Here is a 288358-nt window from a genome sequence, read left to right on the forward strand (position 1 = left end):
TATTTTGCATGTAGTTATCCTGATATGACCATATGAAAGAGCATCTTTTAGAGATAATTTCTATATTAATTAGTCATATTGAGCAAAAATGCACTTATCCTACCTATGGTCACAGATTTTTTTTTTAAACGTCTATTTAAGTTTTCTTCAGTCACATCTAGCAGAGAGCCGCAGTATTTTAGATTTTCCGTCCTAAGACATTTGATCACATGTTGAATTCTTACTAGCTCGGGTAACAGATAACCATAATAAGTGTCTTTTTCTCCTTACAGGCTTTGAATAGCTTCTGCTATTGGCTTCGAACAGTCCACATATTCACTTAAGAAGTGAAATTTATTTTCCTTCAATGGAGATAATTTTAACACTTTATAGTTTCACTAAGACTGTTCTGTACTGCTAAAAGATCTTATATGGAATTGTAATAAGAATTTCATCGAGTTGCACATGAAGAACTTTCCTATCATCTCTAAATATGTTTCACACGCTTTTGCTGATCTGGAACATAAGTTCCTGAGTGCTTGGCACTTTGCTAAGGCCGTATCATGCAGTTTCTTATAAATATTATTTTTTAACCTTGCTTGTTTATAATCTGTACTGGCAATCAAATGCAAAGTGTGCGTAGCGCATCGTTCTTGTACAGGTAGTAGGCAATCACTTTTTAAGTCTGATGAAATTGAAAATTATCAATTACATTTGCCAAAAGCATTTGAAACTTAATCTACTTTTTGTTCAATGACTTAGCAGGAACTTCTTCCGTGTAGGTATGTAGATCTGAAATAAAAAAATAGTCATAACATATAATTGTCTATTTAAATTTTATTTAATGATATATTTGACACACTAAACTAGCATCTGTGTACATTACTAAAATATTTTTTATACAATTATTGAACAATAATAATAAAAATAAATGTTTCAGCAACACTAATAAATAAAAAACACGAAATATATTGAATCAATCCCTGTTATTGTCAGATACAGAATATAATTTACGTCAATCCCTTTCTGTCCCATTAAAATGAGTTAAAAACTATTTAAAAGAAATTAAATTCGATCTTCCACCACTTTTTTCACGTCATTGTCCTTCTTCACTTCCACCTTGGAAAAATTGGCATATAAAATAAATTTAGACATGGCTAACAAATATCCCCGAGAAATTACCCCTGACATGTTTTTTTCTGATTCGCTGCCTTATCGAATACAAAAAATATAGACCCTTTAATATAGCTTTGTTATTGATATAATTTGGATTCCTAGTCACCAAGGCATTATGTGGAGTTTGTGAATTATGCAAGAAGGTCAAAGAAACAGGACCAAGACAGTATTGCCGCGATTATTCATATCCTGAGTCATCGTACGAAGAGAAGTCTGCCGTTTGCTCCTGAAATAATGATATTGTTAACATTGCGATACTTTGATACAGGGACTTTTCTGGTAAATGATAATACCTATTTAGTACCTACTGGAACTACTCATACTGGCAGTTACTAAAATGTAACCTATCTTTACAGAAATTGGAAGGTGATGCCATGGATATTTGCCAATAGTCTGTATCTAGAATTGTAGCCAAATTGTCTACTTAAGTACCAATCAGGACTTATTTAATGAACCTTTCTGGGTGCGGCAGTAAGTATTGTTTTTCTATTATAATTGTTTGGTGCAAATTGAGTGCACTAGAAGAAATGTTCACAACCATACAAATAATTCCTTTTGAATTACCCTGTTTCAACTTGAATTTTTTTATGTTTATATTGACATCAGCGAACATTTGAATGATATCTCCATAATTATTGTTTTTGTGATAAAATGAAAAATATCCAATATAATCCACAAGTTTTATTATTAATCGGTCATGTAATTAAATTACTCCTGAATTTTAACAAATTTCAGAAATTGAAGATTTGTTTTATTGAAAATTTACTATAATTACAAACAAATAGATATTAGTATAAGTATTTCAGTTATTTTAACATAGATTCTGTTTCAACTTCATCGTCCATATCGTCATTGGAACTTGAATCCGAGTCTTGCAAATTTATTATAAATGAATCGATAATATTATCGAACCTACTATCGCGATTCCAGTAATCATTTTCATTTTTCTGGGCATGATCATTGCATCTCTGCCATTTCTCTGCTGTGAATTCCGAAAACAATTTATCTAATATGATTATCTTTTCGTCATTTTGACATCCAGCGTGGAGGATTACCAATCGCCGTCCTTTCCCAATATCAGCATGAATTCCGGATTCTGACGATGATTGCGAACATCTACTGGCATGGTTTCTGGCGTTGATGTATGTTTCATCAAGAAAATATATGTTGCGGTTTTGCGTTCTGTAATTTCTGATTTGTGTAAGGTTTTTTTTTTTCTACACTGTAATATTAGGCTGGTCTATAAGGAGTAGTGTACGGTGAACGACCGTACATTTGCGCCAACTCGGCATTTTATATTATAATTAAATTTATTAATTTTTTTGTATGTTAAGCAATAAGTTCAGTTCACATATAGCCTCGCGGGCGTGTGCACTCAGTAGCAATTTTATCATGTTTTAACTATCATTTATTTTATCAATAAACTTTTTTATATATCATTTCTTCTATCATTTAAAGTTGTGTGGAACACCGTACAACTTTATGGTCCTTCGAGCCGGATTTTTCTGGTGTTGCTGGGGATAAATATCCTGCTTTATAATATGTTATCAGGTCCTCCAAGCCTGTGAAATTCTTCTCTTTCTTGTGAATTATGTCATCCAATTTTATAGCTACAAAAATCATGATAGAGTGAATGTGCATAGCACCCAAGCTTGTCATAGGGTGGAGCGAAGGTAAGAAAGGACAACAAATAGCATGGGTGATTCTTCGAGTCTTAATTGCTGATCCGGAGGTTGATGATGTCCCAGAGCTCTCCCCCTGCTGCTCCTCATACTGCACTCCAGGAATGCTAAGATATTGAACTGTCTCTTTGACTGCTCTTTGGTGGAACAATTTCACTGCCACAGTTGGCGCAAATGTACGGTCGTTCACCGTACATGACAATTGACTATATTGACAATTATTAACAATTTGCTATATTAACAATTTGCTATATTGACAATTTGCATTGGGAGATCGACAGTGAACTGTACGAAGAAGATAAAGAATACGAGCGTTCCTTTAACATTTACGAGCGGGAATATATCGAAATCAAGAAAGTTTTAAATCAAAAAATGTGGTCAGCATCTTTTAGAACACAATCAACACCAACTATGGACATACCATTCTTCCACGGGGATTATCATAAATGGAATTCGTTTAAAGATCTATTTATAGAAACGATTCATAAAAACCGTTCCATGTCCAATGCGCAGAAAATGCAGTTCTTAAAGAGCAAGGTCAAAGGGGAAGCTGAAAAACTCATACAGCATTTAAACGTCAGTACAGAGAACTATCAAATTTGTTGGGATATTCTGAATCACAGATATAACAACAAAAAGTTAATATTCAGCTCTCATATCAATATGTTATTGAATTTACCAACAATGTCACTTCAAACTGCAGCAATTATAAAGAAAATTCACGATACTGCAAATGAATGCTTGAATGCCATAAAGTCGCTTGGAGTCGACATCACTACGTGGGACCCGCTAGTGGTTCATATACTCTCTCAAAACCTTGACCAAGAGACACATAAGGATTACATAGAGTCTTTAAAAAACCCGAGAGAATTACCTACATTGGCCGAATTTTTCGAGTTCTTAGAAATAAAATTTACCTCACTAGAAGCTTCGAAACGAAAACAAGATAGTATTGCGCAAAAATCAACCTCGCAGTATTCTTCATTTAATACAAAGAAACCGAATCAGCAAAATAATTATAATTACAATAAATATTCAACTAACAACGCATATCAACCGAACAAACATATTTCTAAATCGTTACTTGTTTCATCAGCATTACAATGCCCCCAATGCAAAGGGAAACACGGCATTTTCAACTGTAAAGAATTCTTAGAAATGTCAAATGACATGAAGTTAAAGACTGTCTATAGCCTACGACTATGCACTAACTGTTTATATGATCACAAGGGAAACAAATGCATCTCAACAAAGACATGTAACAAATGTACAGAAATGCATAACACCTTACTGCATGACGCATTCAGTTATTCTTCACACACAGAAGCCAGCCACTCGGACAGTGTTAACGTATCACAGCAGAAAGCAGCGGAAATCCTTCTTGCAACAGCACTAATAAAAGTAACAGCTGCAGATGGTACGCAGCACACCATGCGAGCGCTTATTGATCAAGGATCGCAGATATCTCTCATCACTGAGAATGCAGCGCAGCGACTGCGATTGCCCCGTCGTCGTTGCAAAGGCGTAGTATTTGGACTAGGTTCTCAAGGAAATAATAGCAAGGGTTCTATACAAATAACAGCATCAGCAATAAACAGCGAATTCACGTTCAATACGAAAGTAATAATAATGAATAGTCTTATCAGTAATCTTCCGAATCAATCATTCTCTAAACCAGCGTGGCCGCATATAGAGCAGTAGCCTATGCTGGGAGACGAGACTCTCACTCGGTATTACCTTGCAGTCCTTGGCCGATTTTAGCCTGTTTCTTCTTAAAAGAATGTAGTTAATTTGGGTAGAGTGTAGACCATTACGGTATGTGATAAGGTGTTGTTCCCGTTTTTGATAGAATGTGTTGGCTGTTGCTAAGTCAAAGGCCAAGGCTGCTTCAAGTAGAGCTTCACCGTCTCGGTTCCTAACTTCGTAACCTCGGCCCCCATGCACCCTCTCATACCCGTCATTCATCCTTCCCACATGTCCATTAAAGTCCCCTGGTATTCATTGGTCATTCTGGTACTTTCATTACTACCGCATCCAAATCCTCCCAAAATCTTTCTTTCATACTGTCATCGCATCCCGTTTGCGGCGCATACACACTAACGACATTTAAAACCGAGTCTTCCATCAACAGTTTACTACAATAACTCTATCATTCACTCTTTTCACATCCATCACCTTGTTCTTGAGCTCTCTGTCTAACACTATACCTACGCCATTTCTTTTCCCATCGCAGCCGCAATAATAAAACTTATAACCCGCCCCTATTTCTCTTGCTCTCTATTATATATTCTCTCGGTGTGATCATTTAAGTCAAATTTATCATAGATATCTTTCAATTTTTCAAAATGGTCATTGAAAATAAATTTATTGAGTTTTTGGGCTCTAGCTGGGTTCATGAATTGAGCTCTTCTGACCGATATTTCACTGTGTCTTTTCATGAAAGCTTTAAACCAGTTTTTACCTGCAAGTCTGGCACTATCACTATCATCTATTTTTTCACATTTATAAACCAATCGACGCAATATTCTTGGTGTCAAACATCTGTATGGCCAATACAAAAGTTTGTCATGTGCGGGGTTTGAACCCGCAACAGCCACAAACCAGTGGTGTGACCGCTGCGCCAACGCGGCGAGTATAATAAGGCCTATAGCAACATTTTATAGGCCTTAATATCCGCCGACCACGTGCGCAAAGAAAACGAAATAAATAAAATTTCGATCACGACACATCACTTAATATGGTGAGGTAGGGCAAGCATACACTAATTAATAAAAAGACAGTCAACACTTGTATGTAAGTATGATATTTCAAAAATTATTTACGTTTTACCTGAGCCAATTTTAATAATTCGAGCAGCGTGAATGCTCCTTAGAATGTTGTCGGCGACACTGGCGCGGGGGGCAGTAACAGAGCGCGTCCGCCGCTTCGCAGTGACTTGTATACGCACTATGCAAGTGTGAGTGTAACCTTGATCGTCAACTACTATATTTCGTACGTTTTTTGACACTTAGGCCTTAATAGCCGACATGCCCTAATAGCCGACAGGCCTTAATACATTATTTAAAATCCTTATAAATTGTGCAGTTGGACTACAACCTTGAAATTGAGGTAATTTCAAATTATTTACATAAAATTCAAGTGCATCTGTAACAGAGTAAGTTGAAACCAATTTTGCGTTTTTTGATATTCTTTTTATACCCTGATGGAGCTTCATCAACGCAGGTAAAAATATACGCACAATGGTCAGCCAATAAGATGTCAAGCACCACTGAATATGGATGTGAGTTGTGAATCTAATGAAATTTTGATATCAATTTAGCTGAAGTTCAATCCTAGTGTAATTAGTAATTCCACATGCTAATCCAACTTCGCAGAGTACTTCCAAATATGAATTTACATATGTTGTTCTGGATTTGATGTCGATATTAGTGTCCCCCTATTTATTTTATTAAGTTTCTTTTATCGCTAAATTTCGTAATGTGTTTTTGTAAATCTTTCATAAATATAACTTTGTTGGTAAATGCTGATCGGTAGATTGCAAATAGGAGTATGTCTTACCCTGACGGCACTTTTATTATACTCAACAGACTCTCAAATGTTCTTGATTTATATGATAGTTTTGTAAATTTCAACTGTTCTTAACATAATAATAATAATAATAATACTCTTCATTGTACACAACAACAATCAATACAATAATATATTACAAATAAAAATACAGTGTACAAAGGCGGTCTTATCTAGGGCATGCAGAACCGAGTCCGGTTCCAAGTTTCTGAAACCCGGTTCCAAATCGAGCTCAGAACCGGGTAACCCGGTTCTACCCGGTTCTTTTGTAATACCACGGAAAAATTACGAAATAAAACAAAAGTAACTGTAAACGTACCTGATGTGTCTTTTATTTTACGTGCCTTGCGTTTTTGTATTGTTTTGTATGCAGAAAATGGTTATAAATTAATAAATAAATAAAATTTTAATCATAATACTTCTCTTTATTTATCATTTATCAGTCTTATAAAATCAACATTATTAAATTATATGAAACAAATAATTTGAAACAAACTCAGCTCAGTAACTATCTTGTTATCATATCACATATAAACTTTAACCTTATACATTAACTGCAAACTGCAAAACAAAAAAAGAACTTTGAATATTACTGCACTTCAATAAACATTAAATATAATCAAAAGCTTCATTTTTTCTTGGTTATTACCAAATGTATTTGCCTAAGCTAACGATATTATTTATAACCTCTGAGATCAACTTAAACCTATTAATTAAATAACTGCAAAACAAACAAGATCTCTAAAATAAAAACATGACTGGGTCATTAAGTGAAACATAAAGTAAAATCAACAGCTTTTCAAATTCACGATAATTTGTGAATTGCTTAAATCTAATAAAAATATTTCTGCTTATCAAAACATGAATCAAATCATTTTCGTAGCCTCATTTTTTTCTTGGTAATACGACCGTAGGAAACTTATAGCATCTAAGGAGCGGTCGCTTAAAGAAGTGAAAGAGAAAGAAGAGAAAATTCTCTCCGCCTCTACACTCGTTGGTGGAATAGCTGTCAAATATTTATAGGCTAAAGTAAGGTTTTCCCCTCGATTACCGCCATTTTCGAATAAGGTCATTTCTATTTTGATCGTTGTGATTAAGTCTTGTTCGTGTCTCTGTCTGCTACAGTTTTCAATACTGACGGCCTTTTGTATTTCACTATCAAGCTCCTTTTTTTTTCATGTGGATGCAACTGGAATGTTTTTCGCCTCGCTATTATCTTGTTGTTTGTCTTGTTCCTGAATTTGCTCATGTACTCTGAAAGATTTCTGCAACAGTTTGACAATTCCTGCGCACATTTCATCCGACGTTGGCCGAGGGAACACTTCCAAATCTTCATCTAACACCAAAGGATATTCTTTGCCATACTCAGAAACAACGTATTTTTGTAATATATCGTCATTTTTAGTAGGTGAGTTTTTGAATATTGTTAGTTATTTTGGCAGGATCGAGGAATAATAATAAAGAACATTGTCTGTTCCTTAACAAATATCTTGACCACTTTTTTCACTTTTGATAGCAAATCGTAGTATCTGAAATTTGATGGCGAGTTTCTTTCTGTTTCAGGATCTCTCGTTTCAGTAATAAATTTAACGCCACCTTCATCATCTTCACAGCTGCCTGCAGGTTCACTTCCGAAAATATTGTCATTATTATCTGAGTTCTCGTAGTATTCTCGTTGCTGCAATCTGGCAAATTCAGATAACGGTATGTCTTCATCGTCACTAACGAGCTGATGTCCAATGTTTTCGACGTCAAAAATTTCCTCTGTTTCGGCTGGTTCCTCTGTACTTTTTTTATAAAACACATCTTGCAGAGCCAATTGGATAGCGTGGGCTATACAGAGTTGATGTAAAGCTGTTGATGTAAGCTGCTTTCCGACTTTTACCATTAGGCTACAACCATCAGTGGTGTGTCCAACGATGTCTTTTTCCAAAGATATTCCATACATTTTGAGTTTTTTCTCAATTTCAGCAATGCATTTTTGTGCTGGTAAAGATCCATGAACACGAACGAGGCCTAGATTTTTAAATTTGAAGGGCCAAAGAATGAAGATGTAAGCTCAAATATCTGTTATTTCTATTTGAGTTCCATTCATCGTATGAAACAGCAAACATTTCCCTTTCAAGCAAAATTTTTTCTATTTCCATCTTAAGTTCTTGTTTTTTAGCTTCACTATGTTTAATAACTATCTCCCTAATCGTGTTTGCAGACTTAGGTATCTTGCATCCAGCTTTTTCAAAAACTTCTCTAATATTTTTGGAGTTCGTCAGTGTGTGGAAGGCTATACCATCTAATGATATAATTCGTGATAATCTGGTTTCCAGTGAGGGATTTTCTGCTGATTCCGAAATATTGCGTCAATTTAGTTTTTTTTTTTTTACTAGGTGGATTTGTATTTTCAGGAATTATATTTTGAGTACTCGATGTCGACGGTTCTGGCGTTGTTGATGAAAGCAGGGTAACTTTTTTATCGTGAACATTTTTTAAATGTTTGTGCAGTGTGCTAGTACTATCACCCGAAGTTTTTAGTATTTTATTACATATTTTGCATTTTGCACTGTTCTTATCTTTCGCTCGAAGGAAGTGTTGCCAAATAAGCGCTATATCGGCTGTGTTTTCTTCGTAATCCATATTCCCTACAAAGAAAAAAAGCCATATAGGGTAAGGAAAGGTATATTGGTGATAAAAATGAAACATACGAATTATAAAAGTATTCAACAACAATCTAACAAATCACTTTCGTTTTATTACTTTACTTATTATTTGTATTAACTATTTAGAAGACTTAACAAAAATATAATATTTTTTATAATAAATGACAAACGAACATACAAGTAATCTTAGGTAAGTTGGCGACACCGTCTGGTAGATTGGTGATAGTAGAGAGGAAATTTGGTGATATTTTAGAAATTGTAAACATAGTCAGAAATTTAGAAATATTATTCAATACAACGATCACATCTACAATACAGCTGTGCTTCGAGGTCAGTATCTTCGATACATGCGCAATTCTCGTGGTATGGCGTCAAACAATATGAGCACTGGATCCACTCGGCTCCATTCCTTTTTTTAACATCAGTTGAGTATAAGTCTTCACATAAACCACACTCCCAATCAACTTCTATTTTACTTTTTTGTGCTTTTTGAGCAGATTTATCCGACGTTGAAGGCTGAGGCTGAAGGCTGTTTTGTACGTTTTCATTTGTTGGTGTTAAGCACTTCGCGCTAGAATCTCTTTTTCTTGACCTCTCTAGACGTTTTAATGCTTTGGGGGTTTTTAAAATATCATTCACTGTGAGTTGGGAAGAGCATCGTTTTTAAGTGTATCATTCCACCTAACACCTTTAAAAATTATCATAGGAGGAATCCATGTTCCATCTGCACAAATGCATGCTAACATTGTTTGAGTTTGACCTTGTTCAGCGTAGGATCTTTTATAAACATATTTTTTACCAATGCCGGTAACAACTCTAGATGATTTCACCACATATGATAATCCAGTCTCATCGCAATTCCAAATAAAATTGGGTTTGTTTTTTATTTTAAGTTTAGTGAGAAGATCATCTAGTTTCAAAAAGAAATCTTTAATCATCACTTCATTAGCCATAGAAGCTCTGTAGGCCGGAAGATTTTCTGGCACACGAAGGCAAAAATTATACCTACTCTTAAAGCTATTCCACCACCATTTGCTTGCTACGCGATTTTCTGATGGCAAAAAGTTCTCCCGACCAGCCAATTCAGCAAGGTCATAAGCATATTTTCTAATTTGGTAAACAGTTAGTCCAAATCCCAATTCTTGCATTTCTATAATATAATTGTAAAGCCTTAACTCTAAATCTGAAGATAGTGCATAAGGGCGTCCCATTTTTCTTATAGAATACTCTTCATTTCCCGGGTAACGCTTGAAAGTGCTCCATGGAACGTCTGCTTCCTTAGCAGCTTCATCACTAAACGATGAACAAGAACGAACGATGAACGTTGAGGTCAAACACCCACTTTCCGTACAAAATTACAAGTGAGTAGCCGTGTATCCTATTTATATCTCCAACTATGCCAACTAAGTAGAGTACATTTAATGAACTTACCTTAACATTGATGTATGTTGTATTTGGATCTTTGCGTCGCCCGTCGTAATTAAAAATCTAAAACAAAAACACTAAGCACGCACACCGTCCGTGGCATCCACGCCGAGACAATCAAAACGCGGCCGGCAGCGCCGCGCCGACTCGCCGCGTGCCTGGCGACAAGACAACCAATGAGAGCCACGCGTGAGACGTGGCCCGAAAATTCGCGATGCACGTGAGTCCGACGTTGCCAGATAGAATAAATTTGTTAAAATAACGCAGCAAAATATAAATAATACTCTACATTTTAATATTTTAGTCGGAACCGGGAGAACCGGGTTTCATATTCAGAACCGGTTCTCAAGATCAACGAAAAACCCGGGTTTTTGAGAACCGGGTAAACCCGGGTACATGCTCTGGTCTTATCGCTAGAGTAGCGATCTCTTTCCGATAAGCTTTGGGCATATAGGACACAGCGTAGTGAAAGCGGTAGGGAAGTACAGTAAGTATACAGAGAAGTGACAATTAGTTTCACATAGAACAATATCAACTATCGAGTACAAATACACGTACATATACAGCACAATACATACATACATAGATACATACAAACAAACATATATATATAAATACTATACCTACTTATAAATGAAATACATATAATATGGATAAAAGCATAGAATACAAAATACAAGTGAAGCAATACTCCTACATTATGTTATGCAGAGATATAAAAACAATTATGACGTACTAAGTGACAAATAGTGCGCCTTGAGGTATTTTTTAAAGCAAGACAGGGATTGGGCTTGTTTTATAGGAAGAGGTAGAGCGTTCCAAAGTTGAACAGCTTTAACTGTAAAAGAATTGGAATAAAAATAAGTAGTGTGAGCTGAAGTTTCGAGCATCAAAGTAGACTCAGATTCAAGGGTGCGTTCGTGTGTATTACAAAAATTCTTGAAACGCCGCTTAAGGTACAGAGCTGTATCAGAATAAATAAGTATACAATATAGTAGCGTGAGTATGTGAGTATTCCTGCGAAAGCGAATCGGAAGCCACTTGAGACAATTGCGAAATTCGGAAACGTGGTCATATTTGCGAAGACCAAATATGAACCGTATGCAAAGATTGTTACTGATCACATATTTTAGCAATTATTTTTAGACCCGTCTTATGAATTTCTCTGATTATAAGGTTTATTAGATATTTCAGATCATCTTTTTTAGTGCAACTTTGGTGCAAGTTGGAGGGACCTACGCCGTCATAGACAATCTCAAAAGTGGTGCTAGTTAAATAATAAACCGGCTTTTTCTTAAACATTACTGCCAAAATAATTAAAAGTTCCTATTAAAAATATTTATCGATTTATAATAGTTAAATTGATAAAACCTTGTAGTTATCACCATATAGTAGCGCCATCTACAGCATAAAGTGCACAAAAATCGTGCTGAAAGCTGTAGCTGTCTAATAGATGGCACTATAGTCAATGAAAACTTACGGTACTTGTTACTTTCATACCCCTGAAAGTCGCCGCGCCGACTGCTTCGGCTAGCTAAATAGTTCAAGTTCAAGGGCGCTAGCGCCGCTCCGGCCCTTCCTTCCCCCCTCACATTCACACCCGCAAGTGGTAATTGTTTACCTAATCTTTGGAATGCGCGTAGAGTTTATAACATTCAAACGGAAAATAAAATAATATTTTTTTTTTGTATGAAAGTAAAATCTAACAAATTATGAAAAGTTTTAGAACAAATGATGTTACTTGTGATGTTAGCTATCTTGTCCTGCAAGGATGCTGGTGTTTTACAAGTAACCTTATATATATATGTCAGAGTGAAAGAAGGAGAAGGTATACTTTTCGGCTTGAAGGTATATTTCTCTTTCTCATCGTCTCAGAGTACTCAGTCTATTGTGGGCTTCAGTGGGTAATGTTGACTGAACAAGTAAACACGATTTATCATGAAACAGGATTCACTTAACAGAAAGACAACGCAGCACGGAAGGCGGGATAGTTATTAGTTAAGGGGGCGAAGACTAACTTCTTAGCATTCGGTGGATTCACGGTTCACCGTGCGGGTACCGAATCCATCGTGTGGCAGAGGGAGTAACTCAGAGCAGTGCCTAGGACTTGCGACCCAGGTGTAGGTTTAAGGAGGCCTCCTTTAAGATACGTATCAACGCTCACCTACACTGCTCGAGTTATACGCCTCGCCTAGTCAAATTAATCGTAATAGGTAATAATTAATTCGATTGCACAAATTAATTATTTAATGAGTCTAGGTTAAGCTACTAGCAGGATACAACAAGTGTATCGTGCCAAGCCAGAGCCAAGACTGCCTTAGCAGAGGTGACACCGTTCGTTTTATACACGTCAGAACAATTCGAGTAATATAATAAATGAGGGTAGGTGACTATCGAACGATGTGCTAGGTGGCGCGTCGATCACCTCACTACTCTAACAGCTAATAATTGACAACTGACATTATCTGAATACACCCAAGTCAAACACTTGACGTTCCGTATTCATACTCTGCGACATATATATATACTAGCTGACTCGGCAAACGTTGTCTTGCCGTTAAACGCTATTTAAAAATAGTGGTTGGTGGTAGAAGGGTGAAAATTTAGGATTGTATGTATTTTTCAACGCCAAATTAAAAAATAAATAATTGATCTAAAACTTAAAAAAATGTTTTTGTGGGGTGGACTACCCTTAACATTTAGGGGGATGAAAAATAGATGTTGTTCGATATATATATGTAGGATGTGTAACTTTAAAGACGAATGCATGAAAGGGAATGTAAGAGTGAGTATGCATGATGTGAAGAATGATTGACATTGACAGACGAACGTGTGACAGAGAGTGTGGGTGTGGCGCTAAGAGAGTAAAGGCGGCAAGACGTGTATAATTTTATTTCTCTGTGTATTTAATTAAATTAGTACTTTAACGACTGGATTTTTTTATTTTAATCACACACATATATATATATATATATATATATATATATATATATATATATATATATATATATATATATATATATATATGAAGGAGCGCCGAGCGAATTCTCAGGATAGTCCGGACTCTCTTCATCATGGTTATGCTTAGCGGGTGCTCTCTCAGAATCGTCCATCATGGATGTTGTTTACAAAGGTTTTAAAACAAATAATTATACCACCACGAAATATTATCGAACTAATGTTAATTGGCAAAATAATTTAAGAAACTGAATTTGAAAAGATTACAAAGAAACAAACTGATTTGGAGCTGATGGGTTTGCGAGTACATGTCATACGTCCGCTGTCAATCCAAAAAGTGACCAGCGACCGAACTGACACCTGACTGACAACTCCATCCGGTGTTTACCTGCTCCAAAATACAATAATCGTAATAAAGCACATAATTCGTTATTAACGTAAATAATTTCACATGGCAACAGTATTAATCAAATCAAAATTTAATTATTTCCTTTAAAATATATCACGCGCCGTTATGGCCGTCCTGCATCTTCACACGTCCTCGTGTGTATCCTCGAAAGTTTTTGAAAACAAAGCCAAACATGTTGTTAATACTTGTATGCTCGGTCATACAAGTATTAACGGTCAGACAATCAGCAAGATTCTCTAACAAAGAATCAATTTTAATATTATACTTTGCTTTTATTCGCAGTACATTGGAATACAATGCTTTAATCTGGAATCCACACGAAAAACTTTATAAAACCTTAGTTGAGCGAGTGCAAAAAAAGTTTGCCCGTTATTTGTTCTTTAAACTCTATGGTTACTATCCTTATTTGTATCCCTCTCTTTATGTGAATGGTATGGTGGGCTTGGATACTCTTGAGCTAAGGCGAAAGTGTGCCCTTATGCTCCACTACTACCATTTAGTAAATAATAAAATAGATAACCCTACGACATTGGGGGCATGTGGTATATGCGCACCGCGCTGTACGGTCATGAGGCGCTCCCGGCCGCTGTTCGCGGTGGAGTGTGTGCGGACGCAAGCTGCTCGGAGCGCCCCAACGCAGTCAGCCCTTCGCTTACTTAATAATATGTTGGCCTCCAATAGTAGTATTGATATATTCGCCATGAATTCGTCTGAATTTGTTAAATCTTGCTTTAAGTATTTAGAATTATGTTAATGTGTATACTCGTATTGTAAGATAAATTGTTATTTCTTAAATGTATTTGTTGTAGTGTTATTAATTTATGCTTGTTTATTGTACGCCTTGGTTGTAAACTGTAAGTGCAATAAATGTAAACTGTAATAAATAAATAAATAAATAAATAAATAAATAAATAAATACTGACCAACTAAATAAAGTCACGTGATGCTGCACAGGCACATAACGCACTTAGGCTGCTATGCCATACAGCATATTTTGCCACACAGGCTACTTTACCACACAGGCTATACAGCATATTTTGCCACACAGGCTACTTTACCACACAGGCTATACAGCATATTTTGCCACACAGGCTACTATACCACACAAGCTATTATGCCCCACAGGTTACTATACCACACAAGCTATTATGCCACACAGGCTATTTTGTCACACAGGTTACTATGTCACACAAGCTATTATGCCACACAGGCTATTATGCGACACAGGCTATTAAGCCACACAGGCTACTTTGCCACACAGGCTACTATGCCACACAGGCTACTATGCCACACAGGCTACTATGCCACACAGGCTACTATGCCACACAGGCTACTATCACATAAACTGTGGTTTATCACAAGAAATCACATACCTACCATTGCCGTTATCGGCACGTCCTGACTCTGCATCAATAGGTGTTTTGTAGGCGTTAATTACCGCGAGAGTTTCCAACTCATATGAATCATACCTAGACTCAGCGGAGTTTTGTACGACGGCTGTGATATTCGACCACATGAGTCTTGCCTGCGAATTTCTGTATCAGAATCGCCCCATATCCATCATCATCAGTGTGGACTCCATTAGGTTTTTCGGGGTCAAATATGGTAAGAACTGGTCTATCAGTCAGTACGCTTATAATATCTTTTCTAATTTTCTCAAAAGTCGGCGTCTAGGTGATTTTACCCTTACCTGAAGTAAGCCTGTACAAAGGAGCGATTTGTTGAGAAAAATCGGGCACAAACTGTCGAAAATACGAAGCTAAGCCTATAAATTGCCGGAGTTGAGTAACGGTTTGGGGAGGCGGTAGTTCAGTCAAAGCCTTTATTTTACGCGAGTTTGGTCGAACTTCACCAGTAAATACTTCAAACTCCAAAAATTCAACCGTAGTTTTCAAAAAAAGAGCATTTTTTTTATTTATTGCAAAGCCACACTTTGTTAAAGCCTTAACAGCTTTGCGTAGTGTTAGTAGACATCACTATTTGGTGTGACGTTCCGAGTTTGAGAAGCGGAAATAAACTAACTTGCTTTATGTCAAATAATTTAATATGTCGGTTGATTCTGTACTTATTGCGTCAATTCCTGTTACAAATTATAATAAAATATTAGTAAATTATTTCTACATTATTATTTACATACTAGATACATAATAAATTGGCGACGAGGATAACAGATTGACGACGAAGATTAATAATTACAAAAAAAAAAAAAAGTGAATATAAGTAACCTCGCGAGCAGCGGATATTACCACGTGCTATACACCCATTTTCCTTGTTCCAAGGGTTCCAAATCCTGTGATGATAACCCGCTTCACACATTCCTTTTCCTCTTACATACGTACGTACATAATACGCCGCAATGGAACAACAACTAGGGCAAGTTTTGTCCCAAATGATGGAAACGATGCGAGGAATGCAATTACAGCAAGTACAATTACAACAAGCCTTACAAACCAGTGATAAAACGGTTAGTGGTATCACATTACAACCTTATGATGAAAACAATGAATCATTTTCGACTTATTTACAAAGACTTCAAAATTATATTTCCTTGAAAGGTGTCACAAGTGCTACAATTAAAGTGCAAATTTTTCTCAATTGTATTGGCCCTAAATACTACCAAGTACTGAAAAACATCACAGCGCCTGAGTGTCTAGAATCAAAAAGCTATGATGACCTTGTAGAACTACTAAGGAATCATATTGCCCCAGAACCCGGTGAAGTTGCTCAACAACACAAATTCTGTCTACGGCAACAGCATGAGTGTGAAAGTATTGCTAACTACGTAGCTGGATTAAAAGAAATAGGCGGAAAATGTAACTTTATATGTAATAATTGTAAAAATAGTACTTTTGAAACTCATCTGCGAGTACAGTTCATACGAGGGCTGCGTAACTCTGAAATTAAAGAAAGATTATTACAAGAATCTTCTTCTACAAAATTTGATGATTTAATTAGGATTGCAATGGCGATTGAGACTTCCAAAGTAGAAACAAAAGAAATGTGTACGGATATTCAACCAAATATAAACAAAATATCAAAGAAAACTAAGAATTTCAATACATCCAAACAAAATACAAATACATATAAAAGTCATACATACAATACAAATATTAAAAAAGGAAAGAAAATAAAGTGTTATCGTTGTGGAAAAGAAAACCATTCAGCGACTCAGTGTAGATTAAAAGATAAATTATTTTGTAAGAAATGCAAAACAAAAGGACACATACAATCAGTTTGCTTAAGGGAACAAAAACAACTAGAGCTAGTAAATGAACAGTACATAGAAGATACTAATGAAAGGAGAAAGGGACTTTTGGGCCAAAATGTAATAAGAAGAGATATGGTTTAAAAAATTGGTCATATTTTTTTATTTTAAAATATAAAATATCAGCTCAATTCTGAATCTGGAAGCGGAGAAAAATGAGAAAGATAGTTTTTGCCAAATTAATTGGATATCGATTCAACTATAATCGATTACAAAATTCAAAAATAAACTGCTTGCACTAGTTTATTAACTAAAAGTATATAGATGCATAATTGAAGTTTTAAAAAATAAAGTGTATTTAAATAAAGCTACTTACGTTAATAGCGAAAATATCAATTAATATCTGATAAACCAAAATGATAATCGATATCGTATTGATTTAAAATAACATCATATTTTTAATGACAGCTGACTGACAACTCCTCCCGTGTCCGACTCCCGTTACTCGTTTGCTGTATTCCGATGCGTTCTGAGTGTTTTTCCTATTGTTTTCTATTTTCAACGACCACCGCTTTGTTAATTACGGATTTCGACCCTGCCTCCATTGAACGACCCTTGCTTTCACACTGGACACTGAAGATTGCTTACGTATTTGACTTAGATTTTTCTTTTGGATTTTTCTACCGACTTGATTGAATATACTTCAAAGCATGGATCGCTGTATAAATTGTGGGATAGCAACTAATCACTGCAATAATCTAAGCCTAAGACGCTTAGATGATGAAACAATTTTGTCAGTGATACAGCAGTGGCTTGCACATAAGTCTGTAAGTATATAAAACCTATTACCTATCTAACCAAATGGCAGGCTTATAATATATATAATTATAACTTTTGTAAAATGTTTAATTTTAAAATAATGTCATTGCACACTCAGTCATTCATTATTATTGAAATGGGTTAATAATATTATTGTATTTGTGAGGATTTAAAACATTTTGCAATTTTTAGGTAAATAGTAATGACTATATTTGCAATGCATGCTGGGACTTGGCTCAGAGCCCAGATGTTGATGTCCAAAGAAGACTACTTGGCCACCGTAATGTCTGCATCCGCTGTGGGCACTCTCTTGCAACAAAAACCAGTCATCTTCTACATAGCGATTCAACCCGTGAATCCAGAATTTATAATGTCATACTGGAGTGGATTATACCATTACCTGTAAGTAGTAGCAATTTAAATGTTGTTCACTGCAAGTCATAAAATATTTGGGTACTACTTCTCCGTTAGAGGGGCCTAAAAGTGAGCCATGAGTTACAAAGTTGGGTCTGCTGGCACGCTATACTCTCTGGCTGAACTTAAGATTAGCTTAACATGGCCTAACCTTATATGACTCCAAATGATGTTGCAAAGTTCAACAATGTGTCTTTGCCAATATTTTAAATACACAGAGAAGTTCCATTGAATGTTTATGTACGCTAAAATAAAATAAAACTCATATCTGGTGAAATTATTTTGTCATAAGCCATAGAACAATTATTATCATTGTTTGTATTGTATTTTCTGTAAGCACAAACAGATTAATGAAGTTAGGTAGGTACTAACCACAAAATGACTGAAATTATAAACTACAATATGAAAATAGCCATGAGGAATCGTAATACCACAGTAATGGACTCATGATACTACTATTATTATCAATTATATATATATATATATATATATATATTAACAAACATACATGTTAACATGTTGATTACATTAAATTCACATTATTCACACAATTTTTAATATTTAAACTAATTAAAATAATAAGGTGGGCTTAACCAGGTATTTAATAAATAGCCAATAAGGCTAGCACAGCAATATATATAATTATATTATAAACAAACTTATTAATGTGTAAATAAAAGGTATAGATAAAGAGATAAAGCTTGTAGATGTAGGTAATAATAAAAAAAAAAAAAAACAAATTAATTATCTTAATAAACTCCAATTTTAATTAAGTATGTTTGTTACAGATAGAAGCAGGAAGTCGTGTGTGTCATGGTTGTTGGGTGGCTGCAGACAGAGCTGCTGTTCACATGGTCTCAGGCCCGTCTTGTTCATCTCAACAAGACAGGTCTCAAGAAGACAATCCTGCTACTGTGTCCCCCAATGATGAAGTTAGAGGCAACCAACAAGAACCTACTATTGTATTGCCAGAATACATGAGAGCTTCTGAAACTGAAAGTAGATGCTTTATCGAAAGATGCCACAGAACAGACAGATACAGGGTTCCACTTTCTACTAGAAAAATGTTGCTTAATCAATATAAATATTACATACCTGAAAATAACCGTCTTTGTGGTCAACATTTGATTATCGAAGCATGGGATTTTCTTGACAGTTTAAGGTCCAATTATGTACAGTCTTTTACTGCAAAACACATTCAAGACATGATGTCTTTAAAAGAAGTTTTAGATGGTAGATTACTTCATTTTGAAAATATAAATGATATGGAAGACCATATTGTACATACATGGACTGGATTGAATAAAGCTCAGTTCCATCAGATGTGGACTGAAGTTCCTCAGTTGTTAGAAATTCCAAATGCAACATTAGCTTTGGCTGCTTATCTTATGAAACTCAGAACTGGCGATTCCACTGAAAGATTGGCAATTTTGCTAAAAGTGAGTAGGCGAAGTGTAGAAAAGTGGTTACAAAATGTAAGAGAATTACTCACAGAGTATTTTGTACCAGCCAATCTAGGTTTAAATCATATAAACAGGCAACAAATAATAGATAGAAATCTAACAATACCCAACTCACTGTTTGGAAGCTTTGAGGGTGTTGAAAAGCCAGTAGTAATTTTTGATGGCACCTATTGTTATGTAGAAAAAAGTTCTAATTATTTGTATCAAAAAAAATCATATAGCATGCACAAATATAGAAATCTTTTAAAACCATTTTTAATTGTGTGTACTGATGGCCATATTATTGATGTTTTGGGCCCATACCCAGCTACAACATCTGATGCTGACATCATGAAAAACGAATTTTCAAATGGAAGACCTTTGCAAGAATATTTCCAACGAGGTGATGCATTTATATTAGATAGAGGCTTTCGTGATTCACTACCTTTGTTGCACCAATGTGGATATAGGACATATGTGCCTGCTTCGTTGGAGGAGGGTGAAAGACAGCTATCAACTAGCAAGGCCAATAAATCTAGAGCAGTCACCATTTGTCGTTGGGTTATTGAAATTGTTAATGGAAGATTTAAACGTGATTTTAAATTATTTCGCCAAAATTATTTCAATAAATCCAGTAAAACTTTCATGAAAGATTTTGAGGTGGCTGCTGCCCTTTTAAATAAGTTTCACCCTCCTATAGTTGATCGTGTAGATGCTGGGGAAATAATACAAGAAATAGATAAATATATGAATACAGAAAATGTATTAGCTGATTTTATTATAACAAATAATTATAACAGGCATCAAGCTAATTTTGAAAGTATCACAATACATAATGATAATTTAAATGATTTCCCACAGCTCTCCGATAGTGAGCTTATACTTATTTCTTTAGGAACATACCAAATAAAGCAGGCACGTTCCTATTATGGTGAACATATTAGAGGAAATGATGGTTTTATCATAGAAGTGTGCAGGGAGGTCAGCCGCAGCCTTATTCGAGAGCTGTCGGCCTCAAGTACTTCGTGGTTACTTAGGGGTCGCATACAATCCCGACATATAAGTCGAAAAACTTATTTTGTTTATATTTTAATCGACAGCTCTCGTAGAGGAAGGGAAGCAATTCTTACGTATTACTGCAACTGCATTGTAGGCAGACGAACTGTTGGCTGCTGCGCTCATATAATGTGTATTATATGGTATTTAAGCTGGGCTAGGTACCAGGAAAATATAGTTCCACCTGCACAATTTCTTGATGACATTTTAATAATAATAGAAGACGAATAAAATATGAAATAAATTCAAAGGCTTTTTTTTTTATTCTGGACTCCTTTTCGATAAATCCATTCCTGATATTTATTTATGGTTTCAAGTTAGTGATATTTGTAATGAGTTTTCAAACATTCTTCACTAAATATAATAAATATTATTGCTTTAAGAACTTAGTGATCGAGGTTTTTTATAGACATTGTAACATAACCTCACTTTTACAAAAAGTCTAATAACTCCACTCTCAGATAGCCAAAATATAGATAATTTTCAGCGAAGGATCAATAAGCCTAAATGCATTAATTGATACTATTTTCATTTCATTACATTTTGGCCCAAAAATGTATGGAATCGTAGCATTCTCCTTTATGAAATACATAAAATATTTTACAAAAATAACATACAAAATGATAAATTTAATATTACATTACAACTGAACGGGAAATTACATACACTAGAACTAGATACAGGTGCAGCAGTCACTACATGCTCTGTACAATATTATAAAGAAAATTTCAGTAATCTTAAATTAGAAACTACACCAATTAAATTAAAAACTTACACAGGAGAAATACTTTACCCACGGGGAACCTGTAATGTAAACATCAAATATAAAAATACAGAAGTCATAGGAAGAATCTTTGTTATTGATAGAAAAGTTGATCCTGTATTGGGAAGAGAATGGATTAGGAAATTAAACTTACAATTTGACATAAATTCACTACAAAAAGAAGAAAATGATATTACAGAAAAAGAGTTTACTGAGAAATTGAAAAAAATTATACAAGAATACAAAGAACTATTTTCTGAAGAAATAGGAGAAATTAAAGATTATCAAGCAGTATTTAAATTGAAAGAAGGTGCAGTTCCAGTCTTTTTAAAACCACGTCCAGTACCATTCGCTTTGAAGGATCAGGTGGAAGCAGAAATAGACAGATTAGAAAAGGAAGGAATATTAGAAAAAGTCACATACTCACAGTGGGGAACACCAATTGTTCCTGTCTTGAAGCAAAATGGAAAAATGCGCTTATGTGCTGACTATCGTGCTACATTAAACAAAAATCTGGAAAATGACAACTACCCTATACCTCGTGTTGAAGAAATATTTTCAAAGTTAAGTGGAGGAAAATATTTTTGCACACTGGATATTAATCAAGCTTATTTGCATTTGAAGACTAATGAAGATACAGCAGAAATGCAAGCTATTAGTACATGCAAGGGTACATACAAGGTGAAAAGACTAATGTTCGGAGTGAAAATTGCACCAAATGTTTGGCAGAGATACATGGATCAAACACTTCAAGGAATGGAAGGTACAGTTTGTTTTTTTGACGACATTGCTTTACAAGGACGTACATTTATACAATTACTACAAAGAATTAGGAAGGTATTTGACAAATTAAAAGAATGTGGACTACACTTAAACAGAGAGAAATGTCAGTTTTTTCAGAAATCAGTTACTTACCTAGGACATACAATAAATGAAAAAGGTCTACACCCTACAGAAGATAAAGTAAATGATATAAAGAATAGTTCACGTCCAACAGATGTTTCTTCACTACGCACATTTTTGGGAATGATAAATTACTACCAACAATTTATACCTAACTTAGCATCAAAACTAAATCCTTTATACAAATTATTACAAAAAGATACAAAATTTACTTGGTCAACATCATGTGAACAAGCATTTCAAGAACTGAAAAAAGAAATCTGCGGAGAAAAAGTACTTATACCATTTCATGAAAACTTACCTGTCACATTAGCCACTGATGCATCACCAACTGGATACGGAGCTGTGTTGTCACATATTATGCCGGATAAATCAGAACGTCCAATAGCTTTCGCGTCAAGATCTCTTACAAAGGCAGAGAAAGGTTACAGCCAGTTAGATAAAGAAGCCGCAGCATTAGTTTGGGGACTGAAGAAATTCTTTCAGTATTGTTACGGTAGAAAAATAATTCTCATAGTAGACAACCAACCATTAGCTAGAATTTTACACCCAGAGAAGGCTACACCTGCTACAACAGCCATACGACTTGTACATTATGCTAACTTTTTAGCTGGATTTGATTACCAGATAAAACTAAGGAAGACTGCAGAACATGCTAATGCCGACTATTTTTCAAGACTACAACATACAAATAAAAATGAAAAGAATGATACACTTACAGATGACGAAGCTTTCTACTTAAATCAGATTTCAGAAATACCAGTTTCATTACAAGAGATAAGGGTAGCTACAGCTACTGACCCGGAACTACAGAAGTTATATATTGATATACAATCAGGACGAGAAGATAAAACTAGACTACATGAATTTTCATTGCAGAATAATTGTATATTTTATGGCATACGAATCGTCATACCTAAGAAACTACAACCTAAAATATTAGAAGAATTACATACAGCGCACATGGGTATAGTTAAGATGAAGGCTTTAGCAAGAAGCTATGTGTGGTGGAAGAACATTGACATAGATATTGAAAATATGGTGAAACAATGCAAGAGATGCTGTTTGATGCGTAAAAACCCGACTAAGGTACCTGTACACAGCTGGGAATACCCTAAGGAACCGTGGAGTCGTATTCATATTGATTATGCCGGACCATTCATGAACCAATATTTTCTTATGGTGGTAGATGCCTATACTAAATGGTTAGAAGTTATACCTACTAATTCTATGTCAGCTGCAACAACTATAAATATTTTAAAGAAGTTATACACTACATTTGGTTTACCAATAACGCAAGTCTCGGATAATGGAAGACAATTTAGATCAGAAGAAATGCAAAAATTCTTAAAATAAAATGGAATTCAAGCTAAATTTACAGCACCATTTCATCCTTCTACCAATGGTCAAGTAGAAAGATATGTTCAAACTGTTAAAAATAAACTTAAAGCAATGATAAATGAAGAGGGATCTATACAAGATAAATTACAAAGATTTTTAATGATGTATAGAAAAACACCTAACAATACTACAGGATTAAGCCCAGGTGAAATGATGTTTAAAAGAATATACAGAACAAGAATTGACTTAGTAAAAAGACCACAGGAATTAAGAAACAACAGTAATGAAGAGATAATAGTAACCAAGGAATTTCAAAGAGGAGAGAAAGTTCAAATTCGAATGTATGACAGTAATAAATGGAAATTTGGTAACATAGTAAATAGAAAAGGAAAATTACATTATGAAGTGGAAGTAGATGGAAGAATACACCAAAGACATGTAGATCAAATCATAAAGACATCATGCTTAGATAATAACTTTAGAATACCAGATACTTACCTGATTAAACCAAGAGAATCAGTGGCAAATTTATATACACCAAAATTACCTGAAAAAGACCTATTACCTGGAAAGAACATACTACCTGGAAAAGACGTACTCCCTGGAAAAGACTTACTACCTGAAAAAGACCTTACAACTACACATGCTAACGCTACAAGAAGGGAATCTATACCTTACACTGAAACCTCGGAAGTGGACAAGCCAGAGACACCTCAAGCAACTCCAGATATACCTCCTACTACACAGGCTGAAATTGAACCCCGTCGTAGTACCCGGATTCGACGACCACCAAACCGATTGAACTTCTAAATTAAATAACAAGGGAGAGTGTTAGTAGACATCACTATTTGGTGTGACGTTCCGAGTTTGAGAAGCGGAAATAAACTAACTTGCTTTATGTCAAATAATTTAATATGTCGGTTGATTCTGTACTTATTGCGTCAATTCCTGTTACAAATTATAATAAAATATTAGTAAATTATTTCTACATTATTATTTACATACTAGATACATAATATTTTATCAATACCTTCATCTACTGTGCGGGATGGAATAAGGACGTCATCGATGTATGTCGCAGCAAAGGTCTCATTAGGGGGCAAAAGAGCTTTATTTTTATAGCACGTTGATACACTGAAGGTGTATTACGGAGACCAAAGGGCATGGAGAGTTATTCAAACTGTCCGTCGGGAGTAACAAAAGCGGTACGCTCGATCGAGTCCTCGTTAAATGGTATCTGATAGAAACCGCTTGCCATATCTAATGACGTAAAATAGTGAGCTGCCACCAATCTCTGAAATTGATCCGATATCAATGGTAGTGGGTAACGATCAGGCACCGTGTTACTGTTTAACTCCCGATAATCCACACACAAGCGTTCAGTTCCATCCGTTTTCTTTATCAATAGGATTGGACTAGAAAAAAGGCGAACAGCTCTCGGGAATAATACCAGTGTACAGAAGTTCTTTAATTTTATTTCTGACTTCCTGATACTTCCCGGAACTAAGTATGTACGGTCGTCGTTGAACCGTAACATAAAGATCGATTAGCCTAATAGATCCCTGATCGACAACAAAATAATCAGAATTTTTCTTAAGCTAAGAAATTAATGATTGTTTGTGTTCTATCGGTATGTCAGTATCAATTTTATTAAATTTACCTACTTCATACCTACATTACAAACTGACACAACAGTCACCTTCTTTAGTACAATTCGTGTCTCACATACTTCAACAGAAAGCCCTAAGTAAAGTAAAGCCCTACAAATCATTGTGTCAATCGAAATACAGTAGCCAGGCACAACGTAAAATAATAAACAAATCGGATAACCCTGCATTACTACAGTAGTGGAAATTTGGAGACTACTCTCAATATTCGTACTATCGATAACTATCAAAGTAACTATAGTATTTTGCATTTTGCTCAGGAATCTATTCACTTTACTGTCCTTAAGTAAAGAGCATTCAGAACCAGGATTGAAACAAACTGAAAACTTCTCACCCGTCTCTGTAGCAAAATAATCCGTAGCTGGCTTGATGGCGCAAACATCAACGCAACGCTCGATACGTCCTTCATTTGTAGTAACTTACTTTTTCGGGCTGTGCATTGCAATGTGGTCCTTTGTATAACAAAAATAGCAGGTAGGCGATGGCTTCTTTGCGGTTCCACCATCCTTGTTTGGCATTGTCACCTTTTTACCTGAAACCTCGGAACGCGAAATAGCATTAGTGTTTCGATTACCTTTGCTAAAACGCTCTTGAGACATTTGCTCAATTTTTCTACACATATAGCATCGCCTTGCTCGGCCTAACCGTGGTTTTTTTTGTATCACTAGGCAAGGTAGCTAAACTGTAACCGCAATGGCTATTTGTAATCTACTGTATTGCACCAAGTGCGTGCATCACTATCTTGTGAATCTAGATTATATTAAGGGAAGATTATCTTTGAATCAGTAAAGTAACAGGTTGTTTTAAGGCACGAATTAATTCCTACATTTGGCGTTGCTACGCTTCGAACAAAATTTTCCAATGATTATTATCACTAATATCATGAAAAATGTGACCTGCTTGCTCCTAGGACGTTTCGGTACATCCCACTTCTGATGAAGGAGCGCCGAGCGAATTCTCAGGATAGTCCGGACTCTCTTCATCATGGTTATGCTTAGCGGGTGCTCTCTCAGAATCGTCCATCATGGATGTTGTTTACAAAGGTTTTAAAACAAATAATTATACCACCACGAAATATTATCGAACTAATGTTAATTGGCAAAATAATTTAAGAAACTGAATTTGAAAAGATTACAAAGAAACAAACTGATTTGGAGCTGATGGGTTTGCGAGTACATGTCATACGTCCGCTGTCAATCCAAAAAGTGACCAGCGACCGAACTGACACCTGACTGACAACTCCATCCGGTGTTTACCTGCTCCAAAATACAATAATCGTAATAAAGCACATAATTCGTTATTAACGTAAATAATTTCACATGGCAACAGTATTAATCAAATCAAAATTTAATTATTTCCTTTAAAATATATCACGCGCCGTTATATATATATATATATATATATATATATATATATATATGTAACGGTCGGCAACGCGCTTGCGATGCTTCTGGTGTTGCAGGTGTCTATAAGCTACGATAATCGCTTACCGCTATTAGGTGAGCCGTACACTTGTTTGCCGACCTAGTGACATAAAAAAAAAACTTGGCCACTACCACCACCGTGTCCCCTTTCGGTGTGTGAAAGGACTGAATCTCGTCGTTCTGTCCCTCGTCCTCGACTGCGTCCCCGAAACCTGACGTGATGTTGTATGCAGTCTTATACCTTCCCGACATGTTTCCCCTGAGGACTTGCCGGGTGTCGTTATTATAAATGGCTGCTTCGGTTTCTTTGAGTTCCACCTCCAGCAACTTTTCATGGTTGTACTGGTAGGTCTACATGATTTTCTTGCATATAAACAGGCTTACCTCGCGATTAGCCTTTGTTATGGCCACGAACTCGATCAGCGCATTTTCCGCATGCTGTACGCTGGTCGAAGTCTGGCTGGTGTTACTTGCCCCATGTCGGCCCTCGTTCGAGTGGCTGATGGTGCTTGAGAGTACCGCTTTCATTCATTCGCAGTATTGCTTTCATTTGCAGCTCACTTGTTTCCGCCAATTTTGGGGAAAGATGAGATAGTCGTTTACCTCTTTTGGGGGACATGTTAGCCTGGACGAACTTTGCTATCGCCATCAGTCTGGGCTTCGCCTTTTGAGTGTTATCTTCGGGGTCGCGTCGTCCCTGCATTTTCTTTTTTGCCTCAGCCTTTTGTTGCAGTCGCTCCGAGCCACTGAGAGCAGTCTCTTCGAGAGTCGGCCATACAGGGAGTGAAAGTGGTTGTAATCTGGGCTTTAAGTACCCTAGATCCTCCCCTCTGTCCTCATAGGCTATGATTTGGTGGTATCTTGGCGCTAATAGGCAGCCGTATTTGTCCAATACGCCATCTCTATCGTAACCGACTCTCATAGAGTCCACACTGATTCATCCAGGGACACCCCTGGAAGAATCAGCGTGGATTCACCCAGCTGTAGTAGCCACGAGCTGGCCTGCGCAAAGGCTGACTTCTCCCCCCACTCGAACAGCACTATCGCTTTTTTGTGCAATCGCACCAGACGGCAGGTAGAGTAAAGAAGAAGCAGGTAGAGAATTTTATATATTATATTTTATATATTAAGGCCGACGCGTCTAGCGCTGTGAGCTGACGCTGTAAGTGAGACTATCAGACTATAAAAGTTATAAAACTATAACTACTTATGCTATAAATAAACTGCATTTTTACTTACGTCTTGTTGTGTTACTGCATCCACATCACTCATTGTATTTCTACTAGGTCTTGCAAAGTTCTGGTCGTTCAAGAAATGAAGATGATTGAAATACCACAAACTAGGTTTGTAACTGTGTTGAACTCTTAAAACTTCGAACTTTCAAAAGTTCTTTCTTGTAAACCGTACGCAACGCGTTAATTTTTTTTTACGACAGTGTTCCTATCTGCCGACGGATCAAACTCTTTGAACTTTTTAACTAGCTCCATATAAGCTAGGTCTTTTTTGTTCCTGTTGGAGTAATCTTTGCTCTTTACGAGCCACAAACAGGTAAAACTTCTATACAGTTCTATGAATTCAAGTAAAAACTCACGAGGTGTTTGTTTACTTGCATTTTCAGCCATGATTACTCTATAACACTCTGTCACGAAACAACCTTACAGCGTAAAAACAGATTGGACACTAAATGAAATCGAAGCGATAAATTGGTGCAACTGTTGCACGTTCCGACACGATACAATTCCGTTACGATTCCCAGAAATTGATGCCAGTCGGCTTCAACCATCCAATCCAACTTCAATCCCGATAAATCGCTACAATCTCCCGTTTACACACAAAAATAAATTGTAACAATCTGATCGCCACGATAAATTGCTACAACTTATTGTTGCGTGTAACACGGGTTTAACACACTTACTGCAAATGTATTTAGAAACATTTTTTTACAAACAATCGTACAACTCTCTTGATTATTTATGTTAGTCGGTAGTTGATATATTGATGTAAAATTACGTTTCGATAAAATATCAGTAAACTGTCTACATTTCTTTTGTTATAAAACTAGATTTGCAATAAAAGTCCATTACTTTTTACGATTACCCAGATCCTAAAATGTATTAAAAATGCTAATTCTAGTATAATGACTAATTTTAGTGGAACATTTTTGTCTGCAATTAACGTGACACATTGGTCCTAAAGAATTTCCTGCCCTTTTAGTTCCATTACGACTTTCATACTTTATGCCTTTTCTTAGTTTTTTTTTCCTTTTACTATCTTTCCATTCTTCAATATGTCTTTGTCTTACGTTTCCTTTATCTTTACAGGAACTAATTACTCGTCTCCTAGACGTATTGGGTGACTGTTCAGGAAAAGAAGTCAGTGGCATGTTTGCTTGCAGCATAAACAGTAAATCTGTATTAGAAGATATTACAGATAATGGTGGCTCAATATCACACACATTTTCAACGATCCAGGGACAAAAATGATTGTCGTAATGAATATCCAGATGATTAACCCGCCATAGATCACGCTCAACTAATCTAGAGTGTAAAGAAATAAAAATCGCAGATTATAATAAAATAAATACTTATTTATAAGTTTTTTTAGCATGAAAGCTGCACAGAATCATTTAGGCGTAGTTTTTAAAAGAATACTTATATGTTTGCAGTACCTGGGGCACACATTGTTTTTACATCTGTAGCACAGCGTGAAATATTTTCTGTCCATTTGGCGAGGGCAATGAGCACATCGTCTTTTCTTCGGATGCGGTTCTTCTTCATCGCTTTCGATTTTGTGAAGTGAAGATCTTATGAAGCGCTTTATAGTGTTGTATAATTCTCGAGCCAAATTTCTCACCGTGCTTCGACATTTCAGTTCAATTTCGAATGTTATATCGAACATTTTAATGATTATTTTAAAGAAGAGAGGTACACAAAAATACATCTTGTATTAGTTTTTATAATGTAATTATTACAAACGGTATGATATCCCAGTTAATTATCTTAAAAACCTAATTCTCATGCTTTTTATTATACAATAAAAACTGTCCTAACTGACTTCTTTTTCCTTCGCAAATTACTGAAGATTTTTTGTGATTAACATAATCAAGACTATCATCTTGGGATATTGCACCTAAGCTATTATTTGTTATTTGTGGACTGTTTGCAAACGATGGTGAAACAACATATTGTTGAGATCCAATAAGAGTACTTGAGGTTTTAGGGGGGGGGGGGGGCGTTTTATAATAATCTTTGGATGGTTCAGGTAATGTAAAGTGTTTCCTGATGCTGGAGGCAGTGGGGACATGTTTCTTGATAATTCTTCATGATCACTATAATTACGTCGGTCATCTTGACTTATTGTACCAAAGTTAGTATTTGCTATTTGTGGACTGTTTGCTGATGATTGTGTAGCAGCATATTGTTGAGTTTCAATGGAAGTACTTGAAGGTTTAGGATGGCGTTTTATAATAATCTTTGGATGGTTCAGGGAATTTTCATTATATTCGTATTGCGGAGATGTAAGAGGAAATGTAACTGAAGTGAGTGATGGTGAAGGAGAGGGAATAATTGAAGATGAGGGAATAGAGACAAATGAATTATTGGTTAGTTGAAAAATTGAAACTTTGTTTCTTTTTACAGCTGGTGGAGCCTCTGAATTACAATCCTGGAAAAAGTAAAGCTTGATATTAATATTGTTTCAGATGCCTACAACAGAAGCAGAATGGCTAGAAACTGCAAAAGAGTTCGAAGAAAAATGGAATTTCCCTTATGTAATTGGATTTATAGATGGAAAACATGTACAAATTGAAAAACCATCAGATAGTGGCTCATTGTTTTATAACTACAAACACTTTTTTAGTATTATTTTGTTTGCAATGGTTAATGCTAATTAAGAATTTATGTTTGTACATGTCGGAACAAATGGATGTGCTTCAGCTATTTTAAAAATTACAAAATTTTATAGAAATTTAGTAGAAGATAAATTGAATTTGCCACAACCGTGCCCCTTATCTTATGGTGATGTACCTGTGTCTTATGTTTGTTTGGGGGATAGTGCCTTTTTATTTATTTATTTATTTACTTATAAGGGATGGTACACAGCACAGAAAAAATTATAAAACAAACTTGAATGAAATATAATCAAAAAGGCCAATTACGACCATCCATCCGTTTAAAATTTAAATTAACAAACGTAAAAATAAAAAAAAGGAAAAACACAAGAAAAAAAAAACGCAAACTTGTTTTCATATTAAACCTATAAATACCCCTGGGAAGGATAATTTAAAAACAATTAACTCTATATGGAAGGAAATTAAACTTAAATAATAATGATAATAATAATAGTGAACATTATATAAATATTTATGAAATATATATAAATTATATATATTTAGTTGTAGTTTATTCCCTAAACCGTCATATAATAAAACCGTTTCCATTCAAAAATATTAGCCGTGAACAGAGAATATTTAATTACAGACTTTCACGTGCAAGACGAGTTGTCGAAAACGCTTTTGGCATACTGGTTATACGATTTAGAGTTCTGCGCCAAAGCATAAACGTTAAAGTGGAAAATATTGATTATATTGTCTTAGCATGTTGTGTCTTTCACAATTTTTTGCTAAAAAAGTCACGTGCCAGATATTTTACTTCCAAAAGTGTGGACCGTGAAGATGTCAGAAGAATCAAATTTCAACCTGTTGAATGGCGGCGGTCTGAAAGATTAACTCCTCTCGAAAAATGTTTTACAAGACAAAGGAATGAAGAAGGAAACAACATTCGAAATATTTTTACAGAACATTTCAGTGGCCCTGGACGTGTACCATTTCAAGAACAAATGCTGAAAATTGTCGTCTTCGCTACTGTCGTCACTTTTCCATAATATTTTCTTTTTTGCATTACATAGTTTAGTTTCTTGAAGTGATACCCTTTTTTTGTTTGTAATTAAATTATCTGCAGACGTTGATGGTATTGGGTTTTCATAATCTATGTACTTTGAAAGCTCTTCTCCTTCAGGTTGGATGACGTGCAGAAGCTTTTTACTATTTGATACAATGTTGTAGTTTTGATCAAATCTTTTAAGGTTTGCAAGTACATCTTTTTTAAATCAGTATAGGCGTAATTATCAGGACTGAATTTTACTTCTGATAGAATAGTAACCTTTTGTCTGGTTTCTGAATGAAGTGCATCGGTCACTTGCTCTGCTTCAAGACTCGCTTCTGGATCAAGTGAAGTCTAGTAGGATTCAGATATATTTTTACTATTTTGTTCAAATAACTTGGATGTTTTTTTCGTCATCAATAATTGGACTTCCTGAGATAATACAGACTTACCTGGAGCAATATTCACCTTTTTGTTTCTTACCTTTTGTACTGGGTTCGGTGTCCGATTTGCTTTCAAATAATCTAAAAGTGTCGTATCAATGGTATAATTGTTTTGCTCTTCATAATCGGGTAGCTTTCGTAATAGTCTCTGGGGATTAAAAGGTACTATGCCTGTTACTTTGAATCCAGGGCAAATATTTGCTTTATTAGTTATTTGTGTAGCCTCTAGTACGGATTTTAACAACATCGGGAAATTAGCCTTGTTAATTTGTGTTTCTGCTGGATTATCTATTTTATACTGGGTTAAAACTTGGCGCCATTTCCTTTTCAATGGACCGAAAAACGCTACATCCAACGGCTGAGATATATGAGTTGAGTTTGGTGGTAAGAAAGTGAATCTTATGTTCCGTTCTTCATATTTACGCACTATGTCAACATTAAGATGACTTGAAAGATTGTCGCCTATAATTAGTTTTGGACCATCTAGTTTGTCTGCCCATGGTATGATAACTGAATTAAACCAGTCTTGAAAAACTGCCGAGTCGAACCAACCAGATTTACTCCTATTATATCGGGCGTTCTTAGGTCCATTTACACACCACGTTATCCATAGATGCTCAGCTTTGTAAACTGTGTAAGTGGGCAACAGGGTACCATGCGCCACCGCTGCAAACATAATCGAAATATTGCCTTTGGTAGTATTCATTACACGTTCCGGATTGATCTTACGTTTAAAAATACACTTTGTTGACCCGGGATTATCTGCGAGATTTGTCTCGTCATAATTTAAAATATTTTTAGGTGGTATATTATGAAGAGAACTTCTTAAATTTTCGAAATAATTTTCAAAGTCATCAGCATTAGTAGCAGCTCGAACCCTTTTGATGTTTTGTACGGCTCTTATCGTTAGCATCTCTTTGTGGCGGGTTAAAAAATTTTTGATCGACCACTTGCCTGGAAGTTTTCCGTGAAATAAATGCTCAATGCTCTAATGTTTTTTAGAATGTTTACTTTTTACTTTAGTGTCTATTGTCTTCTTGGGATATGAAATCGCTTTGACGCCTCCAAAGATGAAATAATTTTGCGGCTTACCAGATCTACTGCCGCACTTAGCATTTCTGGGGAATAATTTTTGTAAACTCTGCTCCCCAACTTACGCCTTGATCGATCTCCCATATTCTAAAAAAATGTAAGTAAAATATTTAATTATTTTAAAGAATCAAAGTCAAATATTTTCAATCAATTTAGATCTTTACATTTACTTAATGAACTTCAAAAATCAAACTATCACTATTATTTTATAAACATGCATTAGGTTAGGCATATCGATACATTAGGTTGAAAAGCATACACATCCAAATTCTATCATTTTAGAAGGTAGGTAACAAACTAAATTTAATTGTCGAATTAAATAATTTTAAAATATTTTTTGACAGCCCTAGTCTTTAAGAAAACATGGCAAAGTTGACATCACTAAAACTTTGTACTGGGTTGGTAATTTTGCCAACAATGATTTCTAAGAGTAAATTGGGTAAAGCAACAAACGTTTATCCTACTTATTTTTATTTAAGTTTCGGAGCACAAATTCACTCACAGTTATCACAGGAAAAAGTAACCGCCAACAATGTCAAATCTATGAGATCTGGGTTGTCGTACAAAATAAAATGTTGCCAATCAAATATTCTAATTTGATTTAAGGCTTTTACACGCGTTAAACAATATACGGTTTTGACGTTACAAATTAATTTGTCTCGTAAGTCGGCTTATGGCAAATTTAACTACCTTTGGTAAAGTTGCCAGGTCTTACGGTACTTGTATTTTAAATTCATTTAAAGAGGTGTAACTTTTAATTATTATCTTTCATAATACAGTGTACTAATTATTTTTAGTGTTGTTGTAAAACACTAAAAATTTGGTACATTATTAATTATACATTATAATTTATTTTTTCTGTACTTTTTCTTGTTAGGTGGCATAGACGCAGAAAACTATAGAATAAATAATTGATATTTTCAATAAATGTGCAAGTTATTTGCGATTCAGAAATGTATATAAACATAGTAGCACGTTGGCCTGGCAGTAGTCATGATAGCCATATATTTAACTGCAGTGTTATAATAAAAAGTAGACTGGAACCTGGTGAATTTGAAGGATACTGGTTACTTGGTGATAAGGACTATGCAATAAAACCATATTTGATGATTCCTCTACGTAACCCAATATCCGAAGGAGAAAATCTGTATAATTAAAGCCAAATTAGAACAAGAAATGTTATTGAAAGGCTGTTTGGATGTTGGAAAAAGCGTTTTCCAGTTCTATCATCGGAAATACACACTATTTTAAAGAAAGCACAACCTATTATAGTGGCTACTGCAGTGCTCTATAATATGTGCAAGAAAATAAAAGAACCTACACCATCATTTATGGATTATGAGACTCCGTTATCTTCGGATGAAGAGGAATTTGAATATAGAGGTTCGATTAACAGATCTGATGACCATAATAGAACTGCTCTGATAAATAATTACTTTAATCAAATGTGTTAGTTAATCACCAGCTAATATGTTGGGTTGTTGAGGTAATATGGACAAAAATTAGGATTTATTTTAAAATAAAAAATTAATTACTTAATTTGAATTATTTATTTTTTAGTAAATCTATCTCTAAATGTAATTTAATTATTTCTAACTTATGTTTTTCTTCATTATGTCTAAGTTTTTGCTCATGTAATTCTTTTTGTTGCTCAATATTCTGTTTTATTTTTTGGAGCTCCATGTCATGTAGCTCGTCCAAAACGTTCAATTTTTTTTCTTGTAGAGCTTTTTTAATTAAGTTGCAGCTTAGTACTTCCCTCCTCCTTTTTGCCCTGCCTACAAAAATTAAAAGTAATATATTAGGTTCCCTTTACAATTTTTTTAAAAGAAAGTAAAGTCGTCTGGGGTACAGGGCAGATAAATTTCTGTATCTGATTCACTAATCAGTTTATAATTATACAAGCCGGTTAACAACAGCTTCCTTTGCCATACATGACCAAAATATTTTTTTATTGTTTCCCTGGGATTCAAACCTTCGAGCTAAAGCGCAAGTTGTCTGAACACTGAACCACAGTGAGTTTTTCAAATATTTAACAACATTAATGTATTTATCAAAAAGTAGAGAAGGATAAAATAATTTTACATTTTAGCGGTGAAGACATTGGTCTCTTCAATGATGAATGGGGTGTGCTGGTGTCAAAAACAATTTCTGCTTCAATTCCAGCTGGTTCTGCTGTCTTACTTTCAGCAACCTTTAAAAGTTAAATAAATATAGGTGTTACTATATGTATAGAATGAATGAATATAATAAACAAATTTAGTTATCTTGTGCACCTTTGTGATGTGAGTATTAGAATTTTTAATTGTTACAATATCCAGTTTGATATTTTCGTCTTCATGGGGCTGTAACAAAATCAAGTTTTCTTTATTAATAAAATACATCAAATTAAATGAAAATTACGTTGATATTATGTACATCATAGAAACTCAAAAAGTCATATCAACTTTTATGAAACCCAGGATAACAATTATTTCTATCACAATTAAAATCGTGTTATTTATTTGATACCTAAGATACAAAAGAAAGGAAATTCGTACGATTTGATATTGTTTAAGGGCAAGGAAAGTATTGGGCTGGTAAATTTGTGTAAATCATTAAAAGCATTATATTAACAAAATAAATATTAGTACTTATACTTTATAATTATGAAATAAATACCTTGATTACATCATCATCATAAATAGCATCATTTCCATCAATAGATGTTGACATAATTGACTTTAACCAATTAGTAGTTTCTTCATCATCTTGTGAAGGAGGTAATGATCATGTCAGGCGGCCACCACCAGTTTTTAACATACTCTGACGCTTGCTGATAGCTTCCTGTAGCACAAAATTTTGGTTTTTATTATATAAATACAATACAATACAATACAAATACTCTTTATTGTACACTATCAGAGAAAAATTTTACACCGTAAAAGAAAATATAGACATGTACAAAAGGCGGTCTTATCGCTAAAAGAGCGATCTCTTCCAGACAACCTCTAGCATGAAAAGGACATGACTAAAGAATTAGACGGCATGGAGGTGTACATACATAATATATACATATACATACATACATATATATATATATATATATATATATATATATATATATATATATATATATATATCAAATATATATAAACATAATATATAAAGAATATGAAAATACAAATATACATACGACAGAAGAGTGGAAGGACCGGCTAAAGTCATTGTCAGTAATATTTGTAGTAAATTAAATTTATAAACTTATAACGTGACTCATCAGTTTAAATAGTGTTTCTTAAAGTAACTTTTAAAAGTGTCTAGTGATTGTGCCCGCCTGTACCGAAAAAGAGTTAGTATAAAAAGAAGAAGTATGAGAAGGAATTTTAAGAATAAGATTATTATCCGATCGAAGAGACCGATCGTGACAGTTTGATAGTAGCTCAAAGCGCTCTTTTAAATAGGAAGGCGTCTTTGGATTAAACAGTACGCAGTAGAGAAGTGAAAGAATGTGAGTATTCCGGCGAAGTCGAATTGGGAGCCACCCGAGCTTTTTGCGAAACTCAGAAATGTGGTCATATTTCCTAAGTCCAAATATGAAGCGAATAGAAAGGTTTTGAATACGCTCGAGTTTATTTAATTGATCTTCCCTGAGGTCGAGGTAACAGGTGTCGGCATAGTCGAGAATAGGAAGAAGGATGGATTGTGCCAACGCAATCTTGGTGGGAATTGGCAAAAGATTTCGTAACCTACGAATGGAACTAATAGCAGTAAACATTTTACGACTAATTTCCATAATCTGTGAATTCCAGGTCAAATTTTGGTCAAAAATAATACCTAGATTTTTTACTTCAGAACTATAAGGAATAAATATATAAATAATGCTAGCTGACCCAGTAAAAATGTACTATTATGATATATAAACACTTAAATCATAACCGCAGACACAGTGACAAAAGATATTTTATGTTAGAATTTACTTATCACACAATATATCAAGATCAGTGGCTCAAATATATAAGTACCTTTTTAATTGCTCTTTTTATGTTATCAAATTTATATTTTAATTGTTTTACACTCCGCGGTGTTTCACCAACTGCATTAAATTCTTTGGAAATATTATTCCAAACGTTCTCTTTTTGTTTCGAGCTGGTCCCATCAGTTTTTTTTACATAATAGTATATGTTTATATTTTCCTACAAGTGATTGTAGTTTATCAACTTCTGCTTTTGAGAAGTTTGTTCTTCTTACTCTGAAAAAATAAAATAAAAATGAAATAGTATCATAATATATACATTCATTTTTTATTTATATTTGTAAAATATTTTTCACAATATATATAATTAAATCGAACGAGTAAATTACTTTTATAAACTTATTTTGTTGTGAAGTTTTCGAGCACATGTGAATTTTCCATTATTATACAAATGAAGTATAAAACGTATACACTACACAGATGAATTTCTTTGAAATAACAACCAAATATGCAAATAATAACGAGAAAATTAGAACCACAGAGAAAAGTAATATACTTAAAATAGAGCCCACTCTGCGATTATTTTTGCCAACACCACATTAACGCCATCTGTAAATCTTGACCCTACACTAACCCATCCCTTTTGATATCATGAAAATAGATTAAGTACATATTAAGTAGATTGATTTTAGATCTGTAAATATAGTGATGAAAATTCGTCGATTATTTGGAAAAATTACATTACTCAAAATTTGCTAAAAGTATAATTAATAATTATTACTGGAAAGTCTGTAACCAACATTATTTTTATATGGATAAAAAATCTTTATAAAATTACCGAAATAAGTTCAAAGAATTGTTTTTAATTATATAGAAAAATTACTTTTCTTGCTAGAAATGTCCCCTTTTTATAATTAAGTTAAAATAAAAATGATATCTTGATCTTTATGACCTTTAAAATGCTATAATTATAACACTTACGTCTAGTATAACCATTATAAGGAAAATTAACACGTTCACTGCGTAGCTCAAAAATACAATATTTCCACTGGTGCGGTACAAGACGATATTGCTATGTACTATAATTTTTTCTAATGCGAAACAAGACTAATGTGTCCGGTACTCCATTTTTTTTTAAACTTCTATTTCTCATTAAGTTTTTACTTTATGGCAACTTTTTGACTTTTATCGGTATCTAAAAACCTTAAACTATATTCATTTCTCTTGGTTGTAGAATTGGACTACTAATTTTACATTTATAGATATAAACATCTTACAGGACTTAAATGTCATGTAGCGCACCTAAAGTGGTGAAATTTTCTAATAGTCGATAAACAGATAGTGATGTTAATAAGAAAACAAATATTTATCGATATTATTTTTATTTATAAAGAAAATTAATTAACAATATTTTCATGAGCTTTATTAAAACAGGCAAGACAAAAAACTTTCTTACACTCAACACACATCAATTTAACTTTTGGCACCTTTTTATCAGCTTCCCGGCTAGTCATTGTTTTACGTAATTCCTGATAGCAAAGTGTGCATTGTTTTCTTTTTGCAATTTTTTCTAAGCTATGGTACTTCTTTTTTTCTGAAGACTTAATATCGTCGTGGAATGTACATCCAGTGATGTTTTGTATAATAGATTCAACAAAATCTATCAATGTTTCTTTTTTCTTAGATATATTATTATGAATTATCCACGCATTAACAACACACGTACCGAAAAGAAAACTCATCATAAGTTTTCGGTACCATTTGATGCCCCTTCTTAATGACGAATAATATGCTGTCATTTGGTCGCTATAATCGACTCCTTTCTTATGCAAATTATATAAAGATATACACTCTGGCTTGTAAATTCGCTCACCATTTCTTTTCTTTTGGCCTATCTCTTTTACAGCTGCAACATGATTCTTACAAGTTGTTATCATCGTAACAGTCCGTTTATCATGCCATTTGATTATTTTAACTCCGTTTTTGTTCATTTTGCCAATACACTGACCTCTCTTCAGTTTAGTCGATATAACATTTTTAGGAAGACCTCTTCTATTTATTCTGATTGTTCCACACAGTTCTGTTTTTTTCTTTAAAAGGTCTTCTGCCAAACCCAATGAGGTATAGAAATTATCAGCTATAATAGTTCTACCGCTTCCACCTAAGTCTTTTATTAATCTTAGGACGATATCATGGCCATGTGGCTGGTTTTCAGGTCTATCATTTTTACCTGTATAAACAATCATGGACCATGTATACCCTTCAGGTGTACATAATTTATATAATTTTATTCCGTATTTATGGCTTTTATTTTTTATATATTGTCGGAATTTCAGTCATCCACGCCACGGAATCATAGATTCGTCAATTACTAAATACTGGCCGGGTGTTAAAACTTCATTAAATTTGCTCAAAATCATATTCAAAACATCACGAACTTTGCATAATTTGTCCGTTGGATCAATTGCATCATTACTGAAATGCCAGCATTTCAATAGCAATATAAATCTATCTCGCGTCATTAATGATTGAATGTATTCATTTTTATAACATGTCTTTTTTGACCAATAGTTACATAGGCTTGGTAGTTTCACCACTCCCATTGTCATTAAGATACCCATAAAAGTGCACATTTCCTCAAAACTTGTGTCTACCCACTTTTTCAGTCTAGACTTATTTTTGACATTTTCATCATTACAAACATTATTTGCATAATAATTTGTCTCTGCTACCATTTTATGTATAATGTCATCAGTAACAAATAGCTTATAGATTTGAAATGGTGATGTCACATTGGGTGGAATATTTATTACAGTTTCATTTTTAAAATGACCAATATTTGGCATCGAAGAGGTAATATCTACCCATTCGCTATCTTGTGGCGTAGTCAACGGACTCTTAATACTGACTGTATTTTCATCACCAATCATAGATACCGTCTCTGTATCACTTGAAGAACTTTCAGAACTAGAAGGCTCATAATTTCTGTCACTGTCTGTACTTATGTCGCTATAATTATGTGGGTTTTCATTTACAATCTGATTAGTCTCTGGATGACGAGCTATTGCATCCGTCGCGCAATAGTTTGAACTAGTATCCGGTAATGATAAATCTATTGCTTGCGAGGTATTAACTGCATTGCTACATTTTTTAATCAAATATTTGGACGTTATTGTGCATGTCTTATTGTTATTAATCTCCAGGGTTTTTTGTTTAGGATTACTATTCATATATGTATGATGAATATGATCTGTATCAATTTTTTTCTGTTTATTTGACTTTGGTGTAGATAATAATTCTTTTATAGATTCTGGTGTCAGCTTGCAATCAACATTTAATAAATTATTATAAGATAAGTCACTAAGTGAGCCAGCTTCACTGGAACATCCAGAAAAAGAGACATTGTGTAATACTGTATATGTATTACTAGTCGAGGGACTTTCATATGTATTTTTTTGATTAATATTTTTATTTGTAATTGACTGCTGAAAATGTGGCCCAGGTGATGTAGCTGTAACTGAATGCGATGGAATCTTTATATTATTTAAAACTTTGGTTTTCTTACCAGGAGGTAAAATCTTTTGATTTGTGCCTGTGCCGTCCGATTTTATATTATCATCTTCCTTTTTATCTTCGAAAACACTCGCAAGCATTTTTCGGGAGCGCTTCATTTTGAATTTAAAGTTTTTAACTATTACGTATTTAAAGAGCGGGAAAATATAATAAATATCGACAAACGTCTAACTGCAATCAAAGTCAGATTATCACTAACACATACGCCCCCGCCACCAGTGCGATACCGGACATGCACAGACAAGTCGTATTCGTCCGGTAACGCACTGAACGCAAAGTTTTTTCGTTCTGTGCGTACAGGGCCAATATGCTATGTATTTTTTTTCTATTGTAATAAAACCGTCGTAAAGTAAGAAGCAATAATATATATTTGTCTTCTTTTAACTCAGAGAATATCGTACCTAAAATTAAGCCGCACGAGCGAGAAAAACTGGTTTTTGACGCTCGCACCGCGGTAAAGTTCATTACCGGCTATATATGTCCGGTAACGCAGTGAACGTGTTAAGTTGAATAAAATAAAAACTTTAAATGTGTGTATTGCAAAATTTGCTATTTTTGAATAATGCCATTTTTCTATTTAACCGACGAATTATAATCTATTAATATGAAAATAATGAAAGCAAAAAAATATACTTAACATCAGTGTATTTACAAATCTAAAAACAAACTACTTAAATTAGTAGTAGTCTAGTAGGGGTGATAATTATCGTTCTAAGTGACAAATAAATAAAAGAAAATGTTATTTTATACCTTTATTGTGTCTTTTTTTTATAATACAACTAGCTGCCCGGACAGACTTCGTTCTGTCAATAGTAAATTTTTTTTTGTATTAACACCTTCCGTGGGCCTTAAGGAACATACAAAAAAATAAATTAGCCGAGCCATTCTCGAGTTATGCGCTTAACAACATTCATTTTTATTTATATAGATAGCTTCCGCCCGCAGCTTCGCCCGTGTGGATTTCGGACTTCAAAAATGGAGGAGGTTCTCAATTCGTAGGGATGTTTTTTAATATATGGTGCGTATGCAGGTGATCCCATTGTCCAGTTAGGATCTGATGATGGGATCCTGGTGAAATCGCAGGAACTTCTTAAATATTATAGGCAAACCTATGACGATTTTGGTATTTTTATGTGTAACTTGTTTGTCTGTTTTTAAAAATACGATGATTAGGTATATCATATCATCGTCGAAACTCCCCAATAATGACTATGTTTCCCTATTACTTCGAGGCCAGTGTATCGACTTGGATAATTCTTATTATGTTTGAAAGAGTAAACATTGCAGCTGGTCCTAAAGTAACCAAGTCAGGATGTGGTGATGGGAGCCTAGAGTAATTGAAATAACTCCTCGCATATTATAGACACATCCAGTGTTTTAGGTATAGATAAAGAAGTATATGTGATGACAAAGATATCTACACATTGTTGATGATGAAGCTGTAAGGTAGGCACCGGATATTTAAAAGTGAATACTTTTTACTTGAAACGTTGTGTATAAGGAATATTTCTATTGAAATATTTCCTTATACACAACGTTCATTACTTCTGACGGATTGTTAGTAAACACAAACAGATTATTTTTACATGTCACCCTTGAAAGGGCAACATATAACTGGCCGTGAGAAAAACATTGATCAGTTAAATCTATTCCTGCAACTTTTAAAGTTTGGCCTTGTGCCTTATTAATAGTAATACCAAAGGCTAATTTGATTGGAAATTGCAGTCTTTTGAATTGGAAGGGTAATTCGGAGGGAATCATCGGTATTCTGGGAATTAAAACAGTATCACCAGTACCACAGCCAGTTAAAATAGTGCATTCGATTAGAAAGTTTTTTAATTTAACTATTTTGAGTCTCGTGCCATTACACAATTTTGGGGGATTTAAATTTCTAAGTAATATCACTGGTGAACCCACTTTTAATATTAACTTGTGTGGAGGAATTCCGGGAGGAACTAAAGAATTCAAAAATTCAGTTGGATAATGTACTGCCTCTGCGGTATCCAAAACTGTATCAACTGAATAGTATATCTGTGATGGTGCTTCAAACTTGGAAATAATTAAATGATTAATTTTATCAACCTGTTCATTAGTAGGTGCCAATATAGCCCTTTCCTTAAACCAATATAAAGTCTTTGTAGTTATATTAGTAATATCGGGATATACGGTCTCAACCAATTCTTCCACATTTTGAACCAAAGCACATAGGTTACTAAGATTGATTTTAACATTTCCGGATTGAAATGCACCATTACCTATTTGAAGTAAGTTATTTGAAAATTGTTTATTGTCTTCACTGGAGGACAAAATTCTCATATTTGTATTAAGTTCACATTTTGTAATATGTGGCCAAAGATAAGATCTTTTGAGTGATGCATTGACTTCGTCAGCTCTAGTCCCCCTTGCTATGACTGGCAAAATTTGACGAAAGTCTCCAGAAAACAAAACGGTGCAGCCACCCATTGGGCAATTTCTGTTGCGTAAATCGCGAATTGTCCTGTCTAATGCCTCAACTGATGCTTTATGGGACATGGAAGCTTCGTCCCAAATAATCAAGCTACAATCCTGCATTAATTTACCTGTTTTACTCTGTTTTGAGATGTTACAAACGCTAGAGACGTCGTCACTGCAAATTTTTAAAGGTAGTTTGAAAGTGGAATGTGCAGTTCGCCCGCCTTTCAAAAGTGTGGCTGCAATACTGGACGACGCCACGGCAAGAGCAATTTTTCTGTCAGACCTTACTTTTGCTAATAATAAATTAATTATAAATGTTTTACCCGTGCCCCCGGGTGCATCTAGAAAGAACATTTTCCCTTCATTACTATTAACTGATGACAATATTTGGTCGTAAACAATTTTTTGTTCTGGATTTAAGCGATGTTCATCTTGAATTGTCTGTCCTCCTGTCTGTCCTCCTGTCTGTCTGAACGCGATGAACTCGAAAACTACTGAACGGATTTTTATACGGTTTTCAACAATAGAAAGAGTAATTCTTGAGGAAGGTTTAGGTATATAATTTATTATGCTTTTATGTAAATTAGCTGAAATACGGCGACAAATGTTGAAGAGGTCGCAAAAAATCTCGCCAAATGGGAACTTTCCACGCGAACGCCGCGTAAACTAGCAAACATACAGTTAAGTAATGTACTAGAGAATTCAAAATCTATAAAAATGCTACAAAAAAGTCCGCGATAGCATATCTCTATCTCTTACGGTTGACTTAGTCTGCCTACGCACTGGCGACCATAGACGCGGCCAGGCCGCCGCGGCCATGGTCGCCGGTGCGTAGGCAAGCGCGACATGTGGACGGCCGAAAAATTTGCAGTCGACTTCCAAGGATGTGTCAAGATGGACGTGCAGAAGATAATCACGCTAACTGTGCTTGTGTATTTACTACGAAAACGGAAGATTTCACGTAAAAGACAGTTTTGGGTGCATCCATTACTTTGCGAGAGAAAGACTAAAGGATTATATTATACTTATTTTTTGGATTTAAAAATGTATGAGAAGAGATTCTTTAATTACATGAGAATGTCAACGAATACTTTTAACCTGTTACTGGATACAATAAAACCAAAAATTACTGGAACTGGTAACAACTATCGGAAATGCATTCCAGCAGAAGAAAAATTAGTAATAACAATAAGGTAAGCTTTTTCTTTTTTAAATACAGAATGTTTAAAAAATACGTGATATATTTTAAAGGATGTTTCGGAATGGAGTATTGTGTACAGGAAAAATAAAAATAATGTGATAGGGCCTTTTTTTTACTTAAACTGCTAAACGGATTTTTTTGTAAATTTGAATTATACAAGACTTGATTCTGAATCACCCTAAACCACCACTGTTGCGTTTTTCACAACAACCTGTATAATTCATTGACCAAGGTTTTGCCACTTTAAAAAATTTATGAACTATTGTTCAGTAGTATTCTACTTTACGACTTTGAAAAGGAGAGGAAAAGGGCTTGCTTATAACATGTTTTTAAATATTAAAAAACTGAAGTAGATAATCAAATTATTTGTATTTTCATAACTTAAAAAATGGCAATTGTGAACAATTAATCATTCAAATTGGGAAATAGGTCTATCATTTCTGAATTTTGAGAAATATCAGAATAATGAGTATGAGTATCGCTGTAATTTGAATCATCTGATATCCTGTTGGTAGTAGAATAACCTGAATAACTCGGTCGATGCGGGTCATATTCTTGGTCGTTAAGAGTATTGAAATTACTTGAATAGTTTATGCGCGCTGTTGTAGGTGTACAGTTCGGTTGGTATTTTTCTATAATTTCCATGATTTCCATTTTCGCTTTGGTCTTCATTGCAGCAGGGATTGTTTGAAATCTTTCGAGGAGGGATAAAAGAAACAGTCTGTCACAATTTGAATCATTCTGTGTAGTCGCTATGGTCTTATGCAGAACTGAAATTAGAGGGTCTGTATCGGATTCTTCGTTTGGTATTTTTTTCTTCCTTTTTGTTCTAAGCGACTTTGATGCAGACTGTTGAGTCTCAAGATCAGAAGATCTTGCACTTTCATTTTCTTGACTTGCCTCTTCGAGACTATTTTCTGTTGCGTTTGTGTCCAGCACTGATTTCAAAAACAGTAATTGGTTGAAATAGGTGTATTGTGATTTACGTTTTGCAGCAGAACCACTTTTGACATCTTTAAGACGGCGCAGCTCTCTTGTGAAACAGTCTCTAAGGTTTTTCCATCTTTTTTGGAGAGTAATGCCTGTAAATCAATAAATAAATGTAGTACATATTACAAAACTAATATTATGTTTATTAATGTGAATTTTATTTTCAGGTATTTGGCTACTGGGTGTTCTTTATCTCATATAAGTCATGAATACCGTATAGGGCTTCCTACAGTATCGGAAATAGTATTTGATGTTTGTGAAGCAATATGGGAGATATTAAAACCAATTGTGATGCCACAATTGACCAGAGATAAGTGGATTCAAACGGCTGAAGGTTTTCAAAAATACGCCCAATTTCCTAATTGCATCGGAGCCATCGACGGCAAGCACATTAGAGTTATCAAACCACAACATTCGGGATCTCTTTATTACAATTACAAGAATTATTTTTCAATCGTGTTACTTGCAATATGTGATGTAAATTATAAATTTCTTTACGTAGATATTGGAGCATACGGCAAATGCAGTGATTCGTCAATTTACAAAGACTCTGTATTTTATCATAGGCTTTTAAATAATGATCTCGATATTCCGAGCAATAACCCCATCAAAGAAAATGACCAATCAATGCCGTTCGTTTTAGTGGGTGATGAGGCGTTTTCACTATCGGAACATATGATGCGACCGTATGCTGGGAGAAACTTGAATAATGTAAAGACTAATTTTAATTATCGACTATCCCGTGCCCGCCGCTATATTGAATGTACATTTGGAATATTAGCCAATAAATGGCAGATTCTTCACCGACCCCTAAACGTCAAGAAAGAATTTGCAGTTGTGATTATAAAAGCTCTATGTGTGCTTCATAATTTTGTGCGAGAAAGAGACGGATATGATTTCAAGGACACGTTAACTGTACCAGAGGCTTTATTAGAAATACCTGCATGTTTACCTAATAGAGCAAATAGAACATCAACCGAATATCGAGATATATTCGCAAACTACTTCAGTACCGATGGTCGCTTGCCCTGGCACAATTTGTAAATATATGGGTGCTCGCCGCGAGCCGCTATTGCGCGCCGTAAACAAAATGGCGTCGAACGCACATGCGGTATGAGTAATCTTTTTAAAAAGTTATTCCAATCATTACGAAAACCTGGGAAATTTTAGCAAATAATTGTCAAAACTCATGTGCAAAGCGAAAAATAGTAGAAATAAAATAGTTATACTTTTGACAATTACCTATTTGCTAAAATTTCTTAGATTTTGAATGAACGGAACAACTTTAAAAAAAAATCACTCATGTCACATATACGTGTCGAATGCTACTACAGCACCTGCTGCGTTTATTGTAGTTCATCGCATTATTAATTTACTTAGGCATAATAAAATAAAATACTAACCAAGTTCTGCCTTTTCTTTATCTTCCATGGATTCACCGCCAAATATATCGACCACTTCAAGCCACAACTGCCGCTTAACATCTTTATTGGAGTAATCATTTGATGCTAAATCCCATAAACCTCTTCTATTTTCAACTTCAATTATGAACCTTTCCGTGTCGAAATTGGCCATTGTAAAATAATCACTCTGTAGCTAGCTACACGTCTGGTCGCCGCGGCCGATGCGGTAGCACTGATGAATTTTAATACAGAAGTGATGTTCTCGACGGCCACGATTGGTCGCTGGTCGCGTGGCATCAAATTGGACGCCGCGGCCAACGGTGGCCGCTGGTCGCTGGCCGCTAAGTGCGTAGGGGCTATAGCGATTGCCATATAAAGTCCAGAATTCACTGGCCGCCGCGGCCAGGTCGCGGCGACCATGGTCGCCAGTGCGTAGGAGGCCTTACATTAACCACTTTTATGTTAACATTTTTAATTAAAAACATTATGTTATTTTCAAAGCTATTTTCTTTAGTTCGGTATTAATCCTTATCCAAATGAATATGTTAGTTAGCTTAGTCATCTAATGCAGATTAAAATTGGTCTGTACACTAAATCAATCAGATGAATAGTTTTTGAGATATCGTTGTTAGAAGTAATTAGTAGCGAAACATTTTCATCATGAATAAATAAATGTATTTTAGTGTGCTCAATATTCCAGCGGTATGCGACATTGTTAAGTTCCATTGCTATATTTTCTCCTGTGTGTGAGAAAGGCTTCATTGCCAGAACTCCGTGTTCTAGTTTAAATTCAGATGATATCCAATGAGCTGTGAAGCTCAGAAAGCTAGCATTATTGTGTAAGCAATTCCATATGTCAGATGTCACTGAAATAGCGAAGGCACTTGAAATGTTAAGTTTGATTTTCTCGTAAATTCTGTCATATATATCAGGAACGATTTTTTGGGTAATATAAGTCCGGCTTGGCAGTTTATAGCGGGGTAAAGCTTGTTCTAAGAGTCTGGTAAATCCGATTCTTTCCACTATGGACAATGGCTCGTTGTCGAGTGCAATCATTTCGGCAATTAAATAATGGTACTTTCTCGCTTTAGGATCATTTATATCCCAGAGCAATTTCCTTTCGTAAGATTCTGTCATAGTCAATTGCTTTTTTGCTACTGAAGACGAACTTGTCCCCGCAATGGCTAAAGAAACTGTAGTAGGCTTGACAGTGGCCTTGTCTTGGCCTTGTCTTTGTCTTTTTATTCAATGCACGAAATTCATCTGGATGTTTTGATTTTAAATGATTTTTCATAGCAGAAGTACCTAGAAAAAAATATTAACCCTTAGCCAGGCCTGGCGCCTATTTTTCTTTTATATAGGAATTATGATAGATTAAAGGGTAATAAAAAAACTAATTTCTTGATTTTTTTTTATTCTTGCAAATTCCTTTAAAAAACCCATGTGGTTTGTATATGTCCACTGCCTATGTAAATAATCATTATGTGGTTTTCATCTGGCCACTGCCTGACAAGGTATGTTCATAACAAATAAAGGTGAAAACTCACTATTGTAATTTTGTTAATTATTTATTTTTTATTAAAAATTTGTATTCAAATTCAAATAAGACATTTTTACCAATAATTATAAATAAAAAGTAATTCACAAAATTATTGAAAACTTGAAATTGTTGAACAATTTAGAAACATAAATCAAAATATTTCTATTTAGAAATTTAAAAAAATATCAGAGCATTTTCATCTTTATGGTTCCTACATTTCACCATAACGATGAAAATTTGCAAAACATGGTGCAGGGCATAGCGGTACTTGACACAAATTGCACATTATTTTAGATCTTTGGGGCTTTTCTCTAGTGCTGCAGTAGCGGCAGCGTCTTCTTGTACCTTCACAAGGCATATGAATACCTACTCTGTTCAGTCTCAACTCGTCCGATACTCCAAAGCCACCTTTTTTATTTTTGTATATTGGGGGTGCTCTAACTCGAGTTGTGAAATTGTCAATCAGGCTCCTTGATAAGCTCAGTCTGAAATCTCGGTGGCTGCTGCTCGTCTTTTTGTGAGTTAAGCTGTAAACAATGTATGCATTAATGCATGCAGCTTCCAGCATAAACCAGAAGAGACGTATCCAATTTTTCTTTGTAGACTTCCTACCGATGGAATATGAAGATCAGTAGTGGTCAAACCTGTCCACGCCGCCCATATACCTGGTGTACTGTTCTATTGCTAGTGGACAGGTCATCGATGCTTTTTCACCATCCTTCTGTGTTCGCTGTATGGTCACTACTGCTTTTGGATCATAAGCGGTTGTACATACATACACATCTTTAGTGTCTTTCCATTTTATCACGGAAACCGGATCAGAATGCTGAAACATGAATTCACCCACTTTTAATTTGTTTTCCTTTTTATCTCCCTTATTAGGTAAAAGGCGAGGTGGCAAGCCTTTCCTATTTAGCCTTACAGTGCCGACAGAAAATATGTTTTTGAAATACAGCATCTCCAATACAGGTAAACTGGTAAAAAAATTGTCAAAAACTATTAACGTATTAGGACCAACTTCTCTACATAATTTCATGACGACTTTATATCCAAGACCACCGTCACCATCTTCAGCAGTTTCACTTTTGCCGCAATATACATCAAACTGGCACAAATACCCAGACTCCGAGTCGCACCGAGCCCATACTTTGTACCCTCTCTTAATGGGCTTTTGAGGCATATATTGCTTCATAACGCTTTTTCCTTTAAATTTAACCATACTCTCGTCTATTGCCTGTGTATGAGATCCAATGCAGTTATTTTGAAAGCTGTTGTTCAAGATATTCATTACAGGTCGAATTTTTGCTAGTTTATCATATCCTGGTTGAGTACGGGGTATTTCAGTGGACTTGTCATTTATATGTAAATTCTCTGTCAGTTTTTTAAACCGTTTGCAAGTCATTACCGCACTGATTATTGGGTTGTGATAGAAGGGGTCTGAAGACCAATAAAGTTCTAATTCTGATAGAGGATGCAAGCCCATCATTATAACTAAACCCAAATACGCTCTTATTTCTGTGGCATCTGTTGGAGACCAGTGAAGAGAGTGCATAAATGAGGCATATGAATTAGTATTTTCTGCTATTATAGTAAAAATTTCATTATCAAACATATTTAGGAAGTAGTCTATAGGAAGACTTCTATTATTATAAAGTTTGGTCGATTTCAACTTCCGTGAAAAATCATGAGCAGGAAATCTTGTTGTATTATTAGACCAGTTTCTGTCTTTGTTTATTAGTTCTTGCAATAAGGCACTTTGGTCTGCTGTTGAAGACGAGGACTGGTGAACAGTCTCTGAACGTGAGAGCCGAGGAGCTTCTGTTGAAGGCGAGGGCTGGTAGGCTGATGTTGAAGGTGAGGGCTGGTGGACTGCTGCTGAAGGTAATGGGTGCTGAGCTGCTGCTGGAGGTGAGGCCTGGTGAACTGTCTCTGAAGGTGAGGGTTTGTGAGCTGCTGCTGGACATGAGGACTGTTGAGCCGCTGCTGGAGATGAGACTTGTTGAGCTGCTGGTGGTGGTGAATGCTGAGCAACTGTTGCTGAAGACAAGGGCTGATGAGCTGCTGCAAAAGATTTAGGTTGCTGGGATACTTCTGGAGACACGAGCTGACAGGCGACTGCTGAAGGCAACGCTTCCACTAATACAGCTGGAGATGAGGATTCGCAAGTAAGTCTTAGCTTCTTAGCTGGTGGTGCAGCTGGCGGAAAGGGCTTAGGCGAAGGTGAGTCATCTTTTTGTAGGATTTCCAAAAGATCAGAGTTAGTTATATTTTCTATGCTATCCAATGCTTGATTGATATCATAAGGCGGGTATAACGGAAAAGAACCCGACAACTCTTCGTCTTCAGACCCTTCATCTTCTGATGACGCGTAAATTTCTGCCAAAGCTTGTTCTATGTCTTTTTCGCGAAGATTTTTCTTCTGAAAAGATAAACAGTAAGTACTAAGAATATTTTCCATACAATAAAAATTGTTTATTTCTTTGAATATTAGTAAACCTTATTTTGTATAAAACCTTATTATGTGTAACACCTTTATTTTGTATGGTGGATACTTGCGAGACAGTGGCTTCATACAAACCACATTGCACAAGATGAGAGATTTTTAGATGGGCAGAGGTCATATACAGACCACAAACTTTCGAAGTGAATATTTCGTATTAAAACAAATTTCTTGCATAACTGAAACATACTACACATAATTCAATCTATGTTCTATTATAAAAATGACACAAATATTACTTAAGGATTACGCAGACCGGGACGGCATGGCAAGGGATTTTGCCGTGAGTCAGCGCACACTGGCCGCTTAGATACCGCGGCATTCCAGCACTTTGTCACGGCATGCCACGGCGTGCCGCGGCACGACAAAGCACGCCTCAGCGACTCCTGCTGCCTGATACACTTTTAGTCTTCAGTTGCGTTTGATCGAGTGTTGGTGTGCCTCAGTTTTAAAATGGTAGATTGGGATTTGGTGTTGATATCGATTATTGCAGATGAAGAAGAAGGTGCACAGGCTAATAATAGGGATAGAAGAAGATTTTGGGTTGATAATTTATGGAAAGAAAGGGAATCAAAGGGTGAATTCAATAATTTATTTAATGATTTAAAATACGACGTGCAAAAATTTTATGACTATCATAGAATGGATTATGAGAAATTTCAAGCACTGTTGAATATATGTCGACCATATATCGAAAAACAGAGGACCAATTTTCGCAACCCCATTGAAGCCGATCAGAGATTATCCTTGTGTTTGAGGTGGGTAGTTAAATGATTGTATAAGTTTTATTTTTTCTTCTTTTATTAAATTTAAAAAAAAAAACAATATTTTTTGCCAAGTACAATCATGTATTGTAGACACATAATAACGATTTTCAAGTTTTTGCACTGATAAACCTTCTCACTGATAATCCCTGGATCTTTATTTGTTTTTACTTAATTTAGAGTACCTACTAGTTTAGATTAGTTTCGTATTCAGAAACTGCAGTTTTGTAGCCAGACCCTGAAGCAGCTTCATAGCCAGGGCCAGAGGCGGTACCATAAACAGACCGTGAAACAGCTTCATAACCAGAGCCTGAGGCAGTTCCATAGCCAGACCCCAAAGCAGCTTCATAACCAGAGCCTGAGGCGGTTCCATAGCCAGACCCCGAAGCAGCTTCATAACCAGAGCCTGAGGTGGTTTCATAGCTAGAGACATCTTCAGATGTTGGAGCTGGAGTTCCCTCTATGTATTTTAATTCGGCGTCAGTTACCACATTAAATATTTGTCTCTTTATTTGGACCTGCACTCTTTCTGGTAGTTTTTTTACTGTGGCAGCCATTGTTTGAAAGAACGAATCAATGGGGTCCACCTCCTTTTTCGATTCAATGTATTTATTTAGTATTTCAGCAGTTGTTGTAGGTTCTGGTCTTATTAAGGAATGGCGTGAATCATTGGTCATTCGCGAAACTGAACGTTCATCATTATCATTGACAGCGGATTCTGCGAAAGAAGTCTGCGTATCCTCTGAAGAGGAGTCCAGATTCGAGGTTTGTTTTCTGTGCTGAATGAATTTTTTCAAAAACTCCAGCTCTTTTTCAAACTTGATAGGGCGTCGCTTTGTGTACGGGTCACCACTCTTTGTTTTTCTGTTATTCAGAGCTTTCCTAAAATTATTACGTATATTACCCCATATTTTCTGGCATTCTTCACCTAAAACAAAACATAAGCAGGTAAAATGGTATAGAAACAGAATAAGTAGGTAATGGGAAAAGGCCTTAGATAGTGACTAGGTTAGGGCACCAGCTGTGTTTATGGGATTATATTGAGCTAATCTTTTTCTAAGTAGAAATTACCACTGGCATTACGGCTGACGGAAAAATATCATGAGGAATTCATAATTATATATAAATACGTAAACTGTATTATTTAATTGACTTTGTTTAACTGTGCCCTGTCTTTCACTCTGCCTCACTTACCCCTAATTATATTATCTTTCAGATTTTTGATCACGGGAAGTAGCTTCAAGTCTCTAGGTTACAGCTATCGCATGGGGTTTAGTACAGTGCGCTCTATCGTACATGAAACCTGCCGAGTCATTTGGAATGCCCTAAGACCTAGTGTTATGCCAAAACCAACAAGGGAAAAATGGACGCGAATCGCGATGGAATTTGATGAAAAATGGAATTTCCCGAACTGCATCGGTGCAATAGATGGTAAACATTTCAGGATAAAAGCACCTCGCAATAGTGGAAGTCTCTACATAAACTATAAAAAGTTTTTCAGTATCGTACTACTAGCGGTTGTGGATGCAAATTATAAATTTGTGATTGCAGATGTAGGATCATATGGACGAAATAGTGATGGAGGTATAATGCAAAACTCAATATTTGGAAAAAAATTGACTTCTAATGCCCTCGATATTCCCCCAAAAAAACGTTTACCGAGGACAGATCTTGAGTTGCCGTATGTTTTTGTAGCAGACGAGGCTTTTCCGTTAACCACAAACATTATGAGACCATTTAGTGGCGATCGATTGACAGATGAAGCAATGAAAATATACAATTATCGTTTGAGTAGAGCCAGGCGTATCGTCGAAAATGCATTTGGTATACTTCAAGAACGTTTCGAATTATGTCAAAAAGGAATTCAGGTTCAACCAAAATATGTTGATAATATCATTTTAGCATGTACTTGCTTACACAATTTCATCATAGGTGGTACAAGCACAGAAAGCCAAAATATAGCAAGTGTAAGCATTAATTTAGAAAACGATAATAATATGAACAATGCATTAGATGGTATGACAGTACGGGAGATGTTTAAAGATTACTTTAGGTCTGATGAGGGCTCTATTCCATGGCAAAACGATATTGTAAATAGACATTAATACTGTGTTAAATCTGAAAATATAATTATAGTGCAAAAATATTTACTTACCTGTTTTATTCATTTCTATTCCAATTCTTTTCCACGCATTGTTCTTCATTTGAGTGTTCATATAATGTTTTGATGACATATTATATAAATAATCATAGTCTTGAACTAAAGTTATTAATTTTTCCTCCATGTTGGAATAAAAAACGTAAAAAACTGGTCTCCGAAAAAATCACGTAGCACAGTCGTCAAAGACGCGGGCGCGAATGGATGGTCAATATTGGTGTGCATTCCCCGCTTCTCTACTCCCGCCGCCGCACCCCGCAGTATATCACTACGAGCGCCGGAGTCCGTGGCATGCCGTTGCCTACCGCAGTATGCCACGGCATCCCGCCACGGGAGCCTGTGGCGCGTGTTGCGATAAAATCCCTTTCAATGCCACGGCATCATTTTAAAGCATAGCAATTTATGTCGTATTTCTGTACCAGTACGGTTGAATGTCCATTAGTAAAAATTAAAATCTCTTGCCTTGCCGTCCCGGTCTGCGTAGGCCTTTACCGGATTTATTTTTGGCATTATCACAATTTTCCATTCGCTAATTCACAAAAATCCACCGTTTTTGCAAGAACTCGACTTTGACAGCTCAAATGTCAAAAAAATTGCTTCGATACACGCACTTTTTTTTCCGTTCGGAAATCAACTATGCCATAGACAACATGTAAATGACATTTTGTGGTCTCTACTAGGCATCAGCCCTTCAAAAAAAATATATTTTTAATGTGGTCGCTATATGATCACTGCCTCTCTAAGGGTTAAAATACTTAATTAGGTATAAATAAACAAGGTAAAATAAGTAGTTATATCATAAAAAGACTACTATAAATAAATTTTAAATCATATCTTTACTTTAAATAATATGTGCCTAACAACTAGCTAGGTAGATAATCAATAAATTACAATTAAAATAACCACAACTTCATAGCTACCACAGTCATTAGGGCCGAAACACATAACGCAAACTGCTTATTTTTGCGGCGCCGCAACGCCAAAATCGGCAGTTGCGTTGCCGCGTTGCGGCGTCGCGAAACAGGGCATTATGGTAGGGCAACCATTTTCTCGTGATTTTTGAGTGTGGATAGACGTCTCTCTGCGATGGATCGTAATAAACTTATTGCTTATTTGTTATTAAGAAGACATTATTCTATCTTAAAAATACGGCAAAGAAGATACTGGATACATCCATTAAGTAAGGGTATGAATCCAAATGGCGAGTTCTTTTCTAAAAAATACGAAGCATTAAAGATAGACGAAAAAAAATTTGTTGCCTACTTTAGAATGAGTATATCATCATTTGAAGAGCTATTAAGCGAGTTATCAAAATATATACAGAAGAAAAAAAATAAAGGAAGAAAACCAGTTACTGCTTTGGAAATGCTGGGCTTAACTTTAAGGTAAAACAAATAGGTTTCTTATTTTTTTTTTATTGATGTTTATGGCACTCGGAATCAAATGTTTAGTTTTATTTGTACCCCTGGCTTTATACACCTGTGGTACTAGCGGGGTGTCGATAAAAATTTTGCATCACTAGTGTTCATGGTTTGGGGGTACCTAGTGGTACAAAGCCAGGTTCAAATGAAACAAGACAGAATCAAATTAAGCTTTTTGCATTATACAATTTTCTTACTTTAAGAATACTTTAATAGGCCTTAAAAAATGTAATGATCAATTTAAGAAAAATCAAACTCCTCATCTTGTGAAACATAGGAAGTAGCTGACGTTTCGTCCAGTAAAAATGGTGAATTTATTGGACGTTGTTGGTTTGATGATGAGGTAGTCCTCTGTTCAGTAATCGAACTTCCAGGAGTAGAAGTGTGGTAGCCACTCTGAACCGTATTATCGTATCTCATAGTTGAATATCCTTGATTGTAACCCTGATGCTGATATTCTTGATTATAGCCGTGATGTGTATTTTGATGAATTGAAGGTTGAAGAATGTCGGTTAATATTTGAAGCACCCGACTTTGAAATATCAATGTTTGATTCTCATTTAACGATTGTAGAGATGGTAAAATCCCCTTGAAAAAATGCAAATGTCTATTCTCCGGTGTTTTTAATATTGCCAATAAATCTTCTTCAATATCATCCTTATCATCTGCCTTTCGTTTTCGTGGTTGACTTTTATAACGAGGCAATGCCGTTATTTCATTCTCAATATCTCCTTCCGCTACGCATAAACTGGAATCAGTTGCATTTTGTGAAACCTTTTTCAAAAACTGTAATTGTTTATTCAAGTGATATTCTTTAATTTTTGCAGCTCCAGCTCCTGATCGATTGGCATCTTTTAGTTTTTTTTGATATTTAGAAAAATTATCTTTTATGGCCTTCCACTTCTTGACTAAATCATTACCTGCAACAAAAAACTTCACAAGTGAAAAATAGTAATAAAGACTAAAATTCCCTAGATTCCATTTATACTACATATAAAATTTGATATAACTTTCATAAGTACTTTCGGTCCATCCAATTTCATATAAATGGCTGGCCGCCGAAAAAGAATAATTTTCTGCTTTTTCTTGACTTAGGCAAGTTAAAAACTGATTGACTTTGCCTAGAACAACCATAATGTAAAATATTTATTGAGTACTTCTTTGAAAAACTACCTGTCTATCTTTGAAAATCTATTCCTTTAGCAACACTATTACCTGCGCGGTTTGAGTTTGATTATACCTACATTTGTATTATTTTATTATTTGCCTACTAATTATTATTTCATTTTAGATTTCTAGCAACCGGCAGTGACTTTAAAACCATGCATACGAATTACTTCCGAGGAGCAAGTACAATAGCAAAAATTGTAAGGACAGTTTGTCGCGCCATATGGAAACATCTATCAAGTCAAAATATACCTCCTATAACAAAACAGGTTCTAGAAGATGTCGCTATTGAGTATGACAAGAAAGCAAATTTTCCTAACTGCATAGGAGCTCTTGATGGTAAACATGTCCGTATTACATGTCCTGCGCACAGTGGATCACTGTTTTACAATTATAAGGGCTATAATTCAATAGTTTTATTAGCTCTTGTAGATTCTAGATATAGATTCATTTTTGTCGATATAGGAGCGTATGGCAAGGAAAGTGACTCCACCGTTTTCCAGAACTCTAAACTTTATGATTTGATTATGACACGCAAATTACCTATTCCTGTACCAAAGCCTTTACCAGGTTCTCAAAATGAAACTCCATTTGTTTTTGTAGGAGATGAAGCATTCTCAATTTCGAATAACGTCATGCGCCCTTACTCAGGAAAACATTTGTCGGTACAACAAAGAGTTTACAATTATCGACTGAGTCGTGCCCGAAGATATGTCGAGTGCGCTTTTGGCATCCTAGCCAATAAATGGCGCATATTTCATCGATCTATGAATGTGCAATACGAATTTGCGACAGACATTATCAAGGCATGTTGTGTAATGCACAACTTTGTTTTGAATCGAGATGGAGTACAAGCGACCGATGACATTATCTTTGATGATTCTGATCTGCAAATGTTGCATTTGCCCACAGCAAATGAAAATAATTTAAGCCCACATCTAATACGGAATGATTTTTGTAATTACTTTTCCAGTGATGTTGGCGCCCTAAGTTGGCAATTAAACAAAATATGAATGTTCGTATACCTACTCAGTTCAAAATACAAATAATACCTTAATACATTTGATTCAAACTATTTAACATGTTGTGAACTGCGAATAAACAATTTAAATGGCAATTTGGTTTTATTTATAGTATTTGTTTACCTTTTTGAATAAGAGCGCGAGAAAAAAATATAATTTTAACTTAGAGAAAATCTTTTGCATAGGGCATTAAAATAAATGGTGTATTTCATATGATTAAAAAAAAAAGATACATGCTACTTACATTAAACTACAATTTAAACCGCGGATCAGATTTTTACGTTTTTACTACAGTAAAAATTGTAGTTTTATTGTGAATAGTGATCGCGTAAACCTAAGACCAATGATATTAAATAAAACAAGTAGCAGATATGTTATAAGCGCGCGCGCTGTGAAGATTCAAATACGTCCCAATTGGGACGTCTTGTAATTAGTCTGCATTGAGCTCTATCACAAGCGTACCGCATTGTAGGTCTCTGTGTACTTACCAAAAATAAATAAAAAATGCCATCGTTTGTGTTTCGGAAGTGTACCAATTATGACTCTAAAGTAAACAAAATACAAGGGATCTCTTACCACATGTGAATATGCAAAGAAACTTAGAATATTTTAGTATATTTCAATTATTTTTGCAAATTATCTAGTAACTAACGCAAGACGCCATGTTCAGGTGAAGAAAGAGAAAGCGATCTAGTTTTGACGCTAGAGCGATAAGGATGCGTGCGCTGCGACATAGATTAGTTAGTGCAGAATGAAATATTGATGTTAGCTTAAATGCCTACAGTTAAAGTTCAGTTGTTCTTTATGTTTACTTCGTTTTTATAATAACTATCTATTGTATGTAATGGACTAATGTAATCAACATAAAAATAATTTCACTTTGTTCTTTTCTTTACTATTAAAGTATACATTATACTGCTAATTTAGGATTATTATTGTTTTTTCTTTTAATGAATTAGGTTTCCGACTGATCCGGTCAGACTACAAGTTTGGATAGCAATTGTTCGTGACAAAGAAGCGAATCAGGCTGGATACCATCAAAAATCAGCAGAATTTGTAGCAATCACTTCAAAACTACTAACAAATATGTTTCGAAAAAAGGACGAACACTACTCAAAAAAATGATGTTCCATTTATAGAGGTAATACATCATTCTATAAAGTAGTAAGTATGTAGCAGCTGTGGCCTGCATTTTCATTCACGTTTAATTTGTTTGTTCAGCATAGGTACAATCTACTTCAATAATATGTCATTTTTCGAAAGAATTTTCTCTCACCTCCTAACCAGAGTTTCCCTCGATTTCCCTGGGATCATCATCAGATCTTGACTTGGTGACAATGGGACCACCTCGGAAGTATAAACTTTCGACCAAAAAAATAATATCAAAATCGGTTCATAAACAACGAAGATGTCCGCGAACAAACATAACAAAAGCATATATACGGTCGAACTGAGTAACCTCTTCCTTTTTTGAAGTCGGTTAAAAATGTGTATTTTATTTCTTTTCTTTCATTATTAATTATTTCACTGTTAAAATTTTCAATAAATGTGATTTACTTTTGTAAGATGTTTTATTTCTTATCTATGTACTTTTGAATAGTTTTGAATCAAGTGTCCACTCTACGACTATAAATGTTACTCTATGCACAAGAAACGTTTGAAGTGCAACCATTAAAATTATAGCTATCTCTTTCAATTGCGTTTTATTTCATATCTTTTGGTTTGCTTATCAGTAAAACTTGCAAATGTGTGCAGTTTTGGATTGCTGGGAGGTAATGATTTAAACACAGGAACAGATTTAAAACGTAAATTACTATGAACGTAACTTATCTTTAGTTCAAAATATCATTGCCTAAGACTATATGTTACTACTTACCCAGTTTTGATTTTTCGGTTGAGTTTTTTTCCTTGTAATCAACATAGAGCTAGTTCAGACATGGCGGATTCCGCGCGGATGCAAATCGCGCGGTTCTAAACGCAAGTGTTCAGACAGGCGCGGATGTACATGCGGAGTGCCGTTATTCGCATAGGGTGACAGTCCAATCATGGAAGTCGAAGAAGCAATATGTGTGTACTTGTTGCTCCGTAAAAAAGAAAGAAAGAAGAAACGGCAGTATTGGGTGCATCCAATATTACGCGATCGGTTTACTCATGGTCAGTTTCAGACTTTACATCCAAAATTAAGAAGTTTTGAACCAAAATTCTTCAATTATTTGAGAATGTCGATAAATTCATTTGATGAATTATTAGAAATGATGAGTAAACAAATTGAATCTAATGATACCCATATGAGGTCAAGCGTGTCCCCAGAAGAAAAACTCGTGATCACATTAAGGTAAGATATTTATTTTATACGTCAGAATATATATTTTGTACTATAGAAGACTGTGAATCGTCAGTGCTATTGCATGATAAAGGCGATGGAGACTCTCCTGGTACTATTGTAGAATATCCAGTGAAATATCCTTGTGGGTTTGAATATTGTTGGTTTTGCCAAAATACTGCATTAGGCGTGTTTTGCTGGCTCGTGATTTGAATAGGCGATGGTAATTTCTGCCCTTTCTGTATTACCTGGAGCAATTCAATTTTAGTAGCCAATCGTTTATTTTCTGGAACTTTCTTTAACTCTTTATACAATGACATGCAAAAAAGTTTATCATCATCATCTTGCTTTGACATACTTTCTTGTATTTGTCTTTGTATTTTATCTCTTGATTCAATACTATTTTCTAATATGTTAGCCAATCGCTCTTCTGAAGTAATTTTAGTTTTCTTCCTTTTATTGGGTACCGGTTGTATTTCACGTGCATTTACAAAATTATCTAGCTTTTGGTCAATGTTCCGAATTTCTTCATTTTTGGCTTCATCTATGTTTGTGATAGTTTCTTTGTTTTCTATCGTCTTCTGAAGAAAAGAAAGCCGGTCGAAATACATGTATTTTGAACCTTTACATGCACCAGAACCAGAAGGAATTGATTTGCCTTTCTTGAATTCCTTATTATAAGCATCACGGATGTTCTTCCATTTTTTTTGTAATGATACACCTGGAACAGAAATCACTATCTTTAACAAATATAAATACAGTAGCGGTTAGGTAATTCAAGACACTCATTATGCTTTAACTAGCGGACCCGGCAGACTTTCAAAACGATACAGATTAATATTTTATTTTTCAGATATCTGGGTACTGGTTGTTCCTTTGGAGAACTACATTACAACTTTCGTCTTGGCAAATCTACAATCACAGGAATTGTCCGTGAAGTATGTGAAACTCTGTGGGAAAAAGTCACAAAAAACGTCATGCCTGAACCCAGCGAAGATATATGGAAGAAAATAGCTAAAGATTTTGAAAAATATGCAAATTTTCCCAATTGCATAGGCGCCATAGATGGCAAGCATATAAGGATTACAAAACCCAAAGATTCGGGTTCTTTGTATTATAATTACAAAACTTTTTTTTCCATAGTACTGTTGGCACTTTGTGATAGTAACTATTGTTTTACTTTCATAGATATCGGATCTTACGGAAAAAGTAGTGATTCTGCAATTTTTAAAAATTCAGCATTTTATAAAAGGTTAATAGAAAAGTCATTACACATACCAAAACCTAAACCAATATCTGAAACAGATCCTAAACCATTGCCATACGTCATAGTTGGCGATGAAGCGTTTGGTTTATCCGAAAATTTAATGCGACCCTATGCAGGTAAAGGGCTATCATATGAAAAAAAAATATTTAATTACAGGTTATCAAGAGCTCGACGTTTTATTGAATGCACTTTCGGAATTCTGGCAAACAAGTGGCGCATTTTTCATAGGCCTATAAACGTGAATATAGACTTTGCCGAAGACATAATAAAGGCCTGTTGCGTGCTACACAATTTTGTTAGAACTAGAGATGGTATACAGTATGAAGATACTTTACATACTGCGCCAATGAGTAATCTTATTACATTACATGCAGGAAGGGGTACACCATCATCATTAAACATTAGAGACAAATATGCTAATTACTTTGTGAATGAGGGTCGTGTAGAATGGCAAGACACGAAAATATGAAATTAAAATTGTTACAGTTCGCGCCAAATAACTAAACTCAAGATGGCGCGTCGCGTTGGTGGGTTGTACATATTACAGTTAATAGCTATACGTTACTGTGGTAACGTGATAGTTTTCCCGCGCTCGTTACGTACCGCCAAACAACGTTATACACATTTCAGTTATTTGGGGTGGACTGTCTATTACAAAACATGTAAACTACCCTGGTAAAATGTATAATTAAATGTCTACTGACCAAAAAGAACCTTCTTTTCCAAAGAATCCTCATTTTCTCCAAAAATCTCCACCAGCTCCTGCCAAGCTCCGTTTTTAATCGTTTTGTTAGAATATTCTGCACATTGGATGTTCCACAAAGCAGGTCTTTTTTCCACCTCATCGATGAATAGCTCGGTGTCGAAGCGATCCATTGTCACCGTCCGATACGCGCGGCTTCCGCGGAGCAACTGAACGCCCTCTAGGTACGTCAAGTAAATAAAACCGAGCGGCGACCGCGCGAATTCATTTTCTAGCGGTTGAGCCGCGCGGATTGTCAATCCGTGCGGACAGGTATGAACGATTTGTAAGGCGCTAATGTAATTAGGATCCGCGCGGTTCAACCGCGCGATTTGCATCCGCGCGGAATCCGCCATGTCTGAACTAGCTCATAAACGATCTCACAAATGCTTTTCCATGCTTCTTGTTTTATAAATTTGTCTTTATAGGTTTCGTCACTAGTATCCCACAAACAACGGTGTTCTTGAACCGAAGATATAAACAGATCGACGTCAACGTCAGACATTTTAATTTTAAAACTGCTTCTCGGTTGACACGTGTTGTTTGCAAGAGTGTTAGAAACAAACTGCATCCTTGTCAACAAGTATGACGTCATAACGCTGGAATTCACGTCGTGCGTTGCGGCGCCGCACCGCTATAGCGCACTGCCGATTTCAGCGGCGCGGCGCCGCAACGCGCTTATGTGTTTCGGCCCTTAGAGCGTGTCCACACGGCGCGTTGCGTTGCGTTGCGTCGTCGCAACGCAAATATTTTGACGCATAGCCGGCCACACGGGCGCTGCAGCGTTACTATGACGCAGTCAACGTTCCGTCGGCGCAGCGGCGACGCACAGTTGCGGCAAGTATTTTGAAAAAAATTCGCAGTCAGTATAGCAAATCATGGATCGGAAAAGACGTCTAGCATTGCTCCTATTACTACGTCACCGCCGAAATCGACGCAAGATCACAAGACGGTACTGGATCAGTCCTTTCATTTCATTAAGAAATCGTGATGGACAGTTTTTTTTTTTAGAATATCGGGAGTTGCTATTAGACGAAAAGAAGTTTTATAATTTTTTTAGAATGAGTGTATCCAGCTTCGAATGTTTATTGAAGTCCTTAGAACCACACATACGAAAAAACTATACTAATATGAGGAATCCAGTGGAACCAGTAGAAATGCTGGGAATCACTTTAAGGTAACTATATAAATATATTTAAGTAATAAAAATATAACAGTTTTTTTGGTTTGTTTAATTAGTAATCAACTCACAAATAATCAGCAATTGTCATAATTTTAAATTTAGACATTATTTAAGAGAGTAATCAACTCACAAATAATCAGCAATTGTCATAATTTTAAATTTAGACATTATTTAAGAGAGATATCATCCAGTAATTACAAATTAGAAAAATCGTATTCAGTTTCTTCACTTGCTTGAGATGTTTCTGGAGATGTAATTGAATTATTAAAATCAGAAATGTATGTACTTTGAAAATTTGCTGTTTGATACCCATATGGTGGTTGGTGAGACGTTGATGGGCCACTCACATATGATGATGTTTGTCCATACCGCATTTCATCTATAATTTGTATAACTTTACTTTGGAAACGGAGAGTTTCTCGGTCGGAAAATTCTTGAATAGATGGCAATATAGCTCTGAAAAAGGACATATGGCGATTTTCCGGCTCCTTGAGAAGTTTTAGTCCTTCTCTTTCAAACTCATCCATTTGCATTGCCCTTTTGCGCGCGACTGGAACATAGCGCGGAGTGTTGTCTGTGGTAATGTCATCATTTGTAGACGTAGATTCATTGTTGATTTCTCTAGGCGAGTCTAAGCTAGATTCGGTGGCATTTTGTTCCACTTTTCTCAAAAAAAGGAGTTGATTGTATAAATGATACTTCTTCAGTTTCGTAGCGCCCGAGCCCGATTTTGATGCTTCTTTTAATTTTTTTGAATATCTGAAGTAATTATCTTTTACACTTCTCCATTTTTTTATTAAATCATTACCTGCAAAACCAATAGTAAACGTGATTTAATAATTTATACATAGTGAATTTCTCGATAAAATTTAATGACATATTCAGATATCGTTAACAAACACTATGTGACCGACTCTGGAATCGTGAAAATATAACAGCTGTTACATACAAAAAGCAATACCTACTGAATCAAAATGTATGCAACAGCTGCTATTTTTTTCGCGATTCCAGAATTAATTGGTTACATAGAGAAAGTTATTTGCTATCGATGTCTGAATATGTCAGTATTTTTTTTCGGGTATCTATCTATCTCATAAATGCATATTATAATAATTATTTTCTTTTCAGATACCTAGGAAGTGGAAATTCAATAACTGATTTACATTTCAAATTCAAACGGGGAAAATCTACTATTGCATATATAATACAAAGAGTTTGTCGTGCTATATGGACCAATCTTCTTCGAGACAACATCCCTGAACTGACAACTGAAAGTTTCCAAACAATAGCGAGGGGTTTTGATGTAAAGGCAAATTTTCCTCAATGTGTTGGTGCCATCGACGGCAAACATATCCGCGTGTGTAATCCTGCAAATAGTGGCTCACTTTTTTTTAATTATAAAGCCTTTTTTTCGATTGTGTTGCTAGCTATTGTGGATTCAAATTACAAATTCGTATTTGTCGACATCGGTGCATACGGAAAAGAATGCGATTCAACCATATTACAAAATTCTAAACTGTACGAGCTAATGATTAACAACAACTTACCACTACCTCAACCCCAGCCACTCTCTGGTAGCAATATACCAACCCCGTATGTATTTGTGGGTGACGAAGCTTTTGGACTGAGCAAACATATTATGCGTCCATATGGCGGTCAAAATCTCGACTTACAACAAAAGGTTTTCAATTACCGTCTAAGCAGAGCCAGAAGATATGTCGAATGCGCTTTTGGGATTATGGCTAACAAATGGCGCATTTTTCACAGACCGATAGACGTGTCCTATGACTTCGCTACTGACATTATAAAAGCATGTTGTGTATTACACAATTTTGTCGCTGATCGAGATGGTTTTAGACAAAGAGATAAATTTGCTATAAGTGTTGATGAATTTCTCCCAATACAACCCGTACATGAAGAACAGACAGCACCGAATGTCATAAGACAGCAATATGCGACCTATTTTATGACTAGAGGAACTCTGCCTTGGCAGCTAAATAAGGTATAATTGTATTATGAGGGTTTTCAAGATTTTCTTGCACCGCCAATTCCGCGATCAGTAAAAAAATAATATTTTATACCTACTCAGCGTAGTCTAGGTTAGTTTTGAGCTAAGTAATAAAATAGTACTCACGCTAATCTAAATTCCCTAAGTTTTAAAATTTTAGAGTGTCGAGATATTAATTTTGTACTGATCGCGGAATTGGCGGTGCAAGAAAATCTTGAAAGCCCTCTTAAATAAAAAAAACATAAATATCTGTACTGTGAACTCACCAACTTTATTTTTTTGTTCAGCTGTGAAATTCTCGTAATCAGGAAATAAAACTTTTGATATGTCTTCCCAGGCTTTTGTTTTTAAATTTTTATTTTTAAAATCTACGTTTGACTTGTCCCATATAATTTCCCTTTCCTGTATCAATGTAATCAAGTAATCTATGTCAATTTCTTCAATGGTATTCATTTTACCCTGCAAATAAAACTAATTACCCTGCAAATAAAACTAAATACAAAAACGTAAACGTAAAACGAAATGAGCTTCCGTGTATCCTCTCTGTCAACGCACAAGCGCTCCGACGTCGCACGAGTACACCCCCTCCCGCTTCGTCTCGGGGGCTGCTGTCCGTCATGTGTGCGTTGGGACGACGCAGCGCGCCGTGTGAACACCTTGGTTATTTGTATGTAAAACAACGCAGTGGTAGCGCTGCGTCGACGCAACGCTGACGCAACGCGCCGTGTGGACTGGCTCTTAAAGGCCGGCGCCCACTGACGGCGTGGCACGGCATGGCACGGCAGGTTGTGCAGAGGCAACCCGCGGCGTGCTGTAACATCCCGCGGCGTGCTGCGGCATCCCGTGGCGTTCCGTGGCATGCCGTGGCATCCTTCTGAAAGCCCAGTCACTCTGGCATCCATCAGTTTTGCTCCGCGCGTGTTCGATTTTGGTTGTGTCGTTATGGTTGACTGGGATTTAGTTTTAATAGCACTTCTAGCTGAAGATGAAGAGAGACAAATAAGAAGTGCTAATTTGACGAAAAGACAATTCTGGGTGCATAATTTATGGAGAACAAGATCTACAAATGGTGAATTCAGCAACTTGTTTAATGATTTGAGATACGACATGCGAAAATTCTATGATTATTACAGAATGGACTATGAAAAATTTGAAAAGTTAAGTCATTTGCTAAAATCGCATATAAAGAAAAACAAAACTAATTTTCGATCGCCTATACCTGTTACCGAGAGATTGTCTGTATGTTTAAGGTAAGTATATATTACATTACAATGATTCATATACCAACGCGTAATACATACAGCTTCCCAGCTAACTTGTTCTAGCTATTATATATTACAATCTAAGTTATGGTATGTGGATAGCTGTTTGTCATTAAGGTAATTGTATAAGGGTATTCTGTGTTCGCGCTCATGGAAGCAAGACATGCGCTCATGAGCGGCAGGTGACACCACGGAGCATTTACTAATATTAAATTAAAAGTCTTGATATATTTAGTAATTATTTATTTTTATAATCAGCTATCTACCACAACTGCTACATGGTGGCACTTGACCATCAATCCAGTTGTGTACCTACAGTACATTATGACAAAAATGAAAGTATTATAAAATTTTATGAATTTTCATAGTCCGCCAATTCACTATTGGAGTTATTGTCATGTATATCATTATTATTATGACGTCTGGATATAGCAGTAGGTATGTATTCTATATGTGTAGCACCATAGTTTGGTTCGGTGTTATATTGTTGTTCGGCCTTACTAAATGAACAAAAATTGTGTAAAGGATTTGATCTTTCGATTATTGTATTATGGGTTCTGGCAACAGAAGTTGGTACGTATTGCTGAGATGAATGTAATTCATTTGAAATATCGAATCCTGAACTTGATGTTGAAGGACGACTTGGCTGCACAACTGAAGTTAACTCCACATTTTCCAAATGCTTTATTTCTGCATCAGTAACAATATGTAAAACATCGCGTTTTATTTCAGCTTGTAATTTTGGTGACAAAGTCTTCGCTGTTGCCGCCATTGCCTGAAAAAATATCTCCATAGGATGTTGTTCCTTTTTTTGGTTTTCAATGTATTTTTTTAATATTTCTGCTGTTGTTTCCGTATGCTGTGCTTCCGATGACATGTATGATCGCTGACGATCATGTCTAACTGGTCTAGAATCTGATGCCTGTGATAAAAACGACATTGGAGATATAGGTGATTGTGCTCCAGGAAAAGGAACAGTTGATGCTGTTTCGGGAGGTTGTGTATTTTCAATATGCTGCGTATCTTCGGAAAGCTGTGTATCTTCGGAAGAAGAGTCTAAATTTGAGAGCTGAGGTCTATCTTGAAAAAACTTTTGCAGAAATTCAAGTTCCTTTTCAAATTTAATTGGTCGTCTCTTTTTGGCAGCGTCACCGCTTTTGTACACCCTGTTTTTTAAGGCTTTTCTATAATTGTTACGAAGGCAGCTCCACGCCTTCTGGCATTCTTCATCTGTAACAAGAATGAAGTATTTCAAATAACACACGCTTTTAAGTCGTTTACTAAAGCCGGGTCCAGACATGTATCATTTGCACGATCCGATCACCGTATTCGTATCCTCGATGCGTATCATGATCGCATATGTATGTATGTAATGATCATGATCATGATCGCATATGTGGACGGGTAATGACGCGTTTACCCGTCCACATATGCGATCATGATACGCGGATACGGTGATCGGATCGTGCAAATAATACATGTCTAGACCCGGCTTAATGATTTTTTTTTGTTTTGTTACAGGTATTTAATTACAGGAGCTTTCGCAGAGTCTTTAGCTTTTAGCTATCGTATGGGATTCACTACCGTGCGTAATATAGTCCACGAAACCTGTAAAGCAATATTTACTGTATTAAGGTCGACTGCATTGCCGAAACCCACGAGCCAACAATGGCAGTCAATTGCAACCGACTTTGATAAATTTTGGAATTTTCCTAACTGCATTGGGGCAATAGATGGTAAGCATTTCAAGATTAGAGCTCCTAATAACAGTGGAAGTATGTATATCAACTACAAGAAGTTTTTTAGCATCGTTTTATTAGCTGTCGTGGATGCAAAATACAAATTTGTGATTGTAGATGTCGGAGCATATGGTCGAAATAGCGATGGCGGTATACTCCAAAGCTCTAAATTTGGTTCGAAACTACGTAATGGGTTTTTATGCATACCACCGGAAAAGGCTTTACCACATTCAACTCAAAAATTACCCCACGTATTTGTCGCCGATGAAGCCTTTCCACTAACAGAAAATATTATGAGACCATACCCCTCACATCTTTTAAATGATGAAAAAAAAAGGATATTCAATTATCGCTTAAGTAGAGCACGGCGTATTGTAGAAAATGCTTTTGGGATGTTACAAGAAAGATTTGAATTATTTCAAAAAGGTATAAAAGTTCAACCAAAGTACATTAACAACATCATACTAGCAAGCACGTGTTTGCATAACTTTATCATTGATGGTCATTCTATGGAGGCGCTTAGCTCTAATACTAATAATGCAATCGATAGAACCAATGATACAGTGTTCAACAATCTCGAAGGGATGGTTGTAAGAGATTGTTTCACGGAATATTTTTCTAATGTTGGTAACGTGTACTGGCAAAATAAAATTGTTAATAGATGTTAGCTTCTATTTTTGACAATAAATAAGTAAAAAATAACTTACGGGTTTTATTCATTTCTTCTGCAATTTTCAGCCATGCGTTCCTTTTCATATGTTGATCCATGTAGAAACGGGAGGACACATTGTAGATACACTCATGCGAACGAACCAGATTAATAAGCTTTTCTTCATCCATTTTTCCGTATTTTACGTGAAAGTAATATTATTATATCGCGTACGCACGTGCTAATCACTTTTCATGCGCAGTCAGTGTTGTGAGAGACAGACATAAAATGGCGCGCGCCAGTGTGTTTTCTCCCTCCCTTGCCCCCGCGCACAGACCGGACTGCGCCCCACCGAAATGCTGCACAAGTTTCAACCTTATTTCAACTATCTAGCAATCATAATTCCTCGACCCCAAAGTGACCCACACGTCTCGCGGGATGCAATGGCGCGCCGCGTCATCCCGTGGAATGAAAAAGCAAGACACGTCATGCCGCCGCATTCTGTGGCGTGTCGTGTCATGCCGCAGCATCCTGCGGCACGTTGCGGCATCGTGGTACCAAAATAAAGTAACATAAATTCTAAACTCATTGAAATAAGGTTCAAAATAACTTAATTAGTGTTAAAATCCTTTGCTATGACGCACCGTGCCGTGCCGGCAATGGGCGCCGGCCTTAAAGCAATGCCTATCGAAAAATACCTAAAAAAATGGTAGTCTGCAAACTTGCAAGATATTATTTTACTCGATAAAAAAATTATTGCAATTAGATTATTGGCGTGACCATAAAAAGCGTAAGCGTTCCTGCACACGATGCCGTCACCGCGCCGTCGCCGCGCCGACGCCGCGCAATTACACTGTAGATACGAGTCGCGCGAAGCCCGCCACCGCGTCGCCGCCGCGCCGCCACCGCGCGCGTTCCCCTAACTCCTTGTTTGTTTGATTCATTCCATTACCGGCCGCGTACGAACGTGCACGCCGCGAGATCGCACGTGACGCAAACATGTCTTATATAATGAAAAAAAAGAAATTTGTGCTTGCCTACTATATGTATAGAAAATGGCAAAAAGAACGTCGAGTTAGAAAGTTGTGGGTTCATCCTATGCTGTCGGCACGGGAGCAATTTGGTGAATTTCATACACTTTACGAAGATCTCCGAAAAGACGAGGCCAAATTTTGTGATTATTTTCGAATGAATTACAAGACATTTGATAAATTATTAGATTTATTTAAGAATAAACTGCAACACACAAATACAAATATGCGAGCAAGTATATCTGCTAAGGAGAGATTGGTTGTTACATTGAGGTAAATAAAATAAATATAATATATATTTAATTATTCTGATGTAATGTAGAAAAATCAAAATCAATCAAGCTTGAAGTAGATGGACTTGGAATGCTTTGTAATGAATCGTTTTCAATGCTATAATTCGAAGCCTGTGATTGAACTCTCGTACTGGGTCCAGCATTAGTATTGTAACCGTAGTGTGCCGGGGTGTCCATTGCGCCTGCTGTGCGTGAATGATGTGGAGCGCTATAACTATTTTTATATTGGATATTTCTTATAATATTCAATACTTGGTACTGGAATTCAACAATATCTTCGTCTTTGAAGCGTTCCACGGTAGGAGCTATACCTTTAAAAAAAGACATCATTCTACTATCGTCATCTTTTTCTAACGTTTCCATAAACTTAATCATTTTCTTATCTACAGGATTTAATTCTTCGTTTTTCTTTCTTTTGTTGACATTAGTAACTTCAGATTTGTTTTCTTCCGGCATGTTTGATCCAGATTGGGTTGGCTGTGGGGTAATTTTTTTCAAAAATTGTAAATTATCATAATATTGATATTTATGTACTGGTTTTGCACCTGATCCAGATTTCGATTCACGTATCTTTTTGTCGCATTTCATCCACGCATCCCTTATATTCTTCCATTTCTGAGATATTAGTTTACCTGAAATAATTAATATTAATAATCCATTTTATTATTGTAATGTTTTTTTCGATTGCAGGTATTTAGCAACCGGAACTTCATTAGCCGATCTTGAATATCGTTTTAGAATGGGAAAATCAACTTTAAGCGTAATCATACGAGAAGTGTGTTCTCTAATATGGTCTGAACTTTACCCAAAATATATGAAAATGCCATGTATAAACGATTGGCTAGAAATAGCAAATAAATTTGAAGTGTCTGCTAATTTCCCTCATTGTGTCGGTGCTGTAGATGGAAAGCACATCAGAGTAATAAAACCAAATAAAAGTGGATCGATGTTTTTGAACTACAAACATTACTTCTCGATTCTATTAATGGCAGTCGCCGATAGTGACTACAACTTTATTTATATCAGTGTCGGTGCTTATGGAAAGGATTGTGATTCAGGTGTTTTTAAAGACACAGCTTTCTGGCACAACATGATTAACAATACTTTGAACTTGCCAGGACCTACTTCCTTACCTAATACCAACATTGCCTTGCCATATGTATTCGTAGGTGATGAAGCATTTGCATTACATCAGAATTTACTGCGCCCATATAATAGTCAAATGCTTGATGCAGAAAAATCCGTTTTTAATTATCGGTTAACAAGAGCGAGACGATATGTAGAATGCACCTTTGGGATACTGGCCAATAAGTGGCGAATTTTTCATCGACCTTTAAATGTGTCATTGGATTTGGCTGTTGATGTTGTGAAAGCTTGTTGTTTACTGCAAAATTTTATACACAAAGAGGAGGGCGTAAAAGGGGTCCAAGAATCTCTAAGCGGGTGTGAATTAGAGGAGTTTTTGCCATTTGATTCAACAGAAATGGTTCCTACAACAGCTAATGAAATACGTGACAAATATAAGGAGTATTTTAATTCTGAATATGGCAGTGTACCATGGCAAAATAATTATTGTTAATATGTATGCGAAACATGTTTCTATCTAGCGGGAATACTCAAGCTACTACTAGTAGTGATGGGACTCGAGTGACTTTTTTTCACTCAAGTCACTCGCCAGTGAAAACCGATTTACTCGAGTGTCACTCGAGTAAAGATGAGACTCGAGTATTTTTTTTTTCGAGTGAATCATTCGAGTCACACGTAATCCGAGTCATCAAAAATATAACTCGAGTGGGAGTAAAAACAAAACTACTCGAGTAACTCGAGTGAAACACGGCTCGAGTCCCATCACTAACTACTAGTAGCAAGTGATTGCTTGTTTAATGTAGGTACCTACCACACGAAATTGCTTACGAGATATACTATCCACACACTATATAATACACTGTTGCATTACGATTTAAATAAAAAACATACTGATCGTGTCTTGTCCCAAACTTCCTTTAAGTCAGCTACTTATATATTTTTTCGTTTGGCCTCACTAGATAGAAATACATTAACAAGAATAAATAAAATTTTGTAAAAAGATACTTACCGTATTTATTTTTCTCCGTATCGGGTAGGTCTGCAAAGTTCTCATTCATTATATGGCAGATCTCAAACCAAGCTTTTAAACTTTTACGCTTGTCTTTATATATTTCCAAAGTTTTGTCCCATAACACTTCTCTGTCCTCCACTAAACTTATAAACGTTTCGTAATCAAAACTATCCATGGTAATTAATTAACAAGTTCACGCACGTGCACGACGCGGCCGGTAATGGAATGAATCAAACAAACAAGGAGGGAGGGGAACGCGCGCGGTGGCGGCGCGGCGGCGACGCGGTGGCGGGCTTCGCGCGACTCGTATCTACAGTGTAATTGCGCGGCGTCGGCGCGGCGACGGCGCGGTGACGGCATCGTGTGCAGGAACGCTTATGGGAGAGTTAATTGAGTGGACTGAATTTTTTTTATTGATAGGCAGGAAGAAAGTAAACACACTAATCACTGAATTTTTAATTGCTTAGAGATTATAAGCAAATTGGTACAAAAATCAAACACACGGTTACACGTTACATCGAAAAAGGGAAGTAAAAAAAAGGAATTGACACCTCGAGGTATTGCCAGTATTAATTTAAATTTTTATGTTGTTGCCAACATAAGCTGCGGCCTCGAGAAACAAATTTCAATCAAAAAGGAAAAATTAACTAGTTACAAACAACATGTTAACTGTCTGCAAACGACATGATTAACGTTACATTATAAATCAATGCATGTGTACACATCGAATAAACATGTACATAGATTTGAATCTATACTCTATTAGGTTTCTAGATATAAGTTACAGTAAGTATACAATTTTAAGTTACATTTAAATACATTCCAGGTAAGTAGGCAATAATTATCATTGTATGTTTGCTTACACAGGTATGTACATCTACTTTGATAATTAATAGTACAATAATTTGTTCTTATATCATTTTAACTGCTTACACATCAATATAACAAATTCTTACAACTTTAGTTTATAGTTTTTACTTACACAGTATAATATAAGAATTTTTTTTACAATAATTATAACTTTTGGTTACACAGTAATATGATGAAATAATAACATTTTGATAACGATGATATAAAAAATACAAAATTACACTTTGGAGTAACACAAGATCCTTTTTACATTTATCACTACATTAGATATTAGATTATTATAATATTTTAGCTAATACTATAGTTTACACTGTTAATGCTATATACTTGTAAAATAAAATACCAAAAAAACAATTGGACATCTATAATTTAAACATCTATAGGTAATAGGCAAATTTTTGTTATTGACCTATTATGAACGTGACCATTGGGAGTTTTAAGTTCAACAGTTCTGACACAACCATCTTTTCCAGGAAAAGTACCTGTTACTCTAGCCATGGACCAGTGGAGAGGTGACGTGTTGTCATCACGCAGTAGTACTAAGCTACCTACATTTATGTTTGACTTAATGCCGCGCCATTTTGGCCTGCTTTGCAACAAAGACAGATAATGCTTACTCCAGTACCTCCAAAAGTTTTGCTTCATTTGAACGGTTAATGACCAGAATTTTAACAAGTTTATTGGTCTATCTTTGACGTCATGTTCTGGGTATGTATTAAGAGAGCACCTGTTAGAAAATGTCCTGGGGAAAGATACGAAAAATCATTAGGATCCGCAGAAACGGCAGTCATTGGCCTTGAATTGAGGATGCCTTCTATTTCGGTTAAAACAGTATTTAGTTGTTCGTATGTTAGTAATGCCTTACCGACTATTCGCTTAAGATGGTGTTTGGTACTTTTAACACCACTTTCCCAAAGTCCTCCAAATATTGGGCTGTAACTTGGTATAAAGTGAAAATTAATACCTCGCACCGATGCGAAAGATTGCACTTGATATTGATGACTCTGAGAATTTTGCAATCGGTACAATTCATCCAATTGGTTCCTTGCCCCCTTAAAGGTAGACCCATTATCGCAGTGTACATCACTGGGCAGGTTTCGTCTCGCGATAAAGCGTTTGAAACAAGCGAGGAATGTATCAGTTGTTAGATCGGGAGCGAGCTCTAGATGAATTGCTTTCGTTACAAAACATACAAATAAAACAATGTAACCTTTTCCTATTAATGGTTTCCTAATACGACTGTTTTTTACTGAGACCGGCCCAGCGAAGTCAACACCAACCTTCTGAAACGGGCGGCATGCATGGACTCGATGCGTAGGCAAGGAACCCATTAGTTGAGTTGTAGCGACAGCCTTCAATCTGAAACAGGTTACACATTTATAGATTATCTTTTTTATTGTACGCAATCCATCTATGATCCAAAATCTTTGTCTGAGGGAAGAAAGTAATAGCTTTTGCCCTGCATGCATTAACTTTATATGTTCATGTCTAATTAGCAAAGCAGTGATTTCTGAGCCTTTAGGTAATATTGCTGGATGTTGGCTTGTGTACCTACTCGCATCAAACCATTCGCATCTAGAAAAGGAGTCAATGCCTTTAAATTACCTGTTAGCTCTTTTTGAGACTTAAGAGATTTAATTTCAGTTGAAAAATATTGCTCTTGTTCATGTTTAACTATCATCATCAGTGATCTATTAAGTTCAAAGGCCTTTAAGAAGCCTTGTTGCTTATTGGCTTGCGGTTTGATATTTTTGCAAAATCTTATTACATATGCAAGCACACGAGTCATTTTGTTTATACTAGAAAACTTTTTTAATCTTTCAAATATACTGGAATCAGTTGTGGTAGCGGCGGCACACAAAATGGTATTATCGGTCTTTAAGTCAGACAATTGTGTTGGCACTGCTAACACAGCTGATGATTGAAAGGTATGACTTTTGTTTTGTAAGAAGGGTGGGCCATGCCACCACAAATTGTGTTCCTTAAGCTCATGGGGCTGAAGACCTCTGCTAAGGCAATCAGAAGGATTGTCCTCAGTATTTACATATTGCCAATGGCAGTTCTCTGAGAGCTCCCTTATTGCTCTGACTCTATTTGCAACATAGGTTTGTAACTTTGCGTCATCGGTTCTCAGCCACGCCAAAGCTATCTGAGAGTCAGAGAAGAGGTAAGTTTTATTAATATTTATTTTGTTACTAAGAGTATTGAGTACTTTTTTACATAGCTTAGCAAGTAATAGCGCTGCGTTCAACTCTAGCCTAGGTATTGTTAGCTTTTTTCGGAGTGGATTAATCCTTGACTTTGAACATAGTAGCTGTACGAGTACATTATCTTGAGCGTCAATAGATCTTAAGTATAAGCAGCACCCGTAAGCCACGGAGGAGGCATCAGCGAAACCTATCAGCTGTGTGGTGATGGAATTGGATAATTTAACACAACGAGTAATGCTAAGTGGCTCCATCTGTGTCAAGCTCTTAGTAAAATTGACCCAAGTATGTCGTATGTCATCTGGGGGAGTAGAGTCCCAACCAGTATTAGTAGCCCACAACTTTTGCATAATTACTTTTGCATGTACAAATATTGGCCCAATAAGTCCTAATGGGTCATAGAACTTACTTATGTAACTAAGTATATCACGTTTCGAGTCATTTCGACTAATATATGAATCGGGGCATGTACTTTTGAAAACATCTTTTTCAATATCAAATGTGATACCTAATGTTTTTACATAAATTTCATGCTTTTGCAGGTCTAGTTCATTTAAGTTTTGACAATTTTTATTAACATTTTTAAGGACTGAATTGCAGTTGGATGCCCACTTGTGGAGTTCGAACCCTCCTAGGGAAAGTAATTGAATTAATTCAGTTTGCATACGGAGCAGTTGTTCTTCTGAACAGCTGTTTGCCAATATGTCATCTACATATGTATTGTTTTCTAAAATTGAAGATGCTAGTGGAAACTGATCTTTATACCTGGCAGCGAGCTCTATCAAACAACGAGTGGCTAGGTATGATGATGATTTTAGCCCATAAATGACAGTCTTAAGTTGTATACATCTAATATCTTGTTCGGGAGATTCGCTCCATAAAATGTTTTGTAGTGGCCTATAAGATGGATCCAAATCAATACACCTAAACATCTTTTTTATATCGCAGATAAAGAAATAACTTTCTAGTCTGAATGCAATAAGTATATCAAAAAGATCCTTTTGCACCACTGGACCGTTGAGTAAAATATCATTCAAAGATATTTTTTTATTAGTTTGCATCGATCCATCAAAGACAGCTCTAAGTTTGGTGGTGACAGCATTTTGTTTAATTACTGCATGGTGTGGTAGAAAATAAACTGGGTCTTTAGACATATCATAGCTATTTATATCGCAGTATTCACCATGATTTAGTTCTACATATTGATCAATAAAATTTTTATACTGATAGAAAAGAGTTGGATCCATATGTAGTCTTTTTTCTAAGTTAAGAAATCTTGTGTAGGCCAAATGAAATGATTCCCCTAGCTCAAAGTTAACTTGTTGTAATGGAACTTTAATAGGCATGGTAACTTGAAATTTATTATTCTCTAGTTTAGTAGTTTCATTAAAAAGTTTTTCACAAAATTCATGCTCTGGTAATTTTTCATGAAATATTTCAGGCACCTGTTCAGTTGTCCAAAAAGAACTCAAACAATCACTCAAACTATCATTACATTCGTGACAAAATAAGGATACAACCTTGTTAGCTTTTTTATTGTTAATTGCTGCACTGCTACTGCGACCAGCAACAATATATCCGAAGGATGTGTGAACTACGATTGGTACATTGGAGTGCAGAGTATCCACTGTTGCAGGACGCTGGCCAGTGGGACAAGCTTTCCCTTCAGGCTGTGGTAGCAGGACCTGGAAGAATACATCTGCTCCTAGTAAAAGATTCACATCATCAGGTTTATTAAAGCTTTCATCAGCCAATTTGCAGTTTACAGGGAATGTTAGTTTTGAGATGTCTATCGGTTCTTGTGGCAATTTGGTTGTAATATTTTTTACAACATGACAGTTGACATTGACCTTGAAGGGGTAGACAATAGAATGCACATCAAGTCGTATGCTTCGGTCAACTGTTTGTTCCGCATTTGTAATACCTACTATAGTTGTGTTACTAGTGTTTGTATTCATGCTTAGTAAATCAACAACCTTTTGTGTGACAAAAGAAGCTTGTGACCCGCTGTCAAGCAGTGCCCTAGTATAAATTATTGTACCCGACTGAGATATTAGCTTAATGCGTGCAGTAGGCAATAAAACATGACCATGCGAAGCACTCTCTTGTCAAAACAAGAGAGTGACAGAGGGCGTTAGGGATGCTTGTTTAGAGTTGTTAAAGCTATTTTGATGCAGCAGAGTATTGTGCTCCTGTTTGCATTCCGCACATCTAAAATGGAATTTGCATTTGTATTTATGTGGAGACAGACATGTCTTGCATAATTTGTTAGCAATAGCGAACTCCATGGGCTTGCTTGGTGCTGCCATTTTAAAAGAGGGACATTGAAAAAGCTTGTGTGCACACTTACAATAGATGCATGTTGCAGAAGCAGGATTTGCAGCTACGGCGTGACTGGCAAGCCGCTGTGGCTGTTGCTTCTGTTGTGTGAAGCTGCTCCCCGTTGAGAAGTTGTCCAGAGCTAGTGCTCGTTTTTCTAGGTAACTCAAAAACTCTTTAATAGTGGGACGAGACTTGTTATCCCTGTCCATCTGGAAAGCTCGACTGGAAAAGGAGTCTAGCTTCCGGGATAAAATACATACAATAATGCTGTCCCAGGAGTCTACTGGTTCGTCCAGGTTTCTGAGTGCAGCCAGATGTTGCTTCACCTCCGAAATCATATTTCGCAGAGTTGAAGTTGTTGACTTCGTCATAGAAGGTAAATCTAAAAGTGTGTAAACATGCTCGTGAACTATTTTAGTTTTATTATCATATCTTTCCTGCAAAAGTTTTATAGCCTCAGTGTAACTTTTATCTTGCAAGGGCAGATTGTTAATTAATGCATGCGGTTCCCCACTTAAAAGACCTTTCAAATAATAAAGTTTTTGCACTGGTGTTAAAGAAATGTCATTGTGTATCATTGCATTGAAAATATTAATAAATTCGTAATACTCTGTGTACTTACCAGTGAATGTAGGTATGACTACATTAGGAAGCTTTATTTTGGAGGTACATGGAGTAGCTGTCCGCAATGCAGACTTATTTAACAAAGTATTTAGTTTGGTTACTAGGTCTAGATAGGTGTCCTCGATTATACTAGAATCTTCAGAGTCATTTATATCGACAGCTAGTATTTTGATGCAATATTCATTATATTCAGAAAAAACAGATTCTAGTCTGGCTAGTGACGCTTAATTTTTTCCGGGGTAGCGTCATTGTAGCCATCTGTATCCACGTTCTTTTTCAATTTTGTAATGGACGCCTTTGCGTAACCCCTACCGGCCACCAAAGCTTTTAATTCTGCCATAGTACCTATTCTACTTATTACAATAACTTATATAGTATAATGAATTGTAACGATTTACTATTGCTAAAAAAACTTTTACAGTCTCTAAATGTGATAATAGAAATTAGTAACACAACACACTTTTAGTTGACTCACGATCAAAAGGATTGTACAAAATGGCGGGATTCGTTCGTCGTCGTGGCGTCGTTGCGCTTGCGATGCGTTGCGAGGATAGCCGAAGGATGCCGAAGCGTAGCCGAAGGATGACGAAGCACAGCCGAAGGACGCCGACGCACAGTCGAAGGCAGCTGTCTCGCTCGCACAGTCGCCGGGACGCTCGCCTCGCGATTGGATCGTGGGATGACGTAGTATTTCCAACTGAAGAAACTTGCTTGTAATTGGTTGTTGTTGCGCGAAGTGAAGTTTGCGCGCAGTGGCAACAACTTGAGAGTACCAATTTGTCCAATGAGCGATCAGATAAAACTTGCAGCGATTGGTTATCTATCAATATTGATTGCGCGCGATATTTAAAAATGAAGCGCACGATTGTCTCTCGATAGGTTGCGAGATCGATTGAAGATACAATATGGCTGACTGACCTTAATGACCTTTTCTTCTCTAAAAATTGATGACTTTTTGCAGCGATGAATCGACAAATGCGAAGATTTTTTTGAGTGCGTGTAATCGAAATTTCCTTTTAAAATGCTTCCTCTGCTGACTCCTTTGCGATCGCCGAAAAATCCTGCGTGGTTTGCGTGGTAGCACGAAGACACGTGGCTGCGCCGCTGTATTAGGGATTATATTACCTTTTCTTGCAGGGCACAGGGTATTGCGCGTTATTTGCGTGGTAGCACGGAGACACGCCGTTTTTCTTCTTTAGACGGATCGATAGGACCACTTTTTCTTTTAGACGGATCGAAGGACCAATTTTTTTATGGCGTGACCATAAAAAGCGTAATGGGAGAGTTAATTGAGTGGACTGAATTTTTTTTATTGATAGGCAGGAAGAAAGTAAACACACTAATCACTGAATTTTTAATTGTTTAGAGATTATAAGCAAATTGGTACAAAAATCAAACACACGGTTACACGTTACATCGAAAAAGGGAAGTAAAAAAAAGGAATTGACACCTCGAGGTATTGCCAGTATTAATTTAAATTTTTATGTTGTTGCCAACAATTATCACTATTTATTATTAGATACATACCTGCTTTTTTCCCTTCGCCGCCACGAGAAATGTTAACATTGCATAATAAACAAATAGCTTACTTATTACTTTCACTGTTTATATCAAAGTATTCTCATAAAGGCGATTTTTTGTTCTTCTTCACCAATGCCATTTCTGGTTGCTAAATCTTTTAGAATTATGTATATTATATAAATGTACTTCAAATAAGAGTACAAATAAAATTATAACCTAAAAACGATCACGCACGTGTCTGCACTGAATGCAATCGACACAATAATACAATGAACATAGATTATGTAAGTATTTTTCAATTAATGATACAATTGACAACTTCACTCATCAACGAAAACACCCGAATCGACCCGAGTCCACCCGATCATTCGCGCGCCGCCTACGCAAACGGCTAAGTTTCGCCGGGTATCCGGCGGCCGGATATTCGGCTATTTGGCCACATGGTCGGCCGAATATCCGGTATCCGGTATCCGGCCAAACTGCTATCCGTTTCATCTCTAGTTATAATTACTTAACAATGATTCATTTATAATTATTTCCTGAGGAAGATCTGCATTTGAACATTTCAAATTTGACTTTTCACTTTCTTTTAAGAGAAAGTCTAATGATTGGAAATATCGATGGCTCCTAAGTATACTGAGTCAACTAACAACTTTTGATAATTTAATTTTTTAAGATATTAATAACATTTACTTCATTTCCTGTCTACCTATGTAACAAAAAAATAAAGTTATTAAAAGTAGAGTTGACTCAGTATACTCCGGAGCCATCGATATGATGCCATATCATCTTCAGTTTGTTTTTACAGATTGTGCACAGCAAAAATTATTAAGTAATAGAGATTTATAGGCTCCTTCAAAATTTATAGAATTTGGCGACACATTTCTCACCCCTAGACTTCTAACATTTCCAAAAAAGTTTTCGATTGGATCTTGATTGAAATTCCTGGTAAGCATAGTGTCAAAGCCATATTTTTGATTTAAAATTTTCCACAGTGCTTGCATCCCTTCTAATATCTTAGCAAGCGTACATGAAAGCGCGATAGGGCGGTATCCACAGGGATCGGTAGAGAGTTTTCCCGTCTTAAGAATTGGCAAAATTACTTGAGTTTTCCATTCCTCAGGAGGAATTCCAGTCAAATAAATGGCATTAATAACATCCAAGACAATTTTTTTAGTTGATGGACCACTTTTAACAAAACAGGAATATGGTATGCCATCAACCCCAGGAGAGGAGTCTTCAAGGGACCCTAGTACCAACTGAAATTCCTCCCAAGAAAATGGGGAATCAAAACTTTCTGAAGTAGAAAGGGGAATAGAGGAAAAAAATTCAGATTCTTCTAAGGAAGGAACATAAGGAGGAGCCAGTCTTTGTGCAAAGGAGTTTAGCCACAGTGATGGATCATTTGATATAGGGACATTGGATGAGAATGATCCACGGAATTTTCTTATATTTCTCCATACTAAAGAAGGAGAGGATGATGGAGATAGAATTTCACAAAAGTGTCTCCAACTAAGTTTTTTCTTTTGTAAAAATAATCTGGTTGTTGCGGCAGCTACATTTTTATATTTCATAAAGTTTTCTAGAGTCATAGAAGCTGAATATATCCGTTCTGCCTCTTTTCTACTCTTGCATGCTTTTGAACACTCACTATCCCACCAGGGTGGGGAGGAAATCCTTGTACTCCCTACATTTTGAGGTATACACAAGTTGGCACTGAGCAGACAATTTTTAAAATTATTATAAAGAGAGTGAACATTATAAATATTTATAGGGGGGAAATTTTGGATTTCAGCATCAGTAGTTGAGTAAAAAAGTGACCAATCTGCCTTAGATAATTTGTATTTCAATCTGGGAGAGTTGGGTAAAGAAACAGGTAATGATGACAATGAAATGGAAACAACAATCGGGAAGTGATCACTTCCAAATGTATTTTGGAGGATGTTCCAAGTAAGAGGAGAAGACAGGGATGGAGTGCATATGGATAAATCTACTGCACTCTTTGGATTTTGAGCGGAGGAAACTCTGAGTAGGAGATCCATCATTAAGTATCACCAAATTTAAATTATCTATAAAATCAAGAAAGGAGGAAAAAAGTTGGTCACAGTAATAGGAACCCCAGCTAGTATGGTGAACATTAAAATCACCTAAAATAAAAATGGGAGGAGGAACAGAGGAAATAATAGTTTCAAGCTCAAACAGAACAGTCACATTTGGATCAGAAATGTACACAGAAAGAAAAGATATATTCATAGCGCGGACAGCAACTATGTTTAGTCCTACACTATGGGAAGGAAGAGAGATATAAGAATAAGTGGTATTACCGGAAACCAAAATGGCAACACCACCTTTACCATCATCTCTATCGTCCCTGAAACATGAGTATCCCCGGACCCCAAAATGAGACCCAGGTCTTAACCATGTCTCCTGAACGGCAAAGATAAGTGGTTTATAATAATTAGCAAAATAAATGAGACTTTGTTTTTTATTTCTAATGCTACGACTGTTCCACTGAATTACGTTGTGCGCCATTGCTTTGTGACAAGGAAATTAAGTTGGATAATGTGGTCATGAGGTTGTTCGGTAGACCGGTGTCACTAAACCGGGAGACTAAGTTAATGACTATAGAGAGTAATTGTTCAATGAGATTATCGTTTGGTGAAATATTGTTGGGATTTGATGTCTTACTGTCAGGGTATGCTAAACCGTTTTGGGTATTAGTTTGAAGAGTTTGAATTATATCATAGTGTGCCTGTCTGTCATAACCTGGGAGTGGAGGAGGAATAGGGCGACGAGGAGAAAATGTAGTTTTGCGATAAGAAGTAGTAGTGGGAGTGGGTCTAATTTGTCTGTCAGGAGTTGAAGGAGATGAAGAAATAGATGAGAGTCTAGTTACATCAGCAAATGATTTTTTAACTTGAGGAAATCTGGCAGATGCTTCCAAATAGGAAATGGATTCTTGGGACATCACTACTTTAATTGATTTCTGCCTTAAGTGTTCTGGACATAAAGGGTCATTTGCTGGATGATTTCCTGAGCAAAATAAACATGTTGGGGTTTGAGTGCAACTTTCTCCATCATGCATTTGACCACATTTAAAACATCTAGGTTTGGATCTACACTGGGATTTGATATGACCAAACTGGCAGCAATAATTGCACTGTATAGTGGGAAGTACATAGGTTTCCACAGGAAGGGAGTTGAAGAAAAGATAAACATGTTTAGGAAGCCTTTGTCCAGAGAATGTTATGACAACAGATTGGGTAGGTATCCAAACAGGTGTGTTATCATTAAACGTTTTTCTACTTAGTCTCCGGGCTCGAATAACCTTACCATATCCATCAGGGACAACTAACTGTGACACAACATCTTCCATTGACCACTCAGTAGGAATGGTGCGAACTACTCCCATACGTGAGACACTATACATGGGGATAGAAGTTACATATCCTCCTGATGATAATACTGACAGTTCAAGGAAAGAGTTTGCATCTGAAGCAGTTTTAAATTGAACTGATAATCTGTTCCTTCCTACACGCTTAATACCATCCAGCATAATGTTTTGAATGTTATTTTTAAATAAAAAATGTCCAAATTGTATTGGTCTTAGTATTGTGCCAGAATTGGGTTCTTGCTCTATTTTAGAAATATGCACTACAAAGGGTCCAACATCCTCTGTAGAATATTTATTTTTCTCCTTGTCAAATTCAGGATTTGTGAAACTAAGTTGGACGGAAGGTGTGACATTATGTGGGTTTATTACAGTTTTTTTTGGATTTTGTGATGTTAAGGTGTCGGAATTTGGACGTTTGCGCCTATTTTCTGTATCCACCTCCTTGTTGGATGTAGATGTTATTGGTGGAACATAACTTCCACCAGGATCTGGGGGTTCGTCATCCATTATTATACATAAAACTACAAAATACTTACGTTAAAACAACACACACAAAACCTTCACCAAATCTTGGTATAGAAAAAGGTTCCTCCCTCGCTAACTTCCAGTTTAATTATAAAATTAATGAATTTGTAAGGACTGGATACATGTATTTACAGATGACTCAAAATTAACCCAGGAGGGATGTATTGGGTCAGCAGTGTGGATTCCTAAATTTAATGTGGTGCTAAATTTTAAATTGCCTCCACATTCTTCTGTTTTTACTGGTGAACTATTCCAAGTATATATTTACTATTGTATTTTTATATATCTTTGTGTGTTTTTGTCTTAGGCAAGTTAACTTTTCTTTCAGGCAAACTTGTGCGGGAATTGGAACCGAACTTGTACTCCCACTATAACTCCAAATAAAGCAAAGTTTAAATACTCTGATATTGGCAAATCCGCAAGGGAGCCATTTTAAGAATAATAATAATAATGCATCCCTTCAATTGTTTTTATCAAATTATTTATACTTGGTACTTTACGCTCGATCAATCGAATTTTACTTTTTTCATGTTTAATGATGAATTTCCACAAAATTCATATTTTTTAAAAATACAATCGCATCTTGCCAAAGTTTATAATGAGGAGAGTTCCATTTCACTCCTGCTCTATAAATTTTCCCATTTAAAACATTAAATCTCTTGGAGTTCAAGGAATCAAAGAGTTTATCCATTAATAGCATGAAGAGTATTAATGCACGACATTCTGGATCTAATTTACCAGCATCACAAAGATGTTTAACAGCAACAGCAACACTATGGCTAAATAATTGGGCAGCTAGTTTCACTTTCATTTTATTTATTTTATCGTGTATAACATGCTCTTCTGTGAATTTTTGGAGGATCTTAAGCTCGCCATATAATCTGTCACTTTGATATAGCTTAATAAAGTACTCCCATTTGATAATTTTTTCTTTTTTGTCATTTGGATCAATGTATTTAAGATTTTTAGACATTAAATTATTTCTAATGCCTTTAATAAGATGTGGGACATCATACAGTGGGATGACACTATGCTGGTCAATTACAAATATATTAGTTCTCCATGCTTTACCATTTCTTAAATATATCGCTTTTGTGTCTTCAATTAAACTATCAATAGCACCGACATTAACAGCACTTTGGTCACATACTGTTGCAAGAACATGAAGTCCTGTATTATTAACAGCTTTTACGACAGTTTTAATTACGCATTTAAGTTCATATTTTGTCATATTTTGACTAAAGTAAAATGCTACAGGTTGCTTAAATTGTTTTTTTACTCCATGCACCATAAATGTAAGCACATAATCAGCAATTTTTTTATTTCCAAAGGAATCAAATCCTTTTAGCGTGTCATTTTGAGCATCAAAATGGATTTGCGGATTTATATGCATTTCATCGAAAATTAAGGTGCACAATCGTTCATCATGAGACATTTTGCTGACGTTGATTTTCATGTTTTGAAAAACAGGTTTGTTAATGCCTGGACTTATTTTTATTTTTCCAAGTAGGTTCCTTAAAGTTTTTGCCGCAGGTAAAGCGAAACACTTAGATAGAAGTGAATATGACTTAGGGCTTCTTTTAAATAGAAGCCCTAAGTCCTAGTCAAGATAACGGTAGCACTTTTTCTGACATATGAAACCTGTGACCCTTGGGTTTTATCTTACTCTCGCGGAACTGTATATTTGTAAATAATTTTGCTGGCAATCTCATTTTACTTGTCACTTTTTGCAAAGCTAGTGAGTTACTAAGTTTCTCTGCATTGTCCAATCGGGTTCTAAAATTGTGGCACCTTTTTCTTAATCGGATGATTTCTTGTTTTAACTTTCTTATATCTTTTTGGGTTTGGTTAAACACCAAACATTTCTGGACAAATCTTTTGGGACCTGTAATGAAAAATAATGTTCATGTAAGCACTTAATGAAAGTTTAAGTAATGCATAATATATCTATATACATATTAATACGTGAAGCAAAAACTTTGTACCTCTTTTTACAAAAATTGCACGGACGGAGGAGTATGAAATTTTGCACAAGTATAGTTTACATTGAAAAGGAGACACTACCATGTATTTGACACACACATACACACACATATACATATACTATTTTGAATTTTCTTTATTGTTAAAGTATGTGTCATGTGTCAAATTGAAAATTTTAAAAAAGGTTTTACTATAATATTATTTTATATTATTTAAATTATTTTTTGGTTTCTTTATTTAAAGTTTTAATTATGGTCGAATTTGGACCACTGGTCCATCACTAGTTACTTTAAAAGCCTATTTGTCTAGATTAGTATTGTGTTTTTACCTGATGGAAGCGATATCCGAGCTGTGGATGGTGATTGGCATTCACCTGTTGACTGGCAGCAATCAATGTTTCTGGAAATAACAAAATATAACGTTTTATTAGAGTATAATTATAGGACTTTTCATTATTATATCCAATGATAGCGTGATGTGCAAACCCTTTATTTCGACACCAACAATTTATACTACGCCAATTCGATTTTTCGATAAGTTTGTTTTTTAATGCGAACTTGATAAAATGTGTTTTTATATGTAATAAAAAAAATTGTTAAAATTGCGATGAATAAATTGACTATTAAAGATACCAAATTTCAAATAAGTTTCTTAATTAATATAAAAGGTATCACGTTTTTCCCTTTTATAAGTCTCTATTGTAAAGTTCATTTTTAAGAGTTAGCTTAGTATAAATTGCTGGTGTCGATTTTATAGTCACACTAGCTTTTGTCCGCACCTTAGCTCAAAACTGAATATGATTTATTTTGATTTTTGGTTCCAAGCTTTACAGCAATGATGGTCACGGGAGAGACTAAGATGTAAGAGGTCTCAAAGGTATTATATAGCTGTTATAGACAGTCCACCCACAAAATTTATAAATGAAATGCATATATAGCAAAAGTGCCTTACAAATCTTGTTAATTCTAATTTTAAATAATTTTTATAAATTTAATAAATTTTATATTTGAATAAAGAATTATTATTTATAATCTATATTTTATGTTTAGCATTTACTATGGGTCCATAATTGTCAACCAGAAGGACACATTGACTTTGATGTGGATGGTGTTATATGAAGTAGATCCATCTCTATTTGTTTATCACCAACATGTGATATATCTGAAAATAGATACAAAAGATTTTTAATATTATTATGTTCATAAGAGTAGGTTGTGCTTGTGATATTGTATCACAAGTTTGGTTAATTTCAGCATCTGAGATACCATCCAATGGTGCACCTACTACATTGACCCACTGTCGAAATCGTTCTGGGAACTTAGATGGATTTGGAAAGTTGTGGATAGTAACTTCTGAAATGCAAAATATATATATTTATATATAATCACGCCGAATACATACAATAAAATAATTACAGTGAAAAAGTGTATCTTGTAGCTTTTAGCGTTGTTATCTTGTAGCTTTTCCTCTTGTTTATAATTTACTTGAAATGTAACAGAAAACGCCGCGTAACTGTAAAACTGAGATGTTAGTTTTATGCTATGTGTGGTGAATTTATCAACTCATATTGAAATATTTTCAACAATGAGGAAGAATTACCCCGCCTGTGCGCATGTTCCAAATCCAGGTTAATAGATCCCGTGCCCCGTGCACACGTCCATGTGCGAAAACAGGCAAAACGAGCCCATGACCCGTGCATCGTGCGAAATCTCACAGCCATTATGTTTTTACGTCTCATCTGCTGGCTGAACAATGAAATATTGTTGAAAAACCTACATTTTCAGTTTTTCGTTGGAACCACTATGTAGTTGTATGTATGGTATAAAAATTGACTATTCTCATTGAGTTTTTGTACATAAGAGATGATTTTTAAAATATACTTAAAATAAAATCTTGTCACACACCCAAAGACACAACGACTTAAGCTAGGCATAATTTCTTAGAAACTACACAACCGATCAATGAAAAAATTAAAAACTTAAACAGATATTCTACTTTTTTTCTCTAAACAAGTTTAAATTTTAAAATGAAGCGACTTGACAATATGTAACAACTTTCACAGTGTTAGTGTTACCACATAGTGATCCAATTCACGCATTTGATTAAATTTATATATATTTTTTTATACGTGCTGTTTTATTATAAATTATAATGAAATATGTCGATTTCAATATTTATTTTGTTATTAAAAGCAAAAACAGGATCTTTTATTTGTGTGACGTTATGCTTTTTTTTTTTAAAGCATAAATAGTGATTTTGCATGCAAAGTTAATTGGTGTGCGTGTATTGGACTGTTGAATTGACGAGTGCATACGTAGCGACATCTTTTGATAAGACTTGTAGTCGCTAAGCAAAAGTTTCGGGTCAAGATTAATAGATGACACTGCAAATTTTTATCTGTGGCCGATGTTCTAAGTTTCCAGCCTGTGATTAGAACTTTAAAATATGAAATTGACAGCTGAAAATTGAAAATTAACTGTATGTCTAAAGTGTTGCTATAAACGAAAATTTACCCGCGTTCATTATTGAGTAAAATGTGTCTCATTGTACTAGTAACCCACTAAACTATAACGTTAACAGTTTTTTTGATGGTGCAACCGCATAATGTCTAACGTAGCCATTACTCGTTATTGTTAGCGTTATTGTTAAATTTAACAGTTACAATAACTAGAGTTTTTGTGCAATTTACCCTTACTGATTAATTGATAAATGACAACCACTGACATGACAAACCACAGATCAAATAGAGTAGACAAACGTCGCAATGTACAGACGTAAACAAAATGGCGGCCTAAATCGGCCCGACCGAGCTACACATGTCCCCTCGGACTCAAAGTCATGGAGCATTATGCTCCATGCTCAAAGGGGACTTGACATCCGCGTATACCCGAAAGGGACAAATATAGAGTACTTCAAAACGCAGGGTTACCAGGTCATCAAAATTTTATTTTTTATTTTTTAAACACTGACGCATGACAGCTTCGTGGTATATTAAATCATCCTATCCTATCCATTAAGGACACGAATAAAGTATCGAAACTTTGTGGTATCGAGTACATTGCCATTCGATACCGATACTTTTACTCAATAAGTACTTTTTAGAAGGTATCGTATCGAACAGTTTTTTTCTTCTTCAGTATTTATACGATAATTTGAAGCGACGACCTTTTTTTTGGAAGCCGAAGATCAATTCGTCTAAGTATCGAGTACACAAAAGTAGAAGATAACTATCTGGAGTATCGATACTTTTGTTTCGATACTTATATGAGTATGATACTTTTTTTCGATCAATACTTTGTATTCGATACCGTATCCCTACTATCCATTATTTATCTATCCTATCCTATGCATTATGTAAAATTTTCATTTGTCTCAGGTCAGGTCGGTATTTAACAAATAAAACAACCTGTACAGTAATTACGTTCATTTATTGTCCTTTGAACAAAATAAGTTTTGTATAAATGTTTCTGATATTATCATTGTTATTTATGATTGTTTTGGTTACATAATGAATTTGCACATTTAAATACTTTTTACAAATCGCTTTTAACAAAAGCGAATAATGGGTCAGATCTGTAAAATGATAATCAGCCGAAAACAGTCTGAGCCCTACACATTTTTTCATACATTCCTGCAAGAGATGGTGTAAGAGATCCTTTTTTTTAAGCATTTTATTTTTTCTGCACACCTCTTCCGCTTTTTCACATAACTTAATTACATGTTTGGATGGATGACACAGTCCACCTTTATCTTTTCTAAATAAAAAGGTATTTTCTTACTTAGCAGGAGATCTTAATGTAGACAAATACTCCTCGCATTTTAACTGAGTCTCTAATTTTCTTACAACAAAACCTGCTATATAAATAATGACTTGCTTTGCGTATTCAGTCAGTCTTGAAGGATCAGCTATATAATCATGATCCTTAGGAACCACGACTTCGTTATCTTACGATTGTAAAATTTCTTCATCGTTGTCAATCAGGCGGTTGCGGTCAGTTGTATTATTTATTGCAACTTCAGGTCTGCTGTGAATTAAAATATTAATATCACTTAAGGGCACCCAGTTCCCTGTTGTAAGGTGTTTTAATTTGCCGTGAACTAGAAGTCTCTTAAAGGCTGATTTGAACTGAGTAGCTGTGGGATTGTTATTAAAGCCACCTTTTGCTCTAACCGCACTGAAAAAAATTTCCTAGTGATCTTGACTAAGCTTATAAGTTGATAAAAAATCAATCATTTCTGTTTTCACAAGATCTTCATACAAAAATAAAATTGTCTTGATGCAAATTAAGAAACCTAAAAATCCAGTCTTTCTGCTTGTTATCAGTACATTATCTGATCCTAGTTTTAACGATTTTATGTAAATATATGCATTTTCTAAATATTCTTTTATAACCTCATAGTTTTTTGATAATATTGGTTTTTTGTATCCATAATTCTTTAAATTGCGAGAATTCTTATGTCAAATAAAGTATTAAATTTGCGGATGAAATCTACTGTTGCATTACAGTTATTAAACTGTTCAAGGTGAAGATCCTCCCAACATGATTCAATTGCATCGGTAACTGAGTCACTAAATAACTGTGATGCTAGCCTCACTTTCATTATTTGCTTTTTATAATTTATGTGGGCATCTCTGAGCTTATTTCTTAGATGAAATCCTACATTTTCTTGAAGCTCGACCAGCGATTGGATGTAATTCTAGGATATTTAACCTTTCTCGCTGCTCAGAAATGTTTTGTCATCGAAAGTATTTCTTATTAATTTTAGAATATGTGACGGATCGGGGAATATGGCAACTTGTTTTCCATTGTATGTAAATACTGGGTTTATTACGTCGCTTTCAATATCACACCCCAGCAATTTGGCCATTGAAAAATTTGCTGGGCAACCGTCAAAAGTAACTGTTGCAATATCAAGGCCACATTCACTTATTAAGCTTATACATGTTTTGACTAGCGCAGCTTTCTGTTCAGCAGTAATTACGTTGATAAAAAAGTAACCTACTGGAAGTTTCCAGCTTCCATTAATACTAGTCAGCATGAAGACTAAAGCATCTTTGGCAATAGGTAAAGCATCACTTTCCAATAGGCTACCACAGTTGACATAACCTACGTAATTTTTTCCATTCTATTGGACAGATTTCGGATCATCGAAACACAAGCTGCATATCCATTTTCGCTCTGATTTGGCATTTTTTACTAGTAACTTAAGGGCTTCATGTGATTCGGCACAAAAGCCGGGTTCTCCTTCAACAGTTTCGTACCAACGTACCAATGTGCGAGCATGTGGTAGACATGTATTGAATGATTTTCTTACAAAATTGTAAGCACGTGGACTTATGAAATGTAAATTTAGCGCGAATTTCCGCACTTTAGGCATAGATGAAGTAAAAAAAAGTAGATAATGCGCGGCCTTTGTTGTTACTGAAGCCACAAAACTCGGCTCTTTCAAGTAAACACACGCGCTCACGCACACATATGCATCAAACTACGCTTATTTTCGTTAGTATCTCACAGGGCCTCGTACAGTAACTTTGCCTATAGAATGCCGTTCTTTTGTAATTAAATGGTGCAAAAACAATACCAAAGTGAACAAAAAGTCTGAAGAAATATCGTTTCACACGTAAGTACATACAAAACTTTATATTTTTTGTTATTCCAAAATAATATTGAGGTTATTCAGAACTTATAATTTCTATGCCCCAAATGACGTACCGAGGGAGTGTTACCAGTAATTCTTATTTCCATTAGCCCAAAATGCGGGTAAGTAAATTGTAGGCAATCATAGAAAAATAATTAAGTAGAAAGTGGACATCATTATTGTTTTTTTCTTTATCGTGTAATTTTATGTTTTACCTAAATTGAAGTCAATATGAATTTTTAACTCGTGTCTGTTTAAATTTGTGAATTAACTACTCATATTTTACTACTAAGTATCACGATTTTAGGTTTCCAACGAATATTTTAATAGGAGATAGATAGAATAGGTAGCTGCTGTGCGACTGAGCTGAAATGAACTATAACGACAGCCATCCTCATCTAGTGTGGTTTGTTCAAACCATTTTGATAAAGCTGACATGTACGGTACAAAACGTGGACTTCGCAGACTACCATCACGTATATACTACTACTTACTACTAGGTATTTTAATGGTGAATTTTTTGTTCTAGGACCTACCGGATGAGTCTAAAATTAGTCGTTAACCAAGATTCAATCTTTGATACACCTAGAAAACATAAACTAAGAGAAAAGTTAAAAAAAAAACAGGAACTTTATTTAAAAAAAATGTAAAAAAAAATTAAATCATTACAGCAAAGAATTAGACGTCTTTAAAATAGGAACTTTCCCTTCAGAGGAATCATCAAATACTTAAAAACGCAATTTTCATTGACACAGATTTATATAATTCATTAAATCAAAACATGGCTGCAATAGATTTATTTAACAATTTGAAGCAAAAAAAGGAGTAAATATATTTAAAACTATAAACAGATTTTTATTTTCGCATACCCATTTTACCTATATTAAATTAATTGTGTTTAATCCTATTTAATAAAATTTTCAGGGACTTTTTTTAAAAAGTGTCAACACTTCACTCACTCACACATATTTAAAAAAGTGGCTTCACTTTTTTGTTCTAAGTGCGTTATCTATTTTTTTTTTACTAGATCTATGACTTTAGGTAAAAACTTTGATTTGTTACTTCCTAAAAAATCTGTTTTTGTGGATCCATTGAAGACAAAAAATCTGCTGTTTCTTGATTTATAAGATTTTTGAATTGCAATTTATCTACGATAACAGAGAGCTTTGCGTTATTTTTTGCAATTCTTCGACATTTCGATCTCACCACAACTAATTTCTTTCTCCGTGACTCTGCCAACAATTTTTGTCGATTCAATTTTTTTATTAATTTCTTTTTTCGTGGTGTCATTGTCGGAGTCGTAAGGCTAAGATTTAGATTAGGTAAAATCGAATTTCGGGACCGTGGGGGGATGGGGGGTGGGTGGGTGGGGAACACTACCCCTGGTACCACTATCCCACCTCGGAACCCCATGGTTATGGAGATATCGATGGTTAAAGTTTTGAGGTTAGAAGAAGAATTTAAAGCTATTATTATACCTTTGAGCTCCGCGTCTGACTTCACCTTAGCTCCAACGCTGCGGGCAGTGCAATTCATGCGCCGTTTTGCAACTTTATAAGTTATTTTCGAACAGAAGTACGTAAAAATAATCTCGATTTCAAGATCAACAAACGATACAACTTGCGGTAACTATGCTTCGATCCGTAGCTTTAAGATGTTATATTCACATTTCGCACTTGATATTAGCATTTTAAACGTTAAGTTATTGTTTTTACACGATTTTTTTTAACAACTGAGAAATAGATGTTTTAATAAAAAATGACAGGCCACTTATCGTTTCGTTCTAAAACAATATACATTGTTTTTGTTTAAATAACTGTAAAGGCAAAAGTCTTACACCATACAGCCTTGTTTCATATTATATTTTTTAATTAAATATATTTTATTTTTAATTATTTACTGTTATAAACGAAAAATACTCAATATTTTAGTTCATTTTATATGACAATAAATAAATATAAAAATATGTTGAATATAGGTGTGTGGTGGTGTGTGTGTGGTAAAATTTTTTTTTATTATTTAAATACATACTTTTACTCTTTAAGTTATCATTCTTTTGAAATATACAATCTCAACAAACAATTGTGTAAAATATTCTATAGAACTAAAATAAATTTATAAATACCTATGTAGTTAATTTTCAAAATTTATGGTCTATAATTTTAAATTATAGTATCAAAATTAATTTATATTTAGTAACATTGCGTGCTAGAATATAGGTTTAGAAATTCGAAAAATACCCAAAACCGAATCGGAGCATCCCACTGTCCACGTGGTCTTGGTCTGTCCTACCCCTAGAGTGTTTTTTTTGTGTCGCGGAGGCGCGGAGGGAGGGCAGCCCTCGCCCGCCGTGCGAAAGCGCGCGAACGAATGCGGAACGGAGCATGAGTGAGCGTGCTTTCGCACGCAAGGGCGGAAGGGCTGCACTTCCCGCAGCGCCGGAGCCAAGCGTTCCTCTAACTTTAAAGGTGGTAGATTATTTTTTTTTGTAACAAAACTGTCTATAAACGATATAATTTTTAAATTAGATAGGTTAGGGTTATTTTTTTTTTTTTTAGTAACAAATTTGTCGATAAACGGTGTAACTTTTAAATTAGATAGGTTAGGGTTATTTTTTTTTTTTTTTTTGTAACAAAACTATGTTTATAAACGATATAATTTTTAAATTAGATAGGTTAGGGTTATTTTTTTTTTTGTAACAAAATTGTCGATAAACGGTGTAACTTTTAAATTAGATAGGTTAGGGTTATTTTTTTTTTTTTTGTAACAAAACTATGTTTATAAACGATATAATTTTTAAATTAGATAGGTTAGGGTTATTTATTTTTTTTTTTTGTAACAAAACTATGTTTATAAACGATATAATTTTTAAATTAGATAGGTTAGGGTTTTTTTTTTGTAACAAAACTATGTCTACAAACGGTGTAATTTTTAAATTAGATAGGTATGGGTTTCTTTCGGTCTTTTTCTGAAGTCAGATTATTGTAAAAAAAAAATTATTCATGTCATGTTTTTTACTTCATTATATTTTATTTATTTAATTAAAAAATATAATATGAAACAAGGCTGTATGATGTAAGACTTTTGCCTTTACAGTTAATTAAACAAAAACAATGTATATTGTTTTAGAACGAAACGATAAGTGGCCTGTCATTTTTTATTAAAACCATTGCCTCTGTGAAGTTAGCTGTTTATGTCATGTACTTATGAGTACAAGTAAATGAAGTTAGTTGAATAATGTATTTTGTAAACAATGTTTACAAATTTTCTTCGCGGCATTTGTGAGAAAATAATCATGCTCCGTAATTTTTTAATTTTTGACCAAAAGAAACATTAAAAAATGGTGAAACATTGTATTGTGCGTGGATGTAAAAGAGATTTAGCATCTGATCGCTAAAATAGAATGAATTACTGAAAAACAATTTGCGTCAATCATCTTTATTCAAAGTACCAAACTACCAAAGGTAATAATATCTTCATACGTTATTGATTCATAGCTGTACATTGGAATACTGAATATGTAAAATTATTATTTGCTTAGTTAATCATGGTTTTTTTAAATAAATTAATCTTTATTGAACTTTTAAGAAATTGTTGAAATTAAAGTTAATTACAAGATTTGCAAGTAATTACATTCTCAAAATTTATTCATTCACTTTCAGAATAACGTATTGAGGGAAAATGGGTAAAAGCTTTATCACAACAATTGACTCCAAATCAGTTTGTGTGTGAGAAGCACTTTCGCGAAGAAGATATTAAGAAAGCTGATCGATTGATTATTAATGGAGCTGAAATTATCATCCCTCGCGAAAGGTGGACTCTTTTGAATGACAATGTCATTCCAATAAACCCTCAGGATTTGGAAAAGGACATTTCTGAAGAGGTTTGAATGCCAAAATTTATTATTTTTAGATGATATTGAAATATAAGAAATATCAAATCTGTTTACTTTACTTTAAAGTTGTTTTTTTTGTTACAGCAAGTTCCAATAGTGCAAAATGACATTAATAACTGACCAATCAAAAACCTGGATTATACACAACCCTCGTTAAATATTGTTTGAGGTAACAATTTAAAAGAAGATTCTCAATCAGCAGGACCCCATCATATGGAATCACCAGAGATTGTAACAGCTAATAATGTAAAAGAATTAGATATTATTATGTTTATCATATTGTTATAGATTTGCGAGATTTTAATATTTTTTTGTACATAAATTTCAACATTAGGTCATTATCTCGAACATGTCTCCACCATCATGTGTTACACTAGAAGAGATCCATGCTCATTTTCACTCAATACTGATCCAAGGATGGTGTTATTTTGCTTGTGATGAAGAGTTAATATTATATAAGATATGAATTTTACTATTTCCAATAATCTTTCAGTGAAGGTAAATAATTTTCTCATGCTTTTTTAAATAATTTTATCTATTCATAATGCATACAGAGCATTTTATAAAATTTATTAAGTTTTGCTCACATAATCATTTCTGATACAACAGGTTTCTTTCTCTCAACAACCAGAAATTGTTATTGATACTACATCATCTATAGAAGATATAAAAATGTATATGGAAACTCTGCAAGCCACTATTTTATGTAAAGGAACTGACATACACTATAGGTACGATATATTTTCTTTCATTTCTTTTAATATAAATAAAAATCTCATACTATTACACATTAGGTGAAAATTGAAAATAAACTTAAAGATTCACCTAAATCAAGGCTCCATCTAGAACTGTGACACCTGAAGTAAAAACAAGCATCAAGTACATCTTTTAGTAGTAGTGTGAAAAGAAAGAAAGTATCTACATTACCTTTGAAAAATTCCAAATCATCTTGTAAGTCAATAGATATGTTTTTTAGGTAGGAGATTTTTTTGTAATTATCTAACTGTATGCAAATGAACTTGTAAATAATGTAAATACATTTATAAAGCAATTTTATGAAATAAAAAAATATGATATTTTAATTGTTTTTTATTTATTTTACTACTATGTCGTTAAATATAGCAAATTTTGATCTTTCATTTCTACTAACTATCACTCAATATTGATACTAATTCACCACTTCGCCAGTAAACCTGTATAGTAGTCACAATGCAAAGGCCACGTTTATATTGTCTCATTGTTAATTAAATAATTAACAGATAGTCTAATAATATGGATAATATATTTTTGATAATTTTAGTACTATTTATTGACTCTTAGTTTACTTTGAGAAAAGTTGTATTTATAATTATAAATTATGTGAAGAAACGTATTGTAAGCATCATTAAAAACAGTAATTGTGGTGTTTTTATGATTTTTATTGAAAAAAAAAATTAATAAAACCATATCAAAATATGCATAATATTGTTCATAATTAATGAGAGACAATAATGTACTTTTTATACAAAAAAAGCTATAGAATACTAAAGGTGGTGGTTGCGGGTTCGATCCCCGCACATAACAAACATTTGTATTGGCTATACAGATGTTTGCTGTGGTCTGTTTGTGCAGTCCTTTTGAGTCTCCCCACCGTGCCTCGAAGAGAATGTTATGCCGTCGGTTCCTGTTGTAATCATGTACATCTGATAGCATTTTGATTGATTGATAGGGAATAAATCTGCCAACCCACATTGGAGCAGCGTGGTGGATTAAGCTCTGACTTAAGCACTGACACGGGGGAAAGAGGCCTATGCACAGCAGTGGGATATTAGAGCATTACATGCTGAAGCATACAGGAAGAATACCACTAACAAATGCTATAGTTTTAACTTGTTTAGTATCACAGAACAAAAAAGAAAAAATATAGACCTAATCCCCGCCGTGGGATTTTAAAATATTGATCTTATAAAAACAATTTCACATCTTACTGATAAAGTCTCAGTATCTGTAACTTATTGAATCTATAACGATATGAAACGGATAAGTTTCTGAATGTTTTCATTCCGCTTCACACTTCACTATCTGGCAAATACTTTCTATTCAGAACCTTTTTTAATTATATTATAGGTAATTTCATATTCGAATCTTATTAATAGGTAAACATCGTAAATATTTTAGTTAAAGTACATTTACAATAAATGTGAACAAAAAATAAAGGTTATAAAAAATGTATAAGTGTTATATTAACTGTCAAGTTTTATACTAAGCTTCCTATCGCAGCTTTATTGCATTGAAATATATTATTACGTAACTTAATCCAATATCGTCTACTTCTGAATGAATCTTTATTGTGAATTAAATTAATGCCCATGGTTAAAAATATGCAAACACCTCACAGACTTATAAATAAGACAGTCTTCTCTATAATTATTATTTAGTACTATCTGATCCGAAAGGCACGTCCTTTCGAAGTTTAATCACTGTATTCTGATTTTTCTTTTCAATTTATGCGAAATTTTCGCATGAGTTCGCCACGTATATACACATCTCTGGAGTTGTTATATACGTTGAATTTTTTTTCTATCAGTCATTGTAACTTATACTTAAAATATACATAAGTTAAAACTTAAAGAATATCAGGTAAAATGAAACCCAGTCTCTTAATTTATATGCTAGTGTAAATTCGAAACAACATCTGTAAAAGCGTAGAAACGTGTGTATATTATTACGATACACAACTTTTACAACTTTTTGAATTGTTGTAGCTCAGAAACAGTTTTTCAGCTTGTTAGGAATTTATACACCTTCGAATGTCTAAAAAATGATCGAACTAAACGTTGATAGACTTGATAGATCAATTCAAATTAGCGCACAACAGCCCGCGCTTTTATTGAGGCAACTTAGCGATCGCAGCGCTACGCTATTTCGTCGATATTTTCGGGACACTATTTTCTATAGCGATCGTTCTCCTCTTCTCTATGCTCCATGATTAAAACATCTATTTCTCAGTTGTTAAAAAAAATCGTGTAAAAACAATAACTTAACGTTTAAAATGCTAATAGTCTGCTCTTTGGTCGAGTGACAATTACAAGTGTTTTCGTTGTTGCGTAAAGTTTTGCTTATTTTTCTAGTTTTTGTGTATAGTTTTACTGTGTGTATAGTCTTATTTGTTTGTTTTTGTCGTGTATATTGTAAGCGTAAGTATATTTAAGTAATTTATTATGGATTCCGACCCCCCTGACCCTGGTGGAGGTTCCTGTAATTTCTCCCAAACAATGGAAATAGATGAAACTAATAATAGAAAAAGAATTAATAGCGATGCTAATTTATCCCAACCTAAAAGACCCACTAATAATTTTCATCAAACACCATCCATTCAATTGAATTATGTCACGCCGGAATTTCAAAATGAAAAGAGGTTATACTCGACCGAGGATATTGCCCCTTTCATTGTCCATGTTTCCAAAACAGAAACTAATCCCAATAGTGGAGCTATTCTGCGGCCTATTCAATTCGGTCAGTTTTTACACAAAAATAAAGTAACTAATATTGTGATCGACGGCATAAAGCGTATTGGGCGTAATCGCGTATCGATTGAATTCAAAACGTCACAGCAGGCTAATTCCTTTTTAGATTTAACAGTTCTTACTAGCTCTGGATATACTGCATCTATTCCCAGTTACAGCGTATCTCGCATGGGCATCATCCGTGCAGTACCTGTTGAATGGTCCATGGAAGAACTAGTAACGAATTTACAAGTTCCCTCTGGTTATGGGGGAGTGGTCAAGGCCCGGAGACTAAGTCGAAAATCGATTAATGAACATAATTCTCCTGTATGGATTCCAACACAGTCTGTAGTCCTCACATTTACTGGACAGAAACTCCCTCCCCATGTTTATTGTTATTTTACCTCTTTGCCTGTAGAAACCTATGTGTTACCCACTATCCAGTGCAACAAATGTTGTAGATTTGGGCACGTTAAAGCACAGTGCAGGTCAAGTCCAAGATGTTTCAAATGTGCTCAGATGCATGAAGGAGAAACATGTACAGTAGAAATACCAACCTGTCTATTTTGCTCTGGTACTCACAATGCAAACAATACATCTTGCCCAGAGCATTCCCGACAAAAGGCGATCAAATTAGTAATGTCTCAAGAGAGTATTTCATATTTAGAAGCTTCAGCCAGATTTCCCCAAGTAAGACGCCCTTTTGCAGACACTGTTAGATCCTCTCCCAATAACAATATTATGTCAATATCTCCCAATTCTAACCATCCTAAAAGCATATCTTACAAAAAAACAACATTCACCGCTCGCCGGCCAATCCCCACTGCTATTCCAGGATATGACCAACTAGCTCATCGGGATATTGTGAGGGAACCTAACTCACAGACTCTTAATGGATGTGCCTTGACACAGGAAACTTTATCTCCAAATGATAACCTTATTGAACAACTTGCCGACATTCTCATTAATATTATCTCCCGGTTTAGTGACACCGGACTACCGTACAAAACTCTCACCAGCTTGACTCAGCTAACTACTCTATTGTCCAATAATGGAAAGCAAGCTGATCCAGTGGAATAGCCGTAGTATCAGAAATAAAAAACATGACCTTATTCACTTAATTAATATTTTCAACCCATCAATTCTAGCTATCCAGGAAACATGGTTAAGACCTGGCTTTCGCTTCAGAGTTCCTGGTTATGCATGTTTCCGGGATGACAGAAATGATGGCCATGGTGGAGCTGCTTTATTTGTCTCCAATAAATGTATATATTGTCATGTCCCTCTACCTGTACATAGTGAACATATAAATGTCGTGGCCGTCCGCTCTTCTAATATTACTTTTGTGTCAGTATATCTCCCTAGTCCCACTTCTTCAGCTTTATCCGAATTTTCATCTATTATATCTTCACTCCCTGCTCCCCTTATAATATTAGGTGATTTCAATATTCATCACACCTCATGGGGATCATATTTTAATGACAATATGTCCCCCCTACTATTGGATCTAATAGATAGCAATAACCTGGTAATACTTAATAATGGTTCTCCTACCCGACGTGTCTCCCCCCTACAGAATCCGAGGAGTGCAGTTGATCTGTCACTGTGTTCCCCTTCAATATCTCCTTCACTCTCTTGGGCAGTATTACCCAGCAGTTTTGGTAGTGATCATTTCCCAATAACTATCTCGATAACCTATTCCTCCAGATTAAATGTTATTACCGGCCGGCCCAGATTCAAATATAAAGTGGCAAAGGCAGATTGGTCTAAATTTGCATTAACCACCGATAATGAAGTTAGTCATATTCCGCCAATCACCTGTGAGAATGTCCACTCTCAATATACTCATTTTAAAAATGTGTTTATACATTCTGCAGATACATCAATCCCTTTAAAAACTACTGAAAATCATAGACGACTGTCTCCTCCGTGGTGGGATGCAGAATGCACTACTATGTGTAGACTCCGTAAGTCTGCTGAACGGTCGTATTCATCATCCATGACTATGGAAAATTTTCTTAATTATAAAAAGGTGGCAGCGGATGCGACTAGATTATTTGCTCAAAAAAAGAAACTTGCGTGGTCACGCTTTTGTGAAAGTCTGTCCCCGGATTCCCATTCCTCTTTGGTCTGGAATAATATCAGAAAATTTAGGGGGTCATACTTTGTATGTGATTCTCAACAGTCTAATGATACATCTGTGTGGATAAATGCTTTCGCACAAAAGTTAGCACCTTTATCTGCCCCAACCTTTGAGGAATGTATTACTCATATTTCTGCGTCCCTTCAACCAACAGACTACTTCGATTCGCCGTTCTCTATGGAGGAGCTTCAGTTAGTGCTACATGTTCTTCAAGACTCCTCTCCAGGCTTAGATGGGATTCCCTATTCTTTTATTTTCAAAAGCGGTCCAGCAACTCAAAGTGTATGCCTAAATTTTATGAATGCCATTTACCAATCTGAGGTCCCTCCTGAAGAATGGCGTACTCAAATTATTTTGCCCATTTTAAAACACGGCAAACATAGCTTAGACCCCAATGGATACCGCCCAATAGCTCTCTCGGCTACTTTAGCAAAAATTCTAGAGCACTTGATTAAAAATAGACTGGAATGGTTAATGGAGAGTAAAGGCGTTATATCTAAAACTCAGTTCGGATTTCGAAAAGGTTATAGCACCACCGACAGTTTAGGAACTTTTATAACCGACATACGCATTGCTTTTTCGAAGAATGAATCAGTGGTAGGATTGTTCCTTGATATATCATCTGCATATGATAACGTGCTTCTTCCGATACTCAGGCAGAAAATGCTCCAGCTGTGTGTCCCAGTGAAGATGACTAATTTTATTTTTAACTATCTTTCTTCCCGCTCTCTTATTATCTGTTCTCAAAATTCTTTTCTACCCCCTAGGTTAGTATGGAAAGGATTACCCCAAGGCTCTGTGCTAAGCCCTCTCCTCTATAGTATTTATACATATGACTTAGACCTTTCTATTAATTGCTTTTGCAATGTTCTCCAATATGCAGATGATATAGCAATGTACATTTCTTCTAAGAATATTTCAGATTGTTCCGCTCGCATGAACTCTGCCGTTAATTATTTAAATGATTGGCTGGATAGACATGGCCTATCCATTTCAACGGAAAAAAGCACTGTGGTGGTTTTCTCGCGCTCTAGATCCATCCAGAATATTAGTATTTACAATAATCTTCAGGTTTTTCCAATGAGGAATTGTGTTAAGTTCTTGGGGGTTTATCTTGACTCTAAGATGAACGGTACTCATCACATCAACCATATCACTCAAAAATGTGAGAAGAGTATAAACATTCTTCGCGCCCTCTCTGGTGTATGGTGGGGCTCTCACCCATATACCCAGAAACTCCTATACAATTCTCTGGTTCGTAGTCACTTAGATTACGGATCGTTTCTCCTTGAGCCATGCAGTAGAACCTATCTGAAATCGCTAGATAAAATTCAAACAAAAGCTCTTCGTATTGTTGTAGGTGCTATGAGGTCATCGCCCATAAATGCTCTTCAAGTTGAGTGTGTTGACCCACCACTTCAACTTAGAAGGCAATATTTATCTGATAGGTTTGTATACAAAATTTTTCAATCTACTTCTCACCCACTTATTGACAAACTTCATTATCTGTCACAGTTAGTTTCTTCCTCAAATTATTGGATGCACAAAAATCTTCCATGTCTTGTGATCAGCTATCGAAAAATCGCTCGCCTACCTTGTCCCATCTTTCAATGTCGACTTAATCCTCTATTTGAGACGCCTTTTAAATCTCTTGTATTCTCTCCGAATATAATATTAAATTTTCCAATAGATAAGGGTTCCATTCTTTCCAACTATCAGTTTCTACAAATCATTAATGAGCACTTTAGAGATTGGCTGCTTATTTTTACAGATGCTTCCAAATTGAATGAGTATAGTTGCGTGGGTGTAGCAGTGTGGATTCCGAGGGTTAATGTGATTTTAAATTTCAAGCTCCCAGCTATTTCATCGGTTTTTTCAGGAGAATCACTAGCTATCCTAGAAGCTCTCTCATTTATTGAATCCCACCAATTAGATAAATCCATTATTCTCTCGGATTCCAGAAGCTCTCTGGAGGCAATTGTTTCTAACCAATTTCACTCAAGAAATAAGTTCCCAATAATATTAAAAATAAGGCAGTTACTTTTTGATTGTCATTCTAAAAATATTCAAGTAGCGCTGGCATGGATTCCAGGCCATAGTGGAATTGCTGGTAATGAGAGTGTGGATGCCTATGCTAGAGAAGCTTCATCGTCAGGCTCGCTAAGCCAGTATAAAGCACATTGCCATGATCTTTTACCACTTGCTAGAAAGAATTTAATAACTGAGTGGAATACCCTATGGACTACATCTAGTAGGGACAGAGGCAAGCATTATGCCTCCATCCAGGTTGAAATTCCGGTTAAACCATGGTTTTTTAAATACAGGAAAGCAACAAAAACCGTCTGCTCAACAATCTGCCGCATGCGACTTGGACATTGTTGTTCTCCTGTATTTTTAGCAAAAATTAGAGTCCGGGACCACTCTATTTGTGAGTGTGGTTTGGATGAAGGCACATTGGATCACATTTTCTTCTCTTGCCCAAAAAACCGTTCTTTATTCGACTATCTACCTCCATCTATTCCCCGTCCTATCGATTTTAAATCTATTCTGTCGCATGTAAATACTCCCTTAGTAGATATTTTAAGTACATTTATTTTAGATAACAATATTAAAATGTGATGTTTTTTTTCTAACATACTAACACTGGTTGTGTTTGTTTTTTTTCTAGACGAATAAGTGGTGTGAAGTAAACCGTACATAACCTTGTAGTATCACAAAGCTAATCTTACGAGCAGAGTCTTCAAAGTAATTGATGGAAAACACTCTGACTTTGGCAATTCCTATGGGAGTCCAATTATAAAAGAAGAAGAAGAAGAATGCTAATATCAAGTGCGAAATGTGAATATAACATCTTAAAGCTACGGATCGAAGCATAGTTACCGTAAGTTGTATCGTTTGTTGATCAATCAACCTCAAAACTTTAACCATGGATATCTCTATAACTATGGGGTTTTGAAGTGTGAAAACCGTGTGAAACCGTGTGAAAACGTTAAATTAACGTGTGGAATGTTATAATTAAGTGCGAAATGTGAAAATAAGATGTGAAAACTATAGAATGGAGCATGAGTATCGAAGTTGTATTGTTTGTTGATTTTGGAGTCGAAATCGTTTTTATTTTTAAAATAGCTTATAAAATGTGAAAATAATGTGTGAAATGTGAAAATAATGTGTGAAATGTGAAAAAACGCGTGTGAAATGTGAAAATAACGTGTGAAAGGTACGAAATTCTTCTTCTAACCTCAAAACTTTAACCATCGATATCTCCATAACTATGGGGTTCCGAGGTGTGATAGTGGTACCAGGGGTAGTGTTCCCCACCCTCCCCCCCCCCTTCCCCCCACGATCCCGAAATTCGATTTTACCTAATCTAAAGCTTTACCATTAATTTATATATAATTATTATAACAAACAATTTTTGCTAGAACCTTGTTGTGGTTGTTCTGGATCTGGATATACACTAGTGTCTGGTGCTGCATGTGCTATACTGTTACTTTTAGTTAGGTCTAATTCTTCACTATCGGAGCATTGTTCATTCGCGTTTTCATCAATAAAGTCATGATTCTTAAAATACTGACTAATTTTAGGTAACTTTTTATTTTTTTCTTCAGTCTCCCTCTTTCTCTTTCGTTTTTCGCTCCCACTTAAATATTTCCTAGAACTAGACATGTTGATATATAACTTTCACAATTAACTTTATTTTAAATCCAATAAAACAGAAACTACGACGACGATGCGCAGTAGAGCCCTCCGTAAATAAAAAAAATATAAATCCGGGATTCCCCTACACTGAGAGGGTTGCCACACATTGAAAATACCGTCACGTGGATTTGAAAAATTTATATGTAAATCGATAGTTAATAGTACGCGTTGATTTAGTAAGCTAAAAATATGTTAAATAAAATTATTATTATAAAAAAACAAAAATGTTTTACTTTACCGCTGTTTTTGATGAATTTTAGTGCATTCAATAGGAAATTTCGTGATTCAAAAAGGCACGTTGAACCCTTCCCGCAAAATAAAGTTTGAATTTACTAAAATTCGTCAAAACTTATTATAATTTATACAAGTTTATAAATTTGCTATGATTATTATGATTTATATATAAATTTTAAACTTATTATGATTTACATAATTATTAAAACTTATTATGATATACATATAATTTTTTCAAATCCGCTATAATAGGACTTTCAGTGTCACCGGCTTCTAGCTTAATTAGTTAACAAAATGAGGGAATTCCCCAACTGTCACTAGCTCGCCCACGTCACAAATGTACCGCGACAAAAAATGAAGCAACTAATGGATGCGTTCTGAAAATCGACATCTTTTCGTTTTGAATGTGTTGAAGTTTTAATGATTAGTTTGAATTTGTATATGGTCTTTAGTTGTGCCCACTTTGATTGATTTTAAGTACATAAAAAAATTATAATTTTTTAGTACTTAAATACAAAATTTTGTTAAAAATGTTAGGTTATTTCTGAGTTCGTGGCCTCTTGGGCCGGGGTCCCTAATTGCAGTTTACGGAGTGGGGAGATCGTGTGTCGGGCTGACAGAACGACACTGCGGCCCTGCGACAGGGTAAACAATTAAAATATCGGCCCTGCATGCATACATACAATACGATCGGCAGTGGCACTGCAAGCAGGGCCCTGCAGGCAGTGCTTTGAGTAGGCCCCTTAAGGGGCCTACTCAAAGCACTGCCTGCAGGGCCTGCTTGCAGTTACTGCCGCAGAGGATGTTGCTCCACAAAGCACTGCAAATCATTTACGCGGCATACGTTTTCGTGTTCACTTGTGTTCTCTTTGTCCTTGCCTAAATTCGTCAGTTTTTATAAATGGCTCCTACATTATTCAAACACCAAAAAATAGCATTGGGTTTGACTGTATTGAGTACTTGTAGCGTTCAAAAGAAAAAAAGGAAGCACTGGTGTAAAGAAGTTTTATATTTTTCATGTAAAAGCGACATAGCCTGCGACCGCATATCTTTGTTATGATAATGATCGTGGTTAGTTTTCTAAAGACATGGCAAATCCCTATACAATTAGATTACGTCCCTCCACACGTCTTTTTCTCGCTGGCTCATTTTTCTTGAAGAAAACAGAGCCAAACAAATAATATAATAAAACCAAACCAACTAACCACCAACTAACTGATTAATTGCTAAATGACAACCACTGACAAGACAAACCCCAGGTCAAATAGAGTAGACAAACGTCGCAATGTACCGACGTAAACAAAATGGTGGTCTAAATCGGCCCGACCGAGCTACACATGTCCCTGATTGCAGTTTACGGAGTGGGGAGATCGTGTGTCGGGCTGGCAGAACGACACTGCGGCCCTGCGACAGGGTGAACAATTAAAATATCGGCCCTGCATGCATACATACAATACGATCGGCAGTGGCACTGCAAGCAGGGCCCTGCAGGCAGTGCTTTGAGTAGGCCCCTTTAAAGAAACTACCCATAGACATGTTTTTTGGTTGCGTTCACAAACTACAGAGGGATATAGACAGCACTGATACCAAAACTCGCAAACTCTCGCGCGCTCTGTTTTATATTCATTTACAGGTAAGACGGACCATATGTTGCAATAAAAGTAGAATACATAATTCATTTAAAATATAATATAGTTTAAAAAAATATTGACTTCGATATTCAAAAGTAAATATCGATTATCGATATTTTGAAATTAAAAATATCGCCGTATTTTTCGATATTTTGTTGAAAAAATATCGATATTTCGATGTGTCGATATTTGGTGCCCTTCCTTTATGTCTAACTTCAGTTGTCAAACATTCGTGTTGCATTCGTGAAGATGTTACTTTCCATCAAAGAGTATATAAGTAAAGAGGTGTCACTCCATAGACACGGTCGAGCTCCGGGTTCAAGGTTTTGCTATACTTCAAGTACCAACTTTGTGGTTGAGCTCTATTTTTTTCGTTAAATTGGTAATAATGAAGCATAGTGTTGTTACTGTTATCCTACCGGAAATCGATAAGTGTGGAAAAAGGTCGATAAATTAGTCGATAAAATTATCGATACTTTTTGAGCCCAGTGTTCTTAATTTTATAAATTTTATTTGAAATAAAAGGTTTTTTGTAAATATATAATGTATATTTAAAACTTCTTGGTATATACTACACTACTACTAAACTTCTTGGTACTACTACACTTAACCAGCGAAAAAAAAATCTACGTTTTAAACAAAAATGAAGGTAATTGTTACAATTAAACATTACAAACTTATTATTTTGCCCTGATCACTAGGGTCTCGGTAGACATCACCTATCTATTATGTCATCGGCTTTATAAAATAAATATTACAATAAATTATTTAACCTAATGTCCCTAGTGTAGGCCGAGAGGAAAAAGAGCCGGACAAAACTCTCGGTAGTCTTTTCAAATTTAAAGTTGTTATACAAAAAAGTTACATTATTGAAGGCATGTCGATCACAACAGCTAACAAACAAATTTTATATTTTCGTAAACATACTGCGATACATCCCACAGCTCTCAGCACACTCTAGGCCTCTTTCTTCAAGTAGGAGAAGGATCGGAGCTTAATCCACCATTACAAAACAAATTAAATAGTAATTATCAAACAATAACAAACACTTTTACAAAACAAATTAAATAACAACAACTTTATATTATCAAACAATAACAAACAAAATGATTTAAAACATAAAAAACATGTTAACAAAACAAATTTTTAATTATTAAGATATTAATTAATATTTCATTATAACATAGATGATTTACAAACATAACATAAACTTATTTATAAATCAAATTAAAATAAATAAATATAATATAATATAAATCTTATAACATAGATGATTTACAAGCATGAACTTATTTACAAAACAAATTAAAATAAATAAATATAATATAATATCTTATAACATAGATGATTTACAAGCATAACATAAACTTATTTATAAAACAAATTAAAATCAATAAATATGAATAAATATAATATAAATCTTATAACATAGATGATTTACAAACATAACATAAACTTCTTTATAAAACAAATTAAAATAAATAAATATAAATAAATAAATATCTTATAACATACACACAGTCATATATTCCTATGTTAAGCAACTTAATGCTTGTGTTACAGGTAACAACTGACTGTACATTTTTTGAAATAAATAAACAGAAATAATATATATATATATATATATATATATATATATATATATATATATATATATATATATATATATATATATATATATATATATATATAAATACACGTAGTAAATTCAATCTCAGGCGGGAATCGAACCTGCAACCCGTGGAACAGTAAGTAACAATAACAAAAAAGATGATTTAAAAGCATAACAAACATTTACAAAACAAATTAAATAGTTTCTAATAGTAATTGTCAGCCAATAACAAAAAAGATGATTTTAAAGCATAAAAAAAATATTAACAAAACAACTTAAATAGTAACAAATAGTAATTATCAAAAATTAACAAACAACATGATTTAACACTTAACGTAGCATAGTCACAAAAAAATCAACTCTTAAAAAGTGATACAAATGAAATGATCTCGCAAAACAGTAATTATCAATCAATAACAACCAAGACGATGAATTTGACCCATAACATATTCACAAAAATCTAAAATTTTTAAACGTTACATATGTAACGATCCGATATACAGTAAATAACAAACAAACATAACATATATATACAGATATTATCTAAGTAAAAACAATTCTGAAAAGCGTTATATAATGATCCTAGGCATACAGATAAAAAACATAATGATTTACATACATAATAAGAACATATTTAGAGTAATCTTCTAAATTCTTATTTTTGTATTATTAAATGTTTGTAGTAGGTAATTCCATAAAGTACTACCGATTTTAAAAATTCTTTCACGGGATGCTACAATTCCATGTACGCCATTTATGGCCTGTTTCAATACTCTATCTATCTCTAAATTTGCTTACTAGCGATAGATTTTTGACACAATTTATATGGAGTTAACGTCAAAATTCTATCTCTAGTAAGCAAATTTAGAGATAGATAGAGTATTGAAACTGGCCATTAATGGTATGTGGATAAACGAACAGCGGATTATGGGAGAAAACGAAATAGCGAAAATCGCGTAATCTATGTGGGCGAAGCCACAGCGGAAATTTTTTTTTTTTGTTTCTAAGCTAAAATATACACATTTAAAAACTTGGAAAACAAAAAACATTGCAGACATTAGATGTCAAGAAGAACTGCCAATATGTATGTTTTCAACAAACATTGTTTTATAGTACTGACAATATAAATATTCAACAAGAATCTAAAAAATTGTTATCTAAGCTTTGTCTTGATCACATTATTCTAATTGTATATTTTTGTCTTTACATGATTTTCTAATGAATAATAAACAAAGATTATGAATTAATTGATTTGTTTTTTTTTTCTATAAAATGCTCATTACTTAATTGCAAACTAGTCTACTGCTTTATATTTTTAATTTGTAAGTCCTGAGATATAATAGCTTTGAAATGAATTTGGCTCTTGTTTACAAAATGACATAAAGGTTTAGAAGGAAAGCACAATGAGAATCTTTCCACCATTCTTTAAAACTAATATAATTGTTTAAGTTGTCTACTGGTTTATCAACTTTTAACGAATCTTTACATTTCTGACATTTCGTTCTATCTAATAATTTTGCAGCTAAATAACCACTAACATATACTACTGGCTACTCCAAAAAGTTACATAAATCATTTTCATATAAAAAGAAATCGATTTTATTGGGCAAAGACAAAACAGGATAAACTATCTCATCAACAACTTGAATGTCATAATTATTATTTCTATTAGGCATGTCAGTGCGGACCCTGCTAATATCGTTATAAGCTACAAACAATTTATTAGTGTCTTCCTCACAGTTCGCATTTCGAATGCCAAACGCTTTAAGCTTAATTTAGTTTGAGTCAAATGACTCAGCAGGATCTTCTCACGTTCAGTTAATGTAGAATCTGAAATTAAAAAAAAATCCTGTTATTATATATACAATTTTTTGTTGAAAGTATACAATATTATGTATAATGTGATCTATTCCTTTAATTTCATAAATTTTTACTTAAATATAATATTATAAAATAATTTATTGCTTTTATTATATTAAGATATATTTATTATTTTTATTTCAATATTAAACAATGCTAATATTGATATATTTTATTAGTGATCGTTACAGTTTAATATGTATTTAATTTTGCTTTAAATAATAACACAAGTATACGACAAAGGAATGCCCATTGCATGATACAATTGGAATCATTGAATGTAATTATTATTTTTTTCCCTTTTTCTTCAATTTACTTGAAATATTTAAAAATGTTTTAGTTGCTTATAATTATCTATGTAGTAACATATACAGTTAGAGAAATATTTTATATAATAAAGTGAACTTGTGTCATTAAATTAAATGCTAATTAGCTATATGCTTATAGTAGACATGTTACTTGTTAATGTTTTATGTAATCAAAAATGTGAAATTTTCATTTGTTATTCTTACCTAGTGTTTTTTTAAAAGTAAGTCCTTGTGGTGGCTGCGAAGTAGAGGGCAAAGGGAGAAAGCTGTATTCAGCATCTGAAAAATAGTAGTACAATATCTAAATATATCTAGTATCTATTACTTGTTAATTTTTTTTTATACATTTTCCATTATTTACTCACACTTAAATTATCTGAATTTTATTTTCTACTAGCTTCTACCCGCAACTTTGTCCACGTGGAATAGTTACTTTGGGCTAGCTGGGGAAGGTCTCAGAAGGAAAAAATCCGATTTTGAAACATTCTTCATTGGTGGTCCACTCTTATTGGTCTTTGCGTGATAATATATAGCCTATAGCCCTAGCCTTCCTTGATAAATGGGCTATAAAATACTGAAAAAAAATTCAAATTGGTCCAGTAAGTCCAGAGATTAGCGCGTTCAAGAAAACAAACTCTTCAGCTTTATACTAATAGTATAGATTTGATATGAAATTATTTTTATTTTAAAATTAAAGTTAATGATTACTTATCTTGTTATATAGAAGATAAAAATGATTATTTTCCGAAGGTGTTATTCATAATCATTTTATAGAAAAATAAAACTAAAAATCTTATACTGCATTGGATCATTTGTATCATATGTTGTGAATCGTTGCATATATGTGTTAAAAGATATTAAAGATTCTCAGAAAGTGTTTTACATATATATCTCATTTTATCAGCGATATGTATATCAATCAGCCTAAGATATCTGATATCTAAGGGCCAATATTATCTAGGTAAATGTATAAATAATAAATTAAATATATGTCAGATGATTTTTTCGAACATTGACTAACAATAATCTATTATATGATATTTATTACAACTGAGATTGTACTGCCATTATCAGTACAAAATATATTTAAAAATTATCTTTTTCTATACAGTACAATTGTGAACATTTGTATGACTTTTATATAATCTCATCTTTATTTTTTTTTCAATTTCCAGTACATACTTTAGTAAGACAGAGTTTTTGAAACAACAAGACATTGTTTTCAAGAAAACTTTTTGTCACTTATTAAAAATGTATAAGACTTGCAACAGCAAGTTAGTGTCTAAATGCGGAAAACCGAGCCCACTACAATACAATACAATACAACAGCAAGTTATTAAAATTATACGTAAGTTCATTTAATTAACAATAAAAATCTTAATTTTATCCATCATTAAAAATATATTACATAACCAAACATGAACTAACAAGATGCTGTACCTCTTAAAAACACTTGTTACTTCTAACAACATAACATAAATAAATATAATATAATAAAGTAGTTTACTCACTTTTAGATAAAATATTTTCATTCCATTGCACATTCTCTGAATTTGTTATATCTTGAAAACTAGAAAATAAAAAAGAATTTATCATAAACATCAATTAGAATATTATGAACAAGAAATAAGGCTAGACAAATAGCTAAACAAGAACACCGAGAAAAAATAATTGTAATGTAATTTATAATTATCATAAACATATAAAAAAAATTTGCACCTTTCAAGACTTGAGATTTTTCTTTTTCTTCACTATATAAAGGAAAATCTACCAAAAGACTCGAAGACATCCAATGGTTGTGGCAAATTTAATGTTGGAATAGCATTTTTAATTAATCTATTGCCCTTTGTATTAAAATACTTTTTTTCAAAGTGATATCCACACAAATATTTAATTTCATGCAAATTTTTAAGCAGTCTTCATTCCCAACTGTTTTGACCCAAGAATGACACCTGAGAGTAGAATTTTAATCGTCAATTTAAATTATAAGTTTAAATTTTACATAGTCTACAACTAGTTTTCTAGTATATATAAGTATGTATAATAGTTTAATGTTACTTTATTACTACAGTTAGCTTACCTAGTTTAAGTGTATTATCTATGAGTTAGCTATTTACTGTTATAAAGATTTTAAGTAGAATTTATTTAAATATTGTATTGTTCTATTGTTAACACCACAGAGCATAGTAATATTTACACTAACCGATCTGGATCAAGTGGAAACTTCTTCAAAAATTCATTGGCTCCAGTCCAGGGGTCCTCTTTAGACCACAAATAGTACATTTTTGATATCTCACATTACGTTTCACTGTATTTTCTAAAGGAATGAAAACAGAAAAATATAGTATAAGTAATAAAAATATAGGTATAACTATAAAATACTATTATTTTCTGTTGATATAGATATTAAGAACTTATTTTCAAAAGCAAAATTACTTCGTTCGACCAAAAAGACCAATGATTCAGGTTCAAATACAAACCCATAGTAAATCCCGAGAAGCGACGAATAATATTCTCACAATAAAGTATTAGGGCTCAGAAAATATATATGCAGAAAAAACTAAAAATCCAAAATTCCGGGCGTGGTTACTCGGTGGTTGCAATATAATATGGCGGTTAGGAAATAATTGTTCGAGTCAAAATTTGACAATTACGACGTTTCCGACGTTTAAATTTTTTCATTTTGACGTACAATTTTGCCAATTTATATAAAAATTCAAGTTTGGTATACAAAGTATAGCAAAAAAAGTGTCGCCCTACTGCTTTCCATTAAACCAATCAATCAATCAATCGATGTTACTTTGTAAAACAACAAAAAAAAAAAAAAAATGAGAACTAGTCTAGAACTAGTGCTTCCCAGTTCGAACTTATGGTGGATTATATGGAAAAGTAAGTGTAAATTTAAGTATTATCGTTATTTATCTCTTTCTTTATTCACGTAAATCGTGATCATAATTTTATTCACGTAAATCGTGTTTTAGGAACGGGGACCTTAGCAAACTTACGGAAGGTCCACAAGGCCGCATAAAAAATATTCAACAGTGGACCGATCTTACTTTAGCGCTAAATGCTGATGGTACGGGTGATTAAAAAAAAACAGCCGAGAAGTGGAGAAAGGTATGTTAAGCACTACTTGCCCTTTTTTTTCTATCATAATTCATACTTGAGATTAGAAGATAGTGTGATTTTATGTTTTAAAAGTAAATGCCTTCCTTTTGATAAATGACTAATTTGATAAAATTATAACAGTCAATAATAACCACTGAAACACAGTAACTATTACACCACTCTTTACTATGCTTGTGCTGCTATAATGCTTTATTTTAAATTCTCTTTATTCGCATTTTCTTTCCCTAACATTATTTGTGTTGCATGTTGCTAAGGTATGGAGTGACCTTAAAAATAATACTAAAAGAAAGGCAGCTAGATTGCACAGAGCTGCCATAGGAACTGGTGGTGGACCAGCGGCAAAAATAAAATAAAATAATTTAGAACTCCGCATTCTAAATATTATTGGGTCGCAAGCAGATATGGGAATGAGGTGATGGAAATTGGCTCACATCAGGTTATTTTCATTTATTTTTATTTTATTTCTTTACTTTCTTCAAACACTACTGTTTATTTTTGCATCTAAGCATGAATTTATATTATTTATTATCATTAAGCAGGTGAACAGTATGACTGTGTAACTTATATCCTGTAACAAGTATGTTGACTTATTTGTTCTTGCTCATAGTCCGGAAATTATACAGAAATTGTACTGCTAGGTTTTTTATCTTAATGCTAAGAAATACCTAATACCGTTATTTATTCTTTATTTTATTCTTTATTGCACAATATAAAAGCATTCTCTACCAGCCAAACTTCCTTTATTTTATACCATTATTTATTACTAAAACAGTTTTCACATCCACAGGATAACCCTTTAAGGGAGTTGCCAACAGAGCCTCTGCTTATGTATATTATTGACCATGATTTTAGCTGTTTCTTCCTCTCTTCTGTCATATTTATATTTGTATTTTATATATTATTTATTTTTATAATATTATTATATTTATATGTATATATATTTGAGTTTATATATGTAATATGTATATGTGTGTATATTTATGTGTATGTTTATATGTATGTATGGGTGGGGCTCACAAAAAATGTACCATCATACACGGGAAATTGTAACACACGATAACACACTGGAAATGCGTAACACACTGGAATTAAGGTTAAGATTAGTAAACATATGAGAAAAAACTATGTAATGGGATTTACAATAAAAATTTTATTTAACTTCTAGTAACGTCAGATAGTTTCTAAGGGTGAATTTAGACCAAACGAACAAAGAGCTAGAGCTAGAACAAGAGCATTCTTTCTTGATGTTTATGTGTAAACAAACACTCGTTTTCATATATATAACAACACACTACACCTGTTTACACTAAAATAATTTGATAAGAATTTAATGTAGTGGGGATAGAATGAGCATTCGCTCGTCTGATGTAAATCGACCATAAGTGCAATCAAAACAAAATAATTTATAACTTTTAGTGCACAACACAAGTAATGTCAGATAGTCTCTAAATGCAATCAAAACAAAACAATTTATAATATCTAACGCACAACATAGTCAACGAATGGCAACAAAATTAGTATAATTCTTTCTAAAACACGAATATTTGTATTTCTTTGTAAGGAGTAGAAGTAAGGAGTATTATAAAATTAGATAAAAAATAAAGTATTATAAAATTAAAGTTTGTACTTAGAGTGTTGTAAAATTAGAAATTATACTTAAACATCTACATACAATTTACTTAAAATAAATTGAGTCGGAATCATCAGCTAAAAAGTATTCCTTGGGCCGTTCGGGATTTCGAGTGATCTCAATTTTTTTCACTATTGAATTTTCAGTGATTGTGTCTCTATCTTTAATTTTCGAAATAACAAATTTCAATGTCGGATGTTTAACTGTTTTCAAAAATTTAATTGTAAAATAACTTTCTCCGTTTTCAACACTAATATCTTCTATAAATCCAATATAGTATTTCCATGAGCCTCTTTGGTAGTATCTGACTATTATACTGTCATTAAAACATAGCCTCCATATTTCTGTTTCGGTCTTCGATGATATATCCAAGTCATTTGAATTATCAAATTCTTTTATGTAATTCAGCTGAGACTTTGTAGCCAACATAACGGGTTCAGTTGAGTTTGGTTTTATCATTGCCTCATTATCTGTCCCTTTCCTACTTGTATCTGTGTTTTGATAACGTGAATGTTCCATTTTTTCGCCTTCTGTCTTTTTTTGTTTGATTTCACTTTCGTATTTATTTTCGCTTAACTCTTCCGTCTGTTTAGTGACTGTATATTCATCATCATCTGAAATGTAATATTCCGAAGAATCATGTAATGAATATGTATCTTCATCTGTGCTGCTTTCATGCTTAGTTTTACGCTTTTTTTGGGGCTTTTGATTTTTGTTTACAAGTTTTCTTTTCTTCTGTGTGTTTTGATTTGTCTTAATGCCTTTGGCAGATGGTGAAATATTTTCTACTTCCTTCATATTGAATGGAGTATATTTATTTAAGTCAAAAAATTGCCTATTTTCTTCAGTATTTCTTATATCTGATAGTACTGTCACCTTCTTTTCAGATGCGACTTTCTTCACAGCTGTTTGTTTATGTAAGTTTGTAGGTTTAACATCAAAACAGTTACAGAAACCTGATCTAGTTTTTTGGCAGAAACAACTTAGATTGCAGTATAAAATAGTATTTTCCGAGTCAGAGTTATTGATAATTTGGTGTATTTTCATCGTATTTGGAACTGGCATAAGATCTGGTGAGTCTTTTAATATGCTGTCATAAAGAATATAAAAAAGTTTTATCTCAGTTTCAGATTCTTGGAGGAGTTTAAAAGCTGTACTTGCGTCCGTGATGTGAAAGCCATAAGCGACGAACGAGTCTTAACGTCGCTTTATGGCCCCTCCTACACCATCAGCCCCCTTGCCATGGTTAGCTTCAAAAAACTTCCACGCCGAGAAAGGGAACCCAAGCTCCTTCGTAATTTTGGCAAAATAGTAAAAAAATTTCTTCTGCCTATATTGAACTGTGGGACCATCAGAATAAAAATGAATCCCGTCTACGCCTGGAAATGTTTCTCTTATCAGTTTTAGCACTGGCAAGAGATGAGCCCAAATGGCATCTGGCCCGTGTTCGTTGTTAGGGGAAATAGATGCAAAACATTTATAACCTTTTGCAGTATACACGATTCCCGTAATCTGTTGCCGTGAAGCTCCAAAATGCATTGCTTGAATTTCTGTGCTTAATTTACATGAATAATTTTCAGAGAAGTCTATGTGTAATGCTATGGTACGTTCATCTAATCTTTTCGTGCACCGACGGTATTCTTTGTACTGATGGACGATATTGTATGAATGGGTTTTGAAACTCTGCAATTCTTCTTGAAATGCGTCGAGTAAAGTTTTCAAGGAGCCACTTTTTCGTTCCTTTACTATTTTTTTTTTTTTTGTAATTTTTGTCTCTTCACTATTTATTTTTCCTTTGTATTGATGAGATTTTAAATTCCATTCATCCCAAGAAATTTCATCGTTTAAGTTTTTTTCCACAAGTCATGAAATCAATACATTTATTTTTGCACAACTCACACTCTCCATAAGCACAAACATTAGATTTTATATCGCAAACAATCATAGCTAACAAATCGTCGAGATCTTTTGTTGCTACTAAACCAATTGACTTTAGAAGCGTGGCTTTCATTTGCAAATTTTCATATTTCTTGCATGCACAGGTTTCACGTTTCTCAGCTTTTGGTGGCAATACATAAAAGTATGTATCTTTTAAAAGTAGCGAATGACAGCTTTCCTCCTTCCTGGCAGTATTACCTAGTAATAGTATACCTTCTCTGCTTTTTTTGATTGTTTTGCGTTTTTATTTCATTTTTACCTGCCGTCTTTTGCTTACGTCGTCTCTCTCAAAAAAGTCTTTCAACTGAGTCTGTATTATATTACCACTTTTTTTCTTTAATGTATGTCGAATTTTTCCTTTCAAGCCCAAATAGGTAGCCATTTTTGTTTTCATTTTGTATTTGTCTAGTATTTTACTTTTTTTCACTATATCTTTTAATACTTGCTTTTCTTTCATGTCTTTAGTTTGCTAACTTTGTTTCATAGTTTCTATTATAACGTGATGTTCAAATAATGTTTTTTTCACTCTTTCTTTTTCCTCAGGGTGGACATCCGGTAAATTTTGTTGAATATAAGCATCTGTCTTCGAAGAAGGAGTCATTTCGTCAACATTTCTTTCTATTATGTCTCTAGAAATAAGCTTTTCTTCTAAATCACGAATCAAATTGTTTTTCTCTTTGATCAGATCTAATAGCTTATTATTTTTCTTCAAACATCGGTTTATTCTTTTCTTATAATTTTCAAAGCTTTTTGCAAATGTCCTTGCTGTATTTTCAATGCAATGTTTTCTTCTTTTAGTTTATAAAGCACTCTTCTATTTTGATTTTTCTTCTGTCTTTAAGTGTCTTTTTCAGATGGCATAACTTCAGGTAAGGATGACGATGGTTCTTCTTTACTTTTTTTCTTTCTATCTCCACTGTTTTCTAATATTTTCCTGCTCGGATGGAGCGTATTCTGCTATTTTCTTTCTTTTTTCGCGTGTTCTGTCAGCATTTTTTCTTTTTTGAGACAAAAATTTCTCAGGGTCTTTCTCTTTCAACCTTTCCCGATAGAGTTTTTGCCTTTCAGCAGGTGTTAGTGGCATCTGCAAAAGCATAAACAATGTTACAACCCTTTCTACATGTAAAAATGCTACTCAGTGACAAATCAATATTAGCGCGAGATAGAAACAACTGACTGACGAGCGTTATCGAGCTTAGCTTACTTACAAATGCGTAATTAAACGTATTTCGTATTAAAAAAAAATTTGGAAAATCCAAAAGTGCACACCTCGAATGCTCATATTCTATTTTTATTATTTATTTTTATTTTTACGTTAACACGAAAAAAAATATATATACGGGATTGTGTATACAAATACGACATCGGTCATCAGTTTTAATTAAATATAAAAAAAATACTATAAAAGCTACGATAGGGAATAACGAAAGGGTTCATCTAGATAAAATTCCAAACAAAATAAAAAAAAAAAGTTGATTCAGTGGATGGTTCTCGAGATATCGTGTTTACATCCGGACATTCCAATAAACAGACCAATTGACGTCCAACTAAAAATTTTTTTCGATAAACATTTTTTATTAATATACTCAACAAGATGACTGAATCATCTTGGAATTATTTATTGAAATGTCTTCTTGACATTGGTGCATTTTTATTTCTTGTTTTAGTGCTACATAAAATAGTGGAGGTGATTTAAGTTGACGACAACCCTGCTTTGAGATTTGACGACAGTAGAGCACTACCTCTCCGCTTCCCTTTCGAGGTGTGCAAAAATCTATCACTTTTGAATTTGTGTTGTGAACAAATTATATATTACTTTTTATTTATTTCCATATATGGTTAGAATAAGCAAATATAATTCAGTAAACAACTACATTATTCAGTCCTATTTAGTATTTACTTTAGGTCTCCAGACTTCAAACAAACTATTTCATTACTTACCATGAGAAATTACTTCCAGAAAGTCACGAAAATCCAATGACGAACTCTTAGCCCACACCGAGCACCGTTTCTTTTATGCAAACTAAGTTGGCTGACAGATCACTGACATTACTATTTTACGAATGAAATGTTGCCAGCACAAAAAAAAAATAAGTGAAGTGTTTCTACTCCTCATAAAAAAAACTTCCATGTATCAAACTGACTAATAATACACGTGAAATAAAATGGGGACACTTTTTAAATCCAACAAATTTATCATTTTATCTCTAGTAATATCAGTTTTTTGACGCATTATTTCTAGATTTATTCCAATACCATTGTTTACTAAATACGATGGCTCTGTAAATACAAGCTACATGATGAAAAATTAATTTATTGATTTTTACTAAGGTCTAAAACATTTGTTTTTTTTCTATAGAACTAAAAATTATTCCTACAGATATGCAGATATTTTTGTTGTTGTTTCAAATGTTTTAACTGATGCATTGGGCTGATACTATTACAAGTGATATTTTAAGTGTGTACAGAAAGCAGCAAATCTTTTCCAGGAATTAAAAAAATGACTTTTTACCTTATTCAAAGGTAGGATCACGAAAAATTTGGATGAGGTACATTTTTTGCGAGCCCCACCCATATATGTATGCCATCCATGCCATCTAATTCTCTTTTCATGCTAGAGGTTGTCTGTAAGAGATCGCTCTTTTAGCGATAAGACCGCCTTTTGTACACATTTATATTTTTCTTTCGATGTAAAAATTTTTGTCTGTTAGTGTACGTACAATAAAGAGTATTTGTATTGTAATTATGAAGAGTAATAAATTGTTAGTTTCTTTTAAAACTTTTAAAAAGCCGAGGATATAATAGGAAGGTATTGTCTACCGAGACATTAGAAATTTAAATTAACTTAATATGTTGATTAATTTGACTAAGTTAAGGTTGCACATAATACTGGGTATATTACCTAAGTTTGTCGTGTACCTAATGTTAAGATATAAATTTTAATTTTATTGTTTGATTTTTTTGCTGCCTTAACTTTCTTTTATTTTTATTTTTGTAAATGACATTATTTTGACTTTCGTTGAGTGTGTATATCACCTTATGACGAAATAAATGTTTTCATTTCATTTCAACGCATTTTACTTCTGATTCTGACATATTTTAAAAAATCGTGTAATGTTTCTGTTTTGAAAGGGGAAATTGTTCGAACTAAAAGAATTTATTTATTTATTTAAATAAGACACCAGCAGTACACACATGATAACATTTTTGTAAACGATAATGCTAATTAATTCTGATGTGTACACCTTTGTAGGTGACACAGCATTCACATGTCAAAGCTAGTCAGATAATTTTTTTATTAATCAATAATTTTGAACAATTGATTAAAATTATGATTAATATTGAAACAATTGATTCATATTTTTTAAGCATTAATAATTATGAACAATTGATTAGAATTTAAATATTTTTGAATAATTGATTAAATGTCAATGAACAAAGAAATGCAAGACTATTTAAACAGGAAAACAAAAAAAAAAAAACAAAAAACAAAAAACAATAATAAACAATAATAAACACGGAATACCAATTGGACCGAATTGAGCCGGAGTTAAAATATTAATCTAAGGTTTAATGTTATAATGTTGTAATATTTTAGTTTTGTAACAATTAAATGTGTCGTGAAAAATGTCGATGTCGGTGATGGCGTCGCATACTACGTTATACTCAGTGTAATGTGTAATTGAGGTTTGTTTGCTCAAATTAGTTCTGGAGAAGGGGCCACGAAAAAGCCTAGTAATTGGACGACGAGGCAAGTTGAACGGAACATTGACAGAATGCCGAGAACATTGTAATGCCGAGATCTCGAATTTCGTTAACTTCTTTTAGTGTTGTGGGCCCCAACTTGTAAATAGAAGAGTATGGTGCTTTCTTTCTCGTAAATTTAATGTGGAAGCACTTTTCAGGGTTCAATATCATTTTATTAGTAAAACACCATGCACTCAAATTGTTGAGATCACTCTGAAGAAGTTTTGAATCTATATGGGATGAAACATTTCTATATATTTTCAAATCATCTGCGAAAAGCGATATGGTGCTGTTTGATAACGAGAGAGATATCGTTAATAAATAACAAGAAAAGTATGGAGCCCAGGTGCGTACCTTGGAGTATACCTGACTCGGCGTAATATATTTGTGACTCGTAACCACCGACTGTTACTAGTTGAAACCTCCTCTCCAAATTAGAGGCAAACCATGCAAGCAGCGGACCGAAAATGCCACAGCCCTCAAGCTTGGACAGCAATATAGTGTGACTGACTTTGTCAAATGCGCTCGTAAAATCAGTATATATTACGTTTACCTGCAAGCCCCCATCGATTTTACGTGACAGGCGAGATATGAATGAAAGAAGATTTGTCTCGGCGGAACGACCTTTTCGGAAACCTCGATATGACGAGAATAACTATATAATACTAATTAATTATTCTATACAGTATTTATTGATTTAAATGGCTCTCAGCAACTCTTCTAGCGAGTTGACTTCTTAGTGCTCTTTCTAAGAACAAATCTGTACTGGCTTCACTTTCTTGAGAAACATCTTGCCGCTCTGTAAGCAAACAGAATTAATAAGACTCAATAAATAATTGGCTATGTAAGAACATTCGAAATATTTTATTAACAATGCCAGTGTTCATACTAAACTAGGCTCACTAACTAGAGACAAGAAGTTAGTGTGGTGAACATGTTTTCAATAAATTGAAATAATTTAAAAACTAATTGGGACACATTTTGATTACTATACATAAAGCCTCTAGTATTCGTTCATTAGCCTCTATTATTATTACCAATATTAATTTAAAATTATAATTACAACAAAGAGACAAGGTAGAAAAATAAATAAACTAACCTATTGGAACTTGTACATCAGTGAAAATGTGAGCTGGGTCTGGAACATGATATTGGTGATATTGAAGTGCAATATTATATATTATATTATATATGCAATACACAACATGCAATAATAATTTTTGTACATTTTTCTTGCTAATAATGCAATACTCTGTCCTTGTTCAAACATCTCCAACGATTCTTTAACCTTCCAAACGTATTTTCAATAACTACTCTGGCACAGGAATGCTTTTTATTATGTATGTCTTCAATTGAGTCCTGTGCTGCATCTGTATATGGTGTCATCATCCAAGGTCTTTGAGGATACCCAGAATCACCTATCACCAATATAATTTACGAATAACAAACTACTAAACCAGTAGTTGAGTACTATTAGGAATAATTAAAGAATACATACCCAAAAGCCACACAGATTCATTGCTCTTGTATAAATATTTCATATAATCATTTATATCACTATTTTCCCAAATGAAGGCATCATGTGTAGCACCACCGAACTTTGCATTGATAGCAAGTATTTTACAGTTCATATCGCACACCTAAAATTTTATATTATCAAAAGAAACAAATATATTGAGTGATTAATTTCATCATTGCATTTCAAATGAAAAAGTAAAATTCAAAATAATAACTATGCTTTCTGTCAGCTAAGTACTTACTATCTGTACATTCAAAAAGTGATAGTTTCCTGCAATAATATAGACCTTCAATTTCAGCTTTGGGCTTAACAATTTTAAAGTGACTTCCATCAATACAACCTGTTACTCCAGGAATCTGATATTTACTGTAAAAACTGAAAAAAAAATCTTCATTTAGCAACTAATGAAACACTTGAAATTTCACTAAAATATGGAAAGTACTTTTGTTTTATGACATTCCTCTCTTGTTGGGTTACTGGAAACTTAATGTAACATTTTAAAATGCTTTGGTTATTTAATGCCTCGGTAACCTCTTTAATGTATACATATATGGGGTCCCATAAAGGTTTTATCAAAATCATTTTAGTGCTTTTCAAAATATGAACTCGAGAAATACTTTTTAAGCGATTACTCCGCTATCATGAAGTCTGTCACAAATGCTGAAGTCGGTTGTTACGATTTTCAATCGTTTTGATTTATCACGTACCTATTTAATTTGTTGAAAATAGAACATATAAGAATATCTAAACTTTCTAAATCTAAAGGTATATATTTTTATGTGTTCTGCAGTAAACAAATATTATTTATTCAGACTGCTGTAGCCTTTACAATTTTTTTCCTTTTATTATAATAAAGTAATGCTTGGTTTTGCATTTTGTCTAATGCGTCCACATCTTTGCTGGTGCCACATAATAATTTATTTGTTATTTTGCACCAATTATTGATAAAAAAATTACAGGAAAATTCAAAAATGATTTCAGTTATTTCCACTTTGTGATGAAATCACTGCTGCCAACTAGTCTTAGCAAAAACGCGCTGTCAGCGCTGTAAAAAAGCGCAAGAAAGCGCAAAAACAGCATTTTTTAAACAGCCCTGGATTTCGCGCCAACAACAAATGGTTTTACTATATTTTGCTAGTTTGAATAATTACCTATTTAGATAAATTATTTTTTAGGATAGCATGAAATGAAACAAAGATACATAAAATCAATATTTTTTATAATAAAATAACAATGACATAAGAAACAATATTTTTGACTTAAGAACCAATAAGGGTTAAATCTCCATCATCGTCGGATTTTTGGATTTCTTCTTCGTTTACATTTATTCCAGCATTTTCAGCCGAAGTGGAAGGTTGACAGTGGTCTAGTTTTGTTTTGAATTTGTACTTATCAGTTAATGATATTTTTCTCAAGGCGTCGCTGGGCAGTTTATAGTTTGCTCAGTTGCTTCTTTTGAATAAAAGTCCATAGCGCACGTGTAAAATGGCATTTATAGTATCTAAGCCTAAGGAATTTCGCAATTTATTTTTAATGATATTCATTGTGCTGAATACTCTTTCAATATCAGCGTTCGAGTGGGGTAATGAAAAAACTTTCATGGCTGACTAGAATATTTCTTTATAAGGACATGTACTAGAGGCATCTTTTGAGTCTTTTACTTAACTCCAGAATTTCACGGTGTCCTCCTTGTGAACCCACTCTTTAATAGTAAAATAATAGTGCGCCACTGTTCAACAATTTTATCAATTTCTTGAGGTGCATAACCGAAACTTTCGCACAGATGTACAATTTCTTGCAAGGATCTTGTTGGCTTTAGTATTTTTGTAACAGAAAGGCAAGAACTGAAGAACAAGAATTTTCAGGTAATCTTTGCTGCAATTGTTTAATTAACTTAATGACAAAATTAACACATCTTTCTTTAATACCGTTCTTAATATCATTGGGCAGATTAGATTCTTGTAATTTAGTTTCAAAATGTAACCTAGATATGGGTTCGGTGAAAGGTATCTTGTGACATCAAGGGAGTTAAAATTTAGACAAGTCTGTGATATTATAATCTTGAACATAGTTTCTTTATAAGGTTTTGCAGGGTATTAAATAGTAATGTTGGGTCTGTTAATTTTTCTGTTCAAATATTTTAAGTGCTGACTGTCTTTCATCGAGAACACATCTCAAAAATTGGAGATAGAGTTCATTTTGCACAGCTTTAAACATTTGATACAGCATCTCAGCATTGTAACAGTTATCAGATAAACGAGCTTTTTCAAAGTGCAATCTTAATTCTCTCCACTGACTTAATATTCGAGTAATCGCCCGGTTCAATGGAAAGCCATCGTGTGTCACAAGTTTTTAAAAATTTTAAGGGTTTTTCGCCGCAATTGAGACATTCATACAATTTCCTATACTCAGATTGTCTTTTTGGTGATATTTTAAACCAGTTATGGGTTTCTCGAATCAAAAATTCAATTTGACGTTTGATACTATCTACAGAAGCGGATATGGAGAGCCGTATGAAATGACACACACATCTAACTAATATCAAATGTCTTGAATCATATTTTTCCTTCAAAATTTTGTACACACTTGTATTGATCCCGGTCATCACAAAAGCGTTATCAGTGCCTATACCACTCAAGTTTTGGATTTGCAATCCAGCGTCTTTTAATAATGCAACTAAAGATGTAACGATTCCTTCAGCATCAGAACTTTCTAATTCACTGAGTCCTAGAAATGTAGAAATAACTTCATTTTGAGTGCGACTAAAGTATTTCACCACCACTCCCAATTATTTTTTTACTGAAATGTCTGTAGACTCATCTAATAATAAGCTGTAGAGCTCATCTCCTATATCGTTAATCAGCTCGGTTTTAAAGTGAGGTGCCAATACCATTTGGATGACAGCTGTACATTTAGTACATTGCAGTTTGAGATTTTTAGCCGCTTCAGTCCCTTGAAATGCATTCGCCTATAAACATCCTAAATGGTCTGCAGCAGAGGTGGTACAATGTTCGGCAATAAAAAGAGACAAAGATGCCTCAGCTTCACTAGTTTGGTTTACTCGCTGCAAATTAATTTTTTGCTGAGATGTGTCCAACGACGGTTTTACCCTTTTTTGATGAGATGCTGTTTCACGATGTCTTTTGATATCATTGATCTTAGCCGAAAACTCGTTTACAATAAGTCCATTGAGCTTTTGTTGGACCACCAGGCACAGGTTTTAACCAGTGTTTAGAATCGTTATTCTGCTCCCACTCACTCTTATAATGTTGTTTATAATTTGTACACTTTGTTATAGGCAAATCCATTTTTATAATGTAATGTTGTATTTAATTAATAATAGTGAATAAAACAAACACTGCAACTGTGTAAACCGTAGGTCAACTATAAACTGAATGTGAGAATGAAACGATCGTAATTCGTAGTAAAGTTCGCAAATGAGCAAATACTATGCGGGGAAACCCCGAGGCATATCGTTTTCCTATTAGATAATGTCTCTATGATGAAAACATAGACATCGTTCGGTTCGGTATTAAATATAGTTTCATATAATTTAAAAAAGCGCTAGATTTAGCGCTAGGCGCTAAAACGCGCTTCCAAGCAAAAAAAGCGCTAGATATGGCGCGAAAATCGCTAAGTTGGCAGCACTGAATGAAATTCGTATTTAGATTCACGTATAACAAAGTTTTCATGTAGTTTTTTAAGTTATCTATATGACTTTTGAATCTCAGTACATGATGCAGCATATCCTGTATCTCTGAGAAAAACTTTGTTAATTCTTTGCTAGGGTATTGTAAACATTTTTTTTCTTTGAATATTCTTTGTATTAAATATATTTATTAACACCAGGATCCTCTGTATACAAAACTTTTTTGCAAGCATTACAATTTCGGATTTTTTTTTTCTTTTAGCTTTTTTAATAACCAGTTTTTAGTTTTAGTAACCAGTAACATATTCGAGCTGTGCAATTATTTTTGGGTTTTTCTTTTTATTTTCGAAATCGCTAACAATTTCTTCATTTAAAATATCGTTAATATCAATTTCTGAACCAGGACTAGATCTCGCATTTTTTGTAAAAAATAATTCTTCAAATGACTCAAACATGGTACAGAAATCCTCCTTACAATTTGAACCCCGATAATAAATGCTACTTAAATTAGTGATTAGCAAAGACGCGCCGCTTTGAAAGTAGCACATGAGAGTGAGATGTTTCTAAGCCCATGACTCTTAATGCTACTAAAAAAGTTTTCCAGAGGATCCTGGTTCAAATGTCTGCACCAAAATGTTTTTATGTTGTAGTCATAAAACAGTTTCTCACGCAAAAGTTCAATGTTTTCTATCGTATTTATCCAATTATTTATAGTTGGTACAGTGCCATAACTACCTTTCATGGTAACAAATTTCATTGTCCTTAATACAGTTTTAGCTTGCGACCAAATTTCTCGATGCCTTGATTTTGGTGTAACATTTCGAAACAAGTCTTTCCCAGACCGAACATTAAAATTTTGGTGACTGCCATTGAGTGAATCAAATAAATCGTCCGTAAACAACATAAAATCTGCAGTGTCTGTTGCTTATTTGGGTAGTATGCCATTTTCTGAAATAATATTAAATTTGCAGTCAGTTAAAATATAATCGTCCTCATTTATTTATTTGTATTCTGTATTACTGACTGAAGTGCACATTGGTTACTAAATTTTGTGTTTTACATAAGACATTGGCTCATGGTATGGCATACTCATATATATGACAGGGTCGAACCCTCGAAGTTGCGGTTTTGAATCAATACGCTTAATCCCTCAGTCACCAACACTTCTTTAACAAGTATTAGTCATTAAGTAAATAACCCAAGCTAAATCATCATCATCTTCCTGCCCTTATCCCACTTATGTAGGGTCGGCACAACATGTTTTCCTCTTCCATTCCTCTCTATTATTCGTCACTTCAGTGCTTACTCCTTTCTTTCTCATATCCTCACTCACACAATCCATCCATCGCTTTTTCGGTCTGCCGATCGCTCTTCGTCCTTCAACATTCATCCCTAACATTCTTTTACCGACATAGCGGTCATCCCTCCTCATTACATGCCCATACCACGCTAACCTATTGCTCCTCATTTTCTCTGTCACGGGTGCTACTTTCAAACTTCCCCTTATATACTCATTTCTAATCCGATCTTTCCTCGTTACTCCACACATCCATCTTAGCATTCTCATCTCGGCTGCGTGCACTCTTCTTTCATCCGTCACTTTTGTTGCCCAACATTCCGATCCATACATTACGACAGGTCTTATGATCGTTTTATAGATTTTCCCCTTAAGTTTAAGGGGCATTCGTGGATCACAAGCTGTTCCAGAGATCTGTCGCCATTTCATCCATCCCGCATTTATTCTATTTTTCACGTCACGGTCTATGTTGCCGTCATTTTGTATTAATGACCCAAAGTAGCGGAAGTCGGAGCAGACTGGTAGGGATACACCATCCAAGGCAATATGGAAAAAACCGGACGAACCGCTGAAATCGCAGAACAAGTGCTCGGTTTTAGACCTACTTATCCTCAATCCCGCGCCCTCCAGTCTTTCCTGCCATTTTCCCAGTCTGCTCTGTACCTCAAGAACATTATCTCCGACAAGAACAACGTCGTCAGCAAACAGCATACACCAGGGTGCTTCCTCCTGTATGTCTGATGTTAAAACATCCATTACCAGGAGGAATAGATACGGGCTTAAAACCGACCCCTGGTGCAAACCTACAGCCACACTGAACTTGCCAGTTACCCCGGCTTCGGACCGGACGTGGGTGCTAGCTCTATCATACATCGCCTGAACAAGTCGTACATACTTCTCTGGCACTCCTTTCCCTTTCATAGCCCACCACAGAACCTTACGGGGGACCCTATCCTATGCCTTTTCCAGATCTACGAACACCATATGTAGGTCTTTTTGTGCGAGTCGATATTTTTCGCAGAGTTGGCGGAGTGCAAATATGGCGTCCGTAGTTCCCCGGCCCGGCATAAATCCAAATTGGTTCTGTGTGACCTCACATTCTTCTCTCATTCGTCGCGCTATCACTTTCTCCCATATCTTCATGCTATGTGACATGAGCTTTATTCCCCGATAGCTGCTGCAGTCCTGTATGTCCCTTTATTTTTAAAAATGGGCACCAGTGAACTGTAGCACCATTCCTCGGGTATGACCTCTTCTTGCAGCAACTTATTGAAAAATAAAGTCAGCCACTTCCATCCATCCGCCTTCAAAAACTTCCATACTTCCGCTGGTATACCATCTGGCCCAACTGCTTTTCCATTCTTCATACTCTGCACTGCCATCTTCACTTCCTCTATACTTACCTCTTTCACCATTCCTTCATTACTTCGTACATTTTCTAACACTCCGCTCCATTCATTTTCTTCATTCATCAAGTTATTAAAGTATCTCTTCCAGCGTTCTTTTATTTCCTCATCGTCCGTCAAAATCTTCCCCGCTTCGTCTTTTATACATTTCATATGGTTTACATCTCTTGCATTAATCTCTCTCTCTCTCTTGATATTCTAAAAAGATTTTTTTGACCTTGTGGGCTCTCTAAAAAAATTATACAACTTATCTTGAACCTTGGCCCTTGCGATAGCGACTGCTTTCTCAGCCTTCTTTTTAATGTTTTGGTAATCTGATCTTTTTATTTTCTTTTCTCTGTCATTTCCATCTTCCACTCTTTTCCATTCTTTTAAAGCATTCTTCTTTTCTTTCAAAATCGTCTGTACTTCCTCATTCCACCACCATGTATCCTTCTCTATCTTCCTTTTCCCTTTCGTTTCCCCTAAGACATCCCTTGCCACACTTCGCACCCTTGTTGCCATCTCACTCCAGCACTCGTTTACTCCCATCCCCACCATATCTCCCATCTCTATCATTTTACCAACCACTCTTTCCCGGAATTCTGCAGCCACCTCCCTATCATCCAATCTATACCATTTCGTTCTAACTGGGGGCTTCGGGCTCTTATTTATATTCTCGTTCTCTTGGATTACTCACGTGCGTTTGATACGATTAATAGAACACTCTTACTGTCAAAGCTCGGGTTTTATGGCTTTTGTCCTGACACGATATCCTGGTTCGACAGTTACCTCAGTGAACGTGCTCAGGTGGTTGAGGTAAAGAATCATGATGGTACTACAGTATGCTCTGACCTCAGCCATACTTATAGAGGTGTCCCGCAGGGTTCCAATATTGGTCCTTTAATATTTGCACTGTATTGTGCTGATATTATCAAGAACATCGAACACTGTAAGTACCACATTTATGCAGACGATATACAGCTCTATATATCTTGTAAGCCTGCTGATATACGCACAGCTGTTGAAAAATTAAATGAAGATCTTGCCCGTATTGCTAAGTGGTCTCAAGCTAATGCACTGACGTTAAATCCAAATAAAACCAAATATATTTTATTAGGCACCCGATCTCAAGTACAAAGAATGTCGTACTCACCTCCCGTCATCCAAATATTAAACAAGCAAGTTGAACGAGTTACTGAGGCGCGCAATTTGGGCGTCTTGATGGATGAAGGTTTAAAATTTGAGAAACACGTCATACGAACCGCAAGCAATTGTTACTACCGACTGAAAGTTTTATATAAAATAAGAAATTCATTATCTGTTGACCTACGTGTAAAACTATGTGAGTCATTGGTCTTGTCGAAGTTTAACTACGCTGATGCCGCGATAGGGTCGTGTCTACTCTCTCGATCAAAAAAACTAATACAAAAAGTACAGAACGCATGTGCCCGATTTTGTTTTGACATACCTTTCCGTGCGCATGTGTCGCCCTTCCTCAACGAGGCTAAGATCCTTCGTATGGACAAAAGAATGGAACTACACTTTGCTACTCTATTATTTGGCATAATTCGTTACAGAACACCGCCTTACCTTTATGATAAATTGCAATGGGCGAGTGATAGGCATAATCATAACACTAGAGGATCAGCGTTCATGCTCATCACATGCGCACACAGAACAGCAGCATTTCGAGGTAGTTTCAGGTACATGGCGACAAAGTGCTGGAATAATTTACCTCCGCCATTACGATCTCTTGAAACGGTTAATAATTTCAAAATTAAATTTAAAAAACACTTGTTGGATGTGCAAATACACTGCTAATTTTTATTGCTTTTAAAATATTGGTTACATGAATACTTACTAATTTAAACAGTATTTACATGCCATATGTTTTTACACCATAATTATTAATTAATAATTATGGTGTAAAAATCGGTGTGTATGTATGAATGTATGTATATGTGTGTATGTATGTATATATGTATGTGTATGTATGTATGTGTGTGTAAATATATATGTGTATATGTGTGTATGTATGTATATATATGTATATGTGTATATATGTGTATATGTGTGTATGTGCGTATGTATGTATATTTGTATATATATGTGTATGTGTGTGTGTATGTGTGTATATGTATAAGCAACGAGCAAGGGCTCACTACAAATCAATTTATTTTAATTGAATTGAAATCAATTTTGTGTTTCGAGTCTTATAATATGTACAAATATTCATATTAAATCTTATGGTTTTTTTTTTCTGTATAAGGTTAAAGTTTACTTATTTCTCACAAGAACACTTACATGAGAAATAACAAGAACTAAATTAAACAAAAATGAATAGGTAGGGTACATCGCAATACAACATATAAGCAATTCATAGTGGAGACGAGAAATTGACACTATGTAAGGTAGTATTAAAATATATATACACAAGTTAACAAAAATATACGCAACCGGAATTGTCATTGTTTAAGGAGTTACTTTATGTGTTATTATATAACAAAAATAATACACCAATCCATTTTTCTATATTAATTTATCCTTTTTTTTTTTATTCATTAAAGTGAGACGTATTAATTGTTTTGCTTTATCATATGTATATAATTTTAGTATCTTATTATATGTGTACCAATGTTCAAAATTTATTATTATTATAGATTTATTAATATATTTTATATAAGAACTGCTTTCCGCCTATCTCTTTACGGGTGACGCTGAAAATCGGCGTTGGAGTCTTGATTCTCCAACAAATGCCGAGCGTCATCCATTTCAATGCTCCCATCAGTACATCGCTAAACAGATCGCCGCTTTCTTTCTTTTTTTTTTATATACATTTTGCTTATTTTTCATTATTTTGTTTTTTTATTATATTATTATTATTATTTTGTTTTTTTTTGCTTTTTTAATTGTTATTGTTGATTTTGTGTGGGTAGTTACCTATTATTATTGTTTTTTAATTTCATTGTCTTTTATTTCGGTTGTATATTGTGTTCCTTGTTTCCAATTTAGCTATTTGTCATAATATCTATATAGTTATATTGTAATAGAATTGTTATATTGTGATTTCTATTTTTTTGTCTTTACTGTATATCGATGTATGTGTGTGAGTATGAATAAATGTTTATTATTATTATTATTATTATTATTATTATTATTTAAACTCTGAACTTTCAGAGTTAAGTCCAGGAGCAGTAGCCTATGCTGGGAGACGAGACTCTCACTCGGTATTACCTTGCAGTCCTTGGCCGATTTTAACCTGTTTCTTCTTAAAAGAATGTAGTCAATTTGGGTAGAGTGTAGACCACTACGGTATGTGATAAGGTGTTGTTCCCGTTTTTGATAGAATGTGTTGGCTATTGCTAAGTCAAAGGCCAAGGCTGCTTCAAGTAGAGCTTCACCGTCTCGGTTCCTAACTCCGTAACCTCGGCCCTCATGCACCCTCTCATACCCGTCATTCATCCTTCCCACATGTCCATTAAAGTCCCCCCCAATGTATATTTCCTCACACTCTGGTACTTTCATTATTACCGCATCAAAATCCTCCCAAAATCTTTCTTTCATACTGTCATCGCATCCCGTTTGCGGCGCATACACACTAACGACATTTAAAATCAAGTCTTCAATCAACAGTTTTACTACAATAACTCTATCATTCACTCTTTTCACATCCATCACCTTGTTCTTGAGCTCTCTATCTAACACTATACCTACGCCATTTCTTTTCCCATCACAGCCGCAATAATAAAACTTATAACCCGCCCCTATTTATCTTGCTCTCTGTCCCTTCCACTTCGTCTCCTGCAAGCACGCTATATTTATCCGTCTTCTTTCCAAAACATCTGCTAGCTCTCGTCCTCTCCCAGTCATCGTACCCACATTCCAACTGGCAATCCTCAAGCTCACCTCCTGGACTCGCCTCTTACGCTACCCCCGTCCCTGGTGCAGCAACCCTTGTCCATTTCCCACAGACGCCGGGTGCTGCATCTGCGCGTCGCCTGTGGGGTACGCCCTAGCATTATCGCATACTCTAATTCCCAAGCTCATGTTGTAATGTAATGATTTGGCTTGTATATTTTACGACCGGCCGCCTGCCTGACATCAACCCTCCTTGGGAAATTCAAGGTAAGAAAAAGGATAGGTGAGAAGGATTTATGTGAGAGAAGGATCTGGGGTTACGGATACCAGTGCCACGGATCACGGGGAGGGGTGTGTGACACTAGCAGCTAGAGTAGTCCGGGGTCGCGTACCCGTAGCGGTTCCAACCAGTTATCGGATAGATATCTAGTGGCCCCACCCTCTGGACAACACCCAAAAAACCCAAAAAAAAAACAAAAAACCCAAATAATAACCCAAGCTAAATATAACCCATCGTTTTTCCAACAGTTTGACTCAATAACTGTGACGCATATTTACCTTCATTTTCGGTATTTTATCTATGTCACAATTATTTTCTGTAAGGTTTTTTTATGATTTTTAGTCCTTTATATGTTGGATTATTTTCGTATAACTGGGTGATGTGCTTCCATTTTGCTACTTTTTCTTCGCTATTTATAGTGAATTTTAAATCTTTTGTCAAAAGATTATTTCTCATTTCCTTTAAAGATGTGGGACATCATATAGTGGAATAACTTGTTTCCCATCAATTTCAAATGTCAATGGTCTTAGGCATTCGTTTTTTCTTAAATATTTTTTTCTTGTTTCTTCAACAAGATAATTTATGTCAACTACATTTGAAGTGTCTTGGTCACAAGTTGTAGCCAAAACAATGAAGCCAATATCATGCAGTCTTTTTATAATTTTTTTTATTACTTCTGCTAATATCTCTTTTGGCGTGCTTCCCGAGCAAAATGAGTAATATATAGGCTGATTGTAATTTCTCATAACTCCTTGTATCATAAACACTAGAACGTGATCTGCAATTTTTTGAGTGCCTTTACCAGTATGATTTACAATCCCGATATTTTTTTTTATTATATTCAAAATGTGGAGATAGCGCCATCTCATCAAAGATTAACGTGCATAACCTTTTATCATTCTTCATTTTATTAACCCTCTTTTGCATTTGTTTAAAAATATTGTCATTTATGCCAGGTCTCAAATTGGCTCTCGACGCCATTCTTGAAAGAGTCACAGGAGATGGTAGCACAAATATTTTGCTTAGCCATCTGTAAGCTTTTGGGCCATTTTTATACAGGCTAAGTGATTTGATTTTTTCTTCTTTAGCAAATCTATGTCCCATTTTAGGTTTAGTTATTTCCCTAAACTGCATAACTATGAAGATAGCAGCCAATGTTTTAAATTTATTCAGAGCTTTTTGAAAAGTCGTATTAGAAGACAACTTATGTGCTTGCTTTAATCTTTTTTGATAAGACATATTGCGTTTTTTTTTAACTTCATTATTTCATTCATTAATGTTTTGTCAGTTGTGATTGTGACTGGTTTTTTGGTGTTTTCTAAAAGCAAAAGAAAGAAATAATAAGTGGATATCAGGCTTTTTAGGACTTACAAAAATTTTGATACACGGTAGTAGGAACTGTGAGAGGGCTAGGGCTCCAGAGGCTAAAGTATTGGCCGCAGCGAAAAGTGGTCTATGGAAAAGTTGTTTTTAATGATGCCCCATACACGATTGGGGTCGTCATGACAAAACGGTTGTGCGCAAGAAAAAAAACAACAACACTACCTCACGAAATTTCTTAGTGTTTTTACTTTAAGTGAAATTTCTTTTGTAGCCCTTATAAGTGCACTCCAACGTGCCATAAAACGAAAATAAAATTCTCATGAAAATTTTAAGTCCGAAATGCTTTAAGTGCACCCCAACAAAAACATTAAATTTATCTGTTAAGTAATAGGTATTACTGCACGTAAAATACTTACTTTTTGTTGTGCTTACAGTTGACTGCTTGGGTTCCACTTCATTTATAACCATGCTTTGGTGCATTGGTATGGCCTCGATATTTGGTACAGGCTGAGTTGGTGGGATATTAGCATCAGCCGCTCTTACGCTGCTGCTTTATGCAGGTTCATTAGTAATATTCACAAGTGGCTGTCTTTTTTGTAAGATCTCTGTAAAATAGAAATATAACATTTTTAAATTATAGAAATTTATATTTACTTAAGAATAGTCACATTATATAAAATATAAAAAACGAAAGAATTAAAGTTACTAGAACTAATGTTACGTATCCTAAAATTTCACTGAAGTTATCGTCTTTGTTATTATTCAAAACACTTTTAATCACTGCTCTATGTTTCAACGAAAAGGCCATATATTTCACTTCATTTAAACTTATTCCTTTCATATTGAGTACACTTGCACTAGATAGAGTCATATCCGTTTTTAATTGGGGTAGTGTTATTAGATGTTATTCAAGGTCATATGGTTCATCTATAATCATCAGGTAAGTGCCAAATACAAATTGCTATCTGTATTGACTTGCTGAACCTTAACCTCTTCGATCTGGACATGGTGACGCTTACGGGGAGTCAAGTCGTTTTCGAATTTTATGAGCTTTTCTGTACAGATGTGATCATAAAATAAAGCTAGATTTTCTGGAGTGCACATGAATTGGTCGCTGGTCGACAATGAACGGCACATTTTTACAAGTGATAGTGGTTTATTCCTTTCACGAAAAGGTAAGGCTATTTGGGGATAATGGCTACAGTTTTGTTTTCTGGTTTACGAAAAATTGGCAATGAATATATCATAATCATAAATGTTGGATTATCAGGGTTTTTAAACTGGACCATGTAACAATATCCTCTCGTTCGGATAAAAGAGGCTAACTAAGGCAATGTAGTTGTTATCATAATATTATTTTATTTTGATTTCTTTTTTATTTATTCGTTTATCACTTTCTTTTTTTCTGTGTGTATTTTCCCAATGTCCTTTTACCGTAATAGCACGAGCAGTAATATGCTGTTATTGCGTTTATTCCATTTATGTTCTCATTAAACATAATATAAGTGTAATATATTTTTGTCGTAACGTGTCGTGAATGTATTCTGCACCTGATTAATGTATTATTGTGTCTGCCCTCTACTGCCGCTGGATGTCTATATATTTCCATATTATATACTCCCGTGGTTTTTAAATGCTCACTGCAGTACGATGAAATCTGCTGTGTACGGACTGTCTTCGTACGGATCTTGAAAATAATTGATCAGAGTTGCAGCAATTCTGAAATCTTCAAAGATATGCGGCACTTGTTTGTTAAATATTCTGTTTCTGAAGATCTTGAAATCGCGCTTGAATCTGCCGTTTATAGTTTCGACGACCCATCGCACCATTGTAATAAGTCTTGATTTATTAGCTTCGTCGGTGGTTACGTCCAAAATATATCCATCCGCAGACACGATCATAAATGGTTTAATTAGATTTTTGTACTTATGAAGGCTATAAGTGCGGCGTTGAAATAAATAGTTAGAACTTTTTTCTATATAGATGTAAGTTCCATCAAATATTACTATTGGTTTTGGCGACTCTTCGTTACCAAACAAAAAATTTGATATGCCCTGGTTGCGGGCTATCACTTCGTGCCTGGTTGTATGGTCTAAGCCAAGGTGCAACGGAACAAAGTCAGTAGTGAGACACTGCCTTACTTTATTTTTCTACCAACAGTTCGCTCGGATATATTAAAAAGTGAAGCGATTCTATTATTCGGCTCGCCTGATCGAATTTTACATAAGTAGATAGCCAAGTCATTTTGTGGAGTATTTGAGGACCGATTAAGGCTTGGTATTTGACTCAGCAAATTGTTAAATGTGGCTCTGTTTCTTCCAGTCCAAAAGCTTAACTCCTCGTCAGAAACGTCATCTACATTGAATTGTGACCTTTGTTCTAAAGCTTGTGTATACATGTTGATGATGTCGCCAACACTCTGCGCATTCAAGTCGGTCATTTGATTTGTAACATGTTCAGGAATCTCTTCTATCGCCATGTGTAGTAAATGCCATAGGCAAATGCGGGCAAGATTTGGTACATAAAAGTGGTAATAGCTAAGAAGTTGTACCTTTACCGAATTAGGCACTTGACGCAGAGAACTGTTGTTGCAATTGTCAATTAAACATTGCCGGGCCGTATTAGAGGCGCGTCTAACTCCTTGCACATTTACAGTAGCAGTTGGTGGGGCCTGAGCAGGTGTAGCTTGTCGCTCTTGATTAATTGCAGCATCGATTTTATGCCGACATGAGTGGCAAATCGACCGAGTTCCATCAAAAGCTTTCTGTAACAAAACATAAACACCAAACATTACAACAAACTTATCCATCCTCGGCACGTTTGAATCTGCACTGTTTCGACACACGGCCGCATGATTGTCGTGACGTCGACTTTTTACGATCCATTGTATCCGAATTGTAGTCTCAATAGAACTGAAGTCTGAAGTCTGTGCTAATTTCAAAACATGTGTGAAGAGCTACTCGCTTATATCATTGTCTCGGCCGAGAACAATTTTACTGTCTCGCCCGTCCACTCGGAACGTGTGATCAATGCATAACTAACATAGTTACTTAACTATCAATATTTTACAATTCGACAAGCTTTTGTATTGTGAAAGGCTCTAATTAAAAATAAGTATCAAAAACGATATACATACTTCACCACCAACGATGCGTAACAGTTGTTCTAAGAAATCTCTTCGAGTTTCCAGTAATCGTTCATTGAGAACGTATGAACGACGACGACGTAGTGTAAGTTCACACGCAGCACAATTATTAATATCGTCAGCCATATCGACGAACCACTCACAATGCAAAAATCAAGTCCAGTAAAGAGAAAGCCAAAAATCTACGAAAAAATGTAATCTTGAAAACAAAAACACACAAATCTCAACACAGAATGCGAAGGACTGCGCCGGCCGTGGCCGATACTGCATTGCGTCAGCGCACGCCTACCCCTCCCCGCTCCGCGCCATTGTTGTTTTAATGAAAGAGTGAGATAGCTTGATTGGTTGCTGTCACCACCGGGCTATCTGAGCCATAGCATGCAGGCGTGACCGTTTTTTACATATAACTTCCTATTATGCAATAAATCATCTAATACGACGATTTTAATGAATCCTAAGTTGATTGTTGCACTAGAAGTTTAAAAATTACATAATCCAGCTGCATCTCCAGGTCACCTAGATACATCTCATAGCTACTGTATCGTCATTTAGTTACATATATTTACGAATTTTGTAGATAAATAGGCATTTTGTATTATTTTTTTCTGTATCGCCTGAACAAAAACATAAGGCAATATTTTGGTGTTAGTCATTGATTTCGAATATAAAAAATATATATTTTAACTATATGAACAATAACAAAAAAACTGAGATTTGTCTCGTTTCTGTCGGGTCTGGGCCACAGATGACCGTTCTCCTTTGTTAAAGTGTTCCTCAAAACTATCTTGCCTTTTACATTTAAAATTAATTAGGCTCCTCCTTAAATAAAGATTCGAAATTGTTGATTTTCGTTCAAAAACGTTTCTCAAGTTTCCTTCACATACTCCAAATGTTTGTCTGAAAGCGCTTGTACGATGATGTTGCGAGCCTTGGCGTCCGATTTCTTTAAATCTGCATCTTTTAAATCTGTTTTCTTACGTATTGCATCCACACACCCTTTTTCATCCATGGCAATCTCTATTCGAAAGAGCCAATTAGTGAAATTTCCACTTTCTAATTTTTGTATCTGGTTCACTGCATGTGCCATTGCTTTTACTCCCTTTTTTATCCTTGCTTTTGAATTAAAAAAAAAACGTGGATCAACTGGGTGTTTAATCGTGTGTCTTTAAGCCTTACTTGGCCATCACTACCCTACGAACTTTGTCATCTGACTGAATTTTAACACTTTTCGTGGACTGGGCCCATAACCTAATGAAATTAATGATACGCAGTGAAAAACTCAATTTAGTATTCTTTATTTCAGTAGGTACAAATAGACACAGTATCAAAGACGCCATATTTTCTCGAGTAATAGTTAAAAAAGAAGAAGCGGAAGACAATTATCTATTCTTACGTTCTTCACTGACAGTAGATGTCAACCTGCCACAGATAAATTTCCAACAGTAATTAATCGAATTTTATTACCTGAAACTCTTTTTTGTATAAATTTTAGTGTTTTCAAAACTTTTTTGCTTTCTTTCCATAGCTTATGGTGGGACGAATTATATTTGACTGCTCCCTTAAAAATTTTACTGGTATATTTAAAGTACTTACATTTAAAGAGTCAAATAAATTGTCAAGTGGAAGCCTAATATCTACCAGTTGTAGACATTCCTCTGGCAGATCTCCCCTTGCAGTCAGATGGTCAGTAACAACTGCAACACTGTGGCTAAAAATCTGTGTTGCAGTCTTCACTCGCATTTTATTTATTTTTTCAGGATCAATATGCTCCTCAGTAATTTTATGTAGTAACTTAAGATCCCCATATGATTTGTCAGCGCCATAAACCTTTTGATAGTACTCCCACATAACAAGTTTTTCTTTATTTTTTGTTGTATATACTAAATCTTTGGTAAACGAACTATTTCTAATGCCTTTTATTAAATGGGGAGTATCAAACAGAGGGATGATTTTACGACCCTTAGTAGAAAAGCAGTGATACCGCCACTCAACTCCTTTCTCAAATAAGATGCTTTCGTTTCATCTATCAATTCGTTTATAGCACTGAAATTTACAGTGCTTTAGTCACATACTGTATTTATTATTATTAAACCAGAGTCCTGAGCGTGACGGATGACTGTTTTTATTATATTTTTTAATTCTATCTTTTTTAAACAACTAGTAAAATAATATGCGATCGGTTGCTTGAAATTTTGTTTGACCCCTTTAACCATAAACACAAGAGCATGGTCAGCAAACTGATGGCCATTATTAAGCGCAAAACCTTCAAATATATCTTTTTGGTTATTGTAATTTATTTGTGGACTTATGGACATTTCATCAAATGACAAACTGCATAGTTTGTCAGCCGTGCACTTTTCTGTCACAGTCTTTTTAATTTTCTCAAATGTAACTGGGTTTATGCCAGGACACAATTTTATTTTGCTTAATAATCTTTTCATAGCCTTTGCTGATGGCAATGTGAAATTTCTTTGAAGAAATGCATAGCATTTTGGGCTTTTTTTATATATTGATAAACACAATTTTTCTGGTATTGTGAAACGTCTTCCTTTAGATTATTTCACACTTTGCAATTGCATGTTTAAAAATAACTGCGATGGCTTTGACATCTTATTTAAAGCTTGTTGAAATGCCACACTTTCAGACACTTTTTGTGCATTCTTCAATCTTGAGATGAATCTTCCATTCATCATTCCCCCCCGGACCGCTGAGGCGACCAGTCGCGTATTAAGCTAAACTTTATTTTATTTTGCTAACGTTAACCTTCCGTGCACCAGGTGACTAAAAAGCCTGCCCTGCACTAGGTGGGGTGTGACATACCCAAAAATGTAAGATGTCATAAAACTAGTATGTTTTAATTATTTGAGTGTTTTGTTTATGGAATAATATTTGTATATTGTAATCAGTAGGTTTAAATGAAAAAACGAAGTAATTTATTATTTTTATTAGTTTTATCAATAAAAGAACAAAAACACAACTTTTTTTAACTTTAAGAAAACAACTTTTTTTCCCTATACACTAATTTAAAATGGCACATGTAAATTATCACAATTCTTTAAATTTAGGAATCAACAATTAATATACTACGAACTAAACTAGAAATAAACGTAATAAACATTAATTTTAATTGAGATCATTGGTATCAAAATTGCCGCACTCTTGACAAAAAAAATCAGCATGCTCCATACATATTGGCGTGTAACATTTTTTACACGAGTATTTGGTTTTTCTATCTTTTTTTCGAGGACATTTTGAACACCTCTGCATCGTATTGGGCTTTTTTGCAGGAGGCTCTGATAAATTTTCAGATGGATTCCCAAAATATCTAGATATTCTGGTACGCAGGTCTTTTGGAAGTTTTTGATTTTGTCTTCTTGTATTCAAGTGTTCTTTTACTAAAGAAATGCCTAATTCACGAATGAACTTTCCTCTTAAATTTGTTTTATTTTTCTCTATTCCGTTGTTGAACATATGTATAATCATACCATTTATTCCGGCATGGTTGAGTAAAGCAAAAAATATCGTCAGTGGCCAACGTTTAGAATTCCGTGATACATCATAAGTTCTACTTAACTTGTCAACCATATCAACACCGCTTTTGGTGTGATTATAAAACGTTATCACAGCAGGTTTTTGTTTGTTTCCAGTTGCAGAATCAATTTCTTTGTCATGATGTAATGAAGACATCAGATATACCATTTTACGTGGCCTTGGAACGTAAGATACTATGGTAATATCTTTTTGAAATCCGAACATTGATGAATTTACTTCACGATTTTTCTTGAAAACTGGCGGAATACAAGTTTTATTAGCGCGTAAAGTTCCAACTACCGTAAGCTTATGATTTTTTAGTAAATTTTCTGTAGTTTCATAACTGGTAAAAAAGTTATCCATGGTAACATTCCGGGATGATCGTGATACGCATTGTACCAATCGATCCACCAGATCATAAGGCTTGTTACTTACAGCAAAAGGACTATTTTCAGGCTGTTTTCCGCAATATATTTCCATGTTCAAAGTATAAAATGTCTTGCTGTCAACCAAAGAATAAATTTTTATACCATATTTAGCAGGTTTTGAAGGTATATATTGACGGAAAGAACATCTTCCCCTAAAAGCAACCAGTTCTTCATCTATTGTGAGATTTTCATGCGGAATATAAGCATCTTGACATTTTTTTATAAAAAGTACAAAAATATTTCTTATTGGAGCTAATCGATCTGTCTGAATTCTCTCACTTCTTGTGGCTGTACTATCAAATCTTAGGTTGTTCAATAAAAAACCAAATCTATTTCGACTCATTGTATCGCGAAAAATGTCCATCCCAGTGCCATCAGTGGACCATAAATCTATTGTACTTTGACGACCAGAACGTACTAAACCTGATATAAAGAGTAACCCGAAAAGAGCTTTCATCTCCTCCTTTGTGGTTTCAAGTTTTTCATGATCACTAATAGTTTGCATGCGTATTTTTTCATTCGTACAATTCACAATCACGTCAATCATTTCGTCAGTGATAAACAACTCAAAACACTGAAGAGGTGACATCTTGTTTCTAGCAACCGTTTTCACACCGGGTAAATGAGTTATAATATTTTCAGTTCTACTCCGAATATTACTTCTGTATTGCTCTTTTTGCCATTTTGTAACTCCATCTTTACCTGTATAATATGAAGTTCTATTTTGGCGTAGTTCCGAAAGTGGTATATCGTCATCACTGCCCGACTCTGAACAAGGCAACTCAGCTTCAAATTCGCTATTTGTATCACTTTGGATGCTCAAATGATCGGAGTCATTTTCAGATTCTTCCTCAAAATTCTCATTTTGTGACTCAAACTCATTTGTTTCATCTAAAAGTGCTCTTAATATATCTGAGTCTGTCAATTTAGACATATTCTTTTATAAATTGAAATCTGTAACAATTAATACCAATGAAAGACACTTAAACAAGTAATAAAAAACCAAAAATCTTCAATTATGCAACATACCTTTATAACGACGCGCTGAACGAGGTGGGGTATGTGATGCCCATGCGCACTTAAAACGCGCGTAACTAGCTTGGCGGCAGTCACCGGACTAACGTAAATGCGCTAATCGAAGCGGCAACATCGCATCTCCAGCTACTCAGAACATGTACTGCCGCGCTTTTATAGTTTTCAAATAATTTTGAATTATCGAGGACTGGGGTGTGTCACACCCCACCTAGTGCACGGAAGGTTAAGTATTGACAAATTCAAGTTTGTGTTTGAAGTGATACCTGGAGACTGGCAACTTGTTGACTCATCCATTCACTGGCATAGCACTGCGTGAGTAAGACAGCTATAAGTTCAACGCTGCTATTCCTAAAGGTGTGCGCCTGCGCAAGCCCTGCCCCCTGAACGGATCGTCTGCCGACGGCAACGCATATCATTTAGGCCTACAAATCACCTGTTTAGTAAATAAATATGCCTCGGGTTCAACGTTCGCCGCCTCGGAGTACAGATACGCTGACTACCAAATCTAGACTTTCACCTACCCACTATGGATCTGACTCAGATATTAATTTATCTTGTTCAGGCTCGGCTAAACAGGATGGTAGCTTAAATATTACTAAAAGGATGAAAAGAAGGCTTGTCGAGTCTCCCAGTGGCTCGGATGAATTAATTAGTGAATTTAGAACTATGTACGAAAAGCTTCACTCCCAGCAGGAAGCGAAATTTTCAATATTGAATGCTTCCATTTCTTCACTGATTGAACAAAACACCGAAATTAAGAGATCTGTTGAATTCATGTCATCTCAGTACGATGCCCTTATCAGTAAAATCGAAACACTGGAAACTGAAAACCAGAAGTACAAATCATATATTAAAACTCTCGAGACAAAACTAAACCTTTTGGAGAGGGATTCGAAGTCATCATCAATTGAATTACGTAACATTCCGAAACTAGAACCTGAAAATAAGCAGGCACTAACTAACACCCTAAAAACTTTGGCATCAGTTGTAAATGCTGATCCCGTAATTCAGGAGACAGAAATACGAAACATTTATAGATCTAAAACGCAGGCAATTATGGTGGAATTTACAACGACATTTAGAAAGGAATCTCTAGTTCAAAAATTTAATGAATATAATAAAGCAAAACGTCAAAACAATCAGCGACCTCTTGGGACATCCGCTCTTAAGATCTCAGGGCCAGAGAAAACTGTTTTCCTGTCTGAGGCCCTTACCAGTAAAGTTCGTCGAATTTATTTCCTCACCCGAGACCTTGTAAAAAATAAAAAGCTATTTTCAACCTGGGTTTCTTATGGAAGGGTATTCATTAGAAAAGAAGAGGGTAAACCCGCTATAAGAGTTAACGACGAAAGTGAACTCAAAACTTTTTTTTAGTTTTAGTTTTGTTTAATTTACACATCTTTAATTTATATCTGTTATCGCTTAAATGTCTTTTATGTTTGATATTATATGGTTTGTTTGAGTCAGCTGATCGTGATTATTTACTGTTGTTTACATATAACTTATGTTATTACGCCAAGGTAAATGAAATAAAAATATTATATTGTGGGTATGAGTCAGCTGATCGTGGTTATCTGTTATTTTTTAAATTTAATTTGTATTATTGTGCCAAAGTACATAAAATAGAAATATTATATTGTTTGTATGAGTCAGCCGAATGTAGTTCTCTTTTATTCTATATATTTAATTTGTGTTATTACGCCAAGGTAAACGAAATAATAATATTATATGGTGGGTATGAGTCGGCTGACCGTAGTTATCTATTATTTTTTAAATTTAATTTGTATTATTGCGCCAAAGTACATAAAATAGAAATGTTATATTGTTTGTATGAGTCACTTGATTATGGTGGTTTTCTTATATTCTTTACACTTAATTTTTGTTATTACGGCAGGGTTAATAGAATGAAAATATTATATTGTAGGTATGAGTCAGCTGATCGTGGTACTCTGCTGCTTTGTAAATTTAATTTGTTCTATTATGTCAATGTGCATGAAATAAAAATAACATGTTTTCGGTATATCACTTATTACTGTGTAACCGTATTTTCTTCCTATCGATCTTGTGTCTTAAGTTTAATGTACATCTTAAGGAAGGTGAATGTGGGCTTCAAAATTACTGTATATTCGCTACCACTACTAAATAGATTATTTGCGATAATTATTACTTCGATTAGTAATGACTGTGGACGGGAAAAATAATATTATCTCTTCCGAGCTGGAGTCTTTTGAAATTGCTAAGGCTATAAGGTGTGGCGTGGACGACGTGAGTAATCTTATGCCCACGGGCTTAGGCAACCTTTCTATAATATCGCAAAATATTAGAAGTATTTCTCGCAATTTTGACCACTTTTATACCATTCTCCTAAGATCTCAGGTTGATTGGGATATTATTATCCTAACAGAATGTTGGTTGCATGACCCCAAGCCTATTCCTGTGTTGGATGGTTATAGCTCAATCCACACCCTCAATAATTTAACACAAAACGAAGGGGTAGTCATATATTACAAAACTTTTATAAATGTACGACATGAGGAGCCGTCTCTCAGTGATGCAAACTGTCTCATTCTAAAAATAAATTCAACTACTTGCATTATTGCTATCTACCGCCCACCAAGCTACAAAAATATTTCTAATTTTATTGACTCCTTTGATTTGCTTCTTAGAGATCATACGCAATTCAGGAACATTATTATCATGGGTGATATTAATATTGATATTTCGCCACTCTCATCTGACAACAGACACAATGAATATCTTGACTTCCTTGCTAGCTACGGCATTTTAGCAGCCCATAATATACCTACGCATGGTCGAACTTGCTTGGATCATGCCATGATGAAAACTAAAGAATCATCCTACTGTTTTATTATCGAATCTGATATAACTGATCATGAGAGTGTCGCCGTGAGCGTTAATATTGAATCCCAGAACTATAACTATGGTCCTTATAGCAGAAGGATCGTTGATAGAGGTGGTGCTAGTGACTACTTAAATGACGTTGACTTTAGTTCCGTATTCACTATGAATGATGCTAATGATATTACAAAATTTATAGTTAATGTATTGCAGAATGCTTTGAATTCCAACACAAGAGAGGTCATTGTGTCAAAAAGAAAAAGAATAGTAAAACCATGGGTTACACCTGATCTGTTACGCTGCCTAAAAAACCGCGATAGACTAAATAAAAAAGTTAAACTGGCTCCTAATAACGATAGTTTAAAGTGCACATATAAGCGATATAGGAACTACTGTACCGACCTACTTCATAAACTCAAAAGGCAATATGAAAGGTCCCTGATTTGTGAAGCTGGTTCAGATAAAAAGAAACTTTGGAACGCAGTAAGAAACATTACTTATACTTGCAATAAGGTGGACAAATCTACGAGCCTACTCTGTGGTGACGATCCTGTTGCTAATGCTAATTCTGTCAACAAATATTTTTGCGAAATCGGACAGTCATTGGCTGAGAAGCTCATTCAGCCGTGTGTCACACCTGCTCAAAGTAAGCATGATTTCCCCAGGTCTCCCAACTCTCTGCTGCTTTGGCCCACTGATCCTGGAGAGATAAAGGTTATTATCATGTCTCTGAAAGATGGCTGTGCCGCTGGAGTTGATAATATCCCCGCCTGGCTTATTAGGCGCAACTGTAATTTGCTCGTTGCACCCATCACCCATCTTTGTAATGTTGCACTAAGCACGGGTTGCTTCCCTGAGCAATTTAAAATATCTACTGTCAAGCCAATCCACAAGGGGGGTGATGAGTCCAGCGTCAGCAACTATAGGCCCATTTCGATTCTGCCAGTTCTCTCCAAAATTTTAGAGAAACTTATGAATAAAAGGTTAGTTTCTTTTCTTGAGTCTAACCATATATTATCTGACTCACAATTTGGATTCCGTGCTGGTAGATCAACGGAGGACGCAGTGATCGAGATGACAAACACATTAATGTCTGGAATTGAGAATAAACGGAAACTTCTCGTAATTTTTCTAGATCTTGCCAAGGCTTTTGACACGGTTGCTATCTCTATACTAATTGATAGGTTGGAGGAGGTTGGTGTGAGAGGCTTATCTCTTCTGCTTTTTAAAAACTACCTGCAAAACCGAAGGCAAAGAGTCAGGATCGGTCAAACAACAAGCGACATTGTACCCATCTCATATGGGGTGCCTCAGGGTAGCGTTCTTGGTCCCACGTTGTTTCTAGTGTACATAAACGAACTTTGTCGAATGAAGATCCCACAAGGAAAAATTATTTCCTTCGCAGATGATACTGCTTTACTGTTTGACGGCAGTACGTGGGAGGACGTGTATGATGCTGCACAGCGTGGATTTGACAGTGTATCGGCATGGTTAAAAAATAACATCCTGACTTTAAATGCAACTAAGACCAAGTACCTGGCTTTCTCCGCCACTAAAAAGGGTTTACCATCTTTTGGCATCATTCGAGCACATGTTTGCAACCCACCTTCATACACCAGTTGTGTATGTCCGGTTCTTGAAAGAGTGGACAATATCAGATACTTGGGGGTCATTATTGACTCTGCGTTCACCTTCAAGCCCCATATTTTGTCTCTCGTAGCTAAACTAAGGAAACTCACCTACATTTTCAAATGCTTAAGACATGTAGCTGATCGGAATACTATCAAATCTGTCTACTATGCGCTCTGCCAATCCCTTATAACATACTGCATCACTGTATGGGGTGGTTCGTGTAAGTCAGCCCTTATTGGTGTAGAGAGAGCCCAGCGAGCAATCCTTAAAACAGCAGCGTCACTTCCTTTTAGATATCCGACCGACGATCTTTATAAATCCTGGGATGTCCTATCGGTGAGGAAATTGTTTATAACTCATATTCTGTTAAAAAAGCATTCTCAGCTCCCATTCGACCCTAAAATTAATCAAGACAAAAGACGTAAAAACAAAGTATGCCCCTCTATCAAGGTTTCAACGGCTCTAGCTCGGAGACAGTACTATTACTTGGGAAACTTTCTTTATAACAGGGTTAACTCCCGTATACCCATTTATCACCTTCCAAGACTGAAATGTAAATTCACTATTACCAACTGGCTCAAATCTTTCACATACGATGATACCGAAAACCTACTTGTTCACTAGCAGCTGACTCTAGGTATATAATTGTTTGTATTTTATTATTACTATTATTATTATTTTTTTTCTCTCTAATTACCTAAATTTTCTTGTTGACCTTTTGGGTCTTTGTTGGCAATTACTATAAATTGGTAAAACAAGTTTACATATACCTTCATCTGCGAGGCTTGTCTCCATTTGGACAAGTTGAGCACATGATCCTGTATTCTTAACTTTGGGGGGGGGACCTGGTGACTTATAGTACAGGTATTTTATACCTTTTTTGAGCACCAGTCCTTCGCTAATCGTGTTGTCAAACTTTGTGTAAAAAACTTTGTGTAAAAATTACTTATAACTTATTTTCCTCATAATGTAATCTTCATCTAAATAAATATTATTATTATTATTATTATTATTATTATTATTATTATTATTATTATTCCTCTTCAAACGACAAATTTCGCTACGTAGCTGCTTTATTTCAGTACGCATATTGCTGACTTGAGCGCAGTTGAACCCCAGTGTTTTTTTGGGGCCTACAAATAATAATTACATTAAATCACTTGAAAACTGTAAAGAGGGTCTGGAGTAATTTGTCCAAGATATATAGTAGAGAAATTACATCTACGTTTTTTAGAAGCTGGTCGTCTTCCCCTTCTAGCAGCAAAGTAATTGTTTTCTTTCATTACACGAGACAAAACTATGTCTGCAATACTAGAAGTTTTCCCTGAAATTCAAATAAATTTTGGTTTTGAATAATATGTAGTGTATATTTTTAATGATGATTGTAGAAAAAAATTGAATCCAATCTTCCAGCTTCCAATGATAAAATTATTTCTAAAAACATACTACACAATTAAAATAGAAAATGAAATACGTAATGTAATAATATGCAAAGACCATTTTCATTGACCTGAAGAGGTAATAATCTATGCAAATTAAATTGTACCTAAATAAACCAAAAGAAAACAATTTCGTTGCTTTTTAATGGATAGTAAGTTTTATCCTTTACCTGATTTATTGATTTTCGATGATCTTGCAAAGTTTTCCATACCAGGCTGAAGTGCTTGGAACAATGGAATTTCTGTAAGTAGAGAAATAGAAACAAAACATTTTTTTACATTCCTATCTTTAAGTTTAAGTTTCGTATATCATATTTATTATATGTATATGTTGTCATAATTTTCCTAAAGTTTATAAGTAGCTATGCCATCTCATCCCTTACTCTTCCAAGCATCAATATTGATGTAAAGCTGTCATTGCAATATAATAGAGCAAGATCCCAGAGCCTTAAGACATAACTTATTTTCTGAAAGATGAAGCCTTAAGTTCTGAGTAGTGTGTCACGTACTTTTAATACCTGGCCTGCTTGTGAATTTTCATATATATTTTGTAGAATATTCTCTAAAGTAATATTAAAATTAATATATATCATGTTCATATGATGTTTGTGTATTTTTTTTTTAATTAAACCTAAGCTGAAACAAAAAAAGTACTTTAAGTAAAAAAAGCAGGACAGATAAGCAAATAACCTATTTCAATAACAAGTTCACTAACCACATAAGGCCCACCGGAAATCACTCCGATCAAAACTATAAAGGATCTTGAAATGATCAGCCAGCATGTATTTGAAATTGGTAGTATGTGACTCACACATTTGTTTAGGAGTTATTTACCTCACTGAAACCCAAGGTGAGTTAGCTAGTACAGTATCATAATAAATATAGATAAAAGAATTAAAACAGATAATAATTCTTACCTGCCAAATAAAGTGAAGGAACTGCTAAAGCATTGAGTCTTTTGTTACGATTGTGATCTTTTTCGACAAAATGCCTGTCACAAACTCTTTTCTCCTTATAATTATAATAGTCAGCAGATGTTTCAAGTTTTCCCCCGCAGAGAGTAACCCAAGTCTTAAAGCGCTCAGGAAATTTCTTGACTGGGGAATCTATGCATTGCAACACCTGAGAAAAAATGTGTGTAATGAATTTTAAGCGTGTCTGAAGTTTATCCATTGAATTGTATTTGACGAGGAGACGTCTGCTATGGTCAGGCGGTCCATCATGTCATATATAACATATAAGGAATACTAAATCCAATTTCCTGTTTTAGGACACAGGTTACTGGTGTCATGTAATTTATCAATTTATTTCTTTCTTATTTATTACTTTCTCCTTTCCTTCTAACTTAAGTTAACAAAACTTTGAGTAAGCTAAGGGCTTAGAAAAGATGTTACAACATTCCGATGACTTATATAGTCAAAGCTTATAGTTAAGCTTATAAATAGTTCGTATATAATTTACAGGTATGTATTATAAGTATTTCTTAAGAATTTAGTACCTATTTTAATCAATTTAATGAAAGCTTACCGGCTGTAGGTTTGCACCCAAAAGCGCAGGAGCACGGCATTCTTGCAATTTCAGGCACACTTAGTATCTAACACGAATCAGCATCCCTTCGCAAACTTTACCACACTAAAACAAGCGTCTTTCTCGCAATTCTAGAGTCCTATCTCAAATTGAAGCACTAAACTTTCAGTAAATACGGAGGAGACGAAACTCAACTCAACGTAGAAGGAAAATGAAGCGCAAATAACAATAACTTTCGGCAATACGGAGGAGAAACAACTCAACTCAACGCAAAACGAAAATTAAATGGCAAAATAAATTACCAAGGCAAAACTGAATCATAAAATTTTAATAATTCTAAATTTTATAATGCAACTGATTTGAAAGAAGCCAGTATAACGTTTAGTTAGGGCAGCGCGGCTTTGACTTTTTAATTGATAAATACTACTTACTTAAAACTTAGAGAACAAAATAAACAAGACGAACATTATGGTCAAATTATCTTAATTTTTGACTAATGATACAAAAATATAAGGTTTTTTTTTGTCTAATATTGAATTGAAAAATACTTAATAAGTTTTTTTTTAACTTTAGAACCATGAAGTTGTACCTAAATGGTAGTAAATTTTTGGTATGGGAATACTTAATTGAATTCTGAATTATAATGCCACCTGTTGAGACTTGCATACTGTTTGCCGAAACGTTTGTCACCCTATAAAACAGATGGCAGTTTTATCTTTGTTAATCATCATATTAAAGGAAAGTGTCTCCCCCTGGTACTGAGCTAGCGTGGGCGGTGGCAGTGTTGCCAACCCGAATTTTAGAAAATTAGTAGATTATGTGCCAAATGTTAGTAGAAGTTGATAGAATGTAAAATTCAAAATTGGTAGATCTACCACATCAATTGAGAAAAATTTTTAAGATTAAAAATGCATGAACTCTTCTTAATACGTTTATTTTTGGAAATTATACATATTTTTATTTTTTTTTAAATTATGTTATGGGCTTACTCTTGACCTCAGTCTAACTCTAGAGCACAGACGAGGTCGAAGATGGAGCGAGTTCGCCCAGAAGAAGCCTGTTCATTCGCGCTTTAAACATGTTCGGGTTGTATGAACTCGGAAATACAGACGCCGGCAGGCAATATTAAAAAAATTTAAATGTTCTGCGCTAGGCTGTGCCTGTTGTTTGCTATGAATCTTTTAGTACGCAACAATCCCTCGAGAGTCTCCGTACAAATTCCATTTCTCTGGAAGGTTTTCATAGTATTAATTGCAAAAAAATAATATCTCGACGCTGGCGCTACTATGTGGAAGTGCGAGTAATTTTCTCACGAATTCGCATAGCAGGGGAACCAGTGGAGACTGGTCTCCTTTTTTAATGGATAAAAAACATGCTTCCAGTATTCTTCAGGTGTAGGATCCACCTTTTTTTCGCGAAATGAAATGTCATGTTTCTTAATAATCTCCATTCTCTGTCCAATTCGATCATCTTTTCTGGGCATAGTCCTAAAAATAAAAATGTAATGTAAATTTAAAAAATATTCTAGAGTGGACAACATTAATAATTAATTATGTTTAACTTGCCTGGAAACTGAACTCCTAAATAAACAATAGTTCTGACTGTATGTTTTTCAATGATATGTTTAGGATTCATAAATTTAAGACATTTTAATCTTTGCTTTTCATTAAAACAAAAACGTTGCTTTATTTGTGTTACACACTCCATATAAAAAAAAATGCATCTCTCTTTAAACTGTACTATTTTCATTTCATTTATTCTAGCCACAAAGTCTTGTTTCAATAACAGGGAAATAACATTGCCACCAAGGTATTTCTTCAATCGGTACATGGTTTTCTTTATTTTCATATTCTAAATTCAAAATTTTGTGCTCTAAATTTAAGATCCTTGCTACTGTTTTTTTCACCTTCAGTCAGCTGCAGTAATTCTGGTTTATTAAAAGATTGCGAGATAGTTTTGTATGTGCGCCGGTGACCAGCTGGTAGGGGTAGGGGTATTTGATATAAAAAGTTAGTCAAAAAAATTTTTTTTATTACTATTTTGTTATGTCACTAAAATCTTTACGTAAGCTTTTTTTGCTAAAGGTAATAATAAAACTAGAAACTAACAGAAAACGAGATATTTGTTAATCCTAGATAAATAACCATGGTTCACTGTACACTAAAGAAACCGTACCATACGTTGATTCGACGTGCGAATGGTTGAGCGAGCATATTTTGGATTATGCATATACTAAGTTTATGAATGTGATATAATGTCGTGATGTATGTAATTGTGTTCTCAGTAAATGAAAAACATTAGACTTTATTGATCTTTTTATTAGAAATAAAATATTTAAAGAATAAAACAAGGTACTTCTAACTTGAAAAAATTGAACATTTAGGAATCTCCGTCTATCTTATAATTTACTATATAAACTTTTGGCAATCAACTTTTTGTAATCTCTATAATTTAAAAAAATCTAAGTATATATCAATTTTTATTCACTTTGACTTCAAAGGCCAGGCCTTAGGACATGCGTTTTTCTGTAAGGAAGAAATATTATCTGGAGACACTTATTTTTGTCTTCCTTAGAGTTTGATCGCATGGAATGTAGCGCATTGTTAATATTTAATAATAGTGATTTATATGCACCTTCAAAAGCGATAATATTTGGCGCCACATTTCTTACCCCATGGCTTCTAATATTTCCGAAAAAAAAAATCTATTGGGTCCTGATTAAGGTTACGCGATAGTACCGTGCCAAAAAAAAATATATTTTTGATAGTGGATTTTCCAAAAATTTTGAATTCCTTCTAAAGTCTTAATGAAATTTCTGTCTCAGAAGTCGTGATTGCAGCAAGATCAATAGATTGGAAATGTGGTAACTACTCCGAATCCCTTGGATTGCCATGAGGACGAACGAGTCAATTTTACAACATCTCAACATCACCAAGCTACTCGCATCGACAACATTAGAACCAGGGGAATTAGCTAACGACATTCTGGAGTCAAATCACCTCTAGTAGCCAAGTGTTCAGCTGCCGCTGCTACGCTTATACCAAAATTGTTAATGAGCTCAGAATAATAGTAACTTTGTATGTTGATGATTTTTTTATTTTCTCAAATGATGAAAAGGAAGTGATATTGTTAAAAGAAACTAAGTAGTACATTTAAAATTAAAGGTTTGAAATTAAACAATGTCTAGGTATGACTGTGAATTATGATAAAATAAATAATGTCATTCCGCCAACCCGCACTGAAGCAGCGTGGTGGATTAAGCTCTGATCCTTCTCTTACATGGGCAAAGAGGCCTATGCCCAGTAGTGGGATATTACAGGCTGAAGCGTAAATAATGTCATTACATTGATTTAAGCAGACTATGTAGATAAGCTGTTCCATAAATTTTATATGATTGATTGTAAAGCTAGTGATAAAAATGATATATTAAAAATGAGTGTCAGAAAAGTGATAATCCTTATCAGCAGCTTATGTATCTTGCTCTTCTTACTAGGCCAGATATTGCTTATTCTGTTGGATACTTGAGTCAATTTAATAATTGTCACAGTAGTGAACATTGGTGTTATGCTAAAAGAGTTTTAAAATATTTAAAAGGGTCTAAAAATGTGGGTTTAAAATACTGTAAAAATGGAAATATTGATATTCAGGGCTATGTTGATAGCGATTGAAGAAATAACTTTGTAGATAGAAAATCTTGTTCAGGCTTTTGTTTTATGTTGTTGGGTTCTGTCATTTCATTGGGTTGTCGAAAACAAAATACAGTAGCGCTCTCAAGTACTGAGGCAGAGTATATGGCACTCACAGAAGGTTGTAGGGAAGCAGTGTATCTTCAAAATTTACAAAATGAGATAACCAAGCGATTGTATACTGTTGTATTATATAATGATAATCAAGGTGCTAAAAAGTTATCAGAAAATCCTGTGATTCACATAACAGAACCAAGCACATTGATATCCGTTATCACTATTGCAGAGAAGTTATTTTTAATAAGATAGTTAAAGTTGATTATTTACCTACAGACAATGTGCAGCAGACATGTTTACAAAAAGTTTAGTTTTAGTTAAGCACCGTAAATTTATGAACATGCTGGGTATTGTAAATGTTTTATAACTAATGTATTATAATTTGAGAGTGGGATTTGGAGTGGGGGTGTTAATTTGTGAGTACTCAAATTACTATTGTTGCTATTTATAAGTTACTAGCTGACCCGGCGAACTTCGTATCGCCTAACACAAACTTTATCGTATGGTATTAAAGTTCAAATTGACTTTTAAGTATTATCACAAATCTTTTGTATGGGAGTATAGAAAAGTGTTGTTTTTAGACTTTTTCAGGAAATTTAATTTTTTTTTTTAGAATTTTTCTCTCCGTAAGAACCATCCTCGTACTTCAAGGAACATTTTAAAAAAAGAATTAGCGAAATCGGTCCAACCGTTCTCGAGTTTTGCGCTTAGCAACACATTTTGCGATTCATTTTTATATATAAGATCTATGCTGATTGATATAATTAGTCTGTGTTTTTTGTTTTAGTCTGTAACATTAATTTAAATATCTCTCTTCCGTTTTGTTCAGCACAAGTAAAAGCACGTTTTATTGAAACCTCTTAATTATAACAGAGGTTTATTCGTAAAAGCGGGACATTTTGTTCTCGTTGAGGACAGCGGGACGGACAGCCTGAAAGCGGGACAATCCCGCTGAAAGCGGGACGTTTAGTCACGTTAGTTATACCGGGCATTTTTTGAACGATTTTTGCACCACCTGCGCCACAAATGATCTGTTTTAAAAACTACATAGGTGGTAGGCAATTTCCGTCAGCAGTTCCACTAAACATTATTGATATTGCACTTTTACTAGCATTAATGATCCCATCAGGGTGTCCCTCTTTTAAAAATACATTTCAAATATCCGGGGTCGTCGCTTAAATTTGTCTCATCGAAATTAAGAATATTGCTGGCGGGAACATCTTTAACCCTAGATCACTAATCATTCGTCTCACAGTCGACAGACCCCCTCCGCATTCGGTGTTTAGGTATGTTCCCGACGCATCACCGCACCGCCCGCTTGAGTACCTTCCTGATTGGTTAATTAGTGTCACATGCGTAAGCGACTCGGACGCACGCATAACAGTTCCGAAGAAATTGCGAATTATTCGACCCACAGACGAATGTTTAGTGACAACGTGTGAATAAAAATCCAAGGTGCGTTTTTACTTTTTTATTTTTATTGTTTAGTAATGCTTCTATAAAATAATGTAATACAATATTATTTGTTGTTAGTATACCTACTACCGTTTTTGTAAATAATATGAAGGTTTCTTATTAGGTATGTGTGTATTAATTGTAGAATTGTGTTTTTAAATGTATTTGTTTTTCTGTTTTAGATGAATATAGAAAAAGATCATGATAAAATATTGAGTATTCTTGAGAAATGCGATAGTGAGGATGAAGAGGAAGTACCTCAAGACGTAAGTAATTTTCATAGTTCAGATTCTGAAACTGAAGACAATTTAGAGAATGATTTTGTGATCAACACTGATCAAAGCGAACAAGAATCGGATGATTCCGACCAAGACCTTATCTTCAGTAGAAAAAATCGCACTAGAAGAATGATAATAGATTCTGATGATAATATTACCCCACCAGAACAATCTCCTCGATCTCAAGCTCTAAATCAAGATGTGATTCTTCAGTCAAGTAAGATTTATATGTATGGAAAAAATAAACATAAATGGGCAACCAAGCCGCGTAGTTCAAGCTGTCGTACATCAAGCCGTAATATCGTCCATTTCATACCAGGACCTGTAGGTGAAGCGCGAAATTTAGTTGATCCGTTACCTCTGTTTGTTTGTTTGTTTTTTCCCAAAGATATGGTAAACGAAATTGTTCTTCATACTAATGTCGAAATCGACTTGAAAAGGAAGAAGTACAAGAAAGATATTTACACAATATCTCATACATCACCTAACGAAATTAAGGCTTTATTGGGACTTAATTCAAGCAGCAGCTATGAAAAGTAATCATTTACCCACTAGAGTTTTGTTCGATCCCCAAAATAGCGGCACTGTATTCAAGGCATGCATGAGTGCAGAGAGATTCGACTTTTTATTAAGATGCTGTCGTTTTGATGATAAAACTACACGACAAGAGAGAAAAGCATTAGACAGATTTGCCCCTATACGAAAAATTTGGGAAGATTTTATTGCCAACTGCAAGAAGTGGTATGAACCAAGCTCTTATGTTACAATCGACGAGCAATTGGTCGGGTTTAGAGGTCGTTGCCCCTTTCGTATGTACATACCAAACAAGCCCAATAAGTATGGTATAAAAATTGTAATGGTAGCAGACTCTAACTCCAGGTATGCCTATAATGCTACACCTTATCTTGGTAAAGGCACTGACACAGGAATTTTGTCTCTTGGAATGTACTTTGTGAAACATTTGTGTGAACCTTTGTATGGAAGTAATAGACACATTACCATGGATAATTGGTTTACTTCTGTTCCTTTAGCTTCAGAACTGCTGGGTGATCCCTATAAGTTGACTATTGTTGGTACTATTCGCAGTAATAAGAAAGAGATTCCATCAGAAATGAAAAACTCAAAAGATAGACATGTTGGCACATCTATGTTTGGTTTTGATGCTGAGAAAACTCTAGTGTCATTCAAACCTAAGTCTAACAAGATGGTATATCTTCTGTCCACTGCTCACGATCAACCCAATATTAATGGCACGACAAGCAAACCAGAAATAATTCATTTCTATAATAGTACCAAAGGCGCCGTCGATGCCATCGACCAAATGTGTTCGGGTATATGTGCTAGTCGTAACACTAATCGGTGGCCTCAAGCAATATTTTATAACATTTTAAATTTGACCATGGTCAACATATATGTCATTTATGTGTCTAATATGGTCAGACTAGGTCAAAAGCCCTTGAAGCGTAGAGCTCTCATCCAACGACTTGCTGATGGCCTTACTGAACCTTGGCTGCACGAACGCTATGTTACACCAACTTTAAGAAGGGATATAAAAGCAACCATAAAAGATATCTTAAAAATTGATGAAGCTGCATCCAGTTCAACTCAAGAAGAAACAAACAAATTGTTTTCTAATGTTTACGCGAATTTTACTCATTTAATGAAACAACTTTTTTCGGATTTTATCGCGGTTTATTATTATCTTTTGATTCCCGACGTTTCGGATACTTTACAGCAACCATGGTCACGGGGGGACTGAGGTGTCAGACGTCCCAACGTTACAAAGTTATTCGAAACTACCCGACATACATCAATATCTTATATAGTCCTATCTACGCAGAATGTGCTAATTGAGTCTTTAATCTGTGGTGAATTATGCTTGGTTTTTGATTTAATTATATTAATAATGGGGTCCCAAGCAGGTGGTAATTGCCAGCCATCTTCTCTATTGAAATTTGGATGTTTTTTAATTTCAATAGCCTCACGGATCATCCTTGGTTGGAATCGGTGTTCTTTTGCGAGGATCTGTGGTTTATCGAATCTAATATAATGGCTAGCTGTGTCTAGACTGTGTTCACAGATTGCGGACTTAGTATAGCGACGATGTTTTAAGTCAGCTATATGTTCTTTAACGCGAGTTTTAATCGATCGTTTTGTTTGTCCTATATAAGAGAGACCACAGTCACAATCAAGCTTGTATACTCCTGCATCTTGTAAGGGTATATGACACTTGACAGATGGTAAAAATTGACTTATCGTTTTTGGCGGCTTGAAAAAAGTTTTTATAGAAGCTCGCTTTAAGATGAAGCCAATCTTGTCAGTGACCCCTTTCATAAAAGGTAGCACAGCAGGTACTCGTTCGACGGTGGCTGGTTTCAAACGTTCACCAGTATCCCCCGTTGTTGCCGACATATTTATGGAGGACTTCGAGGAGACTGCTCTGCGTACCTCGCCCATAACACCCAGGTTCTACAAACGGTATGTAGATGATACTTTCACAATATTACCATCTGATAAAGTATCCATATTCTTACACCATCTTAACTCCATAAATTCCAAAATTCAATTCACAATGGAGTTAGAGGCAAATAAATCTTTAGCTTTCTTAGATGTATTAGTCATCCGTAATCCCAACAATACCTTAAGCCATACAGTGTATAGAAAGCATACCCATACAGATAGGTACTTAAACGGTGAATCACACCATCATCCAACACAGTTAGCTACCGTGGGTAAATCTTTGTTTCAGAAAGCACGAGGGATCTGCGATGAGCGACACCTGGAGACCGAACTTCAACATGTCAAGCAAGTACTGCGAGACAACAAGCTTCGGGTACCGCGTCCTCATCGCAGTGAACGTTTGAAACCAGCCACCGTCGAACGAGTACCTGCTGTGCTACCTTTTATGAAAGGGGTCACTGACAAGATTGGCTTCATCTTAAAGCGAGCTTCTATAAAAACTTTTTTCAAGCCGCCAAAAACGATAAGTCAATTTTTACCATCTGTCAAGTGTCATATACCCTTACAAGATGCAGGAGTATACAAGCTTGATTGTGACTGTGGTCTCTCTTATATAGGACAAACAAAACGATCGATTAAAACTCGCGTTAAAGAACATATAGCTGACTTAAAACATCGTCGCTATACTAAGTCCGCAATCTGTGAACACAGTCTAGACACAGCTAGCCATTATATTAGATTCGATAAACCACAGATCCTCGCAAAAGAACACCGATTCCAACCAAGGATGATCCGTGAGGCTATTGAAATTAAAAAACATCCAAATTTCAATAGAGAAGATGGCTGGCAATTATCACCTGCTTGGGACCCCATTATTAATATAATTAAATCAAAAACCAAGCATAATTCACTACAGATTAAAGACTCAATTAGCACATTCTGCGTAGATAGGACTATATAAGATATTGATGTATGTCGGGTAGTTTCGAATAACTTTGTAACGTTGGGACGTCTGACACCTCAGTCCCCCCGTGACCATGGTTGCTGTAAAGTATCCGAAACGTCGGGAATCAAAAGATAATAATAAACCGCGATAAAATCCGAAAAAAGTTGTTTCATTAAAAAAGAAACAAACAAGCGAAAAATTTGTGTATTTTGCCCATATCATAAACGCAGGATGACCAAATACTCGTGCTACCTGTGTAAGAAAGCCATTTGCGAGGAGCACACGGTTCCGACCTGTAATGACTGTAAGAACTAGGTAAAATATATGTTTATTTGTTAAAACTTAATAGTATAGTAATAACTCATCTGTGGCATATTGTTTTTTTTTTTTATAAATATAATAAATAAAACAAATATTTGTAGTTTTATTTGTTAGTCTGTCAGTCGAATGTTTAGTGACAAAGTAACAACGAAATATGTTAAGTGATCTAGGGTTAAGAGAAGCCTCAAGATTTTTGTAAAATACATTCATTTTCTCAACTGTTTTCGCAGCACGGCTTCTTGTTATATTTTGTGTTTCTCTTTGCGAAATATTGTGTCGTTGTAAGAAAGCACGGACCCAGCGTTCACCTGACGTTTTTCCTGTAAAAAGATAATGTTTTCCGTTTTTTAGTATGTAGTTGTATCCTACAATACGTAAATCTAAAAGAGTGAGAGGACAACCAAATTCAGCTGAAAGATTTACTACGTGGGCTTCTTCCTCAGGTAGTAGGCAACTCTGTAGGTCGACCAAATCATTTGTTATGTATATTTTTGGATTTGTTGACAATGGTCCGACGCGGGATCCCAAACTGCTTTTCCGCTTCGTAAGATGAAATAGCTTTAGTTTGCACGCGATCTGCAGCACATTCTAACATTTCCATTGAGTAATCGGCATAATTGCGAGCTCCTGGTTTTCTGCTGATTCGCTTTTTGTTGTTTTCCATTTTTCATGTAACTGCAACAAAATGAAGACACTAAAATACAACATTCAATTCAAAATCACGCCTGTATTCCTCGAAGGGTTAGCAGAGGTGTATGCTACACTTATATTCCGCCAGTTACGTTTTTTAAGTTCCATTTAATAGGAGGCGAGCCTATTGCTACATTTTCAGTCGCTACAGTGTTGATAGGGGTCATCGTTGTAAGTCGGCTTCGCCTTTAAATACGCTTTGCCAAAATTACAATGTTTGCCATGAAATTATTTACAATAAAAAATACAAATTCAATGAAATCCTATTAAAATATATAGAGTAGTTTCGGGTATTATGGCCTAGCCGGCCAATATGGCCTGCCTTGCTTTTTCCAAAACTAAACAACACTAGCAACGTATGTATCTGTTGAATAGTCGTGGTTCTTCCCTCGACCCCCTCAGTTGATCGCTGCGTTGCGGCGAGTACGCGTGTGTTCTGTGCGTGCGACGATCAAAATTTATCGAATTTGATGTTATTTTTTGGTAAGTTTTACTCATTATATTTCGTCAAATAATCGTCGTTTTTATATAAGTAGTATGGGGCAATCATTAAAACTCAGTAATTAATCCACACGCATGTATTTCGAGATTAATCAAGTGTTGAGTAATTAGCAAATTACAAAAAGGAACAACGGTCGCGAGCGGGGTGAGTGGCTTACGTCAGCGTAACACGTGTATGACGTAACGCGGTTACAGGCTCACTAGGAGGGGTGGAAGCGCCGGCGCCGCCGGGCACGCTGAAACGCGGGGAGCGACGCGGGGAACAAGAGCGAGTAGGAACGTTAGGTGCGGTGGTTTTATCACTACGCGCTATAGTAGTGCATAGTTTTGAAGGTAAACTTTTAGTCTATAATGTGGTGAAATTTTTGAAGCACCTTATTAGCACTTTTTAGGTTAAATGTTTTATTAATCAAAAACATCCCTGTGGCCATTATGGCTCACTAGGCAGTTGGCCAATATGGACTACCAGGCCATATTGGCCTTCCGTAACGTTATTTTCTACATGTTGTTTTTTTTTAATTTATTTTAGGACAATGGCTCCACGAAAACCAATTTCGCAAAGAGAACGGCAAACCTGGTGCAAAGAGTCAATGAAAAAAGCGATCGAAGATGTTCGAAGTGAGAAAATGGGCTCTTTAAAAGCTTCCAAACTGTACAAAGTACCCCGAACAACTCTAAGACGTTTGGCTGCTAAAGTAGATGTACCAGCAGAGGAAGCGGTTTGTTCGAAACTAGGAAGAAGACCAACATTACCACAAGAACTAGAGAAACAATTAGTTAAGTATGTGTTAGCAATGGAAGCTAAGTTGTTCGGCTTAGTACGCAAGGACGTCATGAGCTTAGCCTATCAGTTGGCTATAAAAGATAATATCACTCATACCTTCTCGGCAAAAAATGAAAGTGCTGGTAAAGATTGGCTTAAATCTTTTTTAGAAAAATAGCCAGAACTTTCTTTTCGTCGTCCAACAGGAACATCATTTGCCAGAGCAAAGGGATTCAATAAAGAAAGTGTGAACCATTTCATTGATATTTACGAGAAATTGATGGATAAATACAAGTTCCCCCACAGAAATTTTTTTAATGTGGTCGAGACTGGCATTAGTGTTGTTCCATCCCAACTGCCCCAAGTTCTAAGTCAAAAGGGAAAACGGCAAGTTGGTGCTTTGACATCTGCTGAAAGGGGTTCTTTAATGACTTGCGTGATAAGTATGAGCGCTGGAGGCTCTTTTGTTCCACCCATGATTATATTCCCCAGAAAGAGAAGTCACCCGCTTTTAATGGAAGGTGCACCTCCTGGTACCATACACGAATGTCATCCTTCTGGTTGGATTCAAATCAACCTATTTACAAAATGTTTTCAACATTTTATTCAGCACGTGAAACCCACTGAAGAATCTCCGGTATTGCTTATTTTAGATGGCCATACCAGTCACACCAGAAACCTTGAATTGATTGATCTCGCCAGAAAAAAATCATGTCCACTTACTATCATTTCGTCCACATTCCAGCCAAAAAAGACAACCTTTAGATAGAACATTCATGGGACCGCTAAAAAAGTATATTTCTGATGAAATAAGATCATGGATCATGGATGGAAGGAACAATTCACGCCCCCTTACCCAATATGATATGAATACTTCCAGTATTTGGACGAGCGTACCTACGCACTCAAAGCGGTGAGATAGCTGTCAGTGCTTTTCGTACAACAGGGCTATATCCAGTAGACAGAAATGTTTTTAAAGATCACGAGCTTATTGATATGGATGACCAAGAAAATAGAATCACCAATCAAGAAAATATCACACCAGAACCAGCTGCTTCGTACTCTACTCCCGTAATCGAAAATAAATCTTTTGACATGACACCTTCCATAAACGAATCTGATTTAAGTAATGCGACGGCTAACGATGCAACCTCAGTGTTAAGACACCAGAACAATACTCCACCTGCGTGTTTCGAACAAGTTTTAGTTCCCGTTGCGACTTTGCCACAGCCATCAACTTCAAGAGATGATAACTTATAACGCCATTCCAATTATCTCCGATACCAGAAATAACACCTAGGAAAGCTACTAACCGAGGCAGAAGGGCTGCGAAGTCGACATTGCTTACATCATCCCCGTACAAAAATGAATTGCTGGAGTCGTTAAAAAAGAAACAAGACCAAATCGAAAAACACATGAATAAAGCCAAACAAGGAAAGGGTAAAGGTAAAAAGACAAAGTCAAAATATAAGGACGTACAAATGTCTAGCTCGGAAGAAGAAAATGAACCTCTGTACAACGACAGTTCGGACGAAAGTCCAGATAGGAGCAATGTTTCTGATACAAAATGTTTGTATTGTGAGGGTCTTTATGGATAACAGAGGCGAATCATGGATTCAATGCCTATGTTGTAAATTATGGGCTCACGAAGAATGCTCAGGAGTGGAAACAGACGTTTTTTTCTGCGAATTTTGTTCTGCAAAGTAAAGCAAAGTATATTTCTTTAGTTTTTGATTTCATTTATTATGGTGGCCTATATGGCTCACTTCAATTGTGGCCAATATGGCCCTAGGCCATATTGACCTACCATGTTTAAATTTTAATGATTATTTAAGATTAAAAAAACCTTAATTAAACATATGTTTCGATGTTAATTATTTTAAATTTATAATTGTTGATTACTATTAAGTACAAAGAACTGATTTAAGCAATAAAGACTGTTTGATCTCATAAATCTCGTCATTTATTTCCAAAAAAGCTTATGATATTACCCGAAGTTACTCTAATTAATAAAATCTGACAAGTAACACCACTAGACCCAGGCAAAGATGTGTCACTCGAGTTTCCTAAACAGTGCACAACATGGCTTACTAAGTTATTTTGAGGAAATTGTGTCCTTTTCATAGAAATATCAAATAATACGGAAAATAGACAGTGTTTTCTTACCTTGGGGCGTTATTTCTGCATAAAAACACCTTTTTTTTTATGTCATAAGGTCGGCAAACAAGCGTACGGCTCACCTGATGGTAAGCGATTACCGTAGCTTATAGACCCCTGCAACACCAGAAGCATCGCAAGCGCGTTGCCGACCCAATCCCCAATCCCCCCAGGAGCTCTGGTCACCTTACTCACCAACAGGAACACAATACTGCTTGAAAACAGTATTGTTTAGCTGTGATCTTCTGTAAGGTCGAGGTACTACCCCAGTCGGGCTGCTCCATATTTTGAGCAGGAAATTCCTGCTGTGCCCTACCTCAGTTAGGTTAGTTAGGTATACTCTATATGTAGGTTCGTTTCATACATTTCATACATACATTGTTGCCAATGTACTCTGTGATTGTTGCTAATTTCGTTGTTTAAAAAATCTGTTTTTCTTGATTGAATCATTTCCATTATACCATGGGTTAGTGTAAGTCTGTAGTGTAAATCACATACAATATAAAACATGGTGTAATGAAAACAGCTCAATGTATTTCAAAGAAAACTAACTTCACTTTAATCATTTTTTATTTCTTTTTTTATAATGTTGGTGGGCCATTTCCTGCACTCTGTCATTCACTTCATAGTGTGTTCTAATGCCTTTTATAATTTCATTAGTGTCCTTACACCAGTTGTACAAGAAAAATCTGCATAACAAATCTTGCATTTCGGCTATTATTAAATTTTTATGCTCGAGACACTTAATAAAATTATAATCACAAACCGTGCTTTGCTTTAGGTCCTTGTTTATATAGAGCTAATGCCATAATTTTCTTCGTCTTTGTAAATCTGCGGCCCATTTTTTTCTTTTTAATTTCTCTATATTATAATAATAATAATAATGACATTTATTTCGGGACTAGCCCATATAGTGTTAGTAACAATGTTTCTTATAACCTAGTGTTAGTGCAACAACAGAGAATAAATATAAAATAGTTTTTATATTTATACATTTTTTTTTTCAAATCACATGGAGTTTTATCCAATGTCGCAGCATTGGACTCTCCCATCTATCTACAAATACTCTCAGAATACTATTGTGGCTGCCGCGGAAACGCTTAAGTAATGACGCGCACCTCTTGCGCATGATAGCTTTGAAGTCATCGACGCGCCTTTCCGCGAACATCAGTGAGGCACTACAGCGCCACGGCAGCCCCAGCAGCATCCTGAACGCATTATTGTATTGTACGCGGAGGTCACTGTAAGCACGCAAGCTATAGCTGGTCCACAGACTGCACGTATAAAACGATTGGCAGAAGGCTTTAAAAAGAGTTATTTTGACATCTTCTGTACAACGTGCAAATCTGCGAGCCAGCATGTTGCAGCGAACTGACAGTGACCTTCGCTCCCTGTCTATATCCTTATTATCGCCTAAGTTTTCGGTTACCCAATGACCCAAGTACTTAAAGCTGGTCACCCTAAGTAGCGGTGATCCGCAGAGCGATACCTCAGGTATGGTTTTATAACCTTTTGCACCCGCCTTAAAAACCATGATTTCGCTTTTCTTGGCATTGTACTTGAGTCCATGAGCCTCAGCATATACTTCACATATAGACAGTAATCGTCTTAATGCACTGACCGATGGGCTCAGCAACACCATATCATCTGCATAACTAATGTTATTGATGCTCACTCCGTCCACATGACACCCTACGCTACTGTTACTGAGCTCATCGATCTGATGATTCATGTATAGGTTGAAAAGACGAGGCGAGCTCAGGCCCCCCTGCCTCACTCCGCATTCCAACCGGTAAACATTTGAAAATGATTCCCCCCACTTTACACTGTTGAGTTGGTTATTGTACCAATAACCAAAGATATTGATTATTTCACGTGGTAATGTGGTTTCACGATGAAGTTTCTGCCACAAAACCCCGTAATCAACCAAGTCGAACGCCCTAGACAGGTCTAAAAAACAGGCAATCACGGGGGTACATCTGCTAGTGTAGTACTGGACAGTCTGCTTAAGACATAAAATTGCACTCTCTGTGGATAGACCGGGTCTAAAGCCGAACTGATTATCATTAAGATTAATGTTTTTAAGTAATTGTTTGTCAAGCAAACTGTCCAGTATCTTGGCCATGATTGTCGCCAGAGATATTGGCCGATAGTTATTAATATCAGATGCATCCCCAGTCTTATTTTTAACAATTGGTACTACCACAGTATACATAAGGTCTTTAGGTAAATAGCAGTGACTTATACAAAGGTTAAAAAACATAGCTAAAATTCGAGGCAGGTGCACACCTGCGTGTTGCAAATGCTCAATGCTGAGACCGTCATGGCCGGGTGACTTACCTCTCTTCATAGATGATATAACCGTGGCAACGTCTTTTTCGGCTATATTGCAGCTTTGTAAAAATAAAAGCAAAAGCTGAAAACTTTTTTAAAGCTGCTTGAAAAGTTAAATTTTGTGACAGATTCAGGGCCTTTTTAAGTCTGCTGCTGTAAGATTCATTTGTTTTCTGGAATCTGTTTATTTCTCTTATTAAAAGGCTAGTCTCAGAAGAGTGAATTAATTAAGATTAAGAATTATTTCTGTTGGTGCTTTCGTTTGTGGCCTAGAATATAAATATTAAAAGTTTACAGGTTTGTTATTGGACAGCAATAATCTTAATATATATAAATCTCGTGTCACAATGTTTGTCCTCAATGGACTCCTAAACCACTTAACCGATTATAATAAAATTCGCACACCATGTGCAGTTCGATCCAACTTAAAAGATAGGCTATATATTATTTTGATATATTATGTTATTATTATATTTCAGGAAAAAATAAGGTGATACGAAGTTCGCCAGGTCAGCTAGTAAAACTATAAAAACAAAAAGTTTACACATTTATACAGAGTGATTATAATGGAAACTTAATTAGTTCTTGAAAGGGATTATTATCAGTCATTTGCAACAAATTAGCAGTTAATAAAATAACATAGCATACCCTGCAATTGTACAACCATCACCCAAAAATTAAAGGATACTAAATTTAAAAATTATAATAGTAGTAAACAAAAGCTGATTGCACAATACACATACCCGCAGAAGTCATTGGCTGTTCTGTTACTGTTTTCTCAGTTACATGAACATCGTCGCTTTTAATACCAACAGGTATCTTTCATACCAGCAGAAGTTGAAGGCTGGACTTCAAGATAGTTGCAGCTTTGATTAGTAATATCTCCCATTGTTTTTTTACCGCAATCCTGGAACAGAAGTTATTACTATTATGCCATAAACTTATACTAAACAAATCAATTTAAAATCTCCATATTAAACTAAACAAAAGGTAATGCTAGTAAGTATTATGATCGCAATCTACAATAGCAACAATTAGCAAGTATATTGTTCAATTAAAATAATAGGAACAATAACATTTTTAGTATTATTGCAAATTCAAGATATATTATTAGATGTTAGTTTGAGATTGCTAGCAATAGCATTAGTGTAACCTTTTTAGTCTGTAGATAAAATAAGCATAAGTAATTAGTAACTGACCTGGCACATAAAGAGTTGGAACGGCGTTAGAACTAAGCCGCTTACTCCGAGTGTGATATATTTCTTCAAAGTGGCGGTCACACACTTTACGATATTTCAATATTTTTTGGTTGTCTATTTGCAAAATGTTTCCTCCAATGGTATACAACCAAGTTCTGAATCGATCTGCATCATTATCAGGGTCAGGGAACATATGAAGAGAAACATTATCAGAACCTAAAAGAAAATCATAATGTTTTTGTTTGTAGAATGTTTTGGATTATTCTGAGGTACGCCTTTCTATTCAAATTTTATATTCATTACAGCCTATACAGTCCACTGCTGGACATAGGTCTCCACAAGTTTACGTCAAAAATAACGTGAACTCATGTGTTTTGCCCATAGTCACCACGCTGGGCAGGCGGGTTGGTGACCGCAGTACTGGCTTTGTCGCACCAAAGACGCTGCTGCCCGTCTTCGGTCTGTTTATTTCAAAGCCAGCAGTTGGATGGTTATCCCGCCATCGGTCGGCTTCTTAAGTTCCAAGGTGTGTAGCTACGGCACTAAAGAATTTAGCCACCCCCTCTCTTCCCGTGGGTGTCGTAAGAGGCGACTAAGGGATAACAAGGTTCCAAATTTTATAATTATCACAAAATTTAACAAAAAATACAATAAAGATATGTGATATGACGTGGATGAATAAATTGATGGTTTCAATTGCTTTTAATGGTTTGCTCATTTATATTAGACTGTTTTTATAGAATAAAATACAAAGATTAACATAAAAGTTACTTACGCGACTTTCCACAGCCCAGAACACAACAGATTTTGTGAGCCATCTTAAAAATATTGCCGTTTGCAAGGTAAACCAAGAGTCCAGGAAACAGTGACAAAGTCACACAGAAATAACTGAATCGTCGTATTCCAATAAACAATGCCATAATCTTACGAAAATACTTAAGTCGGAGTCCAAAACCAAAAGCCAAAACGTTAAGATGTAATAAAATAAAGCGGAAAACACAAGAACACAACAAAAGCATTAGAGTTGTGCACAGATTAGTTTAGATACTACCTATATATTCAATGTACTCTATGTTAGATACTGCGGAGTTTTGACAACTGGGCAACGGCATTCTTGGACCACTATTGCCAACTGTTATGACTCCTCTACATAATGGCCCAGCGCTGGACCAGCGAGATTTGAAACGCAACTACACGATGATGATTTCTTAATGTGCACGTACGTGAATTATAGCAGTGGATAGGAGTACCTGACTGTAATATATGGATGAGAGTGTGACCTTACTTGATTCTGATTGTTTCTGCTCATCCATGGTAGGTAAGACTACACAACCCTCTGATGAAATTAACGTGGATGTCTTGGGAGTAGTGATGTTATTGTGTAACATGGTGTTAAGATGTTGTAATTTTCCATTGCGACAGTCAACCAACAGATTATAAAATGATAGAAAATCGGCCCCGATGATTGGTTTAGGAACATCCGCTACTATAAACTTCCAGCTAAAATCTCTTCTTAATCTTAAGTTGAGCAGTCGGTAAATATACCCGTATGTAGGTATAATACTACCGTTCGCTGCAGTCAAATCAAAATTGACTTTGGCTCGATGATCTCGTAAAAATGAATGTGGGTAGACGCATACATCACAACCTGTGTCAATGAGAAAAGTTTGCTTCGATCTCGCATCTGTTACGAAAAGACGGCTGAAAATACTGCAACAGTCACTCGCCGTCGTTAGCGACTGGCCTTGAAGTTTTCCGAAGCACTAGTCACGCGGCAGAACATATCTGTGAGCCTTCCCACGAAAATGGAAATGGTACCAGCATAATTGATTACTGCCTAACTGGTACGAGCGATTGCGTGACTTGTTTCTGGAACGCCCAGTTTGACGGCTATGACTGTGTGTGTGGGTGTTTTTTCTTCTCGCATGAGTACGGTCTAATTTAACTGATAGGCCTTTAAGCTGTTGAGATAGTGCGGAAACTTCATTACGTACCTCCTGTCTAATTAAATATTTTGAGTGATGTTCCGAATAAACGTGTTTCTTTCTTTCTTTTTTTCAATTACTCTTGCTACATGAAGTTATTAATGAGGTTAATAAGGAACTAAGAAAAAGAAACGGAGGGAACGGTTGGGTGAGAAATTGGATCAGCGAAAGAGATCAAAAAGGAGGGTCAGTAATGCTTTTGTATCAACTGCAGTTAGAAGATCCTACTGAATATAGACTGGCATTGAGAATGACAGCAGAAAACTTTGAGGAACTGTTATCATTAGTTTCAATTAATATTCAACGTAACAATACATTGCTCAGAAATGCTATACCTGCGAAAATGGAATTAGAAGTCTGTTCGTGATTTAATTAGTAAGATGTAAGACAAATATTTTAACGTATATATTTCCAAATTTGTACAGTAATTTTGTTAACAAGAAAATTAAAAATATTTAAATTGTAACGATTAGGGAAAGATCAACGAATTTTATATTAAAAGTGAACGTCGTGAAGGTCGTGAACTACGTCGCTGCTCGGGCGCGCCGTCCGCTGCTACATCACACCGTTGCCGATGCTGTGGTTTATTCATTTTGTCAAAAGATGGCGCAATTTGTAACATGCCCGGCGCCTTGAAAGACTCCGCTTTCAATGAACACATCCATAGGATAGATTGATAGATTTATTATATTAGATCGGTTTCCAAGGGGCTCCTCGTTCCTTCGTGATCGGACGATACAGGAAGTGGACTGATTTTAGTAACGGCTCGTTGTATGACTCCATTGGAGGTCCTGATATCTGCAACTCTGGGAACACCATCTTTGCCTGGATACAGTCTTATAATCCTCCCCAACTTCCAATTAAGTGGTGGTTGATAGTCGTCTTTGACTACGACAAGCGTATCAAGTGAAATACGCTCTTTATTTTCGATCCGTTTTGTCCTTTTTTGTAATTCGGATACATATTCTTTTGACCACCGTTTCCAGAAGTGTTGACGTAGCTGCTCCACTCGATCATAGCGAGCAAGACGTGTGTAAGGTGTCACAGTCAAATCTTCATACATGGGCGCAGTCAAAGGCCGGCCAATCAGAAAATGACCTGGAGTAAGGGCCTGGAAATCGTCGGGATCTGTGGACATAGGATGCATGGGACGGGAATTCAGGACGGCTTCAATTTGCGTTAAAACCGTGCTCAACTCCTCGTACGTTAATTTTGCATTTCCGACAATTCGACGCAAGTGGTACTTATAAGACTTCACCCCCGCCTCCCATAGCCCACCGAAATTAGGGGCGTATGGAGGAATAAATGAAAACTTTATGTTATTATTACTAGCAAAGTCTATAATATCATTTGAATTTTGAAAAACATTCCTTAATAATTCCTTTTCGGCTCCAAAAAATTTTTTTCCATTATCTGAAAATATTTGATGTGGCTTACCACGACGAGAAATGAATCTTTTGAGCGCCAGAATGTAATCCTGCGTAGATAAACCACCAACTAATTCTAAATGAATTGCGCGTGTTGAAAAACATATAAACAAACATATATAATTTTTAATCAATCGATTTCGACCGAATCGACCCTTTTTATTTAGAACATAGATAGGACCCCTCAATGTGAATGCATGATTTTTTTTAAGTTTTATTTCTTAAATTAATTAATAAACAGAATTTTCAAAATCAAAATTATTCCCATTAAACTTTGTACATACAAGTATATGTGTGCAAAAATACAGCTCATTTAGTTTTGAAACAACTGAGATACGGAGTTTTGAGACGAAACATACGCGATTTTCCCATAGTGCGCCGTCGCCGTGATAATACGTGCACACTTTATAATTAGTTCTTTGCTACTGTCTAGTAGTTGTCGACGATGTAATACGACGATGAAGAACTAATAAATATAGGTTTAAAGAACTTATATTTCATAAGAATTTAACATTCACTTAAAATGAGATATATTTCAGAAATCAAACAATGCTATTTGTAGTAGTGGCAATTCAACGGAGAGTGATATTGAATCGATAGGTTATTTTTTTTCCATTTCTGTCATAGGTGTAGATATAATTATGAACATCATTTTAATACGTAATGCTCGTGCAAAAGACAACACAAATTAACATAAAGTCAAGAGACTCAGCCCGTGTCCATCTCCAGAGTATTAATTTTTTTTATAAAGAAATAACAATCAAGACTGATTAAATATGTTTAAAGACTGATTAACGTATGTTTGAAGATTAATTTATGTGCGGTACTATACTTAATGAAGAAATTAAACCTTTGATTAAAATGTTGTAATTTTTATTTATTTCATTACTTTGTATATCGATAACTATACTTTACAACACTATGCAAAATTGCACCTAAAGGTTGCTGGCGCTACAGACACTTCACGCGAATTATGACGTGGCGGTTAAAGGGTTAATCATTAAAACTCTGGATGAGATAAAGTTCCAAAGGATGGCACCACGTAAGGTCAAATTATTAGCCGCCAGAGACAAAAAAGTTCCAAGTAACGCGTAAGAGCTTTAAAAGATTATACAGAGATGCAGACCAGCTGTTACGTATATGTGAGTGGCTCAATCAGAGGTTCTGAAGATAAAAGATATTATTTGTTTCCTGGGCAGTACGAGATTAAAGAAGGTATCGGTGCTGTTCTGATTTATTACATTTCTTCAGAACCTATGACCATTACTGCAGGTACACTTTTAACGCGGTCTTTAGAAAGGGATTCTATTTCATTAGGTAAAATTTTGAATTCTTTTAGTTTAAAAGTTCATGATCACCAAATGAATGACCTGGTGCAATATAGTCGTGGCTTAAATGAAGAACAACAAAAAGAACTACTGAGTTTACTCGCCAGGTACAAACATTGTTTTTCTATTGTGTTACATGATTTGGGATATACGTCAGTCAACGAAATGAAAATCGAGCTTGACAACCAAGATCCAGTAGTCTACCAACCGTACCGGATGTCGCACGCCGAAAGGACAATGGTAAGGGGCATGGTTCAAGAAATGTTAGATAACAACATAGTCAGGGAATCTTCGTCGCCCTATACAAGTCCAATAGTCTTGGTTCAAAAAAAGCCAGGCGATAAGTGACTGTGTATAGACCTTGAATAGGAAAACCAAGAAACATCACTACCCGTTACCCCGAGTTAAAGATCAACTGGACTTTCTTGCGGGTAACACTTTGTTTCCAAACCAAATCCCCGTAGCCGAAGAATCTCGTCCCAAGACTGCCTTCGTGACGCCCGATGGACAATACGGATTCAATCATATGCCTTTTAGTCTAGTTAACGCCCCCTCTGTTTTTCAACGAACAATTAATAAGGTTCTAATGGAAGCTAAAGTAAAATATGCAATTGTGTATATGGATGACATACTTATACCATCCAAAGATTTTGACGAGGGTATGAAAAGAGTGGAGGAGGTGTTGCTGGAACTCAAAAAGGGATAGGCTAACTTTGAAATTGAGTAAGTGTCATTTTTTTCTAGAGTCCATAGATTTTCTTGGATTTGAAGTGAGCTCGAATGGTATAAAACCTGGGAGAAAGAAAATTGAAGCGGTTTCAAAGTACCCAAGACCTTCTAATCAGCATGAGGTACGTCAATTCCTTGGTCTCTCAGGATTTCTCAGACGGTTTATTAAGGGATATGCTGTGATCACTGCGCCTTTAACGGACCTACTTAAGAAAAATACAGTATGGGTTTGGGGTGACGAACAAGAACAAGCGTTTACAAAAGTAAGGGAATTACTTGTTAGCAGACCGGTATTGGCTCTTCATGATCCACAAGCCGAAACAGAACTACATACGGACGCTTGCAAATATGGTTTGGCTGGTATTCTGTTGCAATGCAATGAAAATAAGGTATTAAAACCTATATCCTATTTTAGCCGCAAAACTACCATTGATGAACGAAAAATGCACTCATATAAACTCGAGACATTAGCGGTGATTGCTTCACTACAACCTAATAAAAATATCGTTTAAAATATTGACCAACTGCAATGCACTTAGATCAACTCTCACTAAACGAGACCTTGTTTCACGCATTGCACGATGGTGGGTCCATCTCCATGAGTACGACTGCGTCATAGAATATCCTCCTGGGGTTCAGATGAGGCACCCAGACGCATTCAGCCGGAGTCCTCTGAGTAATCCAATAAGTACTGAACACATTTTAGACATTTTACAAATACAAAATGTGCTGTGTGGCTACGGCACTAAAGAATATAGCCACCCCCTCTCTTCCCGTGGGTGTCGTAAGAGGCGACTAAGGGATAACAAGGTTCCACAACCACCTTGGAACTTAAGAAGCCGACCGATGGCGGGATAGCCATCCAACTGCTGGCTTTGAAAAACACAGGCCGAAGACGGGCAGCAGCGTCTTCGGTGCGACAAAGCCAGTACTGCGGTCACCAACCGCCTGCCCAGCGTGATGACTATGGGCAAAACACATGAGTTCACGTTATTTTTGGCGTTAACTTGTGGAGGCCTATGTCCAGCAGTGGACTGTATAGGCTGTAATGATGATGATGACAAATACAAAACGTTGACCATGACTGGATATCTACTGTTCAGTCAGCCGATGACGAAATAAAAAGGATTAAAGAAACCCTATCCGATCAAACTGCTGTAGAAGCTATTGACATTCATAAAAACTATAAACTGAAATAATATAATATATAAACTAAAAAGAATAACAAAGTATTTTGTATTGATGGGGAGGAATTAAAATGGCTAGTTCCACGAGGTGTCCGCTGCCAGATCTTGAAAATGAACCACGACGATGTGGGTCATTGTGGGTTCGAGAGAACTTTACAACGTATCAAAAACTATTACTGGTTTAAAAAGATGCGTAGGTTTGTAAAGAAATACATCTCATCTTGTCTGGAGTGTGCTCATCACAAGATGCCTGGCATTAAGCGAGAAGATGAACTACATCCCTTAAAAAAGGTTAGTACACCTTTTCACACTTTACATGCAGATCATTTAGGACTATTTGCAAAGAGCAAAAAGGGAAATTGCTATTTACTGATTATACATAGTAGATGGATTTACCAAATATGTTTTTATCAATCCTGTAAAGGATACTAAGTCTGTTACCTCTGTAAGAGTGATGAAACAATGAGTATCTTATTTTGGCGTGCCGACGTGCGTTATTACCGACAGAGGTACAAGCTTTACACGTAAAATATTTCAGGATTTCGTGAAAACTTATAGCATTAAGCAAAATGCTGTAGCTACCCCTAGAGCCACCGGCCAGGTAGACCGATTCAACAAGACGATTTTAGAGGCATTGGCTACCACCAACCATGGTAAAAATGACAAGTCATGGGATCAACAAGTCTCTGATATTCAAATTGGCATTAACACAACAAAACACAAGACTACTAATAAAAGTCCGTCAGAGTTACTTTTTGGTTTTAATATAAAACTAGAGCAGAAGGTAAGTTGAAAGATCTTATATATGAAACTCTTCGTAGGATTCCATTGGAAGACCTGGAGGAAGTAAGACAAGATGCTGGAGAGTAAATAAAAGAGCAAAAATAAAAGATTGTATTCGTTATAACAAACATAGGAATGCTCCCGAGCAATACAGTGAGGGCGATTTGGTTCGTGTAGAAAGACAGGTACCACATGATGGTAAGTCACAAAAACTCAAAAACGACATTTGTATTCAAAGACTCGAACGACTCGACTTGAACTCGAAAAAAACGTAGAGAATATGAACCGATTATTGCAATTGATAAAATTCAACTTTGGATGAATTTCAATAGAGATTTGGGATTCTGATTTATATTTATATAAAGAAGTAATATACCTGTAATATAATCTTTGTTTTTTCTGCGCGATACAATTACTTTAAAAAGAGCATGGGATAACATGAAGGCCATGACTCTTAAAACAAGAGCTGCAGAGAGGGGCAATTTAATAAAACTGGAGGTGGACCATCTAATCCTCCACATCCTCAACAGCAATTAGAATAGAAAAACAGAAAAACAATTAGAATTAGCTGAATTAAAAAAACTATTGGGAAAAGAATAAAACTACTTACTAAAATGATTACAGTTTTTATTTAAGATTACATTGCCTTTTAATTATTTAATTGCCTTTAAATTATACACTTCTTCACTTCGAAGATTCCGCAAATGCTTGAAGACAAAAGTTTTCGAGCAATGCGTCCTGCCTGTGTTAACATACGGAGCAGAGACGTGGACACTGACGAAGGGACTGGTCCACAAGTTTAAAGTCGCTCAACGTGCAATGAAACGGGCTATGCTTGGGGTCTCTCTTAAAGATAGGATTAGAAATGAGAGTATCCGCGAGAGAACGAAAGTAACCGACATAGCCCACAGAATTAGCAAGTTGAAGTGGCAGTGGGCTGGTCATCTGTTTCGCAGGACCGGACAGGAGGAACAGAAGTTCCGACCTTGACAAAAAAAACTATTATATTTTAATGTTCATACGGGGATTAACGCGAACAAAATTTTTTAAGGTAAAATATATTACCTTGAGGCCTGACGTTTCGGCCAGGTTACACCAGCCGTGGTCGCAGGCAGACTGTCTGCCTGACTGCATATTTTACCTTAAAAAATTTTGTTCGCGTTAATCCCCGTATGAACATTAAAATATAATAATGAAACGCGAAAGTTTAAAAGTTGTTATAAAAATCTATTGCATGATTTGAAGGTCGATATTAATTTTAACGGAAGCCGCACAAGTCTGTGGAGGATCATGCGATCAATTGGTTTTCGCTTTCAAAAATGCAAAAGCAGGAGAAAAATTTTAATGGAGAGGCCAGACATAATAGCTTGGCGAGCTAAATATCTAACACAGATGCGGGTGAATCGTAGTGCTGCTGATCCTCGACCTGTCATTTACCTGGATGAAACTTACATCCATGCTTCGTACGGTGTCACTAAATGCTGGCAAAATGAAGGTGAAGAAGGAGTTCTATCTTCCGATACAAAGGGAGCTTGCTGGATAATAGTGCATGCTGGAGGAGAAAACGGTTTCGTGCCCAACGCAAGGTTGATTTTCAAGTCACAGACAAAGTCAGGTGATTATCACGATGATATGAACCAAACCAATTTTATGAAGTGGTTGAAAGAGAAACTTGTACCTAATCTCCCTCCGCAAAGTTTAGTAGTAATGGATAACGCGCCGTATCATAGCTCCAAAACTAACAAGTCGCCAACAATGGCAAATAGTAAAGCGGAACTGAAACAGTGGATTACCAGTAGGGGACTTGCGTATTTGCCAAACATGCTTAAAGTCGAACTTTATGAAATCATTAAAGAGCACAAAGAAGAACCTATTTATGAAGTGGATTCATACTTAACATTGCATGGTCACAAATCGTTAAGGTTACCGCCTTACCACTGCGATCTTAACCCAATCGAAATGATTTGGGAGTGTCATGAAGAAACGGGTGGCCGAAAAAAACGTTGGGCGAGAATCAAAAGATTTTGTTCACCTGAGGGAAGAAGCTTTTGATAGTATCACACCTGACATATGGAAGAAAGAATGTGATCACATCAGACGTATCGAAGAAAAATATTATGCCAATGATTTGGAATTGGATAAAGAAATGGATAATTTCATTATTGAAGTAAAAGACAGTGAAACTTCTTCAGACAGTGATTGCGATAGCATAATTTCAGGTGTTAATCCTATAGAAATGGACCATTCCTATAATAAATAAATAAATTCCATGTTTTCTTACTAACATATAATACTGGCTAAATTACATTCAATAAAAATCATTGTTGTTTTATTAATGTTTTATTTTGTAAATAACTAATAACATTTTAGCGTAAATAAATATTAAGGTGATATCAGACGGTTCACTCGAATGATTGTTCACTCGAGTGAATGCTTCATTTTTTTTTCATTCTATGTTCACACGGCTTAGACGAAATGATACAGAAATGAACATTCATTGTTCTTTCTTTTAAATATGTCATCGAATGAAGTCGTACGTCTTGGAATTCGTTTAATTTGTGATCATTTAATCAAAGAGTTGACAAAAAAGAAGCAAAGAAAACGTCGACGGTGGTGGGTGCGACCATGGATTGCAAGAAGAAATTTATTAGGAGCTTCCAATACATTGTTGAGAGAACTAGCCGTTGAAGATCCTGATTCATATTGTAATCATCTTCGAATGGATGAAAGTAAATTTGAAGAACTTCTACTTCTTGTTGCTCCGTTAATAACGAAAGAAAACACTTTAATGAGAGATAGCATACCTACCCGGATAAAACTTCAAATTGTACTGAGATACCTGGCTACAGGTGATAGTTTTGGAAGTTTAGAGTTTTTGTACAGAGTACCTCGAAATACAATATCCTACTTTTTTCAAGAAGTATGTGAAGCCATTTGGACAGCCCTTGGAAAGGTTATTAAGGTCAGTTATATCTATTTAATAACTAGCTGACACTGCGAACTTCGTACCGCCTAACAGTCGATTCTTTAATTTTTAATTTTTTTAATACGTATTTCTGCTATTTGTGACACCGGGTTAGCTATAAAATATTAAAAATATTGACAAATATTGACATTAATATTTATAGGATATCTACTAACGTCACTCAATTGCCTTCCCGGAATCCCTCCACTAACTCTTGAACTTTATTGTATGGTATTAAAGTTCAAATTGACTTTTAAGTATTATTACGAATCTTTTGTATGGGAATATAGAAAAGGTTTGTTTTTAAACTTTTCAGGCATTTTTTTAAAATTTTTCTAACCGTAACAACCATCCTCGTACTTCAAGGAATATTATAAAAAAAGAATTAGTGAAATCGGTTCAGCTGATCTCGAGATTTGCGCTTAGCAACAAATTCAGCGATTCATTTTTATATATATATAGAGAAGAGAAATATTAAGTTATTTTCTTGAAACATTTTATTAATAAAACGACCGTGTGCATTCAAACAACAGACTGACTATATTTGTTAAATGTCATATTTCATACAGTGAATGAACATAGATGTCGCTACTTGTAGCATATATGAACAAATTACATTTTGATATTATTGCATAATATTAATACCCCCACTATATCAAAATGTTATACAGTAAATGCAACAACACACTAAATTAATTATATTTATTTTGCACTCCCATCAGTTTTAAAAACTTATAATGTTTTACACATAATAAAGATTTTGTTAGAACATCTGCAGCCATATCAGCTGTTGGTAGGTACTCCACTTTAACAATGTTGTTATTAATACATTCTCTTCCAAAATGATATCTAATATCTACATGTTTGGATTTACAATGAAAAACTGTGTTATATAACAATTTATGGGCACTTTGGTTGTCATTAAATATAAGAATAGAATCAGAGTTACCAGTTATTTCTTTATACAAATTTCTTAAGTAAACAGCCTCCTTACAACTTTCAGAAATACCAATGTATTCTGCTTCTATGCTAGACAGAGCTATATTATGTTGCTTTTTACTACTCCATGAAATTACACCTCCTGATAGATTAAAACAAAATCCGGTATATGATTTTCTATCTAAAGTATCACTGCCCCAATCTGCATCTACATAACCAATTATATTTTTATTACCTGTACCACAATATCTAATGCAATAATCTTTAGTTTTCTTTAAATATCTCAATATCCGCTTAGCATGAGCCCAATGCTCTCTACTATAGCAATTGTTAAACTGACTTAGGTATCCTACTGAGAATGCAATATCCGGACGTGTAAGTATAGCAAGGTACATTAAACAACCAATTAATTGCTGGTATGGTAAACTCTTATCACAATTACTATGTTTAGCCAATTTAAGTCCACTTTCCATAGGAGTATCTACAGTTTTACAATTTTTTAAATTAAATTTTAACAACAACTGTTCTATGTAATGACTTTGATCTAATGTTAACACTTTAATTTTCTTATCATAGCACACTGACATATCAAGACATTGTTTTATTTGGCCTAAATCTTTAATCTTAAATTGAGACTCTAATACACACTTTAATTTATCAGTTTCTTTAAAACAATTTGAAAAAATGAAAAAATCATCGACATATAATGCAATTATAGTCATATTTTTATCTTCATTCTTTACATACAAACAAGGTTCATACTTAGATTTTACATAACCATTTTTCGTTAAACAAATATCTACTTTATTATACCACATTCTAGATGACTGTTTTAATCCATAAATAGCTTTCTTTAACTTTAAAACTTTATTAGTAACTGATCCATCAAAACCTTCAGGTATTTGCATGTAAATATTTTCATTAAGTTCACCATTTAAAAATGCAGTTACCACATCAAAATGTCTAATGTCAAGTCCTAGTTTTACTGACAAAGCAAAAAGTAATCTTAAAGAACTATGTCGCACCACTGGTGAAAATGTCTCAGTATAGTCTATACCCGGTTGTTGGGAGAAGCCCTTTGCCACTAATCTCGCACGATAACGCACTTTATTATCAGGTTCTATTTTCTTTTTGAGTACCCACTTACACTGCACAATTGTACCACTACTAGGAATATCTACCACATCCCAAGCATCATTGTGTTCGAAGCACTTCAGTTCATCTTTGACAGCTTGCAACCACTGGTTTCTCTCAGGCCCCTTCAACGCTTGCTTCAATGTAAGATCAGCTCCGCAAACCATATCATTCTCCGAGTAGCAAATTCCACCAAAACCATACCTATCTGGAGCGTGACGTTCTCTTGTAGGTCTGACTTGATGATAATCATCATCTATAGTTTCTACAGAATCCTCATACTCACTCGGCATATAGTCTGAAATAGAAACATCTTCTGATACTTCTTTTAAAGTTAAATCTGTGTCACCCCCCACTGAATCTTGTAGATTCGAGCTTTCCTGTGACATGCCATCATTCACAGATTCCTGATCCTTGCCTTCACATGCAACCTCCGTCACCATTGATTCTTTTTCCATTACAATCACATCTCTGCTAGTGGTTATAATTTTTTTCATAGGATCATACACTCTGTAGCCCTTGATGTTCTCGGGAAATCCAACTAGTATACATTCAGTGGATTTCTTATTCCATTTTGATCTCTTCTCTTTATTGACATGGACCATGACTGGTGATCCAAAGATCCTCAGATCGCTAATATCTGGTTTAACACCTGTCCATAACTCATATGGCGTTTTACCATCTAAAACAGATGAAACTGTCCGATTATGCAAATATACGGCTGTGTTACAGGCTTCAGCCCAAAACTTTTTATCCATCATGGCATCACATAACATACATTTTGCCTTCTCTACGATGGTTCTATTCATTCTTTCGCATAACCCGTTCTGTTGTGGTGTATATGGATTCGTTTTTTGATGAACTATGCCATATTTTTTTAAGAAAATATCAAAATCTGAATTACAAAACTCCTTTCCATTATCACTTCTGAAGAATTTCACTTTTCTGTTAGTTTGATTCTCTGCCATCGCCTTATACTCTATAAAATATTTCAAAGCTTCATTTTTATGTTTAAAAAAATAAATAAAGGTCATTCGACTAAAGTCGTCAACAAACAAAAGAAAGTAGGACGAGCCTCCTAGTGATTTCTCCTCCATGGGTCCACAAATATCACTGTGCACCACATTTAACAGTTCTGTGCTTCTCGTACCAACATTTGTGAAAGGTAGCCGACATTGCTTGCCCTCACAACATGTCTTGCATGATGATTTGCTTATCTCAATTTTATCAACAAAATCCATTCCTGTTACAGCATTCTTCGTTTTCATCAAGCTATCACTATTCACGTGACCTAATCTACGATGCCAGATGTGACCTGAGGTAGTAGCCGCAGCTATCAACCTCTCTTGTGTGTTCAATCTATAGACTCCATTCAACAATGTAGCAGTAGCAACTAAATCTCCATCTCTGTTGTGTATAAGACAGCCATCTTTATTGAAACACACTCTATTTCCTTTTTCTATCAATTTACTTACGGAAATGAGATTAGTTGTCAATTGAGGTACACAAAACACATCTTCGATGTTAATATCGAATTCATTGTCATTCACTGTAGTTATTATCTTAACATCGCCAGCACACGTAACTGAAACAGTTTCTTGATTTGCTACTATGATATCTTCTTGAACTTTACGGTATCGGCTCGATATCCAATCTGTGTTAGCGGTTAAGTGGACGCTAGCACCGGAATCAATATACCAGTCTCTTTTATTAAAACTTCCGCTTAGAAATACAGCTGAAAATGCGTTGGTTTGTTTACAGTCTTCGTTTTTATTCTTTAAATTCGAGTTATTTGGACATTGATTTCGGTAGTGTCCGATTTGTTTACAACGATAGCATTTAACATTGACAGTTTTTACGTTAACATTACTTGTCTTTGACAAATTCGAGGTCGAGGCGCCATCTTTATTTAATGTTGTCGATGCTTGTTTCCTTTTATGATGCCATTTTCTAGACACAGTAAATGCACTATCTTCACTACTGTTTCCGTTTCCTGTCTCCATATCTAGAAGTTTGCTTTTAATGACATCCGTTGTAACTTGAATACCTGAATGCTCTATCGCCATGATCATGGGAGAGAACTTCTCTGGTAATCTAGCTAGCAATAACGAACCAATCCATTCGTCATTAATTGCGAATCCCGTTCCACAAAGTTTCTGACCTGTCTCAATTATTTGTGTGACATACGAGGTCATGGAACTGCAATTATCCAGACGGATAGAAATTAAATTTCTCAGGAGACTTATTCTTCTCGTGAAACCAGAATCATCAAAAAGAGATTTCAATTTTTCCCACAGCTCTTTAGTAGTCTTGACTGTCTTAATGTGCACGTACAACGACGCGTCTATCGTTAAAATTAGTTTCGCCTTTGTCTTGGCGTCATCCGCGTCTGATGCAATAATTACCGCACCACCGGCGTCCAACTCTGGTTTGATGCACTTCATCATTCCTTCAAGTATAAGGAAATTTTCGGCTGCAAACACCCATTCGTCGTAATTTTCCCTTCCTCGTAACTTAGGCACATTTACGATATAATTAGCCGCCATTACGGTGATACGCAATAGCAACCTGCTAACTGTTTGCAAACGAATTTAATGTCTAATACGCGGAAAATAGCCTGACTAACTGCGAAAAACACTAACGTGTCGAGCTGCAACTTTTTAACACAAGTTACTTCGCGAAAAACTAGTCTTAAAGCCAATATTCTGGGCCCATAACCTATTAATAAAACGACCGTGTGCATTCAAACAACAGACTGACTATATTTGTTAAATGTCATATTTCATACAGTGAATGAACATAGATGTCGCTACTTGTAGCATATATGAACAAATTACATTTTGATATTATTGCATAATATTAATACATTTTAATTTAGACAATCAACATTTACATAATACTTTTTAAAGCTTGTGAGAGTACGTTTTCTTGCTCTTGGGTGGATGTTTGGACAATTGTGACTTGATTGGTCTCTTGTGGTGAACTCACGGGTACAGGCACTGGTTGTGGTTGCGTATAAACTTGTTCGGTGACAAGGTAGTTACTATAATTATACTCCGGTGTTGTATTTTGGTATAGAGGCGACTGGTTGATAGTAAATGGGGATGGAGTGCTGGAGTCCGAGTAAATTACTTCAGGAAATGATTGTGACATCTGTGTTAACCGTTCCTGAGTCATCACAGATTGAAGTTTTTCCTGACATATCAAAGCCCTGTTCAAGGGCATTTTCTTGAGTTGTACTGCCAAACTTTTGCAAAACAAATCAAACTCATCTTCAGTTTGGACTTTGGCTTGCTCGCTTATAGTTTTTAATTCTTTAATTGCTCTATCAATCGGTATATCAATCTTCCTTTTCTTGTTTGTTGGCTTTCGAGAATATGAAGGAGTCATCAGTTCACTACTTCCATTCCTACTAATCTCAAGGATTTGGCGTCTTCTGTTCCTCACTGCCAGCTTGAGTCTGCTCAGATTCAGCAGAGTCTTCATTTTGAGTCTGTGGTGCATCCTGTAATTAAAATGTTGACACTTTTATTATTACAGGTTCCTGGAAGTCAACATGAATGGAATAACATAATGGAAGACTACTATAGATTATGGAACTTTCCAAACTGTTGTGGTGCAATGGATGGAAAATTGGTGAATATAAGATGCCCAGGAAGATCGGGCTCTGAATATTTCGACTACAAAAAGAATTTTAGTATTCATCTATTTGCAGTAGTCGATGCGAATTATAATTTTATTTATATAGATGTTGGGACAAACGGAAGGGGAAATGATGCATCCGTCTTTAATAAATCAACACTGAATGAAGCTTTGTTGTCGAATCTTTTAAATTTCCCAAAGGAAAGCGTAATCGTCGCAGATGATGCCTTTCCTTTGCGGACGGATGTTTTGAAACCATATAATACTAGAGGAGAGTTTGGCGATAAACAAAAAATATTTAACTATCGGCTGTCAAGGGCTCGACGAGTGGTCAAAAACTCTTTTGGAATATTAGTATCAAAATTTCGAATCTATGAAAAGGCGATTCCATTGTCAGTGCAAAAAGTTGAACAACTTGTTAAAACGACGTGTGCATTACATAATTGGCTCAGAAAAACTACAGTGGACTACGTGCAACAACGATCACTGGAAACTGAGGATTGGGTCACAGGGTCCATTGTACCTGGAGAATGGCGAGAAGTACCATCTTTAGCATTAAGCGATTTACCACCAACCAATACAAGAAATCATAGTGAAAATGCCCGCCGCGTGCGTGACGTATATGCAGAAAAGTTCGTCACTTCATGCACTGTACCATGGCAATGGAACATGATAAGAAGAATATGATGTAATAATACTGAATAAACCTATACAATTCATATACGTTGTTTTTGTTTTGTTGAGTGTAAGTATTAAGTAGGTACTAGAAATTGCAACCCGGTATGTTTTTCAACGCGGCCGGGCCCGGTTGCATTCGTCGCCAATCCGGCCGTGCCCGCCGGGCCCGGCCGGGTTATGTGTTAGCGATGAAACCTAAGTATTTTATGAAAATTTTCTCTATAAGAATGAAAAAACATAATGATTCAAGGTTAATATTTATTTCAAACTGGCTTATGAATAATTATCACAATAATCAGCCTCACTCAAGTCTCAAAATCGCACTTAATACAGAATTTATTACTTTTACTTATAGACGGAAAAGTAACATTAGTATTAGTAATTATTCATTTTAATAAGTTTAAATAAGCAGCTTTTTCTCTTTACTCCTTATAAGTGTCTTTTTGAAAACATAATATTTAAATAATTGTGTGTGCTCGCAAACAAAAAAAACCGACTTCAATTACATCGACAAGTAATACAACGTAATAAGACGAAAAAATAGTCCCATAAATACGCGCTAACAAAGATTACTCAAAAAGTAATAATCAGATCTCGATCAAATTTAAACAAGGCTACATGACAAGTATTTGCCTTCGATTAAAGTAAGAATCATGAAAATAGATAAACTCAGTGAAAAGTTATGCGGTTTAATACGAGATACGATATAACGATACGATATACAGTCGACGAAAAAGTAGTCAAGTAAATACGCATTATTAGATAACTCTAAGTACTTGTCAGATTTTAATTAAATTTAAATGGGACCACATGACACGCAACACCTTTCAGTTAAAATAAAGTTCATCGAAATCGGTCCACCAAGTCAAAAGTTCTGATCTAACATACATTTTAAAAAATTCAATCAAATTGAGAACCTCCTCCTTTTTGGACGTCGGTTAATAATAAACTAATAACGCAGCTAAAGGTACTTAACGTGTCATAAAGACTTAGATTAGATAGATAGATAAACTTTGGTAGCTTTGTTAATTGTTATAAACAAAATGTTATAAACAAAACAAATTCTTGTTTGCTAAAAGTAAAGTATGTTTTTTCTTAAACTTTGGCTATTAAGAGTTTAGACTAGTGAGTGTTACTATTACTAATTGACTAAATAGCGAAATCTGATATGATAGGTGTACTGTAATTGTAAACAACCAAACTTGTATAGTCGCGGTTTACGTACCGGGTCCGGTGACCGGGCTCGGTAAGAATGGCCGGACCCGGTTTGCAATCTCTAGTAGGTACCTACCTAGCTTCTGTTCACGTAGTGGTCGCTTATCGAACAGACAGACAGAGTTACTAGGATATGGATTAATATTATGGATATGGATTAGTATGGATCGATAAAAGATTCTACTTACGAGACTTGATGTACTCTGCCGTGGGACGCATACACTGCTTAAAAATTCTGCATGTTTAAACCAGTACAGGGTCGGTACATAGACATCGTCAGAAGAGCAACCGCTTTTAGTAGACTGCTTTATTTTGGTTAATTCTGTCGTATACCGGGTCCTTATAGTTTTTATTTTATGTTTAATATCTTCTTCAGTAATCTCTAAGTTTAAATCACTGATTAGAGATTTTATGGAGTTTGCCCGCATTGTTCGGTCTTTGTATTCATCAATTTTGTGGTTCCAAAGGCATTGATAATTTTTAAAGTTCTCCAAAAAAAGTAATGTATTTTGATCGTTCCACTTGAACACCATTTTGCCGCATGAAAACAATATAATAACACACAGAAAAAAATATAACTTCGTCGACAACGTGATGTCCGTCGGCTACAGGACTCGAAACAAAATGGCCGAATCCGAATGAACGTTCTCTCAGTGTTCAGACCGTTCATTTCTCGTTCATTCGGAGTGGGAATGAAAGATACCGGATGCCAATATCCAACACTGTTGGATCGGTTCACTAATGAATTCATTCGGCACTCGTGTTTCATTTTTTGTTCAGACATTTCATTTCGAGTGAAATGTACCGAATGAAAGGTGAAAATGAACAAAAAATGAACCATCTGATATCACTATTACAAACCAATTGATATTTAATCAAGTTTTAAAAATAAAATTCCTAATCTAAAAGCAGCCTTGCCTCTTGCCCTTGTAGATAGGTATGTAGATACTTAAAAATTTAGAACTTAAAAATTTATTGCACCCGAACAACATCTTACCAAAATCAGGAAATACGATTACCATAAGTAGTTAGGGAAATTTTATATTAAGATATGGCAACATTGAAGCCAATTAAGCCAATATAACCACAAAGGGAACTCTTTACTGAAACGCACTGTAGGGAGTTTAGCTGCATTTTTGAAGATATCAAAGTGTGCGTAACTAACTAAAGCAGATAGCGCTATAGCTAACTCATTTTACGGATGTATGGCGCTTAGCTGCCTTTGATTGTATAAGTCTTAGTTATTAATTTTTCTATGTAACAAAAAGCCATTCACTAAACATATTTGTATTAATTGAAAAATCACGTTCTTATACCAACGTAAAGTTTTATGTTCAAACGAATAATAACTTAGCAGTTGGTCGTGCTTGTCAATTGCTCTCATATATTTATTGTATTCTATTTTCACCAACGGCAAGTATTTTGAAGTGCGAATGCGGCGACTCCTTTTTGCTTCATAACTGCCAGTATGCTCTGAGCTCAGGAGCAGCACTTCTATTTTGTCTTGCCATTTAGTAAACACAATTTTTTTTTATTATGTAAAATAAAACTCCCCGGCTCTTAAATTACAATTAAATAAACTGACACTGGCATTTCCAGCGCGATTTGTCCGAAGTGTACGTGTTACGGAGTGGCCTTTGTTTATATAATTTTCCATTAATAACATTACCGCTTTTTTTAAATTGTTTCTGTCGCCTACTCGCAAACTGTCTGCCTTGATCAGTTGTGACGAGCAGGGGGACACCAAATAGAGAAATCCAACCAAACATAAAAGTTGCTGCAATTTTTTGCACCGTTATGTATCTGAGAGGCCACAGCTCTGGCCATCGAGTGTAGCGATCAATTGCAGTCAAGCAGTAGTTGTAGCTTTCGGTGGTAGGTGTTAGGGGGTCGATAATGTCCAAATGAACGTGGCAAAGTCTGGCAGTTGGGGTGTCAAAATTTCCCAATGGTGTTTTAACGTGTCGCGTCACCTTTGACTTTTGACGCGGAATGCAGGCGGGTGTCCATACACGAACGTCTTTTTTGATTGAGGGCCATACATAGCGGTCAGTCACCATGCGCGCAGGTGCCCGCGTACCAGGATGACTAAGCCCATGGAGTTGTTCAAAAACGCTTCTGCGGAAGCTGGGTGGCAGAAGAGGTCGCTGTTTGACGGTAGACGTGTCATATATGAGAGTTAAGTCTGTACTTGGGATGGGTATGTTCTCCAGCTTTAAAGAAGAACTGCAATTCTTTACGAGCTCCTGCACTTTCTCGTCTGTCTGCTGAGCGGCTGCCAACTCTCTAAAGTCGCCAGTTAACAATGAAATGGCATTGACGCGAGACATGGCGTCGGCGACTACGTTGTCGGTGCCTTTAATGTGCACGACATCAGTCGTGAACTGTGAAATAAAAGAAAGTTGGTTTAGCTGGGCAGGAGGAAGTTTTTCACGTCGCAAGGAGAACGCATATATGAGGGGCTTGTGATCTGTATAAATGATAGCATGTTGCACTTCTAATATGTGGCGGAAATGCTGTACAGCCTCATACATTGCCAGTAGTTCTCTGTAGTAGGCTGGCCAGGTGCTCTGGCGGGGCGTGAGCTTCTTACTAAAGAAAACAATAGGCTCCCATTGATTGTTCACCATTTGCTGGAGCGCTGCTCCGATGTGCGTACTGGAGGCGTCTGTGACAAGACCAAGTTTAGCGGTACCGTCGGGATGAGCCAAAGTAGTTGCAAGTGACAAGCTTTTCTTGCAACATTCAGATTCCTCCAAGAGTTTGGGAGACCAGGGGAATGGTTTGGATCCCTTGCCATTTATTGTCGTCAAGGCATCGATGAGAGCAGCTTGGTGTGACGCTGCTCCAGGCAAGAAACGTCGGTAGTAGTTGATCATCCCAAGAAATCTGCACTTGGCCTGAAATGTCTTCGGCGCGGGAAAATCGAGGAGAACTTTTATGCGGTTCTCGGGTCGCCGCGTGCCTTGAGCATTGATACAGTACCCAAGAAAGGTGACTTCCAGTGCTCCAAAGACGCATTTTGATGGATTAATCACCATTCCAAATTTTCGTAAATTCTGGAACAGGATCCTTAGATGCTCCTCATGCTCAGAAGTGGAGCGCGAGAAAACCAGGATGTCATCCACGTAATGATAGCAAAAATCAAGCCCACGCACCATATTATCGACAAACCTTTGAAAAGTTTATCCAGCGTTCGCAATCCGAAAGACATATAGGGAAACTCGAAGAGGCCAAATGATGTGATGATGGCAGTCTTGCAAATGTCGTCTCTGTGCACAGGTATTTGTTGGTATGCTTTTACAAGATCAATCGTAGAGAATACAGACAAGCCAGCCAAGTTTTGACTAAAATCCCCCTATATCCCCTATGTGACAGAACATATTTCGGTTTGTGTCTAAAAAAAGTAGCAAATTTCAATCGTCCACCCTCATTCCTGTAAATTTAGTACAAGTTAAATAATTGTGTAGTGATAAAAACAGTGCGGGTGGTTCGGTGGTGGCTGCTTCGGTCTGTAACTCTTAGGCCGAGATCGCGATCTTAAGTGTGAGCGAGATTTCGAGCGTCCTCGTCAATTTAATTGAGTAGTGAGAAATGCTACTTACCTCGTCAGCTCACTTATCTGCTTGGCCATGCTGTCATGGCTTTCCAGCGCAATAGTAGAGGTGCTGGCAGCCTGAGGGCTCATGGGTGCAATCTCGTGCACCTTGTCTGCGAGTTCAGCTAGCTTGTCCAACGGTATGTCTGCCAACTGAGAAGCTATTACAGTTTGTATGGTAAGAGGAAGGCGGCTCGACCACAATGTTTTAACGAAATCCGACGCTGCAGATGCTCCAGCTAGGTTCTGCAGGTGGCGTAAAAACTGCGACGGTTTGCGATCGCCAAGTTCTTCATGGTTGAGCAGCTGGATATGCTTCTCCTGCGATGCTGAAAGGCGACGGATCAGCTCCGTTTTTAGCTTAAGGTATTTATCCGTTCTCGGTGGATTAGTAATAATGTCTTTCACTTCCCTAGCGTATGGAGGTTCCAATTGCGCGGCTGCGTAGTGAAATTTTGTCTCGTCACTCGTAATTCGAGACAGTTAGAACTGGCCTTCTATTTGCGCGAACCATAAATAGGCTCTTGGATGAGGAATTGAGGTACCCAAACGCCAACTCGCAAGACTTCCGCGGGGGTCGGATCCTGCTGCTCGGTCTTGGTGACAACACTTGACTCTTCTGCCATTGTAATATTTCAATTTAAAAGAAATCGCTCACCAATTTTTACTTGGGCCACCGCCGATCCTTTGTACCTTATAACTCCGTCCCAGGTAATATTTAACTTCGATAATTGAAGTCGTGAGGTGCGTAGTAACAATTATTCACCGTAATCATGTCGGGTTCACCAGTATAGCAATTTAAATGCTATTTTTATATTTAATTACTTTAATAATTATTGATACTTAAAAATTATAATATCGAATAGGTACTGTAATTATAGATCACTAGAGAATGTAGGAGGATAGAAAGAACGGTAAGAAAGCTGAATGAAGATTGTTATTTAAATTTACGAAAAGAATTTAATGAGAACAATACAAAGATAACACATATACATTTAGCTAAACAGAATTAATATTATTTCAAGCACGCGACTAGTTACACCGTAAGAGTCCGAAGCAATGAGAGGCGGTCAGGCGCGGCGACGATACGGCGCGCGGGCGCAGCGGGTGAACGCGTTATTGTTTTCACCGAGTGGCGTGATATCGCTGTGTGTTCCAAGCGGTACAAGCGGAGCGGATCTGATGCCTGGCCCGACTGAAGCGAGTTACGCCACAGATTTAATATCAGTGATGAGTGGATTGGATGTTTACTATTGGCGGGATTATCTGAAAAATTCATGCCGGTGATAATGGCGATTGAGCATTCCGGCATAAAAATTACAACGGACGCCATTAGAACCAAACTCATGGATATGGACATGAAAGTGAGCATTAATAGTCAATCTCAATCACATGAAGTTAGTGCATTCGCTAGCAACACGCAAAGATGGCAACATAGGAAAAATAAATTGTCTATGGCTCACGCGCAGAGCGGAAACCAAACGAAAATAAACGATAATGGCGGCGGTAAAAGACAAATAAAATGTTACCGGTGTAAACAACCAGGGCATTATAAGAATCAATGTACGAATAACGTTAATATACATTCTAATATGAAAAATACTCAACGTAAACAAAGTAACGTATTCAGTGCTGTGTTTTTGAGTGGCCAATTTAACAAATACGACTGGTACATCGACTCGGCTAATGAGCCGGATTGAGAAATCAAAGGATTGAGAATCCTACTTACCCTTAAAATGAAAGAAATATGTGTCGCTAATAATGAGAGGTTACAAGTATTATGTTCAGCCGATGTGAATATTGTAACTAAAACTAAAAATGAATCTTATAAATTAAAAACATCTCAGTCCAAGCCGCTGAGTCTCACTAAATCTTATAAATTAAATGCATCTCAGTCCAAGCCGCTGAGTCTCACTGAATCTTATAAATTAAATACATCTCAGTCCAAGCCGCTGAGTCTCACTGAATCTTATAAATTAAATGCATCTCAGTCCCAGCCGCTGAGTCTCACTGAATCTTATAAATTAAATACATCTCAGTCCACGCCGCAGAGTCTCACTGAATCTTATAAATTAAATACATCTCAGTCCAAGCCGCTGAGTCTCACTGAATCTTATAAATTAAATGCATCTCAGTCCCAGCCGCTGAGTCTCACTGAATCTTATAATACTAAGTCTCTTAAATCTCATTAAAAAAATCTCAATCATTCTATATCAATTCACGCAATCACGCATTCTAACATAAATAAACAAACTTATGAACAATACATTAAATTACAATTTACAAACTCTGTACCTTATGTTGACACAATAATCGAAGAACATTCTCAACCCTTACATTTATCTAAATTCAAATTAATCGCATGCCCTACATCTTTAGATTTTGACAACTCCATGCCCTACTGCGAGGAGATTCTTTCACAGCTTAATAATTCAGCTGAAATTTCGAATCTGAACGTCAAGTATACTCAGTTATTTCGTACTCGTGTAATAACAAGACATACTATTTTATGTTCACAAAAGTACACCATTATGATGAATGTAATTATAATATAATTTATTAATTACAAGTCAAATTACGAGACTTAATTATAGAACGAAATCCTCTTGACACAGATCTCGCGATGTCTGATTTTTTTTGAACCGTTCTGTAAGCTAAATTATACTAAAATATATAACATGATATCCTTCATATTTCATAAGGCGTGTCCAAACATAGCGCTGCGAGTGCGCGGCAGCAACACGCGGCAATCGCGAGACACAGCTCTGATGCGCGACTAGTGTAGACATCCCAGAAATGTGTGCGCGGCAATACTGCGCGGCATGTCCTAGACACGCTGTGCTCTCAGTTTGCATTCGATCCAAAATGAAAGCGGCCGCGTGTGTTGTAGCTCTACTTATTATTCGAAAATTACGCAGAAGGAAGAGACTGAAAAAAACAAGGCAATGCTGGATACGACCACTTTTCCAACAGAGGGTAAAGAATTTGAAAGTGATTAATTATGAAATCCACTATCGAACAACACAGTTTTTAAGATTGACCTTGGAAGAATTTGAACATATACATACACTGGTGGAACCATTTATTAAAAAAACTGATACACACTGGCGTGTAGCAATAACGACGAAAGAGAGACTCGCAATAACTTTGCGATATTTGGCCACAGGAGACTCATATACTAGTCTACAATATATATTTCACGTGTCAAAGCAAACAATCTCAAAAATAGTCCCAGAGGTGTGCGATGCCCTAGTGAAAGCTCTGAAGGATGCGATAAAGGTAAAAAAGAACAACTTTATTACTTACATTATTTTTATTAAGTTTTTAATCAATCATAAATATGTGCATGTTTAATGTGCAGACAATAAAAATGAAACAATCACTATTTAATTATAAACTATTCTCAGTATTCAAATCGTTAATCAATTGTGTAAGTCCGGATCCCATACTAGAGTCACTAGAGGATGCCGTATTGGAGATATCGGTATAATGTGTAGTAAAATAACCTGGTCTTCTTTCATCGTTTTCTTGAATTGTAGACTGATTGAGTTGGTTTATACATGCCATATCAGCGTCAAATATTATAGTATTTATGGAATGTTTTACTCTTGCTAAGGTTATGGGATCGTATTTTCTCAACTCTGCCGCTACGTGCATGCCAAAAGCAACGTATAAATCGTTGCTGTTATCGCTTTGTTTTCGCATTTCTTCCAATGCATCTTCTAACATTTTATTCTCGGCATCATACTCCGGATCTTCGTGTGTTCTCTTTGTTGGCTTCCTTTTAGTTGGAATCGTAGATGCAGTATTCATGTTAGTCGTATTTAGTTCTGAAGTGCCTTGTTCTGTAGCGCTTTGTTCTGTAGCGCCTTGTTCTGTAGCGCCTTGTTCTGTAGCTCCTTGTTCTGTATTATGTGACTGCGACGATGAGCCACAATCCTGTAATCAAAACAACGATTTTTAGTTGTGTTTGTAGAATATAGGTATAGTCTTTGGGATTTAAGAAGTGTCTCCGTTTCAGCTAGGACTAAAATGCTTTCGTATGATGTCCGACTGTTTTCATTTATATCTGTCGTAGAATGTCGTAGTTAGATTTCCACGCGATTCTTTGAGGTTACCCACCCCCACCCGTGTTAAGATAAATTTCGCATTTTTTTAATGTGAACTTTATATTTTTCAGTTACCAGTATCGGAACAAGATTGGAAGATAGTCTCTAAAGAATTCGAGGAAAAATGGAATTTCCCACATGTCATCGGTGCTTTGGACGGAATACATATAACTATTCAGGCTCCTTTTAGAAGCGGCACCGAGTATTACAATTATAAAAAATATTTTAGTATTGTACTTTTAGCATTAGTAGACTCAAATTACAATTTTATGTACGTTAACGTTGGAAGTCAAGGTCGAATATCAGATGGAGGCGTTTTTAAACATTGTGAATTGTACCGAAAGTTAGAAAATAATCAACTTAATGTACCAGCACCAGAAATTTTAAATATACCCTACACAACAAAAGTACCCTATGTCATATTAGGAGATCAAGCTTTTGCTTTAACTAAATATATGTTGACACCTTTTGCAGGAATTCATTCAAAAGGGTCTAAAGAACGGATTTTTAACTACAGACTATCGAGAGCACGTAGAGTAGTTGAAAATGCTTTTGGTATTTTGGCGTCTAAATTTAGAGTACTGAGAAATGCAATTATGTTAAACCCAACATCAGCTAAAAAGGTAGTTCTAGCTGCTGTTCACTTGCATAATTTTCTTCGAAACAGCTCTTCAATAACAACCTCTAATAACTCAATGAATGAATCAGTTACTTTAACACCGAACGAATGTATAGGTGGCACTCCAACCGATATTCGTAATTTTTTGGCAGAACATTTTATGGCAAACGGGTCGATTATTTGGCAAGATAGATATTAAATAATTACGTTATGAGAAACTAGATGACGCCCGCGACTTCGTCCGCGTGAATTTATTTTTTAAAATCCCTCGGGAACTCTTTGATTTTCCGGGATAAAAAGTAGCCTATGTCACTCTCCAGGTCCTCAGCTATACCTATGCAAAAAATCACGTCGATCCGTAACTCTGTTGCGGCGTGATTGAAGGACAAACCAACAAACACACTTTCGCATTTATAATATTAGTATGGTTATACATGAATGTATGTATGAAATTAGCGTACTTACCACTGTGTCAATAGGATTACCCCTATCATGCAAAAAGTGGAAAGATTCGTAGGCAAACCATTTAGACTTGTAGGCCTTGTTTCTATCTGTAACAATAAAAGTGTCAATTCTGTTATATCCATCTGCTTGTGAGAAATACTTTCCTAAACATGTGTGTATAAACTCACGACCATCAGTCTAGTTTACCAGCTGATCAGACCGTTAAACATATTTTACAACGGTCACATATTTTAACCAAAATATTTCGATGATGATTATACGTATTTCGAAAATTATTCAATCTACGTAATTGCATTAATTCATTGATTTATTAAAAACATTCATTCAATGATTTTGCGCTCTAAGAAATGTCAAACTCAATCGGTTTGCCATATTTATTTATATTTTGGGTCGTGCATGAAAAAACGTACTATACTTAGTTGAGCATTACAAACGTGCGAACTGCGTACGAACCATATTACTATCATTATGTGAGCGAGCGCAATGCATGCGCCTGACCGCTCTCACCTAGGCTCCGACAGGCACGCACACTTACACAATTATACATGTACACGACGTAACCACAAATAAAGCTCACTCGGTTACGTAAATTCCAAGAACTACATATACCACAGTATACATTTAACTTAGATACCTATATGTAAGTAGAATAGAATCTTTTGTTACAAGTACTTCATTTTGTTATTGTTTGCTGTAGGAGTACTTATTGTCATTTCATCAATATCATTAAATAAAAGATTAAACTTACCCGAACCAGTAATGTTACTCGTTTTTTCTCTGTTTCTCTCCCTTCTGTATGAGCTTAAAAGACTTTTCATTTTGGTTTTTAGAACTGCTTTCGGTTGCTCGAAATTTTTTGCGATTTCATCCCACATGTCTTCTCTTAAATTATTGTTATGATATTCTTTGCGCCTGGTGTCCCATAATGCATTAAATGAACCATATATTTCAATAAGTCGAATTGCCGTTTCGTTATCCATCGTTTACGTCCACACACCTTCACTGACGAACGAACACTACGCGCGCGGCAACCTCGTTCGCGCGCGGCAGCAACACGCGGCATTCGTGCGCGGCGGCCGTCCAAACACAGCGCGGAAATCGCGCGCGGCATGCCGCTCACGATTGCCGCGCTATGTTTGGACACGCCTATAGTACTAATATTAAAATTCATATTTATAAAAACCAAATTATATACCCAACTCCTGCCGAAGTACCACAATTCCTTAAAGATAACCACGATTCCCCTATCGCAGGACATCCCGGAATGAAACGAATGCGCGAAGTCGAATAAGAGCCTCTTATTATTGAAAATCCATGCGGTCAGACATTGAAAATTACGTCAGAAACTGTAAATTATGTCAGATTAATAAACCTCTACGTTGTTCCAATAAATCACCAATGGAAATAACTACTACTAAGCCTTTTAAAAAACTAGCACTAGATAGGCAGTATATAGTAGGAACCTTACCCAATGCAGGTTTTCAGAAATTTAGATTTATTCTAACTTTACAGGACGACCTCACGAAATTCTCTTGCGTTTACCCAATGGTAACTTCTACTAGCGACGAAATAGCTAGAAAACTAGTACATTTTATGTCTCTTTTCGGTTTTCCGAAAACTATTCTAACCGATTTAGGCACTTGTTTTACTTCAGAACTTTTTAAAGAAGTCACTGATATCTGTAAAATAAAATTTTTGTTTTCTACCCCATATCACCCTCAAACAAATGGTGCACTAGAACGTAGTCACGCCACGCTAAAAGAATACTTAAAAGCATTTGTCAATGAAAATCAAAATGACTGGCATTGCTACTTAGCCACGGTTATACTGTCATACAATACTACCCTCATACTGCTACCCAATTTAGCCCATTCGAACTACTTTATGGCTATAAACCGACCATTCCTAGTTCGCTTTATGAAACACATAATAACAATACATATCACGAGTATATACGTGCATTGCAATACAGAATGAAATTCAGTAGAGAAAAGGCTATTGAAAATATAATTAAAATTCTATTTCTATTAATTTTTATAATAATTATTGGCAAGTCGTCACTCATGTTGATGTCGACACCTATAATCCTCACCTTGATAGCGTTGAAAGCATTTTACTTAAAACCACGAGTTTGTGTTCTAAAATACGTTCTAAAGATTTAATTGATTGTAAAGATATTGAAGATTCTATACAAAACTTATTACAAACAAACTATGCTAAGCTCGATTCTCTATCTCATATAATATCGAATAACTCTTCCAAGACTAAAAGGTCACTAGAATTCGGTGGAGAAATTCTTAAATTATTTTTCGGTACATTAGACGCCGATGATGCCCGGAAATATGATGCCGCTATCGAAATCTGCCAGAAAAGTGAATCTGAATTATTTCACTTAATGAAAGAAAACATACACGTCATAAAATCAAGCTTAAATACTTTTAATTCTACTATTCGAAGACTAAACCAAAACTAAATTAAATTAAATTCCCAAATAACTATACTAAATGATATTCTTTTTACTACGTAACGCGAATAAATAGTCTTATCAATCTAATTGAAAGCTCCCTGATAACAATTTCTAATTCCTTAGACGTAATCCTTAATTCCATTTTATTTTCAAAAGCAAATATTTTACACACTTCAGTTTTGAGCCCTTTTTACTTGTATAATGAATTAACGATTCATAGTAATTTTATTGATAAGCGTACAGATTTTCCTGTAGCTCTATCACTTGAAGACATCAACACAATAATCGATGTATCAAAGCTAATATATTTCTACTATAACAAAAAGATTATTTTCATATTAGAAATACCATTAATATACCCAGAGAAATACATTGTTTACGAAAATATTCCTTTACCGACTCCACACGATAAAAATGCTAACACGTTTTCTTTAATTCAACCGACTAAAGCTTATATTTCAGTAACAGATGATAAGCTCAGTTACGTCTTGTTAGATAACTTAAACAATTGTAAGTTGATAAACAATGAGTATTCTATATGCCCTATGCTCAGCATTTATTCGACTATAAATAATCCTTGTTCTGAAAGTAAATTGTTAACAGAAGTAGTCCTATCAATGCCACCTGCCGGCCTAGCATGCATACAACGAGATATCTCTTGACGAGAGAGAAAGATAATGCCTACATCGAGTATTTTCTCGATTACCCTAACATGCGCACTACGAGAGACAAAATTCTCTTCCGAAGACTTCGCCTTGTCGAGTAGAGAAACATTATCAACCATAATCACAACTGAATATCATTCTTATTTCTTATGTCGTAAAGTTGAATTTACAAGGTTATTGACCAATTTCAAACGAGTGACACATGTTTTATTTAAAAATGTTCTCGGCCTTTTGGCTAAGATAAAAAGTGTATATCTAATTTAAAAAACTCTAATATGGAAAATAAAACGGCGTAAGTAAATGAATTTAATTATATATGTAAAACAATATGCTCGTGTTGTGCTTTATATCTTGTCGCACATTAGATAATTGTAATTCTATCACGCATTGTTTGTTTGTTTTTTTTTTTTTTTTTTTTTTAATTTTTAAAATTTTTTGAATTTTTGATTTTTTTTTTTTGATTATTGATTTTACTTTTATTCTATTTAATTTTATTTTTAGTTATTGATTTTTTTAATCTAATTTTGTTTTGTTTTTTATTCTGAATGTTGTCTTGTCTTGTTGTACTAACCCAATATGGACTTATACTTTGGTCTAAAATAAAGTATTATTATTATTATTATTATTTAGAATAAGAAGCAACAGGGCGCAAATACGTTTTTTGTGTCATTATATGGCACACTTCACTCGACTTTTCGCATTTCCCGCTCTTCGTATACCGAAATTATATAATTATAATAGGGAAACGCCATGGTATACAAAAAATAGGCACCCGGTTTTATTTATTTTTTATTTATCGTCTTTCTCGTCGATAATATTGAAGACGAGAAGTTTCTCTTCCTAAAACGACAAAATTCGACAAAATTACGATGTCATGTTAGCTTCCGTAGAGATAAATATCACAGATCACTAAAATTTAATGATTATCTCTTCTTGACGTAACGAGAAGAGTATCGCGTGCACGCATGTTAGCTACTGTAGACATAGAGAGATAATACGAGAAAAGGGGTCGACAAAATTTTGTCGTGGCGTGCATGCTAGGCCTGCTGAATGTAATCATAAAATTTTGTATGGTGATGTCGATATTTGGCAAACGCTTAGTACCGTAGTGGCACCAATGACCGACAAGACCCAATAACCGACACTTTATATTTTGATTCAATAAAATAAGAGTAGGAAAACGATTTCTTAATATAGCAAAACTGTACCATAGATAGCACACTTTTGATTGGCTCCCAGTGACTTTTGAGCGATATCCGTCTTTTTTTTTGAAAATGACGGTGTGACAACTGATTGCGCCTGGAGTACCGGTGAAAATTACAACATTTCTTAGTGAAATCCTTAAGGAAGTGGGTACATTTTTTTATTAATTATACTAATGTAGTCTAACATATTTGGATTTTATGTTTTTCACGGGTTATTATAAGAACTATACGATCGATTTTTGTTCTAACGAAAGTTTAAGGTTATTTTGATATTAGTATAATGTTGGTGTCGATCACTGGTTTTCATAAACTGACTTTTACCAATAATCGACACGAGTCGATAATAATTTTTGAAAACATTTTTCGTTTGACAAGCGAATGTAGTTCTTCTTACTTTGCGTATTTGGTAGATATTTGAAGTAAACTAAACAAAGTCGAGAGACCAGTAATCGACAAGTGTCGACTATTGGGAAATAATATGTCGATGATTGGTTCTTACAGATGGTTCCGAAAAAATTGGTGATGAATACTTATTAAACTGTTAATTTTATTTTAACGACCCACTAAGGAGGTCGCGATTTGGCAGATACACATTATAGGTAATAGTCGATAACTGGGAGTCGGTAATTGGTAACTGTCGATTACTGGAGATTCGGTGTCGATGATTGGAGATTTATACACTTTTTCCATTTTTAGGATTTTTTTCTAATCCGGATATAGTTAATAAAAATATTACATCCTATTCTTATATCAAGAATATACCTTACCATACTCAATTGTTACTTTTGGTTTAAAGATGACTAAATGACCTTTAATTTTATAAAGAAGTCCACTATCTCCTTAAAGTGTCGACGATTGGTGCCACTACGTTAATAATAAGTGGATATTTGTTCAATCTAAACCATGTAAATTAACTGTTAAATGTAATGGAAATTTGTTTGATTATTCGATAATAGGAACTGGAATTGTCAAATTGACAGATGACTGTATTGGTTATTCGAAAATTAAGCAACTATTACCGTCTATTTCGAAAAAATTGTATATTAAGAGCAGCAACATAAATATTAACTTTAACATACTAGATGATGAGTGTTGTAAAAAGGAAAAATTTAATCATACTTTGCCTCATTTATTGCCTATTAGTTTATTAATTATTAATTTAGAAAGTTTGCAGTATTCATCTCATAAACTACACTCGAGAGCAAAGAAATCGCACACCCCCTACATTTTCATTTTGACCGCAAGTATTTTTTTAATTTAATGTTGTTTGCAAATACAACTTGAATTAAATTGAAGTACACATTGTTAGCTTTCTAAAAACCCATTATGTGTAGCTTTGACCTTCGAAATCATTACAATAGCAACAAAACAATAAAATTACCCAAATTCATTCGTTCGGGTAGTTCGGTTTGTAAGACTTTGAGCAGGTATAAAAGGTTAAGGGATGATTGAAATGACATGATTTACATTTCAACTTTCAGTCAGAAAGGTCCTTTACCGAATAAGTCATCATTCTGAACAAGAAAATGGATACCACACTGGAAGCAGCATCTCAAGTGGTTGCACTAATTGAAGCTGGACAGAACGCAAGTCAAGTGGGTCGTCAGTTAAATTTTAGCAGATATGCTGTTCGACGTGTATACGAGCGATATCAACAAACTGGTAGCTTTACCAGGCGACCAGGATCAGGCCGAAAACGTGCGACAACTCAGCCCGATGATCGTTATCTTGTGACATCACAGCGAGGTCGCCGGTTAAATGCAGTTCAACTCGGACAGCAACTCCAGGAAATTAGAGAAGTGAAATTTAGTCGGTGGACGGTTAAAAGAGGACTAGCCGAAGGAGACCTGATAGCGCACAGAGCAGCAACTGGCCCAAAATTGACCCCAGTACACAGACAAGCGCGCCTTCAATTTGCACGAAATCACCTAAATTGGACAATGGATCAATGGAAGACAATACTGTTCTCTGACGAAACCAGGATTCGACTCCATGGTAACGACGGACGGAGTAGAGTCTATCGAAGATCTGGTGAGCGTTTTTCTCAGTGCTGCATCTCCGAACGGGTCTCATACGGCGGTGGTTCGTGCATGTTTCGGGGAGGCATGTCACTGGAAGCGAAAACCGAACTTGTGTTCATCACAGGGTCCGATACCGACCGTCGATCGGGAGGATTGACTTCCCGACGTTACATCGAGGAAATCCTGATAGAACATGTTGTGGCCTTTTCCGCATTTATTGGCGCAAATTTCGTTTTTATGCATGATAACGCAGGATCACACACCGCCGCTATAATACGCCAGTACTTGGAGGAGGTTGAAATACCCGTTATGGCGTGGCCTGCTCAAAGCCCTAATCTCAATCCTATTGACCACTTATGGGATGATCTAAAGAAAAGAGTAAGGGCAAGAAACGCACCGCCGACAAGTCTAACACTCGTATCTATAATCGAGTCATTACTAGTTTCTAAGTAATTACTTAATTAAGCAATTACTTGAGGAAACTCTGAATGAGCTAAGAAACATATTTTATAGTCAAGTACTCTTCATTACTAACTTGAGAAAAGTAATAAGTAATACTTTCGACTTAAGGTTATGTTAAATTTGGCAACAATGCTGTCTTACGTTCCGTATTTAATTTCAATTGTAAAATATATGTTAATTACGAAATAAAAACTTTGCACACAACACACACATAACATTACAAATGATTATCATTTATTTTTAAATGATTTTAGTACATTTTTTAATTCATCAGATGCTAGAAAATAAAAAAATTAAGTTTCTTTCATTACAAGTTTGTGTGAAATGAAACGTTCTTGAGTGTAGTAAGTCATGTTATATGAACATTGGTTTATTGTAATTCATTAAAATTTTTAGTTGTTTGTTGTTTAATTTGTTTAGTAAAAATTAGTACTTTGTCCTAAGAAAATGAGTGTTGAGAGGAAAAAACCTTTCTCGTCACTAGAAAAGGATTTATTTTTAAATATCATTCAAAAATATGATGAGATACTGTCGTGCAAAAAAACTAACGCAATCAGTGCTCTTAAAAAGAAGAATTGCTGGGAGAATATAAGGAATGACTTTAAATCATCTCCAATCGTCACTCAAAAAGTAAGTACCACCTTATGATTGTAATTTATAACATTTATACTTGCTCTTTTTACATTGCTAAAATACCACGGCTCTTATTAAAGTAATCGTCGATCCCGGCTTCTGCCATTTCTGTATTTTTTCCAATTTCATAGGTAATAGTAACATTAGTCTGGCTGCTCTGGTTTCCTTTAATTTATAAATACAATACTTATCCATAGTATATTACATTTAAGGTTTAATATGAGATCAATTCTTTTCACCTTTTCATTAGCTAAAACAGTAATCCATAGTTTTAATTAATTAATTTGTTTACATTATATGTCCTTAATAACTAATATTGTGTTTTTTATTACAGGCAGCCACGAAACAACTTCTTAAGCTGTGGTATAATATGAAAGCCAAGGCTAGAGAAGCTAAAACCAAAGAAAACGTAAGGTTCATGACTGGTGGAGGCCCATTAGTGGATGATATGAATCCCATAGATGCAAAAGTCATGGATATTGATAAGAATATTTTGACGAATGTACAAGTGGATGTGGACAGTGACATAAATGGTATTTATAGTTATACATTTATGATTATTGCTTTAACATAGATTGTGTTAAAATATATTGTGATTGAAATTAAATTAATCTTATTTAATTCTATTAATAGGTTCATTGGTGAAACTTGGGGATGAAAACGATGAGGCATGGAGCAAGAACACTAATTGTTATGCGGACATTCCCGATTTACCTGATAAAACAATAGAAATGACCTTAAAAGAAAGTACATCTACACCGAGTACATCTACACAGTGCATATCAGAGGAAAATTTAAAAAAACATAGTGAACTCTTCACAATGAAAACCCCATTGAAAAAAAGTAGTTTTGGGGAGAAATATATGAATAAAATTGATTTATTAAAAGTAAAATTATTAGAAGAGCAATTACAACACCAGCAAGAAATGCATAAAGAAAAATTAAAAATAAAAATAATGGAAAGGGAACATAAGGAAAAAATTTGGGCTATAGAATTAAAAATTAAAGAGAGACAATTGTTAGAATAAGGCTTTAATAAAAAATTAAGTACATAATGGTTTTTCTCTTGTTGTAATTACTAAACAGTTCTTTTTAAAGCTTTTTTTATGTGAAATCTCGTGTAATAATATTAGCCCGAAGAACCATGCCATCGCTTGTTCCAAGAGTAGTTGTTGTGCTAGCCTATATCGCCTCTATGTCTGTTTGCATTTCTAAATCATCAATGGGGTCATTTGTTTCTATAGCTATATTATGCAAGACCGCACAAGCTATTATAATTGTTTAGGCCAAATCGCGCCTTAGAGCGATTGCCTTAGGGTTTAGTTTAACCGTGGCTCTGTCATTTATTACTTATGATTTTGTAATACCATTTCGCTGCGTTAGCGACGCTTTTTTCTGTATGGGCTTCATCGGTGATATCGCCAGGTGGCACGGCCCCCCGCCGTCGCCGTCGCCCGCGCCGCTTAGCGGCGAACAGTCTCGATTCCGCTCTCACGGTAGCGGACGTATCGCTGCTCGATACGGCGAATATAGTCTCGCGTCCGCTCTGCAAGGTGTGGCCGTATCGCTGCTCGACGGCCGGCCAGTTCCTATTGTTGGACTTATTGTTTTGCGCGTGCCTCGTGGTTTATTAACTGCTTACTTACTTACTTTACTGCTACCGTTTTAATTGCTGTACTTATAACTTAACTGTAAGGTCTCGAGTTCGCTCTGCACGAACGCAATTTTCTGTGTAGCTTTGTGAGAACCCCAATGTTGGGTTTGGACTCTTTGCTGGCGTGACCGCACGCGGTCCTGTGAATATATCTAACGGTTTATTTGGTAACTGTAAATATTTGTTGCTGTGCTTGTGACTGTAACTGCTTGTGTATTGACTGAGTTATTTATTTCGTTATAATCAATTCTGTGACGTGTCTGCTGGCGAGTGACTGGGAGTGTCTACTCACTATCGAAGTCTGGGGGCCTGGGGCCTCCTTCTCGGGGACTGTCAGGACACCTATCTTACACTTAACGTCACACCACACCACACGACCTATACACGTTCCCTGGCGATCTTCGATCCCAATAGACTCTAGCTGCCCTTCGAAGGTAAGTGCAATTTCCTTCTTATTTTTCAACCCCTTTTTTGTATTGGATTGCTCACGCCGCATATCCTGATCGTCATAGGTATTCCGTACCCGACCCTAGGCAGTCCGCCGGGAGGTCGCTGATGGGCCCCGATCTCTGAGGCTCTGCTGGACTGGCTAGGGCCGTAACATTTTGGTAGCAGAGCGTGGTTGCCGTAACATTTTGGTAGCAGAGCGTGGTTGGAAAAAAAAAAACATTTTGGTAGCAGAGCGTGGTTCCCACGCCTTGAGCTGCGTGAGTTTAACTGATAGGGGTTATATTTGTTTAGGGTATTGTATTTTGAGTAGCTTCGGGTAGGTTTAGCCTGTGTGGCACATCCCTGTTTATATTTTTTTTACTGTTTATATTTTCTTACTGTTATTACTGTAATTATTGCTGTGATTTGTATCTGTATTTTTTATTGCTGTATTGGTTGTTGGAATTTATATCACTGCATTTGTTTATCGTTATATATGATGCCGTCTCACAAGCAACCCAAGGCACCTGCGCTGATAATTCAGGAGCAGCTGCGCTGGGCGGCGCATGCCCACACACTCATCGGGCGCGCCGACCGAGTGTATAATTTAGCGCAGCGAGCGGATCAGGTTCGGGATCGACTGGCCTTGGTCGAGAGCGCATACACTGAGCTTTTGTCTGCGGATGTGGATAGCGGAGTCAAGGACTCCGCTCGTCGGGATTATGAGCAATTCGTCGACTTCACGGACGACTTGGTTGAGGCAAGGGGCAAGCTGGCGCATGAGGCGCGTGAGAGCCAGATGGAGGGTCTGGCGAAACTGGAGTCTCCGCGGCGGAATCCAGCTCAAGCTGAGCTATTAGGTAAGTTGCCCACATTGGACTTGCCCAAGTTCTCGGGTGCTATTGGTGAGTGGCTGGCCTTCATAGACCTCTTTGATAGCTTGGTCCACGCCCGGGGGGACTTGTCCCTCGGTCAAAAAATGGCGAACCTGCTCTCTTCTCTTGAAAGGGAGGCCCTTGCGGTCGTTGGTCACTTGAAGTTGGCCGACAACTCCTATTTGATCGCAAGAGACCTCCTCGAGAGGAGGTACGCAAACACCCGGCTGCTGGCTGACGAATATGCCCGACAGCTTCTGAATCTTCCGCTACTGACTGACAGGACGAGGCTACGTCAGGATATTATTAATCCTGTCGTAGTCGCGTGCAATTCACTGAGGCGCCTGGAGCTTCCGGTCGACGAAGGGGCCGGAGGTTCTTTTTTGCTGCTCCACCTCGTACTGTCCCGCCTACCCCTCGATCTGCGGATCCATTTTGAGGAGAGTTATGGCGGGGACGGAGCGGATCATATCCCGTCTTTTAGAGACCTGCTGCTCTTTTTAGAGCAACAGTGTAGGCAGGTCGCAAACGCGGCGGGCGCCGCCGACACCTCCAGGGCACCTGAAAGGCGGAACCCGCCCGGGAGGTCACAGCCGACTCCGCAGAAGCCTACTGGAGCTTCTTCAGGAGGGCGCCGCCCTCTTCCTACGTATACCGGCCTAGTGGCCAGGGAGGCTCCTCCGTGCAACTACTGCCGCGGGTCTGAGCACCGATCCGCGGCTTGCCCGAAGCTGTGGGCTAAGCCTGCAAAGGCGAGGCGGACCATAGCTCGGGAACGCCGCTGGTGCTTCTCCTGTTTGGAGCGGCACCTTCAGAGGGACTGTCCGCACCAGCGGCCCTGTCCGCACTGCTCGGGTCCTCATCATGAGGTCTTGTGCCTGGGCCCGTTCAGCGCTCCTCCTCGCGCCCCTTCCGACCGCGCCTCTGCCACGGGCTGGGGCGCTAGTCAGCCCCCTCTGGCGCGTGACGCTTCTCGCTCGCCCACCAACCACTGCTCCCCCGGCTTGAACAGGGGACATTCCCCTGAGCAGTTGGGGGGTCACCCTGCCAGGGGCGGGGGGGTCTGCACCCCCCCTCCTCAGCGGGTCGAGAGAGAGTTCGCCGCCACTCAGCTGTCGTCAAGACCACTGTCTCCTCCCTTAGCTAAGTGGCCGCGATTGGAGCGCCACCCTCCCCCCCTTGGTCGGAGTCGGCGACCTTACCAGGTCCCTAGGACTTCTTACCTGTCCCGGCCCGCGAGGCCGGGGCCCTCTGAGTTCCGGGCCTCTCCGATTAGCGCTACCTCGCCGCCGGTGGTCGAGTTGTCACCTGACTGCCGCTACGAGGACCCCCGGCGCGAGGACTGGTCCGATGGAGGCAGCTCCAACTAGGTAGCTGCCGCCCTATCTCCCACCACGGCCACCTCCACTGAGCCTTTAAGCTGTCAAACTGTCCTTTTGCAGACAGCCTCAGTGCAGGTGTACAACCCGAAGGGCGACTGTCTAACATCTCACGCCTTGTTGGACTCGGGTTCACAACATTGTGTGGCCTCTATTTGGTTGGTGGGAAGACTAGGGCTCCCCTGGAGCTCTGAATCACGTCGAATGTTTGGCATCGGAGGCCTGGAGCCTCCCGCTCCTAGGGGAAGAGCTGAATTAATTTGCTGGCCCTGTCTTAGGGCCGACGCACCATCCGGAGCGTCATCTTTAAATGTATCCCGTGCTACAAACTGAAGGCTGCCATTTCTCACCCTATGATGGGCGACTTGCCAGCCGATCGCGTCACTGCCATCCGACCATTCGCTGGAGTCGGAACTAATTTCGCTGGCCCTGTCTTAGTCAAGTCGTCCTGCTTTCGTAACGCGTGCTCACATGGAGCCTACCTGTGCGTGTTCGTGTGTCTCTCCACTAAGGCCGTTCATCTGAAACTTGTAAGTGCCCTCAGCACTGAAGCCTTTGTGGCCGCACTTAGCTGTTTTGTTTTTGCCGTGGGGTCCCTGACCTGATCCGATCCGACCCTGTTTCGTTTACCGATTTGCTCGCGGACATAATGCCCTTCTGTCCGGGACGGGGGATTGTTTAGGCCAAATCGCGCCTTAGAGCGATTGCCTTAGGGTTTAGTTTAACCGTGGCTCTGTCATTTATTACTTATGATTTTGTAATACCATTTCGCTGCGTTAGCGACGCTTTTTTCTGTATGGGCTTCATCGGTGATATCGCCAGGTGGCACGGCCCCCCGCCGTCGCCGTCGCCCGCGCCGCTTAGCGGCGAACAGTCTCGATTCCGCTCTCACGGTAGCGGACGTATCGCTGCTCGATACGGCGAATATAGTCTCGCGTCCGCTCTGCAAGGTGTGGCCGTATCGCTGCTCGACGGCCGGCCAGTTCCTATTGTTGGACTTATTGTTTTGCGCGTGCCTCGTGGTTTATTAACTGCTTACTTACTTACTTTACTGCTACCGTTTTAATTGCTGTACTTATAACTTAACTGTAAGGTCTCGAGTTCGCTCTGCACGAACGCAATTTTCTGTGTAGCTTTGTGAGAACCCCAATGTTGGGTTTGGACTCTTTGCTGGCGTGACCGCACGCGGTCCTGTGAATATATCTAACGGTTTATTTGGTAACTGTAAATATTTGTTGCTGTGCTTGTGACTGTAACTGCTTGTGTATTGACTGAGTTATTTATTTCGTTATAATCAATTCTGTGACGTGTCTGCTGGCGAGTGACTGGGAGTGTCTACTCACTATCGAAGTCTGGGGGCCTGGGGCCTCCTTCTCGGGGACTGTCAGGACACCTATCTTACACTTAACGTCACACCACACCACACGACCTATACACGTTCCCTGGCGATCTTCGATCCCAATAGACCCTAGCTGCCCTTCGAAGGTAAGTGCAATTTCCTTCTTATTTTTCAACCCCTTTTTTGTATTGGATTGCTCACGCCGCATATCCTGATCGTCATAGGTATTCCGTACCCGACCCTAGGCAGTCCGCCGGGAGGTCGCTGATGGGCCCCGATCTCTGAGGCTCTGCTGGACTGGCTAGGGCCGTAACAATAATGTTAGCCGTGTTTCTTAGTTTTGTAGCCATACCTCTTTGTAAACATGGAAACCTCCGCTTCCATACCCCAAATAATCGCTCGATTGTGTTTCGAGTCTTGATTTGCGCCTTGTTGTATCTTTCTTCAGCTGGACTTGAAGAATTAGATATTGGAGTAAGTAAATGTTTTGTGCATGAGTAACCTGCATCGGCAACTAACGTACCTTGAATTTCATTATTCTGTAATTTGACATTTAACATGGAATTTCGAAAAATGCGACTATCATGAGTGCTTCCAGCCCAATGTACGACTATATCAAATATTTACAAATATGGGCCTCCTACAACTTGAACATTCAAAGAAAAGTAACCTTTTCTATTGCGGTATTCTTCGGTGTGTTCTATTTCTTGGGGTTTGGATATCTTTATATGGGTGCAATCCAATGCTCCAATAATATTCTTCAGTCCACCATATCTTCCTATACGTCCGATAGATTCAAAGTCATCCTGCACTCTTTTTAACTCTGTTTCTGATCTTGGAAATTTGATGAATCTATGCATTTGATGAGCTAATGAGCGACTTACTTTTTGTACAATATTGCAAACTGTTGATTGGGATATATGTATGAGGTCTCCACTTACGGTTTGGAAGTTACCTGTAGCATAAAACCTTAATGCTGTAAGGAATTGACATTCTGGGGAGATAGGAAGACCTCTTTGTGTTTCATAGCGAATGTTATCGATAATCATTGGTAATATTACATTCATAACGACATTTTTTCCAAAACGAAATCTCTTCTTAAAATCTGATTCTGTATACTCATGAAGGGGGTCTCTATCGCGAAAATAAATTTTGTATACTCGGGGTTCAATTACACGAATACTATTTTCGACTTCTTCCAATGGATCAGCAGTTACATTATCCAAACTTGCAAATAAAGTATCTATTTGTTCCATTATGATACGAATTCTGTTTTATTTTGCACAACAAAACGTAAATAATGCCACAGACCGACAGACAGTTAATGAAATAACCTAAAAATGTACTAAAATTGCATTGGCTGAGCACTGTACGTTACTTAAGTAGTGAAATTGACGACTATTACTTGGCCAAGTATTCTTACTTTTGACAGTTCTTACTTCATTCAAATTCTTGTTTATAGTATAAAAACGACTACTTAAGTAACGACTTTTACTCAAGTAATTACTTTGACTCGACCATAGATACAAGGGTTAGAGAGCTCCAAACCGCAGTCAACGAAAGAATGGGACAGCATACCGCAAGTGTTTGTAAAAAAAAATATTTCTACAATGAAAAATCTAATGGAAGCAGTTATTCAGGCTAGGGGAGGCAATACCTCGTATTAACAAATCATTGTCTTCGAAAAAATATTGTTTTTTTAACCTTTTATACCTGCTTAAAGTCTTACAAACCGAGCTACCTGTAACGAGTGAATTTGAGTCATTCTGTTGTTTTGTTCCTATTGTAATGATTTCGAAGGTCAAGGCAGATACATAATGGGTTTTTAGAAAGCTAAAAATGTGTATGTAAAAAATATTTGCGGTCAAAATGAAAATGTAGGGGGTGTATGATTTCTATGCTCTCGAGTGTAGATTATCTAGAAAATGAAATAAATGAAGCTCAAGAACAGTCTCATTTTGTACGCTACGGAAATTTGTATTCGGTGTTTACATATATTTTAATGGTTTCAGCAGTTTTATTTATTATATACAAATTCTTTAAATGTTTTTGTTCTAGAAAGAGAAGCAGAATGTGTTGTATAAATATATACAAACAATGTAATAATGAACGAAAGCATCAGACCAAAGTTACTAACTCTATTGAGATGTCAGATATCTCAAGTGATGATAAATCCTTAAATTCTTTACCCGAGACAAGAGAAAATGTAATGAAACTTTCAAATCGTAATGTATCCAATTTCTAAATAAATGTTTTTTTATACGAATTCTAAATATTAAACTAATGTCTTAAGATTATCAATGTACTATCTCTCACACTATTCATTATACTAATTCTTATAATAAATGATAATCTTTACTCTAAGATAAACACAGATAGATAGATACTTATAAAAGTTTGTTATGGTTTTTTTTTATGAATTTTGGCAATTTTTGACAATTTTATAAATTTTATGATTTTTGTGAATTTTATTAAATTTATATTTTCTTTGAGAATAATTGTTTATGTGCAGAATAGACTAACATTAATTATATAAGTTAAAATGTTACTAACACATGGATGAATTATCTGAAACAAAACTTCTTCATTATTGATGATAATATAACCATTGTTAAAATTTTAGCTAAGCAGCTCACTTATTGTTTAATGATAATTTTTTTTTTTTTTAATTCCAATTAATTAATATTTTGGTAAAATTGTAAAACGCTCATTTTCCTTTCCGACCTTTTCGATTTTAGTCGCGTCTCGATTCCGCTTCATCTTTAATGATAAAGCTCCATCAAAGGGGGGGGGGGGGGAGATGTTATACCTAGGTTTAATTCGCGGTTGGTGCTGACGCCGCTATTTTAATTCGGTCGAGTCAGTTGCCGTTTACCATCCAGCGCGTCCTCTATATATTTACTCAGAAAAGGAAAGTGAGATGTTTTTAGCGACAGTTACTGTTAGTGTTTGGACGATATAATAAACTAAATCAATATTTGAACAACATCATCACTTTGTATACAAATATTAAAAAAGAAGTACCAAATCTAATAAAAAGCAACTGATATGCACACTGTCCATAATACAGTGAAACATTCTATGGACTACTTGATTTGTGGCATAGAAAATATTGTTTTAAAAATATACAGTCATTTTTCGGTATCTGCTTGTAGAAAAGAAGAATTAAAAAAAAATGTTTCTATGGTTGATGGTGACTTTCACAAATTAAACGTTATATTCGTATACCACTCTTACTTAATTGGACACCAGTATGTAATTATTTTATAAGTGTAGGTGATAAATATGCAATAATTTTACAAGAAATATTAAAAATAAGTGATCAACAGAATAGGGAACTTGTTGAAATTTATCTGCGCTTTACAAGCCACATGCTTAATATATTTTGTAAAACAATAAAACGTCTCGAAGGAAATAATGTAACTATACTGGATGTCTATAATATTATGGATAATTTAAGAAACGAATTAGAACAAAGAAAAACTGATAAGTACTTTGGTTATGAACCAAAAATGCGATTACAAAAAATTAAAAAGTCATCACATTAAGAAACATTTAATACAGTCAGAAACATTTAATACAGTTACTAGTAATTTTTCTTTTTTTATTGATATGAGCTTAAATTATATGAAAAAATGGTTTGATTTTAGCAAAGAGAGCTGGCTTTCAATACTTCCTAATGTGTCCTTAAAAATAAGGTTAAATTTGAACATTTTGAAATTATAATTATAAAAACCAAATTACCAGACAGATTAAAAAATGGACGATATATATTCCGAATGTATAAGACTTAAAGATATCCAAAGAAAATCCACTAATGATGATAAAGAATTTTCAGTGAAAAGTACAGTTGAAAAATGGCAATATATACGTAAAAATGCATCTGATAGCTTACCAATTATAACAAAAAAATTATTTCTTATTTACTTTGTTCCTGCCACTTCAGCTTTCACTGAAAGAGTTTTTTCAGTAATGAATCTTAAAGTGGCGAGAAGATAGAAATAGATCGTCAATAACTTTAATTAGAAACGAATTGTTCATTTATATAGATTTAAATATTGACTGTTAAACGAGCTTTGAAACATTTAAACATAACAAATAATTGTTAGTATGTGCTAAAGGCACACAAAAATAAGTTTTTAAAGCAATAAAAACATAAAATATGAAAAATACTTTTTTTTTTTGTTCCAAATACTTTATTTTTATCCTATCCAAACAATTCTATACGTTTTTTTTAATCAAAAAAAGTTGGGCACCCTATGTGCGATAGAGAAGTTTTTAGTGTATAGAGTTGAACACTTTTTCAAATTACTGAATGTCATGATTTTCAATTTATTTATGGTATTAATTTGATTTTTAAAATGAATGTGTGTTTTGACTTAGATGATGTCTTGTTTGTTTCATGATTTCCTTTTATTAATAAGATAGTGTTTTGATTTTTGTAAGCGTCACGACTTTCCGTTAAAAAAGATATTGCTTTGATTTATGAAATTAAGGGTGTGTGTTTTGACTTGGATGGTCTACCGTTTGTCTGAACTGTGTGGCTACGGTACTAAAGAATATAGCCACCCCCTCTCTTCCCGTGGGTGTCGTAAGAGGCGACTAAGTGATAGCACAGTTCCACTCTTACCTTGGAACTTATAAAGCCGATCGATGGCGAGATAACCATCCAACTGCTGGCTTTGAAATACACAGGCCGAAGACGGGCAGCGTCTTCGGTGCGTCAAAGCCAGCCCTGCGGTCACCAACCCGCCTGCCCAGCGTAGTGACTATGGGCAAAACACATGAGTTCACGTTATTTTTGCCGTAAACTTGTGGAGGCCTATGTCCAGCAGTGGACTGTATAGGCTGTAATGATGATGATGATGATGATAATGACTAAATGTCTTAGTAGCTTGAGCTACGTAGTAAAGATAACCAAGTCAAGTTAAGAGTGAACTTTTTAAAAATAGTATCAATGTACCAAATATCTCGTTGTTCCTTCTGAACAATATTTAGTGCCGAAGACAATTTAACTGCGGTAGCTCCCTTATTGTCCTTATTTTTGTGAGGATAGTCCGATGATTTATAACCGGGCTCTTTACAGTTATAACACACTATCTTCTTTTTATTTTTACGTTTCTGTGAGCTTTTAGTAGCTGGAGTTGAACTTGTACTCAGTTCTAATGTACGCAAAGCACTATTCATATTATTCAATTCAATATTTTGTTTGGAAACTTCACTCAGCATTCTTCCTTTAACTAATTCAGTAGTTATCGGACTATTAGAATTTTCAAAAGTCATAATTAGCGTAATATATCTCTCTGTAAGACCACCTAATATTATTGCAGCAAGAGAAGCATCCTCGATATCTTTGCCTATATCAGATAGGTCTTGAGCCGTAGCTCGTAGCCAATACTGCATCTATACATATATGCCTCAATATTGTTATCAAAATCCTTTACTTCTAAACGATATAATCTACTCTCAAATGATAATCTTCTGCCCATACTTTTATCTTCGTATGCAGCTACAAGTGCCTGCCAAGCCTCAGTAGCACTTTTGCATTTCCTTACATGTGTTATTGCAGTCATTGAGCCATGGGGTCATGCAAATTTTGGCAAGGGCCAACTGGTCATTACAAGTTCTCGTTTCTATACTGGTTTGATCGCCACCAGGATAGCAACAGATCCGTTCCCACAACTTTTCGTGCATAAAATACATTTTAATTTTAAATTTCCACTCACCATAATCTTCTCGTTTACTTAGGCTGAGCCACGAAAAAGGAAAAGATGACTGCCGCGAGTTTAACATTTTGCTATTCATATTTCACAAAGATGTATATTGCTTTTCAATATTTTTAATAGCAAGACAGTTTATAGCCTAAACAAGCTCATCAAATTCGTGTTGATAACGAATTGTTGTAAATATTTTAATATTTTAGAATAAAAATATTGTTTGACTTCTCAATCATTTTAATGAAGTGACATAAATAATAACAAAACATAATTCAAAATATAAAAAGAATACAGAATACATTAGGCTCGATAGCCAGTACATATTACAACAGAAATTCCACGGAGAAAAATGTTTTGAAAATTTATTCTTATCATGACAGTAACGCCAAATTCTTTCAATTCGTTGTAATCAATGATAAATCTTTTAAAGCATATATTGATTTCGGTAGTGAGTGTACGCTTCTGCGTAAAACCGATGCTGAATTTGTTAAATTAACAAAGAATTTTGATAACGTTCCAGTAGTTAAGGGCTTTGGACAATCTTCAGTTGTACCCCGTTACAAAACAAATGTTATTGTTAGGAATATGATATAGATGAAATTAAAAAAAAAATTAAAAATTAATAAACGCTACACACTCAACGGATCCCCCAGTAGGACTTTCTCCTGTGCTGGGGGTCCGGAAACACATACAATACACAAACACAACGACCAGACCACGACTAACATCTCGATGTCCTTCGTGAGTGGGAATCGAATCCGCGACCGCTGGCGCAACAGCCAGTGCGTCAACCGTTGCGCCAACGGGTCGTCAAAATCGTCGAAATTGAATAGGCTATTGAGGTATTGTTTCTAGACGACATTCACAAGCAGATATCTCTTATTATTGGACAAAATTTTACGGTATTGCCACATACTACGTTTTTAAAAAATTGCTCTAAACTAATATTATATAAAAGCCCAAGCCCAGCCCTGTCTGGGGATCCGCAAGGTACTTTGAAACTCTACATTAGTGTCACGATCAAAATCTCGAAAACCAGTACTGTCCCTGTCCATCCAAACTGTAGTTTCAAGGGGAAATGTAATTATTAAAGGTTACAATAGTGTCGGAACAGGTAACGAGTTTTGTCTATTGTTTTATATTAAGCACCCAGCTTTCAGTATTTCGAATGATAAGATAGTAGTTGTAATAACTAATATGTCACCTTATATCTTAACCTTAAAATCAAACGTTTTAATAGTTAGGGCCGTACCTTTTAACGAACAAAAAGTATGTCGGATAAATCGAATAGCAATAGATCAGTATACTGTAGAACCTCTTAATAAAGACGATATTAAAACGGGACCAGGATTAGATAGTGAACAATTGGATAGGTTGTATGTATTGTTGCAAAATTACCGCGATTGTTTTGCTACAAATATCAGTGAAATAGATTGCGCGAGAGATGTAGAAATGAAGATCGATCTAGCAGATAGTAGGCTAATTTTTTATCGTCCATATCGGTTGTCACATCACGAACGGGAACGCGTCCGCGAAACTATTGACGAATTACTTAGGAACGATATTATTCAGGAATCGAGGTCTGACTATGCTAGCCCGATTTTAATGGTTAAAAAGAAAACGGGAGAGCAGCGGTTATGCGTAGACTTTCGGGCCCTGAATAATGAAACCATTAAGGATCGATTCCCATTACCGCTTATAGAAGATCAAATTTTCAATCTCAGTGGTAACAGCTTCTTTACGACTCTAAATCTCGCTTCGGGATATTATTAAATCCCCATGGCTAAAGACAGCCAACATCTCACTGGCTTTGTCACGCCCGATGGGCATTACAAATTCAAAAGAATGCCTTTCGGCCTAGCTAATGCTCCAGCTGTTTTTCAGAGGATGGTTAACAAAATCTTTGGGAAAAGGCGTTTTGAATAAGCGTTAGCTTACTTAGATGACGTTTTAATCCCCTCAAAAAGCATTGATGAAATGTTCCAACGACTAAAAGACGTGTTGACACTTTTCAGGCAACATTAAAGCTGAGCAAATGTCAATTCCTTGATAACACTGTTAGTTATCTTGGATACGAAATCTCTCCACTCGGTATTCAGCCGAGCGTAGCTAAAACTTTAGCGGTTGGGGAATTCCCAACGCCGCAAAATGTCCATGAGTTGCGCCAATTTTTAGGCTTACCTGGTTATTTTAAAAAATTCATTAAGGGTTATGGGGAATTGCTCGCCCATTAACATCTTTGTTAAAGAAAGACTCCGTTTGGCGGTGGTCTCATACAGAATAACAGGCATTTTTATCTTTAAAGGATAGGGTAGCTATTCGGCCTGTATTAGCTCTTTACGATCCCACCCTTGAAACAGAACTTGACGCCGACGCTAGTTTGCTAGGAATTGGGGGTACACTTATGAAATGGCAAAAATATACTAGGGTTTTAAAGCCAGTTGCTTATTTTAGTTGTCAGACTACTCCCGAAGAAAAACAACTGCATTCTTACGAACCAGAAACATTAGCCGTTGTATGTTCTTTGAAGAAATTCCGCGTGTATCTGCTAGGCATTGCACGCAGGGTAGATGCTTTTACTGAATATGTTTTTGTAAGAGCTATTAAAGATTTAAAAACTAAATCACCGTCAAATTTTTTATAATTTTGGTGTCCCGGTTAGAATTGTCTCTGACCGAGGGATTAGTTTTACGTCAGCAGCTTTCCAGACCTTTGCTAAAACACTTGGCATTAAACATATTATGAACGCAGTCGCTTGTCCCAGAGCGAATGGTCAAGCCGAACGTTTTAACCTAACTATTTTAAACTCACTGTCGCACAAAATCACTCGAGCCATGAACGCGACTGGGACAAGTGTCTAGGTAAAATTCAATGGGGCATTAAAAATACGGTGAATATCTCAACCCAGAAAACTCCGACAGAAGCTATGGTTGGGGTTAAATTGAGCGACGTTTTGTCAAATAAACTTAACACCGAAAAGTACTCGAGTATATTTGAGTTATGACAAGTTAGAGACCAAATTAGTAATAATATCAAAAAAGACAAAGCAAAAGCCCACTAAGTATGAGATCGGTGATTTAGTTAAAAAAATCGTAATAATTTTAATAATGATGGAAAAATTACAAAGTTTCTGTCGAAATTTGTGGGTCCATATAAAGTCACTGAAATTCTAGGCAATGAGCGCTATAGAATTAAAGGCTAAGAAGGGCAAACCTTATAAAACAGTCATTGCAGCCGATAGGATCTGACCTCGGATACATATAAAAGCTCTGGAATTACATAGTTCCGATGATAGCAGCTCTGACAGTATTGATAGAAGCAACTCTGAGTAGTGAGTTAATAAATTATAATTCTCATTGTTTATACATTATGTTCAAGTAAAAGTTAAATTTTAATTTGAGTGAGTTTATTACGTGATAAGGTGTTTTATTTATTCTTACTTGCGGATGTTCCAATGCATAGATTCCCTAATCTCATTAAGTTTCCTGAGATATTTCAATCTTGGGTATGTCTTATTGGGGGTAAACTGGAATCAACTTCCGACTATGAATATTATAAAGATAGGAAATTTTTTGATATTTATTTCACTGATAAGGATAGAGCTGGAAATAATCGGATATGCAAAGAATCAATTTCCGACTATGAATATTATAAAGATAAAAGAATTTGTCATATTCATTTCACTGATTAGGACAGACCTGGAAATAATCGAATATGCAAAGAATCAGTTCCTTCATTACACATACCTGGTAAGGTTTTGGTATATTATCATGTAAATGTTTGGCACTTGCTTTAGTAGATTACTAACTTATAAAATTTGCAAATACTTATTTACATGAAACATGAAAACAAGAACATTGCAATCATAGGGTATGTATGTTTAACACAATGTTTACAGTCTTCCGAACACCACCTTCGTGAGAGTGCGTCGGCATTCCCATGCATCTTTCCGCTGCGGTATTTTGTCTTGAAATCATACTCCTGATCCCGGGAAGGGGGCGAAGCCCCTTGCTTCTTCAGCTCCTCTATTTGTTTCTCGATCCTTTTCACCTTTACTATCTGGGTCTTCTTCTGCGGACAGTTGAGCTGAAGATGGCCCTTCTCGCCGCACTTGTAGCACATAACTCCAGAACTTTTCTTCGTAGGAGCCTTAACCTCCTTGACTTCCTCAGAGACCTCGCGGGTCTTATGGGTCTGCCGTATGTTATGGCGAACAGCCTCGACCTCCAAAGCATGCGCCAATGGTTCCTTTATCGAGGTATGGTGACGAAGCCTCACTGCAGCTCTGACCTCCAGGTCTTTGATTCCGTCGACAAATGCTTGAACGATATTCGTGTTTACCATCTTGGTGTCGGCTCCTGGGTATGACTTCCTGACGAGTTTTTCGATTTCCAACGCCCATTGTTGTAGTCCTTCTCCTGCAGGCCTATTGGCTATCTTGATAGCCACCAGTGACCATCAAGGTTTAGTTGTCAACCGGACTTTGATGTCAACTAAGATTGTCATAACATTGGTATTGCGTATCGTATTGAGTGGATTTGAGCTTACGGTGCTTTACGGTGCCTTTCAGCACGCCACTTGAACGACACTAGTTTTTGTCGATATTATGCGACTAAGTCAAAAAGGACCTTATAAGCATGGTTAGTGGCTTATTTTACGACGTTTTATTTTATGCGACTTATACACTTGACAGTTCGGTGTTTAGTGAAATCCGGCGCTAAATTCATTGGTTATTCAAATAAAACAAATCTCCGTTCGGAGTAGACGTTTAAAATTTTACTTATTAATTAATATCGTGTACGTGTAAGTTTAAGAAAATTAGTGTTTTTTTCTCAAAGTAAGTATAGATTATTATAATAAATACAATTTGTACCATCTAACAATAAAATATTTTAATTTCTATTTATATAGTTTAACTTTTTCTTGTAAGTAGGTGCTTGGGTTTGATTGCAGATACTTTTTGAGTAAACAAGGTAGAATAACTTTATAATTTTTTAGATGCCTGCGAGAAGAAAAATATCTCCAAGACAAATGGATATTCTTCTAGAGTTTGCAGAGTCGAATCGCGACATAGCCTTAGGTCGCTTAACAGGCGGACCACTAGCCCATCAGGCTACCCAGCAAGCTTGGGTTTCAGTAGCCAAGAAACTCAATGCAATAGCGGAAGGTTTCACAAAAACGCCTGACCAGTGGCGTCGCGTAAGTTTTTAATCATTTACTATTTTATATTAAAAAATACTAATGCATAGTTCGTCGTCCAAAAAAATAATCTCTAGTAAAATAGGTGTTCATTCTTTCAAATATTTAACAGTTATCATTAATTGGCATTCATTTAAAAAAAAGCTTGAAAATAAAGACCCCAATAAATCAGAATCAGAAAAAACTAAGCATCTTGACAACACTTCAAATGCTTTTAACAAAATACATAAATCCTTACACTTATAACGGTTGGTTGTTTTTTTTACCCAACTGGGTAAAGGTGCTTATGCTCCTTTTTAAGATGTTTCTATTTTTGTCATGCATTAAATTGTATTATTTTTACAATCCAGTATTGGATAGAGTTCAAGGCGAAAACAAAGTCTAAAGCTGCAGACTCTAGAAGGAATGCCTCAGCAACCGGTGGAGGGCCTAACAAACTTGTTCCTCTTACTCAAGCAGAAGAAAGAGGGCTGGCAATAATTGGTACAGTAGCGGTGGAGGGTTTGCCTGGTGTGCGCCTGCCTCTTGATGTTAGTTATTAAAGTAATATAATTAATAATTTAAGTATTACCTAATCTTATATTAAGTGCTAAGCATTGCTTTAATGTTAAATTTTAATATTATAAGTATGTAATAAATAAAATTTCAAATATCTTACAGATACCTACAGCAGAAGGGAGTCCGCCTTCAGTCACCTCAGAGACAGTACCAGCCAGCCCCAGTACAGCACTACCCTTGCCAAATGCCGTAGCTCCTTATCCTGATACAGAACCTCCGATGGATGTGGAATTTCTTGAAGAAGAAGTTCCATTTCCATTAGGAGTTCAATCCCCTGAACCTTCATCCTCAAAGTCACTTCTCCCAAACACAGAGCCCCCTGCCCCTGCCACACATATACGGTCAGTCGATCAACCTGAAGTTGCATCACCAAGAGAAGAAAGTAAGTATGCATCAATGGCATAAACATTGGCTTTTATTACCTTCTGCCTGTATCACATTTTATATGAAATTATAATTATTTTAGGGCCTCCCGTGCACTTGACTCTGCCTACCCAAAGATCAACATCACGAAGGCAAAAAAGTAAGTACTCATTTTTAGATGTTATTATTCACTTATGCAAGTCTCATTAATGTCAAATGATACTTTTCAGTGCGTCGAGATGAGCGACTGCCACGCTGGGCCTATGATTTAGAAGAGAAACGCATTGCTGCTGAGGAACGTCTCGCATCGGCAATGGAGGCCATGGTGCAGTTAATAAGGGAAATAAGAGACGATATTCGTAGCCATATCTCAGGTATGAACATATATTTTTGAAATAAATATTAATAAAAATATTATACATCTAAATTTAAGACTAAATGTACATTCTAATTATAACTTTAATTATACACCTGAGTAAACTTTTTATATAAACAAATATCTTTTACAGGATCATCAAGACAGCACACTTAGAACACTAGCTGTGCCCGCGACTGTCTTCATGGAATTTTGTTCAGTTCTCACAGTACAATAGTTATAAAATAAATAAATTTCTTAAAATAAAAGTCGTCTAAGTTACTCCTCACTACATCAACTATCCACCAGTAAAAGCCCATTCATCCATATCCATTTAATAAAAAGCAGTTATTTTAATATTACAAATAGACTAATTTTATTTATTTCTATAGATTCATAACTAAAACAATATTTTTTTAACATAATAAAAACTAATCTAATTTTAATGTAAATAACTACATAATGTCTTGTCCAATGTAAACAATTAAAAGTATTTTTATCGTAAATAAAGGCTATTTGTATTAGAATAAAAACTAATAAAAATAATTATAATCACAAAATATTTCTAGCGTTCCAAATCCTATTAATTAATATGACCCTACTTTCATCTGGAGGAGCATCAATCCTTGCCTGTATGCAAACTTGGTGCTGTTGGTCATTGTCAAGATCACCATCCTGTGAGTCAAGTATTGGAATATTTTGTGCATTGGCTATATTGTGCAGGACGACACATGCATTCACTATCTTGCCAGTGGTAACTGGATCGTAATGAAGTACCCTGTGTGCTAGCAAACACCGCCAACGTGATTTAAGTACTCCAATACATCGCTCTACAGTATTTCTGACCCGACAATGAAGTTCTGTGTAATACTCTTCTGGCGATCCCGGAGCTGCACCTATGATTGGAGTCATCATCCAGGGGCGTTGAGCATATCCAGAATCACCTAGAAATAGAAATTCATTTTAACGTAGTACTGTGAGATAAATAATTTTAATACTGTCTGTGCATAATATAATTTTTTCTATGAAAATGATTGTCTGTATTTAAATTATCTTATTACACAAGTTGCATATGCAATATGCATACCTAACAGCCAACAGTGCTCTCCATTTCTTTCTAGTCCTTCTAAAAATGCTTTTATTGCACATTGATTCCAAACATATGAATCATGAGATGCACCACCAAATGATGCATCAACATGGAGGATGGTCAGTTTAGCATCACATATCTGAAATCAAAACAAAGTTCTATCTATCACATTGTGCAGGTACAAAGTCACTATTGGAACAATATTTTATTTTAATGTTATGTATTGCTATACTTTACCATAATAATTATAATACACTTACTAGTAAAACATTTAAAGAATGGTAATTCTTTCTATTATAATAAGTTTCCTCATGCTCCTTAGGACGGATTAAAGCCACATGTGTACCATCAATACAACCTATAACACCCGGAAATCCAAATTTCTCCATAAAACTGAAAAAAAACAATTCAAAAGTTTTAGATTAATTGGGTAGGTATGTACCTACCAAGTACATAATAATTGTAACACTATTTAAATTTAAACTTACTCCTTCATAATTATTTCCCTTTCATGCTGTGCCATAGGAAACTTTATGTACTTCTTAAGGATTTCGTTAGTATTGAGTGCACCAGTTACCTCATGTAAACATTTACTGAATGTAGGTTGCGACATATTTAGTAGAAATGATGCACCCACATTCCGTTGATATGATCCATTGCCATAAAAATTTAATGCTGCTAAAATCTATAATAGAGAGACAAACAAAGTTATCACTAGTCAGTTTTTATAGTAGGTAACAGTTTAAATAAAAATAGAAATTTACAAGTGAATATCAAATACATAATGTTAAAGAGCAAAAAACAGGTCAAAGTAAAGGAACAGTATTACTTACTTTGAGTTCATTGCGAACACCTGTATTTCGTTTAACTATTGGTAGATGAGGACTAAGTTCCACCAAAACCTGTTGGAATCCAAGTTTTGTTAAACGAAAATGTCCAATGAACTCTCTCTCTGGCAACTGCAATGGATCACTAGCGTCACGCAGACGGCGTCTTTCAATTCTTAGAATATTACGTCTACGTTCTTCCTCCGCATATCCCAATAGAAAAGCGCGCGCCATAATTATAACAAATTTACTTAAAACGAAGAAAAACACTTAAAAAACACACAAAAACAATTCCACACAATATAAACCTATGTATCTTAATTTTCCGCGTTAGCACGTATCCAAACTATATGTAGTATGTACTAAAGTTATTAGTGATAATCACCTTCAATCTGTAAAAACACTGCTCTTGAGCAGTGTCTTTCAAAAATCATTAGATAGTGTCAGTGACTATCAATTTGATGTCAACTACGCTTACAGAATCGCAACCTAAACTTTATCGATACAGAAACAGTTGTCAAAATATGTTACGGTGACTATCAACGAGCCTCGGTGCTTATAACGTCATCCCAGTTGGTCACTGTCGTTAGCCAATACGAAACTAGCTGTTTGACAGTTAATCGTTGAGCATTATGTCAAGTGATCTTCACTATGAACTGTCAGTTGAGATACGCAATAGGCCTGCTGGGCATTGACCTCTGTCACGCAGTTGGGCACGGAACACGTGCTCCAGATGTCGATCCCCGTATCGGGATTCAAGTGCCTCCATCAAGTCTTGAAACCTATTTCCTGTATGTGGCAGTGCTTCCAGAAGCGTCAAAGCTTGCCCTCTGAGCGCAACAGTGAGAGTGGTCAGGCATTGTTCTTCCGTCCATCCGTTGGCCGTAGCAACAGTCTGGAATTGTCGACGATAAGCGTTCCACGAAGTAGTGCCGTCGTATGGAGGCACTTTCACTTTTGGTCCTTGCGCCACTCCGGTAGTTCCACCTAGACTAGACATCGCAATTCCCATGGTTTCAAGGCGCACTACTTTCTTCTGTAATTCAGTGAAGTCGGTTTTCACATTTTCAACATCCAATCCTAACCCGGTAACTCGTTCTTCCACTACGTCGACATCTCTCCGAAGCTTAGTCACCGCATAACTAACATCTTTTACAGCCCAAAGCGTTTTTTCTTGGAGCTCTCTTTGTTGCTCTTGTAATTCTTGCAAAGCACCACGAATTTCAGCCTTTTGTTGCTCTTGTGTTTCTTGCAATTTGAAAGTTGTTTGCTCTTGTGATTCTTGCAAAGCACTACGAATTTCAACCCGTTGCTGCTCTTGTGATTCTTGCAAAGCACGAATTTCAGCCCTTTGCAGCTCCATTAATTTAATTAAACTTCCTAATTGAAGAGCCACTTGAGAGTCTGTAGAAGCTACGGTGTCGCTGGTGGGCCTGGTAAGGTGGGCGGGTCCAGTGGGCGGGGCCTGCGACAAAGTGGGTGGGGCTTGACACAAAGTGGGCGGGGCCTGCGCCCGAGTGGGCGGGGTCTGAGTTCGAGTAGGTCGGGCCTGGGGGACGTGTTCAGTGGGCCTGGCATGATAGGCGGGGTCAGTGGGCGGGGCTTGGCCCACGGTGGGCGGAGCTTGGTCCCCAGTGGGTGTGGCCTCCGCAGCTCGTTGTGCCCTTGTCCTGACGCCCCCTTTTTTTCTCTGATAGTGTACAATAAAGAATATTTGTATTTCTTTGTCATTGTAAAAGAAGAGTCCGAAATGTTATGCACTTTTAAATAAATATTTCACATCGCCCAGTTCAAAGACGATGAAACGTCTTTTATATAAAATTAAAATATCGCCAAGTGCAAACACGATTATTTTCCAAAAAAATTTGGAAAACTATGTCTGTAAAGCCCTTATCTGATAGACCATGTAGTCTTATGTTTGAGGAAATGTCATTAACACCACACATACAATATAATGGTAACAATGACTTATTAAAAGGGTTTGCAACAAATAATGATAAAATTCTTGCTACCAATGTCCTAGTCTTTATAGTAAAAGGTGTCAAGGAAAATTATAAACAACCATTGGATATTATTTTACAAATAGTTTAAATAAAATTCAACTAAAAAACATTATAAAATCTATTATAAAACACGCTCAAGAAGCTGGTCTGGTAATACTTAACACAGTGTGCGACCAAAGCATTGTCAATGTTGGTGCAATAACTGAACTCATTAAAGAGAGTCAAGCATTGTTTGTAAAAAATAATAAAGAATGGCACCATGACGTTATCTATCTCAACGGTAAAAGTATTATACCAATATATGATTTGCTACACCTAATTAAAGGTATAAAAAACAATTTATCAAATAAGGACATGGTGTACTCCTTGAAAATGAGGAGAAATTGGGAAAATGGGGGTATTTCAGTTTTTTTTTGGCTGTAGAAAATTTTTACCCGTATATAACTAAAAATTTTGATCTCTTCGAAGTAACTAATTCACGACTAGTGTTCATGACTATTCAATAACTATACTTAGTTTTCCAGAATTTAATATACAAAGTAATATGAAGCTATTTATATATAAATTTCATAATTACTTTGATGGTTTAATAGGGTTAGACTTATTAGAAAACTGTAAAATAGACCTTAAGACATAATATACTGTTTACTGAGAATGCTAGCATACCACTACTACGTTATCAATGTAGAAAACCCAGCTCTGAAATAATTATCCCCGCCAATTCTACTCGCTTTGTTAATATCCCTGTCATCCTGATGGTGAAGTATATTGTATATCTTCACAAATTTTATGTAACTGTATCATTCATGACTGTATTACGACTGTGACCGACAGGACTAGTATAGTTAAAGTTAAAAACCCGACAAACGACGATATTACCTTTTCGTGTGATCAGCCAGTTCAAGTAGACATGTGTAATATCGAGTGCACGCGTACCGAATAAGACCCGAAACGCGACCATCTAAATGCCGAGGAACGAATTAATTTACAAAACCTATGCACACAGTACGCTGACGTGTTTTATATAGAAGGACAACCCCTTACATTTACTAATAAAATTAAACACCACATTAGGACACATGACAAAATTCCCGTCTATACGAAAAGTTTTAAATAAGTAAATAATATCCCTAGACAGGTATAACTTGTACAGATTGTCCATCGTTCCAAATGAAAAACAACTAGCCCTTATTCCTTCCTTTCCTTATATAGCAACAAATGAGAAAGCATTTGTCTACATAACGACTGCATGCCCGAAGCATAGCAGGGTATTATATCTCTGTGACCAGAATATAAGTCAAATTCGTACAGAACCAGACTGCATTCAAGAGCTCATCACTAATCAAAATCTAAAGGAAACTTGCCATTTCACGAAGTTTATGTTATCTGCTGTAGCGATAGCTAAACTGGACGATCAACATTATATCATCTCATTACCTAAGCCAGAGAAAGTACAATTATCACGTGAAAGAAAATAATTCAATACACTATAAGGAAGTTATTTGGTCACCATTCCCATAAATTTCCTGCTACGGACTAGTGAATTCACTGTCATCAATGAAAATGATGAGATAAAAGGCCAGCCGCTGAAGCTATCTAGAATCCTGTACAACAAAATTAATCAAACAACTACCTACACCCATACCGGTTCTAAAACAATTAGTTTAGACGAACTTCACAGCATCCAAGATAAATTTTTACTAGAAAGCCCTATACAGATAGATAAGACACAATCAATTGTTTTATACCAGACAACGATACCATTCTAAATCCTAATATCTTGAGTATCAGTTGTTATCATTGTCAGGCGAAGATATCGATGCTGGCCCTTCAAATCAGAAAATGAAGAGAAGCAGCTAACTCCTAAGACACCTGTATATGAAGATGTGGATAAAGATACCATGAAACGGGATGAACTTCCAGCAACATCTTCTCTGAAGCTGACGAAATAGTTGCTGTTCTGCGGGTGGAGGTGTTACGTGCAATACCTACAAGGGAATTGCTGACACCGCGCGTTGCCGCAACATAATATGACGTCAATCAAGATCGGGTAGATCAGCATTATCATATTTTTACTTTTTTACATTTTTAATAAATAATCATCAATTCAATAGAGCCTCTAGCATCGAGCACTATTATTTCTTAGAATAAATTTTATTATAATTTAACTCTATTAATAAAAATTTATAAAAGTAACTGATTTTTTTTGGATCCATCGGCTGTGGTAAACGTAATTAGTGTCTCTCCCAATTACTCACGGAAATTTCTATATCCCATGGTCACAAGAGTAGGGAAATATCTGGCCGAACAGCCGCCACGGAGGAATTAGCCCTCCATCATTTTCAAATGGGGCTGCTGACGCGGTTATTTCATTATTGTTAGATGCAAATCATCTAAGTCGCTCAATGAAGCTATATAGATAGCGATCTCTGAAGAGAAAATCCAGCAGTATCTCTTCAAACAAAACTTTATCACTCCGAAACTGAACTTACCTAGATCAACTTTCCAAAGTTCACGTCGTGACCAACCCCCCGCATGGCCGAACCAACTTAGGACGACCTTACAGAACAGACCTACTAATACCAATAACTCGTACCAAAACCCTGGCACACCAATCTTTAGATACTGCAAATATCCAGATCGCACTATCAAACAGCGTCGCAAACGGCAATATAATAATACTAGATTTAAGGCCAATCAAAACTCAAAGAGCACAAGCATTTTTTAAACTACTCAAAGAAAAAAAAGAAGAAATTATTACGTTCTCATTCGACTGCCAAAAGAATTTAGTACTTCCAAAAGTGCCCGACTAGAGCTGTTATTACAGCAGGCAGCTGTATTTGTATAATTTTACAATAGTCAAAGTTCATCGAAAGATCCTTTAAATAAGAAAACTATATTTGCGTATGCGGACGGAAAATGAATATACTAAAGGTTCAAACCAAATTGCTTTCGCTGTATATGATAGGCTCAACAAAACTGACCTGACTGATGTCACCCACGTCCGTTTAGTGGCAGACGGATGTGCTGGCCAAAATAAAAATTTAATAATGATTTCAATGTGTATGAGTTGGATATTGGAAAAACGTCAAATAAAAAAGGACCTGGTGTTTCCCGTCACAAGCCATTCTTTTATGCCTCCTGATCGAGTTTTCGGGAATATTGAAAAAAATATCCGAACAATTAAGGTAATCACATCGCTAGAAGAGTACATCGATGTGATCAGTCAACACTTGACAGTCACGCGACTACAAGATATACCCGTGCTTGACTGGAAAAGTTCAATACAAAATATTGTAAAAACACCGGCTCAACTCCACTTCAAGATTTCTCTGTGTAAAAGATTTATTCTTCGAAGATCAAAAACTCAAGGAAGTGTGTTGGTACGTGGTAAATTATATTACAATTCTGACACAGGAAACCCCAAAAGTTTGTGTAAAACAGGCAAAAACGCTGGGGCTATACGGCCAACAATAATTCCTAATGGCATAAAAGTGAATCCATTAAAGTTGCGAGATTTCAGAAGCCTTCTTCAAAAACACTACGGTGGCTCTTGGCAAAATCTTCCACATTTAGGATATTTCCACGCCGTGTTGAATAATCAAGACGAAGATGAGCTGCGGCTATTAGAAGAAAGGGGAGTTGAAGAGGAGAACGATACTGTAGAAGATCTTTGCGAAGTTCAAGTAGAGAAAGATAATTTAAGAGTATAAGATTTTTAATTGAAAAAACATAATATCAGTGATAACTGTGCATTCGATGAGAGCGCACGTTTAACGCGTTTACTATTATTTACGTACGAGTGCAATAAATTAAATAGTTAATGTAATATTTCCTGCTCGCTTTGTGACCTTGTGTTACCATGGTATAAACACAGCTGATCTATTTGTCCAATATAATGTTTTGTCTCTGATTACGGGGGCAAAATGACCACTCCAACGAAAAATACAAAAAGCTATGCAAATGTCACACAATCCGATGTTTCCGTCAAAGACCAAGCCATTGTCATAGATGCCATCGACAATGTACAAAATAAAGATTATGCTCAAGCGTTAGGAAAAGTGATTGACCCGAAAATGATCAGATTCTTGTCACGTATATCCAATAACCGTATATGTATTTTTTTGGCAACAAAATCTATAGTAAATGACCTAGTAGATAATCGGAAACAGATTACTATTGCTGGAACAAAATTACTATAAGACCATTGATTAGTAGAAAAAGACGAGTTATCTTATCCAGTGTGTGCCCGATTATCCCACACACAGTGATTGAAACTAAACTTAAAGAAATGAATATCACTCCTGTGTCTCCAATAACATTTCTACGTGCAGGACTGAATGATCCTGGCTACAACCATATTTTAAGCTTCAGACGGCAAGTTTATGTTTCCCCGGAAGACTTTAACCACCTACCAGAGCGTATACAGGTTGAACTTGATGAAACCAATTATTGGATATTCCTATCGTCAGACACAATGACCTGCTTTTTGTGTAAAAAGGATGGACATGTAGCACAGAAATGCCCTCAAGCCCCACCTCAGTTTGACATCGACAGCTCTCAAACATATGAAGATGACGGTGCTGTCCCACCTAACTTCAAAAGTTCTCATCCCCCGACAGAGTCAACCAGCGATAACTATTCTCAGTCGATCGCCTTCAGTGAAGTTACTGCTGCTGACATCGACGCCGCCGCTTCTTTTGACGCCGGCGCCGCCGCCGCCCCCACCTTTATCGCCGCTTCCCCCGCCATTACCGCCGCAAGCCCCCGAGTTCAGCGCTGTGACGACAGGGCCTCACTCGTAAGCGACGGAAACATTGACGACAGTGAGGCTTCTCTATTAAGGCTATTTGCAAGTGTCAGTTGGCACTTACATTATTCGCCAAATATGCCACCAAAACATAATAGTATCTTAAATCGCCGGGCGTGAAAAATAATTTATGATTTAACGCACTATATGAAAAAAGAAAAGGCGTAACAGGTGTAGACAAAGTATATACAAGAGATGCTAATGCAACTGGTGTGTCCCAATGCACAATACCGCGGATCGCAACTGAAGGCAATGTTTCGGGTTCACTTTCGGTATTCAGCAGATCTGGTAAACAAATATCGAAACTTATTACTGATATAGATAATTTTGGCCAAAAACTGATGCATACTCATCACGAAAACCCACAAAACCGAAAAAGAAATCGCAACCATATAGAAATTACTAGCGAAACTCAAACGCTAAAACAAGCTTAGAGACAATAATCAAACTTAGGTTTCAACTGGCGAAAGACCGAAACCAATAGAATGGTTCTTGTATAGAAGACTGACAATCGACAAAAAAGGATATATTAAGCAATGAAAAAATATAAGGATGAAGGGCGACCAATTTTATTCACTGACGTGTCGTATGCTACTGATGTAATCACTTTCGATGAACTCCTAAAGAAATTCGAGTAATTTTTCCTCCCTAAGGTGAACATAACGATGGAAAGGCACAAACTCTTTAACAGAAAGCAAGGTCAGGATAAAGACATTGCGTCCTATGCTACAGATATCAAAAATATCAGCCTACAATGTGGTTTCGATGAGCTGTGCGACAGTATTCTTAAAGATGTAATTTCATGGAATCTTAACAGTAATAACAACTACATCAGGGAAAAACTTCTAATCAATAACCCTAAAACATTTCGGGAGTCACTGGATCTATCCAAAAAATTAGAAACGTCAAGAGAACAAGCCAAATTTCTACAAGGGGAACAGTCTACTACGTCACAGTTATTCGTCGGAAAGGTATTCAGTCAAAAACAGTCAACTAACAGACGTCTTTACAATTTTAGAAGTTCACGAAGTATCAGTCCGGGGAGGAGCCAGTCAAGAAGCAACCTCAGTCAGTCGTCAGTCGTCAGTCAAAGTCCAGACAGGAAAAAGAAGAAGAAGCCAGTCCATGTCATCGTTGTGGTCAAATACACCGTGTCCGTTGTCCAGCCATTGGAGTAATCTGCAACATATGCAGAAAACCGAACCATTTTTCTAAGGTATGTCACAACTTTAAAAACACCTCCCTTACAAAACACTCCCTTTTTTGTGTTCGGAGGAGAAATGTATTAGATATGTTATGATTAATATAATGATAAGGACTGTAAATGTATAACGTCTAATAGTTTATAATTTTGAAAAATTTACTTTGTACGGGGGTTGTGTTGTTGGGTAGTCTTGTCTATAATTTAGTTTATGGTTAACAATTTAAAAAAATAAAGACTTCCTTCTTCCGTCTATGGCTTCAACTACTGTGAACACGTCTTTTATTAAACCCTTTCCCAAATTAAGTATTTATTATAATTAATGAATACCAAGAACATTACAAAGTTTTCGCTGAAAGGGAACAAAGACAAGTAGGACAAATAGTTGCTGCTGAACGCGGGGAGCTAGTGACTTTCTGTGGAATTATTACTGCAACTGGTTCTTCTCTTCCTCCAGTTTATGTCTGTCCAAGAGTTCATTACAAAGATCATTTTTTAAATGGTGCTTCTGATGGAAGCTTAGGATTGGCAAACAGAAGTGGCTGGATGACATCAGAGTTGTTTATACAGGTTTTGAAGTACATTCAACGCCTTACTTCGAGCAACACGGAAAATCCAATCTTGATTATTTGTGATAAACATGAATCCCACATTTCAATAGAAGCTGTGAACTATTGTCGTGGAAATGGTACAGTTTATTTGAGTCTTCCACCCTACACATCACACGAATTACAATCGCTCGATGTCAGCGTGTTTGGACCGTTCAAAGAAAAATTAAAAATCGCATTCAACGATTGGCATATTCAGTGTTGAGAAAACCTTGACGATATACAGTATTGCTGAACTCTCAAAATTAGGCTACTTGGAATCATTTACACCGAGAAAGATCACCCACGGATTTTCCAAGCCTGGGATATGGCCAATAAATAAACTGGTATTTAACGATGACGACTTTACTCCCATTGACATTTTCAGCACGGGTTATCATGACTATACAGACGAAAATAATCACAGCGCGGAAGATTTAGACTTTGTAGATACGGAAACAAGTCACAATGATGACATTGCTGATAGAGAACTAAATAAAACTCCTGTTTTGGAGGCCGACCCGTTTAATAAAGTGCCTGATGTTTACGAATCTCTTCGAGCTTCCTCGTCGATTTTTTCTCCGGAAATAGTAAGACCTTAGCCGAAAAAAACCGCCATTGAAAACGCTCCAAAAAAGAAGGGGAAAGAAATAGGGCGTTCAAGAGTATATACTGAGACGCTAGAAAAAAATAGATTAGAAAGCTTACGCAAGGAAAAAGAGAGAAAGAAGGAACTACAAAAGTTAAACAACACGCCAAAGAAATAAAAAATGCAAAGAAGCTATTGGGATTATCGGAACCAAAACAGAAAAAGAAAAAAGTAGTATCTTTGCCATTAGAAATAGATTTTGATTCTAAACATTTTTGAATATCATATCAAAAATTGATCCAATTCTAATCAAAATGAAATCGTGATGATAAGTGATGGTGAAGACATTGATGCCATATATAACTGTAATTTATTATGTTGCCAAAATTCTATTAAAATATGGAATGACAAAGTATCAAGTGTCATATCTCAGAAAAAAAGTAGGGTCTTCTAAGTTTGTATTTCCCGTTGTGGAAGACAAACAAGCGTAGATGTTAAAGATGTAGTTTTGCAATTACCAAAACCAATTAACTCCAAAGGTACATCTCGAACATCATCGTTTTACTCATTTTCGGCAGTTTTAATGGGATATAATTGATATAAGACAAGATCAGTCAGTCAGCTCAGCCTATTGCAGTCCACTGCTGGACATAGGCCTCCCCAAGTTCGCGCCAAAGATCCCGATTTTCCGCAATCCTCATCCAGCCTACACCGGCAATCTTACACAAATCGTCGGTCCAACGGGCCGGAGGACGTACCACAGTGCGTTTGCCAAGACGCGGTCTCCATTCCAGGACCCGTCTGCTCCAACGATCATCATCGGTCCTGCGGCACAGATGGCCAGCCCACTGCCACTTCAACTTGCTAATTCTGTGGGCTATGTAAAGTAAGCGTACTTTTGTTCTCTCGCGAATAGTCTCATTTCTAATCCTATCTTTTAAAGAGACCCCAAGCATAGCCTGTTCCATTGCACGTTGAGCGACTTTAAACTTGTGGACTAGTCCCTTCGTCAGTGTTCACGTCTCGGCTCCGTATGTTAACACAGGCAGGACGCATTGCCCGAAGACTTTTGTCTTCAAGCATTGCGGAATCTTCGAAGTGAAGACTTGACGAAGTCTGTTAAACGCTGCCCAGCCCAATCGAATCCTCCTATCGGTCTCCCTCTCAAAGTTGTTGCGGCCTAGTTGGATAGTAAGACAAGATAGTGTTATTTTTTAATGTTAGTGATTTTATAAGAACTTGGTAAATTTGTGAAAGTCTGTACATAAGTTCGTGATGTTTTTATTAGACATGTTTAGAAAAAGATTTATTATTTTGATAGGAGGTTCTAATAAGTTATGTTATTGTTTTTGTGAACCTTGTGCAATTTTTAAGTCTGGTTGCTCATTATTTGACTGATTAGACAGTACCTAAAAGAATGTTACAGTACATAATTATAAGATGACTAATTGTGTTTTTTACATTGTTATTTTTTCAAACTTGAGAGACTGATTAAAAATAATGTTTGTACGTAAAATAAAGTTGATTTGTGATCTCATTCTATCATATGTTTTTTATTCGTTCATTTTAAGCAATTAAGCAGTAAAGATGATGAAATATCTTATAGTTATTCTAGTTTTCAACTAAGCATCAAACTGCCCCACCCTATATATCAAATTGCCCCGTGGGTGGGCGGAATGATGCAAAACCGTTTTTTCATTAAATTCAAAATAACTTTATTGCTGATATTTTTAGCAGGTGTTTCATACCAAAAAATTTAAACTGAATTATTGAGCTATCCATACGTCAAAATAATTATTGAAATATGACGCTTTAAGTCCGTCAAACTGGGTTTTGAATTTTTGTGCATCAATGTGCCCCCTCTCCTCCTACTTATTACCTGAAAACTTAAATATCATCTGAAATTGAGAGAAAAAAGACATTATAAAGTAAGTAACATCTTACATTACATACTTATTATTATAAAGCAGAAAGACACTTTTATGACAACTTAATTTGTACACTCATCATATATCCTATAAAATCTTTGAAAATATAATATAAATCAAATTAAACAAATTACAAAAAAAAGAAAAAAAAAGATTTGCTTAGTCACAAATCAAGCCATGGCTTCATGAAGTCACATAAAGTCACATGAAGTGGAGGTTCTACGAGGACCTTCAATAATAGAGTCTACTGTTTCAAGATTATCATCATTTTTGTTTTACATTAATAACAATATATGGACCTAAAAATTTTGGTTTCAATTTCATACAACTTCCATATTGAGTGCGCTTGATAGCAACCTTATCACCAACCTTGTATTTTAAACTCTGTCCTATTTTTGTTATAATTTTTAATATTTTCTTCTTGTGTTTTTAATATTTGTTCCTTCGCTCGTATTCTCAGTTCTTCTCTTTGCTGTGTAAAATTATGTATATCTGCTTACTTGATTAAATCTTAAATTTATATGTCTTGTTTGTTTTTTATTTTCAGTCCTATTAAAAGCTCTAATGGTGTAAAACTTACACTTTTTTGGTATGTACTACATATTTAGTGTTCTTTGTACCGAGCTAACATGTCGATACCACAGGGCAGGCATACCTTGTTCTGTACAATAATCTTCAAACAAATAACTAGTGAACGCTGTACAGTCACAAATCCTAATGGGTTACCAAACAGTGTGACCAAATTTAATTTAACGAACCTACTGCTTGTGGAGCTCAAAAACTACTAATTCTACCAAAAGAGAACGAAAAAATACTAAAAATCTATTAAATTTTTTCGCTATTGTATTACAACGAAAAAACATAATATTGTTCTCTTGATTATAACAGTAAATGAATAATATAAACAAAGAAAACACTATAAATTAGATAAATCAATGTTTATTATTTAAAATTAAAATCTACAAAAATATAGGTATTTTTAAATTGTGATCGAGTTATGGTTCTTCTTCTTTATGTTGGGTAACATTGTCATAAAGCTGTTTTGAGTCCATTAATTTGATTTGAAAGCCTTATTGCTTAGCACCTTAAACCCATTTTACTTTTTATTGAAATTTTATGTTTCACTCGGAATTGATAACTGTGGGAAGCCCCTACATTCCAAGGACAATAATATTCAATCCTTAGTGTCTATGCAGTACTACTTAAATTGGCTCGTCTTCTTCTTAAATTGGTACTTCTACCATTTATGTACAGTTAAATTTAGTTATAAATAGTGTTGCAAACCTCAAAACTCGTAAAATTTTAGTTTCATGTGCTAAAATAAAAAAAAAAAAAACGGGAGAATATACCCTAAAATAGTTTTATCGGTATTTATTCACCAAAATCGCGAGTTCCACCGATAAATCGGTAACTTTTATATCACTAGCTCACGACACGAATGGTTACGAAATGAATTAAAATTAAAGATATACCTACCTAATAGTCACGTGCTAGCGTTCATTGGGTAAACACGTACTTTGACATCTCGCGTTTTATTAACGTCAACTGTTATATTAACTAATAGTATTGTGACAATATGTTTACAACAAAGTGTGCTATGTGTAAGGAAGTTGTGGGCCATGGGCCAGAATGTTCTGCTTGTAAGCTGAAGTACCACTTTGGATGCGGAGGAATTTCGGAACGGGGATTTGACAGACTGGGTTTGGCAAGAGATACGTGGAAATGTAATCCGTGCCGCGATGAAGATGTTAATCTTATACTTCAAACGACGAGACCTTCCTTACTTCCGATGGTATACCTGGCCACTCAAGATTCTCTTCTGGAATTAATTTAGATCATAGTTCTACGCCTAAACAGTTTAGTATGAATAAAGAAGCTCAGTTTGTCTGGGCGACTCGTGAAGTTCTCAATGATATTTTATCCAAAATGGCGGTACTTCAATTACAATTTTCTGCTATTCCCGTAATTCAAAGTGACCTAAAGCAAGTGACGAAGGACATCGCGGATCTAAAGTTAACTGTTAATTCAAGAATGGATGAGTTTTCTAAACGAGTAACCGCAATCGAAAACAGGGTTTCATTTCTTGATACATCTAAGACCCATTTATAATAGATGAGATCAAAAATATAACAAATAGAATCATTGAGGATAACTATAAGAATGAACAATGGGTACGCCGATCGAACATTCAAATAAATGGTATCCCGCAAAAAGTCGGAGAGAATCTACTAAAAATTATTCAAAGACTGTCGGATCGTTGTAGTTTTCCAATCAACTTGAATACAGATATTGATTTTGTGACCAGAATCGCAGTTAAAAATAATACTGAGGTAAAGAAACCTAAACCGATAATTGTGAAGATGCAGTCTAGCTATAAAAAAGATGATTCTTTATCTGCACTTCGTAGACTTAAGGACCTGAAAGCACATGATCTAGGATTCGCCGACGCGAATAATCGCATCTATATAAACGACCTTCTATCGACACGTAATAAATTTCTTTTACAACAAGCACGGATTAAGTCAAAAGAGAAGAATTATGCCTACTGCTGGGTACGCAACTGTACGGTTATGGTACGTCGATCGAACAATTCACCAGTTTTGCACATTTCGACTGGGACTGGACTTAAAAAATATATATAAGTGATAACCAGACTTTCTTTCAGATTAATCGTCTTATTTCTGTAAGAATTGCATTAATTTTGTTTCGTTTTTTCTCCCCATTACTCAGTTTATCTAAATGTAAGCTTGATGACAAATTCTCAAATATGAAAACTTTTTTTTGTCGATTAACGAATTATATAATATTATATTTACATCATAAAATAAATAAGGATTCCATAAACATAAGTAAAACGATTAGTTCTTATTTATTTGATGAAACCCGGACGCTAAGTCTAGCGTCGAAAAATATTCACTTTGGCCTAATTGGTCTAATATTTCGCTAATTTGAGGGATTGGATAACTTTCTCCAATCGTTATATCATTGTTTTCTATAGTCTATTACAATCCTCCATTTTTATAATAGTTTAGTTCCATAGTTTTTTTCTCCATAGTTTTTTTTTTTTTTTTTTGTATATATCGATCTTTTTTTTTTTGATTGGACATTTATATTTTGTATTGATTTACAGTTTTTTTTTTTTTTTTTTTTTTTTTTTATATAATAATATAAATTAAGTAATCTTAAAAAAACTAGCACACAAAAGCTATCTTAAAAACTAGTATATTTAGTATATATTCTATATAATTGACAAAATAAAATAAAATAAAGAAGAAAAGGTAATAAAAATGAAGAACAACAATCATAGCATATTAAGTATTAATCTTAAGACAAGGTTATAAATTAATAAATTAAAAGTGCAGTCAAGTTCGACTCGGAGCACCCCCGCGAAGCCCTGGTGGGTGAGTCCTGAAGCGTCGCCGCGTTGGAATAACGAGAAGTATAAGTAAGAGTAGCAAAAATCCCGAGCTGAGCGAAAGTATGTGGAGAGTTATGCGTGAGTGTGAAAGATAGAGTAAAAGTGGTTACTATGATTGTATGAGTGTAAAGTAATTATATATATAAATGTTAGCAGAATAGATAATATATATGTGGAGAAGAGATGGAAAAGTATATAAATATAAAAAGGAGTCTGAGCGATATATGGGTAAAGAGTAATGTAAACATGTGCCTGCAGTTCGTGGGAAGAGAGTGTGGTGTGTAAAGTGTACAAATGAGAAGCAAGACAAGACGAACAATTTAGGACTTACGGAGCTGCCCGTGCCGCAGTGTTCGGTGAGGGTGTCGGAGCAGTTCCGTAGTCTATGTTTTGCCTTGTGTTGTCTCTTGTTACGCATGGAACGCACAATAGGGCAAGTGGTAGAGGTGGCTTTGTGTTCTGTAGGATGTTTGTTATTAAACTTGATATTATGAGACACACAGTTGAAACATTTGTAGGTGCCGGTCTCTGCGACAGTAGAGCTGTCAGCAGAGACGGAGGTGTTGTGTCGGCATTCTTTATGGATATGTCCATCTTCCGCGCAGTGCGCGCACCGCGTGGAAGAGGACTTACAGTGGGTGGCAGTGTGCCCGAACTGCAGGCACTTGTGGCACTGTAGAAAGGGACTGAATTCTTCGATGTGTACGCGCTGATAATCAACGCGGACACGATCGAGGGACAGTAAGGTGCGGAAGGCTGTAGGGTGTGTTATGAAAACGGTGTTGTAGAGTAATGGGTTTCTGTTATCCCTTTTGAATTTATATTTAATATATGAGGAGTCGAATTCGCTAAGCTCGGGGTTTTGTCTCAGGATGATATCGTTTAATTCCTCAACGGCGACGTCGCAGGACACACCCTTCAGAATAATTATAGGCTTGAGGCGGCTAGCCACCTCAGCGGAGACTTTGGCGTCGTTAGCAGCCTTAATACGTTTCAAGGCATCGTCGCGGTCGCGCTCCGTGTCGAACTCGATGCGGAGTTTATTTTTAGATAGTGGGGCTACCTTGGCCGGAGCGTAATTAGTTTCGCGAAAGGATATTGTTGATTTCAGGTTTCTGAATGTTTCCTCTCGGGAGGAGGCCGGTGTTTTAGAGGCGACAACGATGGCAGGTTTCGTGCTCGGAGGTGTGGTAGAGGCGGCTTTGGCCGCCGGGGAAGGTCGAGTTGTAGGGCCGGGCAGGTCCCTGGGCTGGGCTTGGCGCCCGGCGATAGAAGCATATGTCGATATTATACTTTTGGAAGTCGCGGAGTGTTCGGCCTTGATCTCTTCGCGCAGCTTGGAGACCTCATCTTTTACTAATTGGGTCAGATCGGTAACCACATTTTTGTAACACATTGGCGAGTTGAAAGTAGGGTCGTATTTTTCTTGTTCTGTGATGTTTATTTCGAGGTAGGTCTCGCAAGCCACGCGAATTTCCTGGGCGGCGCACTGAATGAGGTCTTTGTTGACCGAAGTCACGCTTTTGCCCTCGCGGACGGCGTGACATATTGTCTCAGTAAGCTCTTCGATAATAGTGCGGAAGCTGGCTTCATTCCGAACATCGGAGCCGAGGTATGGGAGCTTCTTGCACGTTTTATCTTTTTTCCCCGCGGGGGCAGCCATGACGGGGGAAGGGGGATGGTGTCAGGCTGAGGTAAAACTTCTGACACTAAAAAATTTGTGGGTTGTCGCTTTGGTTTTCGCAGCGTTCACACTTGAATGTTGTAAAAAGGGCGTTTTGTCGCGCACTTAAGTTTGTAACACTTTTAAAATGTATCAAATGTAACGGAATTGTCATGTGTAATATATCAATTTGTAGGGGAGGATGTTATGAATACACTGACACTAAAAGTTTAAAAATAAGTTGATGTTTGACGAAGTTATGGATTTTATAACGGAACACTATGAAAATTTCGACAGTTTTATTATAGAAAAAACACAAAAATGGCTCTAGAAAATTGAGTTTTCCACTGATTTGAATTACAAAACCACCAGCGGATAGCTGGCGGCAGCGCGCAACTTTTGAGATGTAAAACAGATTTTTCGGGCACAGTTTCGCGGTTTTTGGGAATTTTTGGCACGGAGCGACGCGGAAACGATGCTCACGGGGCGAGCGTTCGCTGCAGACTCCCCTGTCCATGGGTTTGTTTGAAGGAAAGACCGTGAGTTTGGGGCTGGTTACCCTATCCATTGGTCTGTTTAGGAGAAAGACCACGAGTTTGGGGCTGAGTACCCTGTCCATTGGTCTTTGATTTAGCGTGAGTATCGACTTTGATAGGAAGAGACTGACGGTGCGATACTTACATGGAGCAGTAATTAGTTTAAATTCTTATCCGTTTCATATTCACCTTCAATTTTGTCATTTTCTGCATAATTTATGCGGGGACCTGGTTTATAATCATTCGGTTTTGAAGTTGATTGACATGGTGTAAATGTTTTAGTAGGTCCATTCGAATATTTTTTATTATTGTATTCGCGGAGCCTACAAATTATCTAAGGTATGACCGTTTTTCTTACAATATCTACAAAACGGCGCTTCTTTAGAAGAGGAAGGGGCATATTGATTTTTGTCATTATTATAATTATATTTTGATCGGGGTCTGTCATTAAAGTCGTTTCTTTTGGGGATTGTTTCATTAGATTTTTGTTCGAAATTGTTTCGAAAAGAGAACTGTTGGATTTTCTCCTCTTAAATGGCACAGTTTTTAGCATCATTTAGATTCTTAGGGTCTACACCTTACAAGGTTGGAAATTCGGGGATGTAAACCTAGTGTGAAAGTATGAAGGGCAAGGTCCTCCATAGCTGCTAACCTACCCGCTAGATCCATTTTCTTAGAATTAGAAACTGTGACCTCCGTTAATAATTTCTGTAAGAAAGTTTCTACCCTAAGGGAAAACTGGCTAACAGTTTCTAGATTGCCTTGTTTACAGTCTTGTAATTATGTGAGAAGGTGGGCGTAATGTTTACGCTCACAGAATTGGGTTTTAAGAAATTCTTTTAAAGATGCCCAGGAATCGAAGTCTTTTATGGAACAAGCTGTCTCAGCTTGACCCTCTAATTGACTGAGGATGTATTTTAGGATTAAATCTTCCTGTCGTGGAGATGCCAAGGAGATTGCGCTGTCGCAATTCCTTAAAAAGGGCAGTAAGTTTATCTCGGTCACCGGTAAAAGGTTTTATAAATTTTAATATTGTATTTAATGGGATTTCTTCTTCTTCAACTCGAGTCTCTCTCAATTTCTTTTTGGAATCTGATTTCGACATTTTGAACAAAATTAAATAGAATGTAAAAAATATATATATGAAAAATAAAATTAAAAGTAGACGAAACCTGTAAACAGGAGTAGTATAGTATTCTAAGGTATTATAATAAAAATGAAATCAATACGCTACGGATGCGATAATAGTTATGAGAAATAATTGATAAGAATGACTGCGTTGAATTATATTGAATTACAATTAGGTTTCAGTTTAATAAATATTAACAAATTAAATTATGAAATGCTTTAGGATTTCTATAAACATGTAAATTATGATACCGCTCTTGCTGACCAATCCGCTATCAACTTGGATGGCTCTGCATTGGAGGAAATCCCATACTTCAAATACTTAGGCAGCAGACTAAAGCACGACAACACACTAGAATCAGAAATACCAGCCCGAATAGCAGGTGCTGCAGCGGCCTTTGGCAAACTTAAATCCCGTGTCTGGAATTCACACGACCTCAAATTGCAAACAAAAATATTAGTGTACAAAGCGATTGTCCTGCCTACATTATTGTACGCTTCAGAGACCTGGTGCTGCTATAAAGCAGATATCAAGAAGTTAGACACATTTCATCTCAAATGTCTAAGATCCATATTGCGCATTAAGTGGCAGGACCGAATTTCAAACACCGAGGTATTACGTCGTAGGTATATCTGGAATTGAAGCTCTCGTAATGAAAAGTCAACTGAGATGGAGCGGTCACGTCCTACGCATGCCCGATAGCAGACTGCCAAAGGCAGTCTTCTATTCTGAGCTTTCAAACGGAAAACGAAAACAAGGCGGGCAATACCTTCGCTATAAAGACGTGCTAAAACGCAATCTTGTGGCTTGTCATATACCAACTGAGAGTTGGGAGAGTCTGGCACGTCAAAGACCGGAATGGCGTCGAACCATTCACAAGAGAATCGACCGTTTTGAATCTGCGCGTCTAGAAGACCTTGATGCGAAACGCCAAGTACGGAAGACTAGGCCAAAACCCTCCTACTTTTACACATACGATTCAGCTGGCCAACTATACTGTGCATCTGGCAACCGAGTCTTCAAAACCAAATTCGGTTTCGCTAGCCATATTAGAGCCCACCAGCGTAATTTATAGGAGTCGCCGTCACCGGATACGGTGTGGACGACATGATGATGATGTATCACCAGCAAAAGTTTCTGTCGGTGTCTCCACCGAGCAAAACCCTATAAAACCGTTTTGTGAATTAGCGCCTAAACAGAAAAAAAGACGAGCAGAAAACTTTCATTTATCTTCGGACGAAATAAAATATGCATATTTTGAGCAGTTGCAAGTGGATGGGAATGATGAGATTGCTAAAATACTAGAACATTTACTTAAGAATCCCGAAGATGTAAAAAAAGTTAAGAAGTGCATATCTGTTAAAGAAACAAAATCTGTATTTTCTCCGGATGAGGTTTTAGGATTATTTTTATCACTTAAGCTGACCATGTGGCAATACAATACTTTAAGAAAAAGTGTTAACGAGAATGACGGTAATATATTTCCATCTTATTATGAAGTGCAACATGCGAAACAGGAATGCTACCCACCAAAAGATGCTATTACAGTGACGGACACCTCAGCCAAAATAAAGTTACAAGCTCTATTGGATATAACGACAAGAAGAATAATGACGTCACTCGTCATAGATAGTGGTTGTAAAGAATTTACACTAATCAGTAAGTGGGGATTTGACGGTGCATCAAATCAAGCCAATTACAAACAAAAAGTGCAAACAAACGTTGAACAAGAAAGTGAACTGGACGATTCAAGCATATTTATGGGAAGTTTAGTGCCAATAAAATTAATGTGCGGCGAACAAGTTATCTGGAAAAACGATTCACCAAATTCATCATACTGGTGTCGTCCAATCTTTTTCGAATTTGTGAAAGAAAATAAAACAATAATTTTGCATGAAAAAAGTGCTATTGAGGAAGAGATTGTTAATTTAGTAAAAACAGAAGTTGGAGAAATAAAGATTTCACACTCTTTATTAATGACAATGATAGACGGAAAAGCAACATCAATTTTATGTGATACTTCATCTCAGAGATGCGACATTTGTAAAGCCACTCCAACTGAGATGAATAATTTGGCCTTAATTGCATCAAAACCAACTAATCTAGATCTCTGTAAATACGGATTGTCATCATTGCATATCTGGATACGAATGATGGAATGCATTCTGCATATAGCTTACAGATTAACGATAAAGACATGGACAGTAAAGGGAGACAACAAGTGCATCATGGAAAGCAGGAAGAAAAATATACAAGATACTTTTAAAAATAGAAAGTGCTATTGATAAAAAACAGGTGGCCGTGGGCATATTCATTGACATCAAAAAAGCAGTTGACGCGGTTAGTCATCCACTCTTACTTAAGAAGCTTAGTTACCTTTTTAGGGACACAGCATATAATATTCTAAAGTCTTACTTAGATAATCGATATCAAATACTCAAGATTGGCGACAGTAAAAGTACTATGGCTAAGATAACTCAAGGTGTCCCGCAAGGATCCATATTAGGACCATTATTATTCTTGATTTACATTAATAGCATTAGTGAACTCGACCTAACTGGGGATATAATATTATATGCAGATGACACATGCCTTTTCTACTATGGAGAAAATATAAATGAAATAATGGCAAAATCTCAAAAAGATCTTGATACCCTTGAGGAGTGGTTTAAATATAACCTTCTCACAATCAATACCAGCAAAACAGCATACATGATTTTCGCCGCTAAAAACAAAAATATTAATCAAAATTTAACACTTATAATAAATAATGACATTCTAAAAATATCCGAACAAGAAAAATATCTCGGGTTAATTTTAGACCATAAGCTAACATGGAAACCCCACATAATGAAAATACGTAAAAAACTTATTTCTTTACTTGGTTGCTTAAGAAATCTATCCAAATGCATACCAGAAAAACTACGAATTGTTATATACAATACCTTAATTAAACCACATCTAGAGTATCTTACTGAGATATGGGGATGCGCAGCTAAGAGTAACTTACAACCTTTACAAAGAACACAAAATAAACTAATAAAAGTACTGTATAAAATTGATTTCTTGACACCAACAAAAGATGTTTACAAAATAAGTTTACAAAATAACAAAGCTTCTTAATGTAAAACAGATATATACCTACAATACATGCATGTTAGTCAGAATAATACTTAAAGGAATACTACAAACACAGTTACGTTTTGATCTCAAAAATCCCAGTAAATATAGTAAACGCAGGAAAAATACCAATTTAATACAGTTACCCAGAACCAGGACAAATTACGGTAAATTAAACATAAAATATGATGGAGCTAGAATGTATAATAACTTACCCGAATGTATAACTAACGTAAAGTCCGTGGCAAAATTTAAAGAATTGCTAAAAAATTACATTCTTAGTAACTTTGAATAAACGTAATATTAACATGCCTATATTATAACAGGCTTTCAAAAAAAAAGTAAATAAAAAATACTAGAAAACACAAATTCATTAATAATATTATATCAAGACGCATACATAAAAAACACACACAAATACACGCTACATACGCACGTGATAGAATTTTACTGATTATAAAGAAAATTAGTAAGGAAAAGAGAAAGTTTTGCAAAAGCTATTATTACCCTCGTTTACTTTAATATTAAAAGAGCTATGTTTATAACAATTATTACTTTATATATTGTAAAGCTTCAAATTACCCTTTATTAATTTAATATTAAAAGAACTATGTCTTTGATGATCATTACTTATTAAAAGAACTGTATTTGAAATAATTATTATCATATATCAAATAGCATCCAATTACCCTCCATTACTTTAATGTCAGAAGAAGCACATTTGTGATAATTAATTATTTCTTTATGTATAATATATTTTTAAGAATAAGGTAAATAAGACAAAGGAAATGGTAACCATTAAATTATATTATTATTGTCATATCATCATTATTACACAGTTACAAAATCACAAAAATAGTTATAATATGAATATAACTTAATAACTTGAATTTGAACATTATAAGAATTAAGAAATACATAGCATAGGTTACAAGGTTAAATAAATGTAAGCAGAACAACTGATTACATACTGGGAATGTAATAAAATACCTTATAGTACTTATCTTAGTCCTAGTCGGCGGCTTGTCAGGGAAAAGAGAGCTTTGCCTACCGACATACGATATTTATAACCTAGCCCAAGTCGTAATGTCAAATCATCTACATTTCACTGTTTTAAAGATTATAAAAATCAAGTGAAGTGTTGCCACCAGAAAAACTAACTATAATTAAATTAAACAACGTTATAAAAATAATATTATATAAAAAAAAATATGTAGGACGCATGCACCAACAGACGACCGCACGCACCAACACACACACATACATACACACACACATTTAAAAACAAACACACACACACATACACACACACACATACACACACACACACACACACACACACACACACACACATCTATAAACAAACAAACACACACACACACACACACACACACACAAACACATCTATAAACAAACAAACACACACACACACACACACACACACACACACACACAAACACACACAAACACACACACACACACACACACACACACACACACCAAAACATATAGACACACGCACCGAACATTACCGTTTCATATTCTTTTTAATGTTTCTCATTTTAAGTGACTATATACTGAAATTGTATGTCTTATGAGAAAAAACTAAAGATTCTTTAAACCGAATGGGACTTCTGATAGATGTTGTCAAACAAGGGCACGGCTCCACGAATGACGGAAATACTGCTAGAAGATTTTTTGAAAACCCAAACGTGACTGCTGAGATAACTGGTATTAGTGAAGACTTAATTAGGTGGTTTGCAACCATTTTTGAGGCAATTTCATCAGGTTACCACATTGACACAGTCAAATTTCACTAATATGCTCAAGTGACCATGCGACTGTATTTGGAATTATATGGCTGGTATTATATGCCTTCAAGTGTTCACAAAGTTCTTATGCATGGTGCAGCTATTATTGAAGGTTTTGGTCTAATACCAATTGGACAGCTATCTGAAGAAGCTGCTGAAGCTAGAAATAGAGACTTTCGTAGGTACCGCCAACACCATTCCAGGAAATGCAGTAGAAAAACTACAAATGAAGACATTTTAAATAATTTGTTGACCAGCTCTGATCCACTCATCTCAGCGAAAGGCCACAAACTTCGAAGAAAACATAAAACTTTGTCAGAAGAAGCACAAAGTTTATTAACAATTTGGCATTCGTTAATATGGATACTCATGACAGTGATTAAATTAAAAAAGTGCAGTGACCAGTACCTGATTGTGATTTTTACTAATTTTATTAGTCCTTAGTGGATTAGGGCTAACGGGGAGACCACTATATTAAAAAAAACGCGCCTGGTTCTTAACCTCTATGGTGGTGTGGAATAGAGAACAAAATTTGAAATTGCGACCAAATCGCAGAAAATCGCAACCCGAGAATAGGTACTAAAATAGGACAAAAATACGTACTATACATACCTAAAGTCAATTCTTTGAGAAAATTTGAGAATTTCTAGATTTTCAAGTTTTTTTTTGTTTTGCTTCATACAAAAATTAATTTGGTTATTAATAACTCCGAAAATACTCAAGTTATCTAAACGACCCCCATATAAATAATTACTTATAATCAATAGATAAATCCAACGCACTATTTAAAATTTCAGAAAAAGAAACTTTTTTTTTAAACGCTAAGTCCTCTACCGGCCCGTTTCATGTAATGGTCTGGTGATCATGACGCACAACGCTGCGGTATGCGGTATGCGTTGCCGGACACTCAATCATATGAAAAACGTCGAGAATGTTCTCTTGTTCCGTCGCAGTATGCATCAGCGGTAAGGGGCAAGGGCGGTGAAGTGGGGAGGTGTACTGCCGCACAGCGCGGCGTCATTCTCGGTTCAACGCTGAGGTGCGGTGTGCGTCTCTGAGTCAATATGGAATTTTTCGAAGACAATTTAATAGAATTAGTTCGCAACTATCCTTCTTTATATAAAAATAAAGACAAAAAACATAAAAGTTTGATTGTCAAAGATAATGGTTGGAGGGAGATAGCTGAGAAGTTGAATAAAACACGTGAGTTGTTTGTATAATATATTTCTAATTGTTTATTCGACAGCGGTACGTACCTAAGTTTACATAAAAAGTGGCAAACATTACTAGTGACACATGAAACATTTTGATGATTCTGAGGTTGGAATGATGAACAATTTAATTTAAATTTAATGAACAATTTAACTTGGTGGTGTTTATTTAGTGTTATAGAAAATAAGCAATAAGTTTTGAATTACCTACTCACTTAACTTGTCCTATCTACTTCACTGTCTTGCCAAGGTACACCTACCACGATCACTGTTGAAATACTGCTTGAATGAGTCACGTGTCACCGAACCATTTATATTATAACCTCTTCCCGGTATACGCGCCATAGGAATTACATTTTCAGAGGGCATTTCAAGAGTATTTCTGTCTGAATCGTGTATGATCAAAGAACTCATCATATTATGGATGATACAAGCTGACATAACCAACTTGTCTACGACACGAGGGTTTACTGCAATAGGTGAAAAAAATATTCGAAATCGTTGACATAATATGCCAAAAGCATTTTCAGATTTTCTTCTTGCTCTACTAAGGCGGTAGTTAAAAATTCGTTTTGACCTATCTTGAGACGCATGATTTTTTGAGTATGGTTTCATCATATAGTTGGTGAGACTAAATGCATCATCACCTACGAAAACATAAGGCATTTCTATGTCAGCTAGGACATAGAAATGCCTTATGTTTTCGTAGGAGAATCTTTAGCTGCCCATTTTGAATTTTCTTAAATAAATCAGATTTCATAAATATGTCTGCGTCACCTTCTTTGCCATAAGAACCAACATCTATTGTTATAAATTTCGATTCGCATCGACCACGGCAAGTAAAACAATAGAAAAAAAACTGCTTATAATTAAAAAATAAGGACCCGCTGTTACTTGAGCACACGATGCGTATGTGCTTACCATCTATTACCCCGATACAATTAGGAAAATTCCATAAAAACCAATATTCTTCGGCTATTCTTTTAAAATCTTCCTCGGTGGGTTCAGGAAGTGCAACGTTTAAAAGTCTCAAGCATATACTTTGTAAGACTTTAGGCACAATTCTGCATATCCAATTATGGCTAATTCGAAATTGAAAACTTAAAGATCTATAGCTTTCTCCAGTCGCCAAATACCTGTAAAAAAAAAGTAGGTACTTAATTAATGGGTCCAACATCGGTGCAAAGGTAGTCCGTTTCAGTTCAATGGTCCGTGTAGGTAAAAAGAATAGTGAATTATCAATTATGAATCCATCTAACTAAATCTTATTTCTCCATGAAGAAAAATACTTTATTTATTCGGATTATCTCGTTTAAAATCACTACCTACTATGTTTACCTCCACAGAACATCGAACTAAAACAGACTATATAGTAGTTCTATATTAACTAACAATGTTATTGTTTCAGCTGAAGAATGTAAGAATAAGTGGCGTAATTTACGCGACAATTATAGAAAAAATCAGAATAAGAAGAAAACCGGAAGTGTTTCTTTCGTTTCAAAGTATGACGACGAAAGACTTAAATTTATAAATGACAGCTTTTAAGAAAGGGAGTCTATTTCAAATCTAAATCCCGGAAATGTTCTTGAGGTTGATGAAGATAACAATTTGCCAGTAGAGATATGTTCAGGACCAACTTCTTCAATGCCGAGTTCAACGCCGTATTCACCATGTGAATCTATTTCAAACCAACAATCGCAAGAAGGACATTCAATAACACAAAACAAAACTCAAGGTACATCACAAGTGAAAAAGAAAAAAAGAGACAGCCTTGTCGAAGAGTTTAGAAAGAATAGAGAAGAAAGAACAAACATGTTGAGACAAATTACAGAAAAAGGCAATACTCCAGTACACATATTCTTTAGGAGTATGGCCGACGTAGTTTGTCAATTTCCTCCGGACAAAATAGCTCAAATCAGAGCACAAGTTTGTAAAATCGTTACTGAAATAGAATTATTGGTCTTGGCGCAACGAGAAACACCATCCCCACAGCAATCATTCAACACACCACAGCATCCAATCCACGCATACAACTCACAACGAGAGACACCATCCCCACAACAATCATTCAACATACTTTGATGTTATACCGAGTTACTGTATTCGATTAATAAAAATAATATGATTATGAATTGTTTTATTTAATTACCGAAATAAATTCATTTAACTTACCTTAACGTTAGGAATAGTTTTTCTTATGCCGTAATAGCAAAATTCCGATTTCTGGTTCTAGGCTGTGTGTCACTAATATCATCTTTTATGGCCATTAAAATCTTGTTATAGATCTCTCTTGAAACCCGAAAGTAACCCATGAATTTTTCTTCACAATCAATTAAATGCCTTTTTATTAAGGTTTCGTAACAACCTTCACTCCTCCGTTGTAAAAACATGTTCCTCAGCGATTTTCTTGTCTATTCAGAAGCAGTAAAAATTCTTATTCTTCCTCCTCTTCAAGCAAAGCACAAATTACAGAAAAATTGTTCATGTTCACGTCTACCTTAGTCGCTGCGGCAAAATCAACTGACCACCTCTCCGCAGCGACGCTAAATGCTGCGTCGTGACGCTGCGTTGCGGCGCATACCGCAGCGTTGTGCGTCATGATCACCAGACCAAAGCTTCAGCCCACTGTGCGACGGCCCGACGCGACGCGAAGACAACTCACTGCGATCTCGTGTAAGGAATCACCTACGTTTTGCGCTGTCGTTCGTTACATTTGAGGTTCGGTAATAGTATTTAGTATTACTTATTTGTGCGAAAAAGTTAATTATTTAGTACTGACCATTGTTTTTAACTGTATATCTTGAATTTCTTTCTAAATAATAGAGGTATTGAAATATTTTGTTTTGATAAAAACTTAGATATTAAAATAAATTGTTTTGTTCGTCGTTAATTTTTTTTCTTTCAATGCGTCTATTTCTGTTTATATATATTGACGGGATCATAACTATGGTAAAATAAAATATTGTTTATGGATGGTTATAAGCAATAATGCGTTAACCCTCAAGAACTTTGTTTTGAGAAAATGAAGTCTTAAGGTTTTCAAACCAATTCTTGTAGTTTGTTTAAAAAAACATGTATCAACTGCATATTGCTCGGTTTACCTAATAAAAAAGAATAATGGATTAGAAATAGATTTATATTACAAAAATAAAATAATCTAGAATATTCTTTAAAAAATATGAGATTATTATTTTGATTCGTTTTATCATAAGTATATTTTTTATACTATTCTCTTTTTGGTGACTTAAAACTCTTTTACAGAATGTTAAATACCTGATATATTATTCAAATATATCAAAAACTTTGAATTGTACTTGTGTGGATTGACACATTATTGCTTATCAGCATCCGTTTGTGAACTATAACTAGATGTGTGGTCATTATTTTACAAAGAAATATTTTTATTCAAGCTTTCGCGATTATGTTATAATAGGTAAATACCTAAAGAAGAATGCCCATTTTTCACCTGACTATTTATAGAAATAAAATAAATCTTAAAATTCAGTTTATTTAATTGTTTATTAATTACGCTTATCACAATGTTAAAAGAAACGCAGGAAAAAAATATTTTGTAATATTTCTATAAACTTATTCTACGTCAAGGGTTAACGTATTAACATGTTTTGAACGCATCCCAACTACATTTTTCTTACGATGTTTCATTTTACACATAATACTTGACTTTTTAACTCTGTTTCTGTGTTTTAAACATTATTTTACGCTTTATTTATTTCATTTCATAAATATTTTATTTTTTCGTTGGGCTTTAAATATTTCACATTAATAAAAAATTACATAATAATTAAAAAAATAATAATCATGCAGTATGTAATAATTGAGTTCGCACGACTGAAACGGATTTTTTTGACCAGGCATCTTGCAGGCATCGGCCATCGGCATTCGTGATTCGATACTGCGCAGTCTTTCGTTGTTGCGTTTGCGTCTCGTTTGTGTACTGTGCGATTTTGTGTGTGTGTGTGTTTACACCTTTTTCGACCTTATTTACCGCCCCTGGAACTCGATATCGTCCTCATCTGACGACCATTGTTTACTATACCCTTGTAAATCCGTCCTTGATAATGCCGCCGTCGGCAAATAGTCGACGTATACTTTGCATAAACTGCAACGTCTGCTTAAATACGTTTCGACGTTATCTCGTTCATGAACTGAACACAAGAGTTATTTCCTTACTTAGCGAGTGGATATCACCAGTAATCGTAAGTATTTATGCTTATTATTTTTTATCTAAAAATATCAATAGAAGATGTACATACATTGACAAAACGAATACAGTTTTGTCTTGTTATTTCATGTTTCGTTTTGAACTGTTGTTAAAATATTTGTTGCTGCCATACATGTTGAGCATGTTGATGAAGCTCGTGGAGTTTCTACAACTACCGAAGAAGTTGAAATTGGAATAGGTAACTCTGAGCCAAACACTGCTGAACCAGCTAATGAAAGTCTAGATGTGCCTACTGAAGTTGTATCTAGCAACATAACATTGGAAAACTATAGACGGGCAGCAAATACTGCTTCTCACTGCCTTTTCCCTCAATGTACTAATATTAATAATAATAATAATAATACTTTTTTATTTGCAACATCCACACAAATCAATGTTACATATCCATTAAGCTAAACAATTAAAATAAACAATAAGGATATCGCAAACCCGGTCTCAAGCTCGGCATATGCTGGCAGAGCTGTCAGCGCCGATCTTCCGCTTGAGCCGTCGGGTGACAACACGGTCGCACCAACACCACATACCATACAAAATCGGAATACAGAAAAAGAAACATGAAAATTAAATGGATATAGTGAAGTATACATGGGACTAATATAATATACGGCAAAGTGAAATGCTCTGGACACTGAAAGGAATTTCGTTCTTATTCCGACACATTAGAGTACAATTCAGCTTTGTTTACATGTAAGTTCTAAAGTAAGTAATAAAAATATTCTTTCAACATAAATAACGCTTGCTAGGTAAAATTAATAATAGGTTATCCATAATCCATTTCACATAGGATGGGTACGGTGACATTTGATATGTTCCAATACACTCTCACTAATTTCAACAAATCGGATAAATATACGTTTTTTAAAAATCACCAATTAATTTCCAAAGCAAACAATAATACTTGATTAGATTGAAATTGTATTTAAATATGCGTTTTTACGTTTAAAAAAAAAATGAAAAAGGTACAGAAAAAAATAAAATAAAAAATAAAATAATAACCTAAAATTACAGGCATGAAACGAAACGTTCAATGATAGGGATTGACACGTAGTAATCGGCTAAAATAAATAATCGTAACGGCCATCTTGTAAATCGCGTCAACTCACTGACTCGAGATATCTCAATCAGTACAAACTACAAAGCAATTTATATACGAGTCCGCCATGTAGTACCGATCGGATCAATCACAATTTAATAAGCCTTAATAATTTACAGTACAACAAAAATCAAATTACACTTACATCGTGCACAAAATTTTCCTGGCTTTGCTGGCAATGTAAAATATATTCTTTCAATATTAATTTATATTTGAGAAAACTTTGTGTATTTCTAATTGGTGGGGGTATGTTGTTCCAGCACCTGGAGGCAGCATAGCGGAAGCTGCCCCTGAAAGAGGCTGTCTTGTGCTTTTGTACAACAAGTTGTATGGAACATTGTCGCGATTCACAAGTCCTATGACTTGACATCCAAGTGAGCTTTTCATACAAATATGACGGCTCCTTACGCCTTAAAAGATCGAAAAGAAGACAAGCTAAGTGAAATTTGCGACGGTGTTTCATTTTTAAAATTGAGTGTACATTTAAGTAAGGAGTAACGTGTTCTCTAAAGGGTATATCGAAGCAGAAGCGAGCACAGGCATTCTGGATTCTCTGTACAAGTCTCTGTGTTTTAGCGGTCAAACGAGGTCCATATACAATAACTGTGTAATTTAACTTGGACAATATCAGTGACTCAGTAAGGCGAATACGTAAATCTACTCCCAGGTGATCTCTCACATTGTAAAGTATTTTTAAGCGGTAAAAACAATCTCTCACTAGTCCAATGATGTGATTCTCAAATCTAAGATTACAGTCCATCTGTAAGCCAAGGTTACGTGCTTCCCACACCCTTTCAATAGGTTGACCCATTAATAGTATTTTATTTGTATTTTTTAGCCTTGATATTTGAGATTTTGTGCCACAAATCATGTATTTGGATTTATTTGGATTTAAAACTAAGCTATTCCTCTTGGACCATAGCACAATCTGATTCAGATCTTCATTTAGTCTATTAATTGCAATGTCAATATCAGATGGTTTGCAAGAGATGTATATTTGGGTGTCATCAGCATAAAAATGATATCTACAGTGCATTATATGATCTTTCATGTCTGCTGAGTACAATAAAAATAATATGGGTCCCAAAATAAAGCCCTGCGGCACGCCTTTGGATATTGCCATTCTATCTGAGATGAGTGAGGAACCATCATGCTTAGTTATTTTGACATACTGATAGCGTTCCCTGAGATAACTATGAAACCATTGTATGGCATTACTGTCAAAACCGTAATAGCTCAATTTGGACAGGAGGAGATTTATATTCAAGGAATCGAAAGCCCGTGAGAAGTCAAGCAGTACGAGGAGAGTGCACATGCCCTGATCCTGTGATTGTAAAATATTGTCAGTCACATCAAGCAGTGCTGTGACAGTACTGCGACCCCTTCTAAAACCTGACTGGACCTCTGGTAACATATGGTTTTTTTTCTAAGTAAACTGTTATTTGCTTCGATACTGACTTTTCAAGTATCTTCGATAGGCATGGCAGAATACTTATTGGCCTCAGATCCTTAAGATCTGTGGGATTTGAAATTTTTGGGAGCGGTCGCACCACTGCCGTTTTCCAAACATCTGGATAGGTTGAGGTTAAAATAGACGCATTCACTATAGAAGTGATGGTTTCCAATGTATCCGGCATCGTTAGCAAAAGCATCTCCAGATTTATTGAGTCACATCCCTCTGCTTTAGATCTCAATGATTTTATAATATTAATAATTTCGCTTACTGTAACCGTCTTCAAATGAAATGTGGCTTCGCTAAATTTATGGAATTCAAAGTAAGTTATATAGGAAAATAGAGTGTAAGGTAAGCCTGGAACATTTATGAAGTGGTTGTTTATTACATTTGGATCGTTGAAGTGGGAGGGCAGATCTATATTTTTTTTAGGTAAAATGCTTGTTTTTATATTTTTCCATAATAATTTAGGGTTGTTAATTTTGTTATTAATATTATGTTTGTAATATGCTGATTTTTCATTAAATAGTGCCTTATTTACTGTAGATTTTAAATATTTATAATATTCTTTTTTACTATCAGATTTTGTTTTATGATATTCTGCAGAGGCTTTATCACGCAGTTTCATCATCAATTTTATGGTATCTGTGATCCACGGATAGGAGTGAGTCTTTATAACAGTGGAGAGTAATGGTGCATGTGTATCAAATAGAGTCAAGACACTGTGATTGAATATGTTAACCATCTCGTTAACATCATCAAGTGTCGAAATCTGACTCCATTGTATACCTTCTAAGTCTAAGTTAAAGTTTCCTGTATTAATGTGTTTTATAGGTCTATAAGTCATAGAATATGGTTTTATTTTCTCGCATTTAATATTAAACTCACATGTCACAAAACAATGACCATACAGTGACCCCACATGCTCCACAGTAATATTTTTAGCTGGTAGATTTGAACAAATAACATCAATCAGTCTGTGAAGTTTCAGTAAAATGAGTTGGTGCTGACACCAACTGGCTTAGTCCTAGACATGCTAAAAATGTTGACAGCTTATTTGTTTTTATTTCTTCAGGGCTAAGCATATTAATGTTAAAATCACCAACCAAGACCAAATAGTCATGACCGGGGATTGCATTAATGGTGTCTGTGAGAGCGTCTAAAAATACATCCACATCTAACCAAGGGGGACGATATGCTGTACCTAATGCTATTTTTCTCCCACAAATTGTTAAGGTCAACCACATCTGTTCTACTGCTTTATGTAGTGGGTCTACAGGATGGTCCCAAGTACGCGCATTAATTCCACGTTTAATATAATAATCTACACCACCACCCCGCGAGCGTACCTCTTGTGCTCTGGGTCTATGGCGTAGATAATATCCCGCCACACTTGGGGCACGTCCTTCCTCGCCTACTCTTAGCCATGTTTCATTAATCGCTAAAACATCTACACAGTGCCGGCTTACTGTAGCTACAAGGTTATCGTGGTTTGTGCCAAGGGAGCATGCATTAAACAGCCCAACCCTAAGAAGTTTGTTTGCCATTTTTCAATAATATTAATGTAATAATTTTGTATAATATTTGTCTATGTATATAAGTGATAATAGTGTGCATAACTGATGTAAATATGTAGATAAGAACACGGTTATTAAGAAATTGTAAATAAATATAATTAAAATTACTGAAATATAAATATGTAGTATATAAACCTGTAGTATTAATACCAAGAAACTTTAACCCCTTATAGGACGGCTCATACAAAGTGGCCAGTAAACTGGACTGTTACGTTAAGGTCGAAATTAAATACAGTTTTGTTCCGAAGTTCAACCTTATGCACTTTTCCGACTTGTGTTGAAGCACGCTGGCCTGTAAGCTAGCCAGCGTTCGTTTTAGTTGCGCGCTCAAGAAATTTCGCGCCATTTTTCACGGTGGCCAGTATACTGACCACTGTGCGCCCGCAGCGTAGTTTTTACTGTCACCGCGCGAGTGCAGGATGTTTTTTGATGTGCTAAAGTGAAAATAAATATGTCTGGCTTTAACAGGTGAGTAAAACTTATTGATTATAGTTTAAGCTTTAATGTTATTCCCAATAATGATATAGTTTTATAATAAAAATGTGATTTATGAACGATTGAATGCCAGTCGGTCTTTGAGAAAAACATAACCTAAAAATTACATATGTAACTTTGAACTACTGCATAAAGTTTTTGTTTTGGTGTGATCACTTGAAATAATATTATTTGCAATATAATAATAAGCTTTTTTTTATATTAATTAATAGATTAATCACAACCATTCTGGTTCGGTAGTTATAACCCAAAATCCCGCCAGTTTTAGTACTTTTTTCGTGCATTTTCGTGCCAGTGTTGAAACGTTAATAAAAATCTTTTAATTTTATATTAACAAACGAAATTTTCTTTGCTTTAGAAAAAGCTACACTTACTCGGAGTTGGAAGCACTTGATGAAGACCAGTGGAATGATTTTATGGGCATCACAGATGACCAGGCCGTCCATTCTGACGTTGGTGGTGATTCTGATGGTGAAGACTGTTTCAACGACAGTATCATCACCAATAATGCCAGTAGCTGTAGTACCCGTAGGAGAAACCGAGACCAACTGCCAGGACCATCACGTTTGTCAGAACCTCCTCCCTCTACATCATCACCTTCACTAAATTTAACATCCTCATCGTCGCTGCCGCAGTCGCCACTATCACCCCCGTTGCCGCCGCCACCACCCCCGTCGTCACCGCCACCACCTCCGTCGCCGTCGCCCCCACCCCCGTCTTCGCCCCTACCACCCCATCCTCAAGTAGCCCCAAGTACTATTGAGGTAAACGATGATCTAAATAAGTGGAGCAATAAACATTTTCGTGAGCCACCTATTTTCAAAAATAGTACTTTCAAAAATTATGTTGGAATAAATACAGAAGTCAATTTACAGCCACCACTACAAATACTTACCCTTTTCTTGACACCTTTTTTTTTCAATCTCATGATTACTGAAAGTAACAGATATGCCACACAGTGCCATCAGACTCTGAACCTAACGGAAGAGGAGCTGAAGAAGTTCATAGGGATTTTGATAATTATGGGGTTCCACAGTTTACCCTCCCTAAGGCTTTATTGGTCGCAAGATACAAATTTTCATGTGCCAAGAATTAGCAGTGTCATGAGCATGCGCCGATTTTTAAAAATAATGAGATTTTTGCATGTGAACGATAATGAAAAAATGATCCCCAGGGGCAACGCAGGTTACGATCGCCTATTCAAAATAAGACCTCTGCTCACCCATTTTTCACAGATTTTTTCTTCTGTTTTTAGTCCGCATCAGCAACTCTCAATAGACGAAAGTATGATAGCATTCAAAGGTAGATCAACATTAAAACAATATATGCCACTGAAGCCAATAAAGCGTGGCTTCAAAGTGTGGGTAATATGCTGCGCTGTAACGGGTTACATGATTAACTTTGATGTTTACGAAGGAAAGTTACAAGTTGAGAGGGAAATGAGTCTGGGCGAAACAGTTGTTATGAAATTAGCTGGAATGTTTGAGCATCTGGGTTATTGCATATTTTTTGATAGATTTTTTACTTCTCTGCCTTTATTAGTCAAGCTGTTGCGAAAAAAAATTTTCGCTGTTGGTACTATTATGCCTACAAGAAAATTCTTCCCGTCTAATAAACTTCCCCTTGACCGGACCATGGCTTTGGGTGATAGTGCTTGCGCAATGACGAAATCCAACATTTCTGTTAGTAAATGGAGAGACCGAGGGAAAAAAGCAGTTTGTGTTGCTTCAAATATGCATAACCCAAGCAAAAAAGGATATGTGCGCCGTACTAATAGTCAGGGTAATAAGGAACAAGTCGCCTGTCCTAGTCCTATTATCGATTATAATAAATACATGGGAGGGGTTGATAAATTTGATCAACACATGGCATCCTATAATATATCGTGGAAATCACGACGTTGGTGGATGAAAATTTGGTTTTATTTAATTGAATCTGCGATTGTCAACTCCTACATTGTTTACAAGGATACCTGGACGAAGGCTTACCCTGGGGGTACAAAACCCATGACTCATTTGATATTCAGGAGCAAATTAGCTGATGAACTTATTGGAGATGAAAAACCCTCTGTACCTATTCAAAATGACGATGATGAGAATGACCACAGGCCAATAAAGTCAACCAAGAAAAATTTAAGACGATGCAGATATTGCAGTACTGCTTCTAAGCCAAAGAGAAGTACCTATGAATGTGTTAAGTGCAATGTCGCCTTATGTGTAGAATGCTTTGTACCATTTCATAATTCAGGAATGAAAAAGAAAATCTAATTTTTTGCAAGGTTATATTTTTAGAAGAGTTTTTGTTTTGTTATTTCTAAAGCTAAAACAATGAATATTTGTAGATTTTTTTAATGACTGATTAAGATTTTATAAAAATAGGATTAAAAAGTTTATTAAATTTAAGAGGAAGAATTTTCTGTTAGTTTTATATTTTTGAAAGAAGAAATTTTGATTTGTAATTCCTAAAGGTAACATAATGAGTATTTGACAATTTTACAAACCGATTAAGATTTTATAATTATAGGATTTAAAAAATTATTAAATTTAAGAAGAATTTTTCGTTTATAATATGTATCTAAAGTTAAAACGATGAATATTTTTAAAAGAACTTTTTGTTAAAATGTGATTATTTTTAGAAGAAAACTTTATCGTAACATAGTTCAAACTATGGAAATGTGATTATTCATGTCCTGAAATATAAGGCTGATGGCTACGTATTGTTTTTTTATTCTATTTCCTTCTAAATGTACTTTTTTTGTGCATGTCCAGTTTACTGGCCAGTGAACTTGCCGTGATAGTGAGTGGTGCAGATCGGTCAGTGGCCAGTCTACTGGCCACTTGTTTTTTTGGATTTTCTCGAAAAATATGCAGTCTAGATTTATTTTACTTTGACAGTGTTTTTTAATTCGGGCCAAAAAATATATATTACTTAAAATAAATTGCATATTAAAAAAAAAGTCAAGGTGACCGTTAAAGGGTTAAATAAATATAGCTAAAATTATTGAAATGTAAATATGTTTTATAAAATCCGATCAACCCTTCATGCTTTGTAGACAATATTGACAGACACGCAATGATATATTGATGTAGCGTATAATTAATTAATGGTTTTATACTATGGCTAATAGATGGCGTTAAACTGAATTGACTATGTGTATAAGTAATAATAGTGTGAATAAGTGATTTAAATATGCAGATAAAAACACGATTATTGTGACATTGTAAATAAATAATTTAATGACATTGTAAATAATAATTAATATTAATCTGCATAATATGGCAGATTCATTTAGAGCAACGATACTCAGTACATATAAATATTATATACCTGTGCACAGCCGTGTCTGTACAGAACATAGACTGAGTAATGAGTGGAGTAACCTGTATAATTCTAGTAATAGCATTAGTACATTTACTTCACAACAAGTAGAACACATTTTTTCATTTGTTAATGCTTTCAAGCCCTACCTTAATTTCACAAATGTAGAAGATATTCAAGAAATCGAAGATAACATATTTTTCTTTTGGACTGGAAGGTCCAAACTAGACTTTTTCACCCTTCTTAATGAAGTTCCAAGCATACAAGGAATTCACATAGGTATTTTGGGATTAGCTGCATTGTTAATGAAACTGAGGACTGGTGAATCAGATATTCGGTTATCTACATTATTAGATGTACCACGTACCACATTAGAGCGACTAATGAACAAATGCAGGGAAATCTTGGTTCAAGATTTTGTACCTATAAACCTGGGTATTGATCACATATCAAGAGAAAGGCTAATGGATCATAACCTTACCAAATGGTATATACAATGAAAACTATACTAATGCTATAATTATTTGCGATGGGACATACATAAATATAAATAAAAGTTCTAATTACTCTTTCCAAAAAGATACGTATTCTTTGCACAAATATAAAAATCTATTAAAACCATTTTTAATTGTGGCATGTGATGGTTACATATTAGATTGTTTCGGTCCATACAAGGCTACCACATCTGATGCTGACATAATGATTTCCCTTTTTGACAATGAAAACTCTCCTCTTAGATTATATTTTCAAGAAAATGATGTGTTTATATTGGATAGGGGTTTCAGAGATTGTATAAGAATGCTAGAAAGTTGTAATTATCGACCATATATGCCTGATTCTCTATTAGAAGGCGAACACCAATTAACAACACAACAGGCCAACCGGAGTCGTTGTGTAACATTATGCCGCTGGGTAGTTGAGGCAGTAAATGGACATTTAAAAAGAGATTTTAAGCTCCTGAGGCAAGACTATTTTAATAAATCTGTGCCAAATATGATGCAGAACTTTCAGATAGCTGCCAGTCTCCTTAACCGATTTGGTGTTCGTTTTCGTGATAGAGATGATTCTAATGAAATAATAATAATAAAATAAAGAATTTAGCCACCCCCTCTCTTCCCGTGGGTGTCGTAAGAGGCGACTAAGGGATAACAAGGTTCCACAACCATCTTGGAACTTAAGAAGCCGACCGATGGCGGGATAACCATCCAACTGCTGGCTTTGAAATACACAGGCCGAAGACGGGCAGCAGCGTCTTTGGTGCGACAAAGCCAGTACTGCGGTCACCAACCCGCCTGCCCAGCGTGGTGACTATGGGCAAAACACATGAGTTCACGTTATTTTTGACGTAAACTTGTGGAGGCCTATGTCCAGCAGTGGACTGTATAGGCTGTAATGATTAATGAAATAGTCGCAATAATTAGAGAGAGAATTAATTTTGAAAATAATTTAGCACTCTTGATTGAGGAATTAAATATGAATAGAAGGTTTGCTGTTTTTCAGAGTATAACAGCTGACCGAGATAATTTATTTATGTTTCCTAGATTAAGTTACAATGATTTAGTACTATTTGGTCTAGGTACTTACCAGATAAGGCAAGCCAGATCGTATTATGGGGAACATATTCGATTTCATGGATCATATATAATAGAAATATGTAGAGACACACAAGACTTTTCTCAGTATAATCTGAGAGGAAGTGGTGATATAACATTAATAAGAGGAAAAATTAAGTCCAGACACATTTCAAAAAAACAATATTATGTCTACATTTTAATAGAAAATAATGTGTCTGGCAGAGCTGGTATAGTCGAATACTATTGTAATTGTTTGGTTGGTCAACGAACCATTGGATGTTGCGCTTATGTTATGACATTAGTGTGGTACCTTGGATGGGCTAGATATGAAGAAAATATCTCTGCTCCAGCAGAATTTCTGGATGATGTATATATAAGAGATTTTTATGAAAATGATGATACCTAATAAACTTTAACATTTATATAGTGTTTTATTTGTTTTTCCGGTTTTGTTAATCAGGTACATACCTACGTACGGTACGTACCGTACGTAGGCCATTAAAATATGTTGGGTAGAAGTGATCACTTTTGACAACACAAGAATCAATTTAGACTTTTTAGAGGTCTGTATAGAAATTATCTGGGCATCCTTTTTTTTCTTAATAAAAATATAGTTATGTGTACTGGAGAAACAGCAGTTAATGCTTGATATTCAATTTATAAACGTCGCTTTGGCGCAACGATCACAGCCATGGATTGTGCCTGTTGCGCTGGCGGTTGCGGGTTCGATCCCCGCACATGTCAAACATTTGTATTGGGCATACAGGTGTTTGCCGTGGTCTGGGTGTTTGTGCAGTCCTTGTTGGTCTCCCTGCCGTGCCTCGTGCCGCCGTCGGTCCCGGTTGTTATCATGTATACCTGATAGCGATCGTTACTCATAGTATCCGCCAACCCACATTGCAGCAGCGTAGTGGCGGGGGAAAGAGGCCTATGCCCAGTAGTAGGATATTACAGGCTGAAGTGACTCAATTTATAGTGACTATCATTGAGTCTAAGCAGTGACGTAAGGGCAGCTGGTTACAAAGAATTCACAAAGTAAAAAAGACATTTTAGATCATACCTAGGTAAGTATTCCTATTTTATTTGTTCCTATTTTAAAAATAGGAATTTAATAACCAATTCGTATTTTAGCCTTAATAATTCAAGCATATTTTTTTTTTTATTACCTACATAGGTATTCGGTAACGGCAAATCCTAACCTAAAAAGTAACATTAATGGGTATTTTTTGGACTTCGTAGCGTTTAAATCGTAAAAATGACTATATGACATTATTTCCTAAACTTACAGGTAGTCTTTCTCCTATACCATAAAACTATACATAAAATTTCAGTGTCAGGTTTTTAAGTGTATGGAAAGTGGACATTGTTCTTTCCGCTTTTATTACCTGGCTGGGAAAGCAAGAGTAAATTCATTTATAATTTTATAAAAATGTTTTTATGATAAACTTACTCAAACAAATAAGTAACTTATTTAACGTGCAATTGGGTGTCTTATTTTTTAATAAAATGGCTGTTATATTCAGAACATGGCGCCTAACAGAAAATACGACAATAGTTTTATAAAATTTGGATTTACCTCAATAGAAAGTAAGGGACAAATAAAACCGCAGTGCGTTATATGCGCAATCGCCCTCGGAAATGACGTGTTGAAACCAGCGAAATTAAAACGCCACTTAGAAACGGTACATTCTTAATTTGGCTGACCACCCTCAAAAATTTTTTGAAGGTAAATTAGAGAACCTAAAAAAAATGAAACTCGGCCCTAGTGGTACGAGATTCGCAACATCAGAAAAATCATTAGTAGCGTCTTTTGAGATTTCAAAATTAATAGCACAATCTAATAAACCTCACACAGTCGCACATAGGGGTATTTTGATGATCTAGGCGGCCAAAAGTCAAATTAACAAAGTCCGTACCGTACCGTCTTAGTACGAGTACTTTGCCGGCCGCGCGCTCCGCGCGCGCGCGTCTGCACTACTTATTTTGAATGCAAGATAGGTAATAGGTAATGGATAGATAATAATGCATATAAGTTGAGGAATGGTCTAATTTTGGTATGTAAAATGTTTTGGTGATGAAAATTCGTTGTAGTTAAAGTGTAAAACAAATCGTAATGTATCTGTGAACTGCTGGACAATTTTTGTATTTTTACCCACATAATATGTTGATAGTTTCACATTTCTCATAAGTGACTGTGTGTTTTCAATGAGAAAATAAATATTCTTTAAACCTAAAAAAATGCTATTATATTCGACTACCTGAGGCATGGGACATTCCGTCGAACAATAAACCACCGTCCCCTCCCCTTTACAGATGCGCGTTGCTTTGTAAAGTCAGTCGAAACTTGATTATTGAACTTTGTGTACGTATTCAGTTATGGACGATTTTTAGAAAGCCTTAACTTTGTGAGATAAACTGCATTTTTCTGTGTTAACCGGGTGCAAGGAAGCAATGGACTCGGAGACTACAGGTATGTGACAATCTAAATGTCATGAATTTGATTAAATTTGTTTCTATTTAATATATTTTAAGGGATTGCGAAATAAAGTCTGAAATAAGAATATGTTTTTTAATAAATTTATCTTTAGACGCGTATTTGTTTTAGTATCCCGGTAGATGCCGTAACTTTTGTTATTTATGTAACAATGGTAGGTGCTTAAGTAACGAAAAATAAAAAAATTATGCGCGGAAGAGCGCGGATACGCACATCATAGTACTTTTATATTTTAAGTCAAAATAAGCTCAATTACTTTAAAATTTCTTTATGTTTATGAATTTCATTTCAGATTCAGCGGGTGCCTGTAGAGTGAGAATAGTGACTGGTAAATCACTCTTCGATATGACTAAGAAAGAAAATTTACTCAGTTTAGAAGAAACATTGTGTTTTTTGAGAGATCATCTTTTTACTCGTGACGACCTTACTGAAAATCAGTTAAATAAACTGAAAAACCATTTTGCACATTTTAAATCAGCGATGAAGAAAAGGTGGATTAAAGCTAACAAAAAGGAAAGAGGTTTTCTTAAAAAACAACCGTCTTTGGCTGGAAGGTACTTTCGAAATTCCAGTCACAACTACAAATCGTCCAGGTCGCCCTCGTAAATCATTTAGTGAATCTAGCGAAAGGAGCAAAAGAATAAAAACGGAAGAGATCCGGTCCAATGTAGAAGACGGTGTTATACTTCACGCAGCTCAAGTTGAATTAAGTAATTCGGGAAAACGTGATACTTCACTCGTACTTAAAAATATTATGAACTCTCCGACCCGTGCAACGAAATACAAAAAAGCATACGATACCTCCAAACGTGGAAAAACATCGCGTCTAACCCCCACGGAAGCTTTAAAAATGTTTATAGACGCGGACTTAACACGAGGACAGTATGAAATTATAAGAAATACAAATAAAAAGTTATTTCCGTGTTACAGCTTAATTCAGAAAGCTAAAAAAAGTGTTATCCTCCACCAGAAACGTTCACGGTAACGAGTACATGTGCCGAAATCCAACTGCAACCATTGATAGATATTACCGTTAGGCGCTTATCGGAATACTTAGAAGTGGTCTTATTAACAATAAAAGAGCAAGAGCGAAACACTTTGAAATTAATTTGTAAATGGGGCTGCGATGGATCTCAGTAAGCACAGTACAAACAAAAACTTGAAAATGAGACTGACTCTGATGCACATATTTTCCAAAGTTGCTTTGTACCTGGAAGACTTGTATACGGCAATTACAACCAAAAGGTCTTATGGGAAAATCCGACACCTTCATCTCCCCGATTTTGTCGTCCAATACGATTTCGTTTCGTTAAAGAGGCAGTTGATATAACAAATGAAGAAATCAATTGTGTTAAAAATTCAGTTGAAAATTTGGTTGCGACTGAGGTGGATATTGGTGGCAAAAAGTTTTAGATTTATTCCCAATTTGTAATGACAATGGTTGATGGAAAGGTTTGTACCGCAGCTACTGAAACAACATCCACGAGTCGTTGCTATATTTGTGGAAAAATGTCCAAAGATTTTAACAATTTGAAGGACAAAAGAAAATTTTTAAAGGATACTACTGAATTCGGCCTTTCTATTTTACATGCGAGAATGAGATTTTTTGAAAGCATATTACATTTAGCTTACAAATTGACAAGTAAAAAAGTATCGGAAGCGAAAATCAGACCAAGAAAAACAAATGGAGATAAATTAAAAAAAATCGAAATTCAGAATACAGGTTTCGTAATGAAACCAGCTTATTATTCGACATGCCGAAAGCAAATTTTAGAAATACCAATGACGGTAACACCAGCAGAAGATTCTTTGAGGATCCGAAACTAACCTCAAATATAACAGGAATAGATTACAAGTTAATATATAGATTAAAAGTTATTTTAGAAACGATTTCGAGTGGGTACGCGATAGATTTAGAAAAATATGAAAAATATGCAGAAGAAACTGCTTTTTTATACGTAAGACTTTAACAATGGCACCCAATGACACCCACACTGCACAAAGTACTTGTACATGGCCCATGTAACATGGGTCTGAAGTAATAAAAAGTGCTTTGTTACCCATAGGGCAACTTTCTGAGGAAGCAGCAGAGGCACGCAACAAACATTTTAGGACGTACAGACAGGATTACTCAAGAAAATTCTCTAGAGAGTCCTGTAATAGAGATATATTAAATAGGCTTCTTTTAAGCTCAGATCCTTTTCTTAGCGCTTCAATGGTAATAAAGAAAAAAAAGAAGTCTTCTTTTCTTCCTGAAACCGGCCAATTGCGATTACCTCCTCGCTGTCTAAGTGATGGAACGGGTTATTAAAAATCAGCTATTAAATAAGCGATCGACAATACGGATTTCGTCATGGTCACAGCGCTGGTGACCTTCTAGTGTACCTAACACACCGCTGGGTAACCGCCATTGAGAGCAAGGGGGAAGCTATGGCAGTCAGCCTGGATATCGCGAAGGCCTTTGATCGGGTCTGGCATAAAACTCTTTTAGCGAAGCTACCATCATACGGTCTTCCCGAGGGATTACGCAATTGGATAACCAGTTTTCTTAATGGGCGTAGCATCATGGTCGCTGCTGACGGAGTATGCTCGGAAACCATGTAAATTAATGCTGCAGTTCCTCAAAGCTTAGTGCTCTCACCCACGCTGTTTAATCTGCATATTAGCGATATGTTGCAAATCAGCAATACTCGTTGCTATGCAGATGATAGTACGTGTGATACATTCTACACTGGCCGAGCTAATATCCCTCGGGCGGAAGTGGAAGAGAGGAGATTACAACTTGTGTCTGAAATCGAGACTTCCTTGGAGCAAGTCTCCGAATGAGGTAGACGCAACCTCGTCCAATTTAACCCCTCGAAGACACAAGTTTGCGCGTTCACCGCTAAAAAAACCCCGTTTTCTGTAGCGCCTTGTTTTCAGAACACATCCCTAAATATCACTAAAAGTATTGGGATCCTTGGGGTTGACATTACGAACAGGGTCCAATTCCGGGGTCATTTGGAGAGCAAAGCTAAATTGGCTGCAAAAAAGCTCGGGGTTCTGAACAAGGCGGGCCGGTACTTTACATCGGGACATCGACTGCGCTCTATAAGGCTCAGGTCCGTCCCCATGTGGAGTATTCCTCGCACCTTTGGGCAGGTGCCCTTCAATACCAACTCCACCCATTTGACTCCATCCAACGCCGGGCAATTCGCATTGTCGACGATCCCAAACTCACGGACGATTTAGAACCTTAAAGCATAAGGAGAGACGTTGGCTCTATGTGTGTTTACCGTCTGTACAACGGTGACTGTTCTGACGAACTATTTGATATGGTACCGCCGTCACGATTTTACCATCGTACCCTTCGCCGAAGGACTAAGTTCCATCCACACCATTTGGATGCATGGTTTGCGACCAATGTGCGAGCTTCACGCGTATTCTTTCCGCGTACATGCAAGCTGTGGAATGACCTTCCTCCTGAGGTTTTCCCCGAGCGCTATAATTTGAGGGTTTTCAAGCGTCGAGTGTATAGGCATCTTTTTCCTAAAGGCCGGCAACGCACCTGCAACTCCTCTTATGTTGCAGATGTCCATGGGCGACGGTAGCCGTTTAACATCAGATGGCTTTGTCTGCTCGTTTGCCCCCATTCTTATTACTAGATCGTTCAATAAGTCCCGAGACTAACCTGGAAATGGCGCATATATTAAAAACTCTTTTGATTTTTAAAAAGTACTGGCTATCAATACAAGAATATGTGTCAAATTTTTAAAAATGGAACAATAAAATTATTGATTTTGAAACATTTAAGTGACGCTACGGTTGTAATTTCGATACAATGGAAAAAAACGAGTTTCGCGTGTTGATAAAACATTGTTTTTTAATGGGAAAAAATACCGTTGAAGCACAGCAATGGCTTATAAAATGTTATGCAGGATCAGCTCCCTCTAAAGCAACCATTTGTCGGTGGTATGCCGACTTCAAACGCGGTCGCATGGACACCAATGATGGGGAACGCTCAGGTCGTCCAAATGAAGCAGTGACTCAACAAAATATTAACCAAGTCCTCAAAATTGTATTGGAAGATCGGAAGGTAAAAGTGCGAGAGATAGCCGAGATAGTGAAGATTTCAGCTGGTAGTGTTTTCACTATTTTACATAAAAATTTGGCCATGAAAAAGCTTTTTTCTAAGTGGGTGCCGCGTTTGCTTACAACTAATCAAAAGGAACAACGTATCAATGATTCAGAGCGATGTTTGGCGCTGATGAATCATAATAAAAAGGATTTTTTACGTCGGTATGTAACAATGGATGAAACCTGGATATACCATTTCACTCCGGAATCCAATCGGCAGGCAGCGGAGTGGAGAGCGGCTGGTGAAAGCCGCCCGAAGCGTCCAAAGACTCAGAAATCGGCCGGTAAGGTTATGGCGTCTATATTTTGGGATGCGCATGGAATACTTTTCATCGACTACCTTGAAAAGGGGCAAAATAGTGACTATTACATGTGCTTATTGGAGCGATTGAAGTACGAAATTGCGGATAAACGGCCTCACATGAACAAAAAGAAAGTGGTGTTTCACCAGGACAACGCGCCTTGTCACAAGTCCGTGAGAACGATGGCCAAAATTAACGAATTGGGCTTCGAATTGCTTCCTCATCCCCCTTATTCGCCAGACTTGGCCCCCAGCGATTACTGGCTGTTTGCAGACGTCAAAAAAATGCTTCAGGGTAAGAAATTTGACTCAAATAGTGAAGTTATCGCAGCAACGGAGGCTTATTTTGAAGCCAAAGACAAATCGTTCTACACACATGGGATAGAAAAGTTAGAAAAGCGTTGGAGGGACTGTATCGCTCTTGGAGGAGACTACGTTGATGAATAAAAATTAATTTTATAAAAAAGACCTTTTTTGAGTACTTAGTCTCGGGACTTATTGAACCACGTGTTATAAAAAAAAAATAAAAATAATTTTTAACTGACTTCAAAAAGGAGGAGGTTCTCAATTCCAATGTTTTAGAATAAACCTATGTAACTTTTCTCATATCTAAAAATATATAAATTATGAATGTTAAATATTGATTCATGTTCCTGAAATGATAAATATTGATTGAAAATTATAATGATATTCCATTTAAAAAAATTTTTCGTTATGTTATTGAAATTTTATTTCGTACAATTTTTTTCCTTTAAATGTTAGCAAAATACGATCTTTTCTAGTATATGGTACGATCTTCTGTAAAATAAAGTTAGCAACACTGCGCGTACGCGACAAGCGGCCAGTGGTCTCTCTGCCGTTTATTTAGGTACTCGTGTTTCTTGATGTCATACGCGGTGATTTATCAATTTTAAACATACGCGCACGAGTTTCGTTCGTTTTAATTGATTATTGAATTATCTCGAAAGACTCTTGGGGTGAATTGTGCGATATTTAACGCTTTATTTTTATAGTGACAAGGCCATTAACGTAGAAAGAGAAGAATAAATAGTTAATAGTTATTAAGTGAATTAGGCGCTTAAGTGTTAATAGTAATAATAGTTTTTATTTTATTGTCCCTCACACGTCTGTCTCCTTCTTTGAACTCGCATAGTTTAGCTTGTTTCTTTAATTCTGTTACATAGTGCTCAAAGGTCTCCCCTTCGGCTTGCGCCATGTTAAAAAAACTTATAACTGTTGGCGATTATGTTTTTTCTCGGTTTTATATGCTTTTCAAATAATTCTAAGAGTTTTTCTAAGCTTTTTACTTTTAAACATTCCATTGACGTGGTATAGACATCCACGGCGTCATCCCCCGCTAAATTCAGAAACAAAGCCATTTTTCGCTCCTCTTACTTTTCAGTCAAGCTCGTAGCTTCTAAATAATTTAAAAACATTCTTTTAAACACATAAACGTTTTCTGATGACCCTGATATGTCAAAATGTTGTGGTGCAGAATAGAGCAAACAGGGTGTGGTATCCAGGCAAAATTATAAAACCTGAGGACCCGAGATCTTTTGTTGTTAAAAGGGAGGATGGAACAAAAGTCAGGAGGAATCAAAAGTATATAAATTATTCACCTAACCAGTTTAATGTTAAGTCAGAAATACTTGATAATCCGTTGATTACTCTTCCTTCACAAAGTAGCAAGAGTTCTGAAAATGTTGTTAGTCATAAAGTCAGTAGGTGTGATAGAATAATAAAACAGCCCCCATACTACAAAGATTACACACAATAGTAATATGTTTAAAAAAAAGTCTTTTAATTCTTAAAATTTTAAAAGGTGTTTAAGTTTAAATTTATATCTAAAAGGGGGGATGTTGTATATGGTAACACATCTTCATTCCTATTAGGCTTAATAAGGTTGATGGCACTGGCAACGTTGTCAGCAGTTAAAAAAGAAGAACAGGATGCAATAAAGATGGTTTATCACAAGAAGACTTTTATTTATAAAACAACATATAAAACATTCCCTAATCTTTATAGTTTAGCAGTCACTAAACTTAACGCGATGGCGACAAGTGTGCCTTGTGAAAGAATTTTTCTGCATCTGGGATACTATTGAACGATAAAAGAACACGACTAGGGGCCATCGAAAAGTGCAGCAATTGATGTTTCTCAACCAAAATTCTTAAATTTATAACATTGTACATATAAAAAATAATTAAAAAAAAATACAAAAAAAAGATACTTGTAAATATTATGTAAATACTATATGTCAAATACATAAAACTAAACATGAAAAATAATAATATAAAAAATACATAAAAATGGTCAAATTTGTAAATAAAATGAACTAAAATCTCTTAAATATTCCAACTTACAAACTTGATATTGAACCCATGATTAATATGGTAATAATGACGCATTCGTAAGTTGACAGTCCTAAGCCTGTTAAAGTATGAAGGAGGGATTTTAACTCAGTGATTATTCTATACCAGTGATCTCATCTATTCTTTCGAGTCTTGATACGCAAAGGACTCGCAACGTGAATCATAGTCGATACTAGGTGAAACTAGGTGGAATAGGTATTTGGATCGCGTATTTGTAAGGACTAGGAACAGGTGGACTTCGTCTTTTTACCTAGTACAACCCTTCGCTACTTGAAAATGACGTAACTACCCACGTCTAGTTCACCCTGGGAACATTCAGCTCCCTCTGGCGTCTCAATAAAATGACCAGTGTTTACTGTGAGGAATTAATCTTTAATGACTGCTTAATAAGTATAACAATAACAATAATCAGTCCCGAATATAAATATAATATTTGACTAACTAAATTTAGACGGCACATCGATAGCGCGATCTGTTATAAAATCAACGCCATCTGGGTTGCGTTCTACAAACCAATAATTAAATATACATTCAACAGTGGTATATGTTCTATATTACCAATACTCCCTTCTCTGTGCTCTCTGTCTATATTAACTAACTCCTGATTATTTTCTTTATTTTCAACAATGGTATCTTCACTATCAAATTTTTAAAATTTCTCAGAGAATAATATCTTTGATATTTCGTCTTTAGTTTCATTTTTGTTTTGTTTCTTTGGCGCTGGTCGTTTCTCTTTTTCTATTTTCTTTCGTTCCCTTTCTTCTTTTCTTGATCCCTTGTGCTTTTTCTTCTTTTATTCTGATTTTTCACTTTGTGCTTTCCACTGTACCGAAGTTAGTACAAAAGGAATTTTAACGGAGTTTTAAACTCCTTTTTTTATCGCTGTTTTAGGTAATATCAAAATATCGTTTAACTTAACGGGAGTAAGATTTATCATGGGCATTGAAGCTGTAAGAGATAGATTACATTGAACTGAAATAATTTGTACTGATTGAGACTTTCGTAAATTTATATTCTGGTCTTCAAGTGTATTGTGAATTTGAACACTGTGGTTTATTAATTCAAAACGAGGTTCTTGTGATAAATCTTCAAATGTCTTGTTCCCTTCATCTACGATTTCTTCGAAATCAATTTCTTCTAAAATAGGGACTAACTTACTAAAGTCATCATTTTTATTTATGATTTCTAGATTTTGTTGTTGAGAACTGGTGTTTTATGAATTTCATGGCGTGCCGAAGAAATGCCAGATTCTCTTTAACAATTCAATGGAGTCTTCTGAAGTTAACTCTCCTTTTTCTATGCAATCAACCTTATTCTTAAATTATCATAAATTACCATAAAATAACCTTATCATAAAATACCTAATATTGACATAATTATATGCCAATAAAAAGGTTTGATTCATATTATGTGTACCAAATGTTGGCATCGCAAAAAGTATAGTAAATAGACTGGAAAGAAGATTGGAAATGAAAGCTAAACAACTAAATAATCTACTTAAACAGCATTTGTAAACTTAAAAGATTTCTAAATATTATTGAGATTAGTGAACCTAAAATTTTGATATTTTTTTTATTGCGTTCCGTACACGACAAACACGTTTTTATTCCAACGCCATCTTTAAAAAGGTAAAGTTTTTGTGTTGCCAGTAGTATAGAAGGTTAAACCTACCATTATTAGCCAATATAAATACTGTCTTTTGGAAACTGGTAACTTTATTATTGATAAATAACTGCAGCGTGCCAATAAATTGGTGAAGTGTCAACAAAAGATGGCCTTACCCTACTTACTTATTTGTATATCATACGCCACGCCTGCCCCCAGCATCTTGAACAGAGCCTTTGCCAGCGACATATCACACTTGTAGATCGTTCTTTTTAGGTTGTGCTCCAAGATGGTTTTCGTCGAAGCACCCAGCGCTCGGCTAACAAACCTACCGATTGCGTCATCACCGTCGTCAGTGTAGTAGACGCAGGTGTTAAATGTCCGTGAATTGTAAATAGCGAGTTGTAAATCAGTGTGACCACGTGGACCTGATGTCAAGTGAATACTGTATTAACCCTTAATAAGACAACAGGAACATTATTCCCACATTGAATTTCACAGTTTAAACGGTCAATGGGACGCATTTTCAAATGAGCTGTCACTGTCATTTCGTAGTTGAATATATTATCTATGGTCTCTAGGCTTGTGATCGTTTTTTCGAACGGAAGAAAAAATAAAAAGAGATGTCAATATCATTGTCACAATAATTACGAACCGGTTATTGTATTTTTATGTAGTTTTATTAAAAAGTAATGGAACGTATGTTCATATTGTTTGTAATCTGCATATTAGGAACTTTTTACACTCTATGTCAATCACTGTCACCGTAACTACTGTCCTTCTGGTCTACAAGTTTTAACTCGCCCCCGTACATCTTCTAAATTTAATCATATTTTACTTGAATAATTACTGTATTTTTCACTCAATATTTATAATAAATTATTTGGAAAGTGATCCAGCTGTTTTAATCAACAAGACTCATCGATCCACGCTGACCTCTCAATAGTTTTGTTATAATAATGAAATAGATAATATGTCGAGAAAAAATCCGGTAAGTGTTCATTTTTGGTTATTTTGCATAGATGTAATGTTTATTCAGTATTTGATGTGTTTTATTTTGCCAAATAACAAAAAATTACTTGGTTTGATGGATTCAAAGTATGTGGGAAATATTTGCTTGTTGCCCGTTTAGATTTCCTATGTAACGATTTATGTGGGAAAACTGTTTCCGTAGGAAGCATGCAGGATTTCTATTTATCTCATAAGCACTGTTTTACGTTTAAGAAACTACTCCGCGATTCTGAAATTGAGTTCCAGCTGTCATAGCTTAGCACAGTAGCTGACTTGATGATGAAGCAGTTGACTCTTTTGCCACCAGTAGTTACAATGTCGATTTAGACAAGGTTTGGATGAGATTCAAGGTATTTGATGGTGTCTGTCGAAGAATTACATTCTTTATTGGTGGGAGAATCAGATTTGTCTCTTATCTAAGATGAAACTTTTTTGAATTCACCAGTTCAACAGATTTCTAAGCCAATTCTTCCTCAAGTGGCTTCAACTTCACAAGATGCACTCGTGTAATTTCGGATGTTCCTATGCTACTTGATCAAAATCCTGGTGAAACAACCTAACTTGTTGCTGTAGCTGATGTCCAGGCAGACCACTCTTCCCCAGTACCAGTATTGGCAGAGCCTGATGAAAGCTCTAATGCAGAACCAACATCTTCTCTAGGGATAAATTCATTCAATTTCAAAATAAATCAAGAGATTGGTCTTTTGCAACTGATGATATTACTTGGCCTATTTTCGAGAAGAAAATGCAGATAAAAAAAATTACAATAACAGAAGTCAACCACTGGATTATCTTCTTGACTTTTTTCCTGATGATTTACTGGATATTATTGTTGAAAATACAAATATTTATGCAAGACACACACATTCTTGGCTTGAACTGAAGTTACAAAAGAAATAAAAGCATACTTTATTCTCTTATGTCACATAGTTATTGGAGACGTAAAAAAGCCCCAGTTATCGGAAATATACACTCGAAATTTAAAAATTTAGCTATGGATCAGAGGGAATGCTTGGGAATGTATTCATTAGATATTGGATTAGTAGGTATAACTTCAAAAGTCTATTTAGATGTGAAATAGATAGCATATTTCAACCCAAAAGAAAATATGAAATTTCGTCTCTGCAACATAATTGTTCATTTTTAGAAAATAACTATTGTAATCATTATAAAGTTTTCACAGACGGGTCAAAAGATATGATGTCAAATAGTGGTGCCGCATTCTTTGATCCACAAATCAATGAAGGCTTTAAGTTTAAAATTTGTCACAGTATGTCTATTACTCATCTAGAGCTTATTGCTATTTCTAGGGCACTATCCTATATTAAATTAATAAATAGTAACAAATTTGTCATTTTAACTGATTCCAAAAGTGCTCTTCAACACGTGGCTCGGTGTTTCTCTTACTTAAGAGGTACTTCGATAGCTTACGAGATTATAAAATCCATTGAAGATTTAACCTCTTACTCAAAGGAGATAATTCTACAATGGATTCCCTCTCATATTGGATTGTCTGGAAATGAGGAAGTAGACATACTGGCAAAACAAGCATGTACTGATGGTGATAGTGTAAACGATATGCCTTTCTTCACTGACTGTTGTTTTTTTGACATCTAATTAAAATATACTGTAAGAGTGCAATGTGCACATCCCTTGGAAAGTAGTTTGTCTATGACTAAGTCTATACTATATACGGAGCGTCACTCTCTGATGTAATGAAGATATGGAGTACATTGTATAAGAGCGTTTTTTTTTTTTTGTGGCATTCGAATAATAAAAATTTTCTCCATTATAAACTTTCTTTCCCTGGTGTCCCTATACACCCCAACAGGTTATGGGCCCAGACAAGAAAAGTCGAGGCGCGTAAAAAAAAAAACAAAACAAAGTGGATTCGAGTAAGTCGCGGTGCAACAAACGTTGGAGTCCTACGAGGCAACGTGGTTCGACGAAACTTGGCGGCGAGGCGTTTACGTCTTGCTTCATAATTGTGAGGTGTGTGTATTAAGCAACGTGCAATATGTCGAGTTCAGAGTATAATAAGACGACGATTCTTCTAAATGGTCGCAACTGGCAGGCGTGGCGTTTCCAGACGCAATTGTTCTTCGTTCGAAGAAACTATTAGAGATTGTTTTGGGCAGAGAGGTGAGGCCTAAAGAAGAGGGAAAACCACAAGAATCATGGGATGACAGAGAGATAAAAGCCCAGGAGGTAATTGTTACCAGGGTGGAAGAGACAGTGATGAGATACTTGATTTCTTGTACCAGTAGTGCAGATGTGGAAGAAGCTGATGACCATATATGAACCGTCATCAAAGGTGGGCGTTCATCTACTTCAACAAAAGTTTTTCAATTTGACCTTCGAAGAACCAATGGCTGTATTTATGGCGAAACTGGAGCTTCAAGCAGTAGGTGAGAAAGTACCCGAGAAATATAAGCATTTTATATCTGCATGGGAGAGCATGCCGGAGGAGAAGCAGAGCTTGCAGGAGCTGACCGGGCGGTTGTTGGTCGAGAAGGAGCGTAGTGGAAGTATACCCAGCAGCAGCACAACACCTCAAGACTCAGCATTAGTGGTGGGTACGCTGCATCCTATTAAATGTTTTTAGTGTGGCAAAGTAGGCCATAAAATAAGTGAATGTAGGTACAGGAAGTGTTTTCATTGTCAGAAAAGAGGTCATTTAATCAAAGATTGTAAATTGCCAAAGAATAAGAGTAATGAGAAAAATAAGTCAGAGAAAAATAATTCAAGTGAGCTAAATAATTCAAGTGAAAAGAATAAGCCTAAAGAAAGAAGTAAGAGTTCAAAATCTGAATCTTTTTTATGCCATTATACTAGGGAAATTAAATGTAACTATTCCTTTAATTCAAAAAGTTTCTTTTTAGATTCAGGTGCTAGTGACCACATGTGTTTTATTTAAAAGTATTTTAGAGTTTTGTGATTTAAAAGCTAAAAGATTTGTAACAATAGGAGATGGTACTAAGTGCCTTATCATACTAGCGAATTGCGACCGTCTTCAAAGCGGAGCGGGCATGCGCAGCGAATTCGTTGCGGACGCGCAGTGAGACCGCCGCGAATAGCAGCATGAACGCCATTTAGTACAATCTCGGACAAACGCCAGTCCGTCCGCCCCGCCTCACTTCAATCCGTAACGAGACACGAATGCGAGATGAATCATCGTGGCATCATTGGAAGATTTAGATATTAATACAGAGTTATTTATTTATTTATTTATTTATTTATTTATTTATTTATTTAATATTCGGAAAACCAACAGCACAAATAACAATACATAGCAAATTGAACTAAACAACATTTGGCTAATGAAAGGTCTTCACGTATAAGAACTAGTACATAAATAAACATATCATGCGGACAGAGTAGTTGCACGTCAAGATATTATTACATAACCTTTTTTAAACATTACATATACATATATCAACTAAACAATGCAAAGAAATTCTGGTTCAATAATCGCCTCGCCACCACCACACCCGAACTGAATACATCAAAATCGCTCTGTCTACACAGATTATTTAAGCCTTTACTCGCGCGCCACAGGAAAGCATTTTGACAGTAATTTGTGGATACTAGAGGTAGTTGAATAGGTGTATAATGCCGTACTGATTTCAATGGTACAATGAAATTAATTTTAGAAAGTAGTTCCGGAGAGTTAATTTTATTAGTAATAAGTTTTATTAAAAAAATAATGTCAGCAATTTCACGACGTTTGTATAAAGGAAGCAAGTGGAATCGTGCACATTGATTAAGGTAAATAGTAGAGGAGTACGGTAGCTTTAGACGATAACACAAAAACTTAACAAATTTCATTTGTAGTTGCTCGATTCTATTTATGTACTTTTTATAGCGGGGATTCCAGATCTCTGATCCATATTCTAAGATACTCCTAACAAACGTGCAGTACAAAATCTTAATAGTTTTAATGTCCTTAAAATTTTCTGAAGTTCGCATGATGAATCCCAGTGCTTTCGAGGCTTTCTTAATAATTTTATCAATATGCTCATCGAAGAGAAGCTTCGAATCGTGAATCACCCCAAGATCCCGCACTTTCGTAAGTCTCTGTAAATTCTGACCCTTTAGTCGATATTCTGATGGAATGTGGGCTGACTGACGACAGAATGACAAATGTGAACACTTAGATGGATTAAGGTCCAATTTATTTAATTCGCAATAATTGCTCAGACGTAATAAATCCGACTGAAGGTCAACCACGTCGGATCTGGTTGCGATTGTCTTGTAAATCTTCATGTCGTCAGCAAAACATAGCAATTTAGAGTGTCGGAAGCATGATCCAATATCATTTACAAAGATCAGAAACAGCAGTGGACTTATTAGTGAAATTCAAAGTCGTTACGTAATATGGGATCAAAAAAGCAGAGAATTTAGTGATCGTAATTTAAAAAAAAAGGCATGGGAAGAGATTTGCAATTTATTTATTAAAGGCTTTACGGAAAAAACAGTCAAGGAGAAAAATGAAGGAGGTAAGAGAAACACAATAACATTTATATGTACTTATGTTGCCATGGCCATTGGCCCCTACATTTGAAACAAAATAGTCGGCAAATTTATCTCTTATCGCATTACCCGAAAGTGTACAAACATTTCCATTAATGTGTGGGTTGTCGTCAAGTCCAAATATTCGTGGTACTTTTTGACGACGTCTTATTACCTTAACTTTAGATCGTACAAAATTATGCAATATACAACAAGTTTTTACTATTTCTTCGCCAAAGTCTATTCCAACATTTAATGGTCGATAAAAAATACGCCATTTATTAGTCATAATTCCAAAAGTGCACTCTATATATCTCCGTGCTCGGCTTAATCTATAATTGTATATTCTTTTTGTAGCCGTTAAATAGTTGCCGGCATACGGTCGTTGCATGTACTTTGACAACGGAAATGCTCCGTCGCAAATAAAAGTAAAAGGCAACGCTATGTCATTGTTTGTTATTTGTTTCGATTGTGGAATATTTAAACGATTTGCTTCTATATCAATTCTCAATTGGCTTCTGTCAAATATAGTTGAATCTGAACTGTTTCCATATGAACCGACATCAACAAATATATACTTGTAGTTTGAGTCACAGACGGCTAGAAAATTCATAGAGAAATACTTTTTGTAGTTAAAATATAGAGAGCCGCTATGACACGGCTTTATCATCCTAATATGTTTGCCGTCCACTGCACTTATGCAGTTAGGAAAATCAGCATTTTCTAGAAAGCTTTTACTAATGTTTTCCCAGTCTTCTGTTTGCTTGGGTGGCATACAAATATGAAACAAGTTTTTAATAATAGCTTGACATGTCTCCCGAACTATTTTTTGTATTGTCGAAAATCTTCTTCTAAATGAAAAATGCAGGTCCATTAAAGAGCACCCAGTTGCCAAATATCTGAAATATTTATTTATTGTTACAGTTGTTAAACTGCAAAAAAGGTGGAAAGGAATCCGCGACGATTACGTCAAAGATAAAAATAAAAAGATCAGGAGTGGCTCCAGCGCATCTACTTCTAAAGAGTACCTGTATTCACCATTGCTATCATTTTTAAATACTACTACACGGACTCGTCCTTCAAAAACCCTTCCACTAGCAATTTCAGATGATGAGAATACAGTTAACATAAGCGTTTCGCACGCGATAGTCGCGGTGACTAGGCACACCAAGGCCTGTGTCTACTACACCGACTACAGAGATGACGCGATCTGTCGTTTCGTCGGGAGGGCGGCGGAGGCTACGGAAAAAGACATCCTCGAGCATAGTCTCAAGATGGCGATTCATAATAGAGACACCGCCGTCGTTGAGAGTATTCTCGATATGTCAAAATAAAATTGGAATAGGTTGCTTGGCTTGGCAGTACTCCTCGTTGGTAGTAATATAGATAATATTAAAAATGTATATATATTTAAGAAAACTATTATCACGCATGTAAATAATGTTTAGCTAGATATAAGTATAGTATTATAAGGAAATTAAAAAAAAAAAAAAAAAAAAAAAAAAAAAAAATGTACCATAGATTAGATTTGTACCATAGATTAGATTAAGAACCGGTCGGTGGACTCACGTCTCTTTTGGAGACATTAAAAACAAACATAGTCTGACTTGAACAGCGATGTTGTTGACTAACGCCTACCTTGAAATAGAGAAAAAATAAAAATAAAAATTTGCATGTATTAGAGTAAAAAAGGACATGGGTTCATAAGCCCGTGGATGTATAAGACTTGTAAAAAAAAAAAAAAAAAACATAAGCGATGATTATACAACAAATGTTACAAAAAAGAAGAAAAAATCTGATGATGCTGAGGATAAAATGATTACAAAGTTAATACAAAGGATGGACGAGAGGATGAATAAAGACAAAAGAAGTGGTGAAAGTGAACCCGAATATAACTTTGCGTTGTCTCTGGTTGAAGATCTAAAATCAATTCATCCACATCATCCACAGTTTAGCCATGCCCTATAAAGGGTTAATATTCCATTTAAAGGTGTCATGGAATATAATAAAGTTTTAGTATTGTTTAAATCACAATGTAAATTTCAAAATGAACTTCTTGGTGAACACAACATTCCTTATGCCGTGGTCAATGAGTTTATTCCATGCATGAAATGGGCACTCCCAGACTCGAAAATCTTGGAAGGAATATGCATAAAAAACAGAAGACAACAAAAATCGTCACCCACGTGATCGGTGTTTTTCATACAGAGGAATTTGCCAACCATCTGAAGAAACAGAAGTTTTCTATTTTAACCGATGACTCTACGGATTGTTTTTATTTCTGACACGTGGGTGGAGGTTAACTGTGGTCACTTATCATAGCGGTCTCCATGACTCGTAGCTCTGCAGAAACTCCCTGGATGATCTCGCGCGAGTCTCTCGAGTTCAGTTGTCCAAACTCCACGACTCCATCATGAGGTCAGCCGTGGTCAAAAAAATTGTGCTCGGCCAGAGGGAAGAATCGCGATGCTAATCCGAAGAGGTTGAGCAGTTCTTTATCGTAGATGTTGGGGTTTTAGCAGCCAAACAACAAAATCCAGCCACGTGGTATCACCGGCAACAACGGCACCGCACGTGTCCGCCACGCCAAGGACCCTGGAAGGTCACACCAGAAAGTGAGCCCCTCCGTAGTCAAACCCCAACGTCTCTAGGTTGACACGGAAATGGCCCACAAAGACAAGCATATCCTAACAGTTTACAATAATTTAATTTAATAAAACAATAAACTTCAGAGCAAATAAAATTAATCTAACACACAATCTACACACATATTCGCAATTAAAACAAAAGTAAGTTAGTAATTAAAATTAAATAAAAGTGTTTAATATTACAACAACTCACCCAACAAAATCGCATCCTGAACCTGACCGAGGCTGAAGACCGAGGAAAAGGAAGAAACCGCACAGCACCAGCGCTTATATAGTGCCGAGCCTAATCTACACTGCGAACCCCGCCAACGGCTGCTTACACAGCCCTACGTCACATAAAATACGCCAATAGCAAAACGCCTAGCAATGAAGAATAATAATTCGACGAAACGAAATAATTGTTAAGAGAATGAACGAAGAATAAAAATATACGTTACAGCTATGTCAAAAAACGAGCGTAAGATTAGTCAGTCGCTCGTCGAGCATCGTTCGAAGAGCCAAGCCAAAGAACTTGCTAGGTCTCCAGCGCATGGATGTTGAATGGCATTAAATATTTTGAGAGTTTAATTTAGTCTTTTATTTGAGATAAAATTTTGTTTGCCATTAATTCAATAAATTCGTCAAATAGTAACTGATACATCCCTTACTTTGCCACCATATTGAGCAATGTGTTTACTTAAAAACGGATTAAAGTATGCTATGAGAATGCTGGAAAGTGTCATTAAATAATTTCCGTTAATAAGAGAACCAAGTTTTTCATTATGTCCCCCAAAAGATAAACCACATGATGCTAAACATGACTACACACATATATGATACAAATATGACTTTACAGTCACAACTACTTGTTTCAAAACTTCTCGCCAATAATTCGACTCTTCTAGAAATTGAGCAGCAAGCTCATGGTCGACACGACCGAATATATTAGATCTACATTGTATGGTCAAAACATAGATAATATGTTCACATGAGTTTTCGTGGCTTTCTAATCTAACCGATGCGTTCTTCCAATCATTAAAACCAACATCTTGTTTTCCAAAATGAGTTCCTCCACCAAATAAAAAACAAAGTCCACAATAAACTTTTAGAGTTATTGAAGGTGTATAAGGAGGTCTGACTGTTCTTCCTTAAATATTCGTCTTTCAAGATTTTTCAAAATTACATTTAGATGGCTTTATGTTATAGGAAATTTCAACTTTAAGTGGAGATGTACCAACAGAGCACAATGAACAGTTTTTAATTGATGAAGATGCCTGGTTTAAATAATTGATTTTTGTTAATAGCTTTGCTCCGAAATTTATGGAAAATATAAGCTTGGATTGACTTGTCTACTGTTTGAATACCATTATGTTGGTGTTCATCAATCACCTGTGAACCTACAACACAAAAAATATGTATATTTTATAAAAGCTAAAATAAAATAAGTAAACAGATATAATCTTATTAATCTTTTACGGTTTTACTTTATTTAATAGCTTTTTATATTTTGAGGTTAAGTAAAATAATATAGGTAGATATATACCTGCATTTTCTATAGATATGTTTTCAGATTTAGGATGTTGTTGTTGTTGTAACACTTCTTTCTCCGAACTCTATTTCACATTCTTTAATAGTCATCAATTGTCGTTCTTTTTTATTTATAATTAATGGTCATTCTGTAGTGTTTGGTGTTCGAGATTTTTATACAGGTTTTATATGAACTTGAGACACTAATCCCATTACATGGTACTCCATATGATTTTCCATAACCTTTGGTAACAGTTAAAATAGAATGTATGTAAAAAAGTACACTTGTTATTTAATTCATTAATAATGTTTCAATTATTGACTATTTAAAAATCTTAATATTCTATCTAGGTGTATCTAGACCTAATACTTACATTTACATTACATATAATTTCATGCAAATTAGTTCAACCGTTTTAATTATTAGTGGTAATGTAAACATCCAAATATCCAATCTAACATTTTTTATGTTATGATTATTTATTTTATTCCCATATTAAATGTAACCCCATCCTAATAGTTCCGGTGCGTCACAAAATTATTCCGGCTATACAATACGTGACGATCCCGATGTGACGAATTCGTACCACAAAACTTCTAACAATAATTCAAAATCTTTTTACATCCACTTATAACTCATACCGACATTTTTTAAAATAGTTATAAACATAGATGTGATTGTGTTACGGCAAATAACTCAAAAAATTGCTACATACCTCATAAAATACTGTACTATATGGAACTCGAATTCAGCACCTTCATAGCACGCTCACTTTAGTCACAGATTTTGTTAATACTGAGGTTTGTTTCAAAGTGGCGGTTACAACACAGACAAGATAAATGTTGCTAAAAATGAGAAACAACAATATTTTTTGGTAATATTGCGTTGAACTATTGAAAAAATTATCGTGACGTATGCCGGAATTCCGGTTTTGTCGTATTCCTGGGACAGCAATAAATAAAGTATTTTGAGCTATTAAAGCCCAAATTCGAAACAAAAAGCTCGAAATTGTATATATGAGTTCAATATACGTCTATTAAACCTAAAACAGTGACTCCACTTAATTTATCTAATCTTACCTGGGTCTTGAAAGTTCCAAACTTGCATGTGGGACATGAATATTTGACACTTTTTTTAATGTTTGTTTTATGATATTTTAATAACAGTGACAATTGGGTTACATGTTTTAGTTAATTTTATAACTTAAATATGTAATTATTTAATAAATATGCAGTTTATTTAAGTACGGTGCACAAAAAAAAATCATAGCTAAAGTCAGGGGACACCCCAAATGAGATGGATACGATTCCATACATTCTTGGGCCAAAATGTAATGAAATGAAAATGGTATCAATTAATGCATTTAGGCTGATTGATCCCTCGCTGAAAATTATCTATATTTTGGCTATCTGAGAGTGGAGTTATTAGACTTTTTGTAAAAGTGAGGTTATGTTACAATCTCTATTAAAAAAAACCCGATCACTAAGTTCTTGTAGCATTAATATTTGTTATATTTAGTGAAGAATGTTTGAAAACTCATTACAAATATTGATATACACTTGAAACCATAAAAAAAATATCAAGAATGTACTCAGAATGCATCGGAAAACAATAAACACGAAACGAGTGACGGCCACAGTATTACTGTTAGTCAGCTGTCAAAGCTGTCATATTTTTTTTATTTTTTTTTTTTTGGCATCGCACGGTTTGCGCATATGCCACTAACAAAAGCGTTTTGAAACGTTTATAAAGATTTGAAAGGATATTACTCACGGAATTGGAAAAGGATCAGATAGGATTACTATGATAGGATAAGTATACGGATTTATAATTTCAAATTATTATCTAACAGGAAAATAGATAAAGCTGTATATACCGTAAAATGGGGTGAATAGAAATCGCGGGGTGAATTTTTTTTTTTTATCTACACAATACACACACGGTCGTCTGTCCCTAAAGTAAGCAACTTAATGCTTGTGTTATAGGTTACAGCCGACTGGTATAGCTACATTTTTTTTTTATAAACATACTTATAAATAATACATATATAAATAAATATATACATTACACCCAGACTCAGGGTGGGAATCGAACCCACAACCCCCGGAGCAGAAAGTAGGGTCACTACAAACTGCGCCAACGGGCTAGTCAGAGAAGTTTCATTATTTTGTCTCTAGATTATCTATAGCTTATTATTGAAGGTTTATTTCTTCTATTAATTACACGGCAATATTTTTCCTTTATGCTAACAACACACAATTTTACGTAAAGTTTAATGGTTTAAAGAAAAAAGCCGTTAAAGTGAACGTGTGTGAATAGTGATTTTAGACCTTGCGAAAAGTTTTGCTCAATATTGAGTTCTTTGAAGATTTCACCCAGCGAATTGATTTATTTGGAAAGATAAATTTCTAATCTTTTAGGAATACAAAGGTAAAGTATTAATATTCAATTATTTCTTTCTTATTTCTTGTGAAATCAGGATGCAGGCATTTTTCTGCAATTTCGAGGTGAATAGATACGAGAAAGGGGTAAATAGAAACGCCTTTAGGGTCAATAGACACGAAGAAAGAGGTGAATAGATACGAGTGAGAGGTTAATAGAAACGAGGAAGGGGTTAATAGAAACACGTTTTTTAGGGTTGTCTATCGTAGACTAGTTCATTATACTTAGCTACCTACGTGCTTTAAAAATATTATAAGTATCAATTAATTATTAGAAAACCATTTTAAGTAGTTATCTCTTTTTTTTATATAAATTAATTATAAATTTTAAATTTTTAATTTTAAATTATAAATTTTTTGAATCAAATATAAACAGGTACGCTACCTCGTATTGCATTCGCCATGCCGAGGATTTATAAACCAGATCCTCGTGGCAAGAAGTATACTAGGTATCCTAAAGAATTGTTCTTCTGAGCGATGCAGAATTAAAGAAAATATTGTCAAATACATTTGTTGAGACAGCATCAACGAAAACCATTTCTAGGTGGCCCACTTATTATAGGTGTGATGATGATATATTAAATGCTCTGAAGGATTCAGATTAAATAGGTAGTATAACAAGTTACCAATTTAATTTCCAAAACTAAACCCCAAAAGTGAATTATATTGCTACTATAATCACAATGCTCCCAATTTTATTTTCAATTGTGATTTTTGATCTCATTTTATAGAAAACCTTAGGTTATTTACCAAATATAGTTAATTTTTTTTTTAGAATTTTATAGTTTATGTTAGAATTAAACATTCTTATATTTTTTTAAGCTTGTTTGCTTGTAAAATATACTGCTCATGTTTATATTCCTAAATTATTTAATTAAATGTTCCTGAAAATCTTAATACTTATATATATATATATATATATATATATAAGACAACATAAATGTATGTATATATTTTATATATATATATATATATATATATATATATATATATATATATATATATATATATATATATATATATATATATATAAAATATATACATACATTTATGTTGTCTTTGTTCTTACTTATTATTTCAATCAATAAATTAAAGTTGAATTTGACAGCCCTAGTGTTTTTTCTCTATTCACCCCTTCTCTCGTGTCTTTTGACCCCAGTTTCCGGGTAAATAGAAACCACCTACTTTTTCTCAATTTACAAATAATAGACATGATTTCGCAAATTTTTTGGATTCATACTTGGTATACTACAACACGACTCACGATTTCACAATGTTTTATTAATAAGCTTCTATACAAAATATGTAAGAAAATCAGTGTTGAAGTTGAAATTTGTGTCTATTCACGCCATTTTACGGTATATCAGGATTAGAACATGAAAGAAGAGATTTGATAGAAGTAGGAAATGGTACACGGATGGAGACCAGATGATTATAAAAGGAAAAAACGTCATTCAAAGGGCAGGTAAAGAAAATATGAAAAAGCTGTCATTAAAAATATGATTTATTTTAAATCGATACAAAATCGATAATCATTTTGGTTTATCAGTAATTAATATATATTTTAGATATTAATGTAACTTTATTTAAATACACTTTATTGTTTACAGCTTTAATTGTGCATCTAAATATCTTGAGTTAATTAACTAGTGCAAACATTTTCTTTTTGAATTCTGTAATCGATTCAAAAAGAAAATTCTGTAATCGATACCCAAATAATTTGATGAAAACTATCTTTCTCAATTTTCTCCGCTTCTAGATTCAGAATTGAGCTGATATTTTATATTTTAAAATAAAAAAATATAACCAATTTTTTAAACAATATCTCTACTCATTACATTTTGGCCCAAAAGTCCCCGTCTCCTTTGCAATGTACATCTTTTTTGAAAAACGCTCTAATGCGTTTGACGTTAGAAATACAATGAATGTCCCTATGTCCGATTACTTGCAATGTATTGACCAGAATACTCAAAAGTTGTGGTTAGAAATGTGGAAGAAAGATCAAGATACAAAAGTAAACCTACAAAAAGCTTACCTGCGAGACCTTGGTATCATCGTATCCAAGATGCTACTCGAGACTTTATTACTATCATAAATAGACTGTGTTTTGGTCATAATAATGCACCGTCAAACCTTGCTAGACTCAGAATTATGGCGAATAAAACCCGTACACATTGTAATTCCAGTGATGGAACTGTGGAGCACATTATCTTCGATTGTCAAAAATTTTGGATTGACAGACTAGTTTTGGCCAGTGAACTTAGTAGTGTTGAAAATAAGTGTGATTTATTGTCCCGCCCGCCATCATTATAGGTCTACCAGGATCTGATGGCAAATTTTTTTTAAAAAATTGCGATTTTCATATGGCAACAAACAAAATGTCATCTGTCAACTGAAATTTCGAGGAATTATTTTTCGTTTGGCTTTAAATTTCCTTTAAAAAGTGGTGAAAATGTCGAAGAAACCTCTTCGATCGCAAGCAAGAATTATTGTTTTCAATGTTAATCAAAGAATACTTGATGAACAAGGTGCAGAACAAACACAATCATCGATATTGAGCCGTGTGCAAGCGTTGACTGGTTAGTAGGAATGACACGTCTTGATAACTTTGGTTTATTGCATTTTTCGTTTGTATTATATTATGTATACTAAACTTTGGTTTATTTCAGGGGTTTCTAATACTAACGAACATAAGACGAATTGTTGCTGAAGGCAGATCTAACAAAGGCGTATTTAGTACGCCCGGTAAAAAGAGGAAAGGTGGCAAAAAAAAATAAACTTGGATAGTTTTGATTTAGAATTGATTAGAAACAAGATAAATGAGTTTTACACTGTACGAAAAGAAATATCCACTGTCATGAAATTGCTACAAATTCTTCGGGAGGAAATCAATTTCAATGGAGGAAGAGAATCATTAAGGTAACATTTTTGTTACCTTAATGATTCTCTTCCTCCATTGAAATTAAATTTTTTGACTTATAATTTTTTACTGTTTCTACATGTACGCCAATTATCGTCGTAAGGGATATTGTTTGATTGATTAACCTTTTGACCGCCGTAGTCACCTATACTTGACAAGGGCTCGCGAGTCCTGTGCGCCAGCGACGTCTATAGGTGACAAAAAACCCGGACCACAAAAATATTAAATAAAATTATTAAAAAAATATTTCTAGTATTTTAATTCAACATTTATGAAAATAGAATATCCCCGCAACATTTGAGTATAAAAAACAAGTCTTTTAGAGCTACACGTACTGAGAAACATTGAAATAAAAACATGCATTTTTATTCCACGTAAATGATATGTCCAGAACGCCGAAGTCGTCTATAGTTGACCGCTAGGGATGTGACGCAAGAGGTATAAATAAATAATAAATAAATAAATATTTACAACATACACACACGGTCATCTATCTGTTCCTAAAGTAAGCAACTTAATGCTTGTGTTATATATTCTTTATTGCACTTTAAAAAAAATCATAATTACAAGTCATTTTTGCAATTAGCTATTCAAAATTCAACTCAAACGTGTTATATTTTCTATAAATAATTTAATATTTGAATAAAACAAAAGGTAAAAAAAAATAAAACTATCATCAGCTAACACATAAATAGCAAATGAATAAAAAATCAAATCAACTAAAATCAATCAAATCGCCATAATAAACCTGATATCTCAAATCTGGCGCATCTCTAGCGCGTAGTCATTAATCCGTTCTCTACACGCCGTTGTCAAGTATAGACGACACGCTGATGACGTCATAACCGAATAGCGAGAAAACTAGTGAAGTGCAAGACGAGCGATACCTTAGAACATCGTCGCATTTTGGAAGGCGTCGATGATTTTAATAATATACAATAAAAAAAAATATTTTTTTCATTTTGTTTATCTAAGGTTAAGATCGAAATTACGATTTTCTTTCTCATTCTCAAAATCATCTGGCAGCATCAATATCATCTGTAACCCCCACTGTCATAAAAGCTTTTTTTCTAAGACCCATGTCGTGTCGTGTGTCGTGAAATATTTGATTTGAAATATTGCTACTTACTCAGTACTGTTTTAGTACTATTTGCTACCTAAGCAAAGAAATATTTAACGCATGTAAATATTTCTTTTAATTAGTTTAAAAGCTGGCAATTAAAGGCTGGCATCGACCGCACCGATTATATTAATTTGCTTCATCGGATCAACTACTGAGTTGGAGAACAGTGGAACACGGGGCACTATGGAACAGTATCGATAAAAATTTAAATTCAAAACTAATCCATAAATAAAATAATTTTAACTGAGGTAGGGCACAGCAGGAATTTCCTGCTCAAAATATGGAGCAGCCCGACTGGGGTAGTACCTCGACCTTACAGAAGACCACAGCTAAATAATACTGTTTTCAAGCAGTATTGTGTTCCTGTTGGTGAGTAAGGTGACCAGAGCTCCTGGGGGGGTTGGGAATTGGGTCGGCAACGCGCTTGCGATGCTTCTGGTGTTGCAGGCGTCTATAAGCTACGGTAATCGCTTACCACCAGGTGAGCCGTACGCTTGTTTGCCGACCTAGTGACATAAAAAAAAAAAAAAAAAAAAAAAAATCCGTGTGGTAACGCTTCGACCAATTACAGCGCGTAGGGACTCTTGAAAATCCGTAATAACTTTTTACTGGTTGTACCGATTTTGATAATTTTTAATTTTATCGAAAGCTAATGTTTATCATGTGGTCACATATAAATTTCATTGAGATCTGATAGTTTAAGTAATCTTTGATAACGCGTTCTGACTACGCGTACTTGACTACTTTTTCGTCGATCTACGTTGTATTCGAGCAAACACAATTATTCTTGTTCAATTCATTGAGATTTCTTTTCAAAGTACTTTCTTTTTAGTAAAAAAGTTTAAAGAATAGGTAAGTGATATTTTTTTTCATTAATTTTAATCACTTGAGACAATTGTGTGGAAAGTTCAAAAAATAACCTAAGTTTTTATAAAACTCGTTTAAAACGTTGGCCTTATGGGGCACTATGGAACGGGGCACAATGTAATACTGTTCTAATGAACCTTAAATAATAAACTATTATCTAATAAGATAATAATTGTGTTTGCAGGCAAACGAAAAAAACTAACTTCAATTATATCGACAAGTAATACAACGTAGGTAGACGAAAAAATAGTCAAGTAAATACGCATTATCAAAGATCAATCAAAAAGTTGTAATCGGGTTTGGATGAAATTTAAATGTGACTACATGATAAACATCGGCTTTCGATTAAATTAAAAATCATCAAAATCGGTGCACCCAGTAAAAGTGATGCAGATTTTCGAGATCTCATTATAAAATCCTGGTTTCCATAGCATGGTACTATACCGGGGTTATCTCCTCTCCAACAAAAAAAGAATTATCAAAATCGTTTCATAAACGACAAAGTTATCCCCGAACATAAATAAAAAAAATATAAAATATATATCGAATCGGTCGAATTGAGTAACCTCCTCCTTTTTTGAAGTCGGGTAAAAAATTACAAATTTGAATTAGGTAAATTTTTTTCTAAATTACTTTTCATGTATATATCGATTCGATTCGAAATCGATATATAGCCTGCGGCTTCCTTGCGTGCGACACAGCACGTCTCTAAAGAAAGTTTCATAACCGTAGGTCAGCTGCGCCGTAGTCGTCCAGTCGTGACAATGACGTCATGGCGATAGAAAAGAGTGTTGTGCTTTACTACGATTATTTTTGTAATGTTTGTTTTTTATTTATGTTGTTGTAAGTATATATAACGAGTGCAAGATAACACAAGAAAAATATTAAAAAATAAACCTTCCTAGATTATATAAGTAATCATTTATTGCATAAAAACCAACAAAAACAAGTCACTGTGTGGTACTCGATAACGACTCTTGGCAGCACTATTTTTTTCGTAGGTATTTTTGTTTATTTTATGCCTTGGCGTACAGGGCACGGGAATGGTTTTGAGGCGTGGCGGTCAAAAGGTTAATGTGACCAAGTAGAAATGGGCTGTCTATTTGGCCGTTAAGAATTTTATATAATATTAATATTTCTATATAAGATTCTTAACGGCCAAATAGACAGCCCATTTTTACTTCGTCACATTAATTTTAGCTGCCCCCGAGTACATTCGCGCCACAGAAACTTGTTTTATACTCCTCTTACAAAAAACACACCTTCATACATAGTTCATGCAACTTTTATAATCAACACTTATAAAACATTGACCCTTTTGGCTGCTCAATAAGTATTAATATAAGAGGAGTGTACGACAGCAGCTGATGGAAATATTATAATTTTTTTCTGTCTTTTTTATATACATGCTAGCCTTTTTTTGTAAATTTTGAATTGACTAATCGAAATTATTAATATTATAGTGTATTTGTTTTGATTCTTTTATACCTTAAAATTTTTGTTATTTCTCTCAAAATTATTTTGCCAAATGTAGGTATTATTATTGTTATAATTATTTATTTATTTGTGAAAACTTGTTTGAAAAATGTGTTAGTGGTATGTTGTGTATGAATGTACTATTGATTTTGTTTTTTCCCAATAAAAATAAAATAAAATGTAATAATTAATTAATAAACTCATAAACAGAGTAATTGGAGTTTTCATCTAAATTTAGTACCCCACATTCGCCACAGTAAGATTTCAAAAAATTATCCTTATCAATAAATTATAAATAAGGAAAAAAAGTATCAAAACGTTTTATTCCAATTTCCCCAGTATTGCTAGTGTCAATTTTTTTCCCCTTTTTGCCATCAGATCCTGGTAGACCTATAAAACAATTATTACAAGACGAACTTACTAGTCTTTTGTAATTCGCGAACGAACTAGTTCTTAAGAGCGCTAGTTCCCAAATGCGTTGCTCCTTAGTTCGTTAGTTCGTTATATGTATGAGCGAGAGCGCGTCACCGCTTGGTACTGATTGAGTTTAAGAGTGCTCCTTAGATACGAATAATACAAACTATATACTGATTACTGATTGATAAAAGTATAATTAATTATAAGTACAAAGAATAGCATTGACAGGCTTGTATTGTTTGATATATTTTTATAGATTATATTTTACAGTACTTTTGTTGATTATTTTTAAATAAAAAAAATATTATTTCGTAAAGTGTATTTTTATTCATTGAAATATGGACCTTCATTGATTGCACAACTACACTATCACTTAAACAATACGATTAAATAAGAACAAGAACGTGTGAATGAAGTCACAATGTGAGCGAAAGATCTGTTCTAGTTCGAGACGGGAGCTGACGAACTAAAAAAGCGAACTAGTTTGCGAAGGAGCGGTGAACTAGAAAGAGCGCTCCCGGTTGCGAACTACTTTGCGCAAGACTAGAACTT

At 35.6% G+C, this 288358-nt stretch overlaps 19 protein-coding genes, 10 long non-coding RNA genes and 2 pseudogenes across 29 annotated transcripts; 17 read left to right on the forward strand and 14 right to left on the reverse strand.

Moving 5' to 3' along the window:
* Positions 1 to 2788: 2788 nt before the first annotated feature.
* LOC123662763 lies at positions 2789 to 4538 on the forward strand. Its single transcript, XM_045597563.1, has 2 exons — positions 2789 to 2887; positions 3111 to 4538. Exons 1-2 carry the CDS (start codon positions 2789 to 2791, stop codon positions 4536 to 4538), a joined length of 1527 nt encoding a protein of 508 aa, XP_045453519.1.
* Positions 4539 to 19241: 14703 nt separating this feature from the next.
* LOC123663005 lies at positions 19242 to 19762 on the reverse strand. The gene is made up of 3 exons (XR_006744594.1): positions 19577 to 19762; positions 19384 to 19473; positions 19242 to 19281 (listed from the first exon to the last, which is right to left on the reverse strand). It is a non-coding gene; the product is annotated as an uncharacterized LOC123663005 (long non-coding RNA).
* A 211-nt stretch (positions 19763 to 19973) lies between these two features.
* LOC123662764 (uncharacterized protein K02A2.6-like) lies at positions 19974 to 23808 on the forward strand. The gene is made up of 2 exons (XM_045597564.1): positions 19974 to 20748; positions 21566 to 23808. The coding sequence occupies exons 1-2, from the start codon at positions 19974 to 19976 to the stop codon at positions 23806 to 23808; spliced, it is 3018 nt and encodes a 1005-aa protein (XP_045453520.1).
* A 96-nt stretch (positions 23809 to 23904) lies between these two features.
* LOC123662765 lies at positions 23905 to 24603 on the forward strand. Its single transcript, XM_045597565.1, has one exon. The coding sequence runs from the start codon at positions 23905 to 23907 to the stop codon at positions 24601 to 24603; it is 699 nt and encodes a 232-aa protein (XP_045453521.1).
* A 7266-nt stretch (positions 24604 to 31869) lies between these two features.
* Positions 31870 to 33120, reverse strand: LOC123662766 (MFS-type transporter clz9-like). The gene is made up of 2 exons (XM_045597566.1): positions 32248 to 33120; positions 31870 to 32118 (listed from the first exon to the last, which is right to left on the reverse strand). Exons 1-2 carry the CDS (start codon positions 33118 to 33120, stop codon positions 31870 to 31872), a joined length of 1122 nt encoding a protein of 373 aa, XP_045453522.1.
* Positions 33121 to 34830: 1710 nt separating this feature from the next.
* LOC123662991 lies at positions 34831 to 36060 on the reverse strand. Its single transcript, XM_045597755.1, has 3 exons — positions 35961 to 36060; positions 35385 to 35493; positions 34831 to 35077 (listed from the first exon to the last, which is right to left on the reverse strand). The coding sequence occupies exons 1-3, from the start codon at positions 36012 to 36014 to the stop codon at positions 34845 to 34847; spliced, it is 396 nt and encodes a 131-aa protein (XP_045453711.1). The 5' UTR covers positions 36015 to 36060; the 3' UTR covers positions 34831 to 34844.
* An 8772-nt stretch (positions 36061 to 44832) lies between these two features.
* On the reverse strand, positions 44833 to 47241 carry LOC123662983. Its single transcript, XM_045597748.1, has 2 exons — positions 46876 to 47241; positions 44833 to 45564 (listed from the first exon to the last, which is right to left on the reverse strand). The coding sequence occupies exons 1-2, from the start codon at positions 47045 to 47047 to the stop codon at positions 44888 to 44890; spliced, it is 849 nt and encodes a 282-aa protein (XP_045453704.1). The 5' UTR covers positions 47048 to 47241; the 3' UTR covers positions 44833 to 44887.
* A 4457-nt stretch (positions 47242 to 51698) lies between these two features.
* On the reverse strand, positions 51699 to 52782 carry LOC123662767. Its single transcript, XM_045597567.1, has 2 exons — positions 52770 to 52782; positions 51699 to 52607 (listed from the first exon to the last, which is right to left on the reverse strand). The coding sequence occupies exons 1-2, from the start codon at positions 52780 to 52782 to the stop codon at positions 51868 to 51870; spliced, it is 753 nt and encodes a 250-aa protein (XP_045453523.1). The 3' UTR covers positions 51699 to 51867.
* Positions 52783 to 52855: 73 nt separating this feature from the next.
* Positions 52856 to 53829, forward strand: LOC123662985. Its single transcript, XM_045597750.1, has 2 exons — positions 52856 to 53110; positions 53231 to 53829. The coding sequence occupies exons 1-2, from the start codon at positions 52945 to 52947 to the stop codon at positions 53782 to 53784; spliced, it is 720 nt and encodes a 239-aa protein (XP_045453706.1). The 5' UTR covers positions 52856 to 52944; the 3' UTR covers positions 53785 to 53829.
* A 2941-nt stretch (positions 53830 to 56770) lies between these two features.
* Positions 56771 to 59143, forward strand: LOC123663002. The gene is made up of 2 exons (XR_006744591.1): positions 56771 to 58187; positions 58407 to 59143. It is a non-coding gene; the product is annotated as an uncharacterized LOC123663002 (long non-coding RNA).
* A 1454-nt stretch (positions 59144 to 60597) lies between these two features.
* On the forward strand, positions 60598 to 61747 carry LOC123662993. The gene is made up of 2 exons (XM_045597757.1): positions 60598 to 61022; positions 61194 to 61747. The coding sequence occupies exons 1-2, from the start codon at positions 60748 to 60750 to the stop codon at positions 61504 to 61506; spliced, it is 588 nt and encodes a 195-aa protein (XP_045453713.1). The 5' UTR covers positions 60598 to 60747; the 3' UTR covers positions 61507 to 61747.
* Positions 61748 to 62652: 905 nt separating this feature from the next.
* On the forward strand, positions 62653 to 65308 carry LOC123662976 (protein ALP1-like). Its single transcript, XM_045597740.1, has 3 exons — positions 62653 to 62956; positions 64091 to 64964; positions 65258 to 65308. The coding sequence occupies exons 1-3, from the start codon at positions 62658 to 62660 to the stop codon at positions 65261 to 65263; spliced, it is 1179 nt and encodes a 392-aa protein (XP_045453696.1). The 5' UTR covers positions 62653 to 62657; the 3' UTR covers positions 65264 to 65308.
* Positions 65309 to 67786: 2478 nt separating this feature from the next.
* On the forward strand, positions 67787 to 68673 carry LOC123662987. Its single transcript, XM_045597752.1, has 2 exons — positions 67787 to 67968; positions 68089 to 68673. The coding sequence occupies exons 1-2, from the start codon at positions 67803 to 67805 to the stop codon at positions 68637 to 68639; spliced, it is 717 nt and encodes a 238-aa protein (XP_045453708.1). The 5' UTR covers positions 67787 to 67802; the 3' UTR covers positions 68640 to 68673.
* A 717-nt stretch (positions 68674 to 69390) lies between these two features.
* LOC123662984 (protein ALP1-like) lies at positions 69391 to 72034 on the forward strand. Its single transcript, XM_045597749.1, has 2 exons — positions 69391 to 70242; positions 70635 to 72034. Exon 2 carries the CDS (start codon positions 70684 to 70686, stop codon positions 71521 to 71523), a length of 840 nt encoding a protein of 279 aa, XP_045453705.1. The 5' UTR covers positions 69391 to 70242; positions 70635 to 70683; the 3' UTR covers positions 71524 to 72034.
* Positions 72035 to 72222: 188 nt separating this feature from the next.
* Positions 72223 to 76465, reverse strand: LOC123662768. The gene is made up of 4 exons (XM_045597568.1): positions 74468 to 76465; positions 74193 to 74271; positions 73877 to 74074; positions 72223 to 72416 (listed from the first exon to the last, which is right to left on the reverse strand). The coding sequence occupies exons 1-4, from the start codon at positions 76463 to 76465 to the stop codon at positions 72223 to 72225; spliced, it is 2469 nt and encodes an 822-aa protein (XP_045453524.1).
* LOC123662769 lies at positions 76265 to 78405 on the reverse strand. The gene is made up of 4 exons (XM_045597569.1): positions 78378 to 78405; positions 78064 to 78288; positions 77470 to 77823; positions 76265 to 76804 (listed from the first exon to the last, which is right to left on the reverse strand). Exons 1-4 carry the CDS (start codon positions 78403 to 78405, stop codon positions 76785 to 76787), a joined length of 627 nt encoding a protein of 208 aa, XP_045453525.1. The 3' UTR covers positions 76265 to 76784.
* A 6798-nt stretch (positions 78406 to 85203) lies between these two features.
* On the reverse strand, positions 85204 to 85854 carry LOC123663010. Its single transcript, XR_006744599.1, has 2 exons — positions 85817 to 85854; positions 85204 to 85390 (listed from the first exon to the last, which is right to left on the reverse strand). It is a non-coding gene; the product is annotated as an uncharacterized LOC123663010 (long non-coding RNA).
* Positions 85855 to 94398: 8544 nt separating this feature from the next.
* Positions 94399 to 95749, forward strand: LOC123662999. The gene is made up of 4 exons (XR_006744588.1): positions 94399 to 94592; positions 94791 to 95011; positions 95108 to 95269; positions 95358 to 95749. It is a non-coding gene; the product is annotated as an uncharacterized LOC123662999 (long non-coding RNA).
* Positions 95750 to 98070: 2321 nt separating this feature from the next.
* LOC123663004 lies at positions 98071 to 103543 on the forward strand. Its single transcript, XR_006744593.1, has 2 exons — positions 98071 to 98199; positions 103320 to 103543. It is a non-coding gene; the product is annotated as an uncharacterized LOC123663004 (long non-coding RNA).
* Positions 103544 to 111723: 8180 nt separating this feature from the next.
* On the reverse strand, positions 111724 to 112562 carry LOC123663000. Its single transcript, XR_006744589.1, has 3 exons — positions 112476 to 112562; positions 112199 to 112312; positions 111724 to 111947 (listed from the first exon to the last, which is right to left on the reverse strand). It is a non-coding gene; the product is annotated as an uncharacterized LOC123663000 (long non-coding RNA).
* A 239-nt stretch (positions 112563 to 112801) lies between these two features.
* On the forward strand, positions 112802 to 113850 carry LOC123662998. The gene is made up of 3 exons (XR_006744587.1): positions 112802 to 112884; positions 112977 to 113112; positions 113379 to 113850. It is a non-coding gene; the product is annotated as an uncharacterized LOC123662998 (long non-coding RNA).
* Positions 113851 to 116552: 2702 nt separating this feature from the next.
* On the reverse strand, positions 116553 to 118871 carry LOC123662995. The gene is made up of 2 exons (XR_006744585.1): positions 118634 to 118871; positions 116553 to 117776 (listed from the first exon to the last, which is right to left on the reverse strand). It is a non-coding gene; the product is annotated as an uncharacterized LOC123662995 (long non-coding RNA).
* Positions 118872 to 121624: 2753 nt separating this feature from the next.
* LOC123662770 lies at positions 121625 to 207384 on the reverse strand (annotated as a pseudogene).
* Positions 122511 to 132418, reverse strand: LOC123663001. Its single transcript, XR_006744590.1, has 3 exons — positions 132199 to 132418; positions 125607 to 126555; positions 122511 to 122964 (listed from the first exon to the last, which is right to left on the reverse strand). It is a non-coding gene; the product is annotated as an uncharacterized LOC123663001 (long non-coding RNA).
* LOC123662988 lies at positions 175185 to 175967 on the forward strand (annotated as a pseudogene).
* Positions 191105 to 194119, reverse strand: LOC123662981. Its single transcript, XM_045597746.1, has 3 exons — positions 193748 to 194119; positions 193000 to 193085; positions 191105 to 191745 (listed from the first exon to the last, which is right to left on the reverse strand). Exons 1-3 carry the CDS (start codon positions 193977 to 193979, stop codon positions 191197 to 191199), a joined length of 867 nt encoding a protein of 288 aa, XP_045453702.1. The 5' UTR covers positions 193980 to 194119; the 3' UTR covers positions 191105 to 191196.
* On the forward strand, positions 200564 to 201504 carry LOC123662989. The gene is made up of 2 exons (XM_045597753.1): positions 200564 to 200985; positions 201086 to 201504. Exons 1-2 carry the CDS (start codon positions 200823 to 200825, stop codon positions 201478 to 201480), a joined length of 558 nt encoding a protein of 185 aa, XP_045453709.1. The 5' UTR covers positions 200564 to 200822; the 3' UTR covers positions 201481 to 201504.
* Positions 207385 to 218321: 10937 nt separating the features above from the next.
* Positions 218322 to 220743, reverse strand: LOC123662977 (putative nuclease HARBI1). Its single transcript, XM_045597741.1, has 6 exons — positions 220623 to 220743; positions 220244 to 220487; positions 219899 to 220095; positions 219671 to 219803; positions 219408 to 219549; positions 218322 to 219264 (listed from the first exon to the last, which is right to left on the reverse strand). The coding sequence occupies exons 2-6, from the start codon at positions 220469 to 220471 to the stop codon at positions 218873 to 218875; spliced, it is 1092 nt and encodes a 363-aa protein (XP_045453697.1). The 5' UTR covers positions 220472 to 220487; positions 220623 to 220743; the 3' UTR covers positions 218322 to 218872.
* A 23206-nt stretch (positions 220744 to 243949) lies between these two features.
* LOC123662992 (transcription factor Adf-1-like) lies at positions 243950 to 246371 on the forward strand. The gene is made up of 2 exons (XM_045597756.1): positions 243950 to 244235; positions 245652 to 246371. Exons 1-2 carry the CDS (start codon positions 244097 to 244099, stop codon positions 245786 to 245788), a joined length of 276 nt encoding a protein of 91 aa, XP_045453712.1. The 5' UTR covers positions 243950 to 244096; the 3' UTR covers positions 245789 to 246371.
* Positions 246372 to 249713: 3342 nt separating this feature from the next.
* Positions 249714 to 249888, forward strand: LOC123663006. Its single transcript, XR_006744595.1, has 2 exons — positions 249714 to 249759; positions 249840 to 249888. It is a non-coding gene; the product is annotated as an uncharacterized LOC123663006 (long non-coding RNA).
* Positions 249889 to 256980: 7092 nt separating this feature from the next.
* Positions 256981 to 258418, forward strand: LOC123662980. Its single transcript, XM_045597745.1, has 2 exons — positions 256981 to 257496; positions 257827 to 258418. The coding sequence occupies exons 1-2, from the start codon at positions 257122 to 257124 to the stop codon at positions 258400 to 258402; spliced, it is 951 nt and encodes a 316-aa protein (XP_045453701.1). The 5' UTR covers positions 256981 to 257121; the 3' UTR covers positions 258403 to 258418.
* Positions 258419 to 288358: the final 29940 nt, after the last annotated feature.

Source organism: Melitaea cinxia, chromosome 19 (genome assembly GCF_905220565.1).
Source record: "Melitaea cinxia chromosome 19, ilMelCinx1.1, whole genome shotgun sequence".
Classification (NCBI taxonomy): domain Eukaryota; kingdom Metazoa; phylum Arthropoda; class Insecta; order Lepidoptera; family Nymphalidae; genus Melitaea; species Melitaea cinxia.

Bases quoted from the DNA above. Each gene is read 5' to 3' on its own strand.
- LOC123662763 (XM_045597563.1), top strand. From the start codon at position 2,789: ATGTGCATAGCACCCAAGCTTGTCATAGGGTGGAGCGAAGGTAAGAAA. The intron at 2,888-3,110 runs GTTGATGATGTC...TTGCATTGGGAG, and splicing joins TCTTAATTGCTGATCCGGAG to ATCGACAGTGAACTGTACGA.
- LOC123662764 (XM_045597564.1), top strand. From the start codon at position 19,974: ATGCACAAATATAGAAATCTTTTAAAACCATTTTTAATTGTGTGTACT. The intron at 20,749-21,565 runs GTACTTCGTGGT...AAACTTACACAG, and splicing joins TCGAGAGCTGTCGGCCTCAA to GAGAAATACTTTACCCACGG.
- LOC123662765 (XM_045597565.1), top strand. From the start codon at position 23,905: ATGATAAATGAAGAGGGATCTATACAAGATAAATTACAAAGATTTTTA.
- LOC123662766 (XM_045597566.1), bottom strand. From the start codon at position 33,120: ATGCTAACGATAAGAGCCGTACAAAACATCAAAAGGGTTCGAGCTGCT. The intron at 32,119-32,247 runs GTAAGAAACAAA...GAATCCTACTAG, and splicing joins CACCGAACCCAGTACAAAAG to ACTTCACTTGATCCAGAAGC.
- LOC123662991 (XM_045597755.1), bottom strand. From the start codon at position 36,014: ATGTCAACATCTATTGATGGAAATGATGCTATTTATGATGATGATGTA. The intron at 35,494-35,960 runs GTATTTATTTCA...TAACTTTTAAAG, and splicing joins ATGATGATGATGTAATCAAG to GTTGCTGAAAGTAAGACAGC. The intron at 35,078-35,384 runs GTAAAATTATTT...TAATTTTTGTAG, and splicing joins AATGTCTTCACCGCTAAAAT to GCAGGGCAAAAAGGAGGAGG.
- LOC123662983 (XM_045597748.1), bottom strand. From the start codon at position 47,047: ATGGCCAATTTCGACACGGAAAGGTTCATAATTGAAGTTGAAAATAGA. The intron at 45,565-46,875 runs GTTAGTATTTTA...ATTGATTTACAG, and splicing joins TAAAGAAAAGGCAGAACTTG to GCATTACTCTCCAAAAAAGA.
- LOC123662985 (XM_045597750.1), top strand. From the start codon at position 52,945: ATGGGGTTTAGTACAGTGCGCTCTATCGTACATGAAACCTGCCGAGTC. The intron at 53,111-53,230 runs GTAAACATTTCA...TTGTGATTGCAG, and splicing joins CTGCATCGGTGCAATAGATG to ATGTAGGATCATATGGACGA.
- LOC123662993 (XM_045597757.1), top strand. From the start codon at position 60,748: ATGCCTGAACCCAGCGAAGATATATGGAAGAAAATAGCTAAAGATTTT. The intron at 61,023-61,193 runs GTTAATAGAAAA...ATTTAATTACAG, and splicing joins AATTCAGCATTTTATAAAAG to GTTATCAAGAGCTCGACGTT.
- LOC123662976 (XM_045597740.1), top strand. From the start codon at position 62,658: ATGGATCGGAAAAGACGTCTAGCATTGCTCCTATTACTACGTCACCGC. The intron at 62,957-64,090 runs GTAACTATATAA...TTTTCTTTTCAG, and splicing joins ATGCTGGGAATCACTTTAAG to ATACCTAGGAAGTGGAAATT.
- LOC123662987 (XM_045597752.1), top strand. From the start codon at position 67,803: ATGGGATTCACTACCGTGCGTAATATAGTCCACGAAACCTGTAAAGCA. The intron at 67,969-68,088 runs GTAAGCATTTCA...TTGTGATTGTAG, and splicing joins CTGCATTGGGGCAATAGATG to ATGTCGGAGCATATGGTCGA.
- LOC123662984 (XM_045597749.1), top strand. From the start codon at position 70,684: ATGGGAAAATCAACTTTAAGCGTAATCATACGAGAAGTGTGTTCTCTA.
- LOC123662768 (XM_045597568.1), bottom strand. From the start codon at position 76,465: ATGCCTATTAAAGTTCCATTACAACAAGTTAACTTTGAGCTAGGGGAA. The intron at 74,272-74,467 runs GTAGGTACACAA...AACCTGTTTCAG, and splicing joins ATGCGAATGGTTTGATGCGA to ATTGAAGGCTGTCGCTACAA. The intron at 72,417-73,876 runs GTATTAATTTTC...CTCTCCCATAAG, and splicing joins ATCTTTCGCATCGGTGCGAG to CGTTCCTGCACACGATGCCG.
- LOC123662769 (XM_045597569.1), bottom strand. From the start codon at position 78,405: ATGGCAGAATTAAAAGCTTTGGTGGCCG. The intron at 77,824-78,063 runs GTAAGTACACAG...ACACACTTTTAG, and splicing joins AGTCATACCTACATTCACTG to ATTTACCTTCTATGACGAAG. The intron at 76,805-77,469 runs GTAAGTGTGCAC...GTATTCTTCCAG, and splicing joins TTCTGCAACATGCATCTATT to GTCCTGCTACCACAGCCTGA.
- LOC123662981 (XM_045597746.1), bottom strand. From the start codon at position 193,979: ATGGATAACGAAACGGCAATTCGACTTATTGAAATATATGGTTCATTT. The intron at 193,086-193,747 runs GTAAGTTTAATC...TTATTGTTACAG, and splicing joins GAGTAACATTACTGGTTCGG to ATAGAAACAAGGCCTACAAG. The intron at 191,746-192,999 runs GTAAGTACGCTA...TTTTGATTACAG, and splicing joins GTAATCCTATTGACACAGTG to GATTGTGGCTCATCGTCGCA.
- LOC123662989 (XM_045597753.1), top strand. From the start codon at position 200,823: ATGAAAGCCAAGGCTAGAGAAGCTAAAACCAAAGAAAACGTAAGGTTC. The intron at 200,986-201,085 runs GTATTTATAGTT...TTCTATTAATAG, and splicing joins TGTGGACAGTGACATAAATG to GTTCATTGGTGAAACTTGGG.
- LOC123662977 (XM_045597741.1), bottom strand. From the start codon at position 220,471: ATGGCGCGCGCTTTTCTATTGGGATATGCGGAGGAAGAACGTAGACGT. The intron at 219,550-219,670 runs GTAAGTGTATTA...TTTTGATTTCAG, and splicing joins ATTCTTTAAATGTTTTACTA to ATATGTGATGCTAAACTGAC. The intron at 219,265-219,407 runs GTATGCATATTG...TTCTATTTCTAG, and splicing joins AGAGCACTGTTGGCTGTTAG to GTGATTCTGGATATGCTCAA.
- LOC123662992 (XM_045597756.1), top strand. From the start codon at position 244,097: ATGGAATTTTTCGAAGACAATTTAATAGAATTAGTTCGCAACTATCCT. The intron at 244,236-245,651 runs GTGAGTTGTTTG...TTATTGTTTCAG, and splicing joins TGAGAAGTTGAATAAAACAC to CTGAAGAATGTAAGAATAAG.
- LOC123662980 (XM_045597745.1), top strand. From the start codon at position 257,122: ATGATTTCCCTTTTTGACAATGAAAACTCTCCTCTTAGATTATATTTT. The intron at 257,497-257,826 runs ATAATAATAATA...ATGATTAATGAA, and splicing joins ATAGAGATGATTCTAATGAA to ATAGTCGCAATAATTAGAGA.